Source organism: Sorex araneus, chromosome 1, assembly GCF_027595985.1.
Source record: "Sorex araneus isolate mSorAra2 chromosome 1, mSorAra2.pri, whole genome shotgun sequence".
Taxonomy (NCBI): domain Eukaryota; kingdom Metazoa; phylum Chordata; class Mammalia; order Eulipotyphla; family Soricidae; genus Sorex; species Sorex araneus.
In genome coordinates, this window is record NC_073302.1 from 226,339,394 (window position 1) to 226,627,751 (window position 288,358).

General features: G+C 39.2%; 2 protein-coding genes and 1 pseudogene across 8 annotated transcripts; 2 read left to right on the top strand and 1 right to left on the bottom strand.

The window, feature by feature from the left end:
* The first annotated feature begins 6,942 nt into the window (after positions 1-6,942).
* On the top strand, positions 6,943-104,496 carry SACS (sacsin molecular chaperone). 3 transcript variants are annotated; one of them, XM_055122206.1, is made up of 11 exons: positions 6,943-7,235; positions 21,723-22,239; positions 46,886-47,036; positions 54,119-54,206; positions 55,245-55,330; positions 61,018-61,129; positions 62,047-62,193; positions 64,241-65,714; positions 66,646-66,737; positions 84,737-84,763; positions 89,751-104,496. In XM_055122206.1, the coding sequence occupies exons 2-11, from the start codon at positions 22,220-22,222 to the stop codon at positions 101,303-101,305; spliced, it is 13,752 nt and encodes a 4,583-aa protein (XP_054978181.1). In that variant the 5' UTR covers positions 6,943-7,235; positions 21,723-22,219; the 3' UTR covers positions 101,306-104,496. The 3 variants fall into 3 exon arrangements, with proteins under 3 accessions (XP_054978181.1, XP_054978290.1, XP_054978243.1); XM_055122315.1 differs by lacking the exon at positions 84,737-84,763; XM_055122268.1 differs by lacking the exons at positions 6,943-7,235; positions 21,723-22,239 and adding an exon at positions 46,576-46,791.
* Positions 104,497-104,903: 407 nt separating this feature from the next.
* Positions 104,904-221,916, bottom strand: SGCG (sarcoglycan gamma). Of its 5 annotated transcripts, XM_055122587.1 has the most exons (9): positions 188,998-189,064; positions 171,637-171,705; positions 163,160-163,354; positions 153,385-153,486; positions 141,876-141,963; positions 130,878-130,997; positions 120,140-120,212; positions 111,183-111,306; positions 104,904-107,726 (listed from the first exon to the last, which is right to left on the bottom strand). In XM_055122587.1, exons 3-9 carry the CDS (start codon positions 163,352-163,354, stop codon positions 107,550-107,552), a joined length of 879 nt encoding a protein of 292 aa, XP_054978562.1. In that variant the 5' UTR covers positions 171,637-171,705; positions 188,998-189,064; the 3' UTR covers positions 104,904-107,549. The 5 variants fall into 5 exon arrangements, with proteins under 5 accessions (XP_054978562.1, XP_054978613.1, XP_054978435.1 ...); XM_055122638.1 differs by lacking the exons at positions 171,637-171,705; positions 188,998-189,064 and adding an exon at positions 221,899-221,916; XM_055122460.1 differs by lacking the exons at positions 171,637-171,705; positions 188,998-189,064 and adding an exon at positions 221,420-221,548 and having other exon boundaries at positions 104,904-107,723.
* On the top strand, positions 111,611-112,388 carry LOC105942801 (protein FAM221A-like; annotated as a pseudogene).
* Positions 221,917-288,358: the final 66,442 nt, after the last annotated feature.

Genomic DNA, 288,358 nt, shown 5'->3' on the forward strand with positions numbered 1-288,358 from the left:
GAGCCACCTTAACTAAGAACTAATAATAGACCCAGTGGGAAGTTTTCTGAGGAGAGTTCCCCCATCCCGATGTAGGAGTGAGAGAAAGTCATTGTGGGGACTTATTTCTAACACACAAAACAAAACTGGCCATTAATTTTAGATCCTGTTAGTAAGCCACATCCCTATAGACAGAAGGCACTTTGTAGACCTCACAAATATAAGTGGTTGGGGTTAGAGAGATAGTCCAGCAGGCAGATGCTTGCCTTGCACATGGTCAATGTGGGTTTGGTCCTGGGAGCTCCGTAGGACCCTTGAGCACCTCCAGGAGTCATCTCTGAGCACAGAGTCAGTAGATACCCTGAGCACTGATGAGTGTGGTCCAAAAACCAAACCCAAAGGCAAAGTATAGCCAGTTAGCAAAGGGGATTATATTATTTTCTGTGACCCCTTTGAAAGCAAATGGCCAGCCAGACTCTGCTCCTTACCCACCTCTGGCTCTGGGTCCTGTCACCAGCTGGGACTGGAGCTCCAGCCTTCCTTAAACTCACTCTGGCATGAGTTTCCCAGATTCTACCCAGGTCTTTATGACTGCAGCAACTTAATGACTGCTAGGCACTGGAGACCATGGACCTGGGGCTGCTTCCCAGGTCTGTTCAATCTCAACCCACAAGTGCTCTGGGAACTTATGGCTATAATCTCATGGCCATTGCCCAAGTCTTCTTCAGTGCCACAGCTTGGACAAGTCACCTGTGACTTCAAATTCCCTTGCCACAATTCAGGTCTCACAGAGACTCTGGGGAGTTGGAGAAACCCCATTGTGGGGTTATCTTCCTAGAAACAACTATGAATATAGCAGCTGTGAAAGCTACCTGAAGAAGACCTCAAAACAACAGTCCTGATGATGCTCATGGAATAAGGAACTTAATGGAAAGAACTGCCACAGGGAAGAAAAATAAAAGAAAAAGTTTAAGAATAGTCCAAATATAAATTAGAGAGCTAAAGAATCATCGTCACTGTCACTGTCTTCCCATTGTTCATCGATTTACTCAAGCAGGCACCAGTAATATCTCCCTTGTGAGACTTGTTGTTACTGTTTTTGGCATATCCAATACACCACGGGTAGCTTGCCAGGCTCTGCCGTGTGAGCGGCATATCCAATACACTACGGGTACTTGCCAGTCTCTGCCGTATGTGCCGGGTTCTCTGAGAGGGACAGAGGAACCGAACCCAGGTTGGCCGCATGCTAGGCAAATGCCCCACTCACTGTGCTATCGCTCCAGAACTAAAGAATATAGTATTGAATTATAAAAATATAACAAATAGTATTATTCAACTTTTTTTCTTTTTTTCTAAAATTTACTGAATCGGGCTGGAGTGATAGCGCAGCGGATAGGGCATTTGCCCTGCATGCAGCCGGCCCACTTTGATTCCTCCGCCCCTCTCAGAGAGCCCAGCAAGCTACCGAGAGTATCTCACCCACACGGCAGAGCCTGGCAAGCTCCCTGTGGCATATTCGATATGCCAAAAACAGTAAAAAGTCTCACAGTAGAGACATTATTGGTGCCCACTTGAGCAAATCAATTTTTGCTCAATGATTTGAGCAATGGGATGACAACGACAGTGACAGTGACAGTGATTTATTGAATCACAGTGAGAACAGTTACAAAGCTTTCAGGATTAAGTCTCAGTCATACAATGATCAAACACCCATCCCTTCACCAGTGCACATGTTCCACCACCAAGAACTCCAGTATACCTCCCATTCCACCCCCGCACCCTGCCTGTGTGGCAGATGATTTTCACTTTACTCTCCCTTTACTTTGATTACATTAAACTTTCAACAGAAACCCACTATTATTATTTGGAATTTCCCCCCCAACAATCAGACTTGCCGAAAAGGCATCATTAGATTATTTGTTTTCTTTTGCTGATAATGAAGGGCATATGATATCGCACAGCCTTGATAGCGGCTGTGCAGTTTTGGAATTCTGGTATTTTAGTAATTAAGTCCAGAGGTATTTCTGCCCGCAGCCACTTCGTTCCTAGATTGGTTTGTGTGCCTCCGGGGTCATGGCCGTTCAGGGGTGGAGGAGCCATTCCTGAGCAGTTTTTTTGGTATATCAGGAAAGGTTGCGCGGCCACGTAAGCTGCCGCATGGTTTGGAGAAATAGTCCTGGTCCCCACATACCAGAGCCATGTTTGTAGAAGCTGATGGTTGCTGGGATTCCATCTGGAGAAGGCAGGGAAACTGCACCTGCTCCATCTCGGGCACCCTGGTGTTATCTGCTCAGTTTGGGGTCCGTAGCATTCCCTGGTGTTGTGGTACCCATCGGCCAGTATTCTTCACTCTATTAATCAAGATTTTTAATGAACAGAAGAATTATTACTCAATAACAAATGGAATAAAATAGAAATCAGTCTGGTCTTTAGGATAAAATAATGGAAATTATTAAAAAGAATATATTAAAAACAAAAAGATAATATAAGTGTTATGTGGACAATATCAAGAAGGACATTAGAGTTAAAGACATTACAGAAGAATAAAAGAAAAAAGAGCAGCTTTCTTTCTTTCTTTCTTTCTTTCTTTCTTCCTTCCCTCCCTCCTTCCTTCCCTCCCTCCTTCCATCCCTCCCTCCCTCCCTCCCTCCCTCCCTCCCTCTCTCCCTCCCTTCCTTCCTTCCTTCCTTCCTTCCTTCCTTCCTTCCTTCCTTCCTTCCTTCCTTCCTTCCTTCCTTCCTTCCTTCCTTCCTTCCTTCCTTCCTTCCTTCCTTCCTTCCTTCCTTCCTCCCTTGCTTTCTTTGGAGTAAGAGGGGATTGGGTCACACATAGTAGTGCTTACCAACTATTTCTGTCTATGTTCTTAGGTGTGGCTCCTGGTGATGCTGAGGGGACCCTATGTGGTGCCAGGGATTTGAATCAGGTTTGTAGTCACTGTAGCCCCGAGAGCACCATTGGGCTGTTGAATCACTCCCCACCCCCTCAACCCCTGGTCCAGGTTGACCTGCTGGCAGCACTGCGCCCCCTGTAGCAACAGTAGCAACAGCAACAGCAGACCTGGCAAGAATCAGAACCAGGTCCAAGGCTGATACAGTATGTGGCTTGGGCACTTTGGGTGGGCTGCAGCTGCCAGTCCTGCAGACCTTGACCAGGGGCACATATCCCCATCCTGGGTCTCCAGGCAGTTGGAGCTCAGGGAGGTTTTCCTCCATAATATGCTGTGGGTGGAGCAAGCTGCTCCAGGGAAGAAATGGTGGCAGGGCTGTCCCCCAGGTGATGAATCACCAGGGCTCCATGGTGCAGACCCAGAGTGTCTCCTCAACTCCCAAACCACAAAACACCCTCTCTGCAATGGTGCCGAGTAGGACCTGAAGAGCCCTGTTCATACCCCATAAAACTCTGCCTACAAAACAAAACAAAGCAAAACAACCAAACAAACAAACAAGACCTCTGCCTATAGCACCAAGAGCTGCAGACCTCTGCCAGCTAGTGGTTGGCTTTCCCCACGCGCACATGTCCCACTCTGGGCTGGCACTCAGCAGCAGGTGACCAGCCAGTTTCATTTATTGGGAGTCTTCCTGTGCCAGATTATCTAAGGGGCACCCATGTTCACTTATACAGAAATTTTGTGCCCCCATCGGCTGTAGAGTGCTGAGAACTGCCTTCCCTCTGGCGCTGCTCCTGCACCATTGCTGTTGTGACCCCTTTTTCTGGTTATTATTCATATTTTTCAGGAGAAATAAAAGCTTTATAGACAAAGAGTTAAAGAAATTCCTTACCATTAAACTGATCCTCCAGGAAGTAAAGAATTTCCATAAAAGGAAACTTCACTTTGAAGTAATAAGAATCCCCCCAAAACAAAATGCGGGTGAAGAGGAGGGTAATGATCACAGTTTTTGTGTTGTCTTGTTTTGGGGCACACCTGGTGATGCTCAGGGCTTACTCCTCGCTCTGCACTCAGGGATCATTCCCAGTAGTTGTTAGGGACTGCTACTATTTCAGTGCTCAGGAGTTACTCCTGGCAGTGCTCAGGGACCATATGGTCCTAGGAGTGGAACCAGGCCTCCTGCATAAAAAACATGTGATCTTCATGTTGTGAGACCTCTATGGCCCTTTACTGAGTCTTTATTAGTGATCACCATTCTGTTAAATTTGAAGAATTTTGGGTTTTAAATACTGCATTTTTCCATTCTAAGTCTGTATTTGGTTCATTCTAAATAGATTTTTCTGTGTTGAGATTTCAGATGGATATTAATTTTCATTAGCATTTTTTGCATGTATCAGTGGATATAGTTATTATAGATGTTTAGTATTATTTTTGCTGAGTTCAACATTTGGCTCAAATTAAGGTTGGCCTATATTGATCACTTTTTCCTTTGAGAATGGCTCATGTTGTCCTAATTTTTCTTTTGTTGAATAGTTTGGACAGGATCCCAGATATTTTGTATATTCTATTCTGAGTCTTTGGATCCTATTTTATTTCTCTGAAAAAATGTTGCCTTTTCTTTATTTCCAGATTTTACTCCAGTTGGTCTCTTGGGTAGCAGCTCAGATTTCTGTTCAGTTCTTTTGGCCCTCATTGGATATTCTGACTATGATCTGTGCATGTGTCATCAAGGGGTCAGCAAGGCAGAGTTTATGCACAAAATTTATCATAGTTTTCACTTGAACTTCTTCCTAGCTCTTTGTTTATTGAAGCATCTATCACCTTAAATTTTCAGTTGCTTCTGTTAAGTCACTGTTCTGATTTTTGGAGGCCAGCAAGAGGTTAATTTCTCTCTCTCTCTCTCTTTGCTTTTTGGGTCACAGCTGGCTATGCACAGGGGTTACTCCTGACTCTGCACTCAGGAATCACCCCTGGCGGTGCTAGGGGGACCATATGGGATGCTGGGAATCGAACTCGGGTCAGCCGCGTGCAAGGCAAACACCGTTACCTGCTATGCTATCGCTCCAGCCCAAGAGGTTAATTTTTCAATTGAGGTTTAGCCCCACTTTTTTGTTTTGTTTTGTTTTCTGAATGTGTCCTGCCATAGTCTGGAAACTGTAAGTGAAAGCCTACCACTTACTCCTCTTCCTTGGGCCCTCCAATCAGTGCTGAGGAGGCGTGCCCATCCCATAGGCAATTCTGAACCAGGCTGGTGGTTCACTGAAAGGGCCAGAGCATGGATGGCACTTGGACTGTGTCTTGCTGGACATCCCGACTGCATACTTAGGGCCTCCAGGGCCATACCCAACATTTCTCTTCTTGACATCCTACCCAAATCTGCTGGCCTTTTTGTATAACCAGTTTCACACAGCATATAGTTTTTTTTGTAAGAGTGCCCATGCAATTAATTGATTTCACCAGAGTGGTGGCACTCTTAAAATACAAATCCTTGTAATAATGTTTAATGACCATCAGAATTTGACTCCTGCTATTTAACACCCAGATCACATCTTGTTTTATTGTCCCATTTGCTCATAACTTACCAGCCACATTGGCCTTCCATAAGCCTTTCATATTAGCTCTTTTTAAGATTTATAATTTTCTTATTTGTTTTTTTCTACTCATACTGAATATATTTATCTTAAGTCTTCCACTAACATTATTGTTATTTTCATCATATTTTTATTTTATATGTAAAAATTGATTATAATTTTGCCTTTTCTTCATGAGATGGCAGAACTGGCTATTAGTTAAGATGCACAAAGTTTATAATTCTTCTTTGTAATATTGTATTCTGAAGCAGGAACAGAAGGGCCATGGTTTTGACTTTCTGTCCAGAAAGTTATTTTCAAGGAGATGAGGGCCTTTGTCTATTTGTCTGCACAGCTGGTTTTCGGGAAGCTGGGATATTCTGGAACATCTCGGTATTAGAATGCGAAAGGTAAATAAAGAGCCAAATTCTAGGAATTGACTGCTCAGGAAATAGTGGGAAATCAACGGTCAGTATGCATTTTTAGAGGCTTTAACCATTTTTTTCCCCTCTTCTCTCCTAAGTTCTATGGCTGGAATTCTAAAACTTAAGCTGAGAGAATATATCAGGGAGAGAAAAGTGTGCAAATATTTAAAGGCAGTTCATGCACACAGGCCTGACTCATTGGTGGGCAGTAGTTCAAAGGGCTGTTTAGAAGCTGGGGCTTATAGAAGATCTTAGTAAAGAACAGTGAATGCATAGACAGAAACACAGGATATAGGCAAAGAAACCGTGAAGGTAAATTCCTAGGGAAACTAGATGAAGACGGACTAGTTTTATCAAGGGGCTTCTTCTGCGCCTTGATATCTTAGCTGATAATAACTGCCAAGAACCCAGAACCCTCTGAAGTGACTAAGACTTGGGGGGAAGATAACTCTTTTTCTATGTCTGTTTTTTCTCAGTTGTTTTCAGCTCAAATATAATCCTTATGCCACATTTTAGTGTGGCATGTTCTGCACCCCCTTTATAACACAATGAAACAAGAGAATAAAACTAGCTTAAGAAGTGAACAGTGTGCCTTTTACAGTAATGGAACGTTTATCGTTTATTTCACAAATTATTGAAAAAACGGCTGATCCCCCCTCCATCCATTTTTAACCTCCCCCCCCAGCCCAGTCTCTGTTCTCAAACCCGAACCAAGTAAGAAAAAGTGCTTGCAAAGCGACCATCACACCTTCCTGTATTTTAGCAGTCCGAGTATTGCTGCTAGCCTTTTTATTAGATTTATTTTTAGTGAACTATAGGATTTCCAGACGGGGCATTGCCTGTTCATAACTGTTCATTCTCCACGAGGTCAAAGAGCCCCAGGCGAGTCAGCACAGACCAGCTGGTATTTAATAGAGCTGGTCTTCGAAGTACACTCCTACGTCCTGAATTTTACTCTTGGGGAGGTGAAGAGAATAGGAAACGCCCCTCAGGAGCCCCGCCAGCTGCCCTGAGGCTGCCGCAGTTTGCAGCATTAGTGAAAACCAAGGTTAATTATAGCCCTGTCTCTTTAAAAAAGAAAAAACGCGGCCTCTCGGGCAGGAGGGGGCTGCTGACTGCGGCACGACGGGCGTCTGGACTCGGCGCCGGGTCCCGGCCCAGCCTGCGGCGCTGACCCCAGGGAACAGCATCCCGGCGCCCTGCAGAGCAGCGGAGCCCCGGGAACAAAGGGCGCGCGGGGAGCCCCGGGAAGGCGCGCGCGGCTGCAGTCGCTGGGCCCGGGCCGGGCTGCACGCACTGCGACGGTCTGCAGGAAGCCGGAGCGCTGGCGAGCCGCGGCCCGGCACGACCTCCCATGCAGCGTGGAGGGCCTTGGTGAGTGATGCACACACTGGGGTCCTCTGGAAACTTGCAGTCTGGGTAGCTCGTGGGGATGCGGGCCGCGGTGCGGGGCTGCATCTACCCTGGTCCTGTTCCTCCAGTCTAAACCCTGGGCTGCGCAGGGCCGTCCGGGTTCTAGGGATCAATGCTGTCATTCAGACTGGGGCTTTAGGAGTCCTGTGGGGAAAAAGAGGGATTTTCCAAGTAGCTTATAGTTTAATAGATAGCACTTGCCCCTATTTTTCACCCGAGGTTTTGAAGTGACGAAGTATCTTATAAGTAGGTGTCATATAATCCTATTTGGAAATCTGATTTCTATTGATTTATTTATGGTTTGGGGGCTACACCCAGCGATGCTCAGGGCTTATTCCTGGCTCTGCACTCAGGAATCTGTCCTGGCGGTGCTCAGAGGACCAAACGGGACGCTGAGGATCAACCCTGGTCGGTCGCGTGCAAGGCAAACGCCCTACCCCTACTCGCTGTGTTATCTGTTCTGTCCCCAAAGCTGACTTTTAGTTAAGAACATTTTGTTAAGTTATTTATTTTCATGTGGATCCCATGATCATTACATTCTTAGAAAGATTGTTCCAGTCTTAACAGAAATCTCTCCTGTTTTCTTCTTAAATCGGCATCACTGGATGTGTTTGTCAGGTGCCTGTGTCCTGGAAGCCGCAGGATGAGAGCCTCTGTTCCACTAGGGTAAAAAGTCCTGTGCGGGGCAACCCCCCACCTCCCCCCCGTTTTCCCATGCAGGAGATGTACCGGAGTAAAATCGGAGACCTTTGCATTCCTCCAGCAGTGCAGAGAATGTAGAAAAAAGTAATTGACACGCTCGCTTTTGGCTTTATTTTTAAAGTGATAAGTAAATTTCCCACGTTGCTTTAAGTCACATTTTGATGATCACGCACATATTAGGTTAATGGATGGCTGTAATGTTGATGTTTGAGCGATTTTACTTAAAACCAATTTGCTTTTTTCCTTGTCTTCGAGTACCATTTATCGTGTGGATCAGTGAATGTTAATTTCCTTTCTTCTTTCCTTCTTGAACAGCCTCTTCCTTTTTTCTGGATTTTCCCGGACTTTTTGGCTAGTCAATTTCATCTTCCTTAGCGTCTCTCTATGTCTGGACTACTGCACTCTCCCTTTCAGACACAATAAGTCACATTTTCTGGCCCTTGCTTGGTTTGTAAGATCTTGTCCAGTACGAATGTGCTATTTTCTGACCTTCACATAACTATAGGAAAAGGCTAATTATAACTTTTAAAGATCAAAGTTAATTACACCCCAAGCATCTTGTTTATTAGTACTTTGTGTTGGATTCACTCTCAGAAACTATAAGCACGAGTCTTATTTCTGCCGTATACTAGCTGTGTGGCCTTTGAAAATTTGCTGAACTTTGGTGAGCCTTGAGTCCTCCTATCAGACATATTCACAGTTGTGTTCACACAATTATTCCGGGACTCAGAAGAAGTCAAATATGTGAAGGTGCATAGGGCCGTACTTGGCATCATCTAGCTATTTAGCAGATGGTTTATCATTTTTCCACTCAAACTATCCACCCATAGGGAAGCAGGCTGAAGTGATTTCTCACACGATGCCCCTAAGAGAATGAGTTCTGAAATTGTCATATGACTGAGTGCATCTTAGTTCTGATGAGTGGAGAGAGAATATCTATACAGTACTTGCTGAGGTTCTCTGACACTCAGAAACAATACCTATGTTTCCATGTTGCCATCACTTTGATGTTTCATTGCTGGGAAGGTGCACTTCCATTGTCCAGTCTTATTTTATCCTTTGTGAGGGCAGCAGAGTTGGGGATTTTGGCTGTCCTCCCATAAGATCAAATGAGGACACTGGACCAAAGCAAAGAATACCAAATTAAAATTTAGAATAATTCATATTACTACTGCTCTGATCCTGGATCAACCTGCATGGTGATCTCTTCCTTGAACAGTCATGGCAGTTACTTTTGGAGTTTCTTTTTTATGTACCTTTTTCCTTTCTCCTTTATACCTTTCCTTTCCTGCAAGTTGCACAGATTTGAAAGCTTGGGATGAAGTAGTGGAGCCTTGTCCAGATACTTAAGGGCACCGTAAAGAACTTGGAAGCAGCACTGAATTGAGAGTGGAGGGGTGTGGCACTAGCTGACTTTAGGTTCTCTTTGAGCTCCTTGGAAGGGCATTTAATCACATCTCTGAGATTAGAGGTATGAACTGGATTAGATCTAAATTTCTACTGAGTCATAAAGCTCTTGTGGGATGTGGGTGAGGTATAATTAGTTTATAACAATCATTTTATCAAATAATATGCTTTTACATGTTATCTCTTTATTCTACTCTAATAGCCTATAAAATAGTTCCATTTCATTGCACACTGTGAAATATAAGATTATAAGTGAATAGAATTCCAACTATGTCCTTCCTTCCTTCCTTCCTTCCTTCCTTCCTTCCTTCCTTCCTTCCTTCCTTCCTTCCTTCCTTCTTTCCTTCCTTCCTTCTTTCCTTCCTTCCTTCCTTCCTTCCTTCCTCCTTCTCTCTTTCTCCCAAATCATATGGAGTGCCAGGGATCCAAACAGTGTTGGTCACCTGCAAGGCAAGTGTCTACCTGTTGTACTGTTGATCTAGTCCCTATGTCTTATAGAAAAGAAAGAATTGGCTCACCACTAAATGATATCCAACTTTTCTTAGCATCACCTTGCAAGCCTTGCTGAGCTTTAGTCCCCACCTAACAGCACCCTCTACCTTGGCACAGAGTGGATGACAATGGGAAACCTAAGCTGCCAAGTTGTTCTCAGTTCTGTAAGTAGAAATGGATGATCCACTTATAGCAATATCATATATGCTAAAAAAATTGATTGGCAGCTTATTTGGATTTCTAACTTCCCCTGTTACAGCTTTTAACCTTAGGTAAATAAAACCTTAATGTGTGGATTAAATAATAGTTGCTTTGAACTTCAGGGTATTGATATATTTGATTCTTAAACTTAAAATAGATTGCATTCTTTTATGATCAGTTTTCCTCAATATGTTAAACTCTGGCTGGTTTATTAATGTTTTAGTTTATGACATTGAAAAATTTATTTATAATAGGACTGGAATGATAGCACAGTGGGTAGGGCGTTTGCCTTGCACATGACCAACCCGGGTTTGATTCCTCCATCCCTCTCAGAGAGCCCACCAAGCTACTGAGAGTATCCCGCCTGCACGGCAGAGCCTGGCAAGCTACCTGTGGCGTATTCAATATGCCAAAACCAGTAACAAGTCTCACAATGGAGATGTTACTGGTGCCTGCTTGAGCAAATCAATGAACAACGGGATGACAGTGCTATAGTGCTACTGTTAAGAGCAATGTTTCAGTAGACAGTGTGGCCACACTCACTATCAGAGTGTCAGTGTCCCTCTGCCATAGGGACACTGCCATAAGTCCCTTTTTGCCACTCTGTCTCTTCTTAGTACCCTGAATAAACTCACTTCTATAGACCAACTCCCAGGGTTGGCTACTGCTCTTAGGACCAATTTTCATTACCTTACAGTGTTTGCTTATACTCCACTACTCCCCAGATGAGTGGGATTATTTAGTATTTGTCCTTCCTTTGACTCACTTTTCTCAACATAATTAGTTTTCAAGTGAAATAAAGCATATTCATGTTCTTTCAAAAGGCAAGATTCATTCTATTAAGCAAAGCTAGTAACCAGTTTTGAGGATGCACAGAGCAAGGAGTACAGCAGGTAGGGCACTTGCCTTGCATGAGGCCAACCTAGGTTTGATCCCTGGGACCCTTTATGGCCCCTGGAGCATCACCAGCAGAAGTGAATCCTGAGTGCAAATCCAGGAGTAAGCTCTGAGTACCACCAGGGTGTGGCCCCACAAATAAGCAAACAAACAAACACGAAATATTCTTAGATTATATTGCAGCACTCCTTTTCAGCACTACTTTATTCTCTCCCCTTGCCTTCAACAGTTCATTCTGACAGTTGACACCCAAGAGCTAAGAATATCTATATATCTATATGAATATATATACTGAATGAATATGTGAATATAAATATATATATACACACTCAATTCAAGGTATGCTTTAAATGTTATGTGCAGGCCAGGGAAATGACTCAAAGGCATTGTGAGCTGGAGCTCTTACATGCATGTTTGCATGCAAGCAGGGTTATCCCCTGGCCCAGCCTGACAGTGTCTGTCTGGAGCACCGAGTCACATTGGAGTACTTCTGGATGTGACACAAATATCTCCTCCAATATATCTGCTTTTTTATTATCTTAAATGTGGCCAAAGTGACTAAATTATTTATTTTTTTGTTGTTGAATACACTTTTTCTCCATGACCCTGAATCTGGTTGAGTAAGAGAATAAAAGACAGGACTTTCTTGGGGCTGGATCTATAGTACAGCAGGTGGGGCATTTATTTGTCCTGCATATAGCCAACCCAGGTTCAATCAAAACAATGATTTTCTTAAGGAACTTTCAGCAAAGTGAACAAGGAAGATGATTTATATAAAACTAGAGATTTGGAAGACTGAATGTATGCATATATATGTATATCTACATATGTGTATGCTTGTATAAATACCATGGTTGTATCTAAAATATAATATCTTTTTGTATAGCTACGCACAAGTAGCCCCTGTTTTTTTAAATTTTATTTTCACAAAGTTGAAATAATTTATTACATTTAATATTTCAACACCAATTCCACCACCATTACACCTTCCCACCACCATTATTTAGAACTTTCCCACCATATCTCAAGACTGCCCCAAAGGCAGATTCTAAATAATTTATTTTGTAATGCTTGTTATGAATATTTTGCTCAAGATCAGTTGCCTTCTACCTTACACACCAGCAAATATGGTATGTTAGTCTTGATATATCAGTGGTACTAAGAATTATAAAATTAAAAAAAAATTATTTTATTGAATCGCTGTGAAAAAAAGTACAAAGCTTTCAGTACAAAGGCATCATTTAATAATTTCTTTTCGTTGCTGAGAATGAAGACTCTATGGGCCGTGCAGTTTTGGATTTCTGATATTTCAGCTCAGTTCACAGTCTAGATGCAATTTTGTAAGAAGCCACTCTGGGTGCCAAAATGGGTTAGAAGACCTCTTGGATCATAGTCTTTAGGAGCAGAGGGTCTGTTTCACGCATGGCAGCTCCGGATCTTATCTGGGCGGAGGGCGTGCCAGCAACACCCCCCCCCCGCCCCATAATCGCCTACAAGCAATGTCACTGCAAAACTCATACCTCTGGGTTGGGAGTCTTAGGAGGTGGCTCTCGCCATGTCGATGTTGCCGCCGCTGCCATTTTTCCATGCAGAAAAACAGGGTGGAGAGGGAAAATCCCTCCCTGGGCGGCACGGGATTGTAGCACAGCTCACAGTCTAGTATCATTTCTGTAAGAAAACACTCTGGGTGCCAAAATGGGTTAGAAGACCTCTCGGATAATAGTCTTTAGGAACAGAGGGTCTGTTTTGCACGCAGCAGATCCAGATCTTATCTGAGGAATTATAAAATTTTAATTAGGGTGCTAGACTAGAGTTAAATTTTTAACTTCATGGTGATTTTGGAGTCCAGAGGCATCCCTGCAGTGTGTTACTTTTTTCTGAAATTTATCTCTGAGTCTCTGGATCATGGCCGTTAATGCACTCATATGGTGCCCACAGGCAGTTCGTGGGTGTGACTGCCATGAATCCAGAAGCACAGGGAGATGGAAGGAGGGGGCCCATTTCCAACTTCGTGTGAGCCTGGAGAGTTCAGTCACTGGTCCCGCATACCTGGGTTTTTCAGTGCATTCATTCTCATGCGTGGGGTGTTCGGGATGAGCCTGTGAAGGTTGGCTATAAGCATGGTGATGATTGGGTTCTGGAGGTTTATGGCTGCTGGGGTTCTGTTGGGGCAGGCAGAGGGATACACCTGGCCTCCTCCTAGGTTCTCTGCACCAGGCTGAGGAGACATCTCTGCAGCGTGTTGTTCTCTTTTGAGATTTATTTGTGAGTCTGAGTAGCTCCCATTTTAAGTTTATTTTTGGTGCCTTTTAATATGCATTCATGACCATGCTCAATTATGTGCCTATTTGAAGTCAAATGATGGGTGTGGTGACCATGACCTTTCCACAACATGTCGTGCTGATTAGAGCTCTGTCATTAATGACATCAGCAGGTTTTGCTTTCTTACACTTTGGCCTATTGATTCCAAGGCTGAATTCATCTAATCTCTCTATTCCGCAAAGATGCCATTTTGAAGTTTATGCTGACTCATGTCTTGCTCTGACTTTCAGGAGGATGAGACAGCTACACTGAAAGTATTTTCAGGGGCACTGATCCTTGCATCCCCAAGTTGATGCTTTTATAATGTTAGGGTCTTTCGAAGCCAGTTGTTCACATTGGAAATTGAGCTGTCTATGGATTTGTTTGGTTTAACTTGACAAAGTCTCTTTAAGTCCCATCTTTAAGCGAGTGTGTTTCTGCCTTTCTCAGGGGATGACTAAGGTCATCTTTTCACACTGCTGACAACTGCTTTGTTGCAAGTGGGTTAAGGACTTTCTAGGGAAACTGAAGCCTCTGTGAGAGATGGAGTGGCGGAGGGCATGCTAGTGAGCACTGCAGTACTGAGCACATGGGCAGGGGTGGAGTCACCCTCAGTGTCCTCATATCCCTTAGGACACAGGGCCCCAATAGACAGGTTTTACTAGTTTCAAGTCTGCACAAAAGGCAAGATTTTGAAGTCCAGAAATCACCCTTAGACAAAGAAAAAGGAAACACTAAAAAGTGCTAAGTACAGCTCCTAGTACTGTATGTATACATATGTATACATATGTATGTATATGTTTATATGTATATGTTTATATGTAGGGTTGAGTTACCCCAACAATGATCAGGGCTTATTCCTGCAGTGTTCAGGGGTACCTATGCTATACTAGGGATTGAACCTGGGTCAGCCTTTGCAAGGCAAATAAATGCTTTACCTTAGTGCTATCTCTTTGTCGCCTCATTAAATTTTTATTTTATCTTTTCAGGAAGGACTTTTTTCATTTTCTCATTTGACAACAAATTGTCTGTGCGCTAGTTCCAGGGATGTTTGTTTTGTCCTTGTTGGCAATGAAGTTTCCATTCTTCCTCCTGGGATTGTTTCTATTTCTCACACTCTTCACCAAGTGATCTCTCTCTCTCTCTCTTTCTTTCTCTCTCTCTCTCTTTCTCTCTTTCTCTCTCTCCTTTTTTGCATTATGGTTTGCAATACAGGTACTAAAAGGTTATCATGTTTGACCTTTACCTCCTTCAGCACTTAGTTCTTACTCAGAGCGATCATTTCCAACTATCATTGAACAGTTCCCTTTTCTATCCTAACTGCCCCCATCCCTGCCACTTGTGGCAAGCTTCCAACTAAGGACCAGTCCTCTTGGAAGGGCATATCATTCCTGTCTGTCAAATGGTTAAGGTTTATTTAAGTGAGTTTGGGGGCTGTTGCTCTTTCAAACTGCAACTCAGTGAACAGGTGAAACTGACATGTTTCTAACTCCTTCAATGAGATCTTGGATGGTGCCAAATCCACCTACTATGGGGATAGCCCGGATTGCCAAAGTAGGATATTTTTGCTGGGAAAGTCATTGCTCAGACACATTATTAGCCTTGGACAGTGGCTTCAGGTTTCAGAGCGAAAGCAATAGAGTTCACAGCAAGTGAGGATGGAGGTCCCGGTCCTTTTCTCTAATTGCAGTGAGAGAGCAGTGATTGTTGGGAACATCATCTGATCCATGAGAAAAGGAGGTAGACTACTAGGCAGAGAAGATCAAGAGTATGTGTTACATCACTTTGTTTTGTTACACAGTATTACATGAGCTGAATGGGGGAAGTAGTATAGGGATTAAAAGTACTTGCCTTGGGGCTGGAGCAATAGCAGAGCGGGTATGGCATTTGCCTTGCATGAGGCCAACCCGGGTTCCATTCCCAGCATCCCATATGGTCCCCTGAGGGGTAATTCCTGAGTGCAAAAAAAAAAAAAAAAGTACTTGCCTTGCACACAGCTGACCTGGGTTCGGTGTGCTGGGTTTACGGATGACCACGTATGGTTCCCTGAGCACCACCAGGAGTGAGTGAGGACCCCACCAGAAATAACCCCTGAGCACTGCCAGGTGTGGCCCTCCAAAGCCAAACCGAACAAAACCAAACCAAAAGTGAACCCCAAACGTGATATCCAATACTTACAAAAACTGTAGTTTTTTTTTTTTAGTTAACTAGAGAACTATTTTTTATAACTCTTGTTAGGTTTAGTTCAAGTTAGTTTTTAGGGGAAATTTTCAGGTTAACTCCACTTTCCTTTGATTCCTTTGGCTGCTGGCTAATATATTGGTATGAGAGACTAATAAGAGAAGCAGCCGGGTAATTACAAGACTGTTGGATATCAGAACAGGCCATTCAAAAATGTGCCAAAGCTCTATATTGACTAGTCTGAACTAAAGAAATTAGTAACTGAATGGGACCCTAAATATTTCTTCTAAACATGTAGGAATTTTCAAAGCAGAGAGGCCAAGTTCAATAACCAGTGTGTTCAGCGTATGGGGTGACTTCCAGCACCATTGGGCGAAATCAGGGTCTCACTGCTGGTCCTAGCATTGAACTCAGTTGAATGCTCAGTTCATTGAGCTTTGCAGGGAGTAACCCCATCTTCCCAAACAACACTGGGCATGCAAAGATAAACAAATAAAATGAACCAAAAGAAAGCTGGAATTTTCTTTGACCATCCTTCTCTCTGTTTCCCTTGAAAGCAGGAGATAAATTTACAAAAAAGTTTTCCCTGGGGCTGGAGCAATAGTACAGCAGATAGGGTGCTAGTGTGGCATGCGTCCAACCTGGATTCCATCCCTGGCATCCCATGGTCTCCTGAGCACTGCCAGGAGTGATTACTGAGCACTGAGATACAGGTCATCAAGATATTGGGGTATATATATTTTTCTAAAATGGAAGGTTTGATTTTATGAAGGGCTGGCACAATAGCACAGTGGGTAGGGTGTTTGCCTTGCATGCGGCTGATCCGGGTTTGATTCCTCTGCCCCTCTCGGAGAGCCTGGCAAGCTACCGAGAGCATCTTGCCTGCATGGCAGAGCCTGGCAAGCTACCCGTGGTGTTTCCGATATGCCAAAAACAGTAATAAGTCTCACAATGGAGATGTTACTGGTACCCGCTCAAGCAAATTGATGAGCAACGGGATGACAATGATAGTGACAGTGATTTTATGAAATTGGTTTTTATGCACAGTAGGAGACGCAGATAAATTTTAATGTATCTATATATTTCTGCATATAGGTAAATATCTGGTAATATTTTTTGAATGATTCAACTTTACTCCACTAAATTCACAGGTCCCTCTGTCTTGGACTAGCTTTCCATTAACTTCTGGATTTGTTTCTAAGCTTTTTACTGTGTGAAGGCTATAGTTAGTTATTATAGATTTATGTGAAAGCTTGATATCTATTTTATTTATTTACTTAGTTTTTTAATAGTGATTCACCGTGAGGTACAGTTACATACTTACAAACTTTCATGTTTGCGTTTCAGTCATACAAAGATTGAGTACCCATCCCTCCACCAGTGCCCATTCTCCACCATCAATGATCCCAGTATCCCTCCCACCCCCCTACTCCCCCGACCCTGCCTCTGTGGCAGGGAATTCCCTTTAGTTCTCTCTCTCCTTTTGGGTGTTGTGGTTTGCAATAGAGCATTGAGTGGCCATTGTGTTTGATCTATATAGTCTACATTCGGTATGCATCTCCCAATCCGAGCGGGTCCTCCAAACACCCTTTACTTGATGTTCCCTTCTTTATCTGAGCTGTCTTTTCCCCAGCACGTGAGGCCGGCTTCTAACTTATGGGACAAACCTCCTGGTCCTTATTTCTACTACTCTTTGGTGTTAGTTTCCTATTCTGTTACTTTATATTCAACAGATGAGTGCAATCTTTATGTGTATCCCTCTCTTTCTGACTCATTTCACTTAACATGATACTTTGCATGTTGATCCACTTATATGCAAATTTCATGACTTCATCTTTTCTAACAGCTACATAGTATTCCATTGTGTAGATGTATCAAAGTTTCTTTAACTAGTTATGTGTTCTTGGGCATTTGGGTTTTTTCCAGATTCTGGCTATTGTAAATAGTGCTGCAATGAACATAGTGCAGATGTCATTTTTACTATACTTTTTTTAAGGCTTGTTATCTATAAAGTAAAGGTTTTTCCTTTACTCTTCTAAAGAAATATTGTTAGTCTTGTCACTTTCTTCTTCCACAAAACTTTGAGAGTCAGATTTATCTGAAAAGCTTGTTGGGATTCTACTTGGAAGAGTTTAACTTAAGAGATCAAGTTGAGGAAAGCTGAAACTTGGAGGTATTGAAATTTCCTGCCTATGATGAGAAAATATCCTTTCTTTCTAATGTCTTTATTAAAGATTGTAGATAGTATTTTTGTTATAATTATAGAATGTTATCACTTTATTCTAAAGATAATTTGTTTTTTCTTCCTGTTATGAATGGCATATTTAGAAAATATGTTTAAAAAGAAACTCTTGCTGGTATGTAAAATGTATTATATTGAAATCAGAAATCTTAACAAACTATTACTCATTCTGTTCATCTGTCTGAAAACTATAAATATTCCTTTGGTGAATAGTATGAACAGTTTTGTTTTTCTCTTTCTCCCCTTACCCATTCCTCCTTGTTTTCTTTTGTCTTATTCTGGCATTTTCCTTAGAATATTTAATTGACTCAGAAACTGTATAATATCTTTATCACTGTTATAATTAGGCTTGCTCTTTCAGTAAGTTCTTGCAAACCTTATGTTTAATGTGAGTTTTCTCATTTTTCTTTTCCCCCTGAGGTATATTATTAATAAACATAATTTGCATCATCCAATAGTAGATACATATGGTCATTTTGGAATAAGATATAGTCTTTATTATACATTGCTGAATTCTACTTGCTAGTATGTATTTTGAATCAATGTTCATGACTGAGATTATGAGATTGAACAACAATTTTCTCTTTTCATACTGTCCCAATATAATTTAAACAGTCTAATTTTGGGGCCAGTGGGATGGTACAGTGTGAGTTCAAAAAGTGTGGGTGGATGCTTGAAGTGTACGTTCAGTGGTCAGGAGCCATCTCCCCACCCTGGCTGGCCACTGCCGCTGATGGAGGACTCAGGAAGGAGGGAACAGGGCTGCCAGGCTGGTTGGTGATCAGTCACCATTTATTCCAATCTCCGATCTTGCAGTTTATTTCATTCTCCCTACACGTCTCTTCAAGTCTCACTGAGTGCCCCATTCCAGTCTCACACTGCTCCTCATTCCCTTCTTTCCAGGCCCTGTCTCACAGCCTTAGTCATTGACCCAAATCCCCTGGAGTCGAAGGTAGCAAATACACATAGGTGTGGTAGCACAACCAACATCTGTAAAGCCCTTCCTTCTAGGAAGTTTCTAGGTCAAAATGGATCCTGGTAGGAGATCTACCCACCACCGAATTCCATCTAAGGTGTATAACTTTCCCCTTTTCTTAGCCAGTATTTCTTAAACAGTCATATTTTTTAAACCATTTATTCAATTTAATTAGAATAAAAATATAAATCATAGGCTGGGTCATTTAATTAGGGATAATGACAATGGTGGTTGGTTTGGATTTGGAATATTGCATGTCTAAACTTAATAATAGCATTTTAAATAATGAAAATGTTTTAAGTTTATTGTACATTGTTATTGAAATGCAATCATAAACATTTCTTTGAAAGTTTGCAGAGATCATAGTTATAAGCTATTACATTATAAGTAGTAATAAATTATGGTAAAAATTCATTATAAAATATATATGCTAAAAACTATCTTCTATTTATACTCTTAACATTTCTTTTTAAAAATTTAAAAATTTTATTTTCATCAGGTTGTTCACATTAATTGATTGCATTCAATATTTCAACACCAATCCCACTGCCATTACACCTTCTCACCACCATTATTTTGAATTTTTCTACTACCATTCAAGCCTGCCTGCCACAGGCAGATGCTAGATAATTTATTTTCTATTGCTTATTATGAATATCATGAGAGGTTGTGTGGCCACAGAAGTGGCCACATGCTCCTAGAATTCTAAAATTGTACATGATTGGGGTCCAGAGACATCTCTGTAGGGAGCTAATCCATTTTGAGACTCATTTGTGAGTCTGGATCAATTAATGGCATTAACTGCCATTAATGCACTTAAATGGCACCCGGAGGCAGTTCGTGGGCATTATATCCAGGACCCTGAAGGGGCAGGGGATGGGAAGGGACAGCTCAAACCTGCCACCACCATGTGACCTGGAGTCTTCAGTCCTGGTCCCATGTACCTGGGTTTTTCTTCTGGAAGTTTGTGGCCACTGGGGATTCATTTGGAGTGAATGGAGAGAGGATACTGGCTCCATCTGAGGAGCCCTGGTGAAATCGGCTTGGCACGGGTCTGGAGAAATCTCCAGCAAGCTGCTGTCTTCTGGGATTCACTGCTGAGTCTCTGGATCAAGGCCGTTGATATGCTTAAATGGTGCCCAGAGGCAGGTCATGGGCGTGACATCCAGGACCCCAAAGGGGTGGGGAGACCCTAAGGGATGGCCTGTCCCCTCCACTGCCATGTGGCCTGGAGTCTTTGTGGTCCCACATACCTGGGATTAAATGGTCATCTTAAATTGACTTTTTAATAATATTCCTAGTCATTTTGTATGGACACAGCAAAAGATATATGAAGCCAAAAGGTTGACTCTCCTGGGGAATGTCACTTATATATCCCAGCAGTATTTCACTTGCATATACAAAATCCAGGGTCCTCAGGAGAATCTGACTTTACAAGGGATAGGATATGACTAGGGGAAATGAGCGATTAACAGATAGGGGAAGCAGAGAACAGAGAAGTTAAAGATGAATGGGAGTGCTCTTAGAGCATTGTGATGGGTATTACTCAGTAAACCTACTCTCCTTGCACCAGAGGAGAAAGGATGGACCAATGTGCACGTGCCAATGTCACAGCAGATCTGAGTTTTATCCCTGTCACCATCCAGGAGTGATCTCTGAGATAGAGCCAGGAGTAAGCTCCGAGCAAAGCTGGGTGTGACCAACCTCCCCTACCTCACCTCCAATCTAATTTTGTACTAGTTAGATTATTTTAAGTATTTTCGGTCTTTATATTCTCTGATAGGATTTATAATATATTAAGATCTGTTTGTTGAATAGTTGATACAACTCACCCGGTAAAATGCTCTAAGATAGTTGTTTCTCTGGGAGATAATTTAAAAAATAAGTGATTGGGGGGCCAGAGTGATAGTGCAGTGAGTAGGGTGTTTGCTTTTTACTCTGTCGACCCAGATTCATTCAATTCATATGGTCCCCAGATCACCTCCTGGAGTGATTCCTCAATGCAGAGCCAAGAGTAACCCCTGGGCATAACTGGGTGTGGGCCCCAAACAAAACAAAATTAGTGATTAAATCTATTAGGATTGACTTATTTCTCAAATTAATTTTGATGCTTATTTTTTTCACCCAGGAATATGTCTGCTTTCAAATAATTCAAATTTTTTTTTTTTTTTGGTCTGTCTTTGGGCCATACTTGGCAATGCGCAGGGCTTATTCCTGATTCTGTGCTCAGGGATCACTCCTGAGAGTGCTCGGGTGACCATATGGGATGTACGCAATTGAACCTATGTCAGCTGTATGCAAGACAAGTGCCCTACCCGTTCGTTGTATTATCTCTCTGGCCCCTTCAAATTCATTATTTCAAAGCTTTTTTTTTTTCTTTTTCTCACACCAGGCGATGCACAGGAGTTACTCCTGGCTCTGCACTCAGGAATTACTCCTGGCAGCAGATCTGAGTTTTATCCCTGTGCTTGGGGGACCATATGGGATGCTGGGGATCGAACCCAGGTTGGCTGCATGCAAGGCAAACGCCCTACCACTGTACTATCACTCTAGCCCATCAAAGCTTTTATAGTGTATTTTGTATCTAAAATTTCATATGCATTCCAGTTTTCCTTCCCAACACTTTAATTTGGTGACTTTTATTTTTGTCAATCTTTCCACCTGTCATTAGCTCTGGGTTGAGGGGTATTATTTCTGAAAAATGGACACACAATGTGAAGCATATATTCCCATTTGTAGGGACTGCATAAATAGAGAAATAGAAAAATGGAGTGAGGAGTGAGGATACAAAACTAAATTAAGTAGATAAATTTTTTATTTATAGATACTGCCATGTCTTACACATGTGCCTTTGTTGATTGCTTATCTTGGGAGGCAAGGGATAAATGCCATGCTACTTGGCAGAATTATAGAGCAACCAGAAGTTTATAATTAGAAAGTCTGTGAAGCTAAGAAGTATGGCTGCCTTTACAAGCAATTATATTTTCAGTGCATTACTTCAAACACTTTCCCTGTCTCTTCCTTTATCCTTCCTTGATTTCTCTTTCAGTATCACAGGAGTGATGGCATGATGCAGTTATCCTTGGATCCAGAAGACAGAAACCGTCTATGAATGTTTTACACTTGCTGAGATGAGGGTGACAAAAAAACTCAAGAATCCCAGCATCTTCCATATCACCTTTAAAAAAAAATACAGAAGTTTCTCAGGTGAAAAGAACTTACTGTTTCTTTGGAGCAAAGCCGAAACCCATTAAATAATCAATACTGTTTTACCTTCTGTATATCCCTGGGGCACTGAATCAGAAGGTCTACCTAACCAGGCAACCACTTCAATCTGGATAGTCCTATTTAAGGAACCCAAACACAGCACAGCAATGCTCTGGGGCGTCAGATGATGAATGGACACTGAGGAGAAAACAGTCTTGTCACTGGCAAGCCAGAGAACGTGGAGTACACATTGGAAAGAAGCACAAACAAAAGACCTAAACCGGATAAAGAAAAACATTTTCATAGTTTTCACAGGCAAATATTCCCAGAGAAGTAATCATGGAGACCAAGAAAAATAGGTAAGTGAGTTAATGCTTTCAATACAAGTATTCTTTAACTGAGATATTTTTAAGACTCCTTAGGGTTTCCTACATGAAAATATAATGGAAAACAAATGAAACTTCTCTGGAATTAAAAGTGTACCAATGATAGACACTTTAGTTCTAGCTGAAATCAGACATGTTTCATTTCAAACAAAGGGGTTAAAAATATCTCTCCTCCAAGATGGACTTGGATTTTATGTCCTGATATGACTGTACTAGTGGACAGTTGACTGGATGCATCTTTTTCCCCCCATTATGGTATGTATATATTAGTGCCTCTTAATGGGCATATAATTATTCAAACATTAATAAACAACTGTAAAGTACCTTGAACTCTATAGCTTAAAAAGCAAGCACTCTGCTTTTTCAATTTAAACTATGATTATAAAAAAATAATACTTGCTCCTTTCCTCAAATTTAGTTGCTATTGTATAAGAATAGGTTATGTATCTATGCAAAGACTTAATATTATGTTCTTTTATATATTTCTGTGTGCTGTTGGTTCTTACAACAAAATAATTCTTTGTTGATTTTGAATGCCTTATAAAAATAATATATTCAATAATTAAATTTTGATGTCCTACAGACCAGTGTGGCCTTTATGAACTGTAACCTGATTCTATCAACAGATAAAAAGATTTCTCAAATCTGTCTATACACATTTGAAACATTGACAAAACTGGGTATTTTTTTTGTCTTTCCAAAAATTTTATTTATTAAGCAAAGGAGTGTTAAGCTTTTTAAATATAATTTGTCTTCTTGTAAGTCAAGGTTAATTTTGTGACTGCTTGTTACTTAAATATATGAATGCATTTATGCATTCATGAGAATACAGGAATACCGAAAGTATTTGATGCTTTTGATTTTTATTGACAATTAGAATATGTGCCTATTTTCTGATGGAAGGGGCTTGAGCCACAGCATTACTCTGTAGTGCCGTACTCAGGAGTTTCTCTCTATAGTTCTGGGGGACCACCTGGGGTTGGGCTGGAACTCAGGCCTCCCTCATGTAAAGCTTAAGCCCCAGCCATGAGCTATCTCTACTTTATCTCTACTTTTCTACTTCAGTAATAGAAAAATGATTTTTTTTCTATTCCTGATGCTAGATTGTTTAAACATGAGAGAAATATACTCATGGTTTCATTGTACATATCATTTTATAGAACTTCTATATACTTTTCTTTTCTAAACCTTCTATTGTGTTCCCATATAGTGCTTTCTTTTTAGTTTGAAATAGGCATTTTTCAGATTAAAGATGAGCACTTTTTTATTCAACTTCACAGTTGACTGGTTTATTAAATGTAGTTTCATTCATAAATATATTTGCAAAGATTGGTTTTTCTTATTGAAAAGCATTGAGGCTGCCCTCAGATATAAATTTTCATCAATCAGGACTGCTTAATTATACCTAACAGATTTTGAAGAAAAAAACTAGCATTACTGTATTTGCAGTCAACTAAGTGATTCAGTTCTATAGATACCTGGATCAAAATACAGTAACTTTGAGTGCATTCTTGCAGGTTATATAGACTGTGAATATTTAAATATGTTTTTGCTACTCTGTGAAAGCTATGGTTCTTTTATCTTCGGTTTCCAGGAAGAGAATGAGGGTTTCACACACACGAGGCCTGCACTCAACTACTGAGCTATGCCTTTGACCCTAGCTTTGAGTATTTTGGAATTTCCTCATAATTTATAAAATTTTTATAAATTGACCTGTTTAGTGCTTATTTATTTTCTTAAAATTAAAACATGAGTGATGGGAGATAGCAATATTTATAAACATTTAGGGTAGAGTACATAGGTTGAAAAATCAAACTCACTTGTTACATTATTTTCCTAAACACACTTTTATTTTATTTTTATTTTAGGTACCCTGGTTTAATAATACTATTAGTGATAGGGTTTCATGCCTAAGCATTCCAGCACCACATTCCAGAGTGTCCACAGAGTGTCCAGCACCATCGTCCCAGTCATTTCCCCAACCCCGGGGGCTAAGCTTCCTACTGAAGATTGGTTTTTTATTGCCTTTGGGAGTTAATTATTCCCATACTATGTTTTGTATTTTCTCTCATATGAGAGAGAATAGAATTTTCTGTAAACATTTTTATTAATAACTTTAGAGTCCAATTCATAGAAAGAGTGTATACCTTATATCAGTGAGGCCCCCATTAAATCTTATGTAGTTTTAATCTCTGAGAAAAAAATAATGAATCTGTCTTATTAAGATCACAATGTGTAAGATTTGATTGGTGTCTTTGTTTCTTTGGGATTATATAAATTTTTTTTTAATTCTTTTATTAATTCACCATGTGGAAAGTTACAAAGTGTTCAGGTTAAAGTCTCAGTTATACAATGCTCAAACACCCATCCCTTCACCAGTGCACATATTCCACCCCCAAGAATCATGATATACCTCCCCCTTCTCCCCACCTCCCCAGCCCCCCACCCCGCATGTGTGACTGGTAAATTTCACTTTAGTTTCACTTTACTTTGATTACATTCAATATTTAAACAAAAAAAATTCACTATTATTGATTTGGAGTTTCTCCCCCCTAAAGTCGATCTGCTGAAAAGAAAGCATTTGGTAATTTGTTTTCCATTGCTGAGAATGAAGAGATATGAGGTCAGGAGGCCGCACTAGCAGTAGCATAGTTTTGGATTTCTGTATTTTAGTATTTTAGTAACTAAGTCCAGAGAAATGTCTTCCAGGAATCGCAACATTGTAAGCTTGTACCTCTCAGCTACTTTATAAACCAGAGTGCCCGAAAACAGATGATTGGCTAAAGAAACTCTGGTATATTTACACAATGGAATACTACGTAGCTGTCAGAAAACATGAAGTCATGAAATTTGCATATAAGTGGATCAACAAGGAAAGTATCATGCCGAGTGAAATGAGTCAGAAAGAGAGACAAACATAGAAAGATCGCACTCATATGTGGAATATAAAGTAGCTGAGAGGTATATAAATTTTTAAAGTTGATTTTTCTAACAACTTTTAACAGGACTTCTTGAGCTCTGGATAGGATATCCTAAAATCTCAGACTTACTCAGGTTAGAGAATAACATCCCAGCCTTTTAAGAGACTGGCTTTATGTAAGTGTTTTTGGGAAGGGTATTAGATTGTCTCTCTGAGAATCAATGCAAAATCACTGTCACTGTCATCCCATTGCTCATCGATTTGCTCGAGTTGGCACCAGTAATGTCTCCATTGTGAGACTTGTTACTGTTTTTGGCATATCCAATATGCCACGGGTAGCTTGCCAGGCTCTGCCATGCAGGCAGGATACTCCCAGTAGCTTGCCGGGCTCTCCAAGAGGGGTGGAGGAATCAAACCTGAGTCAGCCATGTGCAAGGCAAATGCCCTGCCCAATGCAAAATATTACCCTAAATTAAAATAAGATATATTATTAAATATATTATCAGGATATTTTAGCTGAAAGTTGGGACTTTAATCATTTGTTGAATGCTCCTTCCCCAGCACCCTCAGAAGACTCTGGAGCATCAATGTGTAATGGTGTGATGAGCAGAGTTGGGGAGATGGAGGGGAAGACCAGATTGGGGAAATTGTCCATTGGAATGCTGAGGAGAAGTTTTAGTCACAATGTGCATGCTAAGGCATTGAGCATGTTTGGGATTAACTCAGGTTAGTGGCAGTGTCTAAGAGAGAGATGAAGACAATCATCTTAAACTGAAGTTATGTAGCTTGTTCAAACTCACTGGGTTGATCAAAGGAAAACAATTTGGGACACTTGTAAAAATATAAGGAAGGTTTTATTCATAGTCAAGGCCTCATAGAGAACTTGAAATTTAAGAAAACATTTGAGGGAGATGAGGGAATGAATTGTGAATTATTTAGGGAAAAAGTGTTCTGAAGGCTTGGGTGGTGGTGGGAAATTCGAAATAATGGTGGTGGGAAGGTGTGATGATGGTAGTATTGGTGTTGGAATATGGAATATTCAATGTAATAAATTATTTTGAAGAACTTTAAAAATAAATAAATAAATAGCACACATACACACACACACACACACATGCACACACAATGTTCTGGAAAGGAGAACACAAACAAACAGAGGTGGAATTGCCTTCCAGGTTTAAAAGCAGGAAAGAGGCTGTTTGTTGGAGAGGTGAGTTGAAGACATGGTTGAAGAGGTAGCTTAGTGCTATATTGCTCTGAAGGAAATGGTAATTCTAAGCAGTGATAAAATTTGAAATATGCTTTTATAGAGTTTCTCTGTGTACAGAGGTATGTAGAAGTAGAGAAGACCATATGGATTGTTGTCACAATCCCACTAAAATAAGATGGAGGTTTGGACAAGGATGGTATGATATTGGGAGTAACTTAACTGATGGCTCTGTGGTGCTTCATGTGTCAATTTATTTCACTGGGCTGTGAAAATGTTTTTAACACCTGTCAATGTTGGAATATTAAATACATTTAAGAATCCCAAGAATGTAATTATGATGGCTGTTGTGTCATTTTTTGAACAATTCCCTCTTTCTTTAATATTGATTTGGTGCCCATCAATTCAGTTCTGACACTACTTGCTTAGAGTCAAATGGAACACATAAATAAATAGGTAACAGGGGAGAGGAAGGTGGGGGTCCAGAGCTCCATTGTCTTCTTTCTCAGCTACTCAGTAAATTCACCAACCTGGAAACTTAGCCTCATTGTTGTTTATATTCTTAAGAAATTTTATTACTTAATGTGTGGTCAACTGAATCATTCACTCTTGGTGATTGAACTCTAGTCTCCAGCTAGTTCCATTCTCTGCCCCAAGGTCAGGGTGTGCGGTTGAAAATTCTGTTCTTCTAATCTTCTAGTTGGTTGCTCTGGCAACAAGCCCCTATCTTGAGGATATTTAGAAGCCCCACCTTGAGTTATTTCATTAGCATACAAAAGGCACTGATATCATTCAGGAAATTCCGAGGATTTTGAGAACTCTGCCAGATCTCTGGAGACAAAGACCAAATATATGTATATACATAATAGCACAATGGAATAGCAAAAATCTGGATGGGAAAGGCTTAAAGTTGGCAAGCTCTGAATTCAAATATATGAAAAGACTAAGAGAGCCAAGAATACAAGTTAGCATTGTACTCCTGTTGAGTAGAGGAGTGGATTCAGGATTGAGAAAGAGATCTAGTAGCAGTTATCCAGATATAGAGCCAAGGTGGTAGGAGTCTAAAGAAAGAACAAGTGGAAAAGCAATTATTCCACACCTCCTAGGTTTCAGTAGCTCATGAGTATAAATAAAGTAGATTAATATTTACACCCCATATCTCCATGACTCCAAGCCTTCACCTGCTTGACAAGATCTTAACCCGTAAGATCGTGACCCCATGCTCTCTCATCTGCTTAAATTCTTCCTCAGCTCTTTCTGGCTGTCATCTGGGCAATGAGGTCTCATTGGGCTCTGGGACAAGTTTGCTCATGTACTTTTCAGTTGACCCTCTTGTCATAGTGCCTCTGTGAGAGTTAACTCCAGCACCCAGTGGGTCCCATGAGCCCAACAGGATGTAGAAACCTGTGGGTGGCCTTGTGATTGGCCTCTCCTCATTGCTGATGCTTATTGTTTTGTAGGAAGGAAACAGTGCTGGTTGAATTTGTCTTGTCCAGTGTATCTAAAGTCGAAGTCTACACTCTTGTTCTTATAGAATCAAAATCCATTCCTGGTATCTTTTGGATGGAGAAAGGAAGATAAGGCTTGTCCTGTCTCGTATGTTTTCTCTCTCCTTCCTAAAGAAGAAGGAGTGAGAAGATACTTGGTTACTTTTACATCCAAATAAACAGAACACGGCTCTAAACAACTATCTTCCTGCCTTCTTAAAGAGAAAACAGAATGTACAATGGAAGGATACAAACTTTTGAGGCAGACACATTGGTTTGAATCCGTTTTGCCATGAATATGAAACCACGGCACCTGTGTTTGGTGGTCTCAGGCCATTTCCCCCACTACAGACGGCCAATGGCAGTGGGCAGACAAAGGAGGAAACAAGGGCCAAGCTTATTGGTGATCAGTTGCAGTTTATTCCAGTCTCATCTCCCTCTGCCTCCTTCTAGTCTCACTCATTCCCATATTCCTCTTCTATCCCTCTCAATTTTCTTCCTCCACCTCCATTCCCCTCAATTGTCCTCTTTCTGATTCAACTGCTCCTGCCCACTCTTACAGCCTTGGTTATATCCCAAATCATGAGGGGCTGGAGTAGCAATTACACGTAGGTGTGGCCATACAATCAACAGATGTAAAGTTCTTCCCTCAGGGGAAGCTTCTTCTAGGACAAATTCTCATTTAGCAAGATGACCAACCTAAGGGCAAAATACCATTTAGGGGTGCGTTTCTTCTTTTCTTATCCAACAACCATTTGAACATTCATTTTGATTCTGCTTCTTAATAACATTAATCATTTTATATGAACACAGTAAGAGATACATTAAGATTATAGGTGGCTCTTTTGGGGACATCTTGCTATACATCTCAGACTACAGTGCTCAGGCAAGATTAGTCTTTCCTAACCCGATGAATATGAAACCACGGCACCTGTGTTTGGTGGTCTCAGGCCGTTTTCTCCACTACAGACGGCCAATGGAAGTGGGCAGACCCTAACCCTAGCAGGATTTTGATCCAGTTGTTACTCTTTGGATCATGACAGAATTTGTTCATGACCATGCTCTTAATTTATTATTAAGTATTATGGTGCTTGGCCTGGCCCATTTTGATGCCAGGGTAGCTCACAGATTGCCCTGGGTCCATTCAGTCCCTTGTTGGGACTCTGCTTTTGGGATTCTAGGAACTAAGGGCAACTGAGGCTTAAGTCGACAAAACAGAGATACCCAGGAGTGAATATTATTCAGAGTCAATTAACTCCCAAGTTATAAAAGCATAGCATTAACTTCCTTCCTGTGTCTATACAAAAAGGACACTGCTGTGAAGTAACTATGTAAAGGACATAAGGAGAAGAGAAAAGCAATATTTCACTTACAAAAACAAATCCAGTGTCCTAGAAGGATCTGACCTTACAAGTCAACAGAGTGTGATTTGGGGATAAAGGTGACTGAGCGATTGGGGAAGCAGAGCACAGAGAAGAGGTTAAAGATAAACATAGAAGAATGGGAGTGTCTAGGGGGTAGTGTGATGGGTGTAACTCAGTAAACTTAAGCTCCCTGTGGCAAGGGAGAAAGGACATACCAATGTTAAACCTAAAAATGTTTAGAGCTATATTCCAATAAACACAGAGGAATGGGAGTGTCTCGGGAGCACTGTGATGGGTGTAATACAATAAACCTAAGCTCCCTGTAGCCAGGGATGAAGGACAAACCAATGTTTTCCTACACATATCTCCATGACTCCTTAAAGAGAAAACAGATTGTGTAATGGAAGGATACAAACTTTGAAGGCAGACACATTGGTTTGAATATAAGTTTTGCTATGTATTTGTAATACAACCTTGAATAAATTACATTTTTTCTTACTACTGAAAAAATAATGCTTCTAATAATGTTATACTAGAGATAATGAATTTGAAACACAGATGATTACTTTATACAAAAGATCTAGAGAAGAAAAGCATAGTATCTGATAGGGTGTCCAACAAAAGGTTTCCATTATATTTTCTCATTATTCTAATCTCTGGAAACTAACACAGGGTGTAGACTTTGATAGTGTTAACTGAAAAATTTGGAGGAATTAAAACATAAAACATATAGTGTTGGGTTCAAAATAATTGCAATTTGGGCAAATTTGGGTAGAAGGCCAATGTTTTAAGGAGGAGTAGAATGATAGGACTTTTAAAATGAAAAGTAAAAGGAAATGATGACAGGATGACTCATGATAGTTCTCCACTGATGGTTTTTCTCATATGGTTGTGAAAAGACCAATTTGGATTCCATGAGGCTTGCTGCCATGAGTTCCTGTGTTGGCTCATATTTTACTTGTTCCTCAGGTGGAAACTCAGCCAGTATGTTTTGAGTTTCTTCTGTGGAATATTTGTGGTGTCATGTTTGGGGTGCAATATGAAACTAACCATTATCATCAAGAGGGATAAAAATCCAATTTCAGTGATAAGTGAAAACAAATGAGAAGGAGAAAGACAAATAACAGATGATCACTTTATACAAAAGATCTAGAGAAGCAAAGCAATGAAACAGATAAAGCAAAAACAAGCAAACCTGTGGGCCTATTCACAATACTGAAGTTACCAGAGTGGTAGGGAGGAGAGGGGACTGGAAGGGGAAAGAGAATTCAGTGAGTATGGTGGAAGGATATTGGCACTTTGGTGGTAATTGTGGTGTGCTAACCTGTGTTTTAAAGAGGTGTGACATTATACTCCTTAAGCATATACAGTCTTACAAACTAATATTACTTCAATAAACTAGTAATTAAAAAACCATCTTCTAGGCTCTTCTGCATTCTGGGGAGTGACCCACATCTCTACATGAGATGTGTACTCTCAACACGTTCCTTTGGAGAAACCCATGTTCTCTCTTGAATAATATTTTTGTTCACTTTTACTTCTCATAATCTCTAAATAAAATTGTTTTTGCCTCAAAATAATTCATCTTCTATGTGAAAGCAAGGAAACTAATGGCAAAGGGAAAGAGGGGTAGGTATACCAATGTATGCTTTACATATTTTTCTGCTAATTAGACATGATTTACACAATAGTTAGTTTGCTTTATTTCTTGGATGGATAGGAGAGATGAGCCTGGTCTGTTGAGTGGCCTATTGTTGGGGTCTCCACATGCAAGAGTTTATATACAAAAAGTGAAAATGAGCCATAAGAAATTTCAGATGAATCTGGAGATGTAGTACAGTAAATAAAGAAATTGCCTTCCAAGTGGCTAACTTGGGTTCAATCCCTGATACCAAATATGGTCTCCTGAGTCTTTCCAGAAGTGATCCTTGAGTGTAGAGCCCTAAACACTGCTAGGCATAGCCCCAAAACCAAAATATTTTTTAAAAGGGTACCAGTGGTGCTACTGGTACCTCTGAGACCTGAGGAACTAGGGGTAGGAAATGTTGCATGAACATAGAAGGACAAAGAGCATTACCACCAATATTCTGAAGAAAGGCAGCATCCTTCACTGGAATAACAGTTTCCCTTCGAAGGAGATGTGGGATAGGTCATGGTCAGCATAAACAAATTCTCCCAGGCCTCCTTTTCACTTTCTGTAGGGCTCCTGTTAGCCAGGTCTACGTATAATTGAAGAAATATTAGGCAAACTGATGCCATCAACATAGGTCAGTTTATGGCCAAGAGTATATCTGAGGGGAAAGGGTAATATTTGGTATCTGTAAACATATGGTTTATACATCACCCTCTTAGTAAAATTAATAGAAATGCTATACTTGGTACACCTACCATTTTTGTTGTTTGTTTGTTTGGGGGCTTCCTCCAGTCGAGTTCGGAGGTTATACCTGGCTCTGCACTCAGGAATTAATTACCTCTGATGATGCTGGGGATTGAACCTGGATCATCCACATGCCAAGCAAATACTCTACCTGCTCTACTATCACTCGGGGCCTCTTTTTTTTTTTTTGTAAATTTATGTTTTTTATTGAATCACCATGTGGAAAGTTACAAAGCTTTCAGGTTTAAGTCTCAGTTATACAATGCTCAAACACCCATCCCTTCACCAGTGCACATATTCCACCACCAAGAATTACAGTATACCTCCCCCCACCCCTCCACTTCCCCAGCCCCCCACCCCACCTGTGTAACTGATAAATTTCACTTTACTTTCACTTTGATTACATTCAATATTTCAACAAAAAAATTCACCATTATTGTTTGGGGGAGTTTCTTCCCCCAAAGTCGGACCTGCTGCAAAGGAAGCATTTGATAATTTGTTTTCCATTGCTGAAAATGAAGAGATATGAGGTCGAGCGGCCGCAATAGCAGCTGCACAGTTTTGTATTTCTGTATTTTAGTATTTTAGTAACTAAGTCCAGAGAAATTTCTGCCAGAAAATGCATCATTGCAAGCTTGTACCTCTCTGCTACTTTATATTCCACAGATGACTGCAATCTTTCTATGTCTGTCTCTTTCTTTCTGACTCATTTCACTCAACATGATACTTTGCATGTTGATCCACTTATATGCAAATTTTATGACTTCATCTTTTCTGACAGCTGCATAGTATTCTATTTTGTAGATATACCAAAGTTTCTTTAACCAGTCATCTGTTTTTAGGCACTCTGGTTTTTTCCAGATTGTGACTATTGTAAACAGTGCTGCAATGAACATAGAAATGCAAATGTCATTTCTACTATACCTTTTTGCCTCTCAGAGATATATTCCCAGGAGTGGTATTGCTGGGTCAAATGGAAGCTCAATTTCTAACTTTTTGAGAATCGTCCATATTGTTTTCCAAAAGGGCTGAACCAGTCGGCATTCCCACTAGCAGTGAAGGAGAGTTACTTTCTCCCCAAATCCACACCAACACTGGTTGCTTTTGCTTTTTAGGATGTGGGCTAGTCTCTGTGGTGTGAGATGTTATCTCATTGTTGTTTTGATCTGCATCTCCCTGATGATTACTCATGTTGAACATTTTCTCATGTGCCTCTGAGCCATTAGGATATTTTCTTTGGGAAAGTTTCTGTTCATTTCATCACCCCATGTTTTGATCGGGTTGGCAGTTTTCTTCTTGTGGAGTTCAATCAGTGCATTGTATATCCTTGATATCAACCCTTTATCGAATGGCTACTGTGTAAATATCCTTTCTTATTCTGTAGATTGTCTTTGTATTTTGGTAACTGTTTCTTTTGAGGTGCAGAAGCTTCTTAGTTTGAGATAGTCCCATTTATTTATCACTTGCTTGGTCAGTGGCGTGTCATATTTGAAGATACCAGTGGCTTCAATGTCGTGGAGGGTTTTGCCGACCTTGTCTTCAATGTACCTTAGGGATTCTGGTCTGATGTTGAGGTCTTTAATCCACTTTGATCTGACTTTTGTACATAGTGATAGGTGGAGATCTAAGCTTGTTTTTTTGCATGTAGCTGTCCAGTTTTGCCAGCACAATTTGTTAAACATGCTTTCCTTGCTCCAGTTCACATTTCTTGCTCCCTTATCAAAGATTAGATGATCATATATTTGGCGGTGTGTGTCAGAGTATTCAACCCTGTTCCATTGGTCTGCAGCTCTGCCTTTGTTCCAGTATACCATGCTTTTTTTTTTAATTTTTTTTAAAAAAATTTTATTTTATTCTTTAATTAGTGAATCACTATGAGGGTACAGATGCAGATTCACACATTTTAGAACTTGTTTTTTCCTCATACAATGTTCACAAACACATCCCTCCACCCGTACCCATTCTCCTTCACCAATAAACCCAGTATCCCTCCCCCCAATCCCATCTCCCCCCCACCCCACCCTGCCTCTGTGGCAGGGTATTCCCTTTTGATCTCTCTCACTCTCCAATTGGGTGTTGTGGTTTGCAATAGGGGTATTGAGTGGCCATTGTATTCAGTCTCTAGTCTACTTTCAGCATGCATCTCCCTTCCCGAGCGGGATCTCCAACCACATTTTACTTGGTGTTCCCTTCTCTTTTAATTACTACCACTTTGTAGTAGAGTTTGAAGTTGGGGAGGTTGATTCCTCCCATTTTCTTTTCCCCAAGAATTGCTTTAGCTATTCGTGGGAGCTTATTGTTCCATATGAATTTCAGGAGTGCTTGCTCCATTTCTTTGAAGAATGTCAAGGGATCGCATTGAATTTGTATAATGCTTTGGGGAGTATTGCCATTTTGACAATATTAATTCTTCCAATCCATGAGCAGGGGATATCTTTCCATTTCCTCGTGTCCTCTTTTATTTCCTGAAGTAGCGTTGTGTAGTTTTCATTATACAAGTCCTTTACCTCCTTAATTAAGTTGATTCCGACACTTGGGACCTCTTACCTTTTCTTTTAAAACTTTGATCATGAAAAATTTTAGTCATACACAGTAGAGAAAACTATTACAATAATCAACTCCATATCCATTATGAAAATTCAACAACTATTGAAAACCTTCTAGATTTGCACTTCTTCCTTCTACTTTGCTTCAGCATATTAAAGTTATATGATATCCTAGAAATAGAATCATTGAGATCATATACATCTTATTTTGTGCTGCTTCTATGGCATGGCCCATGGTCATTATGAAAACTTATTAAGGTACCCCCAAATGAGTGCTCATGACTGCTTCATCAAAATTTGTGTTGGAAAAAGAGGGAACCCTGTGTGTAAGCACAGAGGAATATTAGTACATTCAGTAATAGATATTTTCAGATGGAAGTATAAAAAATAAAAATAGCAATATAGATATATTTGTTATTCACCATTTATGGACACTGGAATCATACTGTTTTAGACATGATTTAGGTTGTTTGCCTTCATAGAAAATTACCCAATAGCTTTTATGAGAATTATATAGTCAATTAATTATTCTTCATACAGCCTTAAGATTTAAAATTATTTTATTTACTGAATCCTGGGGCGAAGAGGCAAGAATTTCATGAAGAAATAATAACTTGGAGTCAAATTTACTCATTTTATTTTATTATTTTTTTGGTCTTTTTAATTTTTTAATTTTTAAATTTTTAAAATATTTATTTATTTTTATTGAATCACCATGTGGAAAGTTACAAAGCTTTCAGTCTTAAGTCTAAGTTACACAATGCTCAAACACCCATCCCTTCACCAGTGCACATATTCCACCACCAAGAACCACAGTAAACCTCCCCCGGACCCTCCTATCCCCAGCCCCCCCCACGCCTGTGTAGCTGATAAATTTCACTTTACTTTCTCTTTACTTTGATTGCATTCAATAGAAATTTACTCATTTTAAAAAACAAACTATAGGAAAAATTATTTGTATGTAAGATTTTAATATAAAATATTAATTTCTGTTATGATTGAAAGCAATAGCCACAAGAAAACAGTATAGAAACAAAACATTCTTTTCAGAGATAAATATAGTTAGAAGCCTACAACAAACCAGGTAAGTGGGTTCTATACCTTAGCTCACTGCACACCTCCCACAGTCTTGTATCACTGTCATCCCAGTGTTCATCGATTTGCTCAAGCGGGCACCAGTAATGTCTCCATCGTGAGACTTGTTATTACTGTTTTTGGCATATCAGATATGCCATGGGTAGCTTTCCAGGCTCTGTCATGCAGGCGAGATACTCTGGATAGCTTGCCGGGCTCTCCGAGAGGAATGGAGGAATCAAACCCAGGTCGGTCACATGGAAGGCAAACGCCCTACCATTGTGCTATTGCTCCACAGTATTAGAGGGAGAACAAAGCTGACACAATGTTGAGGCTGTTCTTTTGTAGAATTGCAGGCAGGCGTATAGACACCCAAGTACCAAGTTTTCACTTCCAAGGCCCCGCTGTGTTCCCTGGGTCCCATTCCCAAGTTCTCGCTGTTCATATGTTAAACAAGGGACTCTATTTTTATATGTTCAGCAAGACATGTATAGGACCTCTGCTCAAGCACTCATTCCCACCCTGGGATTTTTACTTGGCCGCCAGACCAAATATTCATTCTTTGGTCTATGAGGCCGCCAGTCTCATAGACCAAAGGCCTAGCTGTGTTTAGATAAAAGTCTAATACTTTTACCATCAGCCCCATACTCATTATATCTTGACATTGCTTGGGGACCTCCCGAACACATTCAGCTGTGCTGGGGGACTTCCCACGCTATACCTGGAAATATCCAAAGGCCCTTATAGTACCTAGGATTGAACTGAGGTTGCTTTCATGCAAGGCAATGAGTTTTTTTTTTTTTTTTTTTTGCTTTTTTGGGTCACACCCAGCGATGCACAGGGGTCACTCCTGGCTCATGCACTCAGGAATTACTCCTGGCGGTGCTCCGGGGACCATATGGGATGCTGGGATTCGAACCCGGGTCGGCCGCGTGCAAGGCAAACGCCCTACCCGCTGTGCTATCACTCCAGCCCCAAGGCAATGAGTTTTAACCACTGTACTATCTGTTTGGCTCCCCAAAAGGCAGTTTTAAAATATATTATTTTCAGTTTTTTATGAGAAACATTAGCAGGACGTAAACCACCGACCACCACACATGATGAAAAACACCATCACTTAAGTGGTTTAAGGTACTAAGGCCGTATATTCAGACCCAAAAGAAATGTTTAGAGTGATCGAAGGTACCAATTTCTGTAAGGGGCCTTCCAGCTCCAGAATGAAAACCTTATAACAATAATCAGTAGGTACTAGTAAAAATATTGACCAAGAAAATTTTTTAGATTCAGTACAAAAGCTGATCATCACTTATACTCCTAATCTACCACACTGTGAATCCCAACTTCCATTAGTCCTGTTAACTTTTATCACCATTACCTTTGCTAACTTTATCTATAGTCAAGGATTTTCCTCCCAAGCTTTGGGGAATTTATTGAACTCTATTTTCTTTGTCCTAAATAGTTTTTAATTGATGAAGTGTTTTACATAAATTGCTTAATCAGTATCTTCGTAGGGATTAGAGAAATAGTGAATCATTATAGAGTTTGTTTAAACTTTGGTGAATTATAAGTGAAATGTATAGTTTAATCTTATTGCTTCCTTTCTTTACTTTAAAATTCATCATTTGTAGTCTAAGAATATTCATTCTTATAACAGTGAGTAAATACAGGTTTGTTGTCCAACTATTTCCTCTTTTAATTGCATAAGTATCACATTTATACAATAGAATCTTACCAAGAAAAAGTTTAAAAACAGGGGGCTGGATCGATAGTACAGTGGGTAGGGCGTTTGCCTTGCACATGGCCGACCTGGGTTTGATTCCCAGCATCCCATATGGTCCCCTGAGCACCGCCAGCAGTAATTTCTGAGCGCAAAGCCAGGAGTGACCCTTGTGCATCGCCGGGTGTGACCCAAAAAGCAAAAAAAATAATAATAATAATAAAAAAATTAAAAACAATTTGGGAAAGGAGCAAAATAGAGGAATTTTAAAAGATGAAGTTTCTATGACATTGTAGTAATCATGTAAGTTTTCATGGATCCATCTTCCAATTTCCCTTAAAAACATCCCTTGACCTATTTCTAACTAGCATTTCCTTCATATCCTCTTCAGAAGTGATTTCCTGTCAGCTAGTAGAGTATTTTTCTAAGATAACAAGCGTGTGTAGCCCTTTATCAGTCTTTCTGTGATGACGATTGTAGCATCTGCCTCTTCAAATAAAAAGCAAAGATAAAGAGAGCTTTGTTTTCACAAGTTTATGTATCTGTCATTTTGTAGACCTGGTTTCTCTGATTTCTATTTTCAATTTATTGTGTCATTGGTGCCTCAAAGAAATAATACAGTGGTCATAAAAATAGAATTATAACATTAAAAAATACCTTTGCAAGTGTTTAATGAACCTAAGCTAGAAATATTAAAAATAAAATATTAATAATATTCACAATATTTTTATAAATAAACATACTTCTCTAATATTTCTAACCAGACAATATTAATTTAATCAAATTATGTCCAGGGGTTCTGTCTGAGACACTTTCAAAACTGGAAGAGTGCATATTTACACTAATATCTCATTCCGTTGAATAGAAATAACTGAATGGAAGTAGTTTTTTTTATATCTATTCTTAAATAATGGTTGTCTATGTATCAAGTTTAGAAGTGTTTTCCAGTGTGTATATGAGATTTGCTTACTACCTACATCCAGCTGCACTGTAAAACATGCCTGAAAACACAAGATTGTGATCAGCCCTTAGGAGAAAATGTAGTGCCCCTCTGTCCCTAAGACATGCAGATTGTGCTTGATGTTTAGAATTTCAAGCTGCTTCCTTTCTACTTTAGGCATAGGAAGCAGTTCAAGACAGGGCAAATGGATGAAGAGCTGGATTTTCATCTTAACACTTGTATTAGCCAGAAAATTTTAGACAAATTTCTTGCCCTTTCTGGTCATGACTTTTATCTTTGAGTGATGAAACTTCTTTACAGGTTTATTTGGGAATTAGATATAATAGTGCATTTGGAAGAATTGACAAGTATTTGATGAAAAGTGAGTAGTAATGAGTATTGGTTTAATTATTGGCATATTTTTACTTTTTGTGATCAAATATTTTTTTGAACCATCGAAATTTTTATACATGAAAACCAGTTATGTACCATGTTTCTTGGAATCTTTTTTACTCTAAGATAAACATCTCTGGTTGATACCAATAAAAAAAATAGGGGAGTATTATGGACAGTGATTAAAGATTTGATTTACTTAGATTGGGGTTAGTCTTGGTCCCGTGGATGGTCTTGGGTACATACAACCTTTCTTAGCCTTTCATAATTTGAAATATAGAATAAAAATGCTTCACATTACTTATAGTGAGGATTAAATAGGAAGTTAGTTGCCTTGCAAATGCTTACTTGATAAGATTAGACTTTACTTTAGGTGTCTTACCATAACAATTAGGATCAAGAATCATTTTTGGGTGCTATTTCAGAGTCAGCTGGGTAACTAATCTGAAAAAAGAACCCAATTTCTGAGCAGGAAAAATGAAAATTCCCCATTAAAATATGAAAAGTGGGGGTAGGGGACATCTTGGTAATGGGAAATGCTTTTCCTTATTTTTCTGACTAAAGAAGCAAGCAGAGGCCAAAATATTCAAAGACTGTTTGTATGGCATTTGGGAGGATTGTGTAATTGCCTTGTCCCTCTTAGGAAAGTTTAAGGAGGTAGAGTTAAAAAATAATTTTTGTTTGCAAGCATTCAGAGACATGTCGACAAACTGAAGAAGGGGCTATTACTAGGGCCACTCTTGGATAAGACATTTTTCATGAGCAGGACCAATGATAGTGTGAAAAGGTAAACTCTGGAGCCATGACAACCGTCTGCCGGTGCACATGAGAGATGGAGCTCATATGTTCTATTCATTATACCTGGAGGTAGGCAGACACTGAAGGAAAATGTGAAATACTGAAGGACAAAGCAAAAGGAAGGAACTGACAGGAAGAATAGCAATTGCTAGAAGAAATGGGAAATTTCCATAGATACTATAATACACTATACAATGTATACTGATTAATTATAATTACATCAATACAGTAATTTACACTAATACACTAGCATGCAGTAATACACTAATATACACGAATACACTATAGTACACTATACAAGAACAGAAGGATGTTAATTCAAAAAGATATGCATACCTATGTTTATTTCAGCGTTATTTACAGTAGCCATGCTCTGAAAATAACACAAATGTCCAACAATGTACTAGATAAAGGAATTCTGATATATAATCATAATGGAATACTACTCAGCTATGAGAAAATATGAAAATTTGAAGTTTGTTGCAACTTAAATAAAATTGGAGAGTGTCTCTGAGTGACATGAGTCACTAATGAGTCAAAAAGACTCATTAGTAAAAAGTGCTCTGCATCACTAATCATCAGAGAGATGCAGATCAAAACAACCATGAGATACCACCTCACACCACAGAGACTAGCACACATCCAAAAGAACAAAAGCAACCGCTGTTGGAGAGGATGTGGGGAGAAAGGGACCCTTCTTCACTGCTGGTGGGAATGCCGACTGGTTCAGCCCTTCTGGAAAACAATTTGGACGACTCTCAAAAAATTAGATATTGAATTCCCATTTGACCCAGCAATACCACTGCTGGGAATATATCCCAGAGAGGCAAAAAAGTACAATCGAAACAACATCTGCACATGTATGTTCATCGCAGCACTGTTTACAATAGCCAGAATCTGGAAAAAACCCGAATGCCCCAGAACGGATGACTGGTTGAGGAAACTTTGGTACATCTATACAATGGAATACTATGCAGCTGTTAGAAAAAAGGAGGTCAAGAATTTTGTAGTTAAGTGGATGGGCATGAAAAGTTTCATGCTGAGTGAAATGAGTCAGAAAGAGAGAGACAGACATAGAAAGATTGCACTCATCTATGGCATATAGAATAACAGAGTGGGAGACTAACACCCAAGAACTGTAGAAATAAGTACCAGGAGGTTGACTCCATGGCTTCGAGGCTGGCCTCACGTTCCGGGGAAAGGTCAACTCAGAGAAGCGATCACCAACTACATTGTAGTCGAAGGCCATGTGGGGGAAGGGAGTTGCGGGCTGAATGAGGGCTAGAGACTGAGCACAGAGGCCACTCAACACCTTTATTGCAAACCACAACAGCTAATTAGAGAGAGAGAACAGAAGGGAATGCCTTGCCACAGTGGCAGGGTGGGGTGGGGGGGAGATGGGATTGGGGAGGGTGGGAGGGACGCTGGGTTTACGGGTGGTGGAGAATGGGCACTGGTGAAGGGATGGGTTCCTGAACTTTGTATGAGGGAAGTATAAGCACAAAAGTGTATAAATCTGTAACTGTACCCTCACGGTGATTCTCTAATTAAAAATAAATAAATTTAAAAATTTAAAAAAAAAAAGACTCATTAGTGAATTGAGTCAAAAAAGAAAAAAATGAATACCAGATGATGTCATGAATATGCAAAGTACAGAGAAATAAAGAAAGGGACTAGACATCCCTAGAGGAAACAAACTAGATATTGCCATCAGGAGTGTGATCTGAGGGTGCTGAGAGATTAGGGGGAAGCTGAGATAATGGTGGAGGGACCCTGGCACTTAGTTGGTTGGCAGGATGTAGCAGCAGTGCAAGTATAAAACAATGATATGTTAATGTAAACATTTAGTTATTATTAATAAAAATTAAAATTAAAAAACTCTTCATTAGCGTGTCAAATTACCCACTCATTTCATCTGCATTTTATATAAACTATTGCAAAAGATGGTGCTTAATCAATGGTAATCATGAATAGAAGCAATTCAGAAACCATATGTGGTTCTTTTGTTCCCTGAATTGACTAAAACATAGCTGAAGATGTGTCACCTTTTCAATATCAAGAGTCTGAGTCACTTCTTTCCCCCTTCCAGCAATTTCCCTTTGAATACTCAGTCGATGCACTAGAGCATTACTTGACTTAGGGCCTTTATTGGTTAATTTGCTTGGTTGAAGCTGACTGAATATTCAGAGTTTCTGGCAACCAAGCAACTCGCTCTCATTAAAATTAACTGTAGATTTAAAAGTATCTTGCAAAGTCTGTACAATCCTATTCTCTCATAAAATATACAGCACCTCAGGGATTTCATAATACTCTCCTTGGAAGTACAAGTGGCAGGAACGTGAGCTCAGAAACATGACATCATTTCCCAAAGCATGTTTAATGTACTAAAAATAAAACTTAAGCAAGTGTGTTTATATTAACAGAACAAAAGGGGCATCTCTTCCAATAAATCATCTGTTATCTGTCTGACTTATTGGTTACTGATGTGACCTGTGGGATAAACTCTGCCTGGGACAACAGTTTTCCTGGTTTAAGACCTAAATTTCCCTTCTAGGAATTATTCTTTATAAGAGTCTGAAGGTGAGCCTTGGAATTTAACGTCAAATATCCTGCCTTAAAGAGTTTAAAGAGGAGATACAAGTGGAACAAGTGACGCCTTGTGAAACACAGACTTTCTAGATTAAAGACATTTAGGCTGCCTCTAAATGTGGAGGGGAGTTTAAGGAAGGAAGGTCAGTCCACATAAGTATGAGTGTTTAGAGGGTGAATCTGATGAACTTCCAATATAACCTGGAAGGGTTCGGAGGTGGGGAGAATAAATTGGTGGAGGGGGCAGTAATGAGGGAGAGAGTAAAAAGAAGTTAAATGTTTCTGATTAAGAGGTTTTCATTTTAGGGGCTTAGCAGGAGAGCACTTCCCTTGCATGTGTGAGGCCTTGGGTTCCACACTGGCACTGAAAATCAGTTTTATTTCTTTTATCTTGTTTATGTGTGTATCTGAGAGCAAAGATATCAGTTATGATCATTCTGGAAAAAGGCCTCAGTGCATCATAAAAGGACAGTAAAATGAACAAACCTATGAATTTACCCAAGAAGGCAAGGTAGTCACATTCAACAGTCTTTGCACCAAGTGGAACTCTATACACTGTGGTATAGGGAAATTACCCACTCTAATGCTGTTTGATATTATTATCACTATGCAATTCATATACCATGGGATCGACTATTTTAAAAGATCCAGTTCAATGATTTTTAGGACATTTTCCAGGAGGTGCAATCATTGTCACTGTTCAGAATATTTCATGGATTTCATTTATTAAGCCTCCCACCCCCCTTTTTATTGACTCACCAAGAGATACAGTTACAAAGCTGTTCGTGGTACAGCCATATAGTGCTCCAACACCCATCTCTCCAGCAGTATATATTCTCCACCACCAGTGTCCCCAGTTTACCTCCTATCACTCCCCCCCAACCTCCAGCCCGTCTCTATGGAAGGCACTTTCCTTCTGTCTGTCTATCTGTCTGTCTCTCTCTCACCCCTCTTTTGAGCATTATGGTTTACAATACAGATACTGCAAGAGATAGCTGTTTACACTCTTACCTATTTTCAGCACGCAGTACTTATTCAGAATGATCATTTTCAACTATCTTTGTCATCGTGGTCCCTTCTCCCTCCCAACTGCCTTATCCCCAAACAATTGAAGGAATCTTCCAACCTGGACCAATCCTCCTGGCCCTTGTTTTTACTATCTTTGGGTATTAGTCCTACATTATATATATTTTTTATATCCCACAAAAGAGTCCAATAATTCTACATCTATCTCTTTCCTTCTGACTCATTTCACTCAGCATGATACTCTCCATTTCCATCTATTTATAAGTGAATTTCATAACTTAATTTTTCTAAATATTCCATAGATGTAGACAGACCATAGTTTTCATAGCCAGTCATCTGTTCTCAGGCACTCAGGTTGTTTTCAGATTCTAGCTATAGTGAATAGTGCTGCAATGAACACAGAAGTGACAATGGCATTTCTGCTGTGTGTTTTGGGCTCCTGGAATATGCTGTCAGAAGTGGTATTGCTGGGTCATATGGAAGCTCAGTTTCTAGCTCTTTGAGGAATGCCCATATTGTTTTCCAAAAAGACTGAACAAGTCAGCATTTCTACCAACAATGAAGAGTCCCTTTCTCCCTGCCTCCATGCTAGCATTGATTACTCCTGTTCTTTTTGATGTGTGCCAGTCTCTGTGGTGTGAGATGATATCTCATTGTTCTTTTGATTTGTATCTCCCTGATTAGTGACATAGAACACATTTTCATGTGTTTTTTGGACAATTGTATTTTTTCTTTGTGGAAGTTTCTGTTCAGTTCAACTCCCCATTTTTTGATGGGGTTGGATTTTTTCTTTTAAAGTTCTTATACATCTTGGATATTAACACTTTATTAGATACGTATTGCATAAATAATTTTCATAATCTGTGTGCTCTCTTTGTATCTTGGCCACTGTTTCTTTTGAGGTGCAGAAGCATCTTAGTTTAATATAGTCCCATTTGTTTATCTTTGCTTCCATTTGCTTGGTCAGTGGTGTTTCATTCTTGAAGATTTCTTTAGTTTTAATCTCATGGAGGATTCTGCCCACATTTACCTCCGTATATCATAAGAATTTTTAGAATCAGGCCCCCATATTCCTCCCTCTCATCACCCCCTGGCAGCAGTCTTCTGCTTTCCGTCTCCATGAATTTGTCCTCTCCGGATTTCTCATCCAAGTGAAGGCAGACAACATGCCTGGCTTATCTCACTTAGTTCATTGTTTCCAAGAGTCATTTGTGTTAGAGCTGGAGTCTCCCTCTGTAACATTCTACACTGGACTTGACAGTTCTATGAGGTGGAGGCTTGTGGGCAATGGGCTAGGGGACTCTCGTATGATCTGAGGCTATGTTATGGTTCAAGTTGCAGTGTCAAGGGGAGAAAGCACAGTTTGGCAATGACTGACCACTTTGAGGGCGGGGGGTGGGGTGGAGTTGTTAACATGGACCTTAGGCAGAGCTGGTGTCATTATAACTAACCCCGGAAGTTTTATTCAGGGTATGCTTTGATCTCTCCATGTTCTCAGCTTCTTAGGACCATCCCCCTCCCCCATCCACGTAGGCTTCACTTCCTCTGAACTCTTTGTAAAGCTCTTTTATTTGTTTCTGATAATGCCACTCTAAACTGATATTCCTTAGTTACTGCAGTCCCATTTTCCTGGTTCCCTAGGAGAGTAGAAGGCGGCAGACTGTTGGTTAGCAAAGGATCTAGCCTCAGATTTTTCTGGTGCAGGTATGCTGCACACACACATTCTTGTCACTGATACAGTAAAGGACTCCTTTCTAAGGGCCATCTTATTGGAAAAGTGAATGTCTATATATATATTTTTAAACTCTTTTAAAAAATTTTGTGGGCCATACCCAGTGATGCTCAGGGGTTCCTCCTGCCTCTGCACTCAGGAATCACTCCTAGCAGTGCTCAGGGGACCATATGGGATACTGGGGATCAAACCTAGGTTGGCTACATGCAAGGCAAGTGCCTTACCCACTGTACCCTCTCTCCAGCCCCAATATCTGTATATTTAGCTTATTATTGTTTTGGTGTCAGGACATCCCAATTGTGGTCTGGCATCCCCAGGGACCACACACGTAGTTCTGCTGGGCAGAGGAAGAGCTGGGTCATCAAGTTTACACCTGGCAATGCTGAGGATTCCAACTCAGCCTGAGAATGTTTCAGAGCTAGTTTCATGGCCCTAGGAATCTTTGTCTTTCCTGATTTTTATGTTGACTAACATACTCTCCTCTAATTAATGAAAAACGCTTAGTTGTTCCAAGCAGGGAAAGACCAGCATGATTTGGAACTCTTTCTCTTTCAAATATGATTTGAAGGGAGAGCTGTATTAGGTACAAAGATATTCTGTGTAATTGTTACTTACAAAGGGTAATAATTGTTACTTATAAAAGGTAACAATTATATAACAATTGTAAGTAACAATTACATAGAATATATACGTATAGTTGGTGGGGGAGAAAGTGGAAAAGTTGTAGTGAAATAACAGTGATGCCATTTTTGGGGTCAATGTTAAAATTCTATTTGTAGCACTGTCATCCCATTGTTCATTGATTCACTCCAATGGTCACCAGTAACGTCTCCATTGTGAGACTTCTTATTACTGTTTTTGGCGTATCATATATGCCAGCGGGAGCTTGCCAGGTTCTGCCATGGGGGCGGGATACTCTAGGTAGCTTGTTGGGCTCTGTGAGAGGGAGGGGGGTCAGCCATGTGCAAGGCAAATGCCCTACCTGCTGTGTTATCGCTCCAGCCCTTAAACAAGACACTTAACTTTCCTGGTTGGTAACATAGCCTTGAATCACCTTAATAGAATGCCTTTGTGTGTGTGGTTTGTGTGTGGGGGGGAGGAGGTGTGCAAAATGTGTCACCCATTCCTGTGACTATTAAGTCAGAGGAGAGGATGTGCATTGAAGGTTCATCAAATGACAAATACACACTTTGAAATCTCAGGGCATGCTCCATCACATTGCCAAAATAAGTTAGATTCCTTTTAAGCATGTTGAATTTTTGTATATATATTTTGTGTGTTCTCATCTACGGAGTTCCTGCTGGCACTCCTTTCTCCAAGCAACTGAACCGTTGATCCCACTTCTGCGCTTTAAAGACGAACAATAAAAGAAAGCACGGAAGACACTTGGCGTTTGGGTGCCACCTCCTTCCCCTGAGCATAAGGCTTGGCCATCCACTTCACTTGGTGACGTAAACTTTAAGGATGGATTAAAGGGCACGTATTCAAGTTGAAAGAGACTCTAGAATTGGCCAATCCTGTCTCTTAGCACCGTTGACCATCGTCAGGGGCAATACAGTTAATTTCTAAATCAGCGTTTTGTATATCTGGCTGACGCCTAAATCTCTTCTGATTTTAGCGCCACAGCGGACACAGACCCGGCTGGGCGGGGTGGGCGTGGCCGGCGGGGCCGGCGTGGCCGGCGGGGCCAGGAAGGCTCCGCAGAAGTGCAGGTCCGGACGGGGGCGGGGCCTGTGGGTAGGTGGGGCTTGGCAGGGTGGGCGGGGCTGGGAGGGCCTGCAGAAGTGCAGGTCCGGACGGGGGCGGGGCCTGTGGGTAGGTGGGGCTTGGTAGGATGGGCGGGGCTGGGAGGGCCTGCAGAAGTGCAGGTCCGGACGGGGGCGGGGCCTGTGGGTAGGTGGGGCTTGGTGGGGTGGGCGGGGCTGGGGGGCCTGCAGAACTGCAGGTCCGGGCGGGGGCGGGGCCGAATGGGTGGGTGTGGCCGGGCGGGGCCGGGATGGCGCGGCTGAACTGCAGGTCCGGATGAGGGCGGACCTGGCGGCGGCGGGGCGGGGCCTGGCGGCGGAGGCCAGCGGCGGGGCGGGGCCTGGGCTAACGGTCCCTCTGGCGGGCAGGCGCGTGCTCACGAGTGCCCTCCCCGGGCCCCTGCCGCCGGGAGCGCGCCGCCTGGCCCGCTCCGCCCCCTCCCGCGCGGCTTCCTCCGGCATTTCCACTCGGTTCCCCCCGCTCGCCGGGCTGCACCGAGCCGGGCCGGGCCGGGGCGGCGCGGCCCTGCCCCCTGCGTCTCCCGCGGCCCGCGGGTCACCGTGACCGGCGTCGGCGCTGTGGGGCGGGGACGCCCGCGATGGGGCCCAGGTAGGGCGGGTGGGGCCGGGCTCCGGGCCGGGCTCCGGGCCGAGCGCGCGATCCCACGTGGCCGGCACTGAGCGTCCCTTTGCCTCTCGCGCAGGTGGATGCGGGTGACGGTCCTCCCGGGCTGCGTGGGCTGCAGGACCGTGGAGGTGGAGGCGACCCGGACGGTGCGCGACGTCAAGGACCGCATCGCGGCCGACACGGGCTTCCCGGCGGCGGAGCAGCGGCTGTGGCTCGGCCACAGGGAGGTAGGGGCCGAAGCTGTTCCCGCGGGTGCGTGACTCGTGGATGAGCCACCCCGCAGCGGACCGTAGTGGTGATCCAGGGAGCCGGGCAGCGCCCAGTGCCCTGTGCCGGCTCGTCTTCGTTTCCCAGCGTGCGAGGAGATACTTGTGGGTGGGGGGACAGAGTCCAGTGTGTTTGTCCAGTGGACTCAGAGTCCAGAGTCAAGTCTGATGCCTCATAGTTAGAGTAAGTTGAGTAATTGCTGTGCCTGCAAGTTGCATTTTGAAGGCAGCGGGAATCCCGGTCAATAGCTTCACTAGTTTTTAAATTAACCTCTTGCACCAATCCTCCAATTCTTTGAATCGGAGATTTGGCACCAAGGGGTCTGCAGACGTCATGGAAGACTGAACACTTGTTTTAGTAGCATTACTACTAGAACTTCTAAAGTGTGAATGAACGATTTTTATAGATCAAACCTTGCATGCCCTGTGAGTGGATGATAAGACAAGCAATTCATTGGACTATTTCACACCATCAGTATTCTTTAAGGGTGAAGATACAGTTTTCTTAAGAGATAGGTTCAAGGAAGGACATTTTGCTGAAAATCAACTTGCTTTCTTACCCTAACAAGTAGCTTCACTTTGTATTTATTCATCGTGTTTATTTCTCGGTGGTACTAAGGGTGTTTCCCTGGCAGTGCTCAGCTGGTGCACAACGGGTCAGGTACGTGCAAAGCCTGCATGTGCTCTGGTTCAAATATTCTGGCCTGTTGAGGTTTCTTCCTTGCCCAAGATCTTTGCTTTTTATAGGATAAAGAATAGCATTTCCAGGATTTAGAACAGATGGAATAAAAGTTGTGTGATGTGCCGCAGGAGCCCTCAACCCTGTGGTACGCAGTTTCAACGGCTGGCTCTCCTTCCTGCAGCGGACTCTGACCAAGTATTTGACAAGGGTGATCTTTAGTCCTTGCCCCTCTGCCTTTGTGCTTGCCCATCAGCTCCTGTTTTGGGTTGTCCGAAGTGCGAGGGTAGAGGCAGGAGCCTCAGGAACCGTGTTTAGTGTGAGGTACTGAGATTGTAGACGGGGAGTGTAGAGGTAGAAGTGAAAGGGAAGAATACCAGGAAAACCTGTGAAAGAGTAATGGCAGTGTATGTGTGCCTCGGTGTGTAGAAGGCAGGTGGCTGTGCCAAGGATGTTCAGAAGTCTTGATCTAGGAAAATAATAACTTAAATTACAGAAATGAATACTATGGGTACATAATTTTGGAGGAAAAGGTAGTGACCAGTTTGCCTTTATATATGGTTTAGCTAATGGCAAGAAGAAAAAAACATCGAGGAAAGTATGGGAAGAGCTAGGTGATCTGGACAATAGAAGGCAACTTGAAAATCACCTTAGGATCTGTTCTCCTTGTTGGTTTTCTTTTGTTTTTTGTTTTGGTGCTCAGGGGTTAATTCTGGCTTTGCATTCAGGAATCACTTGGGCGGGGGGCTTGGGGGACCATATGGGGTGCCAGGGATTGAACCTGAGTTGGCCAGGTACAAGGCAGGCGCCCTACCTGTTGTACTATCCCTCCAGGCCAATTTTCCTGTTTCTGACAGGCATGGGATAAAGCTGATTCTAACTGTTCTTAGGTCTCTGCCGTGTAAGAGTCTTGACCAGAGTCAGCGAGTGGTTGAATTTGCAAGGAAGAGAAGCTGTGGGCTAGAAAGAGTTTTCAGAAGTAACTGGCTCAGCTTCATTCTCTTTGTGTACATTGATGAGCATGATGAACATGATGAACATTGGTGAACATGATGAATAACGTGATGAATATCTATTGAACCACTGTTTTGGATACTTTGCTTATCCCATCCCATTTATTATTATAAAACCCAATGAGTTATTACTAGGATGTTTTGTGGAAAAGTACAGGTCACATTTACATGATGAAGTATCAGACCAGGATTTGGAGCCAGTTCTGTCTGATTGTAAAAGTTATGGACTTTTCACTGTTTTACACCAACCTGTCAGATTTGACAGGTTGTCTATTTAAATAAATAAAAGTTCACTCCAGGCTTCTTTGAAGCAGAAAAGGCCATTAAGAATACAGCTGCTCTTGTTAATTTTTTTTTTTCAGTTTATTGAGGCTCCGTGATTTACAGTGCTGGTGATGGAATTTCAGGCCTCCAGCACCCCGCCCTCCACCAGTGTGTCAGGGTCCCTGACCAAGTTTCCAGGTGCCTCAGTCTCAGTTCTATAAGCCAACTCTCAGGTTCTGTTGCCTCTGGCCATTTGTTGCTCCTTTCCTAAACTTCTTTATGTTGTACATATGAGAGAGACCATTCTGTGTTTGTTGGTCCCTCTCTGACTGTTTTCACTGAGCTCAATACTCTCCAGTTCCATTTATATAGCAGAAAATGGCATGGATTTTCATTTCACGTAGAATAGTGTAATACTCCGTTGTGTGTGTGTACCATAGTTTATCCAGTCATTTGTCCTTGGATACATGAGTTTTTTCTAGATTTTAGCTTTTGTGTGAACAGGGTTTAGCAGAGTTCCATAGGTGTGAATCCTGTGCAGCTGCCTCCTAGGGACTGGCCCAGGGTCCGAGCGCTGCTCCTTCTGTCCCCAGAGCTGTGCCTTAACCCCTGTACTATTTCTCCAATCCCCAGCTTCTTCATTATTGAAAGGGGTTATAATTTTTTGTTTATAAATTTTTCAAGTTCTTTATATATCTTGGATATTGACCATTTGTCAGGTCAGTGATGGGCAAATATTTTCTCCATATCTATGTGATGCCTAATTTTCTTGTCATATTTCTTTTGGGTGAAGAACCTTCTTTATTTGATGTAGTTCTGTTTTTGTTTTTTAAATTCTTCTCTATTGCTAACTTGATTAGTGATATTGAATCATTGAAGATGCTTTTAGATTCAGTGTCACGAAGGGTTCAACATATTTTCCTCAATATAATTTATAGATTAATTTACAGATTCAGGTGTGATAGTGAGGTCTTTAATCCACTCAGAACTGACCTGAGCATGGTGTTTGAAAGAGAGGTTTGAGTTTATTTTTTTGCAGGTGATTGAACAGTTTTACTATACCATTTTGTTAGAGGCTTTCCTTGCTCCACCTCATACTTCTAGATATTCTTTTTTGAAGATTAGCTGACCATAGACCTGAGGACGTGTCTCTGGGCTCTCAAGTCTATTTCATTGTTCTGAGAGTCTTTATCCTAGTATTATTGATTACATTGTTTATTGAAGTTGGGGAAAGAAAACTTCTCATTTTTTTCCCTAGTATTTCTTTGGCTATTTAGAATTTTTATTACTTCATATAAATTTTAATTTAATGACATCTGGTTTATGTACTCAAAATGTGCCATGTGAATTTTTATAGGACCTGCATTGACCTCCATATCAATAATAGGAAAGAGAAAATCATTTAATCTTATCAGTAGATTCAGAGAAAGTATTTGACAAGATCCAAAGCCAATTCATGATACAATTCTTTTTTTTTTTTTTTTTGCTTTTTGGGTCACACCCAGTGATGCACAGGGGTCACTCCTGGCTCTGCACTCAGGAATTACCCCTGGCGGTGCTCAGGGGACCATATGGGATGCTGGGAATTGAACCCGGGTCGGCCGTGTGAAAGGCAAACGCCCTACCCGCTGTGCTATCGCTCCAGCCCCTATGATACAATTCTTAATAAAAAGAAGATAGAAAGAACTTTCCTCTACATAGTCCTTTCCTCCATAAAGTCATTTGCCACAAATCCATAGCTAACATCATATTCAGTGATAAAAAACTGATATCTGTTCCTCAGATCAGGTTGCCCACTCTCACCACTATTACTCAGCCTAGTAGTGGGAGTCTTGCTATGGTCAAGAAAGAGGTATTAAGGGAATCTGGAAGGGAAAATAAGCCAAATGATCACTGTTTGTAGACAACATGATAGTAGCACTGTAGCACTGTCTTCTCCTTGTTCATTGATTTGCTCGACCGGGCACCAGTAACATCTCCCTTGTGAGACTTGTTGTTACTTTTTTTGGCATATCAGATATGCCACAGGTAGCTTGCCAGGCTCTGCTGTGGAGGCGGGATACTCTGGGTAGCTTGCTGGGCTCTCCGAGAGGGATGGAGGAATCGAACCTGGGTCAGCCGTGTGTAAGGCAAACGCCCTACCCGATGTACTATTGCTCCAGTCCAAAAAAAAAAAAAAACACAAAACAGAACATGATAGTATATAGTATACACAGAAAGTCGTAAGTAATCTACAGAAAATGACAACACAATAAATCCGTATAGTATCATGATAGGCTACAAAATCAACACACAGAAATCCATGGCATTTCTATATGTAAACAATCAGGTAGAAGAAAAATAAGAAAACAAATCTCATTCACAAAGGTGCCCTTTTCCCCCATTAACCATTTGGCGATACAGCTTAACAAAATAGATAAAAACTTATACAAGATAAACTGTGTCACTATTAAAAAATAAACACAAAGAAATAGAAATACATCCACTTTTCACAAACTAAAGGATTAATATTATTAAATCACCACCCTGCCAAAAGGACTATGTTGGTTATATACTTACTATAAAAATAATAAAAAATAACCTAGGGAGCACAATTCTCTTCTGATTCTGAGGGCGTGTTTCTGACTTCTGCATTTAGCAGTGCTAAATCAGGCCATCAGAAAGGGTTACTTTTATTGGAGAATATCCTTCAGAATGGCATTTTAATTTTCCTTTTAAATTCATTACTGCCACCCCAAACATTTTAGGTTTGAATTACTATTGAGAGTTCCAGATCTATTGGAGGGCAGAAACAGAAATATTGTTGAGATTTCTAAATCTATCAGGGCTGACAGCTCCTTTTTACTCACTAGTGTTGGATGTAATGGACTTTGGAGTTGGACTTTAATTCTCAGTACTTTAGGTCACCTGCCATCCTATTTCTTATTGCTTTTGCTTCTTGGTCAGGAAGTTGAGTTTTTAAGTTCCTCACTTGACTTCCTGTTTCCTGCAGGGTGGGTCTGAAGTTGTATGTTAGAGTTGTGCATTTTCCTGCTCCCTTTCCCTCTGTGACTCATGTGTTTGAGCCTCAGATCATGAGTTTCCAAGTGTTACCTCCCTCTCTTCTCCTTTAACTGATGAGAAATGCTTGCTTGGATCTTGAGGTTATCTGTGCACCCTTGAAATGTGAGCAAAGGAAGAAGCCTTACGAGATTAAGATTGCAGTTAATTTTGTATTATTTAATGATTTGAGGGATTTAGCTAGTAGATTTTTTTCTTTACTGAATACTATTCTGTATGAATGGGTCATAGAGTTTTAGTTGTTCCAAATTATTTTTTTCACATTTAAGATTTAAAAAAATGTTTTCCTTTTTTTTATACATTTGCTTTAAAATTCAAAACACTATGTAGATATGAAAGTGCTATATAAACTGGAAACTGTAATGTATTTACATCTGTGATTTAGAAATATGCTCATAATTACAGATGATGTATAGAAGGTAAGGAGAAAAGATAGGATATTGTTATAAAAATTCAGGAGATGTTGAAAGTCAGAATAATTGGAAATGGGGAACAAATTTTATATGAGAGAAGCTGATAGATTCTCTCTATGGATAGACATACTGGAGCCCAGAGATTACTTGGACATATGATGTGAACATGAGCTTTCCTGTTAAGATGACTAGGAGGACATTACTTCTTTCAGTTGAGATACAAAGTAAAGATGGGTGTAAGTGTTGGAAAGAGTGTGGTCACTTTGGGCAGGTTGAACTTTAGGAACCTTAGAGAAGACCTGTGAGATGTATGGCAGATGGCTGAAAATACTGAAGACCTTTGTTGCTTTTGATTTTGGGGGCATACCTGGCTGAGCTCAGGTTTTGTTCCTGGCTCTGGGACCCCATGTGGTATGCGGAGCATTGAACTCAGATTGGCCATGTGCAAGTGTAAGCACCCTACTTGCTGTACTATCTTTCTGGACTGGAAATACTGAAGTTTTCAGTATGGAACATTATATCCTTCATTCGTTGTCAGTGAAGTCATAGGGTGATTTCCTAGATGGTAGGTTAATAAATGTTTTACCAACTGTTGACCTGTAGGAGGTTAGAGTAGGTTTCCTCTAGGAAATCTACACTGATGAATAGATTTCTGGAAAGAAGTCTTTGGGTTATTTACTTTATTTTTTAAAAAACATACTGTACTGAACTATGGATTCCACAGAATAAATCACAGAGTGATTGCAAGAAGGAAATGATTGTCAAGGTGTTTTTTTTCTAGGAAACCAGTTACAGGAATGTTATAGACCAAAGCAGCTTTAAGAGGTTAGAATTCTCCTCTACCATTTTTTCTCATCACATCTTTTTATTCTTTTTTTAACAGCAATATCTTGAGAAGTGTTTTTCAGTGTATATTTCTAGGAAGAACAGTCTAATAATTTGCTTTTTGAAAACAGATGAAAAATATATCTGCTGATGAAAATTATGAGATACTATTTATTTGTGAAATACTTCGTAAAAATTACCATGAATATTAATGCCATATCATCTGAAAAGAACAAATGATCCTAACTAATTTAAAACTTTAAATTTTGTCCTGTAATATATTTACTATTCTATGAATCTCTATTCTGAACAACAAATTTTAGAAATGCTGATCAAAAGAATGATTTTGTTTATGTTGATGATCCTGATTAATCATAAAATAGTCATCATAAGAATGTTTATATATATTTGTGATTAAGCAAAAATTATTCACTTAAATGAAAAGTTTAATGAATTTCTATTCTGTAGAATATTCACATCAGAAAATCAGGAATAACGTACTTTCTGATTTAAACAGCTAGCATTTTTTCCTTTTTTTGTTTTTCTTTTGGGGCCACACCAACAGTGCTTACTTAGGGTTTACTCCTGGCTCTGTACTCAGGGATCACTCAGGGGACCATATAGGATGCTGGGGATGGAACCTGGGTTAGCCACGTGCAAGGCGAACTCTCCACCCACTGTACTCTCTCTCTGGCCCTTTATTTCTTGTGGGAAAAATGATTGTGGTGAAGTTTTGAATTTAAAAATTCAGAGCTAATTTCTTTCCTGCATTTTTTTTGTATTTTTCAGTTACCTGACTGGATCAAGATTGGAGACTTGACTTCTAAAACTTGTCATCTGTTTGTAAACCTTCAATCAACAGGCTTAAAAGGGGGAGGTATAATGCCTACTTCACTTTGTGTGTGCCATGTTTACTTGCACAAAGCTTATGTTTTAAATGGGAAGTGAGGTTCAACTGGACTCAGTAGTCAGGACTCACTCTTGACTGGTCTCTGGCACTGTGTGACCCAGGAGGGCCTCAGCAATGCAGGTTGTGGCGCAGTGATCCCTGGTAGCCCTGGATCTGAACAGCACCACATTACTAGGCACCAGCATTGAACTATCTGTATCAATTCACTGCACATCACCTAGAGTGGTCCATGGTCCACCAAGCCCTGTGTGGAAAGACACTCCTCAGCCCCTTGTGAAAAATTGAAAGTGATGTGAAAGCATGTCCTTTTAGGTGTGAGAAGGGAGTAATGAGGATTAGAGGCAAATCAGTGTATCTGAAACTAGTGAGTTCTAGAATGAATGGGCTGTCTTAAGCAGGTCCTGTCTGCTTGTTCTTGGAGACTGTTAATACCAAAAAGTGCAGACACATGTACACATTTATCCTGATTTCTTTTTCCAGCTCAGATTTCTTTTTTTTTTTCCACTTTGCGCACCTGAGAAATTATGTTCCTTCTCCCCTTTTCTTTTTTCCCCTTTTTGACACCTGCCTGGAGTGTTTGGCTAGCTCTAAGACTCTAGGAAAAGACTTGTGTATTCTATAAGTGGATGGCTACTGAGTTGAATTTCAAAGCAGAACATTATTTGAGTTTGAGAATATTATGATATATCAGCTGCCACTATTGTTAAATGGCAAAGTATCCAGCAAATAGCACCATTTGTTTCATTTGCTCTGGAAGCTTTCTTGCCCAGTGCTTTTGATATTTTAATAATCTGTGAATTTTGAAAACAATTTGTGGTTTGATTTAAAATCTTAATATTTGGTCAAATTGAATTTGCTTTTTACAGAATCTGCTTAGTCAATCTTTTTGTAGCAGAGTTTTGCTATAAAATGTATAAAATGAAGCTCGAGTTCCACTACCCCTTGTAATCAGTTGGTTATGGGATTTTTTTTTTAATTAGTTTAAATATGTTTTTTCTATCTTAGGTCGATTTGGTCAAACAACACCACCACTTGTTGATTTTCTCAAGGACATTTTGAGAAGATACCCAGAAGGAGGACAGATTCTGAAGGTTGGGCAGTGTGTTGTTTACAAGCATGAATTCTTTTGTTTTATTTTGGGGTCTTACCCAGCAGTATGTCCCCCAAACAGGGATTACTCCAGGCTCTGCACTCAGGGATCACTCCTGGCAGGGCTCAGGGGACCCTCTAGGATGTTGGGAATTGAACTAGGATCTGCTGCGTGCCGGCCAAGAACCTTAGTCTCTGTACTGTCACTCCAGCCTTACAGGTCTAAATGTTCTTTTGGTGAAAATGAAATGATGAGTCGAGGGATATGATTCATGTGGTCGTGCCCCTGCCTGGATATGTGAGGCCCTGAACTTGAATCTTGACCACTCTTGGGTGTGGCTCAAGTACCTCACTGCTGAGTCAGACTCCAACCCATCAGGCCCCACTAGGGGTTGTGCATCGCCAAGAGTTCAAGCACTGCTTAGTGTGGTCCTTAGAAAACAGGAGATGGAGTCAAATGGGAACTAATGAGTCCTGTTAGTGTTTAAGACATTGATGAGCTGCACTCTGTGTTAATTAAATCATACTGAAATATGACCCACCAGTGGTGCACACAATGTTGTTATTTTTAAGTTGTGCCTAATTTGAATGACCCTATTTAATCCCTTTCAGACTTTTTGTTTTTGTTTTTGTTTTTTGGGCCATACCTGGTGGTGCTCAGGGCTTACTCCAGTCTTTGTGCTCAGGGATCATTCCTGCTGGGCTCAGGGGCTGTGTGGGATGCCTAGATAGACTGCATTCAAGGCAAGTGCCCTCCCCACAGTACTATCACTTTAGTCCTTACTTCCCTTAAGCTTGAAATGTGTGTAGGACCAGTTAAGAAGGCAGTACAAATTGCATGATTTTGTTCTTTCTTAGATCTGCTTATTATTCCACTGTCACTGTCAATGCCATCCCCTTGTTCATCGATTTGCTCAAGTGGGCACCAGTAACGTCTCCATTGTGAGACTTATTGTTATGTTTCTGGCATATTGAATATGCCACGGGTAGCTTGCCAGGCTCTGCCATGCGGATGGGATACTCTCGGTAGCTTTCTAGGCTCTCCGAGAGAGGCGGAGGAACCGAACCCCGGTCTGCTGTGTGCAAGGCAATGTGCTATCGCTCCAGCTTATTATTCCATTGTGCATATATTACTTCTTAATCTTTCCTCTGTCAGGCATATGGGTTGTTTCCATATCTTGGCTATTGTAGTGGCAATGGTGGAGTTGTGTATAGATCCATTTGAATGAACGTTTTTAAGTTTGGGTAATAGATGCCAAGAAGTGGTAATGCTAAATCATATGATACTTCCATTTCTATTTTTTTGGTAAATCCCAATATTCTTTCCATTAAGATTGAACTAGATGATATTCCCACCAACAGTGGATGAGGGTTTCTTTCTCAGTACAGCTCCACCAAAACTGATATTTTGTTCTGAGCCATCCTCACCAACATGAGATGATATCTTAATGTTTTGCTTTGCATTTTCGAATCATGAGGGACAATGTGCACTTTTTTATGGGCCATTGGCCATTTGTATGTCTTTTTTGGGGAAGGGTCTGTTCATTGGTAATAGTATTGCGAGCCACAGAACTTTAAAAAAAATTAAAAATAAAACTGATAAATCAGAAAAAAAGGCAGTATAAATATAGAAGGTTTTATAGGCAAAGGGCTTTACTAAGCTGTTTTTAACTAAGCTATGTGTGTAATGATCAAATACAGTATTGTTCTAAGAACACTTTTTATAAAACATTCCTTAGGAATATTTTAAGCCAAAAATTGGCCAGACAAACAAATGCAAACTTCACCTTTCAAAGCAATGAGTATGTACCTGTTTGACCTCTGGACTTAGAAATGTGTTTTTTAATAGCTAATTATTTATGTTTGTGAAATATCTTTTAATATGAATATACTCATTAAAAAACAACTATAAAACAAAGCAATAAAGGAAAGAATATGCAAATTAGATTTTGTTTAAGCTTAATAAGGAACTTACCAATAAAATGTAAAAATAGGTCAGTGATTTTTTTGTTGTCCTTTTCATTAATCCTTTTAGTGTTTATTACCTTCAACATCTTTGCCTTCATTACATTTTCCAGTTTTTATGGTAAATCTAAAAGAAATAGAATTTGGGCTATTTACTTAGACATTTGCACTCACACACATATGCTTTATTGAGTATGGATGCATTTTTTGAGATCTGAATGGTGGTATTTTAGATCAGTTTTGGTCCACCTTTCAGAAAAGGCACTAGTGTTTCATTTTAAGTTAATCTGAAAACTTATTTTTTATTTTTTTTTTTTTTGCTTTTTGGGTCACACCCAGCAATGCTCAGGGGTTACTCCTGGCTTTGCACTCAGGAATTACTCCTGGCGGTGCTTGGGGGACCATATGGGATGCCGGGGATCGAACCCGGGTCGGCAGCGTGCAAGGCAAATGCCCTACCCGCTGTGCTATCGCTCCGGCCCCTGAAAACTTATTTTTTTAAAAATATTTTTAAAATTTATTTTATTATTTATTTATTTTTTTAAATTGAATCACTGTGAGAACAGTTACAAAGATTTCAGGTTTAAGTTTCAGTCATACAATGATCAAACACCCATCCCTTCACCAGTGCACATGTGAACGCACCAAGAACCCCAGTAAAGCCCCCAAATAATAATAGTGGGTTTTCTGTCGAAACTTGAGTGTAATACAAATAAAGAAAGAGTAAACTGAAAATTTATGTTTAATTGAGATATTAGGAAGATGGGGACCGATGTTTGTTTATTGGGATGCTCAGTTGTTAAGGAGACATGAATAAAATAAATTAAAAATGAAGATTTAGGGACCAGAGCAATTGTACAGTGGGTAGGACACTTGCCTTGAATGTGCAAGGCACCACATATAGTCTCCTGAGCTCCATCAGGAGTGATCCCTTAGCATAGAACCAGGAATATTAGTTCTGACAGGTGTGGCCCTACTAAACAAAAAACAGTACAACAAACAGAGAAGATTTGGTTGGGTAGGAGTAGGATCTTAGCAGTTCAAAGTGATTTGGATCCTATCTGAAAAGAAGAAAGAATTCTTAGAGTTGGCAATCAGCTGATACTTATTTTTCCACTCTATTGATTGCACATATTTGTTTGCCAGTAGCTCTTTGGATTCTGGATATTTTAGTAGAATTTGACTATTTTAGGTTTAATAGAAAGAAGTCACCTTGACTTAGACAACCACTGATGATCAATTTTATTTTTAGTTACTTCCTCAAGATCTCATGTAGGTGTGTTTATTGTCTCTTCTGCTTAAAAACATTTTTTTTTTTCTTTTTGGGTCATACCCGGTGATGCACACAGGTTACTCCTGACTCTGCACTCAGGAATTACTCCTAGCAGTGCTTGGGGGATCATATGGGATGCTGGGGATTGAACTTGAGTCGGCTGCATGCAAGGCAAATGCCCTACCCACTGTACTATTACTCCAGCCCTTAAAAACAGTTTGGATAGGATTCCATTCTATTTTTTTTTTTTGGTTCAGTGTGACACTGGGGTTTTTACCTGCAATTTTCTGCACCTCTGCTGCTTTGTATATGCATTAATCACTAACATACATTCAGGCGAAAAAAAAAATACAATCTCAAAAATATTTTGCAAAAAAAATTGTTTTTTTTTTTTACAGTTTTTAAACTAAAACTGTATCTTGTTTTAGTTTAACTATCCTAATATAAATATGGAAAAGTTCTTGGGATTCTGTTAATAGGGTAGGTGTGGGATTAAAAATTCTGGCAGTCAAAAGGCACATGAGAAAATGCTCTGTATCACTAATCATCAGGAAGATGCAAATCAAACAACAATGAGATATCATCTCACACAATAGAGATTGGCACACATCAAAAAGTAAAAGAACAATTGTGCTGGAGCAGATGTGGGGAGAAAGGGACTCTCTTTCATTGTTGGCAGGAATGCCGACTGCTCCAGCCTTTTTGGAAACCAATATGGGCATTCCTTCAAAAACTAGAAATTGAGCTTCCATATGACTCAGCAATACCACTCCTGGGAATATATCCCAAGGGGGGAAACTGCACAGTAGAAATGACTTCTGCAACTGTATGCTCATTGCAGCACTATTCACAATAGCCAGATTCAGAAAACAACCCAAGTGCTCAAGAACAGGCAACTGGTTAAAAAAACTTTGGTACATCTATACAATGGAATACTATACAGCTGTTAGAAAAGATGGAATCATGAACTTTCCTTATAAGTGGATGGTCATGGAAAGTATCATACTATGTAAAATGAGTCAGAAAGAGAGAGACAGACAGAATGACTGCACTCATTTGTGGAATATAAAATAACATAGCATGAGATTGACACCCAAGGACAGTAGACACAAAGGCCAGGAATTTTGCTTCATATTTGGAAGTCTGCCTCATGAGCTGGAGGAAAAGGCAGCTGGAATAGAGAAGGGATCACTAAGTCAATGATGGTTGGAGGGACCGTTCGGATGGGAGATGTTTGCTGAAAGTAGATAAAGGACCAAACATGATAGCCTCTCAGTATCTGTATTGCAAACCATAATGCTTCAAAGTAGAGAGCGAGTATGGGGGAAATTGTCTGCCATGGAGGCCGGGGGAGCGGTTGGGATGTGGGGGTATACTGGGGACATTGGTGGTGGAAAATGTGCACTGGTGGAAGGATGGGTTTTCGATCATTGTATGACTGAAACTCAAACATGAAAGCTTTGTAACTATATCTCACAGTAATTTGATAAAAACAAAGAAAAATTCTGGCAGTTACAGGAAGTTGTATTAATAGGAGGGACTTGTATCTGCTAAGGTGGTAAGATAAGGTTGTGGTTCAGATGTTTGAGTTTGGTTTTGAGCAGCTGATGTTACAGCTGATGAGCACAGTATCAAAACTAGTCCTTAATTTCATTCAGTTGCACAGCTGTCTCTTTCACATGGACTGAATCCCTTCTCTGCTCTGATCAAGGCTTTGTTATTGATACAGCAATATAGGCAGTCTGAGAGCAATAGAAGCTCTTTTCTGTTCTTTCCTTTCCCCTATCTGCCTTTACATCACCACTAGCTGCCAGGAAAATAAAGTTTTATCTTTATGAGTGAAGGAATGAGTGAAAGAAATCACGCATTCACTGCCCCCTGCATCGAACACTGCTACGAAAGAGATGAGTCAGTTCTGACCTTTAAGAAACTTTCTCCTTAGTCTAGGACAAAAATATGTTTATGCATCGAGTTCTCAGGAATGTGTCATACCAATACATGTTTTCTTGAGAGAAGGTGAATTTGGGAAGTGAATAATAAAGTTCTGTGTTTTGGTGTCTGCGAAAGATGGTCTGCTCATCCCACATGGCAGGAAAACAGGGTCAGATTGGAGCAAATTCCAACAATTTAGCAAAGGTGTGGTTTCTTTTAAAGGGAAGAATTTGGGTCGATTATAAATAATAGTATTATATATAGTTATGGGATTTGTAAGAGAAATGAAAAGGCAGAGAGGGTAAGTTAAAAATGTGACTTAATTATGTATCTTTATAGAACTCACCATCTTTTCACCATACTCTTACATGTTACTTTCAGTTCATTCATACATTACTAGATCTTAAGTGGTTCAAATAGTGTTTTTTCTCACTTAAATATAATTACTTTTAAAAGGTTATAGGCAAATATAGGGGTTGCTTCATATCAAGTAGTGATTCTGATATATTTTGTGTTTAGGAATTAATTCAGAATGCAGAAGATGCTGGAGCCACAGAAGTGAAATTTTTATATGATGAAACTCAGTATGGAACTGAGACTCTTTGGTCCAAAGACATGGCACCATATCAGGGTAAGACTCAGTAATTGAGAATAAGTATTTTGCACTAATAGGTGATTTTTAATAATCTATTCAACTTGAATGTATAGGTGTGTGAAAAGAGGCTTCTGGAGATGCTGGAATATTCTTTGTAATTTACTTTGACAGATTACTTGGGTTTATTCACTTTGTAGGAATTCAGCTTGTACCCTGGAGATCTTATATCTTACCACATATATGTTGTACTTCACTTTTAAAAATGAAAATGGTTAATCTTAAAATATAATTAATGCCTATTTTTTGATATATTCAAAGAATCTCAGAAACTCTGATATGAAGTCTCAAAGAGTAGAATTCCAAGCATATTAAATAAGTAACATATTAAAGGGACCCTAACGTGGACCCATAGAAGACAGGCATATTATTCTGCAGTGTTTTATCACAGCTTGTCGTATTAGCAGTTTCAAGAATTGTATAAGTAATGTAAGGTGACAAAACTAAGCTTATCAATTATCATTATTAAATGACTTTTTTGCCTTATGAAATACTATAACAGGGTTTCTTATTTAGATAGAAGGTTCTTTTGGTATATTAACATGTATATTTACTGGTAAATTGAACTTCCAAAAATTTATGCTATTTAGGAAAAAATTTAGTAGTACACAGGTAGTAAGTATATTGTGATTCATTTCCTTGTTTGTCTTGTGTTTCAGGTGTTGTTTAAGTACCATAATTCCTGCAATTTTTTTACTCTTTGGCTCACAGTATTGCATTTTCTGCCTGCCTATAAATTTTATTATTGGGTTTTTATTTTTAGTTTGAAAATAATAAAACATCATAGTGCGGATTTTAAATATTTAATATACACTTTCCATCTTCCCGTCAAGAAAGCAGTTTTCTGTGAGAATTTTCTCAAAGGTGCGCGTCATTCTGACCCTGTCCCTGCGCAGGCGCAGCGCTCTACGTCTACAACGACGCCGTGTTCACAGTGGAGGACTGGTGTGGTATCCAGGAAATTGCCAGGAGCAGGAAGAGGGACGACCCTCTGAAGGTTGGGAGATTCGGAATCGGCTTTAATTCCGTCTACCATATAACAGGTGTGGGCTTTGGAGCTTCAGCCTTGACACTGAAAATAACTTTAACCCGTATTTTGTAATGAATCCCCTTAACTCTGGAGCTGATATTGTTTTGAGTGGCAAGAAGGTTGTCAATGATGGATTAGTGTGGCCCGAGTTTTCTAAAGTTACTAAGGGAGCCACATCAATTTCACTGCATGATATTCAAAGTTAATGTCATCATGATCTTGTGGAATCAGTATAAAATATTCAGTTAGGTTTTTTTCCTTGGGGCAGGGGGAGCATCCATTATTCAGGGGGCCAGGAGGTCTCTGTGTGATATTTGGCCAGCTGGACCAGTGGCTCAGAGCTAGGACTTGAGGATGTGGTTGGTGCTGCTCAGGTCCTGTGATGCTGGGAACCACTGGGGCTGCCTCTGCAGTGCTTAGGATCTTCAGGGCCACATCTGGTGATGTGGCCACACCTGCTCAGGGACTCACACTTGGTGAGTGTGGCCACACTTAGTGTTGCTCAGAGACCTCCAAGACACACCCAGTGATGCTCAGGGACTCTATATCTGGTTATACTCAGCAGCGTCCACAGCCACACTTGGTCATACTCAGAAGACCATGTCTGAGACTGGTCTGTCCTAGGCTTATACCCTAAATATTGTACTCCCAGCCGCACATTAAATTCTGTGAGCTTTGACCTGATTGTAAGCTGCATTGGTGTGGAAATGTGCCTAGGAGTGAATCATTCAGAGAATGTAGCCAACTGCCTGCATTTGCCTCGCACCTCGATTTGTTCCTTGTTTGAGATTGACCAGTTATGTGGGACATAATAAACTGGAGGGTTTTCCTTTAATTGGGGAATTGCAAAAACTGTAGGTCCTGCTTCTTACCTGTCAGTCTCCCAGGAATGGTGTCAGAATGTTCTGAGAGAGGATGCAGATGAAAGTACCACAGGCCATGTGTTTTCAGTGGTTGTCTTGGTGTTCATAGTATTTCCTGTTTGAAATGATCAATAACTGAGGAGTTAGGAGTAGTGATAACCCGCCTGCAGATGAAAACTGTACAATAAAGGTCATCTTTGGAGTTTCATCTTGCCTCACGTCTAGGTGCTAAAAATCATCATGGGAGTCAAAACGTCAAAATCTTACTTTGGCATTCTTAAAAAGACACCATAAAAAAGAACTTATCCAAATACAGTATGGAAAACACAGGTAGTTTTATTGTGAGTGTTTAAGTATCTCTCTGTCTTTGGAAGAGGAGTAGGTGGAGCATTAGGTATCAGTTGAGGGGCTGTTGTAAGCCAAATGTATCTCTGGAAACAGTACACTTGGGTTCAACCCTGCCCGAGAGGCTCCCAGTATGAGAGGGGCCTGCACTGTGAAAGGCAGAGGTATGATATCCAATGATGTTCATTTCAGACTTCCATAGTAGAGTGGGTAGGGAATGTGCCTTATACGCAGCCAACCCAGGTTCAATCCCTGGCACCCCATATGGTTCCATGGAGCTGCCAAGAGTGATCCCTCAGTTCAGAGCCAGGAATAAGCACCGAGCACTGCTGAATGTGGCCCAAAGACAAAAATAAATCTCCTCTGACTTCCTCTAGGGCACACACTAACTGAGCAATTTGGTGCACAGAATTGTCTGCCTGCTTATTTCTTTCCCCTATCCTTTTTATCAAAGATTTAACAGTTGAAATTTGATTTTTAGCATAGGATACAATTCTCTTTTAGGTTCACATGGAAGTAGGGCCTGGCAGAAATATCTAGGGACTCTTTATGTATTTCATTTTTTAAATAAGTCATTGAAGGTTTTACGTAATATGTAAAATCTCTAGGCCTGATACTTATTAAACCAAATAATTTTTCATTTCGTTTCTCATTGATTTTGCTCAAGCAGGCACCAGTAACGTCTCCATTGTCTTTTCAAAGCTAGATTACTTGTTTCTAGACAAATCTGCATAGCCATTTTCTGCTTCATGCTCTTTTCCCTGTATAGTAGTTTGGTCTAAGTTATCGTTATCATGTGGCCAGTCTATTAACCTTTGACAGTTGACTGTAACTGTTGAACTTCCTTTACAGACGTTCCTTGTATTTTTAGTGGTGACCAGATTGGGATGTTGGATCCTCACCAGACACTGTTTGGTCTACATGAATCCGGCCAGTGTTGGAATCTCAAAGATGACAGCAAAGAGATAAGTGAACTTTCAGACCAGTTTGCACCATTTGTTGGCATTTTTGGGAGCACCGAGGAAACATTCGCTAAGGGACATTTTCCAGGAACGTTTTTCCGTTTCCCTCTTCGTCGGGAACCGTCACAGCTGAGCAGTAACCTTTATAATAAGCAGAAGGTTCTGGAGCTGTTTGAGTCGTTCCGGGCCGATGCAGACACAGTGCTCCTCTTCCTAAAAAGTGTGCAGGACGTCTCCTTGCATGTCCGAGAACGCGATGGGACAGAGAAACTGGTGTTTCGAGTGACTGCGCGGGAGAGTGCTTCTGGGAAGCGCGAACGGCCGGATTCCATCAAGGCTTTGGGCACCGCGATCGGCGACTACTGCAAGAAGGTTCCGAGTGCCAACATGACCTGCGTCACCTACCCCGTGAACATCGCCGTGGAGGACGAGCGGGGGCAGCGCGTGCAGGAGACGTCCTGGCTGGTGTGCAACAGCGTGGGGGGCCGCGGGCTCAGCGGCGAGCTGGACGCCTTGGCCGACGAACTGAAGTTCGTGCCCATCATCGGCATAGCCATGCCTCTGCTGGGCGGCGGGGCCGAGCCGGGCGCCACGCCGGCCTTCGCGGGCAGGGCCTTCTGCTTCCTCCCGCTGCCGCCCGGGGACGAGAGCCGGACGGGGCTTCCCGTGCACGTCAGCGGCTTCTTTGGCCTGACAGACAATCGCCGGAGCATCAAGTGGCGGGAGCTGGACCAGTGGCGGGACCCCGCGGCCCTGTGGAACGAGGCTCTCGTGGCCAACGTCGTGCCCAGAGCCTACGCGTCGCTGGTGCTGGACTCCATCCGGCGCCTGGAGGCCGGGGGCCCCGTGGGGCAGCTGCTGTCCGTCGAGGCCATCTACCAGCTGTGGCCCGAGGGGCCCCAAGTGCGGGCGCCCTGGCGGCCGCTGCTGGCGCCGCTGCTGGCCGAGCTCCTCCCGCACGCCGTGGTGCACTCCCGCGCCGGCCGCTGGGTGCGGCCCGAGCACGCCTGCTTCTCGGAGCTCGGCGCCGGCCTGGACTACACCGACGCCGTGCTCGGCTACCTGCAGGGCGCCGGGCAGCAGGTCGCCACGGTGCCGGCCCACCTGGCGGCCGCCCTGGCCCTGGGCGCGCGGCCCCTGCGGAAGGTGACGCCCGCCTGGGTGCGGCAGGTGCTGCGCAAGGCCCCGCCGCCCGCGGGGGACCCAGGCCGACTGCACCTGCTGGAGTTTGTGCTCTCCGACCGCGCCTACGGCGAGCTGCTGGGGCTCGAGCTGCTGCCGCTGCAGAACGGGCACTTCGTCCCCTTCTCCTCGTCTGTATCAGACCAGGATGCTGTGTATATTACCTCAGAGGAATACCCCAGGCAAAAATCTTTTTTTGTTTTTAAAAAAAAAACCAAAAACCAAAGCCGCAGAATCTGCCCTTAGATATGCTGCAGCCCCTGATCCCTCTCGAACCCTTTTCTGGAAAGGTCTTAAAAGGCAGTGTGGGTAGGTGGGGGATGGAAAATGAAGACACGGTTGATTCTTTGTGGAATTCGTTCATTATCTGTGTGCAAATCCACAAACTAATGATCCACATTGGTTTTAAAGTTAGGAGGACTTTTGTTGGAAAAGTTGATGAGAATAGGGAAAGCTACATCTTTATAATCAGAAGAGAAAACACACCATGCATCTTAGCCCTTAAATAAACTTTTCCAAGCAGGTGCCTGGACCATGACTGGGGCTTTGTGGCACTTGTCTCAGGAGCATGAGGCCGTGAGTTTGAAGTCTGGTGCCACCTGCCAGTGCTGAGTGTAACAGACAAGGCTGGTGTTGGGGTCCTCGGGGAGGAAGTGCCGCGGCGGGGCCAGGTGAGCTCTCCACCCAGGCCACCGGCTGAGCCCGGCCCCCTCCACACCCTGCCCGTCCTAACTCCCCCACACAGTTGTACTTCTAGGCACCTCCCCCAGCTGTGTGTTGTAAACAGTGGCAATGTACTGGCATAAGAATTCAGTTTGATTAATCTGAATTTAGTACATTAAGCACATTTTTTAAATAGGATATAGCCAGACATTTCAGAAAAAGTGTTTTATTCCAAGAAGTTTAGACATACTCTTCTTTTGGATATTGCCCTGTGTTTTGAAATGGCCTTAGATAATAATTGATCTCAGAATATTTCCTGTCACTTGAGGTGTACATTAATAGCTTATGCAAAATACAATAGTGTGGTTTAACTTATGTGGGATTACAGGGTTGAATGTCTGCATCTGACCATTGTAGGAAGGTCATAACCACTGTTTTTCTCATCTGTAGGTCCCTTTTCCCAGGTCTTGAAGGAAGACTTATTTTAGACAACTTAAAGCCTCATCTTCTTGCTGCTTTAAAGGAAGCTGCCCAAACCAGAGGTAGGATATAGTTGCATTGTTTTTTAAATTCATTGATAAGAATACCAGCAGTTTTTAAAATAAGTTTTCTATTTTAGTTTGATCACTGTGAAATTAGCAATAGTCGTTCATTTTAAATTTGATAGCTCTTTCACATGATTTAGCTAATGTTATGTTTTAAGATGTTTGAGTCCTGGACTCTGACATCTGAAATAATTCAAAAATGACATTCTATTTAAAATCGTCTCCTTTTATAATGAGGTGAGGTGACACATATTTTGGAAATAATTTCTTAGGTCTGTGTGGTACTTCATAGTTTTCTTACTTAAGCTTTCAGTCCTACAGTGGGTATGGGCACTTGCGGTTAGGCCTTGAGCTCAGGCTTGTCTGGTGCCCCCGCTGATGCCCCTTCTGTCCTGCCAGTCACAGCAGCAGGGGCTGGTGGAGACAGGCCCAGTGTAGCAGCATCAGGACAAAAGTTCTGAGGATTCCTGTTGGGAAAAGATGCATGGCTGGGTCTGTGTTTGAAGTTGGCCATCTTTCAAGTTTGGCGACTATCCTTTCCATTCTGACTTTTTCTAAGTTAGATATTAGCCTGTACATTTTTGCATTTGTTCTACTAGTTAAGGTTGTAAACCTGTGTGTAATTATTCATTGTGTGGTACATCACTTTCTACTGAAGATAAAATTTTATTAATAGAATATTTTTTATTCTGAGATGGGTATGGATGTGGAATCAGTCCAAATTTTGATGCAAATCAGGTAGAAAGGATAGAAGGCCAACGGAAAACACTGGTTATCAGTAAAATTTTTTCAGATACCTTGGGTATAGGACGTGATCACAACTTCTCTCACCTTAAGTGCCCGTGTTATAGAGATAAGTTTAAGTGACATGCTAATGTAGGTAATTTGACATTTGCCAGCTTGATTCTTCCCACTTTGGCTTTTCATTTTCTCCTCTACTCTGGATTTTGAATTGTAATTTAGAGATTACATTAAAGCAGTGTCTTGTCTCTGGTTCATGGTTAAGCTTTTTTTATACTGTTAATATTAGATGAAATATCTTAACTGTCTGTCACCCATAATGTGTGACACAGTTATTTCAGAAGTTGTCTTCATGGTTTTGAGTAACTTCACTATTGTCATTATTAAATAATCCTGATTTTTAACCGTTTTAGGATTTTTGTTTGGTGGTATAGGTGATGGATATTGTGCCTAGCATTTATATTATATTTGTATTTTAAATTTAGTTTTATTATGGTGCTGGCTTCAAACTCATGCATGTAGTGCTGCTGAAATAAATCCCCAGTTCATTCCCTGTTATTTTTTTTTCTAGACCAGAATTAGTCCCATGCCCCACCCCCTCTGTTTTTTATCAGGGTACTGCGATGGTATCATGGTTTACCATGAAACCATGATAGTTTCATGCGCACATGTTCCAGCACCACACCCCTCACCAGAGTGCCCCAAAGCCCTACCCATTTAATCCGTGATTCCTAGGAAAGCTCATTTCTGTAGACCAAGTCTCAGTTCTATATTGCCTTTGACCATTGTTTCCTCATTATTTTTTTTAATATCCCACATACCTGACCCTCTCCTTCTGACTGTATTCAACATGATACTCTAGTTGCATCCATGTAGAGGCAAATTGCATGATTTTATCTTTTCTTTCAGTTGATAACTAATACTCCATTGTGTATTTGTACCACAATTTCTTTATCCAACCATCTGTTCTTGGACACTATGGTTGTTTCCAAATCTTTGCTATTGTGGATAGTGCTGCAGTGAACATAGGGGCACAAAGGTCTTTTTGAAATAGTACTTTTGGGCCATTGGGGTCAATACCAATATGTGGATATGCTGGGGTCATTTGGAAGCTTAAGAAGTGTCTATTGTTTTCCAAAGATGTTAAACCATTGATATTCCCACCAGCAGTGAATGAGGGTCCTTACATCCATACCAGCAGTGCTAGCTTTTGTTCTTTTTGATGTGTGGCAGTCTCACTGGTCTAAGGTGATGTCTCATTTTGGTTTGCATTTCCCAGATAATCAGTGACAAAGAAAAGAAATAGACCAATATTAAGAACCCCCCCCTTTTTTTGTTTGTTTTTTGGACCAAACCTGGCTCTCCACTTGGAGACCACTCCTGTTAGGCTTGTGGACCCTATGAGTTTCTGGGATTAAACTTGTATCAGCTGAGTGCAAGGCAACTACTTAACTGTTGTACTATCTCTCTAGCCCCTTATCCCATTTTTTAGATGGAGTTTGTTTTATTTATTTATTTTTTGTAGTTGCTGTTGCTAAGTTTTACAAGAGCTTTATAATCTTGAGTAGTAATCCTTTATCCAATGAGTGGGCAAATGCTTTCTTCTAACCACATTCTAGTCATCATTTCTTTTGTGGCATCAATGCTTCTTACTTTGATGTAGTTTATTTGTTTCTTTTTGCTTCTGTTTGCTTAGCCAGTTGCAATGAAGATGCCACAAGATTCAGTATCAATGAAGGTTTCTGCCTGTACTTTCCTAAATATATTTTATAGGTCTGATATTGAGGTGCTTAACTTATTTTAATTGACTTTTGTGCATGATGTTAGAAAGGAGACTCAATTAATTTTTTTACATGTGGTTGACCAATTTTCTCACCAATATTTGTAGAAGAGGCTTTCCTTTCTCCTCTTCACTCTTCTTGCTCCTTTGACAAAGAGTAGCTGAACTGAGGGTCTGTATCTGGACTTTCGATTCTTTTCTATTGGTCCAGGAATCTGTCTTTATTCTAGTACCACACTGGCTTGAATACTATAACTTTACATATAGTTTAAATTTGGATAAAGAAAAGACTCCCATCATCTTTTGTTTTCCCTGTAAGATTTCTTTGGCTTTTTGGGAGATTTATTATTCCATACAAATTTTGACAGCATTTTTCCTATGCCTCTGAAAAATATCCTGGGTACTTTCATAGGGACTACATTGTGTCTGTACAGTGCTTTAGGGAGCATGGTCATTTTGATAATATTAATCCTTCCATTCCATAAACAGAGGCTGTGTTGACATTTCCATGGGCTTTCTTTTACTTCTTTTATTAGTTAAAAAAGTTTTCTTTATGTCAGTCTTTCACCTCTTCCTTAAGTTGATTCCCAGATAACTTGCTTATTTTTTTTTGAGGTACAATTGTGAATGAAATTTAAAAACATTTTCTCTCTTTGTGCATTGTTTTCATACCGAAATGCCCTGAATTTCTATATGTTAATTTCTTAGCCTGTCACATTACTGAATGTTTATTATCTCTAGGAGGGTTTCTTTTGTTTTGTTTTTTTCTTTTATAGGGCCTTTAGTGTTTTTCTAATAATAGTTTCATGTCATCTGCTAATAATGATAGTTTGACTTTGCTAATAGTGATAGTTTGATATCTGGATATCCTTCAAATCTCTCTCTCTCTCTCTCTGTCTCTCTCTCTCCTCTCTGTCTAATTGATGTGGCAAGGTCTTCCATTTCTATGTTTAATATTTTAATATAGTGAAAACAGCAGGCAGCCTTGTCTCTTGCCTGACCTTAGTGGAAAGGCATTCAGTTTTCAGTTTTTGAGTATGATGTTAGCTGTGGGTTTGTGGTTAATGGCTTTAATTATATTGATAAAAATTTCTTCTATCCCTTTTTCTTAAGGGTTGTTGTTTTTTTTTTTTTTTTTTTGCTTTTACTGTCCCATATTTTCTTTTTTTTTTTTTTATTTTTATCAGTTTTTTTATTGTGGAAAGTTACAAAGTTACAAAGTTTTCAGGTTTAAATCTCAGTTATACAATGCTCGAATACCCATTAAGGGTTGTTTTTATCATGAATGACTCTTGGATCTTGTGAGATTCTGTCTTTACATTTATTGATATAATCATATGATTTTTATTTTTCTTTGTTTTGATATGTGCATTATATTGACTTGCATTTATTAAAACTTTATTGCATCCCTAGGACAAATCCTACTTGGTGTATGATCTTGATGTATGATCCTTTTAATATCTTGGTTAGTGTATTTATTTGTATCTGTGTTCATCCGTGAAACTGGTCTCTGCTTTTATTTATTTAGTTATGTCTCTGTCTGCTTTGGTACAAGGGTAATGTTTGCTTTGTTGAAACTGTTTGGAGGATTCCTGTTTCTTGACTTCCTGCAAGAGCCTGAGAAGAATTTGAAGTAGCTCTTCTTTGGAGGTTTTGAAGAACTTGGTGTGCATTTCTGGGCTTTGTATTATTCCTTTAAATCAGACTGATAAGCTCACTGGATAGAGATTTTCTTAGTGAGATGTTCATTTCATTATCTTCTGGCCTTAGGGTCTCATTTGATAGATCTACTGTGAATGTCATGTGAGTTCCGTTCCTTTGTATACGAGTCCCTTATATTTTTCAGCTTTCAGTATTCTATTTTTGTCTTTGTTTTTTTCTCATTTTGATCAGGATGTGGCTTGGGGTTTTTCTGTTTTAGTTAATTTTGGCTAGAACTCTATAGAGTTCTATAATGCAACTCTTGAATCTAGGTGCATTTTTCAACTCTGGGAGATTCTTAGTTGGGACTTCTTTGACTGGGGATAGTTGTTTTCTTTACTTCTGTCATTTTTTTAAAATAACTTCTTTTTTTTTTAAATTTTTTTAAAATTAAAAAAATTTTTTTTCTTTTATTTTTTTAAAATAAAATTTCTTAAAATAAAATTTTTTTTAAATTTTTTTTTCTTTTATTTTTTTAAAATAAAATTTTTTAAAATAAAATTTTTTTTAAAATTTTTAAAATTTTAAAAAATTTTTTTTTCTTTTATTTTCTTTTATTTCTTTTATTTTTTCTTTTATTTTTTTAAAATAACTTCTGGCATTTCTTGTTTTAGTTTTCTCATTTAGTTTGTTTAGTTTTCTCATTTCCTCTCTCAGACTTGTGCTTTATTGACTACCTGAACCATCGTTCTGTGAGCTCATTAACCATCTCCATTGTGAAGTGCCTAAGTGACTTTTCCGAGAGTCTGTATGGCTCCTGTTGCTGATCAAGCCTTTCAGACTGTTCTCTGTAGCCACTGAGCCTGGTGGTGAGTTGTGCTGAGCTGCAGACTGTAGCCAACACTCTGGTTTTGCAGTTCCAAGTGCTTCACTCTGCCTCTACCCCATTTTTACCTTTTCTTTCTTCCTTTAATTTTTTTTTTTTTTGTTTATTCAGCTCTTTGATTTGACTTAACAGAGCCCAGGGAACCTTGGAAGGTTTGTCTTGAGTTTAGCCTTGGTGTGGGGGGAGGGGTACTTTATTTTCTGGTTGTCTGGAACCACTTAGTGTCAGAAACCCTGGCCTACCATGCTTTTCACAGTTGCTTGACTTCCTGATGCAGTTTTGTGCCATTGCAGATCTGAGAGCTTGTAGGGAGGACTGCAGCCTTTCTTATCCCCTCCTGTGAGCTTCTGCTGCAGCCTCTCCGCGCCTTGACTCCAGCAGGTGTGGCAAGCCTCTTGCCTCTTTGCAGCTTCTCACCTCTCCCCTGGTTCAGCAACTCACTTAAGTCACTCTTGTTCCTCATAGAAATTACATGGTGTCCTCTGTGGTGTCTTTCACTTTCCTGCCAGTCTGTCCACAGCACCGAGAGCTGCTTGTGTTCTGCCCCTTTGTTTCCCAGTGCAGATAACCAGGCTCCTATCCTTGCTGTCTTCCCAGAATATCTCTTCTAAATTAGTTTTTGGTTGCCATGAGGACCTGGAGGCCACTTCCAGTGCTCTTTTCCTGGCCGATGGTTCGGGTGGGTTCTGCCTGGGTTCCAGTGAGCAGTGCTTTGGGTATGAAGTACTTACTGGGCATCAAATTTGGGGTCTCTTGCCTTCCCAGGTATGTGCCTTTGTGTTTTCTCCTTAGTCCCTGCCATAATTGTATTAATGTTTGGGAGCATTAAAGTGGTGGGACTCTTGTGACCCAATAAATGAAATCCTTGCTGTCCTTTCCTGAGATCTGAGTCAGTTCATCATCATCATCATCATCATCATCATCATCATCATCATCATCCCGTTGATCATCGAATTTCTCAAGTGGTCTCAGTAATGTCTCCATTCGTCCTAGCCCTGAGATTTTAGAAGCCTCTCTTTGCTTGTCCTTCCCAACGATGCTGCATTGGAGGCTCTTTCAGGGTCAGGGGAATGAGACCCAACATTGTTACTGGTTTTGGCATATGAATATGCCATAGGAAGTTTGCGAAGCTCTGTCATGTGGCAGGAATCTCGGTAGCTTGCCAGGTTCTCCCAGAGGGAGAACTAGGCTATAAGAACTAGGCTTCTGGGAGCTTGGTTTTAAGTCTCTGAGTGTTGGCTGTTGGTGGGATTACATGGCTTCAGGCTCGTCCAGACGTGTGGAGAGGGGCCTTGAGCATGGCTGTGGCTAGGCTCCAGAGGTCTGCTTGGGGTGGGGAGGGAAGGTGGAGCCCACCCCTTCCGAGAGGCCCCAGGGAAGACAGCCAGGCTCACGGGCAAGAGACTTTCTGCATCCTCTCTTCTGGGAGCTTGGTTTTAAGTCTCTGGGTGTTGGTCATTGGTGGGATTGCATGGCGCCGGGGGCAGTCCCTGGATGTGACTGCCTAGCTACTGGAAAATGGGAAATCTGGGCAGAAGAGGCCCAGTCCCAATCCAAGAAGCAGGCTTGGAGGTCTCAGTCTCGGGTCCCACACACCTGGGTTCCTCTGCTGGTGTCTTCATGTGTGAGGCTTGTCTGAACTTGTGGAGAGGGGCTTTGAGCATGGCTGTGGCTAGGCTCCAGAGGTCTTCAGCTGAGGGAGCTCTGGTCGGGGTGGGGAGGGAAGCTGGAGCCTACCCCCTCCGAGGGACCCCAGGGAAGACAGCCAGGTGTGTGGGCAAGAGACTCTCTGCTATTCAAAGGGGAATGAAGTTTATAAATGTCAAAAGTCACTCCCATGTTAGTAATAATTCTGGCATGGGAAAGAAGGACTTGTGGCAGGCAGTGGAATTCTGTTGTTGAATTCCCAGTCTTGGTACAGTCACACTGGGAGACCATAGTCATCCATGGTCTATCCCCCATGCAGCAGAACAGAGAGGACCCAGCCCTGAAACAGCTTCAGAGGCTCTTTCTAAGTATTCCAGAGGGTTGAATCATTCTCCTTTCCCTCACTTAGACGGGCGTATGGGAGTAATATGTGAGTAATATGTTAATGGAGCTCTCTTCATAGGGTAGGAGCATCACAAGCATAGAATAGTACTTGGTGTTGTTTGTGCTCAGTGATTGTTTTGCTGGCACAGAGTATGTAGATTTCAGTTTTCAATTAGCAGTAAAAACTAAATGTCTAGTTTTGAAAGATTGACCTTTACTTGTGCAATATTTGAGGTCCTAAGCTAAAAATTAATTTATGCTTAGATTTTTTTCATTGCTTACCTCTACATCCCCACTCTCAGTAGCAACTACATGTTTCTCTATTTCCTATTTCAGAGAAAACAAAACATTGATTTATTTCCATGCATTTTTCTCATAGTCCAGATTCTAGAAAGAGCAGTGTATGCTCTATGTTGATAATTTATTCCTCTGTCATTCCTATAAAATTGCCTGGTGAGTTTACCAGTAATTATTTTTTTTAATCATTACAAAACTTTACTATTATTTAAAAACATTTCACTGATAGAATTTAAATAATTTATTTCTTAAAGAAAAGCACCAAGATATTCCTTTAATGTAGACAGAAGCCATAAATGTTGATACAGTTCTAGAGTTGAAATTGATTAGATAACGAAATTCCAATATTAAAATCATAAGTTTAAAAATTAACTCTTTTTTTTTTATTTTTTTTATTTTTATTTTTTTAATTTTTTTTTTTAAAATTTTTTATTGTGGAAAGTTACAAAGTTACAAAGTTTTCAGGTTTAAATCTCAGTTATACAATGCTCGAATACCCATCCCTTCACCAGTGCTCATATTCCACCACCAAGAATCCCAGTATAGCTCCACCCCGCCCCCTCACACCCCAAACACCCCCACGCCCCTAGCCCCCCCACCCTAAGCCCCCCCCGCCTGTGTAACTAATAAATTTCACTTTACTTTCACTTTGATTGCATACAATATTTCAACAAAACTCACTATTATTGTTTGGAGAGTCTCTCCCCTAAAGTCAGACCTGCTGAAAAGGAAGCATTAGGTAATTTGTTTTCCATTGCTGAGGATGAAGAAGTGTGAGGTCGAGTGACCACACTTAGCGGCCTCTCAGTTTTGGGTTTCTGTAATTTAGTATTTTAGTAACTAAGTCCAGAGAGATATCTGCCAGAAGTTGCATCGTTGCCAACTTGTACTTCTCAGTTACATTATATTCCACATATGAGTGCAATCTTTCTATGTCTGTCTCTTTCTTTCTGACTCATTTCACTCAACATGGTACTTTCCATGTTGATCCACTTGTATGCAAATTTCATGACTTCATGTTTCCTGACAGCTACATAGTATTCCATTGTGTAAATATACCAGAGTTTCTTTAGCCAATCATCTGTTTTCGGGCACTCTGGTTTTTTCCATATTGTGGCTATTGTGAACAGAGCGGCAATGAACATGGAAGTGCAGATGTCATCTCTACTATACCTTTTTGCCTCTCCGGGATATATTCCCAGGAGTGGTATTGCTGGATCAAATGGGAGCTCAATTTCTAACTTTTTGAGAATCGTCCATATTGTTTTCCAAAAGGGCTGAACCAGTCGGCATTCCCACCAGCAGTGAAGGAGAGTCCCTTTCTCCCCACATCCACGCCAACACCGGTTGCTTTTGTTTTTGGGGATGTGGGCCAGTCTCTGTGGTGTGAGATGATATCTCATTGTTGTTTTATCTGCATTTCCCTGATGATTAGTGATGTTGAACATTTTCTCATGTGCCTCTTAGCCATTCGGATTTCTTCTTTGGAAAAGTTTCTGTTCATTTCATCAGCCCATTTTTTGATCGGGTTGGCAGTTTTCTTCTTGTGGAGTTCAACCAGTGCATTGTATATCCTTGTTATCAACCCTTTATCGGATGGGTACTGCATAAATATCCTTTCCCATTCTGTAGACTGTCTTTGTATTTTGGTCACTGTTTCTTTTGAGTTGCAGAAGCTTCTTAGTTTGAGATAGTCCCATTTATTTATCTTTGTTTTCACTAGCTTAGCCAGTGGCGTGTCAGCTTTGAAGATACCTTTGGCTTCAATGTCGTGGAGGGTTTTGCCGACCTTATCTTCAATGTACCTTAGGGATTCTGGTCTGATGTTGAGGTCTTTAATCCATTTTGATCTGATTTTTGTACATGGTGATAGATGGAGGTCTAAGCCCATTTTTTTGCATGTAGCCGTCCAGTTTTGCCAGCACAATTTGTTAAACATGCTTTCCTTGCTCCACTTCACATTTCTTGCTCCCTTATCAAAGATTAGATGATCATATATTTGGGGGTGTATGTCAGAGTATTCAACCCTGTTCCATTGGTCTGCCGCTCTGCCTTTGTTCCAGTACCATGCTGTTTTAATGACTACCGCTTTGTAGTAGAGTTGGAAGTTGGGGAGGTTGATTCCTCCCATTTTCTTTTTCCCAAGGATTGCTTTAGCTATTCGTGGGGACTTATTGTTCCATATGAATTTCAGGAGCGCTTGCTCCATTTCTTTGAAGAATGTCAAGGGTATCCCTATAGGGATCGCATTGAATTTGTACAATGCTTTGGGGAGAATTGCCATTTTGACAATATTAATTCTTCCAATCCATGAGCAGGGGATGTCTTTCCATTTCCTCGTGTCCTCTTTTATTTCCTGAAGTAGTGTTTTATAGTTTTCATTATACAAGTCCTTTACCTCCTTTGTTAAGCTGATTCCGAGGTATTTGATTTTTTGAGGCGCAATTGTGAATGGGATTGCTTTTCTCAGGTCACTTTCTTCTCTCTCATTATTTGCATATAGGAAAGCCATGGACTTTTGGGTATTGATTCTATAGCCTGCAACTTTACTGTACGAGTCTATTGTTTCTAGGAGTTTCTTGGTAGAGGTTTTAGGGTTCTCTAAGTATAGTATCATATCATCTGCGAATAGTGAGAGCTTGATTTCTTCCTTTCCTACCTGAATGCCCTTAATGTCTTTTTCTTGCCTAATCGCTATTGCAAGTACTTCCAGTACTATATTGAACAGAAGTGGAGAGAGTGGGCATCCTTGTCTCGTCCCTGTTCTCAGAGGGAAGGCTCTTAGTTTTTCCCCATTGAGGACAATGCTTGCCATAGGCTTGTGATAAATGGCTTTGACTATATTCAGGAAGGTCCCTTCTATACCTATTTTGGCTAGTGTTTTCATCATAAACGGATGCTGGATCTTGTCAAATTTTTTCTCTGCATCTATTGATATGATTATATGATTTTTATCTTTTCTTTTGTTGATATGGTGGATTATGTTGATTGATTTCCGGATGTTAAACCATCCTTGCATCCCCGGGATGAATCCCACTTGGTCGTGGTGTATGATCTTTTTGATAAGTTGTTGAATTCTATTTGCTAATATTTTGTTGAGAATTTTTGCATCTGTGTTCATCAGGGATATTGGCCTGTAGTTTTCTTTTTTTGTGGTGTCTTTGTTTGCTTTTGGTATTAGGGAGATATGAGCCTCATAGAAACTGTTAGGGAGGGTTTCTGTTTCTTCAATTTCCTGGAAGAGCTTGAGAAGGACTGGCAAAAGGTCCTCTTTAAATGTTTGGAAGAACTCATTAGTGAATCCGTCTGGACCTGGGCTTTTGTTTTTGGGGAGACTTTTGATTACCATTTCAATTTCCTTGATGTTAATTGGACTATTCAGGTACTCCAGGTCTTCTTGGTTCAGCCTTGGGAGATTATAGGAGTCGAGGAATTTATCCATTTCTTCTAGATTCTCTTGTTTCGTGGCATAGAGATTTTCAAAGTAGTCTCTGATGATCTTTTGAATTTCATTGGTTTCTGTCGTGATGTCCCCCTTTTCATTTCTGATTCGGCTTATAAGGGTTCTCTCTCTCTCTTTCTTTGTGAGTCTTGCTAGTGGTTTATCAATCTTGTTTATTTTCTCGAAGAACCAGCTCTTGGTTTCATTGATCTTCCGGATTGTCTTTTGGGTTTCCATGTCATTAATTTCTGCTCTAAGTTTTATTATCTCTTTCCTTCTGCCTGGTTTTGGCTCCTTTTGTTGGTCCTTTTCTAAGGTCTTGAGCTGTGAAGTCAAGTTATTTATGTGGGCCCTTTCTTCCTTCCTGAGATATGCTTGCAGAGCTATAAATTTTCCCCTTAAAACGGCTTTAGCTGCGTCCCACAGGTTCTGGTAGCTCGTGTGTTCATTCTCATTTGTTTCTAGGTACCTTTTGATTTCTTCCTTGATTTCCTTCCTGACCCACTCATTGTTCAATATCGAGCTATTTAATTTCCAGGTGTTTGATTTGGTTTTCTGCATCTGTCCACAGTTAAGTTTTATCTTCAGTGCATCGTGGTCTGAAAAGATAGCTGGTACAATGTCTATCTTGTTGATTCTGTTGAGGTATGTTGTGTGGCCCAGCGCATGGTCTATTCTGGAAAATGTTCCATGTGCACTGGAAAAGAATGTGTATTCCTTTTTTTGGGGATATAAAGCCCTGTATAGATCTATTAGCCCTCTCTCTTCTATTTCTTCCTTCAAAGCCAGTATTTCATTGGTGAGTTTTAATCTTCTAGATCTGTCCAGAGGAGACAGTGCAGTGTTGAAGTCTCCAACTACTATTGTGTTGCTCGAGATGTCCTTCTCGAGGTCTCTTAGCAGCTGTTGTAGGTATTTAGCTGGTCCCTCATTGGGTGCGTAGACATTTAGGAGTGTGATTTCTTCCTGATGTACACATCCCTTGATTAATAAAAAGTGGCCTTCACTATCCCTTCTAATCTTTTTCAACCTGAAGTCTATGTTGTCCGATACTAGTAAAGCCACTCCGGCTTTCTTGAGGGAGTTGTTTGCTTGCAGGATTGTTTTCCATCCTTTGACTTTGAGTCTGTGTTTGTTCTGGCTATTCAGATGTGTTTCTTGCAGGCAACAGAAAGTTGGGTTGAGTCTCTGAATCCATTTTGCCAGTCTGTGTCTCTTAATTGGTGAATTCAGACCATTGACATTAAGGGAGATTATTGTTATGGGATTTTGTGCCGTCTTTGTGCAAGGGTTTGTTGTGCTTGTAGAGGTTGTTCTTGTCTTACAATAGCCCCTTTAGTGCTTCTTTTAGGTTTGGTTTTGAGTCTATGAAGTTCCTGAGCTGTTGTTTATCCCCAAAGTAGTGTATGATTCCTTCTAGTTTGAATGAGAGTTTAGCCGGATAAAGTATTCTTGGTGAAGCGTTGATTTCATTGAGTTTTTTCACTATATCCCACCATTGCCTTCGAGCTTGGAGGGTTTCCTCTGATAGATCTGCTGTGAGCCTAAGGGGTGCTCCTTTGTATGCGATTTCCTTCTTGGACCTTGCTGCTTGGAGTATTGTGTCTCTCTGGAAGATGTCCATCATTGTAACTATGATATGTCTTGGGGTTTTTCTGTTAGGATCTCTTTTAGCTGGCACTCTCCGGGCGCCTTGAATCTGGATGCCTGCATTGTCCAGCTGTGGGAAGTTTTCCGCAATGATTTGTTTGACTGTGTCTTTTTCGTTGGGGTTGGTTCCCTGTGGTTCTGGTAGTCCAATGATTCTAATGTTGTTCCTCTTGAATTCATCCCCTAGGACTCTGATTCTGGCTAGAGCTATTTTGAGGTCTCTTGCCATGGTTTGATGTTGCCTGTAGGCCTCTTGCAGCTCATCTTCAAGCATACTGATTCTGTCTTCGGCTGCAGTCATCCTATTGTTGAGGGCAGTCAGAGAGTTTTTGATTTCATGTACGGAATCCTTCATTTCTTTTTGAAGGTTTTTTATTTCTGCTCTCATTTCTTCCCGTATTTTGTCGGCTGTCTGTTGTATTGTTTCCGCCAGGTCTTCCTTGAAGTTGTCCATCTTTGCATTGAGTTGATTGAACATGTTAAGGATTTCAAGTCTGAATTCTTTCTCAGAGAGGTCAAGTTTGTAGGAGGCGCCCATTGAGGTTTCCGGACTCCTTTGATCGTCCTCTGGTTGCAATGGGGATTTTCGCTGTTTCTTCATGTTGTTTGTGGTGATATGAAAGAGGGCTCTTGATGATGAGTGTCCCTGTTTCCTTTGCCGGAAGACAGGACGGCGGCGGCGCTTGGGGTCGGCGTGCCGGCCACTCGGCCGGCAGTCCGGAGGGGAGGGAAGCCCGGGGTGCTCAGGGCCGCGGAGCAGGCTGGGTCCGGAGGGGCGGGTCGAGGGAGCGTCACAGACCTTTGCCGGAGGACAGGACGGCGGCGGCGCTTGGGGTCGGCGTGCCGGCCACTCGGCCGGCAGTCCGGAGGGGAGGGCTAAAAATTAACTCTTTTTAATGTGAAAATTGTTTTTTCTTACATGGGGTTGTTAACTCGATGCCTAAGGATTTAATAAGCTCTGTGTTGCTAATTGAGGTACTAGTATGATATATATATATATACATATATACATATATATGTATATATATACAATATATGTACATATGTGTATATATAGTACATCTGTGTTATTGTTTTTATTTGTTGAGTTGGCTTCTATATTGCTTTCCCATGTAATTTGGTGTTTCTACTGGAATTTCAGCATTGAAAAATGAGTACTGTTGTGAGGCTGCATGTTACCTGCAATCCAGAGACTTCAGGATCTCTCTCTGGTCTGGGCCAGTGAGTTGACATGATGGCAACCGGGAGGGTACGTGTGTGTAGGGGGACTTCTAGAAGTATGGTGTGGGGTGGTGGTCATGTGAGAGGAGGGTGCCATCTCAACTCTGAGAAAAACCAGAGTTCTCAGCCTGGGCATTGGGGTACTTGAAATTATTTGCAGTTTGGGGTCAGCAGAGACTATTAGTGAAGCAGTGGGGTTGAGTCCTTGGCCTGGCTGCAGTGGTGGGCCATGGGTCTAGCTGCTAGGGGCTTGCCCCACTCCCAAGGGTGCCTAAGATCTCACAGCCAGTGGTGACTGGTGTGCCCAAGAATTTTAGCTGCTTGGCATGCATATCCTCAGAAATTTAGCTGTGAATTAGTAGAGCAAGAACTGTGGGTTAGTCAACATTGCATCTCCTGTAATCATTGTTTTTCTTTAAATCAAACTTTTGTTGCTGTTTATTCTCTTTATCTGATGTTCCTAAATATTTTGATACTACTGATCACTACCTTCATTAGGCTGCTTGGCGTTCATGATACTTTTCTTGGGATCTTTCTACTTTGTCTTTTAGAATTATTTGTAAGTTCCTGTTCCTCAGTTTCACCCCTAAATATAGGTTAGTGTAGGACTTCTATTTATCAGCTGCTTCTGTGAGTGTGGTCATCCACTTTCCAATATTCACTCTTGTATGTGTCATCCCAGTCTCAGGAGGGTTGTATTGCCAAGTGGTTACAACCTTGGGTATTGTTACATGACCATAGACTCAGACTTGGTACTTCTGTTGTGTGACTCCAAACATATTGCCAACTTCTTTGGTGATTTCCTTATTAAGGTAATACAGTAACACCCTTCCAAACAAGTATATCTTAGGCCTTCAAGAACAGTTACATACGATGCAAGAGTAGTTCATCAGAGAGTTAATGAGAATAGGGTTTTAAAAAAATTTTATTTTCATAAAGTTGTTCACAATAATTGATTATACTCAATATTTTAACACCAATCCCACCACCATTACACCTTCCCACCACCATCATTTCAAATTTTCCCACCACTACTCAAACTTGCCCCACAGGCAGATGCTAAATAATTTATTTTGTATTGCTTGTTTTGAGTAGTATGGATATCGTGAAACTGCGAAGATGGCCGTGTGCTCCTGGAATTCTAAAATTTTTTAAATATTTGGGGTGTGGAGGTTCCTCTACAGCATGCTGCTCTCTTCTGAGATTCATCTGTGTGTCTCTGAATCATGACCATTAATGCACTTAAATGGTGCCCACAGGCAGGTTTGGCCAGGACTGTTAGGGAACTGAAAGGATGGGGAGATGGGGGAGGTTGCCCATCCTCAACTCTGTGAAGCCTGGAGTTTTCAGTCACTAGTCCCACATACTTGGGTTTTTTAGTGGATTCATTCTCATGCAGGGTGGGGGACTCGGGATGAACCTGTGAAGGTTGGCCGTGAGTGTGGTTGCCATCAGGTTCTGGAGGTTTGCGGCTGCCAGGGTTCATTTGGAGCAGACGGAAGGAAAATGCTTGCCCCCTCTGAGGCACCCTGGTGAAATCAACCAGGCGCAGGGTGGGGAGACATCTCTGCAGTATGCTGCTTTCTTCTGGGATCATTTGTGAGTCTCTGGATCACGACCGTTAATGCGCTTAAATGGTGTCTTGGAGGCAGTTCATGGGCATGACTGCCAGGAGACCAGAACGGCTGGGAGATGGGAGGAGGAGGCCCGTTCCCAACTCTGTGAAGCCTGAAGTTTTCAGTCACTAGTCCCGCATATCTGGGTTTGAGACTGAGTCTTGAGGGGAGGATGGCAGAAGTCAGTCTTTCTGATTCTTACCCAGTTTCTTTAAGATCACTGAAGAACGGTTATTGAAAATCTTTCTTCTGCTAGTCATATTAGGAATTTCCCTAATTGTAATATGACCTATATATATAGTACAGATGGACAAATGTAATACCCCAAACATGATGACAAAATGGTAGTTACTGTCATCTTGTACTTCCACAACCTGAGTCCTTCCTTTTCCAACTCTGTTCATCCCTTGAAGTGGTGCTGCTGAGAAGGATCCCCTTTTCCACAAAGCTGCTCAGAATGGGTCCCCACTCTGCATCTTGATCATGTGCAGCTTCAGGTTCTTGTTTCAGATGGCCCCTTTCTCTCACCACACGTTGTGGCTATTGTAGAGCTCTGTGGTGCTTGTGATGTTATTACTAGAAATAAAGCATGGGTCTCCTCTTGCCTGTCATTGGTGCCCTTCTGATTCCTTTCTCCCTTGTAATGGTCTCCAGTAGACTCTGGCAAGTGGAGGGGAGATCTGGTTCTGCTGGTGTGGAATTGGGGCTTTCCCTGACTGAACTTCCCTTCTCAGTGGCCATGACTCACTCTCTTCCTCTTCTGTGTCTGTTGTCCCAAATGTTTGTTGACACCCTTGAGTGCGTGCTCTCTCAAGCTCATGAGGCTTGTCAACATGGGGAGCAGAGTGTCCACTGCAGGGTGGATACTTGACCACCTTCTTTCCCTGAAATGCACATGTCTTCTCACATGTGCATTTCTGCATATGGTGTTTCTTTGGCCTGCTCTACCTGTTTCTACCTGCTCCTGGCTGGCTGACTTTAAAGCCTTGAGAACAAGGTCCACCTCTTAGTCTTTAGTTCCCAGTGCCTGACTGGCCAGTTTGTTTGTCTATGTCAATAATAAACAGACTGGGAATATTCAGGGGCCTAGGGCATAAAGATGAAAAGGCAAATCCCTGCTGTTCTTCCTATGATCTAATATTTCTCTTTCAAGTGAGAGTCTTCCACTATCTTATTTGCTCTGTTCTGAAGTCTATCATCTTCATTTGAGAGATAGACTGAAATGCTGAGTTTAAAGAATCTAGATGACTTACAGAATTGGAGAGTACTGCAATTATGATGATCTCTCTCCATCCCCACGCCTCTTTTACTAAGTCTAGTTCATTTCTCTCAGAAATAGGGAAAATATTAGAAAAGCAGGTGTGACTTTTTTTTTAGGAAATAATTTGAAAAATGTCAGACATATGGTAGGAATGACTAATCTGTTGGCATCAAGGTTTTATTTATATTTAAAACTTGGCCATACACGTGTAATATATATTAACTCTTAACTTGTTACACAGGTTTATGGACTAGACTCAACAAATTAATTGATTTGAATTTCCCCCTGTGCCAGGCACAGCGAAGATGGTGTCCAGTTGAATAAAACTGAAGGAACTCACAGTTTAGTGGGAGCAGCTGTAAGCACATTGTGCTGTGAATTTCTGTGATGGGTCTGTGGTCAAATATAGAAAATACAGTCTGGCTAAAGAGGGCTTGCCTAGGCTGCCTCACAGGGTCCTTCTGACGTGAATGTGGAGAGGAAATGCATGAATTTCATAGTTGGAGGGATAGACTATTTACAGTGCTTGCTTGGCTGTGTTGTGATTTATCATATTTTTTTACAAGAATCATAACATAGCCTATATATTATATATTATAGTTACATATATATTATACATCGTATACATTAAATTTGTAAGTCCTGTAAATTTAGAAACCAGGAAAAGTAGTAATTTGGTGCCAGATTTAGGTGTATAGATCAACATTATTCTAAATATATCGTTTAAGTATATCGACTGACAAGATGCTTCTAAAGTAATTGGTCTCTATTATTAAGCCAAGTTATTAAGCTAAACTTAGCTCAAAGACCCAAATACATGAACATCATAGACTTGTAGAGATGCACTTTGTAAATAAACTGCTTGCTTTGGTCAGAAAAGGAGTTAGATGTACATGGAGTAATTATTTGCAGTTCATAATTATCGCTAGTTGCCATAAGCTGGCAGTGGAAATACATAGTTAAAACTTCCCTTTCTTTCTCGTACAATCAGAATTAAGTGCATTATAGAGTAATTGGAATGTTTTGAAAATCAGAGTTCTTCCCTTCCTTAATTTTTATCTATACTGTCTCAGTGATGTATGATGATAACCAATACAAAAAGCTCTTCAGTAACCTATGAAATGCTTTTGTATTATTGAAGTGCAATTTATACATATAAAGGTCTCACACCTCTCTTTTTGGCTTTTTTTAAAAAATTAAGAGTCTCCACAATTAGACAATTTGGTTTTAGTTTGCTTCAAATACATCTTTAATTCTCAAATGCATTTCTATTAAATTTGGGGTTTTGCTTATGTCTTGTCTACTGTATAATGATATTTAAAGATTCTACAAGGAGTGTTATTTTTATATGCAGAATAATTTCTGTATCCATCATATGAACAATGTGACAATTCTGGCTTTTTCTAAGAATGAATTTAATTATGTTCTAGCACAACAACTTCTCTGGGGATACTCAGGTATGAAAACTAAATGTTGTGTTCATTTGTAGCCTGATGTTTTTGTTCATTTGGTTTCTTCAACCCTTTATTTTTCAATTGACATAAGTAGCTAGAAATTATGTCAACAATTTCTTGTGGCAATAATTATTAAAGGAGAGAGGAAACAACTAATACAGATACCTAGATGGTTGTTATAAATACCACAATGAGACCATACTTAAGAGACTTGGAAACAGTCATTTCATAGAACGTTTATTATTTCAGGTAAAGATTAGAAATTGAATCAAGAATTATTTTATGAAAATGATTATTTCCTGAGGGCTCCCAGAGGGTACCCATTATGCAGAGGAGGTGCTCAGACCAGCATCTGTGGGTGTGGGTCTGAAGGTGCTGAGTGCTGGGAGCTGCGCAGTCCTCACTGGTGTTGCTTAGGAGCCTTCAGGGCACAGCCTCATTGTATTTACACTGGAGTGGATCTTGTGGTTCTGGGAATCACATTCAGGCACAATGCAGATGTCTGAGCCCTTTGAACTGGGGATTATTTTTGGAGTCAGGGCAGTCCCTGAAGCAGGTTATCATCACATTGATATTAATTTATTATTACTTTTCAAATCTTTTGTTATTTTGGACCACACTGGTGGTACTGATGGCTTACTTCTGGCTCTGCAATCAGGAATCACTCCTGGTGGTGCTCAGAGGACCATATTGAAGGAATTAAAGCTGGGTTGGCAGCATGCAAAGCAAGTGCCCTACCTGCTGAACTGTCTCTGCAGCCCCCTACCATTAATTTAGAAACCAAGTTACTTTTTAATATAAATCAGTGTGTTTTATATTTTTAAGGTATAATCAAATAAGAAAATAAAATTTGGACATGAGCCAGCTGCACTGGGGACTGTGGGCGCTCAGGGATCCCCTGGTTGGGTATCTTCTGGCTCAGGTGAAGACCAGAAGGGCTGAGCAGTGTCTGCGTTGACTAGCAGAAATGGGGTCATTGGTATTGTTTGTATTTTGTTTTGTTTTTAATTGGGGCCATACCCTACCAGGCTTGGGAGCTGGTGCCACCCCCGGCAGAGCTTGGTCCAGTGCCTGCTGCTGGGACCTATTGTGCTTGGAACTACCATGCTATACCCGCCAGGCCACCTGATTATATTCAGTAATCACTAGCCTGTACCCAGTGTCCAGCTGAGCTGTGATCAGAGACCACCAGCCATACCCACGGTCCACCTGACTGTGTTCAGGAACCACCAGGCCACACTCAGTGTCTAGGTGATTGTGCTCAGAGACCACTGGCCATACCCACAGTCCACCTGACTGTGTTCAGGAACCATCAGGCCACACTCAGTGTCTAGGTGACTGTGCTCAGAGACCACCAGCCATACCCACGGTCCACCTGACTGTGTTCAGGAACCATCAGGCCACACTCAGTGTCTAGGTGACTGTGCTCAGAGACCACCAGCCATACCCACGGTCCACCTGACTGTGTTCAGGAACCACCAGGCCACATTCAGTGTCTAGGTGACTGTGCTCAGAGACCACCAGCCATACCCACGGTCCACCTGACTGTGTTCAGGAACCATCAGGCCACACTCAGTGTCTAGCCTAGTTATGCTCAGGAGTCTATACAGGGCCTTGCCTGTGCTAGGCGTGTGCTCTGCCACTACCTCCCTGGTCCCTGGTCCATTTTTTTAACCACTGAGCTGTGCTTCACCTGGGGTGGAAGTTTCTGATGGTCACTTGGCGACCTGCAGTGCTGCTGGTGGCCTTGCCGGGAAGTGCTGTTTAACAGCAAGCTAGCAGCAGGTGGGTGCTATGTTCCTTCCTGCGCTGTCTTTCTCCTTTATTTCTTTTGAGAGGTGGCTGTCGAGTACACCATTTCATTGGATCTTACTTTATCATGTGCACTTAAGAATGTTTTGATACCTCTACACAGTGGACCATGGTTAGGATTCATCAGCTGTCAAAGCTGCCACTGCCACTTTCTGCACAGAATGACATGTGTACCGTCTATTGTATTTACAGCCCGGGATCATTATCAACCGAGTCTCATCAACTGAGGGCTAATGGAAGCACTCAGGATTAGAGTTTTAGCTTAAGTGCCTTTTGGAGTAGACCCTTTTCCTTTCAATGTTGGAAATACTTCTCAAAGTTAGAACTACACATAAACATTCAAATAAATATCAATATAAAAGCCTTTTAATCATGATTCATTGATGTTACGAACTCGTCTCTTACAGAGCAGAAACCAATCTTAGAAGATTTACTTCTGAATAATTTGAGAAAGTTAGATAAGTGCTTTATATCTCTGGGAGCACTTTGAGTACAATAGAGTTAACTTTTATATTTAATGGGGGGTGGAGGTGTGTGGGCAGGGGGGGTGGTTCCAAGCAGTGTTCAGGAGATCTGGGGATCCCACCTGTAAATCTTGGCCACCTGGGCCTTCAGTTCAGGACAAGAACCCAGCGATGTGCTGCTGCTCAGGCCCTAGTGCTATGGACACCCGGGGCCACCCAGGCAGTGTTGGGGGCCTCCAAGGCTGCTCCCAGCAATCCTTAGGGACCAGGTAGTCTTGAAACTGAACCAGGAGCCCCAGTTGCTGAATTGTCTGCTGGCCCCTAGTCAAACCTTCTTGACAGTGCTAATAATTTTTAGAGGTGAGATCACACAGATACAACAGCTGTGGAAATTACTGTGCTGGTTGTGTTAGTGGCACCTCACAGTTTCGGTGGCTAACTAACCCAGGACATGAAGACTTTGTTCTGAGTTAACATGAGTGCTTTAGGTCTAAAAGTTAAAGGCTTGGGGCCAGAGCGATAGCACAGCGGGTGGGGCGTTTGCCTAGCATGCGGCCGACCCAGGTTCGATCCCTGGCATCCCATAGGGTCCCCCAAGCACTGCCAGGAGTAATTCCTGAGTGCAAAGCCAGGAGTAACCCCTGAGCATCGCTGGGTGTGACCCAAAAAAGAAAAATAATAAATAAAAGTTAAAGGCTTAAATCTAAAGCAAACAGAAATCAAGTGACTTAGTCTACATAATTAGAAATATATCTTATACATTTTCTCTCTCCTTTATTTTTTGTTACTTTTTTTTTCAATTGAGCATGACTTTTAGTTGCATGTTGTGTGTGCTGTGTGCTTTGTTGGTGTTTTATTTGTATTTTAATATCATAATTTTCATAAAGGTTAGTATATATCTTTTAAATTGCCAAATTTTATGCAAGGATATCAGATGGTATTACCTACAAGAAGCATGTCATGTGGCAATTATTAATATAATACTTGGTGTGGAGTACTATTTTATTTTCTGAGCTTTGTAAAATTTTGATTTTTAACTATGGGTGTCTTTGCTATATCTTTTGCCTTACTTATAATTTGGATATTATAATTAATTCAACTGAGTAAGCATTTTTCCAAGAATATTATTATTAAAAATAATGACAAAAATTAGTTAAGAGGGGTCATCAGTAGGGAAGTTATACCAGTTAGGCTATGGATAAAACCTTGATATCACCTAATATAAAAAAAATAAAATTATAATTTGGGTATTGATATCCTTCAAAGCATAAATAAGTGTGTCCTTCCCTTGCTTAAAATTTTCACGGTAATAGTTTTAAAGATATCTTCTTATAAAATGAAAGATAGTTTTCTTGGGAGAAACTAGACATTTTTCTGGTGTGGAAGCTTATAAAGAAAGTTTTTCTTGGTTGAAAACTAACAAAGTTTCAAGAGATGTAAAGTGTGCCTTCTAATTTCCCCCCCCAAATAAGTGTTTTAGAGTATAGGAGCTAGATATACATAGGAAGAAAGCTGAAGTTTAGTTTTCTGCAAGGTCAAATATGGCATCCTTTAAAAAAATTCTCTGTATGTTAAGATAAAGATTAATTCTTTTCACTCTATTTCAACTTAGATTTTAAATATTCCAAAACACAGAATATATTTAGAGCTAAAATATTTTTTGGCCCCACCCAGCTTTGCTCAGGGCTTACTCCTGACTATGTGCTCAGAGCTCACTCCTGGCAGAGCTCGGGGGACCATATGGAATGCTGGGGATAGAACCCAGTTGGCCGTGTGAAGGCAAAGGTCCTTCACACGATACTATTGCTCCAGCTCCTAGAGCTAAAATATTTCTTAAGCCAGTAGTTAAAAATCAGCAAAAGCCTTTTTCCTCAGACAGATGTGTTTTTGCCTCCCAGTTTGTGAAGACCTGGCTCAGCTGGTGGCGGCGATGCCTGCTCTGTGGCAGCACCCAGCTGCATCTGCCCTTCCGCAAGGTCTGTCCGAGGGCTTTGCAGAACAGGCTTCACCAAGCCAGTGAGAAAGTTTGGAATATGATTAAGCATTAGGATTGTGTGCTTGAGCACATACTTAGACCCGGAACCTCTTTATTATTTTTTTCCAGATGAGAAATTTTAGGCCCAGAAAGACTGTGACATGTGACTTATACATCTATGTAGTGGTTGAAAAGGAACTGTGTAAATGTCTGCTGCCTCAGCTTCAGAGGAATTCCTGCTCCTGCAGTTCTCTCTCTGTCCTGGCAGTCATGTGGTACCTAGAAACTGAAGTTACACAGTTTAGTTAGAGATTTATACTGATAAGCTTTCTCTGATCACCACCTTAAATAAAGTGGTGCTTCTATAAGCCTTATCCACATTTTCTTTGGTATTTTATTCGGGAACAAGAAAGCACAAAGATATTTTCAAGTTAGTTATGTTTGTTGAAACTTAACAGATAATTAAAAAGCACATTTAAATTATTTTACATATTTAAGCACTTTCTAGAGAAATTTATTTTACATATTTTAGCACTTTCTAGAGAAAATTATTAGTTCCATAATATTGATTTGTATGAAAAATCTTATGATCATTTAGAAATAATATTAACCCACTTCCACTCAACCTTTGCGTTGTTTTGTGTACTTTTTAATGACTTGCTCATCTGTGCAAGTGAAAGTCTATTTAAGTTATACTTGCATCAGCATGTGTTTGTAACATTTCTGTTATGCCTTACAGGGAGACCATGTACTCAGCTGCAGCTTCTAAATCCAGAACGATTTGCACGTCTTATCAAAGAAGTAATGAATACATTCTGGCCTGGCAGAGACTTGATCGTTCAATGGTATCCATTTGATGAAAGCAAAAACCACCCATCTGTTTCATGGCTTAAAATGGTTTGGAAGAATCTCTATATACATTTTTCAGAAGATTTGTCTTCATTTGATGAGATGCCACTTCTCCCCAGAACTACACTAGAAGAAGGTCAGGAATGTGTGGACCTCATTAGACTCCGGCTCCCATCATTAGTCATTTTAGATGATGAATCTGAAGCACAGCTTCCAGAATTTATAGCAGACATTGTACAAAAACTTGGAGGGATTGTCCTTAAAAATTTAGATGCCTCCATTCAGCATCCACTTATTAAAAAATACCTTCATTCACCATTGCCAAGTGCTATTTTGCAGATTATGGAGAAGATGCCATTGCAGAAATTGTGTAATCAAATAGCTTCACTACTTCCAACACATAAAGATGCCCTGAGGAAGTTCTTAGCAAGTTTGACTGATATCAGTGAAAGGGAGAAAAGAATCATTCAGGAATTGACAATATTTAAGCGAATTAACCATTCAGCTGGTCAGGGAGTTTCCTCTTATACAAAACTGAAAGGCTGTAAAGTTTTACACCATACTGCCAAACTTCCATCAGATCTGAGACTCTCTATTTCAGTAATAGATAGTAGTGATGAAGCTACTATTCGCTTGGCAAACATGTTGAAAGTAGAAAAGTTAAAGACGACTAGTTGCTTAAAATTTATTTTGAAAGATATTGAAAATGCATATTATTCACCTGAAGAAATAACATATCTTTTGTTATGGATTCTTGAGAATCTGTCTTCTCTTAAGAACGAGAATCCAAATGTGCTTGATTGGTTAATGCCATTAAAATTCATTCCGATTTCGCAGGACCGGATGGTATCAGCCAGTGAACTCTTTGATCCTGACGTAGAAATTCTAAAAGATCTCTTTTATAATGAAGAAGAGACTTGTTTCCCACCCTCAGGTTTCACATCACCAGATATCCTTCACTCTTTAAGACAGATTGGTTTGAAAAATGAAGCTAGTCTTAAAGAAAAAGATATTGTGCAAGTGGCAAAAAAAATTGAAGTTTTACATGTCAGTTCCTGTCCAAATCAGGATGTTCTGAAAAAAGCCAAAACACTCTTATTGGTTTTGAATAAGAATCATACGCTGTTACAGTCTTCTGAAGGAAAAATGACACTAAAGAAAATAAAATGGGTTCCAGCTTGCAAGGAAAGGCCTCCAAATTATCCAGGCTCTTTAGTCTGGAAAGGAGATCTCTGTAATCTTTGTGCACCCCCAGAGATGTGTGATGTAACCCATGCAATTCTTGTGGGTTCATCACTTCCTCTTTGTGAAAGTATTCATGCAAATTTAGAAAAAGCTTTAGGCATCTTCATAAAACCTAGTATCAATGCTGTCTTGAAACATTTTAAAATTGTTGTTGATTGGTATACTTCAAAAACATTTAGTGATGAAGACTATTATCAATTCCAGCATATTTTGCTTGAAATTTATGGATTTATGCATGATCACTTAAATGAAGGGAAGGATGCTTTTAGAGCCTTAAAATTTCCGTGGGTTTGGACTGGCAAAAAATTTTGTCCTCTTGCTCAAGCTGTGATAAAGCCTTTCCATGATCTTGATCTTCAGCCTTATTTGCATAGTGTGCCAAAAACTATGGCAAAATTCCACCAACTGTTTAAGGCCTGTGGCTCAATAGAGGAGTTGACATCAGATCACATTTCTATGGTCATTCAGAAAGTATACCTCAAAAGTGACCAAGAACTCAGTGAACAGGAAAGTAAACAAAACCTTCATCTTATGTTGAATATTATGAGATGGCTATATAGCAATCAGATTCCAGCAAGCCCCAACACACCAGTTCCTATACATCATAGCAAAAATCCATCTAAACTAATTATGAAACCAATTCATGAATGCTGTTACTGTGACATCAAGGTTGATGACCTTAATGACTTACTGGAAGATTCAGTGGAACCAATCATTTTGGTGCATGAGGATATACCTATGAAAACAGCAGAATGGCTGAAAGTTCCATGTCTAAGTACAAGACTGATCAATCCTGAAAATATGGGATTTGAACAGTCAGGACAAAGAGAACCACTCACTGTAAGAATTAAAAATATTTTAGAAGAATACCCTTCAGTGTCAGATATTTTTAAAGAATTACTTCAGAATGCTGATGATGCAAATGCAACAGAATGTAGTTTCATGATTGATATGAGAAGAAATATGGACATTAGAGAGAATCTCCTCGACCCAGGAATGGCAGCTTGTCATGGACCTGCTTTGTGGTCATTCAATAATTCTGAGTTTTCGGATTCAGACTTTTTGAATATAACTAGGTTAGGAGAATCTCTAAAAAGGGGGGAAGTTGACAAAGTTGGAAAATTTGGCCTGGGATTTAATTCTGTGTATCATATCACTGACATTCCCATCATTATGAGTCGAGAATTCATGATAATGTTTGATCCAAACATAAATCATATTAGCAAGCACATTAAAGATAAATCTAACCCAGGGATCAAAATTAATTGGAGTAAACAACAGAAAAGACTCAGGAAATTTCCCAATCAGTTCAAACCATTTATAGATATATTTGGCTGTCAGTTGCCTTTGACAGTAGAAGCACCCTATAGTTACAATGGAACTCTTTTCCGACTGTCCTTTAGAACACAGCAGGAAGCAAAAGTGAGTGAAGTTAGTAGTACCTGCTACAACACAGCAGATATTTATTCTCTTGTAGATGAATTTAGTCTGTGTGGACACAGGCTTATCATTTTCACCCAGAGTGTAGACTCAATGTATTTAAAGTACTTGAAAATTGAGGAAACTAATCCCAACTTAGCACAAGACACAATAATAATTAAAAAAAAATCTTGCTCTTCCAAAGCACTGACTGAACCTGTCTTGAGTGTTTTAAAAGAAGCTGCTAAGCTCATGAAGACTTGCAATGGCAGTAATAAAAAGCTTCCTTCAGATGCACCAAAGTCATGTTGCATTCTTCAGATCACAGTTGAGGAATTTCACCATGTATTCAGAAGGATTGCTGACTTACAGTCACCTCTTTTTAGAGGTCCAGATGATGACCCAGCTGCTCTCTTTGAAATGGCCAAGTCTGGCCAATCAAAAAAACCACCAGATGAGTTGCCACAAAAAACAGTTGATTGTACCACCTGGCTTATATGTACCTGCATGGACACTGGAGAGGCTCTCAAGTTTTCCCTGAGTGAAAGTGGACGCAGGCTAGGTCTGGTTCCTTGTGGAGCAGTAGGAGTACTGCTCTCTGAAATCCAGAATCAGAAGTGGACAGTAAAACCACATGTGGGAGAGGTATTTTGCTATTTACCTCTACGTATAAAAACTGGATTACCAGTTCATATCAATGGATGCTTTGCTGTTACTTCAAATAGAAAAGAAATCTGGAAGACAGACACAAAAGGACGATGGAACACAACCTTCATGAGACATGTGATTGTGAAAGCATACTTAGAGGCGCTCTGTGTCCTACGTGATTTGGCTACCAATGGGGAACTAGTAGATTATACTTACTATGCAGTGTGGCCTGCTCCTGACTTAGTTCATGATGACTTTTCTATAATATGTCATGGATTTTATGAAGACATAGCTCATGGAAGAGAAAAAGAATTGACCAGAGTCTTCTCTGATGGATCGACATGGGTTTCCATGAAGAATGTGAGATTTCTAGATGACTCTATACTTAAAAGAAAAGATGTTGGTCCAGCAGCTTTTAAGATATTTTTGAAATACCTCAAGAAAACTGGTTCAAAAAACCTCTGTGCTGTTGAACTTCCACCTTCAGTAAAACTGGGATTTGAAGAAGCAGGGTGCAAACAGATACTACTTGAAAATACATTCTCAGAGAAACAGTTTTTTTCAGAAGTATTTTTTCCAAATATTCAAGAAATAGAAGCAGAACTCAGAGATCCTTTAATGAATTTTGTTTTAAATGAAAAAGTTGATGAATTTGCAGTAATTCTTCGTGTCACTCCATGTATTCCTTGCTCTTTGGAAGGGCATCCTTTGGTTTTACCATCAAGATTAATTCATCCCGAGGGGCGAGTTGCAAAGTTATTTGATATGAGTGATGGGCGGTTTCCATATGGTTCTACTCAGGACTATCTTAATCCTATAATTTTGATTAAACTAGTTCAGTTAGGTATGGCAAAAGATGATATTTTATGGGATGACATGCTAGAACGTGCAGAATCAGTAGCTGAAATTAATAAAAGTGATCATGTTGCTGCTTGTCTAAGAAGTAGTATACTGATTAGTCTTATTGATGAAAAACTAAAAATAAGGGATCCTAGAGCCAAGGATTTTGCCACAAAATATCAAACAATCCCATTCCTTCCATTTCTAACAAAACCAGCAGGTTTTTCTTTGGATTGGAAAGGCAACAGTTTTAAGCCAGAAACCATGTTTGCTGCAACTGACCTTTATACATCTGAACATCAAGATACAGTTTGTCTTTTGCAACCAATTCTAAATGAAAATTCACATTCTTTCAAAGGTTGTGGTTCCGTGCCTTTGGCTGTTAAAGAGTTTTTGGGATTATTAAGAAAGCCAACAGTGGATCTGGTTGTAAACCAATTGGCAGAAGTTGCAAAATCAGTTGATGATGGAATAACATTGTACCAGGAGAATATCACGAATGCTTGCTACAAATATCTTCATGAAGCAATGATGCAAAGTGAAACCACCAAGATAGCTGTTGCTGAAAAGTTAAAAACCTTTAGCTTCATTCTAGTTGAGAATGCATATGTTGATTCAGAAAAAGTTTCATTTCATTTGAATTTTGAAGCAGCACCCTATATTTATCAGTTGCCCAATAAATATAAAAATAATTTCCGTGAACTTTTTGAGAGTGTGGGTGTTAGGCAGTCATTTACTGTTGAAGATTTTGCCTTTGTTTTGGAATCTATTGATCAAGAAAAAGGAAAACAGAAAATAACAGAAGAGAAGTTTCAGCTTTGCAGGAGAATAATTAGTGAAGGAATATGGAGCCTCATAAGAGAGAAGAAACAAGAATTTTGTGAGAAAAATTATGGCAAAATATTATTGCCAGATACTAACCTTAAGCTCCTCCCTGCTAAATCTTTGTGCTACAATGATTGTCCTTGGATAAAAGTAAAGGACACCACTGTAAAATACTGTCATGCTGACATACCCCGGGAAGTAGCTGTAAAATTAGGAGCAGTACCAAAGCGACATAAAGCCTTGGAGAGATATGCATCCAACGTCTGTTTTACAACACTTGGCACTGAATTTGGACAGAAAGAAAAACTGACTAGCAGAATTAAAAGTATCCTTAATGCCTATCCTTCAGAAAAAGAAATGTTGAAAGAGCTTCTTCAGAATGCTGATGATGCAAAGGCCACAGAAATATGTTTTGTTTTTGATCCTAGACAGCACCCAGTTGATAGAATATTTGATGACAAGTGGGCCCCACTGCAAGGACCAGCACTTTGTGTGTATAACAACCAGCCTTTCACAGAAGATGATGTCAAGGGAATTCAGAACCTTGGAAAAGGCACCAAAGAAGGAAACCCTTATAAAACTGGACAGTATGGAATCGGGTTCAATTCTGTATATCACATTACAGACTGCCCTTCTTTTATTTCTGGCAATGACATCCTGTGTATTTTTGATCCCCATGCCAGATATGCACCAGGAGCTACATCTGTTAGTCCTGGGCGCATGTTTAGAGATTTGGACGCAGATTTCAGGACACAGTTCTCAGATGTTCTGGATCTTTATTTGGGAACACATTTTAAACTGGATAATTGCACAATGTTCAGATTTCCTCTCCGTAATGCAGAAATGGCAAAGGTTTCAGAAATTTCCTCAGTTCCATCATCAGATAGAATGGTTCAGAATCTTTTGGACAAACTGAGGTCAGATGGTGCAGAACTTTTAATGTTTCTTAATCACATGGAGAAAATTTCAATTTGTGAAATAGACAAAGCTTCTGGAGCTCTAAATGTGTTGTATTCTGTAAAGGGCAAAATCACTGATGGGGATAGGCTGAAAAGGAAACAATTTCATGCATCTGTAATTGATAGTGTTACTAAAAAGAGGCAACTGAAAGACATACCAGTTCAACAGATAACCTATACTATGGATACTGAAGACTCTGAAGGAAATCTTACGACATGGCTAATTTGTAATAGATCAGGTTTTTCAAGTATGGAAAAAGTATCTAAGAGTGTAATATCAGCTCACAAGAACCAAGATATTACTCTCTTTCCACGTGGTGGGGTGGCTGCTTGCATTACTCACAATTATAAAAAGCCCCACAGGGCCTTCTGCTTTCTGCCTCTCTCTCTAGAGACGGGGCTCCCCTTTCATGTGAATGGCCACTTTGCTCTAGACTCAGCCAGAAGAAACCTGTGGCGTGATGATAATGGTGTTGGTGTTCGAAGTGACTGGAATAACAGTTTAATGACAGCACTAATAGCCCCTGCATATGTTGAATTACTAATTCAGTTAAAAAAGCGATATTTTCCTGGTTCTGACCCAACACTATCAGTTTTACAGAATACGTCTATTCATGTTGTAAAGGATACTCTAAAGAAATTTTTGTCATTTTTCCCTGTTAATAGACTTGATTTACAGCCCGATCTGTATTGTCTAGTGAAAGCGCTTTACAGTTGTATTCATGAAGATATGAAACGTCTGTTACCAGTTGTACGGGCCCCAAACATCGATGGTTCTGATTTGCACGCTGCAGTTATAATTACTTGGATCAATATGTCTACTTCAAATAAAACTAGGCCATTTTTTGACAATTTACTGCAGGATGAATTACAACATCTTAAAAATGCAGATTATAATATCACAACACGCAAAACTGTAGCAGAGAATGTATACAGACTGAAACATCTACTTTTAGAAATTGGCTTCAACTTGGTTTATAACTGTGATGAAACTGCTAATTTGTACCATTGTCTTATAGATGCAGACATTCCTGTTAGTTATGTGACTCCTGCTGATGTTAGAGCTTTTTTAATGACATTTTCCTCTCCTGATACTAATTGCCATATTGGAAAGCTGCCTTGTCGTCTCCAGCAGACTAACCTAAAACTTTTTCATAGTTTAAAACTTTTAGTTGATTACTGCTTCAAGGATGCAGAAGAAAATGATATTGAAGTGGAAGGACTGCCCCTTCTTATTACACTGGACAGTGTTTTACAGACTTTCGATGCCAAAAAACCCAAGTTTCTAACAACATACCATGAATTGATTCCATCTCGCAAAGATCTCTTCATGAATACATTGTATTTGAAATACAGTAATATTTTATTAAACAGTAAAGTTGCTAAAATATTTGACATTTCCAGCTTTGCTGATTTGCTTTCTTCTGTATTGCCTCGTGAATATAAGACCAAAAATTGTACTAAGTGGAAAGACAATTTTGCAAATGAGTCTTGGCTTAAGAATACATGGCATTTTATCAGTGAATCTGTAAGTATGAAAGAAGATCAAGAGGAATCAAAGCCAACATTTGACATTGTTGTCGATACTCTGAAAGACTGGGCATTGCTCCCAGGAACAAAATTTACTGTTTCAGCCAATCAGCTTGTAGTTCCTGAGGGTGATGTTCTGCTTCCTCTAAGCCTCATGCATATTGCAGTGTTTCCAAATGCTCAAAGTGATAAAGTATTTCATGCTCTCATGAAAGCTGGCTGTGTTCAGCTTGCTTTGAACAAAATCTGCTCCAAGGACAGTGCATTTGTTCCTCTGTTGGCATGTCACACAGCCAACATAGAAAGTCCCACAAGCATTTTGAAAGCTCTTCAATATATGGTTCAAACTTCAACATTTAGAACCGAAAAATTAGTAGAACATGACTTTGAAGCACTTTTGATGTATTTCAACTGTAATTTGGGTCACTTGATGTCCCAAGATGACATCAAAATTCTGAAGTCACTTCCATGCTACAGATCCATCAGTGGTCGCTATATGAGCATTGCAAAATTTGGAACATGCTATGTACTTACAAAAAGTATTCCTTCAACTGAAGTAGAAAAATGGACACAATCATCATCATCTGCATTTCTGGAAGAAAAAATGCACTTAAAAGAACTATATGAGGTGCTTGGTTGTGTCCCTGTAGATGATCTTGAAGTATATTTAAAACATCTCTTACCAAAAATTGAAAATCTCTCTTATGATGCAAAATTAGAGCACTTGATTTATCTTAAGACTAGGTTATCAAGTATTGAGGAATCATCAGAAATTAAGGAACAACTTTTTGAGAAACTAGAAAGTATATTATTTATTCATGATGCTAATAATCGACTAAAGCAAGCAAAACATTTTTATGATAGAACTGTGAGAGTTTTTGAGGTTATGCTTCCTGAAAAATTGTTTATTCCAAAAGACTTCTTTAAAAAATTGGAACAGCTTATAAAACCCAAAAATCAAGTTGCCTTTATGACATCCTGGGTAGAGTTCTTAAGGAATATAGGATTAAAATACATACTTTCTCAGCAGCAGTTGTTACAGTTTGCTAAGGAAATCAGTGTGAGAGCCAATACTGAAAACTGGTCTAAAGAAACATTGCAAAATACAGTCGATATTCTTCTCTACCATATATTCCAAGAACGAATGGACTTGTTATCTGGAAACTTTCTGAAAGAACTTTCTTTAATACCATTTTTATGTCCTGAGCGGGCTCCAGCTGAATTCATTAGATTTCATCCTCAATATCAAGAGGTAAATGGAACACTTCCTCTCATAAAATTCAACGGAGCACAAGTAAATCCAAAATTTAAGCAGTGTGATGTGCTCCAGCTGTTATGGACATCCTGCCCTATTCTCCCAGAGAAAGCCACACCACTGACTATCAAAGAACAAGAAGGCAGTGACCTTGGTCCACAAGAACAGCTTGAACAAGTTTTAAGTATGCTTAATGTTAACTTGGATCCTCCTCTTGATAAGGTCATTAACAACTGCAGAAACATATGCAACATAACAACTTTAGATGAAGAAATGGTAAAAACAAGAGCAAAAGTCTTACGAAGCATATATGAATTTCTCAGTGCAGACAAAAGGGACTTTCGTTTTCAGCTCCGGGGGGTTGCTTTTGTGATGGTTGAAGATGGTTGGAAACTTCTTAAGCCTGAGGAGGTTGTGATAAATTTAGAGTATGAATCTGATTTTAAACCTTATTTGTATAAGCTACCTTTAGAACTAGGCACCTTTCATCAGTTGTTCAAACTTTTAGGAACTGAAGATGTTATTTCAACTAAGCAATATGTTGAAGTGTTGAGCCGCATATTTAAAAATTCAGAAGGAAAACAACTGGATCCCAATGAAATGCGTACAGTGAAGAGAGTAGTTTCAGGCTTGTTCAAGAGTCTACAAAATGATTCAGTCAAGGTGAGGAGTGATCTTGAGAATGTACGAGATCTTGCACTCTACCTTCCAAGCCAGGATGGCAGATTAGTAAAGTCAAGTATTTTAGTGTTTGATGATGCACCACATTACAAAAGCAGAATCCAGGGGAATATTGGTGTGCAAATGTTGGTTGACCTTAGCCAGTGCTACTTAGGAAAAGATCATGGATTTCATACTAAATTGATAATGCTGTTTCCTCAAAAACTTAGGCCTCGTTTATTGAGCAGTATACTTGAAGAGCAGTTAGATGAAGAGACTCCCAAGGTGTGTCAGTTTGGAGCACTGTGTTCTCTTCAGGGTAGACTACAGTTACTATTATCTTCTGAACAGTTCATCACAGGACTGATTAGAATTATGAAGCATGAAAATGATAATGCTTTCCTAGCAAATGAAGAAAAAGCCATAAGACTTTGCAAAGCCCTAAGAGAAGGATTGAAAGTGTCCTGTTTTGAAAAGCTTCAAACAACGCTAAGAGTTAAAGGTTTTAATCCCATTCCCCATAGCAGAAGTGAAACTTTCGCTTTTTTGAAGAGATTTGGTAATGCAGTAATTCTGCTGTATATACAGCATTCAGACAGTAAAGACATTAACTTCTTACTAGCATTAGCAATGACACTTAAGTCAGCAACTGACAATTTGATATCTGACACTTCGTATTTAATTGCTATGCTAGGATGCAATGATATTTACAGGATCAGTGAGAAACTTGACAGTTTAGGAGTGAAATATGATTCTTCAGAACCATCAAAGCTTGAACTTCCAATGCCTGGCACTCCGATACCTGCTGAAATTCATTATACTCTGCTTATGGACCCAATGAATGTTTTTTACCCAGGAGAATATGTAGGATATCTTGTCGATGCTGAAGGTGGTGATATCTATGGATCATATCAGCCGACATATACGTATGCAATTATTGTACAAGAAGTTGAAAGAGAAGATGCTGACAATTCTAGTTTTCTAGGAAAGATATATCAGATTGATATTGGTTATAGTGAATATAAAATAGTTAGCTCTCTTGATCTGTATAAATTTTCAAGACCTGAAGAAAGCTCTCAAAGCAGAGACAGTGCTCCCTCCACACCCACCAGCCCTACAGAGTTCCTTGCCCCTGGTTTGCGAAGCATTCCTCCCCTTTTCTCAGCAAGAGAGAGCCAAAAGACCCCTCCGTCCAAGCATCACTCCCCCAAAAAACTTAAAGCGAATTCTTTACCAGAGATTTTAAAAGAAGTGACATCAGTAGTAGAGCAAGCGTGGAAGTTGCCAGAATCTGAAAGAAAGAAGATTATTAGGCGGTTGTATTTGAAATGGCACCCAGACAAAAACCCAGAGAATCACGACATTGCTAATGAAGTGTTTAAACATTTGCAGAATGAGATTAACAGATTAGAGAAGCAGGCCTTTCTAGATCAGAATACAGACAGGACTTCAAGGCGAACATTTTCAAGCTCAGCATCCCGATTTCAGTCTGACAAATACTCATTCCAAAGATTTTACACTTCATGGAATCAGGAAGCAACAAGCCACAAATCTGAAAGGCAACAGCAAAATAAAGAAAGATGCCCTCCGACAGCTGGACAGACTTACTCTCAAAGGTTCTTTGTTCCTCCTACTTTCAAGTCAGTTGGTAATCCAGTCGAAGCACGTAGATGGTTAAGACAAGCCAGAGCCAATTTTTCAGCTGCCAGGAATGATCTTCATAAGAATGCCAATGAATGGGTGTGCTTTAAATGCTATCTTTCTACCAAGTTAGCTCTGATTGCTGCTGACTACGCTGTGAGAGGGAAATCTGACAAGGATGTGAAACCAACTGCACTTGCACAAAAAATAGAGGAGTATAGTCAGCAGCTTGAAGGACTAACAAACGATGTCCATACGTTGGAAGCCTATGGTGTAGACAGTTTAAAAACAAGATACCCTGATTTACTTCCTTTCCCACAGATCCCAAATGACAGGTTCACTTCAGAGGTAGCTATGAGGGTGATGGAATGTACTGCCTGTATCATAATAAAACTTGAAAATTTTATACAACAAAAGGTATAAATGTATATACAGAAAAGGAAAACCCTCATAGATCTTGAATGTGTTGTAGTGCAGAAGTGAATTGCTGTTTGCAGTGTGTGAAAGCTTTATTATCAATTACTTAGGAGTTGTAAAGCACATTAAAATGGTTTGGGAAGAAATTTTTGAGTTGTTATTAACAGGGATAGCAGTAGAAATCTTAAACTAAAAATATATTTTGAAGATGGTGAACTGATGAAATTGCAGTATGTATTGGAATGGCTCAGATGGAACTTTATTGAGCTGTACCTTATAGAACCAAAAACTTAGCCGTTTGCAAGATGAGTCTATATATGTCTCATGGTATATTTGAAGGAGCTAGTGAAACACTGGACATATCATTGGTCTACCCATGTAAAAGATATGAAGACTTTGGAGTTAGTGATTTTTTAAGTGGATCCATTTTGGATGTATTATCAGCTGGACCTGATTATGAATTTGCTGCAAGTTTACATCTTAAAGACTCTACATTTAAAAAATGGTACAATATTTTAATCCTGAATAATACTTGATTAAGAATATTCAGATAATACATAGGGTGCACTGAGTGCACTTTATATCCTTATTTGAAATTTTAAAATATGTTTACAGGATTCCTATTTCATGAAGGTAATATGGGAATTTAAAATGGTGGCAGATCTCTCTTATCATCAGATGTTAGCATTGCTCTGATGACTGCATACCAAAACACAGATCAACTCTTAGAACATTACATTTGCTTTCTGTTTGTGTACATATTTCTGTTGTATACATATTTTCCACAGATATCATACTTGTAAAGTGTGGTTTAACAGAATGTAATCTTTTGTCTAAAGGTGCTGCAGTTAAAAACTTTTTTTTTCAACATGGCACTTACTGGATTTTTTTTTTACTTTGAAAATATTAAATGGCAAAATCATTATTAAAATATCCAGTAGTTTGTGAAAGAAAAAAGAATCAGCTCGTATTTTCCCCATGAATGAGAACTGACATTTAATTTTCATCATGTTTGAGTGTCATACTTATTTAATATATTACTTTTACAGGATGTAAAAGGTATTGGTTTGTATAAGTATGCTTCTGTAAATTATGCTAAATGTATTTTATGCAATTAAGGGCTTATGGAATATGTTAACACTTTTTTACTTTTGTCGGTAATAAAGAATGTTGCGCATCTACTATTGTATTGCTTCTGTATGTGAAGCCATGTAATTATATCTGCTATTAAGTGCCATAATTTTAATATTAATAAAGCAAATGTACATATGAAATCTCTGTAACTGATATTTCCTAAGAAATAGTTCATCAGAACTCAAATGTTGTCTGTTTCTATATTTAGTTTTAACATGTGTATGTATGTGTTGATTAGAAGTATTAAAATAGAATTGATATATGGAAGGTTTATTAGCTGCACCTTGATTTAGCTAAGAGTTTTTATTTTATCTCTCTGTATGCAGTAAGATTATCTACATCTTTGTTAGAGAAAACAAGTTTTCAAAGTTAAATCTGAGCTGAGTTCTCTGTTTCAAATCTGGGTTGTCAGTTTTCTGGGCATTACTTTGAAACTAAGGTTCAACACAGAATATGTTTTATTGATTTTAGATGCTAAAATTTACACAGAAAAACTCTAAAACTCTAGTTTTTGTTATAGTTTATTTAATTGGAGTTTGCTTTCATAGTTTTAAGGAAATAAAAAACCCAGCAGATTCACAAGTCCATAAATGGAACCCTTGGTTCCAGATATATTTTGAATTTTGGACTTGAAAGATATTATAAGTACATATAAAATTTTTAGGGAAGCATTTCCGGCAGAGGCTGTCAGCACTAATCAAACATTAATATTAATGCAGTGAAATCTATGACATTTTATTCAATACATAGAACTGGTAAATTGCTTTATTTAAATTTATTTTAGAATTTTAGAAATTAATTAATTAATCTGAAAGTATACTTTGTGAGCACTCTGTGGCTACGATATCAGTTTCTGTTAACTACTGGGAGATATTTGCTCATATCAACTCAGTCATTTTGTATGCTAAAGCCCAAATCAGATTTTCTTTAGAAATAAGAATGATGTGGTATGTGTTTAAAATGTGTGCTTGCCTTCTCTCAGAGTTAGTGTCACAAAAAGTACCCTCATTTGCTCTCAGTGAAAAACTTGGGAATCTGAAAAAAAAAAGAAAGTTGTGGTATTTCTTTATTTGAAAGTATTCATTTTACTTAGCTATGTTTTTCAAACCTCATCTCACATGTTATTGATAGAAAATATTTAATTTTTTATGTTGATATAAAGATTATTTGATTTCCAAAGTATTGCAGCCTTGAGTTTAAATAATGGAGACTTCTACGGCAAGTAAACATAATTTAAACTAAATATAACAATAAAATTTAGAGAGAGCAAGTGCAACCCACCAGCAGAGACATCTGCCTCTCAGCATTGCTCACTCTCATTCATGGTCCCAAGAAGTAAAGATTGACAGGAGATGTGAGGGGGAAGACGTGAAAACTTGGGTGTCTCAACCCTTTTCTTCATTATTATGAGTTTAGCTGCCATCCAAACTGGCGGTCTACCCATACTTCACACATTGGGTCATGAGTATTGGGGTTTACAGTTCTGCATAATTCTCAAGCTTCAGAACATTCATTTTACTACAAATGAAGCATCTTTTATTATTAAAGCAGGTATTTTGATCTTCATCTTTTTTATTTGTGAATTCTCTTGATTTAAAAATCAGAAAGGATTATTTGGGAGGGTCACCAAAACATCTACACTGAATGGTCTATAAACCACATATAAGGGGTACCATTGCATATTTCTCATTAGACATGTTCTTACTCTTAACATTGGACCAAGGAGAGTTTATCTGAAAGCTTTGTTTCTAATCAAAGGTCATCAATCATCTGAACAGTTAGCCAGAACTTCCTTCATAGGGATCCTTACAGCAAAGTGGCAAAATAATCTAATTTACATCTTTCATTCAAAAGGTACTTTTCACACCTTTCACCCTGATTCTTTTTTTCTTGACCTTACTTTATCATATAAGAACCATAATCTTGGGGTTTGTTTTTAATATGTTCTATAAGAGACATGCTCATTTATAAATGTTCCATGGTGATTCTGTTATGTCAACTGGGCTTGAAAACATATAAGTGTAAATCAAGAGAATATAACAGGAAATAAAAGCTACACTTTTTACTAATGTCAATGTGATTTAAAAATAAGGCCTTAATGAGTGGAAAAAGGTAATACAAATTCATAATCTAGAAATGCTCACTACCCCTGAAAAACAATAGGCCCATATTTAGAGTTGTTTTGCTTAACTGTTTAGGAAGCATTGCATTTTTTTTTGCAATTCCAAATATTGTGCACATTAGAATTTAAAATATTGGAGAATGGTGAGAGCTGCAGCAATAGTGCAGTGGGTAGGACACTTGCCTTGCACGTGGCTGACCTAGGTTTGCTCCCTGGCATTCCATATGCTTAACCCCCCCCAATGGCCCCCCAGCACTGCCAGGAGTGATCCTTGAGTGCAGATCCCTGAACACTGCCAGGCATTGTCCCCGCCCCCTCTTCCACAAAATATTGGGAATAGTTCGGTAACAACAAGACTCACAATGGAGACATTACTGGTGCCCACTCGAGGAAATCGATGAGCAATGGGAGGACAGTGCTACAGTTATAAACAGTTTACACTTTTTAATTAACAGCAGTTAAAGCAGCATTAGAAAGAGTTCACTCTTAATTTTAAGACTTGGTAAAAATGAACTTGTGTTTATAGTTGCGAATCCGATAATTAGAAAATTCCAATGCTGTTGGTGCTACTACATCTTGAGCTGTTTGGGGATTCTTATTTGTAAAAACATGCCAATTTTGAGGGCTGTGAAATTCCCCACCGAGGGCGGTATAAGCCCCTCATGATCATGGGGATGACATGGGAAAGGATGTTTTCGGGCTCTCCGGGTTGCTCTCTCTCCCTGCTCGCATTGGTGCTCTCAAGCCGCCTCTCCACCAGGGACGGCTGTTGCCTTGGACGGATGAAGAAAGAACCAGGGCCAAGCTTGTTGCTGATTAGTTGCCATTTATTCAATCTTTCATCTCTCCCAGCTCTCTCCAACCCTCTTTCTCTCTCTCTGTCAATCTCTCTGACTGTGCAATTCTTTCTTCGCACTGTATCTGTCTCTCTCTTTCTCTGTCTGCTTCAATCAATCCATCCATCAATCCATCCAACCATCCACAATCCATTTCTCTCTACAATCCCCATTCTCTCTACAATTCCCCTCTCTCAACAATCCATTTCTTCTAACAATCCCCCTTTCTCCCTGCAGCCACTCTTTTATATCCTCTCCCCATGCCTCCCCAGCCACACCTCCCCACGAGAAGTGTAATCAAAAATGTTTTTCCAGACTTCTCGACCACCTGCAGCCCATGAGGGCAAAACAGCCTTTAGTGTGTTTCTCCTCTCCTTAGACCTTAAGTTCCTTAGACCTGCAACTAATTAGCATCTTTAATTCTCCTTTCTAATATTTACCATTCTGTATGGACACAGTAATAGACACATTAGGCTTCTAGGGGACATCTCACCACAGACTCAGACTGCAGTGCTTAGGCTGGATCAATCATTCCTAACTCCAGCAGGATCCAAATCTAGTTATTACTTTTGGATCATGACAGAATTTGTCCATGACCAACCAAGCTCTTAACTTATAGTTAAGCATTAGGGCACTTTGGCCAGGCCCATTTTGATGCCAGGGTAGGTCATAGCACACCGCTTGCCCTGGGTCCATCCAGTCCCTTGTCGGGACCCTGTTTTTGGGGATCTAGGAAGTAAGGGCAACTAAGGCTTACATCAAGAAAGCAGATGTCCAGGAGGTAAATTATCTTGAGTCAATCAGCTCCCAAGTCACAGGCTTGTCTTTTTAACAGTCTTCCTGTATCCATACAAAAAGCAACTACTTTGAAATAATAACCATACAGAGGACATTAAGGAGAAGAGAAAGACAATATTTATGAGTCAGAGTCTGATCAGGAGCAAAGGTGATTGACAGGCTGGGGGGGGTAATCAACAAACACAAACTTCCAGCAGCCAGGGAGGAAGGGCAAACCAACCGTTATCCTACACCTATTAAGACAATTAGTGGAAACAAAATCAAAACTGATCTGCATGTGTGTGTATGGTGTGAAGGTGTTAAATACTGAAGAATTTACACAAAACAAACTTGTTTTTATAGATTCTGTATGTCCCAGTTGATTTACACAGCAACATAGTAGGCAATTTCAGAAATTGTGGAAATCTGTTTTTTGAAGTGACAGGCTAAATTGTCATCTCTGTGTCAAGGTAAATACATACTCAATACAATTTATATTACAACCTATCCACTGTTTGATCTTTTTTCGTGGATGACAAAACTCCTTTGGACTTCAGCTTCTTTGCTTGTCAAATGAATATGATCCCATATAGATGTGTGTTTCAGAGGGAATGAGACAACATATCAAAATATTTGAGTGGAAACTACTATCATTTTTTTTTTGTTAATTTCAGTTTCTACAGTAGGGACTTGGGGGTCTCAGGCTATCAATAGCAATCTCAGAATTTTTGAGAGGGCATTAAAGAAAATAAAGGTACCCAAAGTGTGAAGATTTTGAAAACTGTAGGTTGATTTTTATTGCTCTTGTCTATATGGAATGACTGATTTTAAATAATTTATTCCTTTGACTACATATTGAAAATCAGATCAAAGCACCTTCAGAAACAAGATTTTCTCAGGAAGGCTGACAACACTTTGCATTAAAATTTACAGGGTTGAGTTAGAGTAGGGTAACACCTTATAGCTCCTTGGGGCATTTTAGGGTTTACCAATGGTATTTATGGAGTGTTAGAGATCCTCAGCTGAACACCATCAATTCATTGCACATAACCATTCAATATTTAACTGTACGTTGACATGTGCAAGAGATGAAGAGGGAGGCAAAGGCAAGTCACAGTGGGTCTGATGAAAGTCCAGAGGAACAAACACATCTTTTTGATAGACTTTGAAGTTTGTGTCTTCTGTCCATGTGGCACTGTAAAATGTAGCTTTGTCCAAATATTCCAATTCTTGTGTTTTCTTGTCTGAGTTGTTTTGATAGTATGTCTTTCTGTTCCCAATTGTTGTCTGAGCATTTCAGGATGTTAAGTTCCTGTCCTAAGCGTGAAGGACTGAAGCCGCACTAGAACAAGGCAGGTGCTCCGTGGAAGATGCAGAGGGTTTAGAGACAGACATGACTGTTTTCTTGGCATGTGGTACCCATGCCCGCCACAGAGAGATAAAGCTTCCCATCTGGGCACACACAGATCTCGTAGAGTCTTTGTGCACTGCTAGCAGGCCCGTGAGTCCCCTGTACCAACTTGGGCAAACACACAGTTTCAGCATCAAGCACAAGCTGCTTGGAGAAAATGAGAATGAAGAATAAACACATGCACAGTTAATCTTTCAAAACGTCCAAAATAAATTATTTAACTGCTTCCCCCTGCCCCCATCACCTATAAAATGGAACTGGCACCTTGCTCACTAAAGCCACAGTTATCTGATTCTGGTAAAGCCCAATTCTAGTGTACAGGCAGATAATAGCCTTAATAATCCGTTTCTACACCTCTAGTTGGAGAGGAAGACAACCACTTTCATCAGAAGGTTCTCTGAAGTGGTGTTCAGAGGACTGAAGGGTCCCACCAGTCATTCTCAGTCTGGTGGCCATAGGCTCAAAGCAAGGGCTCAAGGCTGTGGTGTTCTTTGGGCCCTGTTGTGCTGGGGATCCCCAGAATACCCCTCTGGTGCTGAGTGAAGGCCAGGGGGTGACAGGACTCAAACCTCGATGGGCACATACTGGAGCAGTGCCCTAACCGCTGTACTGGCTCCCAGGCTGGCAGCTATTTAAACAAACAAACAAACAAACAAACAAACAAACAGCCTCATTGATTGTGCTAGTTGAGCTTAGAAAACCCTCTTAAGAATGATTTAGGCTCTGGAGAAAGACTTGTAGGACAGGGACACCAGCTTGACCCTTGGCACCACATGGTTCCTTGAGCACTGGAGGGTGTAGCCAACCTCTCTACCTTGTAGTTAAGAATTATTTGATAAAAATAATACTGATTACTTTGTTTAGTCACATTCATATTTTGTGATATACTCTACGTGAAATCAGTTGTCAGTAGGATAAAGTACAAGCCATAGAAATAGGTTCATCTTAGTAACTTTTTCCCGTGAAAGTTGGAATTTATCCAGGATTCATTTTCCTATGAGAGGCTATTAAATCATTAATGATCAAATGTTTCCCTAATTTATTCATATTATTTGAAATTCATGATGCCTTCTATTAGATGCTGAAAAAAGACAAAAGTCAAAAGAAATAAGATGAAAGATTTTGGCCATCAATCCCACCAGTTTTTATATAAAACTTTTGGTTGTTGATTTTTAGTTGTTTTGTTGTTTGTTTGCTTTGGGGGCCACACCTGGCATACTCAGGACTTACTTCTGGATCTCTACTCGGAGGACCCTGAGTGCTGCTTGGGATTGAAATCAGGACAGTTGAATACAAGGCAAGCATCCTACTTGCTGTACTACCTCTCTGTCCATGACCATTAGATTAGGTTCTGTTTTGTCCTTTATAGTTAAACTGAAACACAAACCAATATATGTTGATTGAGATCAGGAAATATTTTGATAACCTAAATTAATCATCTTTGATGTTGTTGTTTTGTTTGTGCTTAGGGGATCATATGCAGTGCCAAGGATCAAACCTAGGTCAGCTGCTGCAAGGCAAATACATTTCTTGCTGTACTATCTCTTTGACCCCAGAAAATAATTACCAAACGGCCACACCTAAGTCAACCAAGGGCTGCTTTTTAGAAGGAATTAAACTTTGTTGTGATTTGGTTGGTCAAACCTTCCTCCTAGCCAACAAAGGTAAAGTCATTATTTTACATAGCTCCCATCAACAAACTTCAGTCTTTTATGGGGGTGGAGTCAGGGTGGGAGAGGTAGGTAGTGGTTTGGGTCACACTTGGTGGTGCAAAGGGCTTACTCTAGGTTCTGCACCCAAGGATGACTCCTTGCAGGGCTCAGGGCACCCTAAGGTGTGCTTGGGATTGAGCCCTGGTTGGCCACAGCAAGCACCCTATCTCTTGTATTATCACTCTGGCTCCAACAAAATCCAGTCTTTTGAGAGCTGATATGTGCAGTCCAGAGTCTTGCTTGGGTGATGCTCCTGATTCTGTAGCTACAATGTTTTGCATCACATACAGAGTTTGCCTTGTGCTCCGGAGCATTGTCAAAGTAAAAGGAACCCCCAATGGGTGCTTTTTTTTTCTTCCAGGTTTTGAAGCCACACCTAGCCGTGCTCAGAGGTTACTCCTGATTAAGGTTTTGTCTAATATTTTGGGAAATTACTTTTTTACAGTATATTTTGCTTTCCCCGAATTTGTTGTCTTTTTCTCTCTTGTTGTAAATTGATCAGTCTTAAAAAGTGAATAATTTTATGTTTTTCTATTCTGCAATAAATGTTAGTGACTTTTGTTTGAATTAATATTCTGCTTCCTTGCTGTCTTCATTTATATTTTTAGAAAATATTTTGTGTGTTGCCAGACACATCTTCTCTTTCATCTGGCTTCTAGTATTTGGCATATCAATTTTAATGATGGGCCAAGCTGTGTGTTTCTTGTGAAAATGACAATTCATGGCAACAAGTAATAATTAGCTCACAATTGAAACCAGTAAAATGTTTTCAAGGTCTTACATTGTAAGTTATGTAGTGACATTCAAACTTAGTAATGAAGTCTGAAATCCCCAAACTCTTAACTTACTTTTTTTGGTCTTGTTTTGTATTGCCCCCCCCTCCCCCCCGCTGTACTCAGGTCTGACTCCTGGCTCTGTGCTTAGGGATCACTCCTGACCAGGCTCAGGGGACCATATGGGGTTCTGCGAATAAAACTTGGTTAGCTGCATGCAAGGCAAGTACCTTACCCATGATACCATCTCTCTAGTCCCTTGATTTGCAATTTTGATATTGATCTGACTTTAATATCTCGACTAATTTATACATAATGAGACTCCATTTGTGAATTTTATATGCTTCTTGCCAGTTGCTTTGGAGCTGCCTCTCACGGTCTTCACTTGACTCAACTGCATCTTTCATTTATTATCAAGTTAATACAATTTCATAATCTCAACCCCCATTTTACATAATGCTTTAATGCTGTTAAACAATGATTGTTTTTCCTATTTGACAACCATAAAGACAGGTCCAGAGAGGTCCATAATTTTTCCTGAATCCAATAGGTAATTAACTAATTACTATAGTACTCTAACAATCATTGCATGTCCTTCACTGCCTCATTGTGACTTAAGCTTTTTATTAGTGACATTTCCTGATTCCAAGTTTCATATTTTATCCTTACTTAGTTGACATTTTTAAGCTCTTATTTTTCACATAAAAATAATTTAGTGCATGCAAGCACAGAACTCAAGGCAATAAATGATGGTAATGGCCACTTACTGCTATTGACCTTGGAAATTGGATTTTCAGGGAAATTGGATCCCTCAATGAAATGAGTTAACTTATTATCTCCATAAGTTCTATCAAAAGGACATGATGGTTTTCTAAAGCAAAAAATGATGTAAAATTTGACTGCACAAATGTCAAAGTTCCCTGAGTCAATACATAATTATTTATTTTTAGTTCTTCCAATGATATATTATTTGCTTGCTCTCCTTTTTCACTGACTACATTATACCTTTCATGTTTCTTTACAAAACTACCATAAATTTAGTATATGGAGATCTCCATAGATATGATACTCATGCTTGTTGCTAGGATATACATGGGACCTTGATTTATTCAACTCACCATTCCATCGCTACTGTGAAATATAATATCCATTTGAGAAAGGGCCTCAATTTTCCCAGCATGAGCTTTTATATGAACACCCTTTGGGGCATCCATGCTTAGACTCCGTGTGGGGGATTCCAATCTGAAATTAAAATAAGGTAAAGAAAAAGTTGGTTAAAAAATTATATCCCAGAAATCCCTTGATACATGACTTGGCATAGAAAATTCAAGCAGGGGCCTGAGCGATAGCACAGCGGGTAGGGCGTTTGCGTTGCACGCGGCCGACCCGGGTTCGATCCCCGGCATCCCATATGGTCCCCCAAGCACCGCCAGGAGTAATTCCTGAGTGCAAAGCCAGGAGTAACCCCTGAGAAGCGCTGGGTGTGACCCAAAAAGCAAAAAAAAAAAAATTCAAGCAATAATAAATACTGTATCCTTATTTTTGAATGCTAATATTTGTTAATTTTTCCACTGGTAAATTAAAAGATAACACATAATTAATAAACACTTTCATCAGTGAGAGTCTATGAAATTCATGTCCTTTAAAATCTCCAACCTTACAAAAAAAACCAAAAAAACTCTGGGGCTGGAGCAATAGCACAGAGGGTAGGGCGTTTGCCTTGCAAGCGGGCGACTCGGGTTCGATTCCCAGCATCCCATATGGTCCCCTGAGCACCGCCAGGGGTGATTCCTGAGTGCAGAGCCAGGAGTAACCCCTGTGCATTGCCAGGTGTGACCCAATAAGCAAATAAATAAATAAATAAATAAATATATAAATAAATGAAATCTCCAACCTTAGTGCCAGTAGCACTTAGTTTCCAGTAGTGGAAACTAAGCAAGAAAGACTGGCCCAGGGCAAACCAGTGGGGCAGGATGTTCCTTATGCAGCAGTGGCAGGATTAACTGGCTTCAGCTCATTGGCAGCTCATTCAGCTCATTGGCTATATGCGATTGGATGACAGCGGAATTGGTGTCCCTACAATGGAATTTTTAGACTCTCCAGCTACATCAATGGACCATCCATTTCTAAAAGCATTTCATGCATCCTCTAGTTCTCCAGAAACACAAAAAGCAGGTACAAGTAGTCAAGTTTCTTCCTTAAGGAGACCGGAAGAGGACAATATGGCTTTGTTTGAAAGAAGATACCAGGAAAGGACAGAAATGGAAAAGGCTGTTAAGCAGAAAAGAAAAGCACCATTGCCATTGTCCATGAAAGCTTCCTGAAGAATGTTGGGGAGATTATCCACATATGTCTGTCTCCTTTTAATTTAAGTGTAATAGTTTATTTTTTCTTAAATTATTTATTTTATAATATAAAATGGGCTCGAGCGATAGCACAGCAGCTAGGGCGTTTGCCTTGCATGCTGCCCAACCAGGTTCAATTCCTCCATTCCTCTCAGAGAGCCCGGCAAGCTACCGAGAGTATCCCGCCCGCATGGCAGAGCCTGGCAAGCTACCCGTGGTGTATTCGATATGCCAAAAACAGTAACAAGTCTCATGATGGAGACGTTACTGGTGCCCGCTCAAGTAAATCGATGAGCAATGGGATGACAGTGATACAGAATGTTTCCAGGTTCCCTCCCACCACCTGCTTCCTGATAATAACATCTAAAATGTTTTTTACATGGTGCCTTTTTTCCCCAACAAAGTTGCTTGGGGAAAAGATTTAAGGGCAACATATGTACTTGGTACATGATCATGAAATAACATATAAACCTGGCTCTTGAGTTTGTGTCTTTTTATTTATTTATTTATTTATTTTTTTGTGGGATGACAGGAGCACACTTGGTGATGCTCAGGGGTTACTCCTGATTCTGCACTCACTGATCCTTCCTGGCAGTGTTCAGGGAATCATGTGAGATGCTGCATATCGAACATGGCTCAGCTGCACACAAGGCAAATGCCCTACCTGCTGGGCTATCACTCCAGCCTTGTATATATCTTTATTTAGAAAGATTTTTGGCAGGTGCAATGATTTCTTTTGGTGAAACACTGAAGCAATTGGACAGGATGAATTGATGAATTTATGACCAGTCTTCAGGCTGGTCAGAGTTGGCTTTGTGTTTATAAAATTTGCCAGGATGTGCACTTGTATAATCAAGCATAGAAACAGAATCAGAAATATAAAGGACTGAAAAAACTCTTATTCCCCAGAAATGCTGAAAATACACCAGATGGCATATCATAGTCACTCAAAACATTCTTCAGTTCTGATCTTATCAAAGCAGTGTGATGCGAGGTAGGGACAACACAGGAGAGAGGGAGGGGGCCCGGAGACAGTGGTGGAAGGCAAGAGACACTACGGCGGGGATTGTGGCTTGGAAATCTGTATTCCTGAAACCCTATCATTGGCACTATTTAAAATTGTAAAGCACAGTACCAAAAATTAAAAGTAAAAAAAAAAGTTTTTTTCAGTTACTCCAGCCTACTTCAACAATTTGAAATGCTGATTTGACTGAAATGCTTAAAGACATGGGGTAGCATTTTATAGTTTACTTTGTAGAGATACTTTACTTCCTTGGTTAAGCTGATTCCGAGGTACTTGATTTTCTGGGGCACGATTGTGAATGGGATTGCTTTTTACATGTCCCTTTCCTTTGACTCATTGTTTGCATATAGGAAGCCCATGGATTTTTGGGTATTGATTTTATAGCCTGCGACTTTACTGTACAAGTCTATTGTTTCTAAGAGTTTCTTAGTAGAGGTTTTAGGCTTCTCTAGATATATTATCATATAGTCTGCGAATAGTGAGAGTTTGATTTCTTCCTTTCCTTTCTCGATGCCCTTGATGTCTTTTTTTTTGCCTAACAGCTATTGCAAGTTCTTCCAGTACTATGTTGAATAGAAGTGGTGAGAGTGTGCATCCTTGTCTTGTCCCTGATCTTAGAGGAAAGGCCCTTAGTTTTTCCCCATTGAGGATAATGCTTGCCATGGGTTTGTGGTAGATGGCTTTGACTATCTTGAGGAAAGTTCCTCCAAAACCCATTTTGGTGAGAGTTTTCATCGTGAACGGATGTTGGATCATGTCAAATGCTTTCTCTGCATCTATTGATATGATCATATGTTTTTTTATCTTTATTTTTGTTGATATGATGGATTATGTTGATTTATTTCCGAATGTTAAACCATCCTTGCATCCCCGGGATGAATTCCACTTGGTCATGGTGTATGATCTTTTTGGTAAGTTGTTGGATTCTATTTGATAATATTTTGTTGAGGATGTTCATCAGGGATATTGGTCTATAATTTTCTTTGTTAGTGGTGTCTTTGTTTGCTTTTGGTATTAGGGAGATATGTGCCTCATAGAAACTGTTTGGAAGAGTTCCTGTTTTTTTTTTTTTTTTTTGCTTTTTGGGTCACACCTAGCGATGCACAAGGGTCACTCCTGGCTCTGCACTCAGGAATTACCCCTGGCGGTGCTCAGGGGACCATATGGGATGCTGGGAATCGAACCCGGGTCGGCCGCGTGCAAGGCAAACGCCCTACCCGCTGTGCTATCACTCCAGCCCCTGTTTTTTCAATTTCCTGGAAAAGCTTGGGGAGAACTGGCAGCAGGTCCTCTTTAAATGTTTGGAAGAATTCGCCAGTGAATCCTTCTGGACCTGGGCTTTTGTTTTGGGGGAGATTTTTGATTACAGTTTCAATTTTCTTGATATTAATGGGTCTATTCAAGTATTCCAGGTCTTCTTGGTTCAGTCTTGGGAGATTATAGGAATCAAGGAATTCATTCATTTCTTCTAGGTTCTCTTGTTTCGTGGCATACAGACCTTCAAAGTAGTCTCTAATGATCTTTTGAATCTCATTGGTTTCTGTTGTGATGTCCCCCTTTTCAGTTCATTAGGGTTCTCTCTCTCTCTTTGTGAGTCTTGTTAGCGGTTTATCAATCTTGTTTATTTTCTCAAAGAACCAGCTCTTGGTTTCATTGACCTTTTGAATTGTTTTCTGAGTTTCCATGTCGTTAATTTTTTATCTAATTTTTATTATTTCTTTCCTTCCGTCTGGTTTGGGTTCCTTTTTCTGGTCCTCTTCTAAGATCTTGAGCCGTGAAGTCAAGCTATCTATGTAGGCCCTTTCTTTCTTCCTGAGGAATGCTTGCAGAGCTATAAATTTTCCCCTTAACACGGCTTTAGCTGTGTCCCTGTACCCGCATGGTGATTCACTAATTAAAAAATAAAAAATAAATTAAAAAAAAAGAAATGCTTAAAGACAGATGAGAGGGAAAACAGATGAGATGGAAAACAGGGGAGAAAATGGAGGGATGAGAGAAGTACTCAATGACAAATATGCATTTAAATTGAGTGAAAATTATGTGATAAACTTCATTCAAATTCATTTGTGAGTGTCTAAATCATGGCTGTTAATACACTTAAATTGTCTAAATTGTCTCCTTTTGATCTCTTTTGAGATTTATTTATAGGTCTTTGAAGCAAGGTTAGTAAATGAGCTTTTATACCTAACTATACCCACATACATAACTGAGCCAGAGGTGGTTTGTGGACATGAATCCCACACACCTAACTTTTGGCAGTTTAATTTCTTGGAAAATTTGGTCCCAACTTTTTGAATGTCAGAAGAGAGCAGCAGGCTGCAGAAATGCCTCCGGACCCCAAATATTTAAAATATTCCAGAATTCCAGGAGTGAGCAGCTGTTTATGCGGCCGCATGATACCTCATACTATTCATAACAAGCAATACAAAATAAATTATTTAGCAGCTGCCTGTGGGGCAGGCTTGAGTGGTGGTGGTAAAATTCAAACTAACAGCGGTGGGAATGTTTAATGGTGGTGGAATTAGTGTTGAAATGTTGAATGTAAACAATTACTGCTAACAACTTTATGAAAATAAAATTTAAACATTAAAAAATGTAATGTGGAGTACATTTCAGCTCAATCAGTGACTGACAAATAGCAGTACTCTTACATTAAGAAAAATCTCAAAAGTTGCTGTTTGATAACTTTTTGGAGTTCTTAATATACATTCCCCCTATTATTACACATCAATTATGTTCTATGTAAATTATCATACACAATTTATTATAGCATGCTAATTTTTAAAAAAAATTTTTATTGAGATTCCATGTGGAAAGTTACAAAGTTTTCAGGTTTAAGTCTCAGTTATACAATGCTCGAACACCCATCCCTTCACCAGTGCACATATTCCACCACCAAGAATCACAGTATAGCTCCACCCCGCCCCCCTCACTCCTAGCCCCCCCACACCCCTAGCCCCCGCCGCCTGTGTAACTGATAAATTTCACTTTCCTTTCACTTTACTTTGATTACATTCAATATTTCAACAAAACTCACTATTTTTGTTTTGTTTTGTTTTTGGGTCACACCTGGTGACACACAGAGGTTACTCCTGGCACTCCACTCAGGAATTACCCCTGGCGATGCTCAGGGGACTATATTGGATGCTGGGATTAGAACCCGGGTTGGCCGCGTGCAAGGCAAACGCCCTACCCGCTGTGCTATTGCTCCAGCCCCCAAAACTCACTATTATTATTTGGAGTTTCTTCCCCCTAAAGTTGGACCTGCTGAAAAGGAAGCGCTTGATAATTTGTTTTCCATTGCTGAGAATGAATAGATATAAGGTCAAGTGACCGCAATAGCGGCCTCACAGTTTTGGGTTTCTGTATTTTAGTATTTTAGTAAATAAGTCCAGAGAAATATCTGCCAGAGATTGCATCACTGCAAACTTGTACTTCTCAGTTATATTATATGAGTACAATCTTTCTATGTCTGTCTCTATCTTTCTGACTCATTTCACTCAACATGATACTTTCCATATTGATCCATTTATATGCAAATTTCATGACTTCATGTTTTCTCACAGCTACATAGCATTCCATTGTGTATATGTACCAGAGTTTCTTTAACCAGTCGTCTGTTTTGGGGCACTCTGGTTGTTTCCAGATTCTGGCTATTGTAAACAGTGCGGCAATGAACATAGAAATGTAGATGTCATCTCGACTATACCTTTTTGCCTCTCCGGGATATATTCCCAGGAGTGGTATTGCTGGGTCAAATGGAAGCTCAATTTCTAATTTTTCGAGAATCGTCCATATTGTTTTCCAAAAGGGCAGAACCAGTCGGCATTCCCACCAGCAGTGAAGAAGACTCCCTTTCTCCCCACACCCACGCCAACACCACTTGTTTTTGTTTTTTGGGATGTGGGCCAGTCTCTGTGGTGTAAGATGATATCTCATTGTTGTTTTGATCTGCATCTCCCTGATGATTAGTGATGTTGAACATTTTCTCATGTGCCTTTCAGCCATTCGGATTTCTTCTTTGGGAAAGTTTCTGTTCACCCCGTTTTTTTGATCGGGTTGGCAGTTTTCTTCTTGTGGAGTTCAACCAGTGCATTGTATATCCTTGATATCAACCCTTTATCGATGGGTACTGCATAAATATCCTTTCCCATTCTGTAGACTGTCTTTGTACTTTGGTCACTGTTTCTCTTGAGGTGCAGAAGTTTCTTAGTTTGAGATAGTCCCATTTATTTATCTCTGTTTTCACTTGCTTGGCCAGTGGTGTGTCAGCTTTGAAGATACCAGTGGCTTCAATGTCATGGAGGGTTTTGCCGACCTTGTCTTCAATGTACCTTAGGGATTCTGGTCTGATGTTGAGGTCTTTAATCCATTTTGATCTGACTTTTGTACATGGTGATAGGTGGAGTTCTAAGCCCATTTTTTTTGCATGGAGCTGTCCAGTTTTGCCAGCACAATTTGTTAAGCATGCTTTTCTTGCTACACTTCACATTTCTTGCTCCCTTATCAAAGATTAGATGGTCATATATTTGGGACTGTTCCATTGGTCTGCCTTTCTGCCTTTGTTTCAGTACCAAGCTGTTTTAATGACTACCACTTTGTAGTAGAGTTGGAAGTTGGGGAGGTTGATTCCTCCCATTTTCTTTTTCCCAAGAATTGTTTTAGCTATTCGTGGGGCCTTATTGTTCCATATGAATTTCAGGAGCACTTGCTACATTTCTTTGAAGAATGACAAGGGTATCCCTATAGGGATCGCATTGAATTTGTACAATGCTTTGGGGAGAATTGCCATTTTGACAATATTAATTCTTCCAATCCATGAGCAGGGGATATCTTTCCATTTCCTCGTGTCTTCTTTTATTTCCTGAAGTAGCATTTTGTAGTTTTCATTATAGAAGTCCTTTACTTCCTTAGTTAAGCTGATTCCGAGGTACTTGATTTTTTGAGGCACAATTGTGAACGGGATTGCTTTTATCGTGTTGCTTTCTTCTCTCTCATTATTTGCATATAAGAAAGCCATGGACTTTTGGGTATTGATTTTATAGCCTGCAACTTTACTATACGAGTCTATTATTTCTAGGAGTTTCTTGGTAGAGGTTTTAGGGTTTTCTAAGTATAATATCATATCATCAGCGAATAGTGAGAGCTTGATTTCTTCCTTTCCTACCTGAATGCCCTTAATATTTTTTTCTTACCTAGTCGCTATTGCAAGTACTTCCAGTACTATATTGTACAGAAGTGGAGAGAGCGGGCATCCTTGTCTCGTCCCTGTTCTCAGAGGGAAGGATCTTAGTTTTTCCCCATTGAGGATGATGCTTGCCATAGGTTTGTGGTAGATGGCTTTGACTATATTGACGAAGGTCCCTTCTATACCCATTTTATAGCATGCTAATTATTCTACATATATTTCAAGTCCAAATTCTAAGTGTGGTTTTAAGAGGTATCTTAGACTTTAAATTATGTTTTTAAAATATCATCTGGTTTTGTTATAAAATATAAATATATTATTTTGGAACCCCGCACAGCAGAGCCTGGCAAGCTACCCATGCATATTGGATATGCCAAAAGCAGTCACAATAAGTCTCTCAATGAGAGACATTACTGGTGCCCACTCGAACAAATCCATGAGCAATGGGATGACAATATTTTGCAACAGAGCAGCAAACAGCAGTTAGCATTCTAGTGGTAAAGTGAAGAACATACAGGCACACAACACCCTGTATAATGAATGAATTTATCTATGAAAGTACGTGGATTATATATATATATAAAATATAGAAATTCCAGGGAATTGCCGGGTATTGGGGAGAGGGGATTGTAGAATTGTTGTTTAATTTGTACAGATCTCCAATTTTGCAAAGAAAAACAAATTCTGAAGATTAACAGTTCTGATGGTTGCAAAAGCAATGTGAATATACTTAAAGTTTTAACTGCACATGTAATGATTAAGATGGTAAATTTTATGTTGTATTTATTATAGTTTAGAAAAGGATTACAGGGGTCTGGAGCAATAATACAGTGGGTAGGATGCATGCAGCTGACCTAGGTTAATCCCTATTATCCCATATAGTCTTTCAAGTGCTGTCAGGAAGAGTACCTGAGTGCAGAAATCCAGGTGTGGCCTCCTCCCCCCCAAAAAAGGGATACTGAAAAGACTTCCAATTTTATTTCAAATATGGGCTTATCATGCATTTAGTTTTATAATGCTCTTTTTGGGTTGCTAACTGTGCACTTATTTTAGAAATGTAATAATGTAAATTGACATTTTTAAGAATGCTTTTTCCAAGTTTTAAACTCACACTAGGTATTGTGGTCTTCTACAAAAAAGCACAAAGATTTTTCTTTTTTGCAGTTGGAATAGAGATGGACAATTAAACATTAATATATAAATGCTTTGAGAAAACTTTCAGATTTAAGCTGATACTTTTCAGGGAAATATTGCATTTGTGAAATACATAAATTATAAGCCTTTAGCAAGTGAACTTCTGAGTAAATGGTGTATTTTAAAGGATTGAGCAAGAGGTAAAAAGAAACTATGGGAGGTCTGGGACAATGAAAAGGCAGGGACTCAATGTGAGAGTGAAGAGTAAGGATGACTATCCCCTTTGGGACAGAGAGCAGTGATTATTAGAAATGGAAAGTCATTTATAGAATAAGGATAACAAATGAAGAAAAAAACATTTGTAAGTTTGAACGAAGTGCTCACCTCAGATCCTGAAATGGGTCTGCTCTGATTAGAGGTGTCTCCACTGAATGTTCAAAAAGAGCTCCCTCAGGCCCTGAAAGAAAGCAAAGAGGCAAAAAGTAAATGATACAAAAAATGTAAATGAAAGCATAAACATATTTTGTTTTAAATTTTTAGTCACCACCACGATTTTCAGCACTGTAAATGGCAGGTTTTTTTCAACATTTCAACACCATAACCTCCACCGGAGTGTCCACTGTCTCATGGATCGCACCCCCACCCCCTAATCACCACCCTCACCATGGTAAGCTTAGCTTTGTAGACAAGTTCTTGGGTTCTGTTGCATTTAGGCATTAGTTATTCCCTTACTGTTTCTTAATAACCTGCATTAGAAAGATCGTTCTGTGTCTTTCTTCTGACTATCTTCACTCAACACAAAATTCTCCAGATCCATCAAATTGCATCCATCAAATTATCATCATCAAGTTGCATGTTTTCATTTTATAGCCAAGCAGTATTCATATTTATAATTGTGCACATACCATAGCGTCTTTAACCAATCATCCGTTCTTGAACACTTAGGTTGTTTCCAGGATTTAGCTATTGTGAATAAATGTACTCTGCAATGAATGTAGCACTACACTGCACTGTCGTCCCATTGTTTATCGATTTGCTCAAGCAGGCACCAGTAATGTCTCCATCGTGAGACTTGTTGTTACTGTTTTTGGCATATTGAATATGCCACGGGTAGCTTGCCAGGCTCTGCTGTATGGGTGGGATACTCTGGGTAGCTTGCCAGGCCCTCCGAGAGGGACGGAGGAATTGAACCTGGGTCAGCCGCGTGTAAGGCAGATGCCCTCCCCTCTGTGCTATCACTCCAGTCCTACAATGAATGTAGGAGCACAAATATCTCTTCTGAATAGAGTTTGATATTTGTTGCTGAATTATACAGAGTTCTAGAGGGAAAAGACATCTGCTTCCGTACTTTCCAAAGAAGTCAAAGTATAATTTTTAAAGCAATTACATGCTTGAGAACAATATTGGCTCCTGAATTGAAAAATTTGCAGTCTCTATTTAAAATATATTAGATGATAATTTGAATAATTTTCTATATTTTATTAATAAAATGGCATCTTGTGCCATTTGCTTCTTTTTTCCCCAATAATCGCATAGGTTGCACTTAATTTTCTTATTTTGAAAATTATGATTATTATCACAAGAGTACCAATATTATTACTTTATAAATTAAAGTACTTCTATACCATAACCACCACTAGCATGCCAAGATGTCTCTCTCTAATCATTAGCTGTTAAAGTTACTTCAGGACATTTATAAAAAATAAAAATATTCTAAATATTCTCCACCACCCGTAAACCCAGCGTCCCTCCCACCCTCCCCAATCCCATCTCCCCCCCACCCCACCCTGCCACTGTGGCAGGGCATTCCCTTCTGTTCTCTCTCTCTAATTAGCTCTTGTGGTTTGCAATAAAGGTGTTGAGTGGCCTCTGTGCTCAGTCTCTAGCCCTCATTCAGCCCGCAACTACCTTCCCCCACATGGCCTTCAACTACAATGTAGTTGGTGATCGCTTCTCTGAGTTGCCCTTTCCCCGGGACGTGAGGCCAGCCGCGAAGTGTATAAATCTGTAACTGTACCCTCACGGTGATTCTCTAATTAAAAATAAATAAATTATAAAAAAAAAGAATTGTAATTCAAAAAATCAATTTGTTATAAGTGTTGTTGTCAAATGAAATATGGACTTCCAGAAGCTTTGAGAATCCCCAAGTATATCATTATATGGAAGAATTGGTAAAAAATAAAAAACCCTTTCAAAAATAAAAAAAAAATATTCTAAATATTTTTGTGAAATTGACTTTGCAGTTTCTAGGAAGCAGTATGTCCCATCTATTTCTTAGAAAATATAATTATTCATAAGACACTGTGTCTATTGTGGGACAGAAATAAAAGTGTGAGAGTGGCATGCTCATGAGATATATTAGTCTTCCTTAATGCACAGAAACTGACGTAGCAGATAAGGCTGTTTCCCCACTTGACTGACAAGAAAATTGATAAGCAGACTGGCTTATTTACTGTCCCAGAGTAGTTACAGAGCTCAGTGGAATGGCTGTGCTCTGAATTAAAATCCGTCTATAGCTAGATTCTGGAATATAACAACAAATTCTACAGGACAGAAAGCAACATGCCAGTAGTAAATTGCGGCTCAGCTTGATAAACTTGGTAATCATCTGCAGGGAAGAATGACTTCAAAGCAGCAGAGAAGCAAAGGGCAGTTGGTCTAACTCTTCATATAGACATTTGTGAAGATACAAGTTACCCGTGGCATATTTGATATGCCAAAAACAGTAACAACAAATCTCACAATGGAGACATTACTGGTGCCTACTCAAGCAAATTGATGAACAATGAATGGGATGACAGTGACAGTGATAGAGGCTATGGCATAGATTTTTTTAAGAACATTAATCCAGGGGTTGTAAAATGTGAACAGTGTATAGAATAAAGCAGTAAGCCAGTTCACTAGGAAAACAAAGACCCCCGTGTAGAAAGGACCCATGCTAGCTTATTCAGAGTAGTCCCCCTAAGTCTGTGGACATACAGGTGGCTTTATATAGCTCTACATTGTCTATACACTTGCTCTCCTTGATTAACAAGAGCCCCCTTGCTTTATGAGCATGCTCATTGCACCTCTCCTTGTCTTTTAGGTCCAACCCTTCCCTTGGCTCCACCCCAGGCTGAAAACAGAAGCTCTAGTGGAAAAAATTTTGTTTCTCTTGCTTGGTTCCAAAAAATGCTCAAGAGTTTTCCCACACTGGGAAGATTTGCCTTATGAGGAAACAGCAAAGGCAGTTTAATAAACACTTTCTAGTCTGCAGTTGGACTCATTTTGATATTTGCCACTGAAAGACATGGCCTGGGTGAAAACTACAGATACTAGGTTGAGAAATCATTAGCATAAGCCAAAGGTGTTTCCAGCAGCCCTTACTAATGTTCACAACATCCTCACATTTTCTACACAGCATTACAAACTCCCACAGCTTTGTGGTTATAGGTACTGCTTCATAAGTTTTCTTGGAAGAAGACATAATTTGGAAATACACTGAACCCTCATTCAAGAAGTAATCATTTATGACATAAGAGATTTAATTTTAATTTTTTTCTTTTTGGGTCATACCCAGCAATATTCAGGGGTTACTCCTGGCTCTGCACTCAGGAATTACTCCTGGCAGTGTTTGGCAGACCATGTGGGATGCCAGGAATTAGGGGACTTGGCTGTGTGTAAGGCAAACACCCTACCCGCTGTACTATAGTTCTGGCCCCTAAGAGATTTTAGTCAGTACAAAATAAAATCTCAAAATTTCAAATCAGATTTTGTAGCATGAGTAACACAAAACTATAATAAACTGAAATAAATAAGAAGCCCACAAGTGAAGGTTAATGTTTCTTGAAATTATATTTCAAGCAAAATGCATTCAGATTAGAACCAGATGATCATACATGTTACACCAGAACTCATCTTAAAATGCTACCTGATAATGATAACCACGACATAAAATAAGTCTATAGTCAGCACTAGAGGGAAGTTGCACACTAAGCTGTGCCAATAAAATTTTGTAGTGCAATGACTGGTTTGTACTGAAGCATAAACAACATTTTGTGTTTGATGTAGAGTATAAAAGTAATTCAACAGAGTAATTGGTATGAAAAAATCATTCCTTTCATCCTTTTATTTCCACTGCACTTCTCTTGATTAGAACAATGTAAAATAAAGTTTAAAAAATCCATCAATATTAAGAAAAAAGATGTACGCTACATATAGTTTTACACTCTGTGTAGAATTGTCTCTGGTTTATATAGTATTATTTGAAACAAGAATAATGCATTGTTATGAGGAACCTCGGGTGAATTCTACCAATTGTTCAAAAAGAAGGATCCCTTTCTTTTTATAATCAGGATGATAGAAACAGATGACATGTAGGCCATAAAGTTGTGCAATTACTTTATCTCTTTTATATGAATAAAATGATAGGCAACTGTGAAAAAATTGTCAACATATTTAATTCTCTATAAACATACAGATTTTATAAAGCCAAACTAGTACTGTATGCAATTATATGAACAACTGTTTTTTTAAAACAGCTTCATTTTTTTCATCCCAGAAGAGCTGAAATTATTTTAAGAGTCCCAAAGGCACTATTTTACAACAAAATGTAATTACATAATTAGTTTAAAATGCATGTCAATTACTTAACTCCTATGAGTTAGCAGTATTACAGTGGCATGCATAATGGTAATATACTCAAAGGAAGACATAAAATCTATTAAAGCAACATGTATTATCCTTAAATAAGATAAACTGTAATAACCAAATGTGGATGCCCAGATCATATAATCATGATTGTATCATTGCTATTTAGCCTTAAAGTAATACTATCATAATCTGCTGGCCAGTATCTATGATTAAATTCTTAATTTGGAGTCATCAACTTCCTTCTGTAACTATCACTTTTTTTTTTTTACATCACACCTGGTAATGCTCAGGGGTTACTTATGACTCTGGACTCAAGATTATTTCTCCTAGCAGTGCTTGGGGAACCATATTAGGTGCTGGGGCTAGAACCTGGTTGGCCACTTGCAAGTCAAGCACCATATTTGCTGTACTATCTCTCCAGCTCCAGTAACCATCACTACCCAAACAATATCAGCATTATTGTTTATACTACAATTAATATCCACTTACCTATTAATAATGTTTACAGTCTTCTTCAAACAATATGTTCTTGCTTGTAATGACTATTTATCTTAAAATGTCAGGTCAGGGAGTACCCTACTCAAAATAATTTAATACCTTTCTAAAAAATTTAATATCTCATATTGCATTTAAGACAAATACTTATCATTGGAATGACCATACATATCCTTATTAACTTGGTTCCTTTGTGTCTTCCTTATACCAAGCTTGTTTCAGGCTCAAATTAAGTTTAAACAACAAAACTCATAAGATAATATGGCTTTAGGTCAAATAGAGCAGTTTATAAAAAATAGGTGTATCTGAAGTTCCTAATTAAAGTCAAAGTCTACTAGAGTGTGTTAATAAATTTTGGCTAGATGCCAATTACATGAGAACTTCAAGCAATCTAATTTGAGTATAATTTAGGTTATAAGTATAAATTTAAAAAGTCAGTTCAGGGGCTGGAGCGATAGCACAGTGGGTAGGGCGTTTGCCTTGCATACAGCTGACCCAGGTTCTATTCCCAGCATCCCATATACTCCCCTGAGCACCACCAGGGGTAATTCCTGAGTACAGAGTGAAGAGCCAGGAGTGACCCCTGTGCATCGCTGGGTGTGACCCCAAAAGAAAATAAAGTCAGTTCATCCAAGTCCACTTCCTCTAATAGAAATCTAGAAGTTATTGCACAAGAATGGGATGCTTAGGATTGACCCAACGATTTCACAACATAAAGGGGAATGTCAACATGCTTATAAAGAAGAAGAGCTGAAGTGAAATATATTACTAGGTCACTACATTAATCAAACTGGAGTTATCCTACCTCACTTCTCATGTGAGATATGTATGCCCTAGTTTAAGTTATGTCTATTTCTTGGGCCTTTTGTTTAGATCTTTTGTTCCTTTCACTGAAAAACTATTAACTTGGATAGGTCAAATTATCAACTGTGGGACTGGAGTAATAGTACAGTGAGTAGGGTGCTTGATTTGCAGGTGGCCAACCTAAGGTTTGACCCCTGGAATCCCCTATGGCTTCCAGATATCGCCTGGGGTAATTCCTAAGTTTAGAGCCAAAACAAGAAGTTATCAGCTTGCATAGAGCTGCATCATAAAATGCTTGGAGATCTCAGAGTATGTGTTGAAGCTTATGGTACTATATAAGAATCATGTAGCTACCACTTCCAACTTTCTTTAAGTATTCTTTAAATTACCTTTGTCATATTCATTCCTCAATGGTGGAAATCTTATTCGTAAGCAGAACTCAAAAGGTCCAGATATCCTATAGGTAATTCTTAGACAAATGGGTGGCTATTTAATGCAAGTGTGGTAAGATGCAATGTTGCTTGTGCAATGTGCTAGGGATTACCTAGTCCATCCTGGAAAAACTGCACATATCCATGGTCACATCTAGTGGTGCTTGTGGGACCATATGGTTCTGGGTTCTGAGAAAAGAAGCTGGGATGGGCAAGTTATGCCTGTGTCCTAACCGTTATACTATTTTCTGGTCCCAGGTGTCTTGATTTTGACGCAAATTTCTTTCCCTATTGGTACATGGTTTAGTTTGATACAATATTGTTTATTTTTGTTTTTTCTATTTCAACTTTTGTTTTGAAAGGAATCAGACTTTTATAGTATACAATGAAGAATTTTTTTTTTTTTTGCTTTGGGTTATTCCTGGCTCTGCTCTCAGGAGTTACTCCTGAATGTCTTAGGGGACCATATGGAATGCTGGGTATGGAACCCAGGTTGGTCACATGTAATTACTCTTTATTGTCTGGCCCCTAAAGAGAAATTTGGATAAAAATATCTTGAAATTAAAGTTTATCAAAATTTCTTATGGTTTCATACTTAACATTTATTAAAAATTATAAAACTATATAAAATCATAAAAAATAAATGAATCAAGTTTTTTCCAGCACAAATCCCCCAATACAATAATAATTACATGCAGATTTATTAGTTTTCTTTATATGTCCTACAGACTATGACAAACCTAGCTGTGTAAAACCACATCCACTCTTCTGTATACCATTTTGCAGGTGAAAGTTCTCCTAGGGAGCTTGGCCAAATTTCACTCAGGGTCACATAGGCTCAAATTAAGGTTTCAGCCAGGCATTGCTCTTTTCTGGATAATTCTGGGTTATCAATGTATTTTCAAGTTCAGTACAGTTATTGGAAGAACACAATTTTTTACAGTTTGGGGACTGAGGCCCCATTTGCTGTCAGCCAAGGGTCTCCCTATGCTTTTAGAAGTCCCCTCATTTTCTGTCACATATTTCTCTCCATCTTCATGTAGCAACTGAACAGCACAAACTTCTTTCACAGGACATTTCTCTGGGTTTCTCTACAGCAGCCAGAGATAGTCTGTTGATAGTCTGCAGGATGGGTTAGGCCCACCCAGACTTATCTCCTTGTGCCATATAAAGATAATCAGAAGAAGAAATATCTTGTTATCTCACAGCTTTCACCCATGTTTAGGGATGAGGGAAACTAAAAGAGCAAAAGTCACTTGGAATATTGCTTGGATTTCTTCCCAGCTTCGTGGCATATATGATATTCAACAGTTGATATTCAACAATTTATCAAATCAAGAGCATTGCAGTCTCCCCCAGGAGGAGGTTAATTTAGGCCTGTGATAATAGAATTACAGAGTTCTGAAGTATCTGTCAGTGCATCATCTTTGTTCATTTTTTCCTTCTGTAGTTACTAATAAGTTTGAGTTTCCAGGTCATCTTTTAATTATCTTTGTCTGTGATCCTCATATTTCAACATCACTTTTAACTTCTACAAACTTGCAATTTTTGCAAGAATTGCAATGAAATTTTGCAATAGATTTGTATGTGCTTTGATACTCAAATTTATTGCTTATTATCTAATTTTCACCAAGGCAGTATAGCACAGAATGGAACTAAATATCTGCTTCCAGGCACAGTGGCATCCGAAAATGTGTAGAAAACACAAATATTCACATTACATTCCAGACCCACTGAATCAGCAATTCAGTTTTTAAATGTTTTTAATTTAATTTTAAAATTGAATCACAATGAGATACACAAAGCTGTTTGTAATTGTGTTTCTGTCATACAATGTCCCAACACTGTCCCAGTGCACATTTCCCACCACCAATGTCCAAAGTTTCTCTCTAGTTCCCCTCACCCGCTCCACCTGCCTCTATGGCAGTTGTTTTTCTCTCTCTCTATTTCTCTCTCTCTCTCCTTTTCTCTCTCTGTTCTTTTGGGCATTATGGCTCGCAATACAGATACTGAAAGATATCATGTATATCCCTTTACCTACCTCAAACACTCAGTTCTTGTCCAGAGTGGTCCTTTCTATTATTGTCATACTGGTCACTTTGCTATCCGAACTACTCTTTACTACCTACACACTAGTGGCAAAATTCCAACCACTGACCAGACCTCCTGGCCCCTGTTTTCCCTGGCCTTGGATATTAGTCTCATACCATTTTTTTATGTTCCACAAATGGGTGCAGTAAGTCTACATCTATCCTTCTCCTTCTGACTCATTTCACTCAGCATGATATTCTCCATGTCCACCCATTTAAAAGCAAATTACATGACTTCATCTTTCCTAACAGTTTCATAATATTCCATTGTATAGATGTACCATAGTTTCTCTATCCGTCCTCTGCTCTAAGGTACTTGGATTGTTTCCAGATTCTGGCTATTGTGAATAGTGCTGCAGTGAACACAGAAATACAGATGGCATTTCTGCTGTGTGTTTTTGGACCCCAGGGTATATTCCCAGAAGTGATGTTGCTGGATCAAATGAGAGATCAATTTCTAGTTTTTTTTTGAGAAATGCCTATATTGTTTTCCAAAAAAGCGGGACTATTTGGCATTCTCACCAGTAATGAAGGAGAGTCCCTTACTCTCCACGTCTGTTCCAGCACTGGTTCCTTTTATTACTTTTGATGTGTGCCATTCTCTGTCGTGTGAGATGATATCTCATTGTTGTTTTGATTTGCACCTCCCTGATGATTAGTGATGTAGAGCATTTTTTCATGTGTCTTTTGACCATTTGAACTTCTTTGTTGAGGAAGTTCCTTTTCTTTTCTTCTCCCCATTTTTTGATGGGGTTAGTTTTTTTCTTGTAAAGTTCTACCAGTGCCTGATATATATTATTTATATACAAATATATATATATACATATATATAGATACACACATATATATGCATACATACACATACATACATATGTACATACATATACATATATACCCTTATCCTACAAGTATTGAGTAAATAATTTTTCCCATTCTATGGGCTGTCTTTGTGTCTTGGTCACCACTTTTTTTTTTTAGGTACAGAAGTTACTTAGTTTAATCCATAAGGTACATGGAGGAAAACATAAGCAAAACTTCCATGACACTGAATCTAAACACATCTTCAGAGATGAAACACTACTGCCCATGCAAGTGGAAGTGAAGACTACATTAAACTACAAATCAGAAGCTCAGAGGATGAAGCCCATAAATACATATTTTAACAGTCCCTCCAGGTGATTCTGATACATGCAGTCAGGTAATAAACATTTACTTATCCTGGGGCCAGAGAAATAGTACAGCATATAGGGTGCTTGCCTTGCACATGGCTGATCTGAGTTGGTACCTCGAGCCTGCCAGGAATTATTTCTGAGTATAAAGCCAGGAGTGATCTCTGGGTACCATCAATGTGGTACCATCCCTGGGTACCTCAAAACCCAAAATGATAAAATATTTGCTCATATTTATACTCTACCAAGATTCTTGCTGTCTTTTACATATGTTTATATATTTAATTCAGCCATGTGGTCACAGTAGACATGATAATCAACTTTAAAAAGGAAACAGCCAAATGAGATTAAGAAATGTGGAGTCAAAAAAATGTGGGGTCTTATGATTGAGATAGGAATAGAATTTAGATCTACAAAGACCATGTTCTCTATACTACACTGTAGTGGATTCCTGATGGCCAAGAAAATGGAACAACCTGGCCATTTCATTATAATACAATAACCAATTTATTTTAATTTATCTGGTTCCATTTAGTTCATTAAGAAAATTAAGGACTTTACTCCCTTGAATATGCTGCAACATAGATATGTTTTTTGTAAATTGGTTTACTGAGGCTATATGTCACATGAAAATGTATTTAAAGTCAAGTTAACTTCATAGATTAGGGAATATGACTTTTGTTTTTTTATTTCTAAGGTTTGATTACCACGTGTGAAACAATAAGGTTGTTAATAGATTTAGGGAAAACAGAAAAGTCCTGTGATTAATTTAATCAGTTCCTGCCCTTTTATGTCTTTTACTCTTTTGCAGGCCTGGAAAATACATTTTGAGCATGCTTTGAGCATGCTCTGAACATTTTTTGGGCCACAACTTTCTTTGTCTTAAAAATGACTTCCTGGGGCTGGAGCGATAGTACAGTGTTTGCCTTGCACGAGGCCAACCCAGGTTCGATTCCCAGCGTCCCATATGGTCCCCCGGGCGCCACCAGGAGTGATTCCTGAGTGCAGAGCCAGGAGTCAGACCTGAGCATCCCCGGGTGAGACCCAAAAGCCAAAAAAAAAAAAAATGAGTTCCATAAAATTATGTAAAATACTTCAAAGGAAAAATTAATTTAACAGAAAAATACACAATCTAAGTATTTGAATACAGGAATAAAACTTGGAACACTATTCTTCTGCAAAAGTCACATAAAAACCAGATATTTAAATATCACACAGATGATAAGTGAGTTTATGGTAAATTGCTACGTTATATTGATTGAATACAGATAAAGGATAACAATATGGCGAGAGAAAAGAGTGGGCTAAAATTCATGAGGAGAATTTTACTCTACACAAAGAAAGAATTAGATGAAAAAAATGCAATAAGAAAAATTACAAATTCAATTTGCTTTATCTTATCTGCTTCACAGATTCTAGAGTGAAAGTGCCAGAAGTTAAATTTGCCCTCACAAGCATATATTTCATGGAATATTACCTTTCTTAAGAAAGTACTACTTACCAGTTACTCGAAGTTTATCAGTACCAACTACCACTTCCTTTTCATCAACAGTAAACAGGGCCTTGCCATCTTTGGAGTTAATCTGAAATTGTTGACTCTGGACTTCTACCATTTTAGGACCTGAAAAATTAATTAAAACAATTTATTATAAGGTATTTACTATAAAAAGTGCCAAGTTCTCTATTTTGACACATTTTGTGACACGTAACATCAAATTATAAACATTTAGAATTGCTACCTACAATATTTTTTATTTCATAACTAAACTCTTTTCTTCTTCTTTTTGGCCATTTGATGTTTAGGGCTTACTTCTGGCTCTGCTTTTAGGGATTGCTCCTGGTGGGACTCAGGGAACCCTATGTTGTACCAAGAATTGAACCCAGGTGGGTCGCATGCAAGGCAAGTACCTAACCCACTGTATTATTTCTCTGGCTGTATAACTAAACCTTTAACAGCTCTAAACCTAAGTCTCTATTATTACCATTAATTCTTTTCAAATGTATGCTAATTATACTGAATAAATATATGGGGGAAGTCTTTAAAAGTTTACTTTTGCATATTTCTTTATTTCTTTATTTATTTATTTTTATTAGTGAATCACCGTGAGACAAAGTTACAGACTTACAGGTTTTCATGCTTACGTTTCAGTCATACAATGATCGAGTACCCAGCCCTCTGCCAGTGCCTATTTTCTACCACCAAGGTCCCAGCATCCCTCCCACCACCCCCACCCTGTCCCCTTCACCCCATCCTGCCTCTGTGGCAGAACATTCCCATTTGTTTGCACTCTCTTTTTGGATATTGTGGTTTGCTACAGAGGTATTAAGTAGGCATCATGTTCAGTCTATAGTCTATTTTCAGCCCATATCTCCTATCCCTAGTGGGCCCACCTAGCACCCTTTGCTTGGTGATCCCTTCTCTATCAGAGCTGCTTCTTCACCTAGCATGTGAGGTCAGCTTCCAAGCTGTGGAGTACTCCTCTTGGTACTTATCTCTACTATTCTTGGGTGTTAGTCTCCCATTCTGTTACTTTATATTCCACAAATGAGTTTTTGCATATTTTAAAATATTTCCCCAAATAATCTAATTCTTGTGCTCAGATGGTTTAAATTGATATCAACCAAGGATTCTGTTTGTTCGGTTTTGGTTTTGGGGTGACACCTAGTAATGCTTAGGGCTTATCCCTGGCTCTGTGCAGGGGATCAGGAGCCATATGTGATGCAGGGGATTTTAACCAGGACCTGCTGGCATGCAAGGCAAATGTCTTACCTACTGTACTATCTCTCCAATCTCCAACTAATGAGTATACTAAGAAGTGTAAGATTTATGAATCAGCATTTATCAATGACCCATTTTAGCTGCGTAAGTTAATCAAGAAAATAAACAATGCTAAGTTGCTTTTCTCTGTTATGTTCCTTGGAAGAGATCCTTACCTCTTACCTCAGAAACAAAATATGGATCATTAGGGGAAAATATGGCTTTTTGTTTCTTCACTCTTGTTTTTCTGTCTTATGGGCAGGAATCACTATCCTATACAGGTTCCGTGTGAGCTATAGATTCTAAGGGTGAGTTATAGATTCAGTCTATCAAATCATTACTTCATTTAGCAAATGTTTGATAGAAACTGGGAATACTAATTATCTTGCAGTACAGAGAGCCTATACGGACTGTCTGAGAACTTATTCAGGTTATCTCATTGGTACTCTTGAGTATTCATCATTTTGTATTTCATGATTTCTTCTGAGGCTTCAAATCTTTCCAACCTTAAAGTATAACGGAGTAATCACCCTAGATCACAGCACACAGATCTACAAGTATCCTTGCTGTTTGCTACAATCAGATTTATTCACAGAAGACCTATCCAGTTAAGATATGTTCTTACCTGGAAAGTTAAGTTTACTAAGAAAATGGATGTCTTATAGTTTTGGCATACATATCCCTCACAATACACATTAAAGCCAAGGGGATGCCTGTTGAAAATTAAACTGAAGCTCTCAATTAATAATTTTGAGAGAGTTACCAACATATTCGTATTTCATTAATTTGTACCTCAAAAGCTCCCATTGACTCATTTAAATGCGTATGTCAACTGCAACTAGGATTTATTTCTCCCATACCCCCCATTATTGGATAACATTGGTCTAGGGTTATTGAGTAAAAGCAAGGAGCTTAAGTTCACTGAGAAACACCCATCCCAATGGTCCCAAAGCACTCTCATTTCCTCGGTATTCATCTTTAACTTCTTCTTTGTGCTCTGCTTCTGCTAGCTATCTGTTAATCATTTATCTCCCCTAATCAGAACCTGTGACTTGTAAAGTCAGATTCTTCAGAGATCTCTGGGTTTTGTATTTGTAAGTGAAATATTGCTTTTCTCTTTGCTTTATGTCCTTTGCAGTTTACTTTAGAGCAATATCCTTTTTGTATAGACACAGGAAGACCATTAATGTTATGCTTTTGTAACCCCAAAGATAATTGATTATGAATAATGTTTACTCCTGGACCTCTGTCATATTTACTCACTTAAGCCTCAGTTTACCTTAGTTCCCAACACCCCCAAAACAGGGTCTCAACGAAGGAACTTGGATGGACCCAGGACAAGTTGTGAGTTACCCTGGCCAAGGGACAGGCCAAGCACCATAAAACTTATAATAAGTTAAGAGCATGGTCATGGACAAGTTCCATCATGACCAAAGAGAAGTGACTGGACAAGGACCCTGCAGGGATTAGCAAAGACTACTCAGGCCTGAAGACTGTAGTCTGGGATATATAGTGAGATGTTCCCAGGAGAGCCACCTTATAAGCTTAATAGTCTCTTACTGCATCCATTCAAAATGACTAGAAAGATTACTGAGAAGTAAATTTAAGATGATTATTTATGGACAAAGGAAAGGAGAAGTATGTCCTTAGATCTTTGAGCGGATCTCCTAACAGGATGAAATCTTTGTCTTAGAAGAGCTTCCCTGGAAAGAAGGGCTTTACTTATGTTGATTGTGCTATTTCACTTATGTGTATTGGCTACCCCAACCCTTGATGATTGTTCTCTATATCTAGGCTGTGAGATGGGGTGAGAGAGATAGGAATATGAGACAGAGACTAGCACAGGGAAAGTAGGAGAGGAGGAATGCCAGCAGTGAGTGAGAATGGAAGGAGCCAGAGGAAGACTGTAGCACTGTAGCACTGTTGTCCTGTTGTTCATTGATTTGCTCAAGTGGGCACCAGTAACGCCTCCATTGTGAGTCTTGTTACTGTTTTTGACATATCAAATATGCCACAGGTAATTTGCCAGGCTCTGCCATGTAGGTGGGATACTCTCAGTAGCTTGCCGGGATCTCCAAGAGGGACAGAGGAATCAAACCTGGGTTGGCAGCGTGCAAGGAAAATGCCCTACCCACTGTGCTATCACTTCCAGAGGAAGACTAGATTGGAATAAATGGCGATTAATCACCAACAAGTCTGGCCCCTGTTTCCTCCTTCTTTTTTCCATTGCCATCGGATGTCTGGGGTGAGGGAAGTGGCTCCAGACCACCCAATCACACAGCAGGAGTGGGCCATAAACATGATTGTTGAAGACACACCACCGTTTAAACTTCTTTCTCTTTTAAGTTAACAAATAAAACACAAGAAAGATAACATTCATTTTTTAATTTGAACCTATTTATCCCCATTTTCCAACCTGACCAGCTTCACCTCTTCCCTTTGGTAACCTCAGCCTGTTGTTAATGTCCACTAGTACATTTTAACTTTTTTCTGGTCAGTTTTACTTTTTTATGTTTAATACAACTCATCCAATACTGGTCTTTCTTCTTCTGCTCCATTCAATCCTCTACTAGAACATATGCGTCACAGTAAAGGCTTTATTAAGAGGAAGTTCAAGAGCAGAACAAGGGTACAGCAAGTGGGGTGTTTGCCATACATGTGGCCAACCAGGGTTGTATACCTGGCATCCCATGTGGTTCCCCAAGTACTACCAGGAGTAATTCCTGAAGGCAGAGACAGGAGTAAACCCTGAGTGTTGCTAGGTATGACCCCAAGTAGAACAAAATAAAATTAAATTTAAAAAAAGAGAGGGAAGAACTTATCAATACAGCCTCCCACCAGGAAATAAAAGAACTTCTAAATAAACAACTTAACTTCACACTTTAAGGAAACAGAAATAGAAGAAATGAAAACTGAAGCCAGTAAAAGAAAAAAATTGTTAAAATCAGAATATAATGAAGTAGAAATTAATAAGAATACAGAAGACTAATGAAGCCAGTTTGATTTAAAAATATATTGGAATCACTGCGATTACACTATTGTTCATGATAGGGCATACAACAGCCCCAACACCATGCCCTCCCCAGAGTGTCCCGGCCCGCCCCCAGCCATTGTTTCAGGGTCCCTCTCAGCCACCTCCTGAGCCCAGCCTCCTCTGCTTCTAGTAAGCCCAGTTATTGAAACAAGTCTTTAGGCTCTAGTGTGAAAAACTGTTGTTGTTTTTTTTAAGGATAAACAAGATTTACAATTCTTGGTAAGGCTTAAAAAGGAAAAAAAAACCCAACCTTAATAATTAGCATCAATAATGAAAGGAAGAACTCAGAGCAGATATTGTAGAAATACAAGTAAGTAACTACTGTGAAGAACTTTATTCAACTGAGATGAAGAACAATAGAAATGGATGAACTTAACAATGAGATATCACCTCACACCAGAAAGACTAACATTCATCAAAATGAACAACAATGACAACCATTTTTGGAGAGATGTGGGGACTCAGGAGGGACTCTGGTGGGAATGTTAACAGGGTTCAGCCTTTTTGGGAAGACAATATGGATATTTCTCAAAAACCTAGAAATTGTCCATATGACTCACCCATACCAGGCCTGGGAATATATCCCAAGGACCAAGAGTGCAATGTAGGAAAGACATACTGACTCCTATGTTCAATACAGCACTATTCACAATAGCAAAGTATATGGAAACAACCCAATGCCCAAGAACAAAGGATTATACAAAGAAACTATAGTATGTATGCACAATGGAATACTACTTGGCATTAAGAAAAAAATGAAGTCTTCGATTTGCTTCTACACAGATATCTATGGAGAGTATCATGCTGAGTGAAGTTAGTCAGTGGCACAAACCCAGAATAATCTCTCTCAAATGTGGGATATATCAAATGCCCAAGGGTAATAGAAATGAAGAGCAGAGCTGTCTTCAATAGGATGCTTGCCACTGGGATTAGGATGGGGGGATAAATTAGGGAATGGAACATTAATACAATGAGGGAGGGGAAGAGTGTCTGCCACAGAGGCAGGCTGAGGGTCTGGAGGGAAACAAAAGATATTAGTGGAGGGTAGCGGACACTGGTGAAGGATTATTGTTGGAACAATATACGCCAAAACTTAGTCATAAAATCTCCGTAACTTTGTAATTAAAGACGATTCAATAAAAAAGTTTAAAAAGAAGGTTCCAGAATTTGATAAGAAAAAAATACTACACATCGAATAGTGAAATATGTAAAATTAGAGCAATTTAGTTTTATTAAAAAATTTTACTTAAACACCAGGATTTACAAAGTTATTTATGATGCAGTTATTCAGGTGTACAATGTTCTAACACTACCAGTGTGGCCTTCCCTCCACCAATGTCCCCAGTTTTCTACCTACCACCCATACCAGCCCCCTCAGCAGGCACAAAAAAATTTACTTCGTATTGCTTTTCAGAACATATAGCAAATAGAACTATCAGAAAATAGATCGACAAAAGCCAATTTGTGATCATTGTTATATCTCAAATGAGAGAAATGGTTGAACTTAATAAAAATGTTACAAGATGAAAATGGGTGGAGATATAAAACAGAAACATGTAAACTATAAACAAAGAAATGGAAACAAATCAAAAGTTTTTTACCCCAAACAAGACATATGACCAATTGTTTCACAATTGAGTTCTACCTAATGTTAAAAATGTCTATTACCAAAGAACGATAGCACAGAGAGTGGGGAATTTGCTTTGCACGCGTCCGGCCCGGGTTCGATTCCCAACATCCCATATGGTCCCCTGAGTACTGCCAGGGGTAATTCCCTCTCCACCCCAAAGGACCCAGCCCCAGAAGCGAAATCCTCCAGAACCCAACCATCCCCCTCCACCTGCTCACGGCCGCTCTCCACATGCTTGGGCTGAGCCTCACCCACAAGTGAACCTTTCCTGGACCCCGATGCTGCATTCAAAGCCTCGACACACTTCATAGGACACACCCTACCCATAGCCCAAGAGGACTGCACCACATTTGATGGGATTCAAAGCAGGAGGCAACTAACCTTAGAGGAAAATATCGTATTATTTCAGTTCTTCTTCAGGTCAGAAATTAGGGTTTGGGATGGAAACACCCAAAATATGGTGGTAGGAAGGTATAATGGTGGGATTGATGTTTGAATATTAAATGTAATCAAATATTGTGAATTACTGTATAAAATAAAAATAATAAAAAAGGAAAAGGAAGTGCCAAATATTTTTATCAGGTACACACAGCCTGGGCTGGAGTGATAGCACAGCAGGTAGGGCATTTACCCTGCACACGGCCGACCAGGGTTCGATTCCTCCACCCCTCTTGGAGAGCCCGGCAAGCTACCCAGAGTATCTCGCCCACAGAGCCTGGTAAGCTACCTGTGGTGTATTCAATATGCCAAAAACAGTAACAACAAGTCTCACACTGGTGCCTGCTTGAGCAAATTTATGAGCAACAGGATGACAGTGACAGTGATACAGTGATACACATAACCTAATACCAAAAGTAGAGAGGGTAGTCAGAAAAATCACTGTCACTGTGATCCCATTGCTCATCTATTTGTTCGAGTGGGCACCAGTAACGTCTCTCATTGAGAGACTTAAGTAAAGATCATGAACTCTGATGAGGATAGATGAAAGAATCCTCCACAAAGTCTTAGTAGACTGAATTCAACAATAACACTGAAAGAATCATAAATCATGACCAAGTAGGATTCATTACATGGATTCAAAAATGGCTCAACATATGCAAATAAACTAGAGTAATACATCTAATCAATAAAAGATAAAGCCATATGATTCTAAAATAAAAACAAAGCTCTTGATCTAAAAATATCTATTAATGACAAAAGAAAATGGTGGGGAACTGGGGAGGTAGGGGCGTGGGGGGAGGCATACTGTGATTCTTGGTGGTGGAATATGTGCACTGGTGAAAAAATAAATAAATAAATAAATAAATAAATAAATGTATTGACCTATATAACACAAAGAGTAAACTCTTATATAAAATTAAAAAAGGGGGGATGGAAAAAGTATATCTTAACATAGTAACAGTCAAATATGAGAAGCCCACTCACATCATATTCAATGGTGAAATAAACGAGAGCTTTTCCTTTAAAATCAGGCACAGTATAAAAATGTTACTCTCACCCCTTTTATTCAACATAGTATTAGAAGTCTGATAAAAGCTATAGAAATTAGGGAAGAAAAAGAGTAGAACTATCATTATTTACAGATGGCATGATAGTATGCATATAAAACTATAAAGCACATAAGAACATTTAGAAGCAATAGACCAATATTAAAATAACAGGCTACAAAATCAACAAAAATATGCTGCATTTCAATATGCAAACAAACTACAAGAAAAAGAAATTTTAAAGATAACACACGTTAAAAAGAACTATGAGGTATATCCTTTCTCGCTTAGTGGTAAACTGTAAGCCTCGATTTGATCCCTATTATCCCTACATTTTTCACAAAATACTTAAATATCTAAGAACCAACTTAACTAAGGAAGTGAAGGATTTGCACATTGAGAACTATAACTCTTTGGCTGCAGAATTTAGGGAACTGCACAGAGAAGAGTACATGGATTTGTGTCCAAGAATATTGACACTTGATTGTTATGGCAACACTATACCCCTAGATACTGATATAAACAATTTTATATAATCTCAAAACAATGTTATATCAATAAATTAAAAACCTTAATGGTTGTTGTGTTGCTGTAGGTACTACAATTTAGATTCATAGTAAATTATGTTTTATAATAATAATATATACTATTATATATTATATAATAATATATTTATATTTACAATATATTATATATTATAAACATATTTATATATAAAATATGTAAAATAAATACTATATGTTTATATACATAAATATATACTATATATTTTTCTGCTGTCTCTTGGTGTGTATATGTTAATTGGTATAATGCAGTCTTGTATGAAACCCTTAAGCATTATAGAATGCCTATACTTCTTATATATTATAGTTTAGAAAACATGTTTACTATAGTGTTAACGATTTTGATTTTTATGTAACCCACCACCACCAAAGTGATCCTCAGCTAATGGACTTGTATTACTTCTAGCTTATCCCCTTCTACACTTACCCACTCTCCACCTGCCTGGAAATTTCAGTTTTGCAATCCAAGACCAAAGATTTATAAGCATTTAATACTGTCTATTCCCCTGTTTTATTTCTCTGTATACCACAGATAAGGAAATTCACCCAATATTTGTTTTTCTTTCTCTCATTTTGCTTAACAGGATATTCTCTAGTTGCATCAAAGTTGCAGCAAAATGCAAGATTCCATCTTTTCTTGCATTTATAAAGTGTTCCATTTTGTATATTAATTGTAGATTCCCTATTTATTCATTTATCTTTTAGATATTTGAATTTTTACATATTCTGGCTATTGATTATACTAGTGTTGCGATGCAAATATCAATGCATATATAAATTTTGAATTAGTGCTTTTGTATTTTGGGATAGATGTCAAGAAGTGGAATTGTTGCTCATAAGGAAGCTCTAGTCTTATTTTTGGGGAGAAATCTCCAGACTGTTTCCTGCAAAGACTGAACCACAAAATATGCCTACCAATAGTTATTTTTTACCACATCCCTGCCAACATTGGTTGTTTAGGTGATGATAAGCGCTGTTCTAACTGGTGTGTGTCATATCTATTTTATTGAGTTTTTAAGAAAATAATGAACAGATGTTCTACTTTGTTAAAAGATTTCTTTGCATCAATTGGTATGATCATATGACTTTTGTCTTTCCTTTCATTTATAAGATATATTACATTAGCCCTTTGGATCCGGCTGCGGAGCGAGCATGATGAAAGAGCCCAAGGGAGCGCCCTTGGACTCCAGGCAGCCCACTGAACTAATTCCGGCATGGGACCAGAGACCCCAGGGTGCGCTGAAACAGTGGGAACCGGGCATCCCCCAATTCTTTTAACCTCTCTCTCTCTCTCTCTCTCTCAACTCCTCCCTCCTGAGCACAGCGCAGGACTTCTCCATCTTATGAGCACCATAAAAGGGTAAAAGTTTGTAGTGATGTTATTTCTGGTTGTACTTTCCCTGGACTTTATACAGAAACCCAAAACCGCGTGGCCGCGGCCGCGCGACCTAATGTCATCTTAGCATCAGCAATATGTAATATGTCCCTTTTTAATGGGTTGGACTTTTGTGGGAGATCCTAACAAGAATAGTAAGTCTGTTGCTGAAATATTGAAGGCAATCAAAGTGGTAGCCATCTCTCTAGACTGAACTAAGCTATATCCCCACGCCGGCTGAGAAGAAATTTTCTTCTTTCTCGGGAAGAAACGCGGCGTGTCGTCAACTACAGTGTGATGTCCATTAAGCAAACAGACCTGGTGGCGTGGGAATGGGATATAAGGGGAAAAATTATGTACATGGAACAGTGGGACGCTGGTGGAATCTCGAGCCGGAGCCGATACCAGCGCAAAGACCTTCGGTTCCAGAAACTGCTTGCAGACACTCTACTAGTCTATCAACTAAGCCAGAGCCCCACGTCTGCTGATGACGGGAAATAACCATCCTTTTCGTTTTTTTATTCCCTTGTCAGGCAGTGTGGCGATTACTAAGCAGGCGTGAACTTGGTGGCGCGGGGCAAGGGGGAAAAAGAAAAGTTATGTAACAAACAGCGGGACTTAATATCTCTATATTCTTAGCAGTGGAGAACTATCAAATGCCTCCTTGGCAATAGGACTGCTTTTCTTTTTTGGGGGAAACCCCAACAACGGTAGTGAGTTGTGTGTTGAAACATGGAATGTAATCGAGATAAGGCATAAACGAAGTGAAACTTATCATGAACAAGGGTGGGGACTGGGGAGGTGGGAGGGGGCGGCAGGTATACTGGGGGGGTTGGTGATGGAAGATGGGCACTGGTGAAGTGAAGGGTGTTTGAGAATTGTATAACCGACATAATCCTGAGAACTATGTAACCCTCCACATGGTGATTCAATAAAATTAAAAAAAAAAGATATATTACATTAATTGATTTTTTTCTTTTTGGGTTACACCTGGCAATGCACAGGGGTTATTCCTGGCTCTGCACTCAGGAATTACTCCTGGTGGTGCTGGGGGACAATATGGGATGCTGGAAATCGAACCTAGGTTGGCTGTGTGCAAGGCAAACACCCTACCTGCTGTGCTATCGCTCCAGACCCACATTAATTGGTTTGCATATTTAAAATCACTCCCACAGCTCTTGAATGAATTCCACTTGATTGTGGTGTATGATCTTTTATGACATTTTGGATTCGTTTCCCAAAGTCTTTGTTGAGGATTTTGTGTTGATGCTCTTTAGGGAAGTTTGCCTGAAATCCTCTTTATCAGTGGTATCCCTACCTGCTTCAAGTATTAGTGTAAAATTTGCTTCATAGAATATGTTAGGAAGGATTCATGTTTCTTCAATATTTTGGAAGATTTTGAGAAGTAAATCTTTGGTGGTTTGCTAGAAGTCACAAGTGAGCCCATCTGGTAGGGTGCTTTGTCCTTGGAAGAGATTTTTAATTACTATTGTCATTTCTTTGCTTGTTTGTGATTGGTATTTAGAAAATTCGTACTTTGATCGTTCATGAATAACTCTGATTTCTATAAGAGTAAAACACACACTGACCCACACAGCACAACTATTCATGGACCACAAAGTTGCAAAGCCCTGAGGTCAGGTTGGACTCACCCACTTTCAGTCTGCCTGTGACCTCTCCTTCAGAGTTCCGTGCGTTGACCGTCACATTCTGAGTGGACTGCAGAAGGAGTGATGTGTCCTGCAAAGAGACTCGCCCAATTAGGCAGATATGTTACAAATGGCAATATCTTTTTTTTTTCACATATTAGATTAGGGTTTATATGAGATAATTTCTACCTAGTCATAGACTGTGAACTTATATGAAATAGATTTAGAATGCATAAAAACAATTTCCTCACAGTCATAAGTCATAGGTATGATCCTATATATTGGTGGCTAATATTATGAAAACATTTTGTGTATGATGGTAAGGGAGTAAATATATTAACTTCTTTCATAAAATATTCTGTTCTCATGGGTTTATGTTACCTATGTGCAGTTTTTACAATGCTCTTAAATCAGTTCTTAAGGGAAAGATCGAAGTTTTCATTGAGTTTTGTTTTTTATTTTGGTGGTCGGGAGGGGTAACTGATCAGTGCTTGGGAGACCATGTTTAATGGTACCAATAAACAGGGCCTGATGGCGCAATGCTAGGGCTAGAGGACACAGTGTGCCCTAATCCTGCCCTGTAGCCCACCCAGTGGTGTGGAGCTACCAGGGGCAATGAAACATGTGATGCTGGGTATCAAATGGGGTCTGGTGTGGTGCCCCTAAACACTGTGCTATTTCTCCAGATCACTTTTCTTTTTCTTTTTAAAAAAATTTTGGGCCACACCTGGTGATGCTCATAGTTTACTCTTGTCTCTAGCTTTGCTCAGGGATAACTCCTGATTGTGCTCAGGAGTCCATATGGTATACAAGGGATTAAACCCAGGTTGGCCAAATGCAAGGCAAATGCCTTACCGACTAGTTGAACTATCTCTCTGGCCCCTCATTTTTTGCCTTGTAAGGGATTCAAGTTTTATTTCTTACTTTTTATATTCAGGACAAAGTATATATTGTAACAAGATAAGCCAGAGATTGTTTAAGTCTTCTGAATAAATACCACATTCCTTCCTTTCAAAATACAAAGGCTTCTCAAGTTAAAAAAAATTAAAAAGCTGCCCTTGAACCTGGAGCCCTCCCCTCCTTTACTTCCCCAGCTGCCACCCCGAGCTCCAGTGTGCACTGTTCTACAGGGCCAGGGCTTTGCTTCCAGTCCCAAGTGTGTGACCCCCCAGCCCCACCCTACCAACTTCTCGGCAGTGGGTGTGGCCTCCGCATAAATGGGCGTGGCCTATTTTCTGGTGGGAGGTTGTAGTTATTTTCCCCTTTCCTGGCACTCTGGACTCCCATCTTCATCTCCATTACCTAATTCTCGGGACAATTTCCTGGGCATCACAAACACATTAGGTCAATAGTCCATAGCATATTTCTATTGCACTATAATACTGGCATCACAAGAAGCTCTACAAGTCTAATATTAAAGAACGCATCTTTTGAAGCTTCACTAGAAACTTCAAATAAGCTGCTGAGGATCACCTGAGAGAAAGGTGAAACTCTAGAAGGGGGAAAAGGTGAGCACCATCAACCGAGCTCATCCAGAACCCTTTCTCGCAACTAGAGGGGAAGACTGATAGGACACTGGAAGGTCCCACCACCAAACTACCTCAAAAACATCAAGAAACAATGAAAATCCCCACCATGAGGAGAAGATGATAAAAAGGTACAGATGATAAAAAGGGTACAGATGCCTCAACAAGCATTATCCACAAATACGGTCTCCCCCATAAAGAATTGAGATAAAATGTTAAAAATGTTCAATGAATTCCAAGAAACGTTTCAACAGACATCCAGTAAATTAAAGGAGGACATGAAAGAAACAATGGAACGAACAACCAAGAAAATACAGGAAGAAATGAGAGAAGAAATAAAAAAGCTACTAAAAGAAATAAAGTCACAAATAAAGGATTCTGTAGATGAAATTAAAAAGGCAGTGGGTGCCCTCAATAGTAGGATGGCTACAGCAGAAGAGAGAATCAGCGAGTTTGAAGATGAGCTGCAGGAAGCTTACAGGCAACAACAAGCAATGGGAAAAGACCTCAAAATAGCTCTTAGGCGAATCAGAGACCTAGGGGATGATTTCAAAAGGAACATCATTAGAATCATCAGAGTACCAAAAGGAAAGGGAGATAATCCCAATGGAAAAGGCACAGTTAAAAGTATTATTGCTGAAAAGTTACCATAACTGGAGAATGCAGGCATCCAGATCCAAGGAACCTGAAGAGTGCCAGCTAAAAGAGACCGTAGTAAAAACACTCCAAGACATATCATAGTCAGAATGATAGTTGCCACGGATAGAGACACAATATTGCAAACAGCAAGGTCAGAGAAGGAAATCACATACAAAGGAGCACCCCTTAGATTTACAGCAGACGTACCAGAGGAAACCCTCCAAGCCCAGGATGATGGGGAGAAATAGTGAAAAAGCTCAATGAAATGAATGCCTCACCAAGAATACTTTATCCAGCTAAACTTTCACTCAAACTCAAAGGAACAATACATTATTTCATGAATAAACAACAGCTCATGAACTTCATAGACTCAAAACCAAACTTAAAAGAAGTACTAAAGGGGCTACTGTAAGACAAGAAAAACCCCTACAAGCACTACAAACTCCTACAGGAAGATGGCACAAAACCCCATGACAATAATCTCCCTCAATGTTAATGGCCTAAATGCACCAATTAAGAGACACAGAGTGGAAAAATGGATTTGAAAACTAAACCCAACATTCTGCTGCCTACAAGAAACACATCTGAACAGTCAGCTAACATAGACTAAAAGTCAAAGAATGGAAAACTATCCCGCAAGCAAACAATTCCCTCAAAAAAGCCGGGGTGGCCATACTAGTATCCGACAACATAGGTTTTAGGTTGAAAAAGATTAGAAGGGACAGCAAAGACCATTTTTTACTAATCAAAGGATATGTACAGCAGGAAGAAATCACACTCCTAAATGTGTATGCACCTAATAAGAGACCAGCTAAATGCTTAAAACACCTGCTAACAGATTTTAAGGAGGACATTGCTGAAAACACAATAGTAGCTGGAGACTTCAACACTGCCCTATCACCTCTAGATAGATCAACAAAATTAAAACTCAGCAACGAAACACTGGCTTTGAAAGAAGAGGTAGAATAGAGATCTATACAGGGCTTTGCATCCCCAAAAGAAAGAATGCACATTTTTTCCCAGTGCACAAGGGACATTTTCCAAAATAAACCAATGCTGGGTCACAAAACATACCTCAATAGAATCAGCAAGACAAATTTTATCAACTATCTTTTCAGACCACGATGCACTGAAGTTAGAAGTTAATCATGCACAGATACGGAGAACTAAATCAAACACCTGGAAATTAAACAAATCAATGTTGAATAATGAGTGGGTTAGAAGGAAATCAAGGAAGAAATCAAAAGATACATAGAAACAAACGAGAATAAAGACACGAGTTACCAGAACCTATGGGATGCAGCTAAAGCCATGTTAAGGGAAAATGTTATAGCTTTGCAAGCATTCTTCAGAAAGAAACAAAGGGACTACATGGATAACTTGACTTCACAGCTTAGAAAAGGACCAACAAAAAGAGCCGAAACCAGGCAGAAGGAAAGAAATAACAAAATTTAGAGCAGAAATTAGAGACATGGAAACCCAAAAAACAATCCAAAATATCAATGGAACCAAGAGCTGGTTCTTTGATAAAATAAACAAGATTGATAAACCATTAGCAAGACTTACAAAGAAAGAGAGAGAGAACCCTAATAAACCAAATCAGAAATGAAACCAAAGAAATTCAAAAGATCATCAGAGACTACTTCAAAATGCTGTATGCCACAAAACAAGAGAACCTAGAAGAAACGGATAAATTCCTGGATTCCTATCATCTCCCAAAGTTGAACCAAGAAGATCTGGAGTACCTGAATAGACCTATTAATATCAAAGAAATTGAAACTGTAGTCAAAAATCTTCCAAAAAACAAAAGCCCAGGTCCAGATGGATTCACAAGCGAATTCTTCCAAACATTTAAAGAGGGCCTACTGCCAGGTCTTCTCAAGATTTTCCAGGAAATTGAAGAAACAGACTCTCCCAAACAGTTTTTATGAGGCACATATATCCCTAATACCAAAAGCAAACAAAGACATCACAAAAAAATAAAACTACAGGCGATACCCCTGATGAACACAGATGCAAAGATCCTCAACAAAATATTAGCAAATAGAATCCAACAACTCATCAAAAAGATCATACATCACGACCAAGTAAGATTCATCCCGGGGATGCAAGGATGGTTTAACATTTGGAAATCAATCAACATAATCCATCATATCAACAAAAGAAAAGAAAAGATAAAAACCATATAATCATATCAATAGATGCAGAGTAAGCATTTGAGAAGATCCAGTACCCGTTTATGATGAAAACTTTCGCAAAAATGGGCATAGAAAGGACTTTCCTCAATATAGTCAAAGCCGTCTACCACAAGCCTATGGCAAGTATCATCCTCAATGGGGAAAAACTAAGAGCCTTCCCTCTAAGATCAGAGATGAGACAAGGATGACCACTCTCACCACTTCTGTTCAATATAGTACTGGGAATACTTGCAATAGCGATTAGGCAAGAAAAAGATAGTAAGGGCATTTCGGTAGGAAAGGAAGAAATTAAGCTCTCACTATCTGCAGATGATATGATACTATATTTAGAGATCCCTAAAACCGCTACCAAGAAACTCCTTGAAATAGTAGACTTGTATAGCAAAGTTGAAGGCTATAAAATCAATACCCAAAAGTCCATGACCTTTTTATACACAAATAATCAGAGAGAAGAAAGCAACATGAAAAAAGCAATACCCTGCACAATTATGCCTCAGAAAATCAAGTACCTCGGAATCATCTTAACTAAGGAGGTAAAGGACCTGTACAAAGAAAACTACAAAACGCTACTTCAAGAAATAAAAGAGGACACGAGGAAATGGAAACATATTCCCTGCTCATGGATTGGGAGAATTAACATTATCAAAATGGCAATACTCCCCAAAGCATTATACACATTCAATGCAATCCCTATAAGGATACCCATGACATTCCTCAAAGAAATGGAGGAAAATTCATATGGAACAATAAGCACTCACGAATAGCCAAAGCAATTCTGGGGAAAAAGAAGATGGGAGGCATCACCTTCCCCAACCTCAAACTCTACTACAAAGCGGTATTAATTAAAACAGCATGGTACTGGACCAAAGCAGAGCTGCAGACCAATGGAACAGGGTTGAATATCCCTACACAACCCCTCAAACATATGATCATCTAATCTTTGATAAGGGAGCAAGAAATGTGAAGTGGAGCAAAGAAAGCCTCTTTAACAAATGGTGCTGGCAAAACTGGACAGCTACAGATGCAAAAAATGGGCTCAGACCTCTACCTAACACCATGCACAAAAGTCAAATCAAAATGAATTAAAGACTTCAACATCAGACCAGAATCCTTGAGGTCACTGAAGACAAGGTCGGCAAAACCCTCCATGACATTGAAACTAAAGAAATCTTTAAAGGTGACACACCATTGGCCAAACTAGTGGAAACAGAGATAAACAAATGGGACTACCTTAAATTCATTAGCTTCTGCACCTCAAAAGATACAGTGATCAAAATACAAAGATAGTCTACAGAGTGGAAAAGGATATTCACCCAATACCCATCTGATAAGGGGTTGATATTAAGGATATACAAGGCACTGTTTGAACTCTACAAGAAGAAAATATCCAACCCCATCAGAAAATGGTGGGTGAAAATGAACATAAATTTTCTCAAAGAAGAATTCTGAATGACTAAAAGACACGTGAGAAAATGCTCCATATCACTAATCATCAGGGAGATGCAGATTAGAACAACAATGAAATTATCATTTCACACCACAGACCCACATCCAAAAGAACAAATACACGGATGTCCGGAGAAAGAGACTCTCCTGCACTGATGGTGGGAATTTTGACTGATTCAGCCCTTTTGGAAAACAATATGAACGATTCTTAAAAAATTAGAAATTGAGTTCCCATTTGACCCACAATACCACTCCTGGGAATATATCCCACAGAGGCAAAAAGGTATAGTAGAAATGACATCTACATTTGTATGTTCATTGCAGCACTGTTTACTATAACCAAAATCTGGAAAAAAACGAAGTGTCCAAAAACAGATGACAGGTTAAAGAAATTTTGGTACATGTACACAATGGAATACTATGCAGCTGTTAGAAAAGATGAAGTCATGAAATTTGCATATAAGTGGATCAACATGGGAAGTATCATGTTAAGTGAAATGATTCAGAAAGAGAGAGGCAGACACAGAAAATTTGCACTCATCTGTGGAATTTTATGTAACAGAATGGGAGATTAACACCCAAGAGTAGTAGAGATAAGGACCAGGAGGCAGCCCACAGCTTGGAAACTGGCCTCACATGCTGGGGGAAAAGGCAGCTCAGATAGAGTAGGGAACACCAAGTAGAGGATTTTGGAAGGACCTATTCATGTTGAAAGATGCGTGCCGAAAGTAGACTATAGACCAAACACGAAGGCCACTCAATACCTCTATTGCAAACTACAATACCCAAAAGGAGAGAGAACAAGGGGGAATGCCTTGCCGCAGAGGCAGGGTGGGGTGGTGGGGGATGGGGTGGTGGGAAAGATATTGGGAACATTGGTGGAGGAGAATGGCACTGCTGGAGGGATGGGTAAACAATCACTGTATGACTGAAATGTGAACACAAAAGTTCATAAACTTGTAACTGTACCTCACGGTGAGTCACTAATAATAAAAAAATTAAAAGCTTTCATAGAAAAACATAATATTTAGAAAAGGAGAACTAGATAAAATATTTTTCTCCATCAATATGCACTGAATTCTGAATATATTGAGTAAAAAGATATATCACAGATACTATCTTTAGCATTGGAAGTAGATTAGACTCATAGGAAAATATGAAATCGAAGTAGAAAGACCACAAATAATGTAAGGATAATATTGACATAATAAGTTGATGATATAAATGTCCTACTCACTATACTGGAGCGATAGCACAGTGGGCAGGGTGTTTGCCTTGCACGAGGCTGACCCAGGTTAGATTCCTCCGTCCCTCTCGGAGAGTCTGGCAAGCTTTTGAGAGTATCTCACCCGCATGGCAGAGCCTAGCAAGCTACCCATAACATATTCAATATGCCAAAAACAGTAACAAGTCTCACAATGGAGATGTTACTGGTGCCCGCTCAAGCAAATCGATGAACGACAGGATGACTGTGCTACATGATAGTGCAGTGCTACTCACTATATTACCACTCTGGCCCCTACTTTTATCAGTTTTTGCTTCATTATCTTGAACTTCGCGTATTAGGTAATTACTGTTTAGCTATACAAATCATGATCAACTCACTCTTTTGTCAATCAAAATGACCTTTCATATCACTAAGATTTGTATGTCTTTGATAGGAAATCTATTTTGTACCTTGTTAAAATAGTTACAACTTCCTTTTGGGCAACACTAGTATATTTTTATCATATCATTTGTCTATTTAATCTTAACCAATTGTGACTTAATTAAATATTTGTTTTGTTTTGCGGAAGGCAATAGGTGGTAAAAATAGTAGCTATTCTCAGACTCGTGTGAACTTCAGAAATTGTTGCAGTTGCTGTAAATTATTTCCTGTCTCATATAGCTTCCTCACACATAAGGAATACCATGCCTCTGATGATAATCACCAGAGGCATGGTATGGGTAGCGAGAAGGCTGGCCTTGGTACTCTTCCCTGTGAACTCAAGATTGGTTATGTTTTCTTTAACTAAAGACTCCATTTCCTGAATTCAAAGAAGACACCCCCTTTGCACTGTTCTCTTTTCCTTGCTGTGGGCTAGAAACTTAAATAGCTTTATCTCTTTGAGATTTTTAAGTGTGCTTTTTAGTCATTTTCAGATAGACTATTTTTATTGAGTTGGATGTTCTTTTCATTAGCAATATTTATTTGGTATCTTTCTATTTAAATAAGTTAGCAAACTTTATTTTAATTTAAAAATTATTTTGATAAAATTTAAATCCTATTGTGATCCAATGTAGTTTTGGTCCAGTTTTGCCCAGAGATAAGCATTTTTAGATGAAATTTTCCTTATGTGGATTGAAGCTTCAGGTCAGGATTTCTGTGTGGATGTATTTTTATGTTTCTAGGCTTTAAGACTTTACCATTATTTCTGCACAGACACTGGGGTTTTTCAGTCTTATAACGATGTTTCAGGTCTACTGTCCTTAGTGTTTGTTGAGCTCTGGTATAAATCTTTTTTGTTTGATTTTGGTTTGGGGCTTTGCACAGTGGTGCTTAAGACTAACTCCTGGCTCTGCACCGACGGGTCACTCCTAGGGGTATTTGGGGGGACTATGGGGAGCTGGGGATCGCACCAGGGATCAGCCACATGTGAAGCAATTGTTCTACCCATTGAACTACCTCTCTGACCTTGGTATGACATCTTTCATCTTTGAAGCTTACTCCTACAAATACGTAACCTAACTTGATTCAAGCCTGATTAGTAGATAAAATTTTTCTGTCTTTTGTTGTTAAATCTTGCAGTGGGGCTAGCTTAAGTCCGTTCAAGTAGATACCCTTATTAGCCTTTGTTTCATTCCAGAATGTACAGGGTTTTGCCTGTAAGTTACCCTTCATACTTTTGAGGGCTGTGAACTTTGATAGCAATCATTTTTTAGTAAAGCTATACAAACTGTTTGTGTTCCTATTTCATTTCATTTTGGTTATGCAGCCTTACCCAGTGGGGATCAGGAGACACTCCCAGCTTCATCTTTTGGAGTAGTTCTGGCAGTGCCTGGGAGACCATGCTGTTCAGATCAACCCCAAACCTCCTGCATACAAAGAATATGCTCCACCTCTTCATCCTTATTTTATTTTGGTTAAGACTATATTTTAGAAGATGTCCTTTATGTTTTGATCAGATATAACCATATATCGAAGTTGAGCAGGTAGGTGGATGGATTTAAATTATGAATTGAAAGCATAGTTGTGACAGAATTTTATATACTCACTTTGAAAACTAGAAGTCAAGTACCATGTTGAATTATATTAATAGTAAATTCTCTCAGCCTAGCAATATAAATGAGTTCTGTGAAGCTTTGTAGATTCATAAATCAATTCTGTATAAAATTCATTTTAAAGTCATCTTTGAAAGAAAAAATAGATATGACAGTAATAATTTTTAAAATTAATCCCATTATTTTTGAAAGTCATATTAGTTAATATAAAATTAATACAAAATAATTTAAAGCTGTTTTAATGCAAATATCTTAAACATTTTTATAATTTTTGTATTGACTTATGTGTCATTAATGTGATATTATGAGAGTTTTATACATCTATACAAAATATTTTGTAAAATTTTTACCCCTGATTTTAAAGAAAAACTGTATTGAAGATGAGAAATTATGATAACTTAAGAATCTTAATTCTTCTATGATCTAATCACTGAGTTCTAATCACCATGTTTTTCTACTAATATTACTCCTTAAACGTATAATAGAGAATGTGCTAACATAACTCAGGGAGAGTGCAGAAAAGATTCAGTTCTAATATTTAAATTCTTTTCACATCTGATTTATTTTTTATTAAAGCTTGTATTAATCCCCCTTAATCCCCCTTATTCCTATGACAGGGATATTTAATAAACTGAAATATCCTAATGACTAATGTGACTTATTATTCAATATGTCCACTGACTCAGGTTCATATAGATAGCCTGTAATAATGCAGGTTAGGTTTTTGCTCTATCAACTGAAATATTCTCAGAAATAACATTATAGTCCCTAGTAATTACCTGGGCTTTCTTAGAATATTTCTTCTGCAGTCTATTTCTAAGTTGCATGATGCACGCTTATATCATTGGGAGTGAAATTTGATAACCGTTCTTATATCTTCAGGAGTGTAATTTAACTCATATAAGATTGTGTTTCTCAGTGGTGGGCCTTTGTTTCCTTTCTGATTCCCTGATAGTGGCTGGTACTTTGCTTGTAGGAGATGCTAACATATCCTTCCATCACTGTCACTGTCACTGTCATCCCGTTGTTCATTGATTTGCTTGAGCGGGCACCAGTAACGTCTCCATTGTGAGACTTGTTGTTTATGGCATATTGAATACACCATGGGTAGCTTGCCAGGCTCTGCTGTGCGGGTGGAATACTCTTGGGGTCTCCGAGAGGGACGGAGGAATTGAACCCAGGTCGGCAGCATGCAAAGCAAATGCCCTACCCGCTGTGCTATTGCTCCAGTCCTGTTTTAATTTAATGAAGATACTATTGAGTTAGGGTTTTATTTAGATTTTTAAAATTTATAATTTCAATATAAAAATTTTTTACAAGAGTGTAAAATGCTTATATTTTCGGAGTATAATATTGCTATATCACTCTACACCAAAGTGTCCATGACTCCTCACACTGTCTACTGGACCCTTTCTTCCAACTTCCTGTCTCACTTGCTTAGTAATTTAGGTTCCATTGTCAAAATCTGTGGATTTGTTTTCGTCAGATATTGCATATATATATACATATATATGGCACAATTTCTTTAGTCATTATTATTGAACATTGGGTTATTTTAAGATTTTTTTGCTCTTATAAATAACATTGTGATGAGTAAAAATATGCATATTTCTTGAATTAGTATTTTTATATTTTTTGGATAGATACGTAGGCATCAAACTGCTGGATCAGATGGTGGTGCTATTTTAATTGCTGGCAAAATTTATATACTTCATAGAGGCTAAACTAGTTTACATTCCTCCCTCAGAGAAAAAGGATTTCTTTTTCTCCACATTCCATCAACTCCTTTAAAAATAAAAATATAGAGCATTCTCATTTATATGACTGATCTCATTGTTTTGTTTTGTATTTCTCTGATAATCAGAGATGATGAGCATTTTTTATAAATCTGTTGGCCTCTACATGTCTCCATTCGGGGCAGATTTACTTTCAAACCCATACAATTATTTAGTAATGATTGATGAGCAACAGGATGACAGTGATACAGTGATACAGTGATTTAACTTTTGGTGGGGGGTCCTACAGAATAATACTTCTATGTAATCGCTGTAATTGGTATAGTCAATACTAAACATCAAATGAAACTAACTTTTTCCCCAAGCTTCAGAAATTTTAAAGATCTCGAAGTAAGTATATTTAATGCATATATATGTATATATACATGTACTATTAAAAAGAAGCCTGGGTCATTTTTATATTGCTAATGTATATTATAGTCTAAATTGCTGAGGCCACCAATTAAAGCACAGGAAAACAAAGCTATTTAGAATGCAATAGAGATAAGTTTTACAACCTAAGAGCCAAGTTTTTTTTCCTAAAGAGTGTATGACAGATAGATACACACATAAAGCTAAGACATTGTTTCTGAAACATTGAATTTCTCAATTAAACTATTACCTATTATTCACAATATACAATCTAAATGTTTTATCACCTTCTTACCATTCTGGAGTGTATTTCTTTGGCATATAGTGGGAATAAAAATTCGGATTCACCTTCCAAGCGAAGTCCATCTTTTGTAACACGTAAGTGGCCCATTCCAGTCTGTTAAAAAATAATAAATTAATTATTTTTGTTGCTTTGCTTTTTCATCTTTAATGTATTGGCTTAAATTATGTATGTGTTTACATTTATTTGCTATCATCACTCTTTTCACTTTGTCCTTAAATGTCTATTTCAAACTTTAGTTCTTTTTTTTGTCAAAGTTTTATTAAATTTATATAAAAATGTTTTATTTATAAAAAGCATACAATTTTAAGGATAATTTTATTTAAAAAAACATAGGAGCCCACATGTAGGAAAAAACCTACCATGTTAAGGAAAAAAATCTTGATTACTATTTTTAAAATATTTAAGTAAAAATGAAAGAAGTGATGCCTGGAAGTGAACAATATTGTACAATAACCACCATTCATCTTTCGAACTTTTTGTATCTTCCCACACTGAAATTCTGTGGCCTGTAAATAATCATTCTCCATTTCCTTGCTTCCAAACCTGGCACCCACTATTCTACTGTCTGTATGTATGAGTTTTGATATTCTCAGCAGCTAATATAAATGGAATCATATAAAATAAATTTTTGTTTTATGCAAAGCTAGAGAAACTCAAGCTATAATAAAAAAGAAACCCTACCGAATGGTAGAAAATATTTGCATACAATATATCAGGTGTTGGTTGTATCCAAGATCTATAAATAACTTACGAAACTACAACCAGAAAACCTAACTACTCTATTCACAAATGGGGCAAGGAGATGAACAGACATTTTCCCAAAGTACCCATAGGAATGACCAACAGGCATGTGGAAAAGTGCTTATCATCACTCATGATTAGGAAAATGCAAATCAAAACAATGAGATATCATTTTGTGCAAATGAGAACAGTACATATCAAAAAGTCTGGAAATAGCCATTGTTGGTGATGTTGTCATGAGAAAGGATCCTACTGTTGGTGGGAATGTCATCTGGGTCAGCCTCTGTGGAGCGATAGGAAAAGAAATCCCAATATTACCACTTCTTGGCATCCATCCCCAAAATACAATACCATAAATTCGAAATGGTGCACACCTACGTTCACAGCACTTAGTACAATAGTACAATAGTCAAAATATGGAAACAACCCAAATGCCCAACTAGGATGAATGGGTCAAGAAGATGTGGTATATATACACAATGGAATATTCCACAGCTCGAAGAATAAACAAAGTCATATAATTTATAGCAACGTGGATAGAACTAGAGGATATTGTGCTGAGCCAAGTCATCACAAAGAAAGGGACAGATCCAGAATGACAGCTATCATATATAGGACTTAAAGATACACAGCAAGATAGCAACAAAGGGCTAAAGGCAACAGAATTGGAGAACAGATTCACACAATTGAGTTGATTGGGGGTTAAAGGGAGAGATGATAGGGTTCTTGGGAAAGGGATGTGTGTACACTGGTGATGGATGTGGTGTTGGAATTATATGCATCAGAAACAATTATTAACAATATAATAAGTAGCAGAATATAAATAAAATATTTATTTACTTTATTCTAGTTCATTTGCCTTTAAATATGTATTTTAGAAATATTTTGTTAAATCTACAAAATTTGCTAGGATGTTTTTGGCATTGAGTTTAACATAATTATCAATTTGGAAAGAATTGACATCCTTATTTGTTCAAATTTTCAATGAATAGTTCTCTCTTTTTTTTGCCACACTGGGCAATGGTCAGTGCTTACTCCTGGCTCTGCACACCTGGTAAGCTTGGGGGACCATGTGGGGTGCCAGCGATCAAACTCTAATTGGCCCATATGCAAGGCAAATGCTTTACCCATTGTACTATCGCTCCAGCCTTCGTTTCCCATTTTTAAATAAAAAAATTCTCATTGTTTTATAGTTCTTAGCATACAGTTTGTTTCCATATTTGGGGGCATGGGGCATACCAGGCAGTTTTCAGCACTTAACCCTAGCTTTGTGCTCAGGGTTTACTCCTGGCACAGCAGGGAGACCATGTGGAGTGCTGGAGATCAAACCCTGGCTGGGTGAATGCAAGGCAAGTACCCTACCTATTATACTATCATTCTGGCCAAAGGGGATTATTTCCTTAATTTCCATTTCTCTAACTCATTGCTCAGATATTGAAATCAAAGATTATGTGTGTTGAATTTGTATCTGTCCACTTTAATAACCTCAATTATTTCTAGTAGTTTTTTGGTACAGTTCTGGACATTATGTATGTATATTATTTTGTCTTCTTATAATTAGTAATAGTTTTATTTCTTTTTTAATTCAAATTGATTTTATCTTTTATTTCCTAATTCATCTAGCTAAGACTTCCAAAACTTTATTTTAAAATGTTGGTAAAAGTGTACGTTCTCATCCAGTTCCAGATATCTCACATCACTAATGATTTTATTTATTTTGGGGGAAAGGTCTGGGTCACAGCCTGTGTTGGCACCACATTCCCCCAAGCACTGCCAGGAATGATTCCCTGAGCACAGAGCCAGAAGTTAGCCCCAAGAACTGATGCAATGCTATGATTGGGCTTAAAGCAATATACAGACTATTAGCTCCTACTGCACACAGTTTCTCTGACATAAAAGTATATACTATAATAGATACAATATAGTGTAGACCAATTCAAGAATGGATTTGAAAAAAGTGTATTAGAGAATTGGTACAATGCTTCTTAGACATTATGGGATTTGAATAGGACCAAGAGACACTTAAGCAAGACTTAACTTCACCTCTTACAGTTTTAGATTATTTAATGGAATGTCAATGATGAAGCTCAGCATAGAGAAACATATTCACCATTCCAACAGTTAACTCAAGATAGAAAGTAATATCCATCTGTTATCTCCTTATTTTAGAGATTACATATGACCACCTATAAAGTTATGTTATTCCATTCTTTGGAAAAATAAAATATCTAAAATTAGACTGACTTCAATATTTAACAGCTGTATACAGTTTCAATAGTATGGACATATAGCATCGGTGGAAAATGTGTTTCAGTTATAGTTGTAACTCACTACTCATGTTGCTAATATCTACAAAGCCTCCATGGAAATCCAAAGATCACCACCGGGGAATGTTGAGCTTTGTTTTAGTGTGATTTTTCTACATTGCTTTTGTGATAAAAAGTTTAAAAGTTTTATGGATACTTTCATTTTATGCTAAAAATAGAATAAAGAAAGACAAACTTTAAACAAATTATTTCATAACTTTTTGCCACGCTTACATCAATACAAATAACCACAATCATACTTTTGTGTGTACACCATCAGAAAATAATATATTAAATGTAGTTCTAATTTACTATGAGATTATTATAGTTTAAATACCAAGGTAATATTCTTTGCATTATACTACACTGGAGCATGGCAGCAGTTGGGTAGGGCAGGTGGGCTGCCGGGGCTGGGTCCCTTGGGGCAGGGAGGGTTCTCACCTGCCCCCCTCTGGGGCACCCTGAGCGAAAACAGCCTGGCGCGGAGTCCATTGCATGGCTATGGGGGCCTCATCTTATACTCCCGTCTGTGAGGAGCAGCCATTGAGATCTGGAGGGTGGCCGATGAGAAGATTATCTGGTGCCCACAGGGTGTGGCAGGGTATGGCTTGTGGGTGTGATCCCTGGGTCACCAGAGATTGGGCAGGCAGAGGATCTCTGCTTCCAGGTCCTGTTGAGTTCAGAGTCCAAGGTCACAAAGTTCTGCATTATCTGGGTTCCCTGGGACTTCATTCATGTGTGAGGCTCGGCCTGAGCATCCAGAAAGTGGCCTGGAGTGTGACGGCAGATACGAAGGCGATCTGGCTGCAACATCTGTCACCTCATTGATTGCCACGGTTGATTTGGCTGATCTGGCTGGCTAGGTGGGTGTCCCCTTCCTCACTCACCAACTGCCACCATGCTCCAGGCCGCTTTCCAGACTGCGTGGCCAACACATTATAAGGCACTTCCTACCCATTTTCCATAATTACCACACCATATTTGATGGAGTTGAGACAGTAGGCAACAAATCATAAAGTTACATATGTATTTTATATATGTATATATACATATACATATATATACATACATATACATATACCTCTTGGAGAGCCTGGCATGCTACCGAGAGGAGAGTATCCCGCCCACACAGCAGAGTCTGGCAAGCTACCTGTGATGTATTCGATATGCCAAAAACAGTAACAACAAGTCTCACAATGGAGATGTTACTGGTGCCTGCTTGAGTAAATAGATGAGCAACCGGATGACAGTGATACAGTGATACTACACTAGTTATAAAGTAGGATTTTTCTTTAGACAAAACAGACTAGTGAATCAGATTAGATTTTACAGTTAGAACATATTTTTGTTAGAACTTGTGAGAAAAATATGCTACAAAGACATCCTTGACTTTATATTAGTGGAAAAAGAGAATCATGTAGACTCATGTACATCTGGAACACCTTTTTATTGTGACAATAGCCTACAAAAGAGGAATCTGAGTTAGATTTCTAGTTTAAGATGATGAATATTACTTGACACTGTAAGAGCTCTAGCCTGTGACACTATGCAATTCTTAGGCTTTACTTCTAAATTATTAAAGTATGTTTAAATCATTCATAGAAAAGTTAAAGTAAAAAGGAAAACTGAAGGACTACTAAATGTATGAAAGCTAGAATTATAGTGCTATTTGCATCTCTAGACACCAGTAATAATAGGATTTGTAGCATTGAACCAGGGATAATGAAAACCCTCTCGACTCAAGGTTTATCTTTCTTCTTTAAAATCAGGTTTAATAGTACATTATCTAAAAAAGAAAATATTAAATTGGTACATATTCTAACTGTGACCTCTGGGTTAATTCTACTCCATTGTGAGCAACATACAAACCAGACATTTCAATTTGGTTTTTACTGAAAAGTACTGATCAAATTCTTTCCAGAATAACACAAATACTACTAAGAGATTTATTCAAAGTTGCTGGGGTATCATATTTTCATTTATTATACAGTTTCAACTAGTTTGCAAAATGAAGAAAGGATCAGCAGATAGGATAAGGAATCTTGCCATTTTAATCTTATTTCATTGTCAAGAAAGAAATCAAGGTCCTAGGCACAATCAAGGAGAAGGGAAGACACAAGATTTAATGTGTTTGGGGCTGGTGTGATAGCACAGCAGGTAGGGCATTTGCTTTGCATGCAGCCGACCCAGGTTCGATTCCCAGCATCCCATATGTTCCCCTGAGCACTGCCAGGAATAATTCCTGAGTGCAAAGCCAGGAGTAACCTCTGTGCAAGGCAAGTGCAAGGCACATGCCCTACCTACTGTAATATTGCTCCGGCCCACATCGCTGGGAGTGACTAAAAGAGCAACAACAACAACGAAAGGATTTAATGTGGTGACCTTCTTAGAATTTTACTCATTACCAGAATAAACAGAAACAACTTAATTTTGTTTTAGAACTACTCCCAGCAGTGCCTGGAGGACCAAGCAGTCCTGAGATTGAATCTAGGGTTCCTGCATGCAAAGCATACAACCTTTTGAGTCATCTTCGTAACTTTAAAAAAAAGGTTTTACAAAGTAAAATAAAGGTAATTTACCATATAAGCACATTTTAATAATCATAATCACCAAATTAAATTTTCATTGCATATTATCATGGAATAGTATGCAACACAGTATGTTCTCATTTACCAAAAATGTTAATCTTATAAGACAACTATATATTTCTAAAATCAGTAAGAACTTGGGTATCATACAACATAAATCACGTATTTGTATTTTATTTGGTTTTTGGTCTACATTTGGCTATGCTCAGGACTTATTCCTGTCTCTGTGCTCTGTGATCACCCCTGGCATGGCTTGGAGGGGACCATATATGGTGCCAGGGATAGAGCCCAGGTTGACTATATGCTAAGCAGGTGCCTTGCCCACTGTGCTACCTTCAGCTCCTAAATCAAATATTTTAAAGAAGAAAATACAGTTAATTTATATAGGTGATGTATCAATTTTTTATATGAAGTTAGGACCAATTAATTTTCCTTAAATTTTGAGAGCTTATAAAACTCAACAGCTAAAAACTGGGGGAATTTTGGGCCGGAGCAATATTACAGTAGGTTGGGTCTTGCACATGGCCAACCCGGGTTCAATCCCATGCATCCCATATTGTCTTCCAAGCACCACCAGGAATAATTTCTGAGTGCAGAGCCAGAAGTAACTCCTGAGCATCTCCTGTTATGGCCCAACAACAACAAACAACAACAAAAATACAGTGAATTTAGAAAATTTGTGCATTCACAAAATCTCTGTAGTTGTTTATATATCTGCATTCTTTTTCAAGTTTTTTAAATTCTACTTATTTTATTATATAATCACTAGACTGATAGAAATGTCATTAGGATGACATTTTCCCCACTCTTTCATTAATGATCAATATTTAATGATGAAATATTTGCTTAAGGAAAATTAACAGAAGTCTATCTGAGTTTGTTTACTTACTAAATAAAAAATTATGAATGGAAAAACATTTTTTCATGAATGGAAAACCTTTTGATGAAAATTTCTAAGTGCTTTTTCCAAAAGGAATTTAAAACACCCACAATAATCACACTATTGCCATAGTGAGTGCTGTAATCAAAACAGAGAAAGCTTTGTTAAAGTTGACTAATTTTTTAGTCAAGATGATTTTTTTTACTCTCCCCTTACCAATGACTGTGTAGGTGACAGAGAGTTTCTTACACCGAATTTGGTTGTATAGAAATATATGCTAGCTGTTAAATATTCACCATTTTCTCTTACTCATTTCTCTCTCCCATTTCAGATTTAATACTGTAGAAAATGTTCTTTTAGAAAGTTCTTTTAGAGTCATGTTACTTCCTTGGCATTTAAGAAAAGACATTGACTTATGCATACAAATGAAACCAAAATGAAATCCTACAGAGATTTCTCAAACATAAAATTTAAAACATAAATTAAATTATACACTAAAGATTTCCATTTTGATTAATTTGGGGGAACCAAAATGTAACAATGTTTTAAATTTAGGCATAAAATGCAGTTAATATACAGAAGTAGATACACCATCTGTTGTGCTAAATTCATGAAGTGAAGTTGTCCAGTGAGCTATTGTGATACTGCAAAAATACTGTTTTAAAAACTTCACTGTATCACTGTCATCTCATTGTTCATTAATTTACTTGAGCAGACACCAGTAACATCTCTATTCCTCCCAGCCCTGAGATTTTAGCAGCCTCTCCTTACTTGTCTTTCCCAACAATTGGAGGCTCTTTCAGGGTCAGGAGAATGAGACCTATCATTACTGTTTTTGTCATATCAAATATGCCGTGGGTAGCTTGCCAGGCTCTGCCTGTGTGGGCGGGATACTCTCGGTAGCTTGCCGGGCTCTCCAGGAGGTACATATATATGTATATATGTATATGTATGTATGTATGTATATATATATATATATATATATATATATATATAACTCTCTATGATTTGTTGCCTACTGTCTAAACTCCATCAAATACGGTGTGGTAATTATGGAAAATGGGTAGGAAGTGTCTTATAATGTGTTGTGTTTCGGAAAGTGGCCTGGAGTGTGGCAGCAGTTGGGTAGTGGAGGTCAGCTGCTGGGGCTGGGTCCCTTGGGGTGGGGAGGGTTCTCACCCGCTCCCCTCTGGGGCACCCTGAGTGAAAACAGCCTGGCGCAGAGTCCCTTTTTAAAAACTTAGACCAAAAAAACCTACTTAATCTTTAATTATATGTAATTGTATAGAAAGAAAAGAACATTAACATTCCAGCCCACTTCAGAATGAATTTGGTAATTTCTCTCAAGCACAGCTAATGCCCACATCACACCTCCAAAACATTGCCAGGAGCAGATCAATCTATTTGTGATGTCCTCTAGAGCAATTTCTTTCTGACAATAATTTCCCTTAAAATTCTGACATTTTACAGTAAATGAATATTCAAAAGGCTACACAACTATCATCAGGCCATATAAAATTCCCTGGCTATCTTAAAAACATAAAGTTGTTCATGACATAATATAAATTCGTAGGACTGCTGGTATTTTATTTACTAAATTTTTCTTACTTGTTTCTGGGTCACACCTGTGCTCAGGACTTACTCCTATCTCTGTGCTCAAAAATCACTCCTGGAAGGCTCAGGGAACCATCTGAGGTTCCAAAGGTTAAACCCAGGTCGGCCATGTGCAAGGTAGGGGCCCCACCCACTGTACTATCTCCCTGACCCTATTTACTAAATTTTTAATTGATGTTGAGTTGTATTCAACAATTTATGTCAAATGGACCATTTTTTAAAAATTTATTTTCTTTTTTAATTAGTGAATCACCATGAGGGTACAGATACAGATTCACACATTTTCGAGCTTGTTTTTCCCTCATACAATGTTCACAAACACATCCCTCCACCAGTGCCCATCCTTCACCACAAATAAACCCAGTATCCCTCCCACCCCTCAATTCCATCTCCCCTCCACCCCACCCTACCTCTATGGCAGGGTATTCCCTTTTGATCTCTCATCTCCAATTGGCTGTTGTGGCTTGAAATAGGGGTATTGAGTGGCCATTGTGTTCAGTCTCTAGTCTACTTTCAGCACAAATCTCCCTTCCTGCACAGGATCTCCAACCACATTTTACTTGGTGTTCCCTTCTCTATCTGAGCTGCCTTTTTCCCCAGCATGTGAAACCAGCTTCCAAGCCATGGAGCCAACCTACTGGTACTTACTTCTACTATTCTTGGATATTAGTCTCCTACTCTGTTATTTTATATTCCACAGATGAGTGCAAACTTTCTATGTCTGTCTCTCTCTTTCTGAGTCATTTCACTTAGCATGATACTTTCCATGTTGATGCATTTATATGCAAAGCTGGAGTGATAGATAGCACAGCTGGTAGGGCATTTGCCTTGCACGCCGCCGACCTGGGTTTGATTCCCAGCATTCCATATGGTCCCCTGAGCATGACCAGGGGTAATTCCTGAGTGCAGAGTCAGGAGTGACCCCTGAGCATCGCTGGGTGTGACCCAAAAAGCAAAAAAAAGGACCACTTTTAAAAATAAGAAAGCAGCAGGTAGATAGTCTATATTAGTGTGATAATAAAAGTATGATTTATAAGACTTTACAAGTCTTATAAATATATGCACAAAACTATCATGAACAGTATTGTAATTTGAGGCACTGTGATAAAAATGGAGAAAATAAAGTAATGAACTTAATAGTCAAACAATCTAATGTATTTTCTTTTTTTGGGGGGGGAGGCATACTGAGCTTTACTCAGAGCTTACTACTCCTGGTTCTGAACTTAGGGAATCCTCCTGGTAAGCTCAGGGGGGCCATATGTGGTGCCGGGGATGGAACCCGGGTCAACACATACAAAGAAAGTCCCCCTACCCACTGTAAAATTGCTCTGACTTCTCATTAAACAATATTCACTGACTGAATCAACCAAGAACTTAGAATTATTATGCTTTCCCATCACACAGATATGACACAAGAAAATAAAAAACAAAACAAAACAAATGTACTATATAGTTCAGAGTGAAGGCTTTATAAGTGGCAAACGAAGAGCAAATGTCAAACACGCATTTTGCTATGGAAAACTCTGATCCAGACAGGAAAGTACCATCAATTATATGAAAGGAAACTTATACCAATACAATCTGGATGATGTAATAGAACATAAAAGCAACATGTTTACCCAGATAAAAATACTTACCGGGGAAAACCACATCACTTTAAGTATCCAAATTGTAAGAGCAAAATTCACAAGGAGGATGATGAGTAGGAGAAGGACGAACAGGTAGAGGCAACGTTTCCTCCAGCCATAAATGCCAATCTTGTACACATACTGGTTCTCTGGTCTCTCTACGTGGGTACCTTCTGTGGCTGTAATGTACTGTTCTCGTACCATCTATCACAGAAGAAGGATTTGGGGATTTATAGGGGTGAAAATGAGAAGAGAGGGGTAGAGAGAGGAAGGATATAGTCAGAAGAGATCAGAAGAACACTTATTTTTTTCAGTACTGTGAGTCTAACAAAATATGTATTTTTACCCTAGTAACAAATTTTCAATTAAAATATTAAATATTTCTTTGACAGTGTAACAGAGTGATAATGTGATAATTCATCATCATCATCATCATCATCATCATCACCATCATCATCACCATCATCGATTTTCTCAAGTGGTCTCAGTAACGTCTCCATTTGTCCTACCCCTGAGATTTTAGAAAAGCCTCTCTTTACTCATCCTTCCCAATGGTGCCGCATTGGAGGCTCTTTCAGGGTCAGGGGAATGAGACCCATCATTGTTACTGGTTTTGGCATATGAATACACCACGGGGAGTTTGCCAGGCTCTCCGATGTGGGATAGTGATAATTAGTTGTTCAAAATATTTTACATGTCATTTTAAACACAGTGACCATATTTTCAGATTCCAGTTCTCTAGTGAGCAAGTTCTTAAAGATTCAGTGGGCAGAAAATTAAGCTGACACCTGTATAGTTTTTAAAAAGTAGAATCAAATTACTCAATTTTATGTGAAGTAATTAAATAACATATTTCATTGGCTACTCAATTATCTAATTAAAAACTCTACTAGCACACTAGCTTTCACCTAAAAATAAATCCACAAATATTGATCCTTTCAGGAAATATCAGAAAATAGATGCATATAAATTGTACAGGTATTCAGTTTTATGCAGATTAGAGTAGGAGAGTATAACAATTTCAAGTCTATGGAAATATTTTTTAATGATTGTTTTTACCTTTATGCAATGAAGAAAAGAAAGTTATTATAAGAATAAATATTATGAATACATCTGACTATAAATAGAAATGATGAACCAGAATGTAAAATAATCTCTGAAAGTTTTGTTATGCAACGTTCATGCACTTAATTTTAGAAATTGTTTGGAGGTGTCCTTATTTAAAACATCATCTAAATCTCCCAAAATGGTTATTATATTATAGTTTTAGAGATCAAAAATATGAAAATCACTATTGAGTTTTTAAAAATCTAGTTTGCCTACCCAATGGTGTGTGTGTGTGTGTGTGTGTGTGTTATATTATGCTGCTACCACTGCATGTTTTGGATTCTGGAAGCAAGTAGCTGCTGGGGGCTCACATAGGGCAGGTTCCAGGCTGACCTGCCCCCCTTCAATTTACCCTGGTCTGTTCAGCCATGTATGGGCCCGAGATTAATTGTGGTTTTCGGTCTCTTTCGAGATTTATATATAGGTCTCTGAAATAAGGCCTATTAATGAGCTTATATAGCTGAGCTGGAGGTGGTTCGTGGGCATGGCTCCCACATACCTAACTTTTGGCCATTTAATTTCTCAGTAAACTTGGTCCCAAGTTGTTGGGGTCTGGCCAGAGGCACAGTGGCAATTTTGGGGTATCAGGAAGCCTGAAGGCACCATCAGGCTGCTGATGCACTGTCCCTGTAGTATATGGGTCATTCTTCCAGAGAAGAAGAAAACTTACATATTTATTCAATTAAAACTGACTAAGTCATGCTAGCACTGAGAGTCACTGGATGAATTTTAATTTACACCTGTCTTAAGATTCCAATATTACCTAATTCTCACATTAAGTAGTTAGTCCTCAAGCATTATAACTCCCATTATTGTAAATGGATGCCAACATTTCAGAGAACAAAATAAGGAACCTGTCATGGTAGACGTGTGTATGACAAAGTACACAATAGTAACAAAGACTTTATAATAGATTATAAAATTGGAAAATATTTCCCTTAAATACAAGATTAGCATCTCAAAATACTAAAATATTAATATTTCATGAGTTCCGCTGGACTGGAGCGATAGCACAGCGGCTGGGGCGTTTGTCTTGGACATGGCTGACCTGGGTTCAATTCCTCCGTCCCTCCGTCCCTCTCTGAGAGCCTCTCTGAGAGCCTGGCAAGCTCTCAGAGAGTATCCCGCCCGCATGGCAGAGCCTGGCAAGCTACCCGTGGCGTATTGGATATGCCAAAAATAGTAACAACAAGTCTCACAATGGAGACATTACTGGTGCCCGCTCGAGCAAATCAATGAGCAACAGGATGAAAGTGATACAGTGCTGCAGTGAGTTCTGCTAAGGGAGATAACAGTGTGCACTAAAATCACAACTGTCAATTAACGAATAGTGGAGGGAGGGTGGGAGAAAAAATACTTTGGAGTAGAGGTGACATAGGGATTGGGCAGGAGGATCCTGGGCACTTGGGTGATGGGGGTCATAAGAAACTCTGTATATCAATACCAGAAAGTTAAACACAATTGCAGTCCTATTACCTAAACTACATATATATGCATATAGCTAGCTAGCTAGCTTGATAGATAGCTAGATAGATGTAGATAGATAGATAGCTATAAAGACTGAGATGCAAGACATGAAATCACAAAATACATCAAAGTTAGGTAAAATTTCTATGATGTGACTATTAAAGATTTTCAAGGATTTTATTCAATAATCCAGAAAGTATCTTGCCCGCACGCCTGGCTGTCTTCCCCGGGGCCTCTCGGAAGGGATGGGCTCCAGCTTCCCTCCCTGTCTCGAGCAGAGCTCCTGGCAGCCGAAGACCACTGGAACCTAGCCACAGCCACGCTTAAGGCCCCTCTCCACACGTTCAGACAGGCCTTACTCATGAAGGTACCGGCAGAGGAACCCAAGTGTGTGTAATTCCATCAATGGCCAACATCCAGAGACTTAAAAGCAAGCTCCCAGAAGCGATATCTTACAGCCTGCTTCTCCCTCTGAGAGAAACTAGCAAGCTATTAAGACTTTCCTGCCCACATGGGACAGCCTAGCAAGCTTCCCATGGTGTATTCATATGCTAAAGCCAGTAACAGGTGGATCTCATTCCCCTGATCCTGAAAGAGCCTCCAATGTGGCATCGTTGGGAAGGCCGAGTGGAGAGAGGCTTCTAAAATCTCAGGGTTAGGATGAATGGAGAGGTTACTGAGCCCGCACAAGAAATCAACGATCAACGGGATTTTGTGATTTGTGATTCGTGGTTATCCAATAACAAAATAATTTGAAAGTAAAAACAATCAATTTAGACTATATTAAATTTAAACTGTGAAAAGTTTTGCATATTAAAATAGAAACAATAAAAAGACATGTTTCTGGACAGAATTTTTCTGCACATCTTATGTCTGATAAGTGATTAGTACCCAGAGTATACTTAAAAAACTCTAATTTTTTTGTAAAAGTAAAGTCTGTAAAAAAATCTATAAAATACAAATGATTTCAAAAATTAATAACCATACATTATTAATAACCATACATTATTAATAACCATAACCTCATGCATGAAGGTACCGGCAGAGGAACCCAGGAGTGTGGAATCCCATCAATGGCCAACATCCAGGAAACTTAAAAGCAAGCTCTCAGAAGACAGTGATGCAGTGTCTCTTGCCCGCATGCCTGGCTGTCTTTCTCAGGGCCCCTTGGAGGGGATGGACTCCAGCTTCCCTCCCCACACCGAGCAGAGCTCCTGGTGGCCAAGGACCACCGGAACCTAGCTACAGCCATGCTGGAGGCCCCTCTCCACACGTTCGGACAGGTCTCATGCATGAAGGTACCGGCAGAGGAACCCAGGTGTGTGTAATCCCATCAACGGCCAACATCTAGAGAGACTTAAAAGCAAGCTCTCAGAAGCGTGGGGCCGGAAGCGGCCGCGCAATATCTTTAGGCTGCTTCTCCCTTTGGGAGAAACTGGCAGTCTTCTGAGAGTTTCCTGCCCACATGGGACAGCCTTGCAAGCTTCCCATGGTGTATTCATATGCAAAATCCAGTAACAAGCTGGATCTCATTCCCATGACCCTGAAGAGCCCCGTGCAACATCGATGGGAGAGCCAAGTCCAGATGGACTTCTAAGATCTCAGGGAAAGGATGAAATGAGATGTTACTGGGCCTGCCCGAGAAATCCGGTGATTAATGGGCTATCGTGATTGTGATCGAATAACCATACATATTCATTAAAAAGCACTAATACACATAGAAAAATGTTCAGTTTTACTGTGAATCAAAGAAATACAAGTAAATTAAACTGTCATTTCTATTTCAAATATTAAGGGAGACTTAAACACTGATGGTAACCAATGTTGTAAAGCCATTTGAAAAGCAGGCATTGCACCCCTGTTACTAAAAGTGAAAATTAGTACTGGAGTAATAGTATAGAGGGTAAGGCACTTAAATTACATGTAAAAGATCTACACTAATCCCACAAGAAAATGAAATTCCTGAGAATGGACAAGGGTAATCCCTGAGCAGAGAGCAAGGAGCAAGCCCTAAGCATCACTGGGTGTGCCCCCATGATGTGAATTATGTGAAAGTTAACATAATCCCTTTAGAAAGACATTGGCGTTATATAACAAGAACTCTATATAACAAGAACATAGTAATTCTGACTCTAGCAGTTTATTCCGAAGAGATTAAATGAAAAGAGATTTATGTAAATATATTTGAGTAAGCATTATCTTTAATGACTAAAAGTTGAAAACTATGAAGAAATACATACCAGAGTAGTCAATTTGTTGGATTATGCAGTAGAGTTAAATGTTTGAAAGCAAATAATATACAGAAAAATGCTAAGTATAGAGTTAAATGAAAAATAAATTATAAAATAGGATCGATAGCACAGCGGGTAGGGCGTTTGCCTTGCACGTGGCTGACTCAGGTTCGATTTCTCCATCCCTTTCGGAGAATCCGGCAAGCTACAGAGAGTATCCCTGCATGGCAAAGCCTGGCAAGCTACTCGTGGCATATTTGATATGCCAAAAACAGTAACAACAAGTCTCACAATGGAGACGTTACTGGTGCCTGCTCAAGCAAATCAATGAGCAACGAGATGACAGTTATACATTAAATTACATATTATAAAAAGACATATTAAGAATGACTAAATTATTTGTTTTATTTTTAATTGAAATTGTTCAGCATGGTACACTTACTCAAAGTATGAATTACATAATTAACAGTTTCACCTAAAGTCACCAAATTATCATTAATTTTACAACTTGTGTATTAGTATAATCACATATGACCTTATTATAAATAAACATGAACACAAGACTGCAAGGATACATGCAGGCACACATACAGACCAAAAGGTTATCACTTGTACTCACTTCTTTAGAGTAAGATTGACTTTTAAAATGAAATGGCAAACATTGCCATTTAAAAAAAAAGTTCCTTACAAAATACACCAAATCAGCACAATAAAGGGCTTCATGTGGTAAGAAGATCTGAAAGGGGTCAGGGAACCTTTCAATAAATGAACAACTGGCAAAAAGCGAGACAAAAACCTCAAACTCACTAGGACATAAATGTTAATTTATGACTGTGGTATTAAAGGGTTTTTTTTTTGCACTTTGTATTTAGACTTATTTTTAAACTATCAAATCAAAGGTAAGCAATCCATATGTGTGTGTATGTCTGTGTGTGTTTTATCCTTGGATTTTCTTAAACAGATTTGAAGCTTCTACTTTTGCATTATTATGTAGTATCTGATAAATAGGTGGTAACAACATCCAGAAATCGAAGTTGGCATGAAGTTGCACAGAACAGTGAATAAATAAGTATAGTACTTGAGTCAATTACAAGTAGAGTATCACAACAAAGACTGCTATTTCTAGCTAGAAACCTAGTCTCTTAATCAAAGTCAGGTGTATTTTGGTAGCAAACATACTTCCACTTCTTGGCATCATTTATAGCTGCCATCAACTTCTAACTTGATGCACATCCATCAAATAGACGATGAAATACCTCAGTGAGAGTTAATATTTTCTTTTAAAAAAATGCACTGCATAGCAAATGCATTTTGACAAAGCAAAGCTAGCTATACTTCTATACTTCTGCATCACATTACTGTGGCACTTACTGATTCCTTCTATGTCACATTTAGTGTCAACCCTCTGCATCACCCTGCAGCAGTACCCACTATTTGTACTGTATCTATTCAGTTTTACCTAGTGGTTCTTTGCATATTACATTACAGTTGGCATCTACTGATTCATTTTATATTACACTATAGTGAGAACCCAATTCTTTGCTTAAACTTTCTTGGGTCCCTCGGGCTTGCAACTGAAAGAGTCTTAAATATTACATATATTAACATATGTAAAATTTTTACATTATTTTATTGTATGGGGAGGAGCTGGTCCACACCAGGAGGTGCTCAGGGCTTGCTCCTGGCTCTGTGATCATGGATCACTCCTGGCAGGGTTCAGGGGACTATATGTGGTGCCGGAAATAGAAGCTGCGTCAGCTACAGGAAAGGCCAGGATCTTACCAACTTTGTTATTGCTTTGGTCCTAAAGAGAAGCAAATCTTAACTTTTACAATAAGGCATTCTTATGATAGTTCATCACTCTTATAACGATGAACAACTAACTATGGAAAAATTACTAAAAATTTGATGTTTTTTAATGTTTTTGGTCCAGTTCATTTTGTGGTCAAATATTCTTCTAAAACCAATTTTCCAGACAGAAATATGTTTCCTGTAAAATATGTATTTCTTTATCTGTAGCTGTCAGTGAGATCACAATGTATTTGGATGTAGGTTATGTGATCTACAGTTCTAGGCAAATAATACTAATTTCTTTCATATAATTTGTTCCATTGGTGGAAATAATTGACTATTCCCTGCTTGAAAATGTTCATTTCTTATCTTCTTTTGCTTTTCTTTCCTTTTAATTTTTTCTTCTCTTTTTCCTTTAGGTTTTGAGTGACAGCTGGTAGTACTCAAGGCTTACTCCTGGCTCTCCACCCAAAGCTCCTACCAGTGGACAAGATGGGATAGTGGGGGTCGAACCCAGGTCAGTCACATTCATGGCAAATTCCCTACCTGTTGTACCATCACTCTGCCCATTTCTTGCTTTCTGACCTAAATACAATTTCTACTAATTTACTCTGCATTTTTCTGGTCTTGGCATCTCAGCCACTTTAATATTTTATTTCTCCTTTATCTAAAACACCTTTAAACTCTATATTAAAATATCTGAAAGGTGGCTTCTGTCATCACCCTTTGAATTTCACACTGAACTTGTTCAAAGAGTGATTTCATCGTCAGGTAACTTCATTTTCCTTCCCAGTCTCTTTCTCCCCAGCTGAGTAGGATAACACTTCTTTTCAGTTTCCTGCACAGACACTTGACAGTCACCTATGATCTGTCACCTCATTCCTTTTTCTTTATTGATTCCTGCCATGTCCATGCCCTAGAGAAAGCTCTGCTCCCCCACTCTCTTCTGCACTCCATTATACCAATTCCAGGAGTTCTTGACCTCTTCTCGACATAGCCTCTTCTTGGCCTCCTACACCCACTCTTGTCTGTTTACTCTGTAAGACTTTCTGAAACAAAAAGCAGACCTTGAGTCTCTCATTTTGGAGCAACTGTACTTTCCTCTGCAATACAAACACAACCCTTGCACCTGCAACAGGCTAACTTTTGCTAATCCAGGAACAGTCAGAAAGAAGGGAAACAGACAACATGTGGGGAATGGGTGTGGAACTTCCTGGACTGCTTAGGCAGACCACTGTCCCCAAACCTCAGCAACACTTATCAAACTCTTCCTTTATAAATTTTTATGGGAGCTCAACTATAAATGCATAATTTATTAATCCCTGGCAAGTAGCAATAAAATTCATCCTCAAGCCTCTCTCCCTTTACCAGAGGTCTGGGGAAGAGACAGGAAGTTCTCTCTCCTATTAATTTTTGTTCCCTTGGCAACCAGCCCCCAACTAGTGGGGGATTTTTAACTGCCTTCTAAATATTAACTTCATTATCATAACATAACACAATATGTTATGTTATGCATATATACATAATACATATTATATAACACAATACAACATAGTAACACAAGAAAACAGCATGCCAAGCATGACTGACATAACATAAAATGGGTGATACCTTGATCACTTGCAATACTCAAAATATTTCAAAGTTTCTGAGTACCATGATTCATACTGTGGACACAAATCAAGTACATGTGAGAAATACACTTTGGTCATCAGAAAAACCAAATATATATATTTTCTATGAATCATAATGTATCAGGCAATCAACAAAGGAGCTAACACATACAAATAAAACAAGAAAGGATATATGTGAGACAGAGGTTATAGGAGCCCATAAAAAAAATCACAATTCTTAGGGTTGTAGTGATAGGACAACAACTTGGGCACTTACTTTGCACACGCCAACCTAGGTGCAATCCCAGCATCCCAGATGGTTCCCGGGCCTTGCCTGAAGGGATCCCTGAGCACAGAGTCAGGAAAAAGTATTGAGCACCTCTGGGTGTGACCAAAATATTTTTTTAATAAAATAAAAATAAATTTAAAATCAGAACTCTTTGCTCAGTTTCCAGATTAAGTAAGTTTCTTAATCTGGAAACTTTTGACTGAGAAAGAGTTCATATTCCCAGAAGGAGGTACTGGAAACACCAGATGAAGAGCATATAGCAATCATTTACCCAGCTTTGTTCCAACAGAACAAAATACCATTTAACAGGGCTGTTGTGCAGTAAGAAAAGTAATACCAGGGCATTTTGAGGCAATGGACATAGACTCTGCCACTAATACCAGGAACTGAAAGTGTTATTGTGATCTCTCTGTTGAGTGAGGATATATGGGAACCAGGTGATAAATGGAATTCTAGCTCATAGGAGTCTCTTAGAACCAAAAAGTGAAGGGCTAGAGCAATAACACAGCAGAAAGGGGTGCTCCAGCACCCAATGCAATCCCCTGAAGAATCCCCTACAAGGAGTGATTAAGTGCAAAACCAGAAATAAACCCTGAGCATTGCTGGGTAAGGCACAAATTAAAACAAAGCAACAAACCAATAAAACTACCAAATAGTCATTCCCCTGACCAACAAATATCTAATTAGAGTTAGTATAGTTGGTAAAATTCCCACCTTGAAATGCCTTGGTTTTCATGATAATAAATTTTATAGTGTGAAAACTCAAAAGAAAAGCTCTTAAATTGCTCTTTCATCACTTTTTCCTCTCAGGATGAATGGCAGAGACCAGAGTTACACTATATTATTATTGAATCATTGTGAAATACAGTTACAGAGCTGTTCATGATTGGTTTCAGTCATACAATGTTCCATCACCCATCCCTTCACCAGTGCATATTTCCACCACTAATGTCCCAGTTACCCCCACCCCCACTTCCACTCCATGCATCCCCACAGCTTACCTCTATGGCAGGCACTTTTCTTTTAAAGCTCATGAGTTAGTAGTACATTTCTATTACCACTTAATTTACCAATCTGATCTTAGGGAAATTAGACATATCCTAGCTACTGCAACATAGGCTGCCCAGGCAGGGCATGAACACTTTATGGACTATGGCCACACAACTATGTGTAGCACAATTAGAATACCAGATGAATTTCCTCAATTTCTCTCACAAATGAAGATCCAAAGTAGTTAGTGTTTACATATGAGAGACAACAGTATTTCTCAATGCTGAGTGTCACACACTCAGAAGAGATTCGGACATTGGCCAAATACAGTATTTTTCCACTAGATTCATGATATAATGTTTTCTGGGCTGGATGAATGAATAAAAGTAACAAATAATGGGAATGGCCAGTAAAATACTTGGGGCCTGTCAAATCAGAGTTTCAAGAAGTCATGTTCTAGGACATTTGGGCATTACACCTCCAAAGTAAAGAATTATTGCTTCTTGCCTTTTTTTTGAACTGCAATAAAGGAAGAATAGTGCTTCTTAAGCATTTCAAGTTCTGGATATAGCTTACTTCACTTAGAAAATCCATTTCAGTTCATTTCCAGAGTCAGAAGTAAGACTGATAAATCCAAGCAGGGACCAAACAGGTCCCCACAGCAGGTCCCGGGCTGCTGTGCTAGCAATGCTTAGACCATGTGCTCTATCCACTAGAGGAATCAGAGGGATCTGTGATGGGCAAAGATTTCAGACACTGATTGGGGAAAATTACAATACAGACCTCCAGGGTTTTGGAATAAAACTCCGCTCTCTGAAGCACAGAATCATCTATCACATGAAAAACATTTTCTGTGAGTTGGCTTTAGTGGAGACATGACATCTTACCATGAAACACAGAGTGACAATTTGTTCAGAATTTTCTATTGTAGCATAAGTTCTACTAGACCTACCAAGGCATATGGTTAGCAGAGCAGCAACTAAATATAAGGGTGATATAATCAGGGAATGAAACTGGCAGAGGCTAAACTGTTTACCCAGGAACTCAGATCACTTAATTTTGATACCATCTCTCTGGTTATGGAAAAGTGTAGCTTATCCCTAAGGGACAAGTGGAAAAAGTTAAATGTAGTTTAGAATGGATTTGCTCAATATATTGGTGCAAATCCCATAAAACGTTTTGTTATTTGGCCACTGCTTCATCAAGGAGTCCTGGAAGGACACATTATGAGGAAATATTCCCTAAACACCAAGAAGAAAACTGGGCACTTGCTTACCCACATTATGTGGAAATAGGGAAATCACCTGAGTTTGAAATGCATACAGTGTCATGGATCAACTTCCACAAGGATTATTTGGGAGAATTGGCAAGTATTGGAAGAGTTTGGAAAAGGGAGGACAAAGAAATTATGGAAGGAACTTATGAGTGGACCTATTGGGATGAAGGGGGAAGATATTTGTATCACATGTTACCCCAGAATATCTACCACAGAGAGGCATCAGAGTGCCAAAATGACCGATTCAGATGACACGAACCAGCCCATCATCACTGTCATCTACCCCCCAGCAGCCCCACAATGGGGTCATATGTAAAGTGGCAATCTTGGTTGAGATAGAGGCTACATACTTGCCCAACAAGGGCAGAACTAGATACTGTCAGTTTAACGGCCAAGAGACATCAAGGCTACACAAACACTTATTAAGAAAAAATAAGAACAAAGAGTAAAAGATGTCAGTGGTAAGTCCATTGCTTCCTTATGAGCAGAGCTGACACAGACTGAGTGTTGATTTTTTCCTGCATACAAGGCCTTGTCAGCATCACTCTCCAGTGACATAAAGGCTTTGATCCACTTATGGGATCCCATGTGACATGACAAGAAACCAAAAAACTTTAGAGCAATGACAGTATGACACTTGTCTGCATGGTCTACTATTCCTACCACCCACTGAATTTCACAGAAACTGAAAACCTGATAGGGGGTAGCCTTTTATTTTTACTTTGTTTTTGTTTGGGGGTTCACACCTGAAAATGTTCAGGGGTTACTCCTAGGTCTATGATCAAGAATCACTCTTGGAGGTGCTTGGGGGAAAGTATTTGGTGCTAAGGATCAAATCTGGGTCAGCTGCATACAAGGTCAGCACCCAACCCACTGTAAAATCTCTCCAGTCCTGTGATAGCCTATTAAAATGCTGCTGGGTCACAACATGGAGACTGCAGGGCTAAAGACGGTGATACCTCAAGATGTAAATAGATTCAATTTAATTGTGCAGTGTTCCTACTGTGTCTAAGGTCTGGGAAACAAGGTAAAATAAGAATGGCCTTTCTTAACCCCCACAGGAAATTTGTACCTCCCAACATCAGGCCACAGGTTCTGTAGATTCAGAAGTCTGTTTCTAAAGGGAGTATTTCTGCCAGGGAGTACAAAATGACTTAATTTTTCAGTTGTTATAGGTGACTCCAGCTACTAGCAAGATCCCAAGTTGAAGTTAGTGTCCCATGTTAATACTGATTGAATTATTAGAAGAATATGATTGAATTACTAAAGAAATATGTCTGTCTCCAAGGAATTTTTTTTATATCCACTGGCCACTTTATAGGCTGATAAGGGCTTGATGATTGAATATGCATACACCTCAGATTTAACTGAGCCCCTGACAAGACTCTCAGACCAGGGAAAGGTGTCAAATGAAATTAAACAGGGTGTGTCAAATAGATGTAGTGTGTGGGGTAGATGATGAGCATCTTTTATGGCATGTAGTTCACTCCATTGATGGTGCTTTGGTGGATTCCTTCCTTGGGAAAGAAATGGACCAAAATTTATGGTGGACATATTCCCAAGTTAGACATATGAAGCAAGAAAATCAGAGTAATACAATGAATAAAATCTGGTGTTATGTCACCAGGTCATCCTCACAACCATGTTTGCAGAATTGATTGCTGATGATGAAAAGCAATATCCTGACATGCCTACTCATCATCCCTATGGGGGAGATCAGTATACATTACGGCATTAGTTATCCTATGTAAAATTACTTAAGTCCTCAGTTATTTACAAAGAAAGAGTATAGAATTGTCTTAAAAATATACATGACCAGAAAAATGACCCAGGGAAGTGCAAGAACACTACCCCTCCACTCAGCCAAGGTGCCCCCCCGCACCCCCCACCCTCACCAGCAGCCTGGCCAAAGGGAGTCCTCGGCGTTTTAGGACTGTATCATGAGTGGGACTTTAATCCTGCTCAGGCACCAACATGGCTGACTCCCTCACAGATTCAGCAGTGGCAGGGTGTGTGGCCTCCTGGGCAGTGGCCGCTCACATGACTGCAGTTATTTTCCCCTTTCCCAGTGCTTTGGAGTCACATCTCTATTTCCATTACCTAATTCTGAGGAGAACAGCCTGGCTATCCCAAACACATTAGGCCAATAGTCCACTGGCCTATCCACTATATCACTGTCATCCCATTGCTCATTGATTTGCTCGAGTGGGCACCAGTAATGTCTCTATTGTGAGACTCATTGTTACTGTGTTTGGCATATCAAACACGTAACAGGTAGCTTGCCACGCTCTGCCATGTGGGCAAGATCCTCTTGGTAGCTTTCAGGGCTCTCAAAGGGGCAGAGCAATCGAACCCAGGTTAGCCAGGTGCAAGGAAAATGCTCCAGCTAGGCTAGGCTATCACTCCAGCCCTATCCAATCTCGCCAAAATAACGGTGGACACAAGAAACTGAACAAGCCTAATTTAAAAGAACGCATCATCTGAAACTTCACTAGAGGTCTCACATAAGTCACATAGGAGCACCAAAGAAGAAGGTAGTATTCTAGAAGGGGAAAAAGATGACTACCATTGACAGAGCTCATCCAGAATTCTTTCTCACAGTGAGAGTGGGACACAGATAGTGAACTGGAGGGTCCCACCTCCATACTACCACAGCGACATGAAGAAATAGCACAAATACCCACCACGAGGAGTGGATGAAAAAAAAGAGTCTAGAGTCTCGATAGACAAATATAAACTCTCCAATAAAGAATTCAGAGATGAAATGTTTAGGATGTTTAATGAATTCAAAGAAATGGTGGAGCAGACATCCAGTAAATTAAAGAAGGACACAAAAGAAACAGTGGAACGGACAGACAAGAAACTGTAGGAAGAAATGAGAGCAGAAATACGAAAGCTACAAACAGAAGTTTCACTAATAAAGAATTTGGTACATGAAATAAAAAACTCAGTGGGTGCCCTCAATGACAACAGCTTAAGACAGAATCAGTGAGCCTGAAGATGAGTTGCAGAAAGCATACAAGGAACAACATACCATGGGAAAAGACCTCAAAATAGCTCTAGGGCGAATCAGAGACCTAGGGGATAAACTGAAGAGGAACAACATAAGAAACATTGGAGTACCAGAAGGACAGGGAGGCAATGCCGATCAAAAAGCAACAGTTAAAGATATCATTGCTGAGAAGTTTCCAGAGTTGGATAATGCAGTCATCCAGATCCAAGGAGCCTGACAGGTACCAGATAAAAGAGAACCTAGTAAAAAGAATCTAAGACATATCATAATCAGAGTGACAGATACCACAGATAGGGACACAATACTGCAAACAGCAAGGTCAAAAAGGAAATCACATACGAAGGAGCACGCCTTACATTTACAGCAGACTTATCAGAAGAAACCTTCCCAGCCTGAAAATAATGGTGGTATATAGTGAAAAACTCAATGAAATGAACACCTCACCAGGAGTACTATATCTGCTAAACTCTCACTCAAACTTGAAGGAACAATACACCATTTCGTGGATAAATAACAGCTCAGCAACTTCATAGACTCAAAACCAACCTTAAAAGAAGGACTAAAGGGACTTCTGTAAGACAAGACAACTCCTATAAACACAACAAACCTCTACAGAAAGATGGCACAACACCGTATGACAATAATCTCTCCAATGTCAGTGGTCTAAATGCACCAATTAAGAGACACAGAGTGGCAAAATGGTGTAAAAAAAACTGAACCCAACATTCTGCTGCCTACAAGTAACACATCTGAACAGTCAGAGCAAACACAGAATCAAAGTCAAAAAATGGAAAACAATACTTCAAGCAAACAACTCCCTCAAAAAACCGGGATGGCCATACTAGTATCCGACAACATAGATTTTAGGCTGAAAATGATTAGAAGGGACAGCGAAGGCCATTTTTTAATAATAAAGGGATATGTACAGCAGGAAGAAATCACACTCCTAAACATATACGTGCCCAATGAGGGGCCAGAAAATATTTAAAACAATTGCTAATAGACTAAACCCTTGAGAGGATCTCCTAGTAATCTGGAGTAATTTCCTTAGATGAGATTTTGTTAATCTCCTGGAGAAGTGGTCTTACCCCTCTTTGTTGATTTGTTTATGTTCAACCCACATTTGTGTTACTGCCCTATGTGATTGATATATAAACTAAGTCTGTAACAGAAGCAGGGGGAAGAGACAGAGAGGGCAGAGGTTAAGACAGAAGCAAGGAGAAGAGACAGAAGCAGAAAGAAGACACAGAGGCAAGACAGAAGACACAGGAGAAGACACAGAAGCAGAGAGAGAAGACACAGAAGCAGAGACAGAGATAGGTCGTAAGAAACCAGAGGAGAGATTACAGAGACAGAGACAGAGATAGAGAGACAGACAGAAGGGAGCACAGAGGCACACACAGAAGTAGAGCACAAGGAGGAGCCATCCTGATCCGGTCTATACACAGTGGCTCAAGAGCACCAAATTCGAGCAGCAAGAGAGAGAGAGAGAGAGAGAGAGAGAGAGAGAGAGAGAGAGAGAGAGAGAGTCGCCCTGAGAGCCCTCTAACAACACAACACATCCCATCATCACACCCTCCCGCGTGCGCACGTTTGTATATTTTACAGGATATCACAACAAAAACCAAAGAAATTCAAAAGATCATCAGAGATTACATTGAAAGTCTGTATGCCATGAAACAAGAGAACCTGGAAGAACTGGATAAATTCCTGGATTCCTATAACCTCCTAAGGCTGAGCCAAGAAGATTGGAATACCTGAATAGACCTATTACTATCAAGGAAATTGAAACAGTAATCAAAAGTCTTCCCAAAAACAAAAACCCAGGTTCAGATGGATTCACCAGTGAATTCTTCCAAATATTTAAAGAGGACCTATTGCCAGTTTCTTTCAGTTGAAGAAACTGAAACACTCCCAAGCTGTTTTATGAGGCACATATCATCCTAATACCAAAAGCAAACAGAGACACAACAACAACAAAAAAAGAAAATTATAGGTCAATATCCCTGATGAACATGAGTGAGAAGATTCTCAACAAAATATTAGCAAATAGTGTTCCAACAACTCATCAAAAAGATCATACACCACGACCAAGTGGGATTCATCCCAGGGATGGAAGGATGGTTAAACATTCGCAAGTCAATCAACATAATCCATAATATCAATAAAAGAAAAAAATATGATCTTATCAATAGATGCAGAGAAAGAATTTGACAAGATTCAGCAGGCATTTATGATGAAAATTCTCACCAAAATGGGAATTGACAGAACTTTCCTTAATATACTCAAAGCCATTTACCACAAGCCCATGCCAAGCATTATCCTCAAGAAGGAAAAACTAACAGCCTTCTTCCTAATATCAGGGACAAGACAAGGATGACCACCCTTACGACTCCTGTTCAATATAGTACTGGAAGTATTTGCAATAGTGGTTAGGCAAGAAAAAGAGTTTCAGGGCATCCAGATAGAAAAGGAAGAAATCAATCTCTCACTATTTGCATATAATGTGATACTATACTTAGTGAATCCTTAAGCCTCTACCAAGAAACTTCTAGAAACAATAGACTTTAAAGTCACAGACTCTAAAATCAATACGCTTTCCAATATGCAAATAATGAGAGAGAAGAAAGTGACATGAAAAAAGCAGTCCCTTTCACAATCATGCCTCAGAAAATCAAGTACTTCAGAATCAGATTAACTAAGGAGCAAAAGGACCTGTACGAAGAAAACTACAAAATGCTACTTCAAGAAATAAAAGAAGACATGAGTAAATGGAAATACATCCCCTGCTCATGGACTGGAGAATTTTAACATTGTCAAAATGGAAATACTCCCCAAAACATTATACAGATATAATTCCATCACTATAAGGTTACCCATGATATCCTTCAAAAAAGTTTATCAAACACTCCTGAAATTCATATGGAACAACAAGTGCCCATGAATAGCTAAACAAATTCTTGGGGAAAAATTATCAGCAGCATCACCTTCTGCAAACTCAAACTGTACTAAAAAGTGGTAATAATTAAAACAGCATAGTATTGGTACAAAGAGAGATCAGCTTATCAATGGAATAGGGTTGAATATTCTTACACACACCCTCAAATATATCATCATCTAATTTTTTATAAGGGACCAAGAAATATAAAGTAGAGCATGGAAAATCTCTTTAACAGATGGTGTTGGCAAAACTGCAAAAAATGATCTCAGTCCTCTACCTAACACCATGCACAAAAGTGAGATCAAAATGGATGAAAGACCTCAACATCAGACTAAAATCCATAAGGTACATTGAAGAAAAGGTTGGCAATACCTTCAATGACATTGAAGCTAAAGTTATCTTTCTTTTTAAAAAAATTTTTTTTAATTGAATTACCATGAGATACAGTTACAAACTTTCATGTTTGAGGTACAATCATAAAATTTTCAAGCACCCATCCGTCCATCAGTGCACATTTTCCACCATGTAGGATAATACTGGGTTTGTCCTTTCAGCCTTGCCGCAGGGAACTTAGTTTACCTTAAAGAAATGTCCTTTCTGTATGGACACAGGAAGACAGACAATATTATGCTTTGTAACTGGGGAGCTGATTGACTCCAATAATATTTACTCCTGGGTATCTGCTTTCTCAACTCAGTTGCCCTTAGTTCCTAGCACCCCAAAAGCAGGGTCCTGATGAAGGACAGAATGAACCCAGGGCAAGCTGTGAGCTACCCTGGCATAGAAATAGGCCAGGCCAAAGCACCACAATACTCAACTATAAGTTGAGAGCATCGTCAGAGACAAATGCTGTCATGATCCAAAAGTAACAAGACCAGGACCCTGCTGGGGTAGGAAGACTAACCTGGCCTGAGGACTGTGCTCTAGAAAATACAGTGAGATGTTTTCAGGAGGAACCAAACTTTAAATTTGATATATCTCTTACTGTGCTCATACAGAATGACATTGCTAGAAATACTAGAAGTAGATTTACTGCCACTAATTAAGTGGATTACTAGCTGAGGTAAGAAGAAAGCAACAAACCCTGGATGGGATCCCGCCCTTAAGCAGATCTCCTAGTAATCTGGATTAATCCCCTTAGATGAGATTTTGTTAATCTCCTGGAGGAGTGGTTTTACTTCTCTTTGTTGATTTGTTAGTGTTCAACCCACCTGTGTGTCACCACCCTATGTGATTGCTATATAAACTGAGATTGTAAGAGAAGTTGAGAGAAGACACAGAAGCAGAGCACAAAGTGAAAGAGAATCAGGGAGTCATCGGAGACAGAAACAGGGAACAGAAAGAGCACAAAGCGAGTCAGAAGTAAGAGTCAGAGTCAGAAGTGAGAGCGAGAAGGGCTTCAGAGAGACAAGCAGAAGGGCTTCAGAGAGACAAGCAGAAGGGCTTCAGAGAGATTGGAAAAAGAGAGATCAGAAGAGACCAGAGTAGAGACGACAAAGAGAGGTTGGAAGAGACCAGAGGAGACACTACAGAGACAGAGTCAGAGATAGAGAGACAGACAGAAGAGAACACAGTGGCACACACAGAAGCAGAGCACAAGGAGGAGGCATCCCGATCCAGTCTATACACAGCAGCTCGAGAGCACCAAATATGAATGGAGAGAGAGAGATAGTGCCATCCCAAGAGCCCTCAAACAACACACACACATCACCCCCTTCTTTTTTTTAGTTTTTCTTACATATTTATTTACACAATAGCATCACAAGTAGCTTATTTAAAAAAATTTATTTTATCACCATGTGGAAAGTTACAAAGTTCTCAGGTTTATGTCTCAGTTATACAATATTCAAACACCATCCCTTCTCCAGTGCCCATATTCCACCACCAAAATCCCCAGTATACCCCCCGCCCCTGCCCCCCATCCCCAACTGTATAACTGATGAATTTCACTTCATTTTCTCTTTACCTTGATTACGTTCCATATTTCAACACAAAACTCACTATTGTTGGAGTTTCCCCCCAAGACAGCCCTACTAAGGAAGCATTTGATAAATAGTTTTCCATTAAAAGATTGTATGTTTTCAGTTTTTAGAAAAGGTCTAAAAAGGCTAACGCGGCCGCGCGGTTCAGATGTGTCCCAGTCCCGCATCCTGGAGCCGTGTTAGTTGCTGCTCAGTGTCGCCAGGGCTCCATTTGGAGAAGGTGTGGTGGCTGCACCTCCTCCGTCTGGATCCCCGGTGTTTCTGGCCCCGTTTCGGGTCCAGAGCATTCTCCGGCCATGTTGCTCACCAGAACGCCTGGCTGCTTCTCTGTTGAATGTGGCAAGATGACGCCGAGACATCACCCCCTTCTGTGCATGCACATTTGTATTTTGTACACCACTACCAATCTCCCCAGTATATCCCCCCTTTCTCACCCTCCCCCTGCCTCCCTGGCAGACAATTTCCCCATACCCTCTCTACTTTTGGGCATTAGGGTTTGCAATACAGATACTGAAAGGCCATCACGTTTGGTCCTTTATCTACTTTCACACATATCCCATCCTGAGATATCCCTCCAACCATACAGCTGTCTTCCCCCCCCCCACTCATGAGGCAGGCTTCCAACTATGGAGCAATCTTCCTGGCCCTTGTGTCTACTGTCCTTGGATGCCAGTCTCATGTTATGTTATTTCATACTCCACAAATGAATGCAGTCCATGTCTGTCCCTCTCTGACTCATTTCACTTAGCATGATACTCTACATGTACATTCACTTATAAGCAAATTTCATGACGTTATCTCTCCTAACAGCTGCATTGTATTCCACTGTGTATATGTACCAAAGTTTCTTTAACCAGTTGTCTGTTCTCAGGCACTTGGGTTGTTTCCAGATTCTGGCTATTGTGAACAGTGCTGCAATGAACAAATATCATTTCTACTGTGCTTTTTGCATCCTTGGGATATATTCCCAGAAGTGGTGTTGCAGGGTCATATGGAAGCTCAATTTCTAGTTTTTGAAGGAATGTCCATATTGTTTTCCAGAAAGGCTGGACCAGTGGGCATTCCCACAGTGAAAGAGCACCCCTTAGCCCCCACATCCATGCCAGCATTGGTTGCTTTTGTTCTTTTGAATGTGTGCCAGTCTCTGTGGTGTGAGATGATATCTCATTGTTGTTTTGATCTGTATCTCCCTGATGATTAGTGATGTGGAGCATTTTTATGTGCCTTCTGGCCATCTGCATTTCTTTTTTGAGGAACCTTCTGTTAATTATTTTTCTCCCCATTTTTTGATAGGGTTGCAGGTTTTTTTCTTGTACAATTCTAGTGTCTTGTATCAACAGATATCAATCCCTTATCAGATGGGTACTGGGTAAATATACTTTCCCATTCTGTGGGTTCTCTCTGTATTTCAGTCACTGTTTCTCTTGAAGTACAGAAACTTCTTGGTTTGATGTAGTGCCATTTGTTTATATTTGTTTCCACCTTCTTGGTCAGTGGTGTTTCATCCTTAAAGATTCTTTTAATTTCAATGTCATGGAGGGTTCTGCCTACATTTTCCTCCATGTACTTTATGGATTCATGTCTGATATTGAGGTCTTTAATCCACTTTGATCTGACTTTTATGCTTGGCATTAGACAGAGGTCAGAGTTCATTTTTTTTGCAGGTAGCTATCCAGTTTTCCTAGCACCATTTGTTGAAAAGGATTTCCTAAAGTTGTCTTTCAAAGATGCAATGCCACTGACCAAGCAAGTGGCAACAGAGATGAACAAATTGGACTATCTTAAACTAAGAAGCTTCCACACGTCAAAAGAAACAGTGACCAGAATACAAAGTCTACAGTATGGGAAAGGATCCTCACCCAATACCCATCTGATAAGGGGTTAATATCAAGTGTATACAAGGCACTGGTTGAAAGTGGGGTGATGAAATGAAAAAAAAACTTTCTCAAAGAAGAAATCAGGATGGCCAAAAGGCACATGAAAAGATGCTCTTCATCACTAACTATCAGGGAGATGCAGATCAAAACAACAATGAGATATCATCTCACACCACCAAGACTGGTACATATCCAAAAGAACAAAAGCAACCGGTTTTGGCGTGGATGTAGGGAGAAGGGGACTCTCCTTCACTGCTGTTGAGAATGCCAACTGGTTCAGTCTTTTTTTTCTCAAAAAAGTAGACATTGAGCTCCCATTTGACTAAGCAATACCACTTCTGGGAATATATCCTAGAAATACAAAAAAACTATTGCAGCACTACTTACAATAGCCAGAATCTGGGAAATATCTAAGTGCCCAAGAAAAGATAACTGGTTAAAGAAACTCTGGTACATCTACACCACGGAATACTATGTAGCTGTTAGAAAAGATGAAATCATGAAATTTGCATATAATTGGATCAACATGGAGAGTATCATGCTAAGTGAAATGAGTCAGAGAGACAGACAGACATTGAATGACTACACTCATTTGTAAAACATAAAGTAACAGAATGGGGGACTAACAGCCAAAGATAGTAAGAGAAAAAGGTCCAGGAGGATTGCTCCATGGCTTGGAAGCCAGCCTCCCATGCTGGGGAAAAGGCAGCTGTGCTAGAGAAGGAAGCATCAAGTAAATGAAGCTTGAGGGCTTTCTCGGGATGTAGATGTATGTTGAAAGTAGACCATGGACCAACCATGCAATAGTACCTGTATTGCAGACCATAATACCCAAAAGGCACGCGCGTGAGAGAGAGAGAGTGAGAGAGAGAGAGAGTAAAAAGGAATGTGCCTGCCAGGGACATTGATAGGGTGAGGGTGGCAGGAGGGATGCTGGAAACATTGGTCGTGGAGAATGGGTACTTGTAGAGGGATGGGTACTCGATCATTGTATGACTGAAACATTACCACAAATGTTTGTAAGTCTGTAATTGAATCTCACAGTGATTCATTGAAAATTAATAAACAAACACAAATATACATGAAAGCTGTAAAGTCCGAAGAAAAGTCTGTAGTCTTAAGGCTTTTGATTTTTTTTTGTGGTCCCCACTTCCCAAGCAATAATAATATTAATTATAGTAGAGGCTGAGGATGTGGGGGACTCAGATCCAATAGTGCTGTAAGTTACCAAGGCCACCCTCGGGATGTTCAGGAGTCTCCGGGACTGTGACTGCTGATATATGTGAAGGATTATGTGGTGCCAGGGTTCAAACAGGGTCCCTCTGTTATCTGCCTAGTCTCAAATTTTCTTGATTTTTTAAAACTAAATCTTACTTTTTCAGGTAAACCAACTACAAACTCTTTCCTTCTGAAAATTATTCACAAAAAACAGAACTCTTTTAAGAAAACAGTTTACTAAATGTATGAAGCAAGTCAAGATGCATAACTGCATTCTCTAATTGAAAGATTTAAAGAAAAAAGAAATTTTTGAGATAGGCATAATTAAGGTTCTTATAAAATGTGATATTTAAGCAATTTCTCACTGCTTTGAAGTTCATTGCAAAGTGTCATAGAGGTTCAGAGTCATGAGTCACTTTTATCCTCAGAGTTACCATTTCTTTGGAATTGGAATGTGATGAATTAAAGTGATTTGTGTGTTTGGGGAGGGGAGGGTACCCACATATAAATACATTCCAGTACAAGGACAGCACATTTCTATGTTTTGCCAATGTTAACATTTTAGAATACTCTGTGTAACATTTTCATTAAGATATACATTTTGGATTAAAGGAAAACAGTTATAGAAAACCTGAACAGTTATTTGATTTCTTTCCTCCTCAAATACCCAAGGCACCATGTAGGAATTTTAGCCAGTTGACGCGAATGTTGAGGAGGGTTTTCTATTTGTGCTCTGGAATGCACACATTCCTCTCTGCAGCATCACTGCCTACTGAGAACATTTTCTGCTGGAGAAGGAATAGCCCAGCTTGGAAGCTCCAGAGTGCAGAGTCCCTGGTGTATAAGATCTGGGAGGAACAGGTTAGAAATGCTGCTTCCCATATGGAGGTTCCTTTCAGTGACAATGAAAATACGTTCTATCTTTTCTTTTTAGATAGTGATGGTGATGAGGTGATGATGAGGAGAGAACATCATTGCTTACCAAAAGGCGAGCAACTTTCTGAATACCTTAGTTGGACTAAATTTGACATTCCCGTCTTTAGAAATGAGATACTATAATTATTCCTCCTTAATATAGGGAGAAGCTGTGGCAGATGGTAAAGTAATTCCCATAAGGTCATATAAATGGGAAGTGTCAGTTTGATAGCACAGCCTAAAAAATACCATTCCAGGACTGAAGAGTGATGCTTGCTTTGCACATGACAGAGCCAGATTTGATCCCCAGCATCTCATATAGTCTCCTGAGCCTGCCAGGAGTAATCCCTGAACACAGTCAGGAGAAAGTCCTGAGCAACGCCAGGTGTGGCCCCAAAACAAACACAAACAAAACAAAACACTGTTCCTTATAGTATGTTGTTCAAAAACATTTCAAAATAAAACTCACAGAGAATGTTTCACATTGAGTTAAAATGATCAGGAAAGTGAAGGTGGGATTTGAAGTACATTGATAGCATCTGTTTATGTGTCTTATCCCTTCCATGAGGCCTCAGATCCATTCTCGGTGGTAGCCATGGTGACCTTCTCAAAAAATAACCTACGTGGCTGTTTTTCTGTGATAAATGCTGAAGTGATTCATCACTGCCTTGGGATGAAGAACACATCCCTTTGGTCACAGGACCCCTAAACTAACTCCCAAGCTTCCTTTTCTCTCAGCAGGATGCAGCACCTGAGTGATGCTCAAGTCAAGCTGATGAAGGCATTGTGAGGAATCCTGAGAGAAGTATGGACTTCTGCAAACCTATACATGACTCCTGCACCAGTTTTTCCATACAATTTTCTGAAGTATAATAACAGAGAAAACATTTTAAAACTAAAGTCTGAAATGGCAAGCTCAGAAGATGAAGAATTTGACATGGAAATCCCAGAAATTATCTAGTACTGCAGAAATTCACAGGCTCTGTGACTGGGAAGAAAAGTTTGTAGGGATGCCCTAAAAGAGATGAAGAGACATCTGAGGAAAGTGGGAGCAGCAGCGTCAGACCAAAGACTATAGTTCTTTCCTCCACTCTAGACTGTAATGAGTTTAGTTGAGGAAAATAAGGATATAGATGAATCATGTATGGAGCATAAGAATGAGGTCCTACAAAATATGCCAAATTAGACATAATGGGCATCCACTCATTCCTAACTGATCACTTCATTTTCAGATGATACATGGACTGGAGCGACAGCACAGCAGGTATGGCTTTTGCCTTGCACGCAGCCAACCTGTGTTTGATTCCTCCATCCCTCTTGGAGAGCCCAGCAAGGTACCAAGAGTATTCTGCCCTCATGGCAGAGCCTGGCAAGCTACCCATGGTGTATTGGATATGCCAAAAACAGTAACAAGTCTCACAGTGGAGATGTTACTGGTGCCCGCTCGAGCAAATCAATGAACAACAGGAGGACAGTGCTACAGTGCTACATGATAGTAATTTTATTCAATTACTAAAAATAAAGCATATTAGAAAGTATACTTTATTTTTTTCTTGTTGTTTTTGGGCGATACCCAGTTGTATCCAGGAATTGAAACTGGTTAGCAGTGTACAAAGTAAGTGCCTTATGCCTTTGTGCAATTTCTCTGGCTAAAAGTATACTTTAAAATAGACAATATTGGACCAGAGCTATATAGTACAGCAGTAGGGAACTTGCCTTGTACAAGGCAACCTGGGTTTGATCCTCAGCATTCTATAGGGCCACTGACCCCCACAAGGAATGTGATTTCTGAGTGCAGAGCCAGAAGTAAACCCTCAGCAGCACTGCGTGAGGCCCCCTAGCTCCCAACAACCAAAAAGACATGATAGAATAATTTGATTGTACCACTTCAACTACAAGCTTAGCCATCATTTTAGGAAGCCTAAATTATTAAATTTTGGGATGGAAACAAATATATTAAAATATTAGTTTTCACATAACTTTAGAGAACAAACTTTAGAAAACTTTAGAAACAAACCTTAAGAAAAAATCCACAACGTGTAAGACTAACACCCACTTCAACCATTCATTTTGAAATGCTATACCTGCTCTTTCTGTGACTATATCTGCAAAAGGTACCAAAGAAAGTAAGTACAAACAAAACAAAACAGTAACAACAAAAAATCCATATTACATTTTCTAGTTCATTTAGCAACAATGAGTTACTCCATTCTGCTGGCAAGTCTTTCAACAAGTTGAACTATATTTTCCCTCACCTTTTCTGATGCTTTCTCCTAAAAAATTATTTTACCATTGCCCCAAATTAGAGGAGCAAACACCAAGGAAGGACTATGCCAATTTAAGGAGACCAAAGCACTATTAACACATATTTACATTTTCTTTCACTTTGAAACTCATCTCTTTTTGTTGTTGTTGTTGTTTGTTTTCTGGGCTATACCTGGCTGTGCTTAGGGCTTACTCCTGGCTCTGCACTTAGATGGGAGACCATATGAGGTGCTGAGCACTGAACCTGTGTTGATGGCATGCAAAGCAAACTCCCTACCCACTGTACCGTCACTTTGGTGCTTGACTCATATTTTGAGCAAAACTTGTTTTCCCCATATTTAAGGAGGGACATATTTTCTCCTTTTTCATCCAGAATAGTTGGGAAGACAAACATATTTTACTTTCTGAATTTATTAAACAACCTAGACTTCTCATTAATTTCATTTTTAGTAATGTCTATAACAAATTTACAAAATGTAAGGCAAATACAATTCTACCACAAAAGTTTAAGAATATATTTAGAACTGGATATATTCTAGCTAATACTTTGTTAAGCATATACTTTGTTTAGACTAACTTCAATATTTAATTGAATATTAATAATATAAAATGGCTGTCCTGGTAATTAAAATTATTAGAAGTACAATATTATGCCAAAATACAGAGCATACTCAGCTAATTTAAAAGAAAGCTGACTAAATGAGAAGTTTACTAAATTTTGTCAATACCTCTATACTATTATTTTCAGATAAATTTATTCACTATTTTCTACATTCCTCATGAAGGAAAAAAGTCAAGAAACCTCATACTTTTTCACATTTTTAACTTATGCAATGAGTTATATAAAATCCAAGTTAAAACTGGTGACTTACCTTCAATGTATTAAAAATCACACTGGGGAAATAAAGACAAGCAGCTGGAGCTCTGAGCTAGAATGGCTCAAACTTTTCCATGACTTGCAGAGTGAAAGTGAACAATTTCGGTCCCACTAACTCTGAGGACAAGAAAAGTCTCTCGTGTTTGGCCTTGTATCATGTTTCATCCATTCGTATTAGCAACAGGCATATCTAATTTTACTCAGTGGTATAAATAACTCAGAGCACACTTAAAATTGTTTGGGCACCAATTCCAGGACATAGTTCTAACTGTGCCAAAAAAAAAAAAAACCCTTATAAAACCAACATTTAAACTCTGACTCATGATAGTCTTATGTAACCATAACTTTCTAAAGTAAACTTTATCTTAAATGGACAGCAACAAAACTTGTGAGACTAATTTTTCAATAGGACCTAACATGGACAAAATCTCATGAAAATTTAAGGTGTAACATTTAGACAGTGTGATATTTACTAGTATTAAATTTTCACCACTCCAACCTCACAAAATAGTATGTTGTCATTTAATCATCAAGTTTGTGTCCAGGGATGTGGGTCAGGTGGCTATAGACTCAGTCGCTGGCACTGCCTGCTCCCTACGTATATCCAGAAGTGCCATCCCCCCAAGCCTTTTTATAACTGAAAAACTTTAATATTTTTTAGAAGAAAACCTTAAACAATGACTATTCTAACAAAAATATAAATTATATGTTAAAATTGTTTTTTTTTAAAAATTAAATCCATTGCTGAATGAATGATGTGAACATAAACATCTTTAAAACTTCATTTACAAGGAGTACCAGTAAGAATGACATCTTAAATCTATGAGGTGTAAAATAAACCAATAATATATCAAACTTTTAAATAACCTTTCTCTTTTACTTGACATTTTTCTATGTGGTCTGTTTTGTAGCATGAACTGAAACTGGCTAAATTATATTCTCAGGAAATTTATGGATTAGCACTATGAAAGGCTAAGTAATGAGAAATCATATGCTTATTTTTTCTTTTATTTTCTTCTCAGGAGACCATTTCTCTTGTTCTATTTTTCAAAGCTTTCTTTGAAATTTTATACTCTTTACCCGGACAGCTGCAGGCTTTAAATTAAAAGTTTCAATTAATCATTTATTTAAAAGACATTCAAGTCTTTCATGATTCCTATGCAAATTTTTATTAGTGCACTTCGGTTACATAGTACATCTATCAATTCATAACAAAAAACTAATATATTCAGCAAAGATTTTTGTGTGTAAATGTATATCTGAAAAGTCAAAATTTGAAACTCCTAACTTAATATTCTGGTTGAAATGTCACACTTTTAAAGGTTACATATGAGACCTTTTCAATCAGTAAATTGCCTGTATAGTAATGAACTTTTCAGTGTTTGGAGGATTCTTTTATAAAAATATTAGTCAAGTTATTTATTTATTTTATTTTCATTCATATCTACAAATTTCTCTCACACTGCAACTTTCTACATTTGGTTGTACAAAAGGATAATTTTGAGGAAAGAATCGACTCTTTTAATTTTATAGGACAGCTGAGAAATTATTAAAATAAGCACTGTAGCACTGTCGTCCTGTTGTTCATCGATTTGCTCGAGCAGGCACCAGTAACATCTCCATCGTGAGACTTGTTGTTACTGTTTTGGCATATCAAATACGCCACAGGTAGCTTGTCAGGCTCTGCCGTGTGGGCAGGATACTCTGGGTAGCTTGCCAGGCTCTCCAAGAGGGACGGAGAAATCAAACCTGGGTTGGCCTTGTGCAAGGCAAATGCCCTACCCACTATGCTATCACTCCAGTCCAATAAAATAAAGTCTCCAAAATTTTTAGAGTAACTCAAGTTTAATTTGTAGCTATCATTCACATATCTCATAGTTTTTGTTTTATTATTGTCACTGTGATTTCAATACTGCTAGTGATAGGGTTCATGCATACAGTGTTCCAACCCCAACCCCTCCCCCGGAGTGTCCACTTCCTTCTATAGTTGTCTCAGGGTCCCCTCCTAAAAACCTCTTCTCAATCCCTACTCTTATCTCCCTGTCATGATAAGCTCAGCTCCGTAGACCAGCTATTAGGTTCTTTATTGCCTTACTGTTTCTTTATATGCCACACATGAGAGAGAATATTCTGTATCTATCATTCTCTTTCTTCTGACTCAACTCATCATGATACTCCTCAATTCTCCCCATGCAGAAGCAATTTTCATGCTCTCATCTTACAGCCAAGTAGTATTCTATAATGTAAATATACCATGAGTTCTTTATCCAGTTCTTGGACACTTGAGTTGTTTCCAGATCTTGGCTATTGTGAATGGTTCTGCAATAAACATGTGAGTGCAAATGTCCTTTTATGAATAAAGTTTTTAGGTCATTGAGGTAGATGTTCAGAAATGGAATTGCTGAGTCAGATGGAAGTTTAATTCTTAGTTTTTTGAGAAATGTACATGTTGTTACCTAAAAAGGTTAAGCCAGTCAACATTTCCACCAGCAGTGGATGAGGGTTCCTCACTGGTGTGACACGATATCTTTCTGATTTTTGATTTACATTTTCTTGATGAAAGAGCATTTCAAAGCACTTTTTAATATACTTATTGGTCATCTGTTTGTATTCTTTGAAGAAATTTATGTTTGTCTCTTCTCCCACTTTTGATGGGGAATTTTTTTTATTCTTTAAGCTTTTCAAGTTTTTTTATATCTTATATACATGTTATTATTTGGTGCTCCTCTGGGCCTTATGTGGGGCCTCTAGTGCAGCTTCAGGGGATGTTCTTTTCTACATATACATGTATGTATATATACATTAAATTCTTCTCTATATAAATATATTATTATTGGTTGAATCAAATATACGTGCAGTTCTTGTGTGCACATTCAATAGAGTTCCTATAAAAATACCCATAACACTTTTTAAAGACAGAGATCAAGTATTATTAAAATTTATATGAAGTAATAAAGAGCCAAATTCAGAGGAAAAAAGGAGATAGAAGGGTTTTCTTTTCTCAACTTTAAATTATGCTACAAAGCTATAGTAACCTAGATAGTGTGGTTGTGGAATAAGAAGAGACTCTCAGACAAGTGTAAGAGAAATGACAACCCGCAGACAGAATACAGATATATGGTTATTTAATTTTTGGTAAATAAGCTAAGAGTATGAAGTGGAGGAATGAAAGCTTCTTCAGCAAGTGGCATTGGGAAAGCTGATTAGTCATATGTAACAAAAACAAAAAGAAATGAACCCCTATCTTACACCATGCACAAGTCAATTAAAAATATATTGAAGATCTCAATATCAGACCATAATGTATCAATTATATTGAGAAAAGCATGGATAGAACTTTTAGCTACACTGAATCTAGAAACATATTCAGTGATTTGATACCATTTGGCCAAGCAAATGGAAGCAAAAATAAACAAATCAGATGGCACTAAACTAATAAGCTTCTGCACCATAAAAGAAATGATGGTGAGGGCCAGAGAGATGGTACAGCAAGTAATTACTCCCATTTCACATCCCTGACTGAGGTTTGATCCTTGAAAGCCACATGTTTCTCTAAACCCCACCAGAATGGTCCTTGAGATCAGTTAGGAGTAAGCCATGAGCACAATTGAGTGTGGCGTCAAAAAAAAAAAAAAACAGAGCTGGGAGAAAATATTTGCTTGTCACTCAACTTAAGTTTTTTTAATACATCATAACATCTTAAAACAAAGAGAGACTTAAAGAAAACACTCTAGTACCCCATTTAATAGAACATTTTCTTTGAGTTTGCAGTGATAGTGAAGTTATGGCTAGAATGACTTTTGAAAGACCTTGGATTCCACTACAAACATGGTTTTTTGTACAGAACCAAAAGCTGTAGGACCCCAACCATGCTGTGGTCATCAGTCAGCAATGCTGGACCCTTTTTGACTTCCTTTTTCTTTCACTGTTTCCTTCTCTGTGGGGGCAAAAAATCTGGCAGCAAATCTTGCTGCTTAGCTCCCATATTGAACTGGGGAGACCAATTTTAGGATTAGTGGAAATAGGGCATCTTCTCCAATTCTGATGTTGACATGAAGTAGATGATATTTATCTGGGGAGAGGGAGTAGTGATAAGGGCCAAGTCTGAAATGGACAGGAAGCAGGGAGTAATTTCCACAGAAGGCTAAGGAGTAAAATGCTTAGCATATTGAGGGAGATTGTATATTGGGTATTCCCTGTTGAGGCTTCTAGGCTTTTTTCTTCATCCACTCTTTGTGGTGGGGAGTCTGCGCTGTTTCTTCATATTGCTGTAGCAGTATGGAGTTGGATCCCTCCAGTTCACTATCAGTGTCCCCCTCCTCTCGCTGTGAGGGAGGATCCTGGATGAGCTCCGTCAATGGTGGTCTCCTTTTTCCCCTTCAAGTATACTAACTTCTTCTTTGTGCTCCTCTGTGGCTTATGTGAGCCTCTAGTGCAGATTCAGGGGATGTGTTCTTTTATACTAGGCTTGTTCAGATTCTTTTTCTTTCCTTCTTTCCTTCTTCCTTCCTTCCTTCCTTCCTTCCTTCCTTCCTTCCTTCCTTCCTTCCTTCCTTCCTTCCTTCCTTCCTTCCTTCCTTCCTTCCTTCCTTCTTTCTTTCTTTCTTTCTTTCTTTCTTTCTTTCTTTCTTTCTTTCTTTCTCTCTCTTTCTCTCTCTCCCTCCCTCCCTCCCTCTCTCCCTCTCTCCCTCATTCCTTCCTTCCTTCCTTCCTTGGATCACCATGAGGTACAATTACAGAGTTATAAACTGTTGTGCTTGCATTCCAGTCACACAAGGATCGAGTACCCATCCTTCCACCAGTGCCCATTATCTACCACCAATAATCCCAGTATTCCTCCCACCATCTCTACCCTATCCCCCCCCTCCCCCTGCCTCTGTGGCTGGGCATTCCATTTTGTTCTCTCTTTCCTTTTGTGTGTTGTGGTCTTCAACAAAGGTATAAAGTGGCCATCATGTTTGGTCTAGAGTCTACTTTCAGCCCGAAACTCCCATCCCAAGTGGGTCCTCAGAGCACCTTTTACCTGATGTTCCCTTCTCTATTTGAACTGAACTGTCCTCTCCCCCAGCATGTGATTCCAGTTTTCAAATCATGGAGCTAACCTCCTGGTACTTATCTCTACTATTCTTGGATGTTAGTCTCCCATTCTGTTACTTTATATTCCACAGATGAGTGCAACATTTCTATCTCTGTCCCTCTGTTTCTGCCTCATTTCACTTAGCATGATACTGTCCATGTTGACCCACTTATATAAAAATTTTATGACTTCATCTTTTCTAACAGCTGCATAGTATTCCATTGTGTAGATGTGAAGATTCTCAACAAAATATCAGCAAATAGAATTCAACAACTCTTCAAAAAGATCATACACCATGACCAAGTGGGATTCATCCCGGGGATGTAAAGATGGTTTAACATTTGTAAATCAATCAACATAATCCATAATATCAACAAAAGAAAAAACATATGAGCATATCAATGATGCGGAGAAAGCATTTGACAAGAAAGATCCAGCACCCATTTATGATGAAAATTCTCACCAAAATGGGTATAGAAGGGACTTTTCTCAATATAATAAAATCCATACACCACAAGCCTATGGCAAGCAACATCTTCAATGGGGAAAAACTAAGAACCTTCCCTCAAAGATCAGGGACAAGACAAGGATCCCCACTCTCTTTACTCCTGTTAAATATAGTATTAGAAGTACTTTCAATAGTGATTGTTCAGCTGTATGGTTATTTGTCTGAGTGTGTGTGGTTATTTGGGTGAGTTTTGGGAGTATTTTGATTGGAGTAGGCCAGTGGATTATTGGCCTAATGGGGTCAGGATAGAAATATGAATCCAAAATGCTATAAAAGGTGGGGGAGGGGACCACATTGGTGCCAGTCCTGGGTTAGAGTTCTTCTGGGGCACTTCTAAAACCGCAGGAGTCCCCTCTGGTCTAGGTGCTCATGTTGGGCACCTTAGCCAAGCAGGGGTCTTCCAGTTCGCTGTGGTTGCTTGTTCCATTAGAGTATTGAAGGAGGCAGCCTCAGTTTCCCCTTGCCAGTGAGGAAGCCACAGTTTTCTCTTGACAGATGCTTCATCTCTCCCCATCCACCTAACACATTCTTAAGCCCCAAGGTCCTGTCTTAACATTTCAGGAATTACCCAGGACCATAAAATTCTGGAATTTAGGCTCACAGGGAGCCCACAATACCTGAGGCAAATGGCTAGGGAGACAAATTAGTGCTATCTTTACATCCTCTGTAACATTTGTCAATTGGTAAGAAATATAAAGATCCAAATTTTCACTTAAAAAGGTCTATAGGAAGAGCCTTTACCAGTAACTTCCTTGCATCCTCTGTAACATTTCTCAGTTGATAAGAAATTCAATTGACCAGAGAGCCTTTAAAAGGGGTTACACAAAACTCCCTTTTAAAAATATATTTTCTTTTTATTAAAGTAGTTCACAATAGTTCATTGCAAATAATATTCAAACACCAATCCCACCACTGAGCACCTTCCCACCACAATAAGAGGTAAGTGTGTGAAGGTTGTTGTATTTCATTATGGAACCATTTAAGCCCGAATATAAGAGAATACAAGCAAGTATGTTCAAACCAAACAAATGTGTGCTAATTTTGACATGTAAGTGAGGTAAAGTATAAGAGGTCACGTGGCCACAAATTCGACTTTGTGTTCCAGGAAATTCTGCAGCACTCTTTTCCTGGAGTTTTAGTTTATAGTCTCTGGGTCTTGGCCATTGATGAAATTCCATGGTGCCAGGGGCAGTTTGTGGGTGTGACTGCCAAGCTACTGGAAAACTGGGGAGCTGGGGGAGGAGGCTCAGTCCCAGTCTGAGCACGCTTGGAGATCTCAGCCAGGGTCCTGCATACCTGTGTTTTCCTTCCAGTTCGCTCTCAAGTAAGGTTCATCCAGCCACAAAACTCCCTTTTAACTTAGTCCTATACTAAGTTCCTCTCCACTTGAGCAGCTCCTTTTTTCCCTACTTTCCAGCAAACTTTTCTACTTTCCAACTCTGAGCCTGAGCATCTTTATTATTCATCATTTTCATTCTTAAAAATGTTGGAGAACCTGGGAATCACTAATGAACACAGACCCGCAACCACTGCTTCTGTCTCCCTTCCATCAGTATCATAGGACATCATGTTTGGGGTCTAATGGGTATGGAGCAACCCTATTTTTTAATATTTCCTGGGTCTTTGTGATAACTAGTTGGGAGCTGCAATAATTGAATATCCCCATGCTTCTGTTCAGAGCACAGAGTTAAACTCCTCATTTCCCCAAACCAGAGTGGTCTGCTCTTCCTTGGTCCATGACTCCCTCTTCTCTAAGGTTATGGGAGGCAAACTGGGGATCTTCCTCATTATGGGACATATAGTCACTAAGTTCTTCAGGATATCCAGCTCTGCCTTTGTTCTTAACTTCATTCCATCTGGGTGGGGAATTCACCATTAAGTCTGGTGGCCCTACAGACAGATCTTCCTTCCCTGGCCAGGTCCTGTTGTGATCCAAGTGATATTTCTGGAATACGAAGAATAGGTAATAGTGTTCATACCATTTGCCAGCCCCAGTCTTCTTCAGGATAAGGGCCCAGGTTCATGACTGGCTATGCAGACCTTTGGTAGGACCTTCTCCTGTCCCTTGCCCTTCAGGTACAATGTCTTTAGATACATAACTATCTGACTGGAATTACAGCTCATCTTTTTCTTTGGGGGAACTATAATTTAACCTTTGAAAGCTCACTCATGTGTCACCACTAGCTTTCTATGTGTTTTAAAACTTGTAATTATTTCTATTTACATGGTCACCATTGGCTATGTACTTATATTTTCTGTTAGACTATCAACATGCTTGGCACTCATCTTTAATAAGTCCTTGATTAAATGAGTTTTACAACAGTAGTTACAACAGACCTAGCATTTTCTACAAAACCACTGCCATATGTACAGTATTAAATAAAACAGAACAAATGGTAGGATGACATTTTAAGAATTTTCCAGAAGAGGTCAGTATAACAGAAGAAACGCATGGCTTCCAGGGCAAATGAAAATGTGAATTCAAATTAAATTATTTTATGATGAACTTTAATGCTTTTCAAGTGTCTTGTCAATTATTTACCTATTTGATTGAAGCTCTACTTCTTTAAAACAGGCGGCCATACAAATGCCAAGGAAGCAAAATGAAGTGATCAAATGTGATTACAAAGTAAATGAAGTGACCAACGGACTGACTCAAAATGTTTCATCTGGAATACAGTGCTTGTACCTGGGTGATTTTTAGCCAAATCTTTTGGTTATTTTAATATATGGATAGTCCAAGATTATTATAAAAATTTCAATAAGAATAATTCATATTCCCTGTAGGACGGACATAGTAAGATGAACTAGGTTATTAAATGTAAGTACCTTATGTTTCCTAATTTGGGGAATTTTTCAGAGTGTTTAATATAAAGAGCTATTTCAGAGTTATAAAGAAAGATGGAAGAGGGGAGGGGAGGTGAATCACTGAGAAGGTGGGGAAGTGGGGGATCTCCAAGAGAAAGAAAACTCAGATTTCAGCAGAAAGAAATGAAACAAACATTACCTAAAATCAAATATTAATTGCTGGTCATCAATGAATTGAAGAATTACTTCATATATATGTGATTTTGCATAATTTACTATGAACAGATATTGCAACTGCACTAAGCATAGAGTTCTTGGATAATGATTCTGTTTGGGCAGCAAATGTATGTGTATACCAGAGTCATAGAAAATGCCTCAGCAGGACTGGACCTAAAGTAGAATTGACATATGCGGAGAGAATCTGACAAAAGGAAGCCATTAAACCACCTGGCTTCTGCTTCTCTCCACCTTGAGTCTATTTCCACTAAATAGAGATCACTAAATTTTCTTGTATAATATTTAAGTACTTTCTATGGATATATCTCAATTAATTAACTTTATAGCTAACGTTATGGGGTATGTGCATTACAAACCTGTAGCCTGCTTCCCATTTTTCCATCTAGCTGAATTTTCTAGAAAATTTCAGTTTCTTTTGGTCACCTCTGAAGTTTCTGTGTACCTTCCACAACAACAGATAGACCCGCTGTTGACCTGAAGACTGTCCTGCCAGCTGTGCAGTTCCCTGTGTTCACAGTGAAACCACTTCTTTCTCTAGCCTTCCCACACTCAGTCAGGTTCCTTTTATTTTTCATCTGATCAAAGAATAACACTGGGACTATATTTATTTTGCAACTAGTAATCTCCAATGTCTCTTGGGATTTGACAGACCGACTTAAAAATATAAAAGTGCAATGAACAGTGCTCACATTTTTTGCTATTATCTAGCCATGTTTGCTTACAGAGATACCAATTTTACAATTCCCGTGCCACCAAATGGTCCTGGGGGGTACTTTTGGATGCAATATACATTTAAAATCTCGGTCTCCAAATTGCTTTCCATTGACAATATGCTTTTCCCAAAGAGGTTTTATATGGTGTTTTGTAGTCTTTTCATAGGATAAGAAGACATTTTGCTAAAAATGCTTTCCTCCACATATATTGCCTCCCCGCTCTAAGTAAATTTCTTACTTGGAATCAATTTTTTTCTTCTTGGAAGGCAGTGCCATCCTTTTCTAATGTAAATAGCATAGATCTGTGGTTTTCTACTGAGTTCTCTGTCTGGTACTGACTCCTATATATAAAAATATTGAAAACCTTGGAAAGAGACATGGGGTACACTGGTGATGGGTGTAGCATTGGAACTACATGCATGAAAATCATTATTAACAGCATTGCAAATCATAGGATCCCAATCAACAAAAAATAAATTAAAAATAAATTGTACACAACTGGTTCATATCATGATTTGATCTTGTTTTTCTTGACTCATTTCTGTTCCTCTTATTTTCTAATTGTCTTATTTCTTGCATTCTCTACCTCCATTATAACTTCAAGCCTTTGCCAAATTTCCAGCAATAAGACCCACAATAAGCCCAACATCCAGAGACTTAAAAGCAAGCTCCAGGAAGAGAGCAATACAGAGAGTCTCTGGCCTGTGTGCCTGGCTGTCTTTCCCAGAGGCCCTCGGAGGGGATGGGCTCCAGCTTCCCTCCTCGCCCCGAGCAGAGTTCCTGTGGCCGAAGACCTCCAGAGCCTTAGCCACAGCCATGTTCAAGGCCCCTCTCCACACGTTAGGATGAGCCTCACACATGAAGGTACCAGCAGAGGAACCCAGGTGTGTGGGACCCAGGGCTGAGACCTCCAAGCCTGCTCGGATCGGGACTGTGCCTCTTCCACCCAGATTTCCCATTTGCCAGTAGCTAGGCGGTCACACACAAGGACTGCCCCCAGCGCCCTCTACTCCCACCAATGGCCAACATCCAGAGACTTAAAAGCAAGCTCCTGGAGACATCTTATAGCCTACTTTTCCCTCTGGGAGAAACGGCAGTCTACCGAGAGTTTCCTGCCCACATGGGAGAGCCTCGCAAACTCCCCATGGTGTATTCATATGCCAAAACCAGTAACAATGCTGGGTCTCATTCCCCTGACCCTGAAAGAGCCTCCAATGCAGCATCTTTGGGAAGGATGAGTAAGGAAAGGCTTCTAAAATCTCAGGGATAGGACGAATGGAGATATTACTGAGACTGCTCAAGAAATTCGAGGATCAACGGGATGATGATGATGATGATGATGATGATGATGATGATGATGATGATGATGATGATGATGATGAGAAGGAGGAGGAGGAGGAGGAGGAGGAGGAGGAGGAGAAGGAGGAGGAGGATGAAGACCCACTGTAGATGACGAAGCCTATAGTGGAAGCTCTTTGCCTCCCAGCTCAGTTCTGCCCCAGGTTGTTTTCCTGCACAGCTACTGTCTTTTAGATAACAGTGCTCTTCTGAGCTGGCCCAACTCTTTCCCAAAGCTGCTATGGTTTGCTCCTCATTTACTTCCTTGCTCTGATAAAGTCCAAATTCAAATAACAATTTGGAATGTGTGCTTGGGAATTAAATTGTGTCCTTTTATGTCTAAAAGTTTTCCATCCCATTCTAAAATTGGCTAATAGCTTCATTTTGTATAAAAATCCTGCATCGAAACAATTTCTGACTAACCTTTGAAGTTCCTGCTCTAATGACATCTATCACAGAGTCCCTGCAGAGAAGTGCAGTTTCAGCCTGATTTTCATTTCTATTCTACATCAAATAAGACAAAATACTGTTAAAAGGCACTTGTAACTTTCAGCAAAATAAATATGCTCCCCAGTTAATTTTCTTGTATATGCACCTGTCATTTACATATCTGTGATTTGATCAAAGACGGCATGTATTTATTAAACATAAGTGTAGTTGTCCACCTCAGAAGACAATTATCAAAAAATACACATTTTATTCTCCATGTTTTTCATGTTAAATGTTAGGGGGCAGAGGCTCTCACACAATGCTCTAGGGGCAACTCTCATAGAGACACAGACTGGGTGTGTGGCCCTGTGATTATGATACTGCTTAGGTCCAGAGGCACTAGGACTACTAAGGTCCTACATATACCCACATATCTTGTCATATTAGGAGGGTAGGGAGGGTATGTAATTCTGCAGGAAAACTTGGGGTCTCATTCATGCAAAACAAGTGCCTTCAGCTTCTTTATTTAATATTTCTGATCTAGAGTTGGAAGGTAGATGAGCTATCAAAAAGTTATAAAGAAAAATGTATGTATATACTAAATTTGGAGGCAATGAACACAGTTGACAAACAGTGAGAAAATCTGGATGAGGGTACATAGGGAGTTATATGTCCAGAGAAGTGGAACACTTGCAAAAAGGTCTACTTATCTAATAAACTAAAATAAACTTCCTTCTATAAGAAAGCTCCTTCCATGTAGGGACCTTCCTGAACTTTGCCTATAACTCATACTCATTTTTTTTCTAGAGGAATTAATTCTCATGGGGCCCTGGAATAAAAATGTGGGCATATATGGTACAATTCCTTATTTTTAAGGGTCTCCCACATACATCAAGTAGTTTTATAGTGATTTTTCATGCTGGAATGTTCGAATGCACATCACTGCCTTTCAGCCCCCTCTCTTCCTCCCTTCTGAACACTTCCCTTCTCCACTGCTCTGGTATTTCCTTCCCTGTCCACTTCTTCCAACCCTCCAAGCAGCAAGCTTCCTACTGAAGACAGTTCTTATGCTCTTTGTTTTCATTGCCTTTGGGCATTTGTTATTCCACTGTTATACTGAATTGAATCCCGCATATGGCAGAGATCATTTTGTGCACGTTCTTTCTCCCTCTGACTAGCTTCACTCAGCATGATACTCTTCAGTCCCATCCATGTAGTGATGTTATTACAATAACATAATTTACATGAGAAGTATAATGTATACAGGTCAAAACATACTGATATGCCCATAACTCTCCTTAGTATGGGGGCAGGGGGTAGGAGAGGGAAGAAGGGAGAGAAAAATAAATGGTAGCCCAGACTTAAGTTTGTTGGGCAACTTCCGGAAAAATCTCCTGGCACACAAATGCAACTGTGAGGTGCTTTAGAATAGTGGTAAAGATAAAACAGGATTAATTCCTGAGCAAAAATGGATAGATATGACTTGTGGTCACATATTCAAGTTCAAAAGTAATCTTTTCTCCTAAGGAAATCAAACACTAATGTTGTGGTATGGACTTTAAGTCTGACTTTTTACTTCTGAATATATCTTCAGTACTGTCTCCTACACTCAAAAAATCAGGTTCAGATTCTAGATATTCTGGCCTGACAACTTGACTAATCTCTTATAGTTTGATTCTGAAGAGTAGAATGTGGTGGTACTTTAAAGAGATTCCTGATTTCCAATTTCCCCAGAGATAATTAAACAAATTAGATTAAAAATAAGCTTCTTTAATAAATAGCTGTCTGTTTTAGATAAGTGTCATATTCTAATGACTAGTTTATATTAATACTGTGTGTATATGACTTCTACTTAAGGTTAGTAAAATAAGTGAGACCCTATAAAAAAGTTTTTGACATAGTAAAATATGTAAATGGCTATGATAATCATAATTATTTATTAATGCTAAGAGTAAATTTATAAAAAAGAAATAAAATATTTGTGTGACAAGTTCTGCTATATGTAATGCTCATGATATGTTCTGGCTTACTTAATGAAATAATTAATATGATAAAAAGCATTTTTATTAAAGTTATACCTAATCATTACTGTGTTCAATTACTAATTAGTTGATTGACTGGCAGGCTATATAATAGCACTCTTACACAAACTAAATTATCTATAACTTATCTACTGATAAATAATTATCAACATTACTAATGAACAGCTTCCCTTCATAAGGCAACTATAGCAATCATGATAAACAGAGAGTCTTGCTTGCTGTTATATATTTCTGACTATCATTCTCCTGATGACTTCTAAAGGGTCTGTGTGGTTCTGACCCACTACCCTTTCCTGGTCCACAGAGAAGTATTCAAATTTGTATTCTCTCAAAACCCTATTATTTCCCCCACTGGAAATATTTACTTAGATATGAGAGAGATCATGACCACAGAAAGGCTATGTAATAAGCTCATAAGGGTAATCAAAGCTTATGATACTGGCTATGGGGGTAAAGACGGTGAGAAGAAAAACAGAGAATGATGAGATCAAGGACCAGAGCAACAGCCGAGTGGGTAAGACACGGAATGCAGCTATGTTTAATTCCTTGTCTTTCCATATGATCCCTTGAGCCTGCCAAGTATAATCCCTGAGTGCAGAGCCAGGAGTAAGCTTTAAACACCACTAGGTGTGGCCCTCAAACAAAACAAAACATAGAAAAAAAGAAATAAAGAGATAAGTAGTTGGCTTAAATCTATAGTGTATAAAGTTTAAAAGCATAGATATTTTAAAGCCATTAGGTTCCATTTACTTCTGAGTATATCTTCAATATATTGGAAATATTCAACATTTCATCTATCAACATATCTTCAACATATTCAAAATATTCAACATTGCATCAATCCCCCACTTCAAGCTTTCTTTTCTTCTCTTCCTTAGCTAATGTCAGCACCATTTCCCAGTTGATCATTTCATTTAAATTATTTCAAATAACGTGTGACCCTCAATAAACAAATGATTCTAAAGTTTGTTTCTATTAAATTGAAAAATGAAGACTACACAAGGGAAAAAAGAATATTGACTGCGTCATATGCATTACCTAGTCTAGCTGGTTACCACAAGAGAAACAAAATTGCATTTATTTGCATATAATTTAAGCAACAAGAAAGTCTGCCAACTCCACAATTTTCTCAACTATAGAATAACATTTTTTCATCAAAATTTCAAAAGGAGATCATGTTATTTAAAAGTGACAGATGAGGGGGCCAGAGTGATAAGGTATAAAAAATATACCCTACAGCATGTGGGGTATAAAAAAGGGGGTAAGGAGAGGAGCTGAAAGGATGCCATGGACTGTGGTGGAAGGATATTAGCACTTTGGTGGTCAGTGTGATGTATTGATGTGATTGATAATATATACACTCTTGCAAGCCAATACTACTTCAGTAAAAGATAACTCAAAAGAATCTTCAACCATCAAAGATAATACTGACACAAGAGCCTAATCCATAGGAAATGAATTATAATTTCTGCTCTTGATCATAGTTGGTCATATATAATTTACCACCTGAATCAATTCTAATATGTGACCAGAGCTCAGACTATTGCTCTTTGTTTTCTGTTGGTGTTTTATGGCCTTATTTATCCTTCTCTCTCACTCTTATCTACAGCCCCCTTCTCCCCCAACAACCACACACACCCCTTGTTGCTGTTTCTTGCACATAAGATATCACCTTTGTGCCATTGACTACAATGGCAAAGTTAACAAAACAAAAATAAAGAAATGAAAATATATCAGAGTAAAATGTTTTTAAGTCAAAAAGAAGCTTAGGCTAAAGCAAAAAGATTACTGAATAGAAGAAAATATATACATCTTAGGCAAAGAGCTAATATATATGTGTTTGTATATGTATATACATATATATGACATTTACAAAACTCAATAACAACAAAATAACCCAATCAGAAAATAAAAAGAGATAAACAGACACTTTTATCAAGAGGCCTATGGATAGCCAGAAGACATATGAAAAAATGATCACTATCACTTATTAGTAAAATGAAAATTAAAATGACACTGAGCTATCATTTTTAGAAATCAATGAAAATGGCATATGTTAAAATGAAAAAAACAACCAATGTTAGCAGGGATGAAGTGAAAATGTTGGGTTTTTATGGGGGGGGGACACACTTGTACCCAACATGCTCTGGAGTTACTTCTGGCTCTGCATTCTGGAATTAATCTTCATGTGGCTCAGGAGACCATATGGGATGCCTGGGAACAAACTCCGGTTAGCCACTTGTAGGCTTACAGTGCAAGTGCCCTACTTTCTGTAATAAAACTCCAGCCCCAGATGTGGTGAAAATGGAATCCTCATCCACTGTTGGTGGGTTCAAACTCTGAAAATAGTGTGAAGATTTCTCAAAAACCCAACAAGAATGCAGCTTCTATGTGATTCAGTGATTTCATTTCTTTGCATCTATTCCCCTCCCAAATGCAAAACTATTAATTAAAAAGATATATGCACACCTTTGTTCATGGTAGCACTTCATACAATACCTGGGATACTGAAACAATCAAACTGTCCCATGACAGACAAATGAATAAAGAAATTTTTATATATGTGCACAACAGAATATTACACATACATAAGAAAAGATGGAAGTTTTCAGCTTGCTGCAAGTTGGATGGAACTGTAGGGAATCATTTTAAGTGGAATCGATCAGAGAAGAACAAATACCAGATGATCACATTTATCTGTGGTATATTCATATGAAGCAAAACAAGTAAATAGATAGTATCAAATGCTATCAAAATCTTTCCCCTGCATTACAAAATGGAGAATACAAAACAAGGTAGGTATGAAGAGGTGAAATAGAGGTGAACTGGTATTAAGGACTTAGACACTTTGGGAGTGGTGATGTGTGGTAATTGTTCACCTAAAAAATATCAGTATTAGCACTATTATAAACAATAGGCTTATATTATAATACTAATAGTACCATTACTACTAATAATAATGGTAATGAATCCTTTAACTTGGCAAGAGAAGAATGGTGAGAATATTTAAGATATCAATTTGAAATTTAATAAATTATAGACATAATTATGGTTCAAGAAAAACCAGAGAAGTTATTGATTTTCTTATATACCATAAAATTTCATCAGATTATCAATTTAATTATTTATGACACTAAGAAAAAAATATTTATGCAAATTAAATTCTACCATGTCACATACTGTAATATCCCAATTAGGAGTTATTACAATGCTTAAAATGAGCATTTAGAATTGATGAAGCATGAGGCTAACACAATGGACTGAATATAGCTGTCTGTCAATCATGATTTATTTGTGTAATATTGATGAAAGTTTAACTTTGTTACTGACGTGAGTTACTTTAATTTTTAGGAAATATCTTTATGGCATTCTCTTCTAGGAGAGATGACAAATTTGGTATCTGTCTAAATTAAAGATGTAGTGCAATTTTAGGCACTGATTTTGAAATGCCATCAGAAAATTAGGAGATTAATTAGACGGCTTTTCTGGGATTCTGAGTTTGTTTTACCTATGTAGGTACAACAAGGAGGCCACTGGAAACCTATGAGGATCATTTTTGCTGCTTTGAATCTAATGAGCCAACACTGTTCTAGATGCCAATGATACACTAGTGAACTAGACAAAGGAAATCTCTGCCTTCTTAGAATTTTTACAGCTTAGTTGAATGAAAACTGCCATAACATTAGCAAATAAACAGCAAAGAACCAGTAAATAAAAGTAACTTCATAGTGATAAGCTTATTAAGAAAATAAGTAAGGTGATGGGAAAATATTTCAAATAAGGAAGTCTTCATGATAACTTGAGAAATCAGTACAAAAGTATAAGCAATTGCAACACATAGCACTCCCATTTGCAAGAAACAGCAACAAGATGTGGAGAGGAGGAGGTGTGAATTAGGATAAGAAAGAAGGACAGATATGACCAAAAGGGTCAATGGGAAACAAAGAACAATGACCTCAGTTTTGGCCATACATTAGAATCAACCCTAGAGGTACATTAAATATGACTGCCTATGATCGAGAGCAGAAAATGCAATTTATTTCATATAAGTGGGGCTCAGGTACATTGGATAACTGAAAATTATTTTAAAATTAATTTTTACTTAGGTAACATTAGCTTACAAGAACATAAATGTTTACCATATTACTACACCATACTTACCACCAAAATGCCCCTGTCCATTCACCACAATCCATGGTATCTTTTCCTATCACTTTTTTGAGCTACACCGAGAAGTGCTCAGGACTTACTCCTGGCTCTGGGATGAAAGATCACTCCTGATGAAACTCAGAAGGCTATATGGGATGCTGAGGATCGAACCCAGGATGGCCCATGCAAAGCAAGTGCCCTATTCATTGTGCTATGTCTTAGGCCCTGGGGCCAGAGCACTCTCCCACAGCTCCCCTAACCCACCACTCTGGATAACCTCAATTCTGTGACCAAAGTAGAAAAGTTTGCTTTGATTGCACACTGTTTAGTCCCTTGCTTTTTTAAAGATCTAAAAAACACATAAGTAAGATCATTTGATTTTTTTCCTTCTGACTTATTTCACTTAGCATGATACATTCCAGTTCCAACAATACCATACAAAAGGCAAGATTTAAAATCTACCCAACGGCTAAGTAGTGTTTCATTATGTACACAATGCCACGACTTCATCCACACACCTGTCATTGGGCATGTGGGTAGTTTCTAGATTTTGGTTATTATAAAGTGTGATGCAATCAACATAGTGACTATCACTGTCATCCCGTTGCTCATCGATTTGCTCGAGTAGGCACCAGGAACGTCTCTATTGCGAGACTTATTACTGTATTTGGCATATTGAATACACTACAGGCAGCTTGCCAGGCTCTGCCGTGTGGGCGAGATACTCTCTGGTAGCTTGCCGGGCTCTCCGACAGGGGCAGAGGAATCAAACCCAGGTTGGCCACATGCAAGGCAAATGCCCTAACCGCTGTACTATTGCTCTGTATTCTTGGGGCAAATGGCAAGTAGGAATTTCTGGGTAAATGGTTCTCATGGTTTTTAACTTAAATGTTTTAGTTGCATTGGTATATTAATGTTTTAGAAGTCCCCATTCTGTTGATTTCTATAGAAAACATTGCTACAACAAGAAACAGGTATTCCTTTATCTCCATCAGCCTTGGTTGTTTTCAATGTGAGGTGGTACTCACTGTCACTTTGATTTGCATTTACTGAATAATCAGTATTTCTAAAATGCAATTATAATTATAATATGTAATTTAAATGTGATGAACTGTATTCTGGGCTTACTCCTGACTCTGCTCAGGCATCATTTGTGACACTGCTTGAAGACCATATGCAATGTCTAGGATCAGACACTGTCATCAGACACATTTAAGGCAAATCTCTTAACCACTGTACTTAACTTCACTCTGAAAACAGCCTTTGCCATATGTCACATGTTCTGGTAGCTTGTGTCTTCTCTCTCACTTGTTTCTGGAAACTTAATTTCTACTTTGAATTTGTCTGTGACCAAATTCTACAGCATGGTATTTACTCTCCAGATAATTTGTTTTTTACAGATATTTTTATCTGTAAAATAATTTTCTAGTACTTATTATTTATTCAGTATTTATTTATTAAGAATACTAGGCTGCTTTCTAGTATTTTTTCATTATGCAGGTGCCAGCATTTTTAAGGTTTCTTGGACTATGAGAAAAGATGGGACCTTGCAGTTTGGTGGAATTAGAGGAAGTCGGAAGTCATGTTAAGAGAAGTAAATCAGAAAGAAAAATATGGATACCATATGATCCCACTCATATGTGGCATACTAAGAAACAAAATAAGGGATTCTATAATCCTGAATGGAAAGAACCCTGATATATGGCTAATATAACTGGTCTAAGGATGCTAAGGGATGAGGGTTTTGATACAGAAAGTAGAGGGACCTTGGCACTCTGATTGTGGCCATGGTATAGTAGTAGAGCATAAGTGTAACAGGACAGTAACAAGCATAAAATAATACTGAAATAAAAATAATATTGTAGCACTCTAGCACTATCGTCCCATTGTTCATCAATTTGCTTGAGTGGGCACCAGTAACGTCTCCATTGTGAGACTTGTTGTTATGGTTTTTGGCATATCAAATAGCTTGCCAGATTCTGCTGTGAGGGCGGGGTACTCTTGGTAGCTTGCTGGGCTCTCCGAGAGGTACAGAGGAATCGAACCTGGATCAGCTGCATGCAAGGCAAACACCCTACCTGCTGTGCTATCGCTCCAGCCCAAAAAATAATATTAAGGCATACAAATTTTAAAACTCTATTAATTCCTCAATGACACACCTATTGCCAGAAAAAGTTACTTAGGCAATTGTAACGGGGAACCAATTTTGATAATCAGGAATGGTCATAAGAAAATATGACCATTCCAAATATTAGAGTTGTAGGAATTAAAAGAGAGGGATTGGCATTATCAGTGAAATGCAGCTCATTCGTTTTAATGAGCCCATTATGGAGAGCTGTTACTCTTTGGTGTGTTACTTTTAGAACATCCCTACAGATCTGGGTAATTGGAAGTTCTTTCTGAGCCAGAGTCTTTGTGTTTGTTCAGTCTTCATTTTTCAATCAACTGCTTTCTTTCTTTCTAACAATGAAGAATATGTGCTTTCCCCTAATATTTTACCTCTCAGATGAATAGCTTATCTGTGTGCTTCCCCATGTTCCATAGCTGTGTGCCTGTCTTGTAAGTTTGCTAGGTGCAAAGAACTCCCTACCAGTTTCTCACACGTGCTTCTGTGAATAGATATTCAGAACTGTCATCACATATGGAAGATCAAGTATTTTTCTGAACGTGGGGCTTCACTTCGGAAGTGCTCAGGGCTCACTCCTGGCTCTGCTCAGGGCTCACTCCTGGCAGTACAGTTGTGGCCTGTGCCACTGTACTGTCATCCCAGTCTGACATACCAAACATTTTAGAAAAACATTCGTTATTGGGGCTTGAGTCTGTAACTCCTATGTCCCATTTCCTTATTTCATCTAGACAAAGCAGACAAACCTGCTTAATACACACACATTTTGATACATTTCTAATCATTTTATTTTCTGAGGTTTATTTTTTTTCAAGCTTGGGTAAAAATTAAATGTGAATGAGTTTCTCACTGTCCTTGGTGTGTTTGAATGATTTTTAAAAGACAGTATGTAAACATTTACTATAATATGTAATTTAAATGTAATGAACTGTATTCTGGGCTTACTCCTGAAAGGGCCTGTTAGCCCTTGTTTATTTACAATAGAGCTCAAAGGATCATTAGCTATCAGTGATAAATACCCATAGCAGCCTCTTTGTCTCACCTCCTCTGGATCCTTATTCCTGAAAGAATTTTAGTCTTTCACAAAATCTCCAGTAACCAAGAAAAAAAAAGCAGCAAATTCAAATAACACAATGAAAGTTTAAACAGAGCACAGAACTGAAGGTGAAAGTAAAGGGGACGATTTGTGGAATTGGTAAGAGGTAGACTTTTAGGATTCGATTCCTTTGTAGACCTTATGCCACTTCAGTGCCTGACAATGTGATTGTTCTCTTTTGGAAGATGATTCTTTACAGTTCGTCTCTAAGCCACAACGTATATACCTGGGGGCTCTTTTGGTCCATTTTTTTGTACAGTCTTTTAAAATGGAATAGAATGAAGTAATTGTTTTAGGCTCCAAAGTTGAAGCGTGTATTTGATTAAAAAAATGCCTAGCATTTTCCCCACATCTAGAATGTTTCAGCCATATAGTCAACACCAACATACATACATACATACAACAACACTAACAACCAACATATCACAGGTACAAATTCTTGCTCAGTTTCAACAAATCATTTCCAAATGACTTGTTGATAAAACATATTCAAATCTGCCAATCAAATATTAGAATACAGTTAAGTACTTGAATGAAACTGCATTGTAAATTATGAGAAAGACAATTCAAGATCTCCCCCCAGGTCGCCTACATCACAAATAAGAAAAATATAGGCTCCTGTTGAAAGAAATGTTTCTAGAAGAAAATAAATTTTATATTAAAATTTTGTAGCAATGAAGATGCCCTTCTATTGGTATATGATTCAAGTTAATTTGGTATATCCAGATAATAAAATAGCTTTCCATGATAAAAAAGAAACAGGTGGGCTTTTAAGCCATGAGAAGACTTGGGATAATCAGCAAAGCATAGTTAGAAGAAGCCAAGCTGAAAGTTGAAGGAGAAAGAAATAACTTCACAGCACAGAGGAATTTTAAGAAAGTAAAATTACTCCATATAAAACTACAGTGTTGGATACATAAAAGTATACATTTGTCCAAACCCACAGAATGCATTCTAAAGCATGGACTTCAAGTTGTTGATAGAGTTGTTTCCAAGTACTCAATTCATGAATGCTGAAACTAAAATGAGAGTAAAGTTGTCATTTCATTATCCTGTGTAACCAGACGCAGGATGCATGTTCTATTTGTAGTTTTAGTTCTATTTGTAATTTTTGGAGAAACAATGTAACAACTTTTATTTCTTCCCACAGTGAACAGATCTTCCGTTTACCACGTCTTTGCCAACGTTTATTATTTATCTGCTAAATGACAATCACTAGAATAACATTGCATTCTCTGATGATTAGAGAAGCTAAACACCTTTTAATGTATTTAATTGCCCAGTTGAATGTTTTCTTTTGGTAGGGGAGAATCTCCCAAGCAATGCTCAGGGGTCATGGAGCCATTTTTATTGATCCTTGGGCCACGTTACCCACAGTTCAATGCAAGGGTACAAAGATGTGATGCGATTTGGACCCTGAATTACCGTAGACCACCAGAGTCACACAATTCTTGGTGAGTCACTGTCAGAGTTACCCCAGTGGTTCTGAAATCTCCAGAGCCATCCTGGGGGTGCTCAGGGTTCCTTAATGTTAAACCAGACCAGGCACAGAACAAATATGTCCATTTCCATCACTAGTCAATATAGTTTAGGAATTCCTTGCCTCAAAAATTAGAAAAATAAAAAAGAAAAGAAATCAGAGATCCAAATTGAAAAAGAAGTTAAGCTACCACTATTTGAAGATGACATGATAATATATACAGAAGACTCTAAAAAGTCTACTTAAAACTCCTTAGGAATAATGTGTCAATACAGGAGAGTAACAGACAACAAATCAATACATAAAAATCTGTTGCATTCTTTTATGTAAACAATGAGCTAGAAGAGAGAGATTTAAAATATCTATTCAATTTTAAAGTGTGGCTCCAAACATTAAATACTGAGGAATCAACTTAACAAAGGAAGTGAAGGATTTATACTATTAAAATTATAAGTCATATATGAAGGAAATAGAAGAGGATGCCAGAAAATAGAAATATGTCTAGTGTTTATGTATTAGACGAATATTGTCAAAATAACTACCAAAGTATCATACAGATTTAATACAACTCCCATAAAAATCTCCATGACATTCTTCAAAAAATTAGAGTGAACACTAATAAAAAGTTTGAGTGGAAACACAAAGCCCCACAAGCAGACAAAATAATTCTGAGAAAAAGAAAAACAAGACATTGGGAGGTACTTCATTTTCTGATATTAACAGGTTGAATGACTGCACCTGCAATTTGTGTTAACTAAGTCACATTCAAGAGTGAGGGTGCTATGTGACAGCACCAATGTGTTAAATAATATTAGAAAGCAATAATAATCAAAAACAACATGGTATTGGAATAAGGATAGGCTGACAAAGCCATCTACCACAAACCTATGACAAGCATTATACTCAATGGGGAAAAACTAAGAGACTTTCCTCTAAGATCAGGGACAAGACAAGGATGCCCACTCTCACCACTCCTGTTCAATATAGTGCTGGAAATACTTGCAATGGCAGTTAGGCAAGAAAAAGACATTAAGGGTATCCAGATAGGAAAGGAAGAAATCAAGCTCTCACTATTTGCATATGACATGATACATTTCTTAGAGAACCCGAAAGCCTAGGGTTTAGAACCAAGAAGCTTGATCTAAAAAGCTCCTAGAAACAATAGACTTGTATAGTAAAGTTGTAGGCTATAAAATCATTAGTCAAAATCCAGGACTTCCTTATATACAAATGATGAGAGACAATAAAGTGATATGAAAAGAACAATCTCATTCACAATCATGTCTCAGGAAATCAAGTACCTGGGAATCAGCTTAACTAAGGAGTTAAAGGACCCGCCATACAAAGAAAACTACAAAATGCTACTTCAAGAAATAAGAAACATATCCAATGAGGAAATGGAAACATATCCCATGCTCATAGATTGGGAGAATTAATACTCCCCAAAGCATTATACAGGTTCAAATCGATCCCATAAAAGTACCCATGACATTCTTCAAAGAAATTGATCAAACACTCCTGAAATTTGTGTGGAACAACAGCCATGAATAGCTAAAGCAATATTTGTGTGTGTGTGTGGCGGGGGGCGGGGGGCAGAGATGGAAGGTGGAAGCCATCACCTTCCCTAATCTCAAACTGTATGACATTGAAGCTAAAGGTATCTTCAAAGATGAAACACCACTGAGCAAGCAAGTCGAAGCAGAAATAAACAAATGGGACTATCTTAAACTAAGAAGCTTCTGTACCTCAAAAGAAACAGTGACCAGAATACAAAAACAGTCTACAGAATGGGAAAGGATATTCACCTAATACCCATCTGATAAGGGGTTATTATCAAGGATATATAAGGCACTGGTTGAACTCCACAAGAAAAAAGATATCCAATCCCTCAGAAAATGGGGCGATGAAATGGACAGAAACTCTGAAAGAAGAAACCCGAATAGCCAAAAGGCACATGAAAAAATGCTCTTCATCATTAATCATCAGGGATATGCAGATCAAAACAATGAGATATCATCTCACACCACAGACTGACACACATCCAAAAGCAATTGGTGTTGGGGAGAAGGGGACTCTCCTTCACTGCTGTTGAGAATGCCAACTGGTTCAGCCTTTTTGAAAAACAATATAGACGTTTCTCAAAAAACTAGAAATTGAGCTCCCATTTGACCCAGCAATACCACTTCTGGAAATATATCCAGGATATGCAAAAAAGTACAGTAGAAATGATATCTGCAATTGTATGTTTATTGCACCCCTGTTTACAATAGCCAGAATCTGGAAAAATCCCGAGTGCCTGAGAACAGGTGACTGGTTAAAGAAACTCTGGTACATCTACACAATGAAATACTATGCAGCTGTTAGAAAAGATGACATTATGAAATTTTTATATAAGTGGATTGACATGGAGAGTATCATGCTAAGTGAAATGAGTCAGAAAGAGAGGGACAGACACAGAAGGACTGTACTCATTTGTGGAATATAAAGAAACATAATGGAAGACTAACACCCAAGGATAGTAGAGATAAGGGCCAGGAGGATCACTCCACAACTTGGAAGCCAGCCTTATATGCTGGGGATAAAGGCAGCTGAGATAGAGAAGGGACCACCAAGTAAAGGATGCTTGGATGGCCTGCTCAGGACGGGAGATGCATGCTGAAAGTAGACTATAGACTGAGCATGATGGCCACTTAATACCTGTCAAAAATGGGGAGGAGAGATTAATAGTTCCATAACGATGACATGGATGGCAAAGAACCATGACAAGTTTCATTATCACTTAATATCCAGGAAACAAAAATCAAAATTTCATTGTGGTACTAACTCACACCAGTGAAAAATGATTTATATTTAAAAACTCTGGAACCAAATTTTAGGGAAGATATGGCAAAAAATGAGCCCATACTCACTTTTGGTGGGAACATTTTCTGGCCCAGACCCTATGAAAAATAATTTGGAGATTTCTCAAAAAATTAAGAATGAAGCTTCCATTTTGTCCCAGTGGTTCCACTTCTATGTACAAAACACAAAGTGGAAAACAATTAAATTCATAAACGTATTTGCTCACCCATGATCACTGCAACTCTTAACACTATAGCCAGAATATGGAAGCAAACTGAATGTCCAACAGCAGATGCGTGAATAAAGAATCTGTGGTGTGTGTATATGTATACATACATATATATGATATATAAAATTTGGTATGTGCAATATAAAATACAATATGTATTTATATATCACATAAAATGCACATTTATATATAAATATATATTTTACCTTATAATATTAATAAAATAGACATAACTATATGGTATATATACCATATATATTATGCAATCACAAAAAAAACACTTATGTAGTTTAGGAAAGTTAGAATTGGGGCGTATCATACTCAGTGAAATCAGAGGCAGAAGGACAAAATCAGGATGATCTCACTCACCTGTGGTCTGCAGAGAAACAAATCAAGGGTCTGGACAATATTCACTGTCACTGTCACTGTCATCCCGTTGCTCATCGATTTGTTTGAGCGGGCACCAGTAACGTCTCTCATTGTGAGACTTATTGTTACTGGTTTTTGGCATATTGAATACACCATAGGTATCTTGCCAGGCTTTGCCATGCAGGCGCAATACTCTCGGTAGCTTGCTGGGCTCTCTGAGAGGGGCAGAGGAATCGAACACGGGTCAGCCGTGTGAAAGGCGAACGCCCTACTGCAGTGCTATCGCTCCAGCCCATGGACAATATTAATTGATAATAAAGCTCAGATACTGAGCCACAGTTCTGAGACTGCCAACTTGGGAAAGAGGAGCAGAGGAAACGGGAATGATTCAGTTGACTGGAAGTAACATAAGATAAAAGAATTATTTATTTTGGGGCTGGAGTGATAGCACAGTGGGTAGGGTGTTTGCCTTACACACAGCTAACCTGGGTTCAATTCCTAGCATCCCATATGGGCCCCTGAGCACTGCCAGGAGTAATTCCTGAGTATCTGACCCAAGAGTAACCCCTGTGCATTGCCAGGTGTGACCCAAAAAGGAAAAAAAAGAATTATGTATTTTAATTGTTAAAATAATTAAAATAAAAGAGATAAAATGGCTTCTGGCAGGAGCAAAGCAAGGGCTGGAAGGGAGCAGGCAGAACAGAGGTGCCTCCCTCTCTAGGACTCTAGCACCAAGCACAAAGCCCCAATTCTAACTTTCCTAAACTACAAGTCTCAGAACTGTGGAGAAAAAGGTACGTTTTCAAGATTACAACATGTGCTGCTATAATCACATCACAGAATTTTTCAGAAAAAAATGCCATGGGATCTAGCTGCTGGAATCCCAGAAACAAAAGCAAAACCCCTTAGAGAGGAAACTTTCACACTCCATAAGCTTGAAATTCCTGTTTAAGGCTAGTGCACATGGAGACACACACACAAACACACACACACACACACACACACTTCAAATCACTGAGCAACCAACTACTGAACACTGATCAACTTTTGAAAAGAGTTATGAATGCCTTGACCCATTGAGGTTAAGAATGAGTAACTGAAGTAAAAAGTCACAGTATCTAGCATTAGGTACAGGGGAAAGACTTGAGAAAAACAACATTCAAGAGGATGCAACCACTTTTTACATCTCCAGAAAGGTTCCCAACGGAGGAAACACGGCACCTTAAGCAGAATGTATTTCTGAAGGAAATACCTGCTGTAGAATGGTGACCTGAACTGAAAGAGGTCAGTTGTAGGGACCAGAATGCCTTCACTTTACTATTTCCATAGAGTCAAGTTAAGGATACCAAATCTCTATTCCCCTCTCAGATTCACCTCAAAGTAAGGGAATTGGAAAGACAAAGGGGAAACTGAGGTAGTAAACTATGGTGATATGTGAAGGGGATAGAACTTTCTCAGGCTTATGATAAACAATTAAATGATAATATTTTGGGTGCTTTGCTCTGGTTGGATCCTGGTTAAGTTTCTGCTGCTTAACCACCTTGGAAAATTACAGCATTTATGAGTTTGGTTTCTTCTGTGTCATGAGTTGTTCTAAATGGATGCCATACCCACAGTGCACCTTACAGAAAGCACACTCTCAAATCAGTGAACACTACATTTTACTTTTTTATAGCAAGTACTAGAAGACCGAAATCAGTTAGCAGGATTAGGATTATGTGGAAAGGACTTTTCTTGGAGAATAGTTTATTCCATATTTACTTCCAATGATTTTGGATTAAGGGTGATCAATGGCAAACAGATCGAATTAAGAACCTTAAAGGAGAAGGACATGGTGGATGAGGAAAGGGTGGGTGAAAAATATGAAGATAAGTCCATGATTTATAAAGATGCTCTTTATAAAAACATAAAATATAAACAAACAAGAGCAGGAGCCATTGTACAGTGGACACTTGCCTTGCACACCACTGTTCAGTTCCCCAGCATACACAAACCTACTAAGAGGAATTCCAGAGCATAGAGCCAAGAGTAATCTCTGAGCACCACCAGGTGTGCTCTCAAACAAAACTAACAAGCAAACCCCAAAAAGTCTAAGCTCTTATTTTCTTTCTTTTTAATTTTTTAAATTTTATTGAATCACTGTGAGATAGTTACAAGCTTTCATGTTTGGGTTACAATCTCCCAATGATCAAACACCCATCCCTCCACCAGTGTACATTCTCCACCACCAATATCCCGGGTATACCCTCCGTTCCCCACCCTTGCCTTGCTTCATGAGCAGAGGGGAGAAGGCAGATGGAATAGAGAAGGGATCACTAAGAAAATGATGGCTGGAGGAACCAGTTGGGATGGGAGATGCATGTCAAAAGTAGATAATGGACCAAACATGATGACCTCTCAGTGTCTGTGTTGCAAGCTAAAATGCTCAAAAGCAGAGAGAGAGTATGGGGAATAAGTTCTTATTTTCAATGCAATGATTAAGGTTAATTAAGGTGGGAGGGGCACCACTGGTGGTGCTCAGGGTTTTCTCCTGGCTTTGTACTCAGGGATCACTCTCATCGGGCTGGTTAAAATCTTTTCATTAAAGTTTTGTTCAATCATGTTTGCTATATACTACTTAGCTTGGAGAATTTATCAACCAGTATTAAGTTTAGGAAAAAAACCAGATATTTTACACATTAATATCTGTGATTTTCCAATTGTGTCTTATTGTATTGTTAGTGTTACTAACAATACAATTGTTAGTGTTATTGTGGTTATAACAATAACAATAACAATTGTTATTGTTAGTGTGGTTATACCTGGTTATAATTGAGTCAAGCCTTTGCACATGCAGCGGCCAAGCCTACCCACATGGTGAGGATCTTATAGGATCTCAGCCACGGGCCAAAGCCGTGCTTACAGGGCTAGCACTTTCTTGAAACCCAGTCCAAATGTGTCAGGCTAGCAGATCCCCAATGATCACAAGCTTTTCAGGGGAGTCTTTATCCTGAAAATAATTAAGAAGCATCAGCTTATAGGTCCTTCCTTCCTTCTCTTTCTCTGCACTCTCTTCTATACAGCACACAGATATTCCCCTCGTAGACAGGAAAATGAGAAGCTAAAAATAGAAGATATAATTCTTTAACTAATTTAAGAAGATAGTACACAGATACACTTCAAATAGGTGACACTAATACAGAGGAGAATATTTGTACTATTGAGTATACAAGCAACTGTCTTTATGTCATACAGAAGAAGTAATGAAATTGCCATTTTGTAAAATTACAAAGCACTGTTACATAAGTCTCTAGAAAATTCAATGTTTGGGGAATTTCTACAGTTATCAAGATCATATGAATCACTTTCTAATAATACAGCTTTACAGATGTTAAGGTAGCTTTACCTTTTTGAGATTAACTGTAAGCACATGAGTAGATTTTTGCCTATTTCACCTACAGTAGACTAGCAGCTTTTGCAAGGCACAATCTTAAGTACTACACACGTGGGTTTGATAAATTAAAAATTGTACCCAAGACAATGAAATGATGCTGAAATATACCAGTGTATGTACTTAAATATAATCTACCTTAAATATTCTCTGGCTTCTTGAAAAGAAAAATGAAGTATTGCTTTTATTATCATAATTTTCTTCAGTAGTTCTTTAAAAACTTTCTTTTAAGCCAGCTATGCAATTTTGATTATTCTAATTTATTCAGTTATTGCCATAAATTTTTTGAAGTTAAATATCTCATAGGTTCCATCTGTCCTGATGTATGCCTTTTCTTTACTTATAAGCTTACAAGTCATACTGTATCACATGCATTTGATTTGTGAGGAATATTTACAAAGAATGGTGTTTTAATGCCTGATTTAATAATGACAATTATTAAACATAGAACATATGAGTTAAGGAAAACACAATACTTCAAAACATGGATATTCTATTGCTTAAAATATATTGCTAAAATAAAAATTTTAAAAATCTGAACAAAATTAAAAAAGAAAAATGTATGAAATTTTCATTCATGTGAAGTGGATGCCACTTGCTTGTCACTTTGTTGGGAAGAATATTTTTGGTGAACAATTTTTGATACCAGAGACAATGAACATTTCAGTGAAAAACAAATAAACCAACAAACAAAGCCCTGGGTAATTTGCTGCAACCTGAGTGGAACTGGAAGATATCATGTTGAGTCGAGTAAGCCAGAAGAAGGACAAGCACAGGATGATCTCACTTATCTGTGGTATATAGAATGACTGGACAAGTAAACGAATTGTAGCAAAGGGAGGCTGCCTAGATCACCACTGACGCGAGTCTGGTGAGAAGGACAGAGAAGGAAGAAGAGAAAAGGATGCAGTGTCGGGGAGGGTCAGGAGCCTTGTTATACTGGAGATGTGGGAGAGTGTATAGCTCCATATCCACAGACTCAACAACACTGAAAACTATAACCACAGCACTTTGAAATGTGCCTGTCAAGGTGGCAGGGGGCTGGGGGACTAGGAAGCATGGAAACACTGGTGGAAGGAAGTTGATAATGGGGGTGGTTTGGTGTCAAAATAAATATTATATGCCTAAAACCCCACCTGTCAATAACTTTGTAAATCATGGTTCTTGAATTAATTTTTTTTTCTTCACTTCTTGGACCACCCCAGTAGTACTCAGGAATTACTCCTGGCCATGCTCAGGGAACCTTATGTGATGATGGGGATTGAACCCAGATTGGCTGTGTGCAAGGCAAGCACCCTACCCACTGTACTATTGCTCTGGCCCCAGTTAAAAAAAAATTGTATTTAAAGATTTCATCACCAAAACACAAAGCAGCTTATGTATATATTTGTACTACTATTGTGAGCTCTATTTTTATAATCATTAAAGGGAGAAACACAATGGTCACATAAAAATTTGTTTTGAGAGAGAGACAGTCAGAGAGGAGAGAGGGAGAGGGGAGGGAGGGAGGGTGAGAGTGAGCAAGTGAGCAAGCAAGAGAGAGAGAGAGAGAGAGAGAGAGAGAGAGAGAGAGAGAGAGCAATATTTTACCAACACAGACATATGCTTCAAGGAAAGCAACATCAAGGTAAAAACACACAGATGGGTTAGGACACTTGCACACAGCTTACCCAGGCGCCTCAAGTGGTCACCAGAGGCTTGCCAGGAGTGAGTCCTGACCACAGAGCCAAGACTTAAATCCTCAGGATTATGTCAGTTATACAATATTCAAACACCCCTCCCTTCACCAGTGCCCATCTTCCATCCCCAATCCCCCCAGTATATCTGCCGCCCCCTCCCACCTCCCTAGTCCCCACCCTTGTACGTGATAAGTTTCACTTCATTTGCGCTTATCTCGATTACATTCCAAGTTTCAACACACAACTCACTACCGTTGCTGGGGTTTCCCCCCAAAAAGAAAAAGACAGTCCTATTGCCAATGAGGCATTTCATAATTCTCCATTACTAAGCATATAGAGATATTAAGTCCTGCTGTTTGTTACATAACTTTTCTTTTTTCCCCTTGCCCCGCGCCACCGAGTTCACGCCTGTTTAGTAATCGCCACGCTGTCTGACAAAGGGAAAAAAACGAAGAGGATGGTTATTTCCTGTCATCAGCCGGCGTGGGGCTCTGGCTTAGTTGATAGTCTAGTAGAGTGTCTGCAAGCAGTTTCCGGAACCAAAGCTCTTGCGCTGATATCGGCTCCGGCTCGAGATACCACCAGCGTCCCGCTGGTCCATGTACCTAATTTTTCCCCTTATTTCCCATTCCCACGCCACCAGGTCTGTTTGCTTAATGGACATCACACTATGTTTGACACCACGCCACGTTTCTTCCTGAGAAAGAAGGATATTTCTTCTCAGCCGGCGTGGGGATATAGCTTAGTTCAGTCTAGAGAGATGGCTACCATTTTGATTGCCTTCAATATTTCAACAAAATACTTACTATTCTTGTTAGGATCACCCACAAAAGTCCGACCCATTAAGAAGGAACCATTACATACTGCTGATACTAAGATGACATTAGGTTCTGGGTTTCTGTCTAAAGTCCAGGGTAAAAAAAAAGAAACAAACAAAAAAAAAGAAATGAAAAAAAAAAAGTGCTAGAGCACATGCTTTGTATGCAGGAGGCTCAGATTTGATTCCCAATACCACGTGACCCCCCAGGAACTTCTGGGAGTGACCTGTGAGCACCCAGCCAGGAGTAGGACCCGAGCACTGCCAGGTGCGGTCGCCAAAACAAGCAAGATAACAAAGCAAAACCACAAAAAAAAAAAAAAAAAAGACTTAAATCCTGAGCACCCCTTGATGTGGTTCCAAAACCAAAGGTGAGAGGTGGGTCAGGGAAGCCACTCAGGACCACGGTGACTCGCTCTCAGGTTTCTAGGAAACACTCCTAACTTTAGTGCTATATTGAAGCATCAGAGGATTCAACAGTGACAACCAGCTTCGTTGCTATCATCAAGTAATAAACATGCAAATAATAACATGCTAATAAATCAGGGGTTTTAAAGGGAGGTCGTGGGCATATTTGGGGCCCAATCCCACTGAAAACCCGAGTCCAAAATTATTTTTATTCTCTCTCTCTTCTCTCCCTCTCCTCTGTCTTCTCTCTCACCCCCCCCCCCCCCTCTCTCGTTATTCAAGTTTCAGGTGTTTAAGTCAGCTTTCAGACTGTTACCAAAGCCTGAGGCACAGAGAGGTCAACCGTTATCTACTACGTTGCACAGTCCCCCGGGCGTCCCAAGAACTCCAGGCAGAGCGGAAACCTGCGTTTGGGGCAAAGAAGCTGCCATAAAAACACACAGGTGGGTTAGGACACTTGCCCTGCACGCAGCTTGCCAGTTAGGTGGGAGGTGGCAGCGTGAGGTGGGGGGTCTGGGCAAGACTGGAGAGGGGTCGGGGGTGTCTAACACAAGGAATTGAGCAGCTGGGGGTTGCAGGAGCCCCAGAGACCGGGACTTTGGGGGCCGGACACAGAGAAGGGTGCAGGGGCCGCTCTCTTACCGGCTGCGCTCCCCGGGGTGCGGGCGCGCCCGCAGCCGCCGCCTGTCCCCTCATCCCCGCCGGGCTCGGCCTCCCGCGGGCTCCGGGCGCCGCTCGGGGTTGGCTCTGTCCTCCCGCCTCGGCGGCTGCGGCGACAACTGCCCCGAGTGGCAGGCGCCCACATGGCCGCGCGGTTCCCCACGCCACTGGCCGGGCGTGCGGGGAGGCGGGGACCAGACGCCGCCGGGGGGGTCTCTGGGTCACCGTCGCCTCGGGGCGGCCCCCAGTCAGCCCGGTCCCGGGCGCCCCCCCGCGCGCGCGCCCCGCAGCGCCCCTGCACCCCGAGCGCTCCCGGGTCTCCGGGTCCTGGCAGTGGGGTCCGCCGGCACGCCTCTCCCCGCGCGGCTCTCCACGCCCCCTCCCCACGCCCCCGCGGTGGCGCAGGCGCGCTGGCCTGGTTGCAGGGACCCCCGCGGCCGGCCGGGGGTAGGGAGGCTTACACGCTTCACTCCCCTCCGCTCGGCGCTGCGGGCCCGGGACGCCCTGGGAGGACGGGCGCGGCTGGAGGACTGTCCCCTGGCAGCGCTCCGGGGGCTCTGCACCCTGCTTGCTTCCCGCGCCCCTCGGGCTAGCGAAGCAGCGCGCTTAACTCTTGGACACTCCCGCCAAGAACAAGCCGGAGACAAACCCTCCGGAGTTAAGGAGACTCTGGGCCCTGGGGAGCAAAAGTTGCAAAGAAGGCTGCACTGATTCCGAGGTTTGAGTCGGACCTGAGCCCTAACTTTTCAGAGGCCGGCTGCTGGGGCTGGCTGGATGTCTCCTAGGCCGGAGGAGCTGGAGGGGGATGGACAGGATGGCTTCCCAGGACCCACCCGGCAGGAAACAGCTCTAATATTGACACTTGGCCTCACCTCCCCGCTCCATCCCTTCAAAAAGGGGCCGCATGATTGCATGATTGTTTTTCTGTTTTTGTAACCTCTGGCGGGGTTCTCTCAACTGTGATAACTGTGATGCCTTGGCAAGTAATTTTTTTCTTGGTGCATGTTTATCTCAGTCTCTTGATTTTATTTTGTTTTGTTTTGTTTTGGAGCCACACTTGGTGCAGTTAGTCAGAGCTTACTCCTGACTGTGCTCAGGAGTTACTCCTGGCGGGCTCGGGGACCCTATGGGGTGCCAGGGTTCCAACTGGGGTCTGCCAGGGACTATCGCTGTGCTATGGCTCTGGCCTCAATCTCAATCTTCTATTTTCATTGAAAGATTCACGCATAACTAGTTTGCACAGGCACAGGAAACCTACTTGATTTGGGAGGCTTTGTGTCTGGGGAATAGTGTGATGCACTGAAGGTGTTTGATGAATGGCTAAAACGGTACTTTTAACATGCATTCTGGATTTTATATGCTTTAAAAATTTATGCTTTAAACTAGCAAGCTACTGAGAGTTTCCTGCCCACATGGGACAGCCTCGAAAGCTTCCCATGGTGTATCCATATGCCAAAGCCAGCAACCAGCTGGATCTCATTCCCCTGGCCCTGAAAGAGCATCCAATGCGGCATCGATGGAAAGGCTGAGTAGAGAGAGGCTTCTAAATTCTCAGGGATAGGACAAATGGAGAGGTTACTGAGACCGCTCGAGCAATTCTACGATCAACGGGATTTCGTGATCGTGATTCATGATAAAATTTAGAACTAATCTCATCATCATCCCATTGATCATCAAATTTCTCGAGCGTTCTCAGTAATCTACCGATTTGAAAATACATGGAAGTATAAACACACTTAATTAAAACCTGTTTATGTGCCCAAATAGACAACTGCCAAACAGAAATGTTTAAAATTCTTAGATCACATTCCCCCTTTAAGCACCCCCAACCCCCAGCCCCCCCAGCCCCCCGGAAACACTTCCAAAGAAGTAGGTCAATTTCTTGGAGTAGATCATGAAAATTTTCGTTAACTCAAGTTTCGAGCTAATAGTGACAAACATTTAAAAGAATTTTCAACAAAGGCAGATAGATGTAGATTGTAGTTACTATTAAATATATGTTGATAATTTTCTACTTGGGTTAGAGATCACAGTGAAAAGAGTTGCAAATTGTTGCCTTAGAAAATGCCTGCTCTGGGGGCCAGAATGGTAGTAAATAAAGCAGGTAGGGCATTAGCTTTGAATGCAGTTTGACCCAGTTCAATTCCCAGCAACCTCTATGGTTCCCCGAGCCCACCATGAGCAGTTCCTGAGTGCAGAAGCAGGAGTCAACCCTGAAAACTGTCAGGTGGGGTTCCAAAACTAAAATCACTTGTATCACTTGTCATCCCATTGCTCATCAGTTTGCTTGAACAGGCGCCAGTAATGTCTTCATTCATCCCTGTCCTGTGCTAGTGTAGCCCAATGGCATCTGCTCGCTCCAGGAACATGAAGAGCCTCAAACTGTTTGTTCAGGGTCTTGACTAAGAAGTCTGACCATCTCATAGGTAGGTGGTCAGGTGTTCTTTTGATGTCCCATAGAATCCAGTCGGTAACAACTCTAGTCTAGTGGTTGTCTCCAAATCGCATTACATGTCCAGCCCATCTGAGTTTTGATGGCTTGGCAAATAAGGCAGCATCCCTGATCCTCGAAGGTTGGAACTCTGGATTCCTTCCTTCACTTGAGTGAGTGAAACGTGATACTCCAAGCATAGCTCTCTAGATTCCTCTTTCTAATGCCAAAACTAAAATAAATAAAATCCTATACCATCCAGTATATTTAACAGTTTATTTATATCTATGAATTTAGAAGGTATTAGTGTATTTTAATTGCCAAAATTATCATGAACTCAGAGTCAAGACCTGTTGGATTACAGAAAATTTTTTTTTCACTTTATTAAGGTTTTTATTTATTTTTTATTTTTTTTTTAATTTTTATTAAATCACCATGTGGAAAGTTACAAAGTTCTCAGGTTTATATGTCAGTTATACAATATTCAAACACCCATCCCTTCACCAGTGCCCAAATTCCACCACCAGAAACCCCAGTTTACCCCCCGCCCCCACCCCCTACCCCCTACTGTATAACTAATGAATTTCACTTCATTTTTTCTTTACCTTGATTACATTCCATAATTCAACACAAAACTCACTATAGTTGACATAACTCTCTCTCTCTCTTTTTTTTCTCTTTTTCCTTTTCCATTTTTTTTTTAATTTTTCCCCCTCATCCCCCTTCCTGCGCCTCATAGTATGGTGTACTCCACGCCACGTTGGCCAGCGTGGGGCTTTTGCTTAGCTCATAGTCCAGAGGTGGCTGTTACATTAAGAACCTTCAATATTTCAACAAAAACTTACTGTTATTATTTGGAGTTTCCCCCCCAAGTCTGACCTGTTCAAATGGAACCCTTTCACATTGATGACAATTATAAATGTTAAGTCGCGCGGACACGGCAGCGTCCGCGCGGTTTTGGATTTCTGTATAAAGTCCTGGGAAAATTCTGCCAGAAATTACATATTTCCTCCGTTAGCCGGCGTGGGGCAAAGGCTTAATTCACAGTCTCCATACATGGGTGCAGGCACTTGCTGGAACCCCAATTCCTAAAGCTGTCTCTGGTTCCCGCTTGTTCCACATCCACCGGCTCTGCAGGGGCATGGGCGCCCGGGCCGAAAACCCGGCCGACCGGAGCCGAGCACGGGCCCGACTAGGGCTGGCTCGGATTACAGAAAAATTTTAGGCAACAATTTCATAGGCTGAACAGTTAGAGCATGAAGATCAAAGGCACTTATTTTACAAGGGGATCCTGATGGAGAACTAAATAGATCCAAAGTAGAACATGAAAAAAAAGAAGTGTATTTAAGGTGTATCCTCTCTAATCTAGTTAGAAAGAGCACCTTAACAGTAAGAAGATTTGAGCAGCACAAAACGTGTCTATTTATTTGCAAAATATATGCATTTGTGAATATATGGTATATTCCATGAAATAAATTATTCTTACTTACATCACATTGTAGAACAAATAGAAATTTAACAAAGGAAGATGAATATAAATAGAAAACATATAGGAATGCTGGTATAAGGATTGTGTCTGAGCCTTTTCAAGGAAACAAACATCAAAAATTTAATGATTTTTTTTAATTTTTTTTTTAAATTTTATTGAATCACCATGTGGAGGGTTACATAGTTCTCAGGATTATGTCAGTTATACAATACTCAAACACCCTTCCCTTCACCAGTGCCCATCTTCCATCACCAACCCCCCCAGTATACCTGCCGCCCCCTCCCACCTCCCCAGTCCCCACCCTTGTAAGTGATAAGTTTCACTTCGTTTACGCTTTATCTTGATTACATTCCATGTTTCAACACACAACTCACTACCGTTGCTGGGGTTTCCCCCAAAAAAGAAAAAGACAGTCCTATTGCCAAGGAAGCATTTGATAGTTCTCCACTGCTAAGAATATAGAGATATTAAGTCCCGCTGTTTGTTACATAACTTTTCTTTTTCCCCCTTGCTCCGCGCCACCGAGTTCACGCCTGTTTAGTAATCGCCACGCTGCCTGACAAGGGAAAAAAACCGAAAACCGAAAAGGATGGTTATTTCCCGTCATCAGCAGGTGTGGGGCTCTGGCTTAGTTGATAGACTAGTAGAGTGTCTGCAAGCAGTTTCTGGAACCGAAGGTCTTGCGCTGGTATCGAGATTCCACCAGCGTCCCACTGTTCCATGTACATAATTTTTCCCCTTATATCCCATTCCCGCGCCACCAGGTCTGTTTGCTTAATGGACATCACACTATAGTTGACTCCACGCCGCGTTTCTTCCTGAGAAAGAAGAAAATTTCTTCTCAGCCGGCGTGGGGATATAGCTTAGTTCAGTCTAGAGAGATGGCTACCACTTTGATTGCCTTCAATATTTCAGCAAAAGACTTACTATTCTTGTTAGGATCTCCCACAAAAGTCCGACCCATTAAAATGGAACCATTACATATTGCTGATGCTAAAATGACATTAGGTCGCGCGGCCGTGGTAGCGGTCACGCGGTTTTGGGTTTCTGTATAAAGTCCAGGGAAAGTGCAACCAGAAATAACATCACTACAAACTTTTACCCTTTTATGGTGCTCATAAGATGGAGAAACCTAGAGAGAGGCTCGGCGTCTCCATTTTGCGCTCAGCAAGCCCCGGCCCCTGTGCTGTGCTCGGGAGGAAGGAGTTGAGAGAGAGAGGTTAAAAGAATTGGGGGATGCCTGGTTCCCACTGTTTCAGCCCGCCGTGAGGTCTCCAATCGCGTGCCGGAATTAGTTCAGTGGGCTGCTTGGAGTCCAAGGGCGCTTCCTTGGGCTCTTCCATCATGCTCTCTCTGCGGTAGGGCCCAAAGGGCAAAAATTTAATGATTTTTAAAGCAATCATTTGAAGTCTCTGAAAAGATTCCTAAGAAAGCACACTGCGAAGGGAACAACAAAAGCTGTTCAGGAAAGTCTACTAAATCTTAATATCTAACACTGCAAGAATCTGGACATCTGAGCCAAGACCTGATCCTTTGACCCCAGCTCAAGCCTTTGGAAACTATTTTCTGGAGAAACAATTGTGAAAACTGCCTCCTTTAGCCCTAGTCATGCCAGAGAGATTGATTTTACCCAGGCCTCTGGCATTCTCAAACACCTCCCTAAGTTTCCTACAAGCTTTATCTCAGGGCAGTGACTGAGATAACCATAGCCGTGGTTTTTCACAGTCTGATAAAAGATGTACCCCAGGAGTGACAGGCCAAGAAGAGTAGATCTCTACATTCTCTTTTTGCTTTGTTTTGTTTTGGGGCCACACCAGGCAGTGCTCAGGGATCATTCTTGGAGGGCTCAGGGGACATATGCGGTGCCAGGAATCAAATTGGTTTGATTTGTGTGTGCAAGGCAAGCGTCTTACTATCTATACTATCTCTCTGGCCTCTCTTAGTTTATGTCTAAGGGGATGATCAATGTTTAGCAAGGAAAACTGAGAGTCAAGGGTTACCTATCTCCACCTGGATCATATCTAGCAGAGCATTCACCTTGGGAGAAGGAACTGCCAGTTGTCCTTGCCCCCAGCTTCCCAGGTGTGGGACAGAGGCTTTCCCTGAGGGAGAGGCAGGTGCAACTGAGCTCTGTGGTTGCCCCTAGGCAGAATGATTTTATTGGAAATAGAGAGTGAAGAGATTCATGCCTAAGGGAAGAATTGCCAAGATGATGGAAATCTTGGTAATTAGCCATGAAAAGAAAGCTTAAAGTTCTGTGTATAGCCAAAAGCAAAATAGTAAACCAGCGAGAAATTTAGTTAATAAGCTAGGGGAAAACTATAAGGGTCTTCTGGAAATTGGACCAAGTCGAACCTGTAATGGATCTGTAATCTAAGTCCCTTCCACTGTGGATGTTTACAGCCATACATCTTTTAAAAAGGGAAATTAACAAGCAATTAATAGAGGCTAATAACAGCATGGCATTAATAGAGACAGAGTTTACAGACCTTTATAGAAAGAGCAGGGAAAGAACCAAGTGTTAAAGTAGTCAAGAGAAAAAGAGAAAAGACTCAAATCATAGAATCCAAAGTGAAAGAGGGAACAACGTTACCTTCCTTAGAGGGAAAGAAGGATTCTGAAGAGTACTATGAGCAACTGCATGTAGACAAACTAGAACACATGCAAAACAATGAAAGTATTTCTGTTCTTTATGCCACATCCAAGACTGGACTTATGCCAATATGAATGCTAAAACCAAAAACCTCAGGAGGAAACAGAATACGATTTTTGTGGCCTTGAGTTTGGCAAATCACATGACATAATGAATGAAACAGATAAATTCTGCTTCATTAAAATGAGAAGTCTGCTGAAAATCATACCACTAAGAAAGGGAGAAGAGAGTCTGGGCTACAGCTCTGTGTTGAGCACTTTCCTTGTGATGGGGAGACCCTGGCTATGGTCCCTGCACTGTCAAAAAAAAAGTTAAGACAATATAGAGATGAAACTCTTACTTTATCTTTTTTCTTCTCTGTTTATTACTCAGTAGTAAAATGGCCCAATTATTAATAGGCAAAAGATTTCTATAGATCTTTCTCCAAGGAAAATATATAAAAGACTGGTAAATACATGAAAAGTTGCTCAACTATTAGCCACCAAAGAAATGCAAATTAAAATGACAATGAGGGGTCAAAGCTATAGTACAGTGGGTATGGCATTTGCCTTGCACTTGGATGACCCAGGTTTGATCCCTGCTGGCACCTCTTATGATCCCCTGAGCCTACCAGGAGTGATCCCTGAGTGTGGGGCCAGGAGTAAGTTCTGAGCAATGCCAGGTATGGCCCCAAAACTAAAACAAGATCAAATAAACAAAAAACCCTCAATAGGTACTACCTTGAATTCTCAGGAAAGGCAATAACAAAAACAGACAACAGCAAATGTCAAATACAAAACTCAATGATCTGATCCTGTTAGTTAATACGCCTAGACAAATTTAAAAAAAAAGCTATCATCACACAAAGACTTGTATACAGATGTTTATAACATATAACATAGCCAAAAGTTAGAAATGAGGGAAATGCTTGTTCATTAATTGATAGATAAATAAAATGCAATCACACAGTAGAATGTTATTGAGCGATAAAGAGAAATGACTCACTGATTCATGTTCAGTATCGATAAACTCTGAAAGCATGCTAAATTCAAGAAATCTGTCACAAAAATCACAATACATGATTCAATTATATGAAATATCTGGAATAATATTTAGGGAATAATGAAAACTCCTTGAGGTTATTCTGATAGTTTCACATATACATATGTTATTTAGATACTTTTAAAAATATCTTAATTGTATAATTATTTTATTTAGCTTTAACTTTGGGGTGAAGGAGTTTAACCCCCAGTGTTCTGTGCAGTACTCCTGGATCTGTGCTCAGTGGTAACTTCTGGAAGTGCTCTAGGGGACAGGCAGTGCTGGGATCAAACCCACCATGCACTCAGTTCAATAAGCTGTTTCTTCTGAGATTAATTGTATAAGAGACTAAATAACTAACACTCATTATTATAATTATAAATAAAATTAATAATTAATCAAAGCAAATCTAGATATCTTCATTTTAATAAATTTATTAATAAACACCCAAGGAATCTATTAATATATTAACAGTAATTAATTTAATGACTTTATTATCATATTATTAATAAAATAATTGGTTTAAATTAATAATTAATCTGGAACACTAATTATATAACAATATAGCTGTATAAGTGCATAAAGATAAAATAGCTGATTCCCCATACACACACACTCACTACAATCATGTGCATAAGTCAGAAATAAGCCTATTTCTGTTGTTAACTTTTTCTTCAGGATTAAAAGGATAGTGATTAGATGTCTTCTGTGTGTATATTCCCTTTTTGATGTAGTTGCTTTTTTTATGATATATGAAGTTCTCTTTTCTTTTCAACATGCAAGCCATCTGTGAGCCAAAAGTCCCCTCTGACAATGTTTATGTTGTTTATGTTTATGTTGTTTATGTATAAATTGGCACAATATTTGTCAGAGCTCAGATGTGACTTTAAAATTCAGCTCAGCCTCATAGCACTGTAGCACTGTAGCACTATCTTCCCCGTTGTTCATCGATTTGCTCGAGTGGGCACCAGTAACGTCTCTACTGTGAGACTTGTTGCTGTTTTTGGCATATTGAATACGCCACAGGTAGCTTGCCAGGCTCTGCCATGCGGGCGGTATACTCTCAGCAGCTTGCCAGACTCTCTGGGAGGGATGAAGGAATTGAACCCGGGTCATCCACGTGTAAGGGAAACACCCTACCTGCCGTGCTATCGCTCCAGCCCCTCAGCTCCATAACATTATAAAAATAAAATAACATTGAGGTTCATATTGAAGTTTTGGTTAATTCAAATTTTATTTCTATATCCAGCGGTCCTTTTAATGGTAAAACATGTTTCTATGGGTTACATGTTTGTTTGATATGGGGGCCCACACCCAGCTGTGTTCAGGACTTACTTCTGTCTCTGTGTTCAGGGATCACTCCTGTGGTTGGTTGGAACCATATTCTTCATGGGGGTGGAACCTGTGAGTAGGTTGTGAATTATCTGAATTATCTCTCCAGCACCTTTTTTGATTTTTTTATTAAATCAAAATTTTTTTATTAAATCAAAAATTATTAATGAGTGTACACAATGGTGTGTTCCTAGTAGAATACTAGGTTCTTTGAAAATATTCCATAAAGCTTACAAAAAATGATTAGACAATATGTTTAATACTGTGGGATCATATTCTCATATAGGCCAGACTTTTGAGTTTCTCTGATAGTAAAATTTCAATTTTATTAATAAAGATAGGAATATGTGAGGGTTATCTCTTTTTTTCAAGGGGAAAGAAAACATTAGGGGCTTGAACAATATTACAGCAGGTAAGGCACTTGCCAGGTACATAGCCGCCCTTGGTTCCATCCAGGTACCACATATAGTCCTTTTAGCACACCCAGCTGTGGCCCAAAACACACACAAAAAAACAAAACATTAAAACAATTTTTTTTAGTGAAGCAAACTAGCTCTGTTGACAAAATTTAGAGAGATGTAAAGGGAGAGAAAAAGAGAAAGATACATATTCAGGAGAGAACAGGGAAAACAATTTTTTTCTTATAACTTACTATGTAAAAATTTGATTCAAAAATTTTAAATCCAACTCTGTTAAAGAAATAACTTCAGAAATAAAGTGTATTCTTTTAACTGTTTGGCTATTGGAAAATCTATGTTGTCCTTTGCCCTTGTCATTTATTTATGTAGTGCTCTAAGTAAAAGATAAGATATTTCAAAAAGGACTTATTTTATTAACCTTTAGGACAATCAGTTCAGTTCCTAGTAACTAAAATAACATAGCATTGGGGAACTCTCCCCTCGAAAGGGCCCAACCTGTGTTCCAGAACAGAGCTGGGAAAGAATTGAAAGAGTTAACAGCATACTGGGTGAAAGTAGCAGACAGATTGCATGTCTCAGAGCTTCCATTTCTCTCTCTCTCTCTCTCTCTGTCTCTCTACATATATATATATGTTTCATATATATATATGAATATACATACTCGTATATAGAGAGTCTCTTTCCCCCGTGCCTGGCTGTCTTCACCAGAACCCCTCAGAGGGGGGCAGGTTAAGTTTCCCTCCCCACTCTGAGTGGAGCCCCAGCAGCCGAAGAACTCTGGAACCTAACCACAGCCATGCTCACAGCCACTCTCTACACGCTTGAACGAGCCTCACGCGTGAAAGAACCAGCAGAGGAACCCAGGTGTGTGGGACCCGTAGCTGAGATCCCCAAACTTGCTCGGATCGGGACTGGGCCTCCTTCACCCATATCCCCCATTTTCCAGTAGCTTGGCAGTCACACCCACAAACTGCCCCTGGCACTTTCATCCCATCAATGGCCAAGATCCAGAGATTATAAAACAAAGCTCCAGAAAACATGAGGCTGCATTTGTGGCCACGTGATCTCTTATTTTCTAGTTATCTCTCTCAGAGAACTTGGAAAGCTACTGAGAGTATCCTGCCCACACGCAGAGCCTGGCAAGCTCCCCGTGGTGTATTCAATTAGCCAAAAATAGTAACAATGATGGGTCTCATTCCCCTTACTCTGAAAGAGCCTCCAATGCGGCACTGTTCAGTAAAGAGAGACTGCTAAAATCTTATGGCTAGGATGAATGGAGATGTGACTGGCACCTGCTTGAGCAAATAGATGAACAACAGGATGACAGTGATACAATGATATATATATGTGTGTGTGTATATATATATATATACACACACACACATATATATATCTATATATCTATATATATATATGTCTCCTCCTCAAGTCTAAGTCTAACATTAACTGAGCTTTACTGTATTTTAGAATAAATTTTTCTTTGGGGGACCCATGCATGGTGAAAGTTTAGGGTCTATTCCAGGCTCAGTAATCAAGAGATCCTCCCAGTGGTGCTTGGGACATTAGGTCATACTGGGTACTGAACCTGAGACTCTGGCATGAGAAATATATCCTATAGTCCTTGGAGGATCTCCTCAGGAGAGCCTGATTATGTATGCTTCTTAACAAGACACTGGGGGTCACTCAAAGGTGGGAATGTGTTATTCTCCAAAGCATTTAGAGTTTTGAGAGGAAAGAGAAACAAACAGATCAGAACAATAATGTAAATCACCCTACAAGGCCTGATATTGATTGACTTTGGATTAAGCAAAAATTTAATAAAGTCATTATATTCTTGAATTTCTTTTATTCTACATCAAGAAATCACAAAGTCTTACATAATTTTAAAAAGAACACAGTTTGCAATTTAATTTGCTCATTTTATAGAATAGATACTTCTGTTTTGTTTCCCATGATGATGCTTCAAAAAACACCACACCATGATTTCTAATACTGTTAAGGAGAGGGTTCCATGCATATGACATTTGAACACCATACCTTCCACCAGAATGTCCCTCCACCATTGTCTTAGCCACCTTCCTACCCAAGGAATTCTCCACTTCTGACCTGTAAGCTTGATTCTATAAACTACTTCTCAGATTTTCTGGTCTTAGACTATTTTTTGTTCTCTTACTATAATTCTTCATATACCACATATGAAAGAGATCATTCTGTATCTATCCTTCTGCTGGCTGGCTTCAGTCTGCATAGAATCCTCCAGTGTATCAATCATGTGCAACAAATCATATGATTTCACTTATTCTAAGTAGTATCCCATTGTGTATATACGCCTCAATTCTTTATCATCTATTCTTGGACCCTCAATTGGTTTCAAGATTTTTGGCTATTGTGAATAGTGCTTTAATGAACATAGGAGCACAAAAGTCTTTTAGAAATATTTTGAGACCTTTGGGGTAGATGCTAAGTAATGGAATTACTGGGTAATATGAAAGTTCAATTCTAAATTTTGGAGAAGTGTCTGTATTGCTTTCCAAAGAGATTGAACCAGTTGACATTCCCACCACCAGTAAATGAGGGTTCCTTTTCCCCTATCTCCATACCAACACTGGATTGTTTTCCTTTGTGATGTGTACTAGTGTCACTGGTGTGAGGCAATATCTCATTGTTTTTAGATTTGCATTACTCTGATTATAAGTGATAGAGAACATTTTTTCATATAGCTGTTGGCCATCTATATGTTTTCTTTGAGGAACTGTTTTTTCATCTATTCTCATTTTTTTGATGGCATTACTTTTTTTTCTGTTGTTAAGTTTCATAAATACTTGAATATTCACTTTGTCAGATGAGTATTGAGAAAAGATTTTCTCCCAGTCTATGGCTGTTTTTTATTCTAGTCATCATTTCTTTTGAGGTGCAGAAGCTTCTTAATTTGATGTAGTCCCATTGATAGGATACTGGGTTTTTAAGATGGAACATGCTTCTCTAAGCTTATGGGTCACTTGGCTCTAACTCAGAAATATAGCTTCCTGGTTAATTCATATTTATCTCTGTATATTCTGCTTGATTTAAAAAATAGTTCTGCATAAAATATAATATTTCATTATTCAGACTAGAATCTCAGGTTAAATATTCTTTCCATGCAATTTTAGTTACATGAGTACATATTAATCAATAAATAATATTAATATACTTCAAAACATTAAGGATATTGGGCTAGAGCAATAGTGTACAGCAGGTAAGATTCTTGCCTTTCAGGCTGCAGTCCAGTTTTAATCTCTACCACCACATGTGGTTCCCCCAAGCCCTCCCTAGCACAGAGCCCAGAGTAAGTCCTGAGCAATGCTGGGTGTGGCCTCCCAAGCAACAACAAAGTGTGTGTGTTGTGTGTGTGTGTGTTGTATACATATAAATTCAGGTTATGGAGGTTACTGAATCTATAACCTTTCTGTATTTATAGATGTCCCAGGTGATCTTTATACACTAATATTTTTAAAGTTGAATTTAAAGTATTTTTGCTATAATTGCACTGTCATACCATTAGTCATCTATTTGCTCAAGCAGGCACTAGTAATGTCTCCATTGTGAGACTTGTTACTGTTTTTGGCATATAGAATACACCACAGGTAGCTTGCCGGGCTCTCCGAGAGGGACAGAGGAATCGAACCCGGGTTGGCCACATGCAAGGCAAACACCCTACCCACTGTGCTATTGCTCCAATCCCTGAATATAGTTGCTATAATTAATTATAAGAAATGAGAGAGAAGATTATTTCAGTGTTTTGATCAATAATCTGCTTTTGTATAATTACTAAGTCACTTTTTTGTTTTTTCATTTATTTTGTGTGATAAAACTTTCAAATTTCTATTTGAAATTAATTCCTTTGTAATGGTAACATTTGACTTTACAGAGTAGTTTCCTTTTCAACGTGTTCACATTTCCATATCATTCTAATATTACTATGTCTGTGAGAGATGGTTTCTTAAATGATTTGTTAGAAAGTGGTATCCTTTGAAATTTCTTTGAAATGCATACTTACCTTACAATATATCTCTTCAATTTTATTTAAATCATTCAGATTATGTGATAATAAAAGTCAATGGCCCAGATTCATCTAATACATAAGCATAAGAATATCAACTTTCTTCTGCTCCAGTACCATTTATGTATTCTTTCAGTGTATTAAGTATATACTTCAGGGCTCAAAACTAATAATTACACCTCAATAGCATAGTGTTGCTAGACAATTATTTATTCATTGAAAAAACATACTTTAGTGATTTAGCTGTTAGCTTTCTACATTTCCCAATATTTCTTCACTGAAAACTTCCTTAGAATTTTTCCACTGGAGAGACAACTATTTCTTACAATATGATTCTAATAAGAATGGTTATGCTATGTTATTAAATTATTTAATTTTGCTAACTCTTAAGTTAAACATTTTTTAGGGGGGAGGGTCAGAGCCCCTACTAGCATTTCTCAGGCAGGGGACTGTCCATTCAATGTGAAGGCCTAGGAAGAGTCTGTTAGGGCCCTGTAGTGTCCAGGGTCACTTAGGCAACTTCTCGGTGCTCAGGGCCTCAGTCATGTGCCCAGCTCTGCTGGGGAAGGACCATGTGGTACCAGATATTGAACCAGGCCCAGCCTCATGCAAGTTACTCTCCTTACCAACTGTAATACCTCTCCAGTTTTTAAAATATTGTTTTAAATATTGTCACATGGACCAATTTATTAAATCCAAAAGATAAGTCATTAATAAAGTCTGTATACCACTGCGTTTTTCCCCCTAACCTTCCTATCTTTTCCCCTCCCTTATCAACATTTTTACTGCATTTGTCCTCCACTCTCTTTTCTCTATGATGTTTTCTGTTTTGACATTTGCCAGTGTCTTTTCAGTTTCCCTTTCCTTCTTTTTTCCTTTCCTTCTATGCACCATCTATGTTTTCTTTCACAGTATTTCATCCAACATCATGCAGAGCTTTTCTTTACTGTGTATTTTGCTTTTAAAACTATCTTCTCCTTTCCTTGTCTTTAGTATTTTGCTCTTAATACTATAAAACAGTACATGTCAACTAGTATTAAGGGATGATTAAAATCTAGCATGTATTCTTTATTTCTACCTGATTGAAAATAAAATTTAAGGGACCAGAGTGATAGTCCAGTGGGTAGGGTGCTCGCCTTGTACACAACCACTTGGATTCAGTTTCCGGTATCCCATATGGTTTCATAAGCACCGCTACGAGTGATCCTTGAGTGCAGATTCAGGAGTAACCCCTGAGCACTGCTAGATGTGACCAAAAAAAAAAAAAGTTAACAAACCAAGGAGTCCTAAGTCCTTTGAGTGAGTGATGAGACCAAATATTCACAACCTTAATAGCATTGTAGCACTGTCATCCCTCTCATCCCATTGTTCATTGATTTGCTCGAGCGGGCACCAGTAACGTCTCCATTGTGAGACTTGTTGTTACTGTTCTTGGCATATCGAATACACCACGGGTAGCTTGCCAGGCTCTGCCATACAGGCAGGATACTCTCCGTAGCTTTCCAGGCTTTCTAAGAGGGATGGAAGAATTGAAGTCGGGTCAGCCACTTGCAAGGCCACTGTGCTATTGCTCCAGTCCAACAACCTTAATAAAATTGGGAAAAGAAAAAGCATGACTGAGTCCTGGGGTAGTAGCAAATCAAATGAAGCCAGGGTTAAAAGAATAAATCTCATCCATGCTTTTTGTCAGGGTCCTGGCCAGTCGATCCCCCGCAAAAGAGTATGATCCTCCGGAGTCGCCAGACTTACTCCCTAAAGGGGAGGGTGTGGATAGGGGAGAAGCCTCTGTCCTGGCCCTCTGCGAACCATGGGATTCCTGCCACTGCTGCCTGCCTGCTGAGAAGAAATGGAACACCGTAGAGGTGGGAAGTCTGGTGGTCAAGCAGTTCTCCCTGTTTATTGGCCCTTACACAGAGGTTCTTATACATAGATTCAGGTGGGATTCTCACATACAGCAAGTTCATCTCGGACTCGGTACAGATGTCAGCTAATGATTTACATATCCTGCTTTTAGAGCTAGGTTATCAGTATGGGTAGGTGGTCACAGTCATGTCCCTCATCCTCAACCAGAGTGCCTACATGGGGGGAGTGCTGGAGGGATCCCTTGGGCCTTTGTAAACAGGGCTGGCTCTTGCTTCCAGACGCAGGGGGTTTGGTCAAAGTCTCAGGCTAGCTGCTGAGACCCCAACAGTTTTGTGGTTATTTGAGGTCACCTGATAGTTCTCCTTCTTTCAGTTCTTGAAATTACTGGCAGTGTGACTGTCCAAGAAGCGACTCAGGATTATGAGCAAACCACCTCTTCCTGGTGCAGGTAAATGTAGTTCCAGCCTTTGAGGTGGGCCCAGTCAGTGGTTTCTTGGGAGCTGAATGAGCTCCAGCAGTGGTGCTCATAAGCCACCTGTTGCTTTCCCCTGGCTTGGGTCATTGCTGGGGATAGATGCTATAAGTGAGATTATATTGGTATAAAATATGACTTGTAACCGGGAAAAAGAGAGCTATGGTGAAATTGATGATTTTTAGGTCATATAAATTGAGTTGAAACATTTTAAAGATACTTACATAATTGCATGATATACTAGAAAAAATCTCATGATGCACTAGAAAAATCTTGAGATCCAGTTAACACTGAAGAACTGTTTAAAACATTTAAAAAATTGAAGTAATTACGAGGCTATATGTTTTAGAGGTACAGTTTCATGCCTCTTCAAAACTCATATAACCATCTCACAACCTCTCTTAACTGCAGGTAATCTTCACCACAACCCATTTCCCTGCCTTTTCTTTTCATCTTTTTGACCTTGAGTGGAGTTTTCAGTTGAATTTCTGAGAGGTTTCGTGATTAGCCACTGAAGCACAATTGGTGTATGACTGTAAAAGTATGGTTTAGAACAGTTTGCAAAGAGAATGTGTGTTTCGTGAACGTCAGCCCCAACAAATGTTGTCAGGTGGGAGATGGCTTAAAGAGCTAGAGTGCATGCTTTGTGTGAGGGAACCCATTGCACCACAGCTCTGCAAGGCTCCTTAGAGAACCAGAGTGTGATCCCCAGCACCACACTGAGAATAGGCCTGTACTTCACATGTGTCCCCAATCCCACTAACAAATAAGAGAATATTGTCACCTTTGCTTTGAGCAAACTTCTATTGTGGGTTTTCATATATTTTACACAATGGACAAAGGACTGTTATGTGCCTATTAGGCAATGAATATCTGTATGAGTGACAGATTTTTATCTGAGACTAGCTCTTAAATAAAACATAACTCAAATCTGTCCTAATTGTTGTGGGCTACTGTAAATAACTATGCACGCTGAAGGGTGTGTGTTCGTGGGCTCTCTGGGCAGCTCTATCTCACTGCCCATGTTCGGTGCTCTGGAACTGTTAGTGTATGGACTGGATTGGGATGCCTGTTGGCGATGGGCAGGTGAAAGAAGGACGAGGACCAAGCTGGTTGCTGATTAGTTACTGTTTATTCAGTCTCTCATCTCTCTCATCTCACTCACTCTTCCTTCCTAGCCCCTCATTCCTCGATCCCAGCTCTCTGGATTCTCCTCCTTCCCACTAGTCTCTCCGCCCTGCTTGTCTCTCTGTGCCCATCATCATCATCATCATCATCATCATCGTCGTCGTCGTTGTCATCATCATCATCATCATCATCATCATCCCGTTGATCGTCAATTTTCTCAAGCGGTCTCAGTAACCTCTCCATTCGTTCTAGCCCTGAGATTTTGGAAGCCTCTCTTTACTCATCCTTCCCAATGGTGCTGCATTGGAGACTCTTTCATGGTCAGGGGAATGAGATTCATCATTGTTACTGGTTTTGTCATATGAATACACCATGGGGAGTTTGCCAGGCTCTGCCTTGTGGGCAGGATACTCTCGGTAGCTTGCCAGGTTCTCCAAGAGAGAACTAGGCCATAAGATGTCATCCAAGAGCTAGGTTTTATAGTCTCTGGATGTTGGCCATTAATGGGATTACATGGCGCCGGGGGCAGTTTCTGGGTGTGACCACCTAGGTACTGGAAAGTGGGGGATCTGGGCAGAAGACGCCCAGTCCTGATTGGTGCAGGCTTGGAGATCTCTGCCCGGGTCCCACACAGCTGGGTTCCTCTGCTGGTTCCTTCATGCATGAGGCTCATCTGAATGTGTAGAGAGGGGCTTTGAGCATGGCTGTGGCTGGTTTCCAGAGGTCTTCAGCTGCTGGGGCTCTCCTTGGGGCGGGGAGTGTTTACATCTACGAACTTTCAAGGAAGGTAAGAATGAAAGAGTACACCTGGCTGGATCAGATGCTGGTCAGCTGGAAGCCCTGGGGCTTTCCCAGGTACACGCTGTCCACTGGTAGTGCTCAAGACATACCCAGAAAAATCAACATAAGAAAGCCCTTCCTGAGGGCCCACCAGATTCAAAGGAAACACCACCTAGAAGTATTCCAAAACCTTTCCTGACTGCCCGCAGGCAAAATACCTCTTGAGATGTTTCTCCTTTCCTCAGTCCAAAAACTCCATCATCATCTTAATACTAGTTATTTTTGTATGGGCACAGTAAGAGATATATTGAGGCTTCTATGGCAGCTCTCCTGGGAACATCTTGCCACAGACTCAGACTACAGCACTCAGGCCAGATTAATCATTCCTAACCCTAGCAGGGTCTGAATCTAGTTATTACTATTTGGATCATGACAGCATTTGTCCATGCCAAGCTCTTAACTTCTAGTTAAGCATTAGCCACTTTGGCCAGTCCCATCTCGATGCCAGGGTAGCACATGACTCACTGCTTTCCCTGAGTCCATCCCATCCCTCTTCTGGACCCTGCCTTTGGGGGTGCTAGGAAGTAAGGGCAGCTGAGGCATAGGTCAAGAGAACAGATGCCCAGGAGGAAAATGTCATGCAGAGTCAAATGACTCTCAGGTTACAAAAGCATAGCATTTGCTACTGTCTTTCTGTGTTCATACAAAAGGACATGGCTCTGAATAAACTATGCAAACGACTGAAGAAGAGAAAATACAGTATTTACAGGCTGGAGCTATAGCATAGTGGGTAAGGCGTTTACCTTGCATGTGGCCAACCTGGGTTCGATTCCCAGCATCCCATATGGTCCCCTGAGCACCACCAGGGGTAATTCTTGAGAGCAGAGCCAGGAGTAACCCCTATGCATTGCTGGGTGTGACCCAAAAAGCAAAAAACAAAACAAAACAAAAACAGTATTTACAAGTCAACAGAACACAAAGAAAGAAGTTACAAATAAACACAGAGGAATAGGAGCACTGTGATGGGAGTAACCCAAATAAACCGAAGCTATCTGTGGGTATGTTATCCTATAGACTACTAACACTTACTATAAGAATTTTGCTACTGCCACTTGCAGGAATGTCATTCACTACTCTCTTGCTATGGAAAAATTATTCGTATCCTTTCACTTCAATAGACACTGTGAGATATGTAGTAATAACCAAAATTAATTAATGTTTACTAGTGACAATAATGGTGATTATATCATTGAAAATTAAATAGCAAAACATGATCTGATATAATCTAGTCTATTCTAATTTTACAAGTTTTATGGATGTGATAGCAAAATATATTATTAATTTTTATAAATCTTATATCTGAAATATCTGTTTTCTTGGGATAATGTTATATATAGTAATAAATTTCTAAAATAAAAACATAGAAATATATATCATTGAAAGTTTTATCTTAAGCAAGCTGCATTCTCTGAAAATGAACTGTGCATTGGAGCATAATTTTTTCCAGAAGTTTCAATTACATACAAGCATCCTCAGACTGTGAGTCTGTGACATTCTTAGACACAATTGTGGAGAACAACAGGGTGATGTGCAGGCTTTTATCACTCTATTTATAGACCAGAAATTAATTTTCTTCCTTGTCTGTCCATGTTAAAATTTATTGACAGGAATAATCATGAATTATCCACAGAGGAATCTAGAGGTATTTGGGATAGTAAACTGGTAGATATAAAAAGGCACCCAGATTTGGAAGGAAAGAGCTAATGGCAAGAAGGTATGCCTTGGATTATTAACTTAAATTTGGGTTTCAGTTTCTAAACAGGATGAGTTTTTTTATAATCAGTTCTTGGTGCAAGTCTGAAGTTACTTGTTTCTTTAAATCAAATTCAAACATTTTATCTATTTCCCTACATTATTTTTAGTGATTAAGCTTGAATTATTACCTTATCAAGTTATCAAGTTGGGTGTCAGGGAGAGGCATAAGTGCATGCTTCACATGAAGAAACTTTGGGTTTGGTCCCAGCACCACCTGGCACCTGAATATTAAGCTTGGCATAACCCCTGAATACAAATGTGTAGCTCCAAAACCAGAAATCTCCCAAAAGTAAAATTTTAAAATTATTTTTCTAAGATTTTCATTGCAAATTTTATTGTTCATTTAAAAATGAGTTAAAATAGATGAATTTAAACTTTTTGGTAAACTTTTAACTTATATAATGTCACCTTTACTTTTAATACTAATGTTCTAATACCCACTATTAAGTGTTAGATACTATCAGTATTTATGATCTCTAAATTTAATCCAGGTTTTGAGTTAAATTGATTCCTCATTGTATTTGCCATCTTAGTCTTTCACAGTTTAATTAATTAATCAGATTTTGGTATAATATACCTTCAACTATCTTTTCTATGAATTAACTTTTATGATGTAAGAATGAAATAATTACTGTCAAGTTGCTACAAAATTGGTAGATGGGATTTTAATATAATTACACAAAACCAAAGAAGTTACTTATTTTTAAAGTGCTTCTTAAAAATTTTAGTTATGAGATCTATCAATGCTGACATATTAATTTGCCTACTCTGATGCATTTATTTTTTTGCAATTATGAGCTGTCAAGGGTCCCTTTCATAACAACAGATTTTACTTGCTCCACTGAACTAAGTGAAATTCATGTGCATGAATGAATTTCACAGATATGTTTATACTGGTACCTGAAATTCTTATTCCTAATGGTGTCAAATAATTTAAAACATGAAGATAATTTAAGAAAGAAATTCACAGAATCATAAAAACTACATTTAAAGGATGCTAAGGAAGATATTTAGTAGATTTTGACAACTTTAGTTGGTTTAGTACTTCATGGATAACTTAATTATACTTAGTGTTTCCAGATAATATTTTATACTTTTCTTTTGGTCCAGAGATGCAAGTCAAGTGGTAGAGAACATGTCTACCGTATGTGTGGGTCTGGCACACCACATGGTCTCCTGAGTATGTCCAGTTATAGCCCTAGTGGCAAGATCAAAAATGTTCTTTAGGAAAATATTCTGTTGTCAACAAATGTTTTCTTAGGAACACTACTTTCTTTTTGGCCACTATGTCATTCCATTGGAAAAGAACATACTCAATGGTTTTCTGAGGCAATCACTCACATAAACACACTAGAGTTCCATTATCTGATTTTCTGATTTCTGATTATTAGATTTTCCAACATCTGATTTTCCTGAGAGAAAATTTCAGAAAAATGTTTATAATTCTGAGAGTTCAAGTTCTTTCTCTTTTTACTGACCCTGTCTCTTCCTTTCTCAAATTTGCCTTTCCTTAGAATTCTAAATACTTACTTGTATACGATATTTCTTCTGAAACCTTAGCTCTAGTCCATATCTCAGTCTGAGAGGACATATCCATAAGGCACAAAGCTTATGACAAAGCTCAACAACAGCAAATGCAATAACCTCTCAAAAAATAGGGAGAGGAGATGAACAGATATTCCTCTAAAGAAGGCATATGAATGGCCACAAACTTTACACGAAGGTGTTCATCATCTCTTACTATTAGGGAAATGCAAATCAAATGACAATGAAATATCATCTCACACAGTGAGAATGGCATATAACTAAAAGACTGGAAAAATCTAGTGTTGGTGAGGATGTAGTGTAGAAGGAACCTTTATTCATTGTGGTAATATCTGATTCAGCCTCTGTGGAAGATAGTTGGAGATATCTCAAAAATGTAAGACCAGAACTTTGACATGACCTAACAGTTTTACTTCTTGGTATATATTCCCAAATACAAAAACATTAAATTGAAAAGAAATATATATATATATTATATATACCTATGTCCATTTCAGTACTGGTATATCTAGGATATGGAAGAAACCTAAACAACCAATGGTAAATGAATGGACAGAGAGTCGTAGTAAATATTTATTTGTTTATTTAGTTTTAGGGTACTCAGGGCTCATCCTTGATTCTGTACTCAAGAGTTACTTCTGGCACTGCTTGGGGGAGTATATGGGATGCTGGGGATCAAACCCAGGTCAGCTGCTTGCAAGGCAAGCACCCTACCCACTGTATTATCTTCTCAGCTCCATATGTTGTGGTATATATATATATATGTATATATATATATTTATATTTTTTATAATGTAGGAGCACGGCTATTTATCAGTTATTGATTAAGCTGATTGAATTGGGCATGAACTCCACATCTCCACATTACTTTTTTTAAAAAAAAATAAATTTTTAAAGTTAGTTCATAGAGTTTGATTACATTTAATATTCAAACACCAATCCCACCACCATTACACCTTCCCACCACCAAATTTGGAATGTTTCCATCCCAAACTCCAATCCCTGTCCCCAAACACAACTGAAAATAATATATTTTATATTGTCTTATGAAGTTATGAAGTTCTCATGACATAACTTATGAAGTTATGAAGAACTACTGAACATGCTTACAAAAAAGTATTCATATAGGAAATAGTGTGAAGATTGTTCTGTTTTGGCAGGAGCTATTAAGACATTCTATAGGATATCACTGACATGTTGTTAAAGTTTGGGTGATGTGAGCTTTGGTATATATATCTGAAAATATGTATATATGCATATATATTTCCCTCTATGATTTGTTGCCTACTATCTGAACCCCATCAAATGTGGTGTGCAAACTATGGGGAATGGGTAGGTAGTGTTTTATGATGTGTCTCATGGCCGCAAAGGCAGCCCTTCGGTCCAAGAGTATGTTTACTCATATGTGAGGCTCAGCCCCAGTGCTTGGGGAGCAGCCTTGAGCGTGGCAGCAGTGGGATTGTGGAGGTTTTGGGCTGCTGGAGCTGGGCCTCTTGGGGCGGGGAGGGCTCTCACCCACCCCCTCTGGGGCGTTCCGTGTGAAACAGCCTGGCATGGAGTCTGGTGGCATGCTTATGGGGGTCTCATGTTATGCTCCCTTTAAGGAGGAGTAGTGGTGGCTGATGATGAGATTGTCTGGTGCCAGCAGGAGGTGGCTTATGGGCATGACCCTGGGTCACTGAAGACTGGGGAAAGTGGGCAGAAGACTTCCACTCCTGGTCCCCTTGAGCCCAGAGTCCAACGTCACAAAGTTCCTCATTGCCTGGATTTCGTAGGACTTCACTCATGTGTGAGGCTTGGCCCGAGTGCCTTTGGAGTGGCCTTGAGCGTGCGGTGGTTGGGTTGTGGAGGTTTTTGGCTGCTGAAGCTGGGTCCCTTGGGGCAGGGAGGGCTCTCACCCATCACCCTCTGGGGCACCCTGGTGAATACAGCCTGGCTCAAGGTTAGGACATTCTGTGGTGCTCTCTTTCTCGAGTTTTAGTTTATAGTCCCTGGGTCTTGGCCATTGATGCAATTCCATGGTGCCTGGGGCAGTTTGTGGGTGTGACTGCAAAGCTACTGGAAAACTGGGGACCTTGGGGGAGAAGGACCAGTCCAGATCCAAGAGGGCCTGGAGCTTCCAGTCACAGGTTCCTGCCTACCTCTGTACTAGAGGCCCTAACTGCATCTTTTGATCTCTTTTGAGATTGATGGGTCTCTGAAATAAGGTCAATAAATGAGCTTAGATAGCTAAGCTGGAGGTGGATTGTGGGTGTGTTTCCACATACCTAACTTTTGTCTGTTTAATTTCTTGGTAAACTTGGCCCCAAGTTGTTGGGGTCTGGCCAAATGCGCAGCAGCAATTTTGGGGTATCAGGAAGCCTGAAGGCACCATCAGGCTGCTGATGCATTCGCCCCACATGTACAGGTTGTCCTGCTGATGGCACCATACCCCCTGTAATATATTTAAAATAGAATACTAAATATTAGGATGGAGAGATAGTACTCTATGTAAGGCCCTTACTTTGCATGTGATTCAACCACTTTGGTCCCCAGTGCCACGTATGGTCCTCAAACCCCACCAGAAGTAATCTCTAAGCACAAAGCCAAGAGTATGCCTTAAGCTTTGCTGAGTAGCCCAATCCTCCCCCCAAAAATCACAGCAGAAGTCTATGCACCTATAAGAAAAGATGAAATCCATGCATTTGCTACAACTTGAATGGAACTGTAAGGTACCATGCTAAGTTAATTTAGTCAGAGAGAGAGGGACAAATAAAGATGAGCTGGTTCACCTGTGGTACACAGAATGACAAAAGAAAAAAATATAATATTGAATGATGATCAACCCTTGTAATTATGTTTACAAAATATAATTACAAAATTATGTTTTGTAAACATAATTTATAAAAATGAGAACATCAAGCAATAATCTTGATATTTCCTAGGGACAGAATTGGGGATGGTAAAATAACATCAGGATAGCAGTGGAACTTTGGCATTTTGGTGGTGGAGGGTTACAGAAGTTGTGTATATCAAAACCATAAATGTTAACCTCTGTAGACATTTGCCTAAAACATAACGATAATAAAATACAAAATTGAAACAGCATCACTTACAGCTAAAAATTTGCATTTATAAAAATAGGATAAATTAACATTATTAAGTATTCTTACTCAGAAACATAGTGGAAAATAACAAATTGTTTCTTATATTATAACCATTGTAGATAAAAATACTAGATATCTACCTATAAAAGTATATATTACATATTTACTCATGACACAAATTACTTGAGTTAAAAGTCACTGGTTTCTTGGCTAGAAGGTTTCAAGCTGTGACTTTTTGCAATACACAATATGCAAATTCAGTGAACCTAAAAACTTCTTCACCATGAATAACCATGAACAGATTTCAAGAATAACATCATAATGTCACATGAAAACTACAAAATAAAGAGGTTAATCAACTTTCAGGATGGAATTAACTATAAATTTTACTCAAATCCCCGATTTATGTTTTATATCATTTTATAAAGTAAAAAGTTTCCTTTAAAGAAAAATACTTAAAGAAATGTCAGGGGAGGGAAAGAGAAAGATACATATTTAAAAGAGACATGGGCTGCCTTGTAGTGTTAAAAAGGCTGACTTATGTTTTAAAATTTGTGCTTTTTGTTCTTTTAAACTTTTCAAATGATGTGAAATAACTTGACAAAATAATTAAGAATATTTGGATAAAAGCATAGAGACCAAATGGTTTTGCCTCTATACTGCCTTCAATTTTAGTGAATTAAAATAGCATACCTTCATAAATATTAGAAGAATTTTTACCTTGGTTTCATATAGCCAATTAAAAAACAAATAATAGTGCTTATAAACCATTAAAAACTTGCAACCAGTGAAAAAAAACAAAGAGAAAGACTTTCTGCAAGGGAAGTTTCCATAATTCAGTTTAACAGCACACTTGGTAGCATAAGGAAATGAGAGGGTGGTGTTGGATATCCTATAAGAAGTTTCTAAAAGTATATTGTTAGGATATTATGCACTGAGAAAAAGTAAAACAAGAGACATAATCTGTATGATTAAATTTAGTTGCCAAATATGTTAGATTTGTACCATATTGTGTAGAATTAAATTTGGTTGTTGAATATGTTAGAATTGGAGCATACTGTGAAACAGAGATATCTTTGGGCTGTTCATTGGGAGATGGCCTTGAAATATTTTGGAGTTTATTCACCTTTTCATCTTGTTAAACAAAGTTAAAGAAATCATATAGATACTTTGAGACCTAATTTGGACCCCTGGACTTCCCCAACTTATTTTTATTCAGTTTTTTCTTTTTTTTTTTCTTTTGCCCCATCCCAACTCTCTTTCTTCAGGTTTTTTTTTTTTTATTAAAGCACTGTGATTTACAAAGTTATTTATAGTTGAGTATTGGGTATTATTATTAATACAAATACTGGTGATATTGGTGAGTAATAGATCTAGCCATGTGTCCAAAATACAGACTCAACAAAACTGAAAACATGAGATCTAAGTGCAGTCACTGAAACTTTGTAATGTGCATGTCAAGTTGACATCCTGGGATGGAGAGGAGGCTGGTGTGGCGGGGAGGGAGTACTGGAACATTGGTGGAGGAAAGTTGACACTGTGGTGGATTGGTGTTGATATATTATATGGTTAAAATTAAACAACTTTGTAAATTACAATATTTAAATACTTTTTTTTAAAAAAAAACAAGTAAAATTTAAACAAAAATTTATTTTAAAAAAACCCTAAAAAAGTTTTGTGGTTAAAATTTTTTTTTTTTGAGAGGGTGAGAGACATGCCTGGCTGTGCTCAGGACTTGCTTTGGGCCTTATGTACAGGAATCACTTCTAGCAGGATACAGCACCATGTGTGGTGCTGGGGATTAAACCTGAATCGATTGTGTGCAATGCACAAGTCTTACTCTCTGTGCTATCTCTCAGTCAAAAAAATCTTTTTTATAGGAACTTCCTTTGTGCCATATTTCTTATATTTTGTTAAATATTCTATTCTGCTTAAAATATTTGGTTCCAGGGCTCTATATGACTGACTGGTTCAACATAATTTTTACTGTTATATTAGGTAAGGTCAACAGAACAGGAGCCAACTTCCATTAAGACGGTATGTTATAATTTTCACCAAAACTCTTCAGTGCCACCCTTGAGAATGTCATGCGAAGACTGGAATGGGAAGAAACAAGAGTGAAGATAGACGATTGGCAACTATACCACTTCTTCTTCGCTGATGACATTGTTCTCATAACACCAAACATTAGACAAGGGGCACAAATGCTGGCCAATTTCGACCGAGAGTGTGGAAAGGTCAGATTGCAGCTGAATCTCAGCAAAACAATGTTCATGAAAAATGAACTAGTCCCTGATGTTCCATTTGCTCTCAATGGAACGAACATCTCCGAGTGCAGCAGCTATGTGTACCTGGGTCAAGAACTCAACATGAGGAACAACTTGGCACCAGAACTGCACAGGAGGAAGAGAGCAGCGTGGAATGCCTTCAAGAACGTAGAAGTGGTTAAGATGACAAAGAACCTCCGACTCCGAGCACTTCTTTTCGACTCCACCAATCTTCCTGCACTAACATACGCCTCAGAGACCTGGGCCCTATGAAAAGAGGTTGAGAACGCTATTCGGGTATCTCAGAGAGGAATTGAAAGAGCTATGCTTGGAATATCACGTTTCACTCAAGTGAGAATAGGAATCTGGAGTTCTGACCTCCAACGACGATCAAGAATCAGGGACGCTGCAATGAATATATAGGTACAGATGTCATCTCTACTATGCTTTTTTGCACCCTCAAGGGTATATTTCCAGAAGTGGTATTGCGGGGTCATATGGAAACTTAATTTCTAGTTTTTGAAGGACTGTCCATATTGTTTTCCAGAAAGGCTGGACCAGTCAGCATTCCCACCAACAGTGAAAGAGCGTGCCTTTTTCCCCACATACATGCCAGCACTGGTTGCTTTTGTTCTTTTGGATGTGTGCCAGTCTCTGTGGTGTGATATGTTATCTCATTGCAGCACTGTTCACAATAGCCAAAATCTGGAAACAACCCAAGTGCTCAAAAACAGATGACTGGTTAGAGAAACTTTGGTGCATCTACATAATGGAATACTATGCAGCTGTTAGAAAAGATGAAGTCATGAAATCTGATTATAAATGGATAGACATGGAGAGTATCATGCTAAATGAAATGAGTCAGAAAGAGAGGGACAGACATAGAAGGACTGTATTCATTTGTGGAGTATAGAATAACATCACATGACGCTGACACCCAAGGACAGTAGATACAAGGGCCAGGAAGATTGCCCATAGCTTGAAGACTGCTTCATGAGTGGAGGGGAGAAGGTATATGGAATAGAGAAGGGATCACTAAGAAAATGATGGCTGGAGGAACCAGTTAGGATGGGAGATGCCTGCTGAAAGTAGATAATGGAACAAACATGATGACCTCTCAGTGTCTGTTGCAAGTCCTAATGCCCAAAAGTAGAGAGAAAGTATGGAGAATATTGTCTGCCATGGAGGCAGGGGGAGGGTGGAAAAGGGGGGGTATACAGGGGATATAGGTGGTGGTGAATGTGCACTGGTGGAGGGATGGGTGTTTGATTATTGTGAGATTGTAACCAAAACATGAAAGTTTGTAACTATCTCACAGTGATTCAATAAAATTAAAAAAAATAAAAGAAATGGATACAAACTTGATAGCACTGGTACAAGTATAAAGATGAAGTCCTAACAGTGTTCCAATTTATTTCAGCCTAAAATAAGCAATTGGAGTTTGAAAAAAAAAAGAATCAGGTTGCTCTCTCATTTGCCAAGCGTCAAAAATCAGATGGGCCAAACATGTAATGTGATTCAGAGATGACCGCTGTACTAGAGCTGTTACCGACCAGATTCCACAGGATGTCAAAAGACCGCGTGGCCGCCCACCAATGAGATGGTCAGACTTCTTCATCAAAACTCTGAATAACGGTTTTAGGCTCTTCCTGTTCCTGGAGCGAACAGATACCACTGGGCTACACTGTGACAGGGCTAGCACGTGACAGGGATGAATGGAGATGTTACTGGTACCCATTTGAGTAAATCGAAGATCAACAGAATGACAAGTGATACAAGTGATACACTTACACAATAGAATACTATGCAACAGTTAAAGAAAATGAAGTCAAGAAATTAGATTATAAATAGATAGAAACGGAGAATATCATGCTGAGTGAAATGAGTCCGAAGGAGAAGGATAGATGTAGACTTACTGCACCCATTTGTGGAACATAAAAAATGATACGAGACTAATCCAAGGCCAGGGAAAACAGGGGCCAGGAGGTCTGGTCAGTGATCAGTGGTTGGAATTTTGCCACTAGTGTGTGGGTAGCGAAGAACAGTTAGGATAGGGAAGTGACCAGTATGACAATAATAAAAAGGATCACTCTGGACGAGAACTGACTGTTTAAGGTAGGTAAAGGGATATACATGGTAACTTTCAGTATCTGTATTGCAAGTCATAATGCCCAAGAGGGGAGAGAGAACGAGCGAGCAAGAGAGAGAGAGAGAGAGAGAGAGAGAGAGAGAGAGAGAGAGAGAGAGAGAGAGAGAGAGAGGAAAACTGCTTGTCATAGAGGCAGACAGGAAGCTGGGGGGATGGGTAGGGAAACTGGCGTCCTTGGTGGTGGGAAACTGGACACTGGTGAAAAGATGGGTGTTAGAACATTGTATTACTGAAACCTGATCATAAACAGTTTTGAAACAGTATCTCACCCACAGTAACTCAATTTAAAAAAGAAAAAAGAAAAAAAAAGGATTGTAAAGATGAGTCAAGTGACCTTTGGACCAGAAATATTATAATAAAATACCAGGTCTTATATAAACCTGAAAAAAAATGGAGGTGGATGAGAATATGGCTCTGAATTGTTTGGTTTGCATTTGCTTCTGATGAGTTCAGAACTAGTTGTTAGAAATGTGATATCCCTAGGCGGGAATGACCCCACATGTCAAAGCAACAGAACATAAAAAATATATGACTAATGCAGGAATATTGTATACAATATTTTTAGATTTGTATTATTACTAGTATTGTTTCATATATTCAGCATCCATTTCAAAGATTGTTGTATTAAATTGCATTATTAAAAATCTTTTGTTATTGTTTTTGGATCACACCTGCAATGTTCAGTGGTACTTACTCCTGGCTTTGTGCTCAGGAATGACTCTTGGCAGTACTCTTTGAACCTTTTGGAATGCCAGGGATTAAATAGTTTATGTCAGCCTCCTGTAAGGCAAATGCCCTCTCCATAATAGTCATAACTGATTTTCTTTGATTATCAGTTTCTTCATAGTTAACAATTTTTTGGTCTTAAGTTTTGTTTTATTTAAATTTAGGAAGCATTTTTGTTGTTGTCGATACTTGCTAATTGTTTTCTACTTTTACCATTTTCACTGGGCTTTCAAATTTTTGTAAAAGTTGTTAGCTAGATTTTTAAAAAGCTGATTTTCAAATGAAAGGGTGGGGCAGAAAGATAGTACCATTGGGTAGTGCACATGGCAAACTCAGGTTTGATCTCTGGCACCACATATGATTTCCCAAGTTTCTCCAGGTGTGATCTCTGAACATAGTCAAGTGTGGCTCCAAAACCAAAAACTTAAAAAAAAAATTGGAAAACCTTATTTCAATTTTAAGTTGAATTTTCTTTTTTACAATTATATTATAGATCTGTATTTATCTTCATTATCATTTTATATTTTTCATGTACACAATATTCTTTCTTGTTTTATATTGGAGTGACTGTGTTCTGACATGTGGCAATGAATTTCTACTATTTGAATAATTATCATTACATTTAGAAGTACAAATTTAACAAGATCTAAAGATCATTAAAATATCTCTCCTTACTTTGAGGATATACAAGAAACTTAAAGCGTTATAGGTCAGGAATACTTGTGATAGCATTTTTACTAATATTCTGTTTCTACTTTTTTTGAATATACCCTGTCCCAAGTTGGTGTGTGGTACTCTTGGTTTTGTTTGTTTTGTTTTTGTGTATGTGTGCGTGTTTGTGTGTGTATAATTAGTGGATTTTAAATTCATACACAAAGGTTTCTTCACATTCCAATCCTTTCTTTTGTGATTCATATTCAGATGTTACTGAAGAATATTCTTAGTCGTTTTTTGCCTGGAAGTCCTATGAATGTTAACTTCTCTCTACATTTGATTTGTCTGAAAATGTTGTTACTTGGCTTTCACTTTTGAATAATAATTTATCTTAGTTTAATGATGCTAAATTAGCTGTAGTTTCCCTTTAGAATTTTGAATTTGCTTCTGTACTCTATTTATGACTAATATAAAAGTCATAATTATCACTTCAAGTGATAATTAATTTTAAAAATTGCAGAAAAAATCACTAACATAGTTTGCCATCTTCTCTCTTTTTCACTGTACAGTTTATGTTAATTATATTCACATATTGTGCAACAGACCTGTAGACTCTTTAATGATGGTGAAAACTTATGCTCATTGAACACTGAATTATTACTACTGCCCATGTCTATGGTGACCACTATTCTGTAATTTTAGTTCCATGAATTTGACTACATTAGATGTTTTGCATAAGTAAAACTGTGTAATATTTGTGGAGTGTGTGTGTGTGCGTGTGTGTGCATGTGTGTGTGTGTGACACTCTTATTTTACTTACCACAATGACCTTGAGTGTCCTATTGTAGCATATGAAGAAATTTCTTTTCTGAGGCAGAATAACTTTTACATTTGATTGCAGGCATCTATCACATTTTAAAAATCCACTCTTCTGATTTTGAGCATTTGGGTTGTTTCTACCTCTTGGGTATTATGAATAATGCTAAAATGATTATCAGAGTCCAAATATTGGTTTGATCAAGATCAGAATTTTAATTTATTTGGATATATATTCAGAGGAGAGATTACTGGATCATATAATAGTTCAATTTTTAATTTTTAAAGAACTCTGTAACAGTTGCTCTATTTTACATCCTAACCAATTCCTCTGCATTTTTTGGAGGTTGTTTGTTAATTAATTTTTTATTTTGGTTTTTGAACTTGGGTCAGTCATATATATGCAAGGCAAGAGCCTGAGTAGCTGTGCCCTCTCTCCAGACCCTCTCCCCTCAACCTTTTTCTTTGCATCTCCACAAATCTTTGATTTTTTTTTAAATCATGAACATTGTAATAGCAACTTTGCCATTATAATATTCAATTTTCAGTCAAATAATTTCATTGTTGAGGTTATTTTCTGATACTAGTAACTTATTTGAAATATGACATATATTTATTTTTTCCATTCTTTAGGTACCCTTTCAAGTTGGATTATTTTTTCACTGCAGGGCAGTTTTAAAGTTCAACATAGTCCCACTGTTTGTTGCCCTTTTTCTAATGGTAATATTAAAGAAATCACTGCTATATTCAACGTGATGAAGCTTTTGTTTCATAAAATTCAGAGACAACATTACTTCTCCATTGTGTTGTCTTAGAATCCTTGTCAGATACCATTTGACCACACACTTGAGGATTTATTTCTCAATTATTTAGTTTGTTCCATTATATTACATATCTGTTATTATACTCTTACTTATTTGAATTTTCTTGTCTTAAGTGTTATATATATTGCTATAAAATATCTAATGATACAGACTGTATTTCTATAATGTCATTTGGGATGCATTACCATTCTTTAATTTTCAGGATAGATTTTAAATCTATTCTGGGAAACCTCAACCTTCATTATTATTTTATTATTATTATTATTATTATTATTATTATTATTTTTGCTTTTTGGGTCATACCCAAGCGATGTTCAGGGGTTACTCCTGGCTCTGCACTCAGGAATCACTCCTAGCGGTGCTTGGGGGACCATATGGGATGCTGGGAATCTAACCCAGGTTGGCCATGTGCAAGGCAAACACCCTACCCGCTGTGCTGTTGTTCCAGCTTCCATTATTATTTTATTATATTGTCATATCTGCTTTATTTTTATCTTTTGTTATTGAATCACTGTGACATACACAGTTACAAGGCTGTTCATTATCAGGTTTCAGTCATACAATGTTCCAACACCCTTACCTCCACCAGTGTCCATTTCCTATCACCAATGTCCTCAGTTTGCCTTTAGCCACCTCCCCACCCCCTGCCATCCAGCCTGTCTCTATGGCAGGCACTCTCCTTCTTTCTCTCTTTCTCCTTTTGGGCCTTATGGTTTGCAATACAGATACTGTGAGGTTACCATGTTTTTTCTTTTAACTACTTTCAGCACACAGTTCTTATCCAGAATGATAATTTCCAACTATTTTTGTCATAGTGATCCCTTATCTATCCTTACTGCCTTTCCCCAGGCACTTGAAGCAGTCTTCTCACTATGGACCAATCCTTCTGGCCATTGTTATTACTGTCCTTGGATATTAATCTCATATGATGTTTTTTACATCTCACAAATGAGTGCAATCATTCCATCTCTGTGCCTGTCTTTCTGACTCATTTCACTCAGCATAATACCCTCTATATTCATTCATTTATAAGAGAATTTAATGATTTCATTTTCCTTAATAGCTGCCTAGTGTTATCTTGTGTAGATGTACCATATTTTCTTTAACCAGTCCTCTGTAATTGGGCACTCCAGTTGTTTCCAGTTTCTGGCTATTGTGAATAGTCAGAATTCACTGCAATGAACAAAGAAGTGTAGGTGAAATTTCTGCTGTGTGTTTTTGGGGCATCTGGGTGGAGGAGGCCCAGCCCCGTTCCGAGCAGGCTTGGAGATCACAGCCCCGGGTTCCCCACACCTGGGTTCCTCTGCCGGTTCCTTCATGCGTGAGGCTTGTCTGAACATGTGTAGAGGGGCCTTGAGCATGGTTGTGGCTGGGTTCCAGAGGTCTTCAGCTGCCAGACATTGCTCGGGGCAGGGAGGGAAACTCAATCCACCCCCTCCGAGGGGCCCCAGTGAAGACAGCCAGGAGTGAGGGCAAGAGACTCTGCCAGAAGACAGAGTAACAGGCTCTATTTGAAACACCAGACCTGTCAGTCCTCCGAGATTGCTCTGTATCCTCTAGCTTTCAGGAGTGCCTTCATGCCATAGTGTATGAATATTAAACTTTGGCTACAAAGGCATACACATTCTGTACCCAATGAGGAATAGCTCACAGTGGCACACTGTACCCGACATGAAAAGTAGAATAGTAGAATAGCTGATACTTTCCTAAAATATCATCAGCTCTGGCACAATCATATTCCAGAAACCAACATATTGTTTTGTGTTTTGTTAAGCAATATATACACACACATATATAAGAGCAGGATAAAGGTTATCAACTTTTATTGAATAAAATTATATTTTATATAATTATATTGGATAAATTATATTGGATAAAATTATATTTTATTGGGTAAAATTTTGATATTATTATACTAAAAATTAATATCCTAGATGATTTTCATAGGTTATTTTCAAATGTGTATTTACATATTTACTTTTCCACATTTAAATAATTTTAGACTGTTACAGTTTTGTTAACATTTATAATACTTATGTACAAAAATACTGCATCCCACCACTAACAATATGCCCACAAAGTCCACTAATGACCCTGTCACCTCTAGTATATTTTGTACCCCCTACCCCACCAAAAACAGTAGCAAAAAGTCTCACAATGGAGACATTACTGTTGCCCCTTCAAGAAAATCGAAGAACAACGAGATGACAGTGCTACAGTGCTACCCCCACTAGTCTTCCTATAGTCTGTAAATTTTATATTCCCCACATCCATGCCAACACTGTATTGTCTCATTTCTTTTTGATAAATGACAGTCTCTCTGGTGTGAGGTGATATTTCATTGCTGTTTTGATTTGTGTTCCCCTGGTAATAAGTGAATAAAGCATTTTCCCCCATATACCTTTTCTCCATCTGTATGTGTTCTCTGAGGATGTCTCTATTCATTTCTTCTCCCCATTTTTGATGGAGTTGCTTGTTTTGTCTTTGTTGAGTTTTACTTTCTAGAGTGATTATCCCATTATCAGTAAGTTGTGGGGCCCCGAGGTATATTCCCAGAAGTGAAATTCTGGGAATCCTTGTCTCTGGGTGTCATTTTATTCTGGCTATTTCTTTTTAAATTCTTAATCAGAAAATCATTAATCTCATATAGTCCATTGCTTATTTTTGCTTCCACTTTCTGAGCCTATGTCATTGGGTTCTGACTAGTTTTTATTCAATATAATTCATGTATTAAGGTTTTATATAGAGGTCTTTAACCAATTTTGAATTGACTTTTGTGCATGGTATAAGATAAGGGGTCTGAATTAATTTTTTTAGTTTAGATGTGATTAATCAGTTTTCTCAACACCATTTGTTGAAGAGGATTTCCTTGTTCCACTTCATACTCTTTGTTCCTTTGTTGGAGGTTAGTTGTCTATAGAGCTAAAGATCTGTTCTTAGGCTCTGAATTCTATTCTGCTGGACTGAGAGTCCATCTTTATTCCAGTACAACATAGTCTTAATTACTATAGCTTTGTAGTATAATTTAAAGTTTGGAAAAAGAGAAGCTTCCCACCTATCTCCTTTTCTTTTTCCCCAGAACTACTTTGGCTATTCAGAGTGTTTTATCACTCTCTATAAAATTTAACAACATATGGTCTATGTCTTTAGAAAATTAATCTAACTCTTACATATGACATGAAACAAGGTTCCAATTCAGTTCTGGCATGTGATTATCCAGTTTTCCCAGCACCATGGGCTGATGAGGTTTTTTCTTGCTTTTAAATAAGGTAACGAAGACCAAGGAAGCTAGAGGCCAAGGAGTACTATACTGCAGTCTCCACTGGCCAGGACCCTTTGAGCCTTATCAGTGCAAAACTGCTCCTGAGATTTTGCTTGACCAAATTAGTGACAATAGATTGCAATGAGGCAGCTTCAGTCAGAAAGAGATTATCACACTCTCCAAATTATAATACTCAAGCCTTTCCTAACCCCAGACAGTTCTTCTAAAGTTTGGCCACAAGAAAGAGAAAGGATGAAGATATAGAAAGAACTATGACAACTAAAACTAAATAAATTCTAGAAAGAGTACTTTTTCCTATGAGAAATATACCCTTGAAAACAGTCATGATTCCTGCCACCTTGCCAGGGGAATATTTGTTCTCATTCAAGATAATAGAGGATAGTCCTGACTAAAAGACATCAGTTACCCTGAGACTTACTGACAGACAATGAACGCATAAATATGTAAAATTTGTCATGCCAACATTGGGAAGAGTGATGACAGATGCTTTGTGAAAAACAAAGCAGGGAACAGGGTTATGCTGTGCAGATGGGCACCAAGAGTTGAGAGTTTCACTCAGTAGGGAATTTTCACAGAGAAATTGTCTTTTAATATAGCCCTGAAAAATGTAAATGTGACGTATACATTATTCTAAGAAGTGAGAATAACATACAAAAGAGTTTCAGTTCTGGGAATCACAAAGAGTGCTTGTACACAGTAGCTAAGCAGAGAGGAGATGATCAAGATCAGTTCTGGGGCCAATGTCTCAGCTTTACAAGGAGATCAACTAATTTCTTAGTGAGAAGATAAAACAATGAATGATACCATATATAGATTGAATAGTATTTCTTCTCAAATTCATGTTTAAACTCTTGCAATCTGTCTATATTTCCTTAAAGGACTGCTTGAACTTAAATGTGGCCACAAAGGCAGCACACTAGTCTACCATGTTATTTTAAGAAGAGATTAGGAGCTCATCCCATTCACGTATCCAGCCCTTGTCAGGGCTCCCTCCCGGAGCTGCGATTATAACTAAACCCCAGGGAAGCTGGTTTTCATCCTTGGTCTGTGGGGGATGGGAATTGAGACACACCACGCGCACCTCAGTTGCAACATTCTGGACACCCTCTGCTCATCCCATTCAGGTATCTGGCCCTTATCAGGGCTCCCTCCCGGAGCTGCGGACATATTAGCAGCTGTGAGTTATTCTCCCCCCTCATATCCCATAAGAACCATAAGTTACCCTCTTAATTTGAACTTTCACTGGGTTAGCTTAACCACCAGAAATACGATAACCAATAACTCATTAAGTCCACTTCAATTAATACTGCATCATAAGCAGAATAGTAACAGTGAGCATGAAGGGCTAAACTACATAGGTCACAATGGTAAAGCAATGCAGAACCCTAACAACGTTACTTATTGAAGAGGCCAGCCCAGAAGACCCCAACAGCAATGAAGTTCTAGACAAGGAATTTAGAAGGGAGTAAATTAGAAGCCCAAAGGGTACCAGTTAGAAGAAATCCAAGTAGAAATTCCCCAAGACACATTCTGATCAATATGACCAAAACCTTAGATAGAGACAAAATCCTGAAAGCAGCAAGATCAAAGAAAGAAATTGCCTATACAGGAGCATCCTTAAGATTCACAGCCGACTTGTCTATGAAACCCTCATGGCCCAAAAGTTTAGAGCTACTGAGGATACTTAGGGAGCTAAAAGAAACAATGAAAAACAATGCCAATAAAGTACAAGAGAATTTGAAGGTAGAAATGCGGAAAATGCAAACTAAATAACAGCTGCTGAGGACAGAATCAGTGAGCTTGAAGATGAAGTCCAGAGACTCTCTAGAAAAGAGCAGAAAATGAAAAAGAGACTCACAGTCCCGGAACAGATGGCAAGAGAAGATCATGATGAAGACAAGAGAAGTAACATAAGCATTATTGGAGTCCCAGAGGGACAGGAAGAAACCCTGAGGAAGAAGAAACTGTCAAAGACATCATTGCTATGATGTTCCCAGAGCTGAAGAAAACATGCAACCACATTTAGGAGGCCCAAAGGGTACCAGTTAGAAGAAATCCAAGTAGAAATTCCCCAAGACACGTTCTGATCAATATGACCAAAACCTTAGATAGAGACAAAATCCTGAAAGCAGCAAGATCAAAGAAAGAAATTGCCTATACAGGAGCATCCTTAAGATTCACAGCCGACTTGTCTATGAAACCCTCATGGCCCAAAAACTGTGATGGGATATAGTGGAAAAACTCAATGAAATAAATGCCTCATGAAAAATACTTTACCCAGATAGACTCTCATTCATAACAGAAGGAACATACAGTTTCACAGATAAACAACAGCTCAGGAACTTCATAGACTCAAAATCATGGTTACAAGAACAACTGAATGAGCTATTTTAAGACAAGACAGGCCCCTCAAATACACCAAATGTCAGCAGAAAAATGGACAAACCCCCATAACAATAAACTCTCTCAATGTCAATGGACTAAATGTACAATTAAAAGACACAGAGTGGCAGGATGGATTATAAAATTGAACCCAACATTCTGCTGCCTGCAGGAAATACAATCTCAACAGTCAGAGCAGACACAGGCTCAAAGTCAAAGGCTTAAAAACAATCCTACAGGCGAACAATTCCCATAAAAAAAGCTGGGGTAGCCATCGAGTATCAGACCAAATTGATTTAAAACTGAAGAAGGTTAGAAGAGACAGCGAAGGTCATTTCTTATTGATAAAGGGATCTGTACAACAGGAAGAACTTACATACAAAATATGTGTGCATCTAATGAGGAACCAGCAAAGTGCTTAAAACAACTACTCATAGAGTCAAAGAAAGAAATCGATAGCAACACAATACTAGTGAGAGACTTCAACAACACTGTATCACCTCTTGATAGGTCAAACAGACTCAAGTTTAGCAGGGACATACTTCATCTGAAGAAAGAAATGGAAGAAGGACTTAGTAGATATATACAGGACACTTCATCTTCAAAATGCTGAATATACATTTTTCTCAAGTGAGCATGGAACATTCTCCAAGATAGACCACATGCTAAGCCACAAAATATACCTCCATAAAATTAAGGAGATAGAGATTGTATCAATGATATTTTCAGTCCACAATGTGCTGAAATTAGAAGTAAATCACACACAAAAACAGAAAACAAAATCAAACACCTGGAAATTAAATAGCTCACTATTGGACAATGAGTGGTTTAGAAAGGAAATCAAAGAGGAAATCAAATGATTCCTGGAAATGAACAAAAATGAGGACATGAGTTACCAAAACTTATGGGACACAACAAAAGCTGTGTTAAGAGGAAAGTTTATAGCTCTACAAGCATTCTTTAGGAAGGAGGAGCGAGCCCACATTAGCAACCTAACCTCACAGTTTAAGAGCTTGGTGAATGACAAACAAAAGGAGCACAATCTTAACAGGAGAAAGGAAATAATAAAACTCAGAAATTAATGAGATGGAAACCCAAAAAACAATCAGAAAGATCAACGACCAAGAGCTGGTCCTTTGAGAAAATAAACAAGATCAATAAACCTCTAGCAAGACTCACAAAAAAAGGGAAAGAGAAAACCCTAATAAACCAAATCAAAAATGAAAAGGGGGACATTAAAACAGAAACTACAGAAATTCAAAGGATCCTCAGAGTTTACTTTGTGAATCTTTATGCCACGAAACACAAAAACCTCAAGGAAATGAATAAATTCCTAGATTTCTCTAGTCTCTCAAGGCTGAACCTTGAAGACCTGGAATACCTGAACAGACCTATCACCATCAAGGAAATTGAAACAGTAATAAAAAGTATCCCGAGCACAAAAGCCCTGGCCCAGATGGATTCACTAGTGAATTTTTTCAAATCTTTAAAGAGGACTTACTCCCAATCCTCTTTAAGCTTTTCCAGGAAATTGAAGTATCAAAAACATTTCCGAACAGTTTCTATGAAGCAAATATTACCCTGATACAAGAAGCAGACAGAGATAACAAAAAGAGAACTATAGACCAATATCCCTAATGAACACAGACACAAAAATCCTCAACAAAATATTAGCAAATAGAATCCAATGACTCATCAAAAAGATCATATACTATGACCAAGTAGGGTTCATCCCAGGGATGCAAGGGTGGTTTAACATTTGCAAGTCAATCAACACAATTCCTCATATCAATAAAAGAAATAATAAAAACCATATAGTCATATCACTAGATGCAGAGAAAGCATTTGACAAGATCCAGCATCTGTTTATGATGAAAACTCTCAGCAAAATGGGCACCGAAGGAACTTTCCTTAATATTGTCAAAGCCATCTACTAGAAGCCCATGGCAAGTATCATTATCATCATCATCATCATCATCATCCTGTTGATTGTCCATTTTCTCGAGTGGTCTCAGTACCATTTCCATTTGTCCTAGCCCTGAGATTTTAGAAGCTTCTTTTTATTCGTCCTTCCCAATGGTGCTGCATGGAGGCTTTTCCAGGATCAGGGAATGAGACCCATCATTGTTACTGGTTTTGGCATATGAATACACCACGGGGAGCTTGGCAGGCTCTCCCATGTGGGCAGGAAACTCTCAGTAGTTTGCCAGGTTCTCCAAAGGGGAGAATGTAAAATAACATGCAACCCGGAGATTCTTCTTGCAGCGATTTATTCAGAGACCTTCTCATCATTCGAAACGGGAAAGAGGAGAAACGAAGGACGAAGAACGAGGGACGAACTAGGAGGAGCCTAGAGGAACCCAGAGGAACCCTCTAGCTAGGCAGCTTCCCTCCTTATATACCTCTCGCTGCTTGTTTACGCCCAAGTGTCTGCAGCTGATAGGCTAGTTACACCTTGTGGGCGTGACAGGACATCCTGTTTCCTTATTAGGAGTCATTTTCGAAGCACAGTGCAATTAACAAGAAACAGGTGTTGTTTACGAAGCACGGTCCTGTGGAGGCTCTCCACAGGAGAACTAGGCTATAAGATGTCACCCAGCAGCTTTGCGGCCTGATTGCACGCTTCCGGGAGCTTGGTCTTATAGTCTCTGGTTGTTGGCCATTAGCAGGATTACACGGTGCTGGGGGCAGTTTCTGGGTGTGACTGCCTAGCTACTGGAAAATGGGGGATTTGGGTGGAAGAGGTCCATTCCCGATCCAAGCAGGCTTGGAGATCTCGGCCCCAGGTACCACACACCTGGGTTCCTCTGCTGGTTCCTTCATGTGTGAGGCTCGTCCAAATGTGTGCAAAGGGGCCTTGAGCATGCTGTGTTTGGGTTCCAGAAGTCCTAAGCCACAGGGGCTCTGCTCGGGGTGGGGAGGGAAACTCAACCCACCCCCTCTGAGGGTCCTCGGTGAAGACAGCCAGGTGCAGGGGCAAGAGACTCTGCCAAGTATCATTATCAATGGGGAAAAACTAAAGCCTTCCCCTAAGCTCAGGCACAAGATAAGTTTGCCTGCTTTCACCACTCCTATTCAACATGGTACTGGAAGTCCTGGCCATAGCAGTTAGACAAGAAAAAGATATCAAGGGCATACAAAATAGGAAAGGAAGAAGTCCAGCTATCACTATTTGGGAATGATATGATACTATACTTAGAAAACCCTAAAGACTCTACAGAAAATCTCCTAGAAACAATAGGTAGATATAGTAAAATGGCAGGCTACGAAATAAAGTCCATGGCTTTCTTATATACAAATAATGAAAAGAAGAAAGAGACATTAAGTAAAAAACCCCATTCACAATAATACCTCAGAAAATCAAGTATTTTGGAATCAGCTTAACCAAAGAGGTGAAGGACCTATACAAGGAAAATTACAAAACACTACTTCAAGAAATAAAAGAAGACACTAGGAAATGGAGACACATCCCCTGCTCATGGATAGGGAGACTTAACATTATCAAAATGGCAACACTGCCCAAAGCACTATACAAATGTAATGCTGTCCCTATCAGAATACCCATGACATTTTTCAAAGAAATAGACAAAACACTTCAGAAATTCATATGGAACAATAAACCCCCACGTCTAGCTAAAGCAATCCTTGGAAAAAAGATGGGTGGAATCACCTTCCCCAACTTCAATCACTACTACAAAGAAGTAGTAATTTAAACAGCATGGTATTGAGCTAGAAATAGATCTGCAGACCAATGGAACAGAGTTGAGTATTATGTCAAAGACCCCCAAACATATGGCCACTTAATCTTTGACAAAGGAGCAAGAAATGTGAAGTGGAATAAGGAAAACCTCTTCAACAAGTGGTGCTGGGAAAACTGGACAGCTATCTGCAAAAAATATGAACTCTGACCTCTGTCTAATGCCAGGCACAAAAGTCAGCTCAAAGTAGATTAAAAACCTTAATATAAGACATGAATCTATAAGGTACATAGAGGAAAATGTAGGCAGAACCCTCCATAACATTGAAGCTAAAAGCGTCTTTAAGGATGAAACAGCACTGACCATGCAAGTGGATTAAAATATAAACAAATGGTTCTACATCAAAGTAAGAAGTTTCTGCATTTCAAAAGAAACAGTGATCAAAATACAGAAAGAGCCCACAGAATTGAAAGAATATTTACTCAATACCTATATGATAAAGGATTAATTCCTAGGATATACAAGACATTCCATTTGCTCTCAACAGATCGAACATCTCGTAATGCAGCAGTTATGGGTACCTGGGTCGAGAACTCAACATGATGAACAACCTTGCACCTGAGTTGTGCAGGAGGAAGAGAGTGGCATGGAACACCTTCAACAGCATTGAAGAATTTAAGAGGATGAAGAACCTCTGGCTCCTGGCACATCTTTCGACTCCACCGTTCTTCCCGCTGTAACATACGCCTCAGAGACCTGGGCCCTACAAAAACAGGATGAGAACGCTAGTAGGGTATCCCAAAGAGGAATCAAAAGAGCTATACTTGGGATATCACATTTCACTCAAGTGAGAGAAGGAATCCAGAGTTCTGACCTCCGTCAATGATCAAGAATCAAGGCCACTGTCTTGTTTGCCAAGGTGTCGAAAATCAGATTGTCTGGACACGCAACTGTATTTGGAGATGACCACTGAACTAAAGCTGTTACTGACTGGATTCCATGGGACGTCAAAAGACTGCATGGCCGTCCACCTACGAGATGGTCAGACTGCTTCGTCAAGACCCTGAATGAATGGTTTGAGGCTCTTTGTGTTCCTAGAGCGAGCAGACGCCATTGGGCTACACTAGCATGCGGACAGGGACAAATGGAGACATTACTTGTCCCCTCTTGAGAAAATCAATGAGCAATGGGATGATAAGTGATACAAATGATACTTTTATATTGTTAAGAGAAACTTTCATTTCTAAGGAGTTGTATATGAAGACCATCATAGACTTTGCCAATATGATTTCAATATGACAATAAAGAGAAGTGGACTTTAATAGAACATGTGGTATTGGAACATTTCATGCATAAATCCCCAAATAACAGTGCCTCAATTAAAAAAGGGGGGGCTGCCAAAGGGTGGGTGGGAGGTTGGGATGTGATCTTTAGATATTGGTGAGGAGATGCTGGCATTGGAAGTAGGTATAGAATTGGAACATTGTACACCTGAAACTCTAATATCAACACTATTGTAAATCAAGGTGCCTACATAAAACTGGATAGAAATATATAAATACTTATATATACATTTATGTCTATATAGATTCTATAGAGCATAGAAACAAATTTGCAGAATTCTTTTTACATTTCTAGTTAAATGTCTTTGAGTTTACTCCATTACCAGAGAAGTTACACAGGTTGAATTATTGTATGCCTAATTCTATACTACAAATATCAGTAACTTTGTAAATCATGCCTCTTTAATAAAAACTTTTTTTTTATTTATTTATTTATTTATTTTTTAAATAATTTTATTGAATCACCATGTGGAGGGTTACATAGTTCTCAGGATTATGTCGGTTATACAATTCTCAAACACCCTTCCCTTCACCAGTGCCCATCTCCCATCACCAACCCCCCCAGTATACCTGCCGCCCCCTCCCACCTCCCCAGTCCCCACCCTTGTACATGATAAGTTCCACTTCGTTTATGCCTTATCTCGATTACATTCCATGTTTCAACACACAACTCACTACCGTTGTTGGGGTTTCCCCCCAAAAAGGAAAGCAGTCCTATTGCCAAGGAGGCCTTTGATAGTTCTCCACTGCTAAGAATATAGAGATATTAAGTCCCGCTGTTTGTTACATAACTTTTTTTTTCCCCCTTGCCCCGCGCCACCGAGTTCACGCCTGTTTGGTAATCGCCACGCTGCCTGACAAGGGAAAAAAAAAACCGAAAAGGATGGTTATTTCCCGTCATCGGCAGGCGTGGGGCTCTGGCTTAGTTGATAGACTAGTAGAGTGTCTGCAAGCAGTTTCTGGAACCGAAGGGCTTGCGCTGGTATCGGCTCCGGCTCGAGATTCCACCAGCGTCCCACTGTTCCATGTACATAATTTTTCCCCTTATATCCCATTCCCACGCCACCAGGTCTGTTTGCTTAATGGACATCACACTATGTTTGACACCACGCCGCGTTTCTTCCCGAGAAAGAAGGATATTTCTTCTCAGCTGGTGTGGGGATATAGCTTAGTTCAGTCTAGAGAGATGGCTACCACTTTGATTGCCTTCAATATTTCAGCAAAAGACTTACTATTCTTGTTAGGATCTCCCACAAAAGTCCGACCCATTAAAAAGGGACATATTACATATTGCTGATGCTAAGATGACATTAGGTCGCGCGGCCGCGGCCACGCGGTTTTGGGTTTCTGTATAAAGTCCAGGGAAAGTACAACCAGAAATAACATCACTACAAACTTTTACCCTTTTATGGTGCTCATAAGATGGAGAAGCCTAGAGAGAGGCTTGGCGTCTCCATTTTGCGCTCAGGAAAACCGCGGATCCTGCGCTGTGCTCAGGGGGGAGGTGTGGAGAGAGAGAGAGGTTAAAAGAATTGGGGGATGCCCGGTTCCCACTGTTTCAGCGCACCGTGGGGTCTCTGGTCCCATGCCGGAATTAGTTCAGTGGGCTGTTTGGAGTCCAAGGGCGCTTCCTTGGGCTCTTCCATCATGCTCGCTCCACAGCAGGGTCCAAAGGGCAATAAAAACTTTTTTAAAAATCTAAGATACTATCCTCAATAGACAGTTTATGCTTTAGTGTGCTGTCTGTTCCTCCAGATGACATAATTTTATGAATATTGGGTTTAATACTTCACTCTCAGTGCTACATCAAAAGTTAAAACTTAATAGTATCTAAATATTTTTGGTTAATAAGTTAATGGATGCAAGAACGGTATAATTCTCTATAATATATCATTCAAAAGTTATATACTATTGAAAATGTCCTCATAAGTTTGTTTTTAATATGTCATCTTAAAATTTGTTATTTTCCTGAAGTAAAATATCTTGAATTATGCTCATGTACTCTAATATATTAATGATATAACACATTTAGCTTGTGTTTAATTTAGTTTGAACATTAATATGTGTTGTTCTCATTCCATGAACACGTGTACATTCCCAATTTTACTTGAATTTGCGTTATCTGTGCTCGAATAGTTTACATAACATATATTCTAATACCAGATGTGCATGTTAAATCATTCAATTCTAGGTAATAAATATACTGGTATTTCATATTCACTTTCATTAAAATCTATCTCTAGGCCATTAATCCTTATTAATTTTTCATTTTTTCCTTTGAAAATGGCCAAAATATTTTGGCTAAGAAATGCAGACTCCCTGCCAACCATAAAATTATACATTTGGTAACTTTTGAAAGTAGTCTTCATTTATCTTAAAATGAAATAACTGAATATTTCCTATACCCATTATTATTCAATATATTATATTTATAATTGTGATATTAATTTGCACAATGCTGTAAAAATGTAAAAGATAAAGTATAAAATAAATTATTTGTAATCTAATATTAAAATACAATTAAAAAAATTTAATGTACTTTTATGCAATTTTTTTTTATGCCTTTAGAAGCATCTCTATTATAATGGTTTCCACTCAGTCTTCCACCTAGTCAAATGACTAATGTTTGTAGTTGTCTTAAATCTCTTTAAATATTTTAAGGTTTAAATAACTGGAATTTTACAGTAAATAATAACTTAGAGACTTCCATTTTTATCTGCTTCTTAGAAAAATGCACAGTAATTGTACTAAAAAATGTTTGACTTTATATTTGAACATGTTACTGTGTTTTAACAGACACTTTGGCTTATGCCAAAAATCTTTTTCATTCACCTTGAAGACATGTAACTCTTCTTTCAAATGTCAATGCCAAGTGGTACCATTTAATTAACTTTCCTTTTGCTAGGAAAGGAAAACTCGAATGTTTGTCTTTAAAGATACAAACATTTGAAATATTTATGTTTTAAACATATGGGAGAAGTTCTTTTATTATATATGTACAAAATCATCAGTGCATACTTTATAATTTTATAAACGTACCTCAATAAAACTGAGACTTTTTAAAAAAATAGCCGCTTCATTCAATATTTCAACAAAAAACTCACTATTATTGTTTGGAGTCCCCTCCCCACACCAAAGTAGGAACCTGCTAGAAAAGAAGCATTTGATAATTTGTTTTCCATTGCTGAGAATGAAGAGATATGAGGTCGTGTGGCCACAATAGCGGCCATGAGATTTTGGATTTCTGTATTTTAGTATTTTAGTAACTAAGTCCAGAGAAATTTCTGCCAGAAGTTGCATCATTGCAAGCTCGTACCTCTTTGCTACTTTATATTCCACATATAAGTGCAATCTTTCTATGTCTGTCTCTTTCTTTCTGACTCATTTCACTCAACATGATACTTTCCATGTTGATTCACTTATATGCAAATTTCATGACTTCATGTTTTCTAACAGCTGCATAGTATTCCATTGTGTACTTGTACTAAAATTTCTTTAACCAGTCATCTGCTTTTGGGCACTCTGGTTTTTTCCAGATTGTGGCTATTATAAACCGTGCTGCAATGTACATAGAAATGCAGATGTCATTTCTACTATACCTTTTTGCCTCTCCGAGATATATTCCCAGGAGTGGTATTGCTGGATCAAATGGGAGCTCAATTTCTAATTTTTTGAGAATCGTCCATATTGTTTTCCAAAATGGCTGAACAAGTTGGCATTCCCACCATCAGTGAAGAAGAGTCCCTTCCTCCCCACATCCTCGCCAATACTGGTTGCTTTTGTTCTTTTGGATGTGGGCCAGTCTTTGTGGTGTGAGATGATATCTCATTGTTGTTTTGATCTGCATATCCCTGATGATTTGTGATGTAGAGCATTTTCTCATGTGCCTCTCAGCCATTCGGATTTCTTCTTTGAGGAAGTTTCTGTTCATCACCCTATTTTTTTATTGGGTCGGCAGTTTTCTTCTTGTGGAGTTCAACTCTGCCTTGTATATCCTTGATATCAACCCCTCATTGAATGGGTATTGGGTAAATATCCTTTCCCATTCTGTAGGCTGTCTTTGTACTTTGGTCCCTGTATCTTTTGAGGTGCAGAAGCTTCTTAGTTTAAGGTAGTCCCATTTATTTATCTCTGTTTTCACTTGCTTGGCCAGTGGCGTGTCATCTTTGAAGATACCATTGGCTACAATGCCGTGGAGGGGTTTGCCGATCCTAGCTTCAATGTACCTTAGAGATTCTGGTCTGATGTTGAGGTCTTTAATCCATTCTGATCTGACTTTTGTACATGGTGATAGGTGGAGATCTGAGTCCATCTTTTTGCATATAACTGTTTAGTTTTGCCACCACAATTTGTTAAACATGCTTCCCTTGCTCCACTTCACATTTCTTGCTCCCTTATCAAAGATTATATGATCATATATTTGGGGGCGGTTCAGAATATTCAACCCTGTTCCATTGGTCTGCAACTCTGCCTTTGTTCCAGTACCATGCTGTTTTAATTACTACCACTTTGTATTAGAGTTTGAAGTTGGGGAGGTTGATTGCTGTCATTTTCTTTTCCCCAAGAATTGCTTTAGCTATTCGTGAGGGCTTATTGTTCCATATGAATTTCAGGAGTGCTTGCTCCATTTCTTTGAAGAATGCCAAGGATATCCTTATAGGGATCACATTGAATTTGTACAGTGCTTTGGGGAGTATTGCCATTTTGATAATATTAATTCTTCCAATCCTTGAGTAGGGGATATCTTTCCATTTCCTCTGTCCTCTTTTATTTCCTGAAGTAGTGTTTTGTAGTTTTCATTATACAAGTTCTTTACCTCTTTAGTTAAGTTGATTCCGACGTATTTGATCGTTTGACACACAATTGTGAACGGGATTGCTTTCATCATGTCGCTTTCTTCTCTCTCATTATTTGCGTATAGGAAAGCCATGGACTTTTGGGTGTTGATTTTATAGCCTGCAACTTTACTATACAAGTCTATTGTTTCTAAGAGTTTCTTGGTAGAGGTTTTAGGGTTCTCTAAGTACAGTATCATATCGTCTGCAAATAGTGAGAACTTGATTTCTTCTTATCTTACCTGAATGCCCTTAATACCTTTTTCTTGCCTAGCCGCTACTGAAAATACTTCCAGTACTATATTGAACAGAAGTGGAGAGAGTGGGCATCCTTTTCTCATCCCTGATCTCAGAGGGAAGGCTCTTAGTTTTTCCACGTTGAGGATGATGCTTGCTGTAGGCTTGTAGTAGATGGCTTTGAGGAAAGTCCCTTCTATACCCATTTTGTCGAGAGTTTTCATCACAAATGGTTGCTGGATCTTGTCAAATGCTTTCTCTGCATCTATTGATATGATCATATGGTTCTTATCTTTTCTTTTGTATGTAATGTAGTGAGGTTTCCAGATAAAAGACAGAATTGAAGCTAGCAAATAAAACTTAACTAAAAACCCAGCACGTTTTTTACAGAGTTAGTTCTTAAGGAATTTTTTAAAAAGAGATGAGGCAAAAATCATAGTAAAATATTAATGTCATTGGATTATAGCTCATATTTACTTTCCTATGATTTAATTTCAAAATTGCTGTATATAATTTAGTATTCTAATTGTAGATATATTTTACATACTGAGGACATATAAAGAGAAATATGTTATGCTTTTGCATACTATAGATATATAAAGAGAAATATTTTATGCTATTTCAAGGTGCTTGAAGACTGTTTTCTAGTTATAAAAGCACTGTCATCCCGTTGTTCATCAATTTACTCGAGCGGGCACCAGTAACGTCTCCATTGTAAGATTTGTTGTTACTGTTTTTGGCATACTGAGTACTCTATGGGTAGCTTGCCAGGCTCTGCCATGTGGGCGGGATACTCTTAGTAGCTTGCTGGGCTCTCTGAGAGGGATAGAGGAGTTGAACCTAGGTCAGCCGTGTGCAAGGCAAACACCTTACCTGCTGTGCTATCACTCCAGTCCTGTTTTCTAGTAATTTCTAAAATGATGATAACATAGTTCCTTCTTTCTTTTCTTATAATGAAAATATTTAAAATTTGCTTTCCCTAGAACTTCCAAAAACAGAATTTGATGGGACTTCCAGACAAGTGGCAGAATAGATGCCAGCAAACCAAACTCATGAAGCACAGCCAGAAATGAAAAACATATATATACACATATATATTTTTTCTAGAATACATATATTCTAGAAAAATATTATCCACTTACAGACTTGTGTGCCCCCCATAGTTGCACACACACACACACACACACACACACACACACACACACACACACATATATATATCTGCACATGTATAAATGGCATGAAATTGGAGATAGAGAGATTGATATGTGAGAGCATCCATGATGCCATGCACACCAGCTTTCATTGCTGTGGCAAACTCTATCCTGCTGTGGAAAGACAGAGATTGTGAAAATTAGACTCCATATAAGCCGTGACCTTCCAGACCTTGGTGAAAAGCTAGTCTGCTGCATGGGGGACATAAAGACATATAGTAGAGGAATAACAAATGCCTAAAGGTGATAACCTCCACTACCCAGCCACCACCATGCTCCAGGCTGCTTTCCAGACACATCATAAAACACTTACTGCCCATTTTCCATAATTACCGCACCATATTTGTACAGCAGAAGGGTCCTGCTGTACAACTATCGCCCAATCTGCCCGTTGTCCATCATCTACAAGTTGTTCACTTGAGTCATCCTAAATACAATAGGCAGAACACTAGATGAAGGACAACCATGTGAGCAATCTGGGTTCCAAAAAGGATTCAGCACGATCGACCATATCCACACAGTGACAAATCTCATTGAGGTTTCGTGAGAGTTCAAGATGCCGCTCTGTCTAACATTCATCGATTTAAAGAAGGTTGTTGATTCTGTTGAGATTGAAGCAGTCATCGAAGGCCTAGCCAAATAGGGCATTCAAACTCAATACATTAGGAAACTTTGCGAGCTGTATTATGGATTCACCATCAGGATCTCACCATTCTACAAGGAAATGATCATTGACGTAAAGAGAGGAGTTCGGCAGGGTGATACCATTTCACCGAAACTCTTCAGTGCCATCATGAGAACGTCATGCGATGACTGGAATGGGAAGGAATGGGAGTGAAGATAGGTGGTCAGCAACTACACCACCTCCACTTCACTGATCACATTGTTCTAATAACACCAAACAAACAGTTTAGCAGCACAAATGCTGGCCAACTTGAACTTCGAGTGTGGAAAGGTCAGATTGCAGCTGAATCTCACCAAGACAATGTTTATGAAATACGAAATAGTCCCTGACATTCCATTTGCTTTCAATGGAATGAAAATGTCTGAATGCAGCAGCTATGTGTACTTGGGTCGAGAACTCAACTATGAGGAACAACTTGGCGCCAGAACTTCGCAAAAGGAAGTGAGCATCGTGGAATGCCTTCAAGACCCTCGAAGAAGTTGTTAAGAGGATGAAGAACCCCAGCTCAGGATACATCTTTTTGACTCCACCATTCTTCCTGCACTAACATACGCCTCAGAGACCTGGGCCCTACAAAAACAGGATGAGAATGCTATTAGTGTATCCCAAAGAGGAATCAAAAGAGCTATGCTTGGAGTATCACTTTTCACTAAAGTGAGAAAAGGAATTTGGAGTTCTGACATCCGTCAACGATAGAGAATCAGGGATGCTGTCTTGTTTGCCAAAGTGTCAAAAATCAGAGTGTCCGGACACGTAATGTGATTTAGAGACGACCACTGGGCTAGAGCTGTTACCGACTGGATTCCACAGGACGTCAAAAGACGGCATGGCCGCCCACCTACGAGAGGGTCAGACTCCTTTGTCAAACCCCTGAATGAATGGTTTGAGGCTCTTCATGTTTCTGGAGTGAGCAGATACCATCATCCTACACTCACCCGCAACAGGGACGAATGGAGACGTTACTAGAACCCGCTAGAGCAAACTGAAGATCAATGTGATGACAAGTAATACAAATAATACAAAGGTGATAATAAGAAAGAGCAGGAGAACTGGTCCTTGGTGGGAATCTTACCTGTTAAGTCAGGGAGGTGACCACCACGACAAATGATAGAGGAAAATGGTCACTCTGAAAGAGGGCTAGGTGCTTAAAGGTGGGAAAGTGATATGTACCACTATCATTACTGAGACAGCCTCTCATTAATGGTACTGCAAATCACAGTGCCTTAAATGGAAAAAAAGGGGGGAAAGTGCCTGTAGTAGTCAACCTGGGAGTAGGAGGGAACTGGGGACATTGGCAGGGGAATTGTCACTGGTTTAGGGATTGACTCTGGAACATTCTCAACCATGAATGACTGTGTAACTTTGTAATTCATGGTGATTCAATTTTTTTTTCTTTTTGGGTCACACCCAGTGATGCTCAGGGATTACTCCTGGCTCTGCACTCAGGAATTACTCCTGGCACTGCTCAGAAAACCATCTGGAATGCTGGGAATTGAACCTGGGTCAGCCACATGCAAGGCAAATGCCCTACCTGCTGTACTATCACTCCTGCCCGGTGGTTCAATTTTTTAATAAATTTAAAAAATAAATCAAATTAAAGCAATTGAAAGATACAAAAATGAGTCGTGGGCTGTTCTTTTTCTTCTTCATGTCTCCCATTTAGAGAAGTGGGGATCTGGGTATAACCCGGAAGCTGGGAACAACAATGCTAAAATTTGACATACGTAGACTTCATGAGTGGTCCCAGAGTCAGAGGGTTAATATGGAGTTTCCTCTGCATCATTCTGTCTCATATCCATACTCCTTTAATATATTGTGATTAATGGTGGCTTTGGATGTCACCATCTAATTCCCCTTTCACAGACACAGGAAAAAACGAAAAAAAGAAAACCAAAAACAACCCAATCCTAAATCCATAGCTTCATCTGCAAGAAAACAAAAAAGAGGTTAATCCAGATACAGAAGCAAAAAAATTCATCAGTCACTAAATAAAGATGGAATTTTAAAAGAAAGTGATAGGTATTTAGAAGGCAAACTTAAAGATACATATTGGGCAGGAAAATCAAATAGAGAAATATTCATTATAATGAAGCTTTAAGGAGTGAGAAAATCTCAATGAAACACAGAGAAGCAGGTCCAGGATTTCAAAACAAGAACTATAAGAGCAAATGGAATTATTTACCAGAAATTTCTAAATATGCAGAACAAATTTAATGAAATACTGTCTAAGGTGCCACAATTACTGGTTAGCACAATATCACATAGAAAGAAAAAGTACCTGAAATTGAAGATAAAGTGATAATAATAATTCAAATTGACAAAAAGAGAAAAATTTGGGGAAATGAAGAAACTATGAGAAATACCAGATTCCATTAGACTCATAAATAAGAGAACAAAGAGCATAAGGTGAAAGAGGATGAGAACAGAGGACATACTTAGATGCATTATAGCTAAGAACCCTCCAAATCCAGGGTTAGAAATGAACATTCATAGATACTCAGGAAACAGAGGGCACACTCATATTTCTGAATCAAAAATTATCCATACCAAGACAAATAGTTCTCAAATTATTAGCTGTCAATGATAAAGAAGAACACTCGAAGACTGCTAAGGAAAAGTAATCTTACAAAGGCAGATCAGGTTTTCTTTAGACTTCTCAATGGAAATTCTTCAAGCTAGGAGATATATTATGTAAAGACAGATCCATATTACTAATATATAAAACCTGCCAGTCAAGGATATTTCATGAGGGTTTACAAGATAATTCAACTGACTGGAGTTTATACATTGTCAGGTTCAATCCTGGCACCTTATGATCCTCCCAGTATATCTGAACTGGAGTGACCTGAACACTAAGCTGGAGTAACTCTGGACCATCAATGGGTATTGTCCCCCAGATAAAAATCCAAACAACACTTCACTCTGTAAAATTATCACTAAAATATGTTAGAGAAGAATGACTTCCTCAGAGAAGCAAAAGCTAATAGTTTATCAACACCAGGAATTTGAATTTCATTTTTATGCCTTGTTTTATTGTGCTGGAACACTTATTTGTGTGTTCACTTTTTATAGAAAATAAATCTGGGAAGAATCATGACCTTAGCCTGATCCTCCACCGTTTTATATTGAAATCAGATTTTATGCCCTTTTCACTGTTCTTCCACAATCATTTCAAACAGCACTTAACTATAGCGTTGCTGCCATCCTTTGTGGGGGGACAGAGTCTCCCAGGCAGTGCTCAGGAGACCTGAAGACCCCACTATGAGCCTTCATGTCAGTGCAAGGACCTGAACATGCAAGAATGCTTGGACCCTGGAGTGCCACGGAGACTCAGGCCACCATATTGGTGTTGGGGACCTTCAGGGCTGCACTCTGTGATGCTCACGGGACCATGTGGTGCCCAGAGTAAAACCTGAGTAGGGTGTTATATGCTCCCTAATAGCTATATTATCTCCCATAATGTAAAATGAAAATTTCCTTTTTCTTAACTCATGTAATTTTTCTCTCTGATTAGGCTACGTGTTTGGTTTTAACATACTTGCTTGTATTCTCTGATATACATTCTTCATCCCTCTCAGAGAGCCTACTACCGAGAGTATCCTGCCTACAAGGAAGAGCCTGGCAAGCTTCTCGTGGCGTATTTGATATACCAAATACAGTAACAATAACAGGTATTATTGCCCTGACCCTGAAAGAGACTCCAATCATTGGGAAAGAGGAGTAAGGAGAGGCTGTTAAAATCTCAGGTCTGGGAAAATGGAGACGTTACTGGAGCCTGCTCGAGCAAATTGATGAACAATGGATGACAGTGATACAGTGATACAGTGATTAGGCTAAGTATTCCTTTGGCCAGTAAACAATGTTTAATTTACTGTTGCAAATATCAAGTTCAGGAGCGGGTGCTAGAAAATGCTATTGTTTTAAAATTAATAACTGTGGGGAAATATTTGCGATTCCTCACATACCATATCTAGACATGCAGGACATCTATATTGGAGCATTAGTAGCTTAACTCTGTTAGGAACAGTGACCCTGGATGTTTGCTGGGAGACCTTGAGGGTTGGAGCTGGCTTGCGATAGCGGTAAGAGATTCATGGCTCTAGGTTAGTAAATTATTCAACTTCTTGTTCTTCTGTGCTGGTTAAAATCTCTACAACTTTCCTTTAAATGAAGATTAAAATTACCCACTCTCTTTACAACATATTATATGTACTGTGGAGATTTTCCTAAACTTCTATACCAGGGATACAAAAGAGAGATTTGACTGCCTGAGCAAACCTTGAAAACAACAAAACAACGGCAATTTTAGAACAGACAGATAATCCAAAATTGTTTTTTTTAACTTTTTATTAAATCACCATGTGCAAAGTTACAAAGTTCTCAGGTTTATGTCTCAGTTATACAATATTCAAACACCCATCCCTTCACCAGTGCCCATATTCCACCACCAAAAACCCCAGTATACCACCCGCCCCCACCCCCCACCCCCTACTGTATAACTAATGAATTTCACTTCATTTTCTCTTTACCTTGATTACGTTCCATATTTCAACACAAAACTCACTATTGTTGTTGGAGTTTCCCCCCAAGAAAGACAGCCCTACTACCAAGGAAGCATTTGATAATTAGTTTTCCATTGCTGGGAATGAAGAGATATGTAGCCCCACTGCTCGAAGTACATAACTCTCTATTTTTTTCTTTTTCCTTTTCCTTTTTTTTTCCCCCCACTCATCCCCCTTCCTGCGCCTCATAGTATGGTGTACGCCACGCCGCTTTTCTCCCTGAAAATGGGAAACAACCTGGAAAGAGGGATATTTCCTCTTCTTGACCGGCGTGGGGCTTTTGCTTAGTTCACAGTCCAGAGAGGTGGCTGCTACATTAATAACCTTCAATATTTCAACAAAAACTTGCTGTTATTATTTGGAGTTCCCCCCCCCCAAGTCAGACCTGTTCAAAAGGAACCGTTTCACATTGCTGAGAATTATAGATGTTAAGTCTAAGGTTTTGGATTTCTGTATAAAGTCCAGGGAAAATTCTGCCAGAAATTGCATAGCGCAGCTCACAGTCCCAGTGCATTGCTGTAAGAAGTCTCTGGAATCAAAGTCTTTAGGCGCAGAGGGTCGGCTTCACTCTCAGCAGCTCCGAATTTATCTGGGCCAAGGGCGTGCCACTTACACCCTCTTCCCATGAGTCCCTAGGAGCCCCAAGTGTAAAAATAGAATACCTCTGGGTTAGGACTCTTAGAAGATGGCGCCTGCCATGTGGGTGCCGCTGCTGCCGCCATTTTCTGTGCAGAAAGACAGGGTGGGGAGGAAAAATCCACCCCGGTCAGCACAGAGTTGCAGCCTAGTTCGTAGTCCCAGTGCACTGCTATTAGAAGCTGTGCTGGATGCCCGAATGTGTTTGGTCTCTGGAATCAAAGTCTTTAGGTGCAGAGGGTTGGCTTCACTCTCAGCAACTCCGAATTTATCTGGCCAAAATTGTTGACATTGTAGAAGAAAAGCAAGACCAGTTATTAATCAATATGACATGGAGGGTCCATTAAAACATGTCTAAACCTTCTTGAGGAAAGGGGGGAATTATTTGAGTGTGCTGATTATCAGAACTGCCACATTTGAATATAATAAGGTGAAACTAAAACAAAATCAGCTGTCACAAAAATATACAATATTAAAGATCTTTTGAAATGACTCCATACCCATAAATTGAGATAGATTCTGACCAAATGTAAGAAAAAGTCTGCCATGATTGCACAGAGATTTTCTTCCACAATAAATTATAGTAATGGATATAGAAAGTATAAAATGCTCTCTTTGGAGACATGACTTCTGGGTTTATAGTTTTCCATCTCTTATTGTATGGAGCAGAAACATTTTGAAGCTATTTGGAGTATTTAAAGCACCAATTATATTCATAATACTCAGTACTTTTATAGTACTTTTATATTGTTAAGAGAAACTTTCATTTCTAAGGAGTTATATATGAAGACCATCATAGACTTTGTCAATATGATTTCAATATAACAATGAAGAGAAGTGGACATTAATAGAACATGTGGTATTGGAACACTATATGCATAAATCCCTAAATCACGGTGCCTCAGATAAAAAAAGGGTTTGCCAAAGAGTGGGTTGGAGGGTGGGATGTGACCTTGAGATATTGGTGAGGAGATGCTGGCATTGAAAGTAGATATAGAGTTGGGACACTTTAAACCTGAAACTCTATTATGAACACTATTTAACTCAAGTTGCCTAAGTTAAAACTGGATAAAGATATATACATATACATGTACATACATATATATTTATATAGCTTACATAGAGTGTTTATAGAAACAAATTTGCAGAATTCTTCACATTTTTAGTTAAATGTCTTTGAGTTTATTCCATTTATCTCTTGCTTCTGCATATGTAATTGTGAGCTGAAACACTGAAAATCAGAATTAATTCTAGCTTTGGCTATGATACCCACAAAGTTGCATTACTTAATGACCTTGGCCAGGGACAATGAGCGAGTTTCCTTTCTGTGCCTTAATTAATCCCTGATACTAAATTAAGTTCTTGAAATTCACTGGAGTGCAACTGATAGCATTAGACCATATCTGGGGCCTCTGGGGCAGTGACAAAGGCAGGACCAGGCATCTACTGAACACTTTCAGGCCTCTGAAATATTTCTTAGTTGCTTAGCCTTCATGAGGTTTACAAACTATTTCCAAAAATTGTTTGCAAAGGAGCTTAAAGTTAGACTATGAAATACTTCAAAATTCAGTGCTTCTGTAATGCCTACAAGGAAAAAGTTGAGACCTCCAGTGTCCTTCACTTCCCAATTGCATCTAAAATTTTGCCCCACATTTCTATGCTCCAATTGAAACAAGCCCATTGCATGCATCCTAATTCCAGGTTTTTGAACATCTGTTTTCTCTGCTTGGGAAGTCATTCTTCTTCTGCCCCATGGAAATTCTCTGTGATCTAACTCCAAGGTCACTTCTGTAAGAATTCACGTTCTCTTGCTCATCTTGTTCTGTTCCCATAGTGCTTTGACTATTACCCCATTCTTTCACGGTTTATATTCCATTCTCAGTTATTTATGGTTATCTCACCACTCTGTATGGGGACAAAAAAGAATGTTTTTCATCTTCTGATCTAGTAACATGAAGAATTCTGTTTTTAAAAAAAGCTTTTTAATTGAATCACTATGAGATAAATCATACCATAAAAGCTGTTCATGATTGAATTTCAGTTATACAGTCTTCCAACACCCATCCCCCCACAGTGTATATTTCCCAGCACCAGTGTCCCCAGATTCTTCCCATCATTCTCCACCCCCACTCCCACCTCCCGTCTGCCTTTTCTATGGCAGGCGCTTTTCTTCTCTCTCTCTCTCTCTCCTCTCTCTCTCTCTTTCTCTCTCCCTGTCTCTCTCTCTCTTCCTCTCTCTCTCTCTCCTTTTGGGCATTGTGGATTTCAATACTGATACTGAAAGGTTATCAAGAATATCCCTTACTTAATTTTAACTCTCAGTTCTAGTCCAGCATTCCCAGCTATTATTGTCATACTGGTCTCCTTTATCTTACCTACCTTCAGCCCCACACACACTTGTGCTAAGTTCCAACCATTGACCAGTCTTTCTAACCCCTGTTTTCCCTGGCCATGGATATTAGACTTCTACTATATATATTTTATATACCACAAATGAATGCAGTCATTCTATATCTGTCCCTTTCCTTCTGACTCATTTCACAAGGCATGATACTCTCCATGTCCACCTATTTATAGGTGAATTTCATGACTTTATTTTTCCTGATAGCTGCATAGTATCCATTGTGTAGATATGCCATAGTTTGCTTATCTATTTGCCTGTTATTGGGCATGCAGAATTCCTATATTGTAGGCAATTGATATTTTAAAAATTAATTTCTATTTTGAATGAATAAAAGTTGTTTCTCAGGGATTTATAATTTTCAGTACTAAATTATTGCATTGACCATAAACATCCATAATTTATTGCACTTAGTACATGTCAAATGTGATTCTAAGGCTTTATAGATATTATGGCATTTAATTCTTAAGGTACCACAAGTACAGTAATATTCTCTCTCATATAATATAAGCCATTGTATAATAGAAGGAATTTCATTACATATTATTATATATTCATTTCAAGTAGCATGTACCTGGCATCCCAAACATGTCACTTCTTTAGCAAATCAATCTATGCTTCATAAATTATATATAAAATTGTCAACCAGAAAATACCTTGGTTATTTTAATCTAGCTCACTTTTACACATTAGGTGATTATTCTTTAATTTTCATTTAAATACTTACAACTATAGTTTAATTATTAAATTGAAAATAATCCCTTAATTAGCTACTTTATGATTCATTGAGCCTATGTTTTGAAAGCCTACTGCCTATCAACACTAGGATACAAAAATAAAAATTTTCATCTTCCAGAACTTTTCAGTTTAAGACAAAACACAGATTCCAGGTTTAGAATAGTCTTAAGGCACATCTTGCTCAGAAATATGATAGTTATGCTTTCTAATTACAGCATATTCTGATTCAAGCATAAAACCAAAAGCAAGAGTTTATGCTATTTCAGTTACCTCTGCATGTTCTGTTTATTTATTTTAAATCATTTTATAGACATATAGTCAAAGCGGAAGAGTGCAATAGGAATGTTAGCACAGAGATTACATGTCCTCCCCGGAAGGGAGCATAACATCACGCTCTCCGTAGCCATGCTGCTGGACCCCGTGTCAAGCTGTTTCACTCAAGGTACCTCAGAGGGGGCAAATGAGAGCCAGACTTACCCAAAGGGAGCCATCCCTGGCAGTCAAAAACCTCCAGAACTTAACCACCACCATGCTCATGGCTGCTCTCCACATGCTCGGCAAGCCTCACCCACAAGTAAACCTATTCCTGAACATCTCATACTTCACACTGATCAGCTCATACTCCAAGAGTAGTGAACCACATTTGATGTGGTTTAAAGAAGAGGACAGCCACTCTTAGAGGGAAATATATTTTTACTGATATATATATATACATACATATATATATATATATGCACACAAGCCTCAATTCTTAACCACATATTACTAATCTCTTATAGAAGAACTTAATGGCCCCTGGGTGAAATAAAACAATCCTCACACACTTTCCTCTAAGACAGTTTTTTGGAGCATTTTCAGTGGATTACTCATAACAAACAATATAAAATAAATTATTTTGGTTCTGCTCTGGGGCCGGTGTTGAGGTTCAGGATGGAAACAACCAAAGTATGGTTGTGGAAAGGTCTAATGATGGTGGTATTGGTGTTTGAATATTAAATATGATGAGATATTGTAAACTGTCACTGTCATCCGTTGCTCATCAGTTTGTTCGAGCGGGCACCAGTAACGTCTCTCATTGAGAGACTTATTGTTACTGTTTTTGGCATAACCAATATGCACGGGTAGCTTGCCAGGCTCTGCCGCACAGGCTCGATGCTCTCGGTAGCTTGCTGGGCTCTCAGAGAGGGGCAGAGGAATCGAACTCAGGTAGGCCGCGTGAAAGGCGAAAGCCCAACTGCTGTGCTATCGCTCCAGCCCATTGTAAACTATTTTATAAAAATAAAATGAAAAATAAATATAATTGTTAAATTCCTTAATATCAATTTTGGTGCTGATAATTTTTTTGAACTCACACCAAATATGAAAGCAACAAAAGTAAAAGTAAATAAGAAGGAATAGAACTATAAAGCTTCTGTATAACAACAGGAGTCATTATACAGCAAATTGAGAGACAACATATTGAATTTACACTAATAAGGGATTCAGTAGATGAAATAAAAAACTCAGTGGATGTCCTCAGCAGTAGAATGACTACAGCCTAAGAATCAGTGAGCTTGAAGATGAGTTGCAGAAAGCATACAGGGAACAACATACAATGGGAAAAGACCTCAAATTAGCTCTAGGGCGAATCAGAGACCTAAGGGATGAACTCAAGAGGAACAACATAAGAATCATGGGAGTACCAGAAGGACAGGGAGCCAACACCAATGAAAAAGCAAGAGTTAGATATCATTGCTGAGAAGTTCCCAGAGCTGGAGAATGAGGCATCCAGATTCAAGGAGCCCAAAAGGCACCAGCTGAAAAAGACCCTCATAAAAAGACTCCAAGACATATCATAATCAGAATGATGGATACCACAGAGAGAGACACAATACTGCAAGCAGCAAGGTCAAAAAAGAAAATCACATACGAAGGCGCACCCTTTAGATTTAGTACAGACTTTTCAGAGGAAACCTTACAAGTCTGAAAATAATGGTAGAATATGTGAAAAAACTCAATGAAATGAACATCTCTCCAAGAATACTTTATCCAGATAAACTCTCACTCAAACTTGAAGGAACGGTACATGATTTCATGGATAAATAACAGCTCAGCAACTTCATAGACTCAAAGCCAACCTTAAAACAAAGACTAAAGGGGCTACTGTAAGACAAGACAAACCCCTATAACCACAACAAACCTCTACAGAAAGGTGGCATAAAATCTTATGACAATAATCTCTCTCAATGTCAATAGTCTAAATGCACCAAGTAAGAGACACAGAGTGGCAAAATGGTGTAAAAAACTGAACCCAACATTCTGCTGCCTACAAGAAACACAGCTGAACAGTCAGAGCAAACAGACTCAGTCAAAGAGTGGAAAACAATCCTTCAAGCAAACAACTTCCTCAAAAAATCTGGGGTGGCCATACTAGTATCCGACAACATAGATTTCAGGAAGAAAAGGATTAGAATGGACAGCAAAGGCCATTTTTTGATAATCAAGGTATTATTATTATTAACACTTGCGGGGGATGCCCTCTGAGCACCTTGGTTGAGAGGGGGCGGGTCTTACAGTTGTCTGGGTTGGTTTTCTCGGCATACTGCCCCATCTTCTTCTTTCTCTTGCATAGCTTTCTTGTTCATAATTTTCAGTTATTTTTGTTTTCTTTAATGATTTCTTCACTTTCATAGTGATGTAATAAATCTTTAAAATTTATTTTTGTAATTATTATACTTTTTATGGACCCTAGTTTTATGTAAAATATCTTAAAACAGTTTAACTTCAGCAGATGACAATTTTATTGTTATTATTATTATTATTATTTTTAATGTTATTGAATCACTGTGAGATAGTTACAAGCCTTCATGTTTGGGTTACAATCACACAATGATCAAACACCCATTTCTCCACCAGTGCACATTCCCCACCACCAATATCCCCGGTATAATCCCCTTTAACTTAAATCACAAAACTTACTCTATACTTTTGATTTTACCTTCTCCCCACATTATTAATGTCTTGATTTATGTAGTGTGGATCATTAGAATATTTAAATTTTTTTCAATTATGCTTTTGTCTTAACTTCATTATTCCTGATTTCAGTAATTTATGCACTAATGTTGCATATTAAGGTAGTTCATTTTGTCTATTTATTTTTGTAAAAACAAAACATGTAAGTTTTGTCCTTTCATGTGACTTTGCGTTGTTCTTTAGCATTTTATCTAAATTTTTAGGATTTTATTTTATTTTATTTTTTTAATAAAAAATTTATTTTATTGAATCACCGGTTGCTTTTGTAGGTGATGGTATATGATTTTTTTGATATGTTGTTGGAATCTGTTTGCTAAGATTTTGCTGATGATTTTTGCATCGATGTTCATCAAGGAGGTTAGTCTGAAGTTTTCTTTTTTAGTAATGTCTTTTTCTGCTTTGGGTATGAGCATACTTTTAGCTTCATAAAAGGTGTTAGGAAAGAAAGCTTCTTCGATATTTTAGAAGAGTTTAAGGATCAATGGCAGTAAGTCTTCTCTGACAGTTTTATAAAACTCATCAGTAAACCCATTTGAACCAGGGTTTTTGTTTTGGGGGAGATTCTTGATTACTATTTCAATTTTCTTGCTTGCTTCCTGTCTCCTCTCTTGTTCAGATGTTCTAGTTTCTCTTCACTCAGTTTTGGGAGGTTACATGTTTCTAAGAATCTGTACATTTTGTCTAAATTCTCCAAATTAACGAGTCAAGTTGTTCATAGTAATATCTCATGATGTCTTGAATTTTTTTAGGTTCTGTTATAGTTTCTCTCCTTTTGTTTCTGATCCTATTGATTTGAGTACTTTCTCTTTCTTTTCTTCATGAATCTAGCCAAAGGTTTTTCTATTTTATTTATTATTTCAAAGAACTAGCTTCAGGTTTCACTGATTTTTTTTGTATTTTTTTTCTTATTTGCTATATCATTGGTTTCCGCTCTGGTTTTTATGATTTCCCTTCTTCCGCTTGTCTTTGGATTCATTTTATGTTGGCTATCCAAATGCTTGAGATGTGCATCTAAGTTGTGGATTTTATCTTCTTATTCTTTCCTAATGTAAAGAAAAGTTTCTCTGTGTTGCTATGAGTTTTCCCCAAATACAGCTTTCACTACTCCCATTGGTTTTGATAACACTTCTTAGCATTAGTCTCAAAGAATTTTTCTATTTCTTCCTTGATTTCTTCTTTGATCTAACTGTTATTTTGTAGTGATTTTTGTAGTTTTTTTCACTCTCCAGGTGTTAAAGTTTCTCTATATCAATTTTATTTTTTATTAACTTCTATCTGTGTGGCATGGTGGTTTGATAGGATACTTGGTATAATTTTTATGTTTGTGAATATTTGTCCAGATCTATTCTGGAAAATGTTTAATGTACCCTAGAAAAAAATACACATTTGACTTTTCTGAGGATGTAAAGCCCTGTATAAATCCACTCGTCTGAGTCGTTCTAGTTCTTCATTAAGTACTCATATTTCTTTACTGATGTTCTGTCTAGTTGATATTTTGTCTAGTGGTGACAGTGGAGCCTTGAAATCTCCACTACTACTGCATTTCCATCCATATATTTAGGTTTATAGAAAAAGTGTTATAAACTTTGCTGATCCTACATTTGGATTGTATATGTAAATTATAGTTAGTGCTTCTTGAGCTATTGTTCCCTTAACCACATAAATTGTGTCCATCCCTATCTCTACTTTCTTTAGATTAACTGCTGTATGGTCATTCTGATTTGGTTTATTTTGCTTGGTACTTTTTGGGAATCTAGAATCTATCTATATATTTTTTTAGTTTTATTGAATCACCATGAGATAGTTACAAGCTTTCATGTTTGGGTTACAATCTCACAATAATCAAACACCCATCTCTCCGCCAGTGCACATTCCCCACCACCAATATCCCCAGTATACTCCCCCTTTCCCACCCTCCCCCTGCCTCTATGGCAGACAATATTCCCCATAACTCTATCTCCACTTTTGGGCTTTATAGCTTGCAACACAAACACTGAGAGGTCATCATGTTTGGTCCATTATCTACTTTCAGCATGCATTTCCTGTCCCAACTGCTTCCTCTAGTCATATTTTCTTAGTGAACCCTTCTCTATTCCATCTGCCTTCTCCCCTCCACTCATGAAGCAGTCTTCCAGCTATGGGGCAATCCCCCTGGTCCTTTTATCTACTGTCCTTGGGTGTCAACCTCATGTGATGTTATTCTATACTCCACAAGTGAGTGCAGTCCCTCTATGTCTGTCCCTCTCTTTCTGACTCATTTCACTTAGCACAGTACTCTTCATATCTATCCATTTATAAGCAAATTTCATGACTTCATCTCTCCAAACAGCTGCATAGTATTCCATTGTGTAGAGGTATCGAAGTTTCTTTAACCAGTCATCTGTTTTAGGGCACTCAGGTACAACAAAAGGAACCCAATCCGAACAGGAGGAAGGAAATAATAAAACTCAGAGCAGAAATTAATGAGATGGAAACCTAAAAAACAATCTGAATGATCAATGAAACCAAGAGCTGGTTCTTTGAGAAAATAAAAAAATAGATAAACCTCTAGCAAGACTCATAGAATCTATATATTAATCTCCTTCCAAAGAGTGGGGAAATTTTCAGCTATGATTCCTCCCATCACTTGTTCTACCAATTTTCTGTTTTTCTCTTTTTCTGGTAGTCCTATAATTCAGAGATGTTCCTCTTACTATTATCCATGGAGTACTTTATTTCTCTTTCACTCTAGTGCTTCTCTTCTCTTTTGCCAGTTCCCCACTAATGCTGGCTTGTATTTTGTCTTCAAGTTAATCCATATGGTTTTCTACCTGTGCAATTCTGCTACAGTGGTTTGCTATGTGTTCTTCAGTTCCCTCAGTTCATTTTGTATGAAATCTATCATCCTTTGAATTACTTCTGCTTTGAATAAGTCCAATTTCTCATCTGGTGATAACTTAATTTCACTAGTCAGTATTTGTTTAATTTTGATTGCCAACATAGTAAGTTCAAGTCCTCATCAAGCATGCTCAAGGGTTTTGAAGGGCTTGAGTATTTGTCTAGATTTCATCTCTATCTGACACAGAATTTGGGTTTCTTAATCTCCTCACTGTTCTTTGAGTTTTATGTGGGATAATGTTGGGAATTTATATTTCCAGTTACTTAAGAACGTATAAGAGTTTAGAAAAGAAGGCTACTCGTAATACCCCTTCTATTCAGATTCCCCCCTTTATTATGTGGTGCTATTAGTCTATGACAAGAAGTTTTTGAACTAGTGACTCCATTTAGTTGACAAGATATATGACTGCATAAGGTCAGTAAAGTATGGTTCTTGCACCTACTGGCTTCAATATAGTGTATTCATTGATAATCTCACATGGATGCGAGCTTATTATTCACAGAGTCCTAGCACCCAGAAGTGCACAGCTGGGTTTGTAGTATTAAAGCTGATGTCAGATGAGGTGACTCCCTGTTGTAAGGGCTAGGGTCCACAAGAGAGAAGCCCATAGGGTGCCAGGGCCAAGGTGTTCCTGAGCCTGGCTGTGGTGAAACAGTGTAGGTAGGCAGAGTTTCCCACCTTTCCAGTCTTTCCTATTGGGAAAATACTCACCAAATAGCCAAAAATAGTGTTCTTCAGGGCCTCCTGGCCCTGATTGGAGAAAAGCATGATTTCTATGGGTCTGTGCTTACAATGTTCCGAAAAGCTATGATCAGCGACTTTTTCAGGAATCCATTATATCTGGTGCCGTCTGGTGTCTTTTAGAGATTCTCAAAGGTCTCTGATTCTACAATAGTAATCACTCAGCTCTCTTAATCTCTCTGATGACCATAGCACTTCACTCTGCACTGTTGTCCCATTGCTCATCAATTTGCTCTAGTGGGCACCAGTATTGTCTCCATTGTGAGACTTGTTGTTACTGTTTTTGTCATATAGAATACGCCACAGGTATCTTGCCAGGCTCTGCTGTGCAGGTGGGATACTCTCCGTAGTTTGTTGGGCTCTCCAAGTGGGACGGAAGAATAAAACCCAGGTTGGATGCATGTAAGGCAAACGCCCTATTCACTGTGCTATCGCTCCAGTCCCTGATGACCATACATTTAAAATATTCTGGGGGCCGGAGCAATAGCACAGCGGGTAGGGCGTTTGCCTTGCACGCGGCCGACCCGGGTTTGATCCCCGGCATCCCATATGGTCCCCCAAGCACCGCCAGGAGTAATTCCTGAGTGCAAAGCCAGGAGTAACCCCTGAGCATCGCTGGGTGTGACCAAAAAAGCAAAAAAAAAATTCTGTTCACAAGTGCTTCAGCATAGAAAAGATAGATCCATTAGTGATGTTAAAACACTGATCACATGCTCTATTTTTCATCCTCCATCAAAACTTTCTTCCACTTACAGGACCTGTATCAGCTACAGCAAAGCATTTGTTTGTTTTCTGACAACAAGTCCATGCCTGTTGGTGCTTATGAATCAAGTGGTACCCAGGGTGGTGATGAAGATAAGAAGTGAACACAGGGCCTCATGCACGCAAGGTTTGCACTTCCTCCATCCCTTCAAGCTTTGTCTTGGACCCAGCATCAATTAATTTCCTCCTCCCTTCTCTTTCATTGGCATGAGAAATCCAAAATTATGTGGTTTTTAAATGAAGTAAGACAGAAAGTAGTCCCCTGATGAACCTTCTGAAATCCAAAAATATTAGATACATGCTTGCTCTACTCTTCTCTTACTGGGAGAAGAGCAGTGGGCAGGCTTGTTTTATCCCAGTGCTATTCTAGACTGTTTGTGGGGAGAGTTTGAATTTGATAATTTTATTGTTTAACCCATTTTAGTGCAGCTGTTCTCAGCTTTGTTCTCTTTTAGAATTATTTAGCATTTTAGCTGAATTTTGAGATTATTGAAATGATATTTTAGTCCTATATCACTGCTCAATCAGTATTTCAAAGAAAAACTAGGGCAAGAAACTAAAAACTATTCTACTATCTTGTTGTCTTCACTCTTTTTTGCGGGGGGGTATGGTCACTACCAGGTATGCTTAAGAGACCAGGCAGTGCTGAAAATAGAAACTGAGACTTCTACATGCAAACCACGTGCTTCAGACCTTTGACTTCTATTCATGAACCTTCTGTTCTTATGTCATTTTATTGCTAGTAGATTGTTTTCTTAGTTTTAAATCTGTGTCAGACCTGTTCACATGTGGGAGTAGAATAGATATCTATGAACTGGTTGGATTCAGTCTTCTTTGACTTTAACCATGTCAATTTTTGTTCTCTTTTATCATAGAAATTTCCCTTTTGGTGGGGATGGGGGGCACACCGGGCAATGCTCAGGTCTTACACATGGCTCTGTTTTCTGCTGTCACTGCTAGTAAAGTTTGGGAGAACATATAGGGTACTTAAAATTGAACCAGAGTTTTCATGCAGTGCAAGGCAAGCTACCTACCAGCTGTACTACTGCTCAAGAACTTTCCATTTTTGTACATGATCACAACTGACATCTCCAGGGACAGGTTTCGTGGGAGAGTGTATGCTTGATATCAGTGAGATTCCAGGTTTGATTCCTGTCATATTTTCCCTGAATTGATGGCTCTGCATGACACAAACGACATCAGTGAACTTATTCCATGGAACATTTTAGACTTGGGACTAAAGAGACTGAAGGAAACATCTTTCAGGGATGAAGACATGAGACATAAGCATAAAATATAAATATGGCATAAAACTTTGAAAGTTATTATATTTTATGTTTTTACCTTGTGTAGAAAGTTATCTTGAAATAAGAAAGTTACCTGCTGAAAGAAGAGACAGAGAATACAATCCTATTCTTGAGTTTCTTGATATGTGACTTAATTCATGTAAAGCTTTAATACAATCTTTGGCGTACTTAAAAATGGTCCTGTACATAACAGCAGTCTGACCCTCATGGCTTTAATATGTTGCATTGCCATGTGGTATTTGCAGGGAAACATTTGGAGTATACTCAGTGTTGTTCAGGGTTAATTCCTGGCCCTGTGCTCAGAGGTCATTCCTGGAAGTGTTTGAGAGGACCATGCATGGTGCCAAGGATCAAACCAGGTCAACTGCATGCAAGGCAAGCACTTTAAACACTGTACTATTTCTCCAACTCATGTCTGTGATCTTAATATACATTGCTAATTTTTCTCATGAAGTGGTCAAATTATGTATTTTTTCTCTTTTTATCTGATCCAATACAGAATAAATCCTGAAAAATACTATATAGAGAAAAATACTATATAAGGTTATTAAATTTTGTTTGTGTTATTGAAGTAGGTATTTGGCAAGAATACAGACACATTTATATTGCAAAGAAACATAGTATGAAGTGTGTCTATAATTTCTACTTTTCATATTCTTCTGTCTTCCTCCAAACCTGTATTTTTGAAATATTAACATA

Excerpts from the sequence above, each read along its gene's own strand:
- SGCG (XM_055122404.1), bottom strand. The coding sequence starts at position 221,473 with ATGAGGGGACAGGCGGCGGCTGCGGGCGCGCCCGCACCCCGGGGAGCG. Across the intron at positions 163,355-221,419 it reads CACCCCGGGGAGCGCAGCCG|ATGGTACGAGAACAGTACAT; the intron begins GTAAGAGAGCGG and ends CTTCTGTGATAG. Across the intron at positions 141,964-153,384 it reads AAGAAATACACTCCAGAATG|GACACATCACTCCTTCTGCA; the intron begins GTAAGAAGGTGA and ends GTCTCTTTGCAG.
- SACS (XM_055122206.1), top strand. The coding sequence starts at position 22,220 with ATGGAGACCAAGAAAAATAG. Across the intron at positions 22,240-46,885 it reads ATGGAGACCAAGAAAAATAG|GTGGATGCGGGTGACGGTCC; the intron begins GTAAGTGAGTTA and ends CCTCTCGCGCAG. Across the intron at positions 66,738-84,736 it reads GGAAGCTGCCCAAACCAGAG|CACAACAACTTCTCTGGGGA; the intron begins GTAGGATATAGT and ends ATTATGTTCTAG.